The 261,207-nt window shown below is 44.7% G+C and overlaps 4 protein-coding genes across 4 annotated transcripts; 2 read left to right on the forward strand and 2 right to left on the reverse strand.

The window, feature by feature from the left end:
* Positions 1 to 10,148: 10,148 nt before the first annotated feature.
* Positions 10,149 to 31,411, reverse strand: RIOK2 (RIO kinase 2). The gene is made up of 10 exons (XM_064140063.1): positions 31,139 to 31,411; positions 30,384 to 30,522; positions 28,418 to 28,534; positions 26,633 to 26,808; positions 24,120 to 24,208; positions 18,656 to 18,847; positions 18,196 to 18,288; positions 16,762 to 17,289; positions 15,745 to 15,841; positions 10,149 to 10,721 (listed from the first exon to the last, which is right to left on the reverse strand). The coding sequence occupies exons 1-10, from the start codon at positions 31,202 to 31,204 to the stop codon at positions 10,560 to 10,562; spliced, it is 1,659 nt and encodes a 552-aa protein (XP_063996133.1). The 5' UTR covers positions 31,205 to 31,411; the 3' UTR covers positions 10,149 to 10,559.
* Positions 31,412 to 39,926: 8,515 nt separating this feature from the next.
* On the forward strand, positions 39,927 to 49,875 carry RGMB (repulsive guidance molecule BMP co-receptor b). Its single transcript, XM_064140460.1, has 3 exons — positions 39,927 to 40,481; positions 43,258 to 43,769; positions 48,717 to 49,875. The coding sequence occupies exons 1-3, from the start codon at positions 40,364 to 40,366 to the stop codon at positions 49,383 to 49,385; spliced, it is 1,299 nt and encodes a 432-aa protein (XP_063996530.1). The 5' UTR covers positions 39,927 to 40,363; the 3' UTR covers positions 49,386 to 49,875.
* Positions 49,876 to 61,441: 11,566 nt separating this feature from the next.
* CHD1 (chromodomain helicase DNA binding protein 1) lies at positions 61,442 to 121,575 on the reverse strand. The gene is made up of 37 exons (XM_064140712.1): positions 121,486 to 121,575; positions 119,434 to 119,639; positions 106,739 to 106,943; positions 105,738 to 105,842; positions 103,844 to 103,911; positions 94,163 to 94,312; positions 93,596 to 93,867; positions 92,006 to 92,231; positions 91,110 to 91,210; positions 90,671 to 90,849; positions 89,545 to 89,672; positions 88,740 to 88,956; positions 88,087 to 88,176; positions 87,295 to 87,485; positions 86,080 to 86,268; positions 85,599 to 85,761; positions 83,653 to 83,805; positions 83,128 to 83,199; positions 81,298 to 81,447; positions 80,548 to 80,696; positions 80,171 to 80,267; positions 79,987 to 80,082; positions 78,368 to 78,544; positions 78,015 to 78,175; positions 76,725 to 76,766; positions 75,373 to 75,503; positions 74,574 to 74,712; positions 73,751 to 73,901; positions 72,658 to 72,780; positions 72,168 to 72,305; positions 69,544 to 69,807; positions 68,970 to 69,110; positions 66,576 to 66,754; positions 64,661 to 64,757; positions 64,399 to 64,456; positions 63,297 to 63,507; positions 61,442 to 63,090 (listed from the first exon to the last, which is right to left on the reverse strand). The coding sequence occupies exons 2-37, from the start codon at positions 119,484 to 119,486 to the stop codon at positions 62,727 to 62,729; spliced, it is 5,430 nt and encodes a 1,809-aa protein (XP_063996782.1). The 5' UTR covers positions 119,487 to 119,639; positions 121,486 to 121,575; the 3' UTR covers positions 61,442 to 62,726.
* Positions 121,576 to 122,054: 479 nt separating this feature from the next.
* Positions 122,055 to 183,242, forward strand: FAM174A (family with sequence similarity 174 member A). The gene is made up of 5 exons (XM_064176395.1): positions 122,055 to 122,181; positions 161,894 to 162,428; positions 170,117 to 170,254; positions 177,784 to 177,964; positions 181,763 to 183,242. Exons 1-4 carry the CDS (start codon positions 122,055 to 122,057, stop codon positions 177,869 to 177,871), a joined length of 888 nt encoding a protein of 295 aa, XP_064032465.1. The 3' UTR covers positions 177,872 to 177,964; positions 181,763 to 183,242.
* Positions 183,243 to 261,207: the final 77,965 nt, after the last annotated feature.

Raw genomic sequence — 261,207 nt, forward strand, 5'->3', positions numbered from 1 at the left:
TTAAAGGATGGGTATCAGGAAGATGGGACCGCTCTTTTTCTTCAGTGGGGAGGAACCTCTTTACATTGAAGCTCCCCAGAGAAGTGGTGGAGTCCACATCACTGGAATCATTTAAAGCCTCCCTGGATTAAACATGACAGCACCAGAGATAAATCAAAGGGAATTGAGGGTGGCAGGCCAGAGCTGGGGGTAAAAGCAGCAGCCCAGCTGAAGTGCATGTACACTGATGCACGCAGTATGAGTAACAAACAAGAGGAGCTGGAAGCTCTGGTGCAGGAGGAAAACTATGATATTGTCACCATCACTGAAACGTGGTGGGATGGCTCACATGATTGGTGTGCTGTGATCAATGGCTACAGACTCTTCAGGAGAGATTGGCAAGGGAGAAAGGGTGGGGGAGTGGCTCTGTATATTAGGGATGCTCTGGATGTCATGGAGGTAGAAATCAAGGATGATCAAGTTGAGTCATTATGGGTGAGACTTAAGGGGAAGGCCAACAAGGCTGACATCCTGGTTGGAGTCTGTTACAGACCACCCAGCCAGGAAGAAGAGGTTGATTTATTACTCTTTAAGCAACTGGAGGCTGCCTCAAGATCACCTGCCCTTGTTCTGGTGGGCGACTTTAACCTACCAGACATCTGCTGGGACTTAAACACTGCAGAGAAGAAGCAGTCTAGAAGGTTTCTGCAATGTGTGGAAGACAACTTCCTATCCCAGCTGTTACATGAGCCTACCAGGGGGGCAGCCCTGCTTGACCTGCTGCTCACAAACAGAGAGGGGCTGGTAGGGGATGTGGTGGTTGGAGGCAGCCTGGGGTCCAGTGACCATGAAATTATGGAGTTTTCAATACATGGAGAAACCAGGAGGGGATCAACAGAACCTCCACACTGGACTGCTGAAGGGCAGACTTCAGCCTATTTAAGGAACTAACTCAGAAAGTTCCTTGGGAAAGAGCCCTTGAAAACAAAGGGGTCCAGGAAGGTTGGACCTGCTTCAAGAAAGAACTCCTGAAGGCACAGGAGCAGCTGTGCCATTGTGCCAGAAGATGAGCCGAGGAGGGAGGCAGCCAGACTGGATGGGCAGGGAGCTGCTGAAGGGATTAAAGATTAAAAAGAGAGTGTATCACCTTTGGAAAAGAGGGGAGGTGTCCCAGGAAGAGTTCAAGGAAGTTGCTAGGTCTTGTAGAGGAAATATGAGAGAGGCAAAAGCCCACTTGGAGCTCAGGCTGGGCACTGCTGGTAAGGAGAATAAAAAATGTTTCTGTAAATATCTGAATGGCAGAGAAGGGCCAAGGACAACCTCCAGTCCTTGTTAGATAGAGAGGGGAATATAGTGACAGGGGATGAGGAAAAGGCAGAGGTGCTTAACACCTTCTTTGCCTCAATCTTCACTAGTGGGACAGGTTGTCTGCAGGACAGCTGGACTCCTGAAGTGGTGGATGGAGTCAGGGACCAGTACAGTTCCCCTCTAATCCATGAGGAAGCAGTAAGGGACCTGCTGAGACACTTGGATCCTCACAAGGCCATGGGACCGGATGGGATCCACCCTAGGGTGCTGAGAGAGCTGGCAGCTCATAGAATCATAGAATAGAATCAAGCAAGTTGGAAGAGAGCTCCAAGCTCATCCAGTCCAACCTAGCACCCAGCCCTACACAATCAACCAGACCATGGCACTAAGTGCCCCAGCCAGGCTTTGCTTCAGCACCTCCAGGGACAGAGACTCCACCACCTCCCTGGGCAGCCCATTCCAATGCCAATCACTCTCTCTGGCAACAACTTCCCCCTAACATCCAGCCTAGACCTCCCATGGCACAACTTGAGACTGTCCCCTCACTCTGTTGCTTATTGCCTGGCAGCAGAGCCCAACCCCACCTGGCTACAGCCTCCATTCAGGTAGTTGTAGACAGCAATGAGGTCTGCCCTGAGCCTCCTCTGCTGCCTCCAGGCTGCACACCCCCAGCTCCCTCAGCCTCTCCTCACAGGGCTGTGCTCCAGGCCCCTCCCCAACCTTGCTGCCCTTCTCTGGACACCTTCCAGTAGCTCAACATCTCTCTTGAATTGAGCAGCCCAGAACTGGACACAGCACTCAAAGTTTGGCCTGAGCAGTGCTGGCCAAGCCAATCTCCATCATTTATCAGCAGTCCTGGCTCACTGGAGAGGTCCCTGAAGACTGGAAGCTGCCAATGTGATACCCATTCACAAGAAGGGTCATAAGGAGGAGCCAGAAAACTACAGACCTGTGAGCCTGACCTCAGTGCCAGGCAAAGCCATGGAACAGGTCATCTTGAGTGCCATCACAAAGCACCTACAGGATGGCCAAGGGATCAGGCCCAGCCAGCATGGGTTTAGGAGGGGCAGGTCCTATCTCACCAACCTGATCTCCTTTTATCACAGTATCACAGTATTTAGACAGACCACATCCACAGGCCTCCCCACATCCACCAAGCGGGTCACCTGATCATAGAAGGAGATCAGGTTAGAAAGGCAGGATCTCCCTGCCTGGTGAATGTGGGGCAGGCTGTGGATGGAGTCTACCTGGACTTCAGCAAAGCCTTTGACACTGTCTGCCACAACAAGCTCCTGGCCAAGCTGGCAGCTCATGGCTTGGACAGATTCACTCTGTGCTGGGTCAAGAACTGGCTGGATGGCAGAGCCCAGAGAGTGGTGGTGAATGGTGCCACATCCAGTTGGTGTTCCCCAAGGATCAGTGCTGGGCCCAGTCCTGTTCAATATCTTTACTGATGATCTGGATGAGGGCATTGAGTCCAGCATCAGTAAGTTTGCAGATGACACCAAGCAGGGAGCAGGTGTGGATCTGTTGGAAGGTAGGAGAGCCCTGCAGAGGGACCTGGACAGGCTGGATGGGTGGGCAGAGGCCAATGGGATGAAATTTAAGAAGGCCAAGTACAGGGTTCTGCACTTTGGCCACAACAACCCCAAGCAGCACTACAGGCTGGGGACAGAGTGGCTGAGAGTAGCCAGACAGAGAGGGATCTGGGGGTGCTGATTGATCCCCGCCTGAAGATGAGGCAGCAGTGTGCCCAGGTGGCCAAGAGAGCCAATGGCATCCTGGCCTGCATCAGGAATGGTGTGGCCAGCAGGAGCAGGGAGGTCATTCTGCCCCTGTACTCTGCACTGGTCAGGCCACACCTTGAGTACTGCGTCCAGTTCTGGGCCCCTCAATTCAAGAAAGATGTTGAGGTGCTGCAAGGTGTCCAGAGAAGGGCAACAAAGCTGGTGAGGGGCCTGGAGCACAAACACTATGAGGAGAGGCTGAGGGAGCTGGGGGTGTTTAAGCTGGAGAAGAGGAGGCTCAGGGGTGATCTTATTACTGTCTACAACTACCTGAAGGGGCATTGTAGCCAGGTGGGGGGTGGCCTCTTCTCCCAGGTAACCAGCAATAGAACAAGGGGACACAGTCTCAAGTTGTGCCAGGGTAGGTATAGGCTGGATATTAGGAAGAAGTTCTTCACAGAGAGAGTGATTGGCATTGGAATGGGCTGCCCAGGGAGGTGGTGGAGGCACCGTCCCTGGGGGTCTTCAAGAAACGCCTGGCTGAGGCACTTAGTGCCATGGTCTGGTTGACTGGCTAGGGCTGGGTGCTAGGTTGGACTGGATGCTCTTGGAGGTCTCTTCCAACCTGGTTGATTCTATGTGGATTCTATGTGGATGCTTGTCGGGGTACGGAGGCTGGCGAGAGGCGAGATCGGGGTACTGACGACTGATGCTGTCCTGTGCAACTTGTTCAAGGTCCCTTCCAACCACTATCATTCTGTGATCCTGTGTAACAGGGCCTGTGGCTTGTTTAGGCATCTGAGACACTTCAATCTAAATACAGACCAGCAAAAGCCTAAAGTTTTGGGCTCCCCAGTTCAGGAGAGACAGGGACCTGCTGGAAGAGTCCAGCAAAGAGCCACAAAGATGACTGACAAGCATCTCCCATACAAAGAGAGACTGAGAGCCCTGGGGCTGTTTAGTCTGGAGAAGAGAAGGCTGAGAGGAGATCTGATCAATGTGTACAAATATCTGAGGGGTGGGTGTCAAGTGCCTGGGGCCAATCTCTTTTTGGTGATCAGCAGCAATAAGCCAAGGAGCAACAGCTACAAACTGGAACAGAGAAGGTTTCAGCTCAACGTGAGGAGAAACTTCTTTACAGTGAGGGTGATGGAGCCCTGGAACAGGCTGCCCAGAGAGGTTGTGGAGTCTCCTTGTGTGGAGACTTTCCAAACCCACCTGGATGCATTCCTGTGTGAACTACCCTAGAGGATCCTGCCTTGGCAGGGGGGTTGGCTGCAGTGATCTCTGGAGGTCCCTTCCAACCCCTGGAGTTCTGTGATTCTGTGAAGTGCAGATGCAAACACATCGTGGTTACACAGGTGTAAACCTGCCCATCCTTTTAACAGAGGGGCTGCTAGGAGCAGTCTGCTGTAAGATTCTGCTACCAGCCCTTGATTTAGCAGCAATGTAGGATGTATTAATAGTTTTGAGACAGCTGACATAATCAGGTAGTAAAATACTTAACAGTGCTTAATCTTGTTGGGCAATTTAACAGAGAGGCATTCAGTGGAATTTGCTACAAACCAAATGGCAACTTAAAAGATTCAGAGGTGCGAGGATCACAGTCTTACAGCAGGGCTGGAACACAGAGATAGGGAGGTTGAACCAAATTTTACACACACACACACACACAATTCATCAGTGTATGGTTGATGAATCTTGCAAAGTCAGACTTTAGAGTCAGTGGGCAATCTCTCAATCCTCTCTCCCAGCTCAGGGGGAGTATTCTAGTCTGATGGTTTGGGTGTTACACATCCCCACACACATACCTTGTGAAAAATCACCCAGACTAGACTCAGCAGATCTGGAAATTGAATGAAGCTTTATATTTACAGCTTGGCACAGTATACAAGCAGATAGTTACAGTATATACAGAAATAGACAAGTTAAAAAGTAACACAGAAACACAACAGCCCTCCCAGAAACCTGAGTCCCCAGGAGGGGCTCCCAACCACCCTTCCACCTCCTTCCCACCCCTCTACCTTACCCCATACTTTGCCTTACATTCAAGGTGAGTTTGGAAGGTTGGCCAGGGGGGTTAGGAAGCAGAAGGATTAGTCACACAGATGGCAAGTTAGAGAGAGAGAAAAGTGCATGCAGCCCCAGAGCTCATAAGCAACTCACTTATCTATGTTTATGCTCTTGTTCTTATAAATCTCAGCAAGCCTATGAGTGCAGTAGCCATCACCATTGTTTCCTTTTCACAGCCTGTAATCTAATTCTTCTCACCAAAATATCCCAGCTAGGCTCAAACTAGCACAATCCACCCCTCTCTATTTTATTCAGAGTGTTGCTGAGAACTGTTCTGTCTAACCTAAAACAATATTTACAATAATGAATATCACAAGTTCAGTTCATGTTTTGTTCCAGCTATCTCAGAAGTAGGTGATTCAAAAGCTCAGCAAACAGTTTGTCTCCTCACAGATGAGACGAGAACAGGGACTCCCAGGTGACACTGGGTTCATGCCCACCCACTGTAGATCCTCTTGTAGATTGTGTCTTATTGGATGCCAATAGAACAGAAAACTGTTAACACCTTGTATTATACACTCTGAATTTAAACTCTTTCAGGCTAAGGTTAGATTTCCCCGTGGATACACTGGATTTCACCATTGTTTCCTTTTCACAGCCTATAGAATCATAGAATCCACCAGGTTGGAAGAGACCTCCAAGATCATCCAGTCCAACCTAGCACCCAGACCTAGCCAGTCAACTAGACCATGGCACTAAGTGCCTCATCCAGGCTTGGCTTCAACACCTCCAGGGACGGCAACTCCATCACCTTCCTGAGCAGCCCATTCCAATGCCAATCACTCTCTCTGCCAACAACTTCCTCCTAACATCCAGCCTATATTACCCTTGGCACAACTTGAGACTGCGTCCCCTTCTTCTGTTGCTGGTTGCCTGGCAGAAGAGACCAACCCCCACCTGGCTACAGCCTCCCTTCAGGTAGTTGTGTAATCTAATTCTTCTCACCAAAAATGTCTAGCTAGGCTCAAACTAGCACATCTATGTCACAGAGCTGACCACAGCCACAGAGAGATTGAAAAGTCTCACTTTGCAATAGAAATTTATAATATCTTGAGATGTTTGGCTCCAGACAGTATTTTCAGTCAGTATTCCAACTTGTTCAAGTCATTCAGGCAGCTGATGGCCAGGGTATGGCCAAGAGGTGCCTGGACACCCCAGTTCCAGACCCAGTTCATCAGATGAAAAGTTGATACACAACCTGAACCACTCAGAAATTCCGACACACAGTGTGCACTGTAAAGTGAGCTCTAAAGGTTGGTTGCAGTTACAGTGACAGTACTTGGTATGTGCTTATTAAAATAGCACATTTTTTAAACCTGTTTTGTTGTAACCTCAACATTCCTGCCAAACATGTGAATTTAAGACAGGAACACTGCTGTCCGTGCTGGTTAGCATCCTCAGCAAGTCAGGGGGTGCTAACAAGCTTCGTGGTGCCGTCAACAGGCTAGGGGGAAGGGATGTCACCCAGAGGGACCCCTCGATTCAAGAGAGATGTTGAGGTGCTGGAACGAGAGATGTTGAGGTGCTGGAATGTGTCCAGAGAAGGGTGATGAAGATGGTGAGGGGCCTGGAACACAAACCCTATGAGGAGAGGCTGAGGGAGCTGGGGATGTGCAGCCTGCAGAAGAGGAGGCTCAGGGCTGATCTCATTGCTGTCTGTAACTACCTGAAGGGAGGTTATAGCCAGGTGGGGTTGATCTCTTCTGCAACCAGCAATAGAACAAGGGGACACAGTCTCAAGTTGTGCCAGGGTAGGTCTAGGCTGGATGTTAGGAGGAAGTTGTTGCCAGAGAGAGTGATTGGCATTGGAATGGGCTGCCCAGGGAGGTGGTGGAGTCACCGTCCCTGGAGGTGTTGAAGAAAAGCCTGGATGAGGCACTCAGTGCCATGGTCTGGTTGACTGGATAGGGCTGGGTGCTAGGTTGGACTGGATGATCTTGGAGGTCTCTTCCAACCTGATTGATTCTATGATTCTATGACAGGTTTGAGGTGGGTCTGGGCAAACCTCAGGAAGTTCAAAGATTGTTGCAAGGTCCTGCCCTTGAGCTGGGGCAATCTCAAGCACAAACACAGGCTGGAAGACGAGTGGAATGAGAGATGAAAATAGGCTTAATAAAGATTATTCTGTCACTTGGCATATTAGTTCCTCCCTTGTTAACTCAGAAGAGTCTGATCTGGCAGAGTGAATGCAAAATTCATGGCTTACAGCCATCTACCAGAATACCTTTAAAGGAGTTAACTGATGTTCCAAAGAAGCATTTATTCCACACTCCTTTGTTTTGTTACAGACAGCCTTTATATACATTTGAAACCAACTGCCAGGAAAAACGTATGGCTGCACATTGAAAGGAGCTCACTCAGTGTGAGAGGTCCTCATTTATGCGCTGAAAAGTGAAACACCTTAGCCAAACAATGCTCACTCCTTGTAAGCTGTCGTTTAACCACTCCTTTAAGAGATAGGAGGTGAGGAGAAAGTTCTTCACTGAGAGAGTCATTGGACACTGGAATGGGCTGCCCGGGGAGGTGGTGGAGTCGTCCTCCCTGGGGCTGTTCGAGGCAGGATTGGACGTGGCACTTGGTGCCATGGTCTGGCCTTGAGCTCTGTGGTAAAGGGTTGGACTTGATGATCTATGAGGTCTCTTCCAACCTTGGTGATACTGTGATACTGTGATACTGATTTTTTCCCCATAATAAGTGGAAGTGCAGTAAAAGTCACTTAGTTCACTTTCGCACTCCTGCTACAGTCTGTTCTCGCTGGCCTAGGTACCTTCACTGCCATCACTTACGTGTGAGAGTCCACTGGGCTTTGTTCCTTTTGCCAACAGACTTCTGTGCAGCTGTGATGCTGCTTCCCTTACTGCATCTCTTCACTGACCTGCCATGGTTTTAAGACCATGCAGAGTTGCTGGCACTTTTGTTAGTTGCTCCAGAGAGAAGAATGAAAAACTTGGAATGCAAAAGCATGCTGCAGTACAGGACAGAGGCTGCAATCCTACAACAGACTAAAACCTGAGTGTGCTGGTTTGAGCCTAGCTCGGATATTTTGGTGAGGAATTAGACTGTAGGCTGTGAAAAGGAAACAATGCTGATGTCTACTTCACTCATAGGCTTGCTGAGATGTATAAAAACAAGAACACAAACATAGATAAGAGAGTTGCACTCTCTGACTCTGGCTGCATGCACCTCTCTCTCTAACTTGCTGCCTAACTAATCCATCTGCTTCCTAATTCTCCTGGCCAATCTTCCAAACCCACCTTGAATGTAAGGCAAAGTCTGGGGTAAGATAGACGGGTGGGGAGAAGGTGGAAGGGTGGTTGGAAGCCCCTCCTGAGGACTCTGGTTTCTGGCAGGGCTGTTGTGTTTCTGTATTACTTTTTACCTTATCTGTTTCTGTCTATAGCTGTATAGATTGTAGATATCTGCCTGTATATTGTGCTAAGCTGTAAATACAGCTTCATTCTTTGATTTCCAGATCTGCTGAGTCTAATCTGGGTGATTTTCTTTAGGGGAGGAAAGAGGGGGAGGAGGGCAGGTAACACCCAAACCATCACACCAAGTAAGGTATTACATATGTCAGAGGGCAAAGGGCACACAGCATCAAACATGTGAGGAGAAAACCTCATTGGTTTACTCAGGCAAGGAAAAGGTTCTGAGATTTTTTTTCAAACTGTTAGTTTGGTAACTTGAACTCTACAAAATTCTCCTCCTCCAGAAGTGCTCCACCACATATTTCAAGAGTGAAAAAGTTAACAAAGAGACAATAAAATTCAGATGTCTCTCTTGCTTCAGTGCTCTCAAACACTTCCCCTTCTAATGTATTTTTAAACACCCTTAAACTTTATTACTAGACATAGTAATAATATGTGTTTGTCTTCTAATTCTTCAGCCCCCAAGGACGTAGCACTTCCAAGTCATGGTGGTATTTTTGACAAGAGAAGTTCCTAAACCTAATGTGTTAGTTTGAGGTTCCCTTAAGAGAACTACAGAGACCAAAACCCATCCCAGGGGATGGACCTGGTCACCCCAGGGTGTTGTAACACTGTTATTCTATTCTGCTTTCCAGTGTCACAGCTCTTAAGGCAGTGCCTGGCTGTTATCAGTTCCTTTCCCTCACTGCCTCTCCTCCCCTCACTTCTTTTCTCCAGGCAGAGTGCATCCCTACTTACCTCATGGTTTGTGTGTGGCAGCAAATTGTGAGCTGCATCATGCAGCCTGCTGAGGCCATGAGACCTAAGCTGGGTTCTGGCCTACTCTCAGGCCTGTTGAGGGTGGAAGGGGGGGAGGATTCCAGGTGTATTGAGTTTGATAGACATGGCCTAGCTTGTGGATGTGTTCTTTCTGCCTGATTGCCTTTTGCATATATGCAGCTGCAAACAGAGTCTCCCTTTAGACTTCCAATCAATGTGCAGTATCTTCATCCTTACTCTTCAAAAGGAGTAAGAGTCACTTCTGTCCTCCAGTCCTGGGCAGCTCATGGCCTCAAACTGGGGCACTACCTGACCTGACACTTTCTAAACTTGAAGTTGTCAGTTTCTTTAAATGATTAAGGGACCCTTAAGGACAGCCACACATAGAAACAACACACTTTGGCTTTACCTGCTATGCAGAGGAATGTTTGGTATCCATACCACTGAATGTTCACCATTTTAAACCATGCAATAGTCCAATGCACTCCTGAAGGGAGGCTGTAGCCAGCTGGGGTTGGTCTCTTCTGCCAGGCAACCAACAACAGAACAAGAGGACACAGTCTCAAGGTGTGCCGGGGAGGTCTAGGCTGGATGTCAGGAGGAAGTTCTTGCCAGAGAAAGTGATTGGCATTGTGTAGTTCATGGCCTCAGACTGGGACACCTCATCACTTTATCCAAGTTAACAGAGGAATCACACCTGTAGGTAACCGTGCAGGCACACAAAAAGTCTTGCTTGCCAGGTCTGTACAGTGGAGTTATTATTATACATGGGGTCCTGGAGTGAAGGAAGAAGTAAATGAGAATTCCTGTCTTTGAGAACAGGGATAGATGATGTTTGTACAGGTATAAAAGAAACCTTAAGAGTACTAACTGCTAAGAGGTTTACATTTGTGATTTTTAATTAACCTGCTCATAACAGGGCAACATTTCAGATTCAAATTTCATGTCATTGCAAACTTTGGTTTGAAAGACTTCCCTTTTCCCTCTCTTTAAACACACTACAGCTGATTTACTGTCGGAAATTACCAGAACTAAACTACCTTAAGCCAGTTCTACTGATAGAATTTAAATTACAGTCAACAGTTTTCACCAGAAACACAAAACAAAATCCCCCTCTCGAAGTCAGGGGAACCAGAACTTGGTTTACAGACTTCCAGAAAAATAGTTGGTTGCATAGAAAGAGATTTCTCCATTATGTAAAAGTGTTACTGGTTATTAGCATAACTCTTTGAGGCACACACACATGATGAGTTTCCTCATGTTCTGTGGGAGGAGGTTTAACACACTATCCCCAGAAACTAGCTGCATCCAAGCTTGACTTGATGTTGTGCATATTTTCTCGACGTTGTTTGGTGTAAACATTTGCCTCTCCTTTTTGCAGACGTCTCCTCAGAGCAGACTTCTGATGTTTGGTAAGCTGAAGTCTCACCTTCCGTTTCACCAGTTCCTACAGATAAAACAATTTGGTATCAGAACTTCAGGAAGATCATTTAAGATTCAGATATGGCATAACAGGCAAGCAGCAACAGAACAAGGGGACAGTCTCAAGTTGTGCCAGCGGAGGTCTAGGCTGGGCGTTAGGAGGAAGTTGTTGGCAGAGAGAGTGATTGGCATTGAACAGGACTGGGCCCAGCACTGATCCTTAGGGAACACCACTAGTGACAGCTGCCAACTGCATGTGGCACCATTCACCACCACTCTCTGGGCCCAGCCCTCCAGCCAGTTCTTGACCCAGCACAGAGTGAATCTGTCCAAGCCACAAGCTGCCAGCTTTGCCAGGAGCTTGTTGTGGCAGACAGTGTCAAAGACTTTGTGCAGTCCAGGTAGACTACATCCACAGCCTGCCCCACATTCACCAGGCAGGGAACCTGATCATAAAAGGAGATCAGGTTGGTGAGACAGGACCTGCCCTTCCTAAACCTGTGCTGGCTGGGCCTGATCCCTTGGCCATCCTGTAGGTGCTTTGTGATGGCACTCAAGATGACCTGTTCCATCACCTTGCCTGGCACTGAGCTCAGGCTGACAGCTCTGTAGTTTTCCAGTTCCTCCTTCCAGCCCTTCTTGTGGATGGCATCACATTGGCAGCTTCCAGCCTTTGGGGACCTCTCCAGTGGGCCAGGACTGTTGATAAATGATGGAGAGTGGCTTGGCCAGCTCAGCTGCCAGCTCTCTCAGCACCCTAGGATGGATCCCATTGGGTCCCATGGACTTGTGAGGATCCAAGTGGCTCAGCAGGTCCCTTACATCTTCCTCGTGGATTACAGGGGGACTATACTGGTCCCTGACTCTATCTGCCAGTTCAGGAGTCCAGCTGTCCTGGAGACAACCTGTGCCACTAGTGAAGACTGAGGCAAAGAAGGTGTAAAGCACCTCTGTCTTTTCCTTATCCTTTGTCACTATGTTCCCCTCTCTATCGAGTAAGTAGTAAGTTGCTAGGGAGAAAATCAGGAACCAGACAGAACAATACAACTGAAGTAACAAAACACAAGGCAGTCAACTAGAGAACCACCTGAACAGTAGTTTCCTAAGTTATGGTATATGCAGGCTGACTCCTCAAATGGGGATGAAAACCAGTTTCATGTGACTGGTCATTCTCTCCTTGGGTACTTAGTAGCACTCAGCATTTAAGCAGGAACTCTTTGAAATAAAAAAAATTGATCAGAACTAATTAAAATTGTCGCAATGAATCACCTGTCATCCTGCTTTATACAGGAATAACCTTGAAAAAAGGCATCCCAACTTCTCCCACTCTGATCCAGGACAGATGACACACACTTGCTAGAAGAAATTTTGGAGGATGGTTACCTGAATTCATACAATTCAAATTATAACCTAAATGTCAGCCAACTCTGAGAAGCCCTGCAGAGCACACAGAACTCACTGAGCTCTCCTCCTCAAGGGCAGCACTCAGTGGAACAATTCACTAATCCCTCAACACAACCTAAACGTCAGCCAACCCTGAGAAGCCCTGCAGAGCACACAGATGTACATTTCACTGTTGATCACATTGCTTCTTTCCAGTGAATTACATCACTGCACATAAAGATTTGTACAGGCAGAGACAGATACCTTAATTCATGTGCAAGAGATGATGTTTTTCCAAAACTCATGATGCCTTCACTTCCTGGCATAGCCTCCCAAGTTATGCCTGCACCTACTGCTACTGCTGCCATTGCTCATACATGCCTACCTCAATTTGTTTGTGTGGTTAGAGTAAAAATCTGCCCATTGTGTTGGTTTGAGGTTAACTGGAATATTTTAATGAGAGAAATTAGATCACTGGCTGTAAAAAGAAAATAATGATGATATCTATATCTTTCATTGGTTTGGTGAGAGGGATAAAAAGACAAAACGTAAACAATTTGTCCCTCATTTCAACAAGGATATTGAGGTGCTGGAGCAGGTCCACAGGAGAGCAATGAGCCTGGTGAGGGGTTGGAGGGAAAGTCTTGTGAAGAGAGGCTGAGGGAGCTGGGGGTGTTCAACCAGGAGGAGACTAAGGGGGTACCATATCATTCTCTACAACTACCTGAAGAGAAGTAACAGTCACATGGGGGTCAGGCTCTTCTCCCAGGCAACTGGTGACAAGACAAGAGGGCACAGTCTGCTACAAAATGCAGGAAGTCCAATAAATTCATATTGCCAAAGAAATCACTGTTAAAGTGAACTCATACAAGTATTTCAGAAAAGTGCGTTCAGAATCCTCTGAAAGGTGGAAAAGGCCAAATTAAATCTTGACTCAAACATCCACTTCTAAAGGCTATCTGCAGAAATGAATGTTACTGCATTAACATACACCAGGTCATTATTAGCTCAATGAGAGTTGTTACTACTGATGTAGAGCTTGGTGAAAGAGCAAAGAGCACGAGGGGAAGTGGTAGAAATCATCCCCTGTAAACGATTCCACAAGTATGAGTCATAGGTTGGAAGAGACATCAAAGATCATCTAGTTCCAACCTCCTGATGTAGGCAGGGACAGCTCCCACTGGAACAGGTCACTCAAGGCCTTTCATAGAATTAATAATCCTTTCATAGAATCAACCAGGTTGGAAGAGACCTCCAAGATCATCCAGTCCAACCTATCACCCAGCCCTAACCAATCAACCACACCATGACACTAAGTGCCTCAGCCAGGCTTTGCTTGAAGACCCCCAGGGACGGTGCCTCCACCACCTCCCTGGGCAGCCCATTCCAATGGGAAATCACTCTCTCTGTGAAGAACTTCTTCCTAACATCCAGCCTATACCTACCCTGGCACAACTTGAGACTGTGTCCCCTTGTTCTATTGCTGGTTGCCTGGGAGAAGAGGCCACCCCCCACCTGGCTACAATGTCCCTTCAGGTAGTTGTAGACAGTAATAAGATCACCCCTGAGCCTCCTCTTCTCCAGGCTAAACACCCCCAGCTCCCTCAGCCTCTCCTCATAGGATTTGTGCTCCAGGCCCCTCACCAGCTTTGTTGACCATCTCTGGACACCTTCCAGCACCTCAACATCTTTCTTGAATTGAGGAGCCCAGAACTGGACACAGTACTCAAGATGTGGCCTGACCAGTGCTGAGTACAGAGGCAGAATAACCTCCTTTGTCCTACTGGCCACACTGTTCCTGATGCAGGCCAGGATGCCATTGGCTCTCTTGGCCATCTGGGCACACTGCTGGCTCATCTTCAGCTACTATCTATCAGTACCCCAGGTCTCTTTCCTCCTGACTGCTCTCCAGCCACTCAGTCTCCAGCCTGTAGCACTGCTTGGGGTTGTTGTGGCCAAAGTGCAGAACCCTGCACTTGGCCTTGTTCAATCTCATCCCATTGGCCTCTGCCCACCCATCCAGCCTGTCCAGGTCCCTCTGCAGGGCTCTCCTACCTTCCAACAGATCCACACCTGCTCCTAGCTTGGTGTCATCTGCAAACTTACTGATGCTGGACTCAATGCCCTCGTCCAGGTCACCAATAAAGATATTGAACAGGACTGGGCCCAGCACTGATCCTTGGGGAACACCACTAGTGACAGCTGCCAACTGCATGTGGCACCATTCGCCACCACTCTCTGGGCTCTGCCATCCAGCCAGTTCTTGATCCAGCACAGAGTGAATCTGTCCAAACCATGAGCTGCCAGCTTGGCTAGGAGCTTCTTGTGGCAGACAGTGTCAAAGGTTTTGCTGCAGTCCAGGTAGACTACATCCACAGCCTGCCCCACATTCACCAGGCAGGGAACCTGATCATAAAAGGGGATCAGGTTGGTGAGACAGGACCTGCCCTTCCTAAACCCATGCTGGCTGGGCCTGATCCCTTGGCCATCCTGTAGGTGCTTTGTGATGGCACTCAAGATGGCCTGTTCCATGACCTTGCCTGGCACTGAGGTCAGGCTCACAGCTCTGTAGTTTTCTGGCTCCTCCTTACGACCCTTCTTGTGGATGGGTATCACATTGGCAGCTTCCAGTCTTCAGGGACCTCTCCAGGGAGCCAGGACTGCTGATAAATGATGGAGAGTGGCTCATCCAACCTGGCCTTGAGCACCTCCAAGGAGGGAGCAGCCACAACCTCCTAGGGCAACCTGTGCCAGTGTCTCACCACCCTCACTGGAAACGACTTCTTCCTAACATCCAGTTTAAATCTCCCCTCTGCCATTTTAAACCCATTGCTCCTCACCCTGTCATTACAAGATGTTGTCAATAGTCCCTCCCTAGCCTTCCTGTAGGCCCCCTTCATATACTGGAAGGGCACTCCAAGGTCTCCTCGAAGCCTTCTCTTGTCCAGGCTGAAGAGCCCCAACTCTTGTAGCCTGTCTGTTGGATATAGTAATATTAAATGCAGTGGTTTTATAGAATTGTCTGCCTGTGGTACAGCTACTGGAATATTATACAGTGGAACACAAGCCATGGACAGGTGAGAGTGCACGAGTTCAGAAGCACTGACAGAGGTTGGAATGACCTTAGAGAATGGTGTAACAAATACAAACAAATGTAAGGCTGGAGTCTATGGGTTTCTCCTGTCTCTGCTTAGACACAATATATGTGTTGCTGAGAGAATATGAAGAATGTCTAAGCTAATTAGTGTGTAATCCTAACGTAGTCCTAACGCAAGTGTATGTAACCAATCAGAGTCTAACATGACTTGTAACCCTGTTATGTAGCCTTCTGATAGAAAGTATATAAGCCCATGCTTGGGGTGTAGTAAGTGGATTTGGAACTTGCTTGTATCAAGCCTTTCTCCCTGTCTCTTATTACCCTATTACCAATGGTAACTGGCCTGTGGCACCCGTCCTCATAGTAGAGCTGCTCCAGTCCTATTTTTATTCTTGGAATAGATGTATAAACCAGAAAGGAACAGAGGAACAGTCTTCAAATACTTGCAAAAATGTTCTTTAAGAGTCAATTATAAGTACTAACAATTATGTGCAATTTAATACAGCCTGGCACTAAACAAGGTAGCAACGATCTGTTAGCAGTAATACTTATTGACAATAACATTTACCGCTGGAATGGTTGAGCAGCTCCCAGCACTTCTGACTGATGTGACACTTTTAGTCCTTGTTCTGTGCTCCGCAGTATGAACGATACCATCTTCATTTCTACAACATGGAAATCAATGTTTTCATTCTACTAGCAATATAAAGGAAATAAGTTTCTCATTCTATTAGCAATATAAAAGATATCCTGCCTTTAGGAGCACCACGTTTCACCCTAAACTTCTGGAGATATAACCTGGAAACTCCCCACGGAACATGAAAGTACTACAAAACATTTACATTTTAAGCATTAACACCTTAAGGAAAGAAGCTTCAGAACCTAAATAAGTAAATATATTTTCAATCTTGCACAATGTTTCAATGATTCATTGGACTAAAAAGCAAAGGCAGATGAGGGTGGGCATGAACTCAGTAGGTGCATCCAGGTACACTGTGGGCTAGCAAACTGAGAGTTGGAATTTCACACACAAGTAGCTGGCCTGGGGGTATGCAGAAATCTCTTAGTAGAACTATACACAACACAATCTGTTTGAATAATATATTAGGAGGAGCTTGTTCCTAATTTGAGCTGAAAGAGCAGCAGAGTATTTTGGCTTTGAGACAAAGCATTCAAATTACAAACTTATCGACAGAACTTATTTAGAAGCAGTATTTTCATACCAAGAACTCTTTCGCCACCAATACTAACTGAAATAAACAAAAAGGGGAAAACTTCCACCACATAAAACAAGTTGGCCTATGAATTAAATCCAAGACTTGTTTCTCCCATTAAATACTACTAACAGCCAGACAAGGGATTTGTCACACATTACAGAGGAAGCATTACATATGGATTACCAGTCAACGGGCTACTTATCATGGGACCAATAAGAAAACTGCAATGTTTTCAAAAGAAACTGATTTTTTCAGTCTTCAGTTTAAACAAGGACAGCTGAAGAGTAGTCCTTTTTTGAGTTACCTGAAAGATTTACATTCAATGAGGTGAGGAATCAAATTCCTACACAGTAAATATGAATCTTTACCTGCAATGACTGAATTCCTCATTTAAAGTTGACAAGCCAATCAGATCAGGGCATTTGTCTTCATCCTCCTTGTTACAGCACTCTCCTTGACCTGTTTGATTTTTGGTTTCAGCAGCATTTTCAGTTATGTTTTTGCCCTTAAAAACTGTAGAACTCTCTGTATCTTCACTGGACTTCTGAACTACAGCTTCCTCTTCAGCTTTGTCTAAGGCTGAACTCAGCTTTGACATATCCAGCCTCTCTGTGTTTTCACTGCTTTCACTTGAAGTGGCTTCTTCATCGCTACACACGAAGCTGGTAAAGGTTCTGCTTTCAGACAAATCACCTGCTTCATCCACAAAGTCTGTATTGTTTTCCTTCTCTTTGCTGAAGGAGACAAGCTTAATCTCAGCATCTTCAACAAATTCTGATACCTCTGCTGTACCATCATCCTCAACAGAACCTGGTGGGTAAAGCAATTCAGCATCTTCCTCCATTTCTTTTGCACAGCCACTGGCAGCAATCTCTCTGTCAAGAGAACATTCTCTCCTGCAAGAGAAGTGTGGTTTCTTTTAATATGCTAAAATTATCAAGTTAACAACATGCTACATTAACAATGTCAATCAAGCTCAACTGTAATTACCCATACTATTAACAAAGAGTATATACTCTGTTGAAACATGCAAAATACCACACAGTAGGGCTGAACTGTAGGTATTAACTTGAGAGGAACAGATTTCTGCAAAAGATGATGCCACCTTCATCACGAGCATTTATTTGTCTGTTTATTTATAGGAAGTTTCTGTACATTAACAGGAATACAACGTGGCCTGAAGTTCACACTATGCTTAAGCAAACAGAAGAATAAAGGGAACACTGATGCAGAGAGTGATTCCAGTGTGTGGTACCCCTTTGGGATAGCACTCATAGAAATAAGCCCACTTTGATTGCAACAGCTTCAGTCTTAAAATAAATGAAAACAACTTCACTTTTCTAAAGGGATAAAAAGGCATAAGGAGGAAAACTTTGAACATGATAATGTTTGAAGTGGCAGTAACCAGATTTACTATAGATTAAAAATTAAAACTCAAACTAATCCTCAATATATCAGAACTGTCAAAGAGGCTTTGAGGAGTGGGAGAAACTGATTCTGCATCTTTGCTAACATTTCCTAGACATTCATTATTTGGATCAAGTTTTTGGATTGCTGATCTGCAAGAGGAAAGACAAATCAGGCAGCAGCGTATTTGAAAGCACACTTTAGCTTTTGGAAGCTACTTATAGTAATTTCAGCTGAATGAAAAACATTTACAATGATGAAAATGTCACTTAAAATCGAACAGTTTGGCCTATTTTTTAATTTCCCCTACAAGAATCCCCCTCCAGACACCCATTTTCTTGCAAAAATAGCACAAACACCAAAAACAGAACTCAAATTCATTGGACAGCTTCTACCTGATGTCTTTGAATGTTGGGAAGAGCTCACTCTCATAGCTGAAGCGCTTCTTAAAGAACTCTTTAATGCAGTTCACATCTCTGTCAAAATACCTGTAAAAAAATACATAATTCTACAAATACAACATCAAAGTAAGTCTACTGTAATGACAAATTTTTCACTTACATTTCTTGTCCTTTACTGTTTTCATCTGAAAACTGTTTCTATTAGTGATTCCAGGACAAAAGGCTAGAGAGACAAACTGTATTTCTTCTCTCTGACAAGAAATTGCTTACCTCTTTATCCAAAGGAGACACTGCTACCTGTTCATCAAACTACATGTGGAATGTTATTTGGACTGCATGACAACAATGGTAGAAAAAGCATTAGAAACAGGCTTACAAAACCATGTTATGGTTGACTATTTGCTGATGGGTACTTGCAGGATTTACTTTGAAACCTCTTCAAACCTGAACCTACCATTCGGCATTTGCGTGTGATGTTGATATCATCTGAGGGAAATCAATCATGGTGACACGGTCTTCATTATCCAGTATCAGATTAAATTCATTGAAGTCACCATGGATCAGGCCGTGGCTGGCAAGTTTTACAATCAGATCCATCAATTCACTGTAGACAGATGCAGGATCTTCCAGCTGGTGCACCTGGCACCTGAAGAGGTAAAGAAAACAAAACATTCTGGGATCTTGAAAGACTCCTACACTACCCAACAGAATGCCAGGGTAATTCAAGTTAAAAGGGCCCTCAAGTCTCTGGTTCAACTGCTTCCACGAAGCTGTGTCAACTCAGATTGCTCCAGACTTGAAAAATTACAGAGATGGACATAGACTGCATAAAACCCCCAGTAGAACCCTGTTCTACTGCCTCACTGTCCTCAATGGGAGAAAATGTCTCCTTATATCTGGGCTAGTTCTCATTTCAGATCATGTCACAAAAGCACAGAATTAACCAGGTTGGAAAAGCCCTTCAAGATCATCAAGTCCAACCTATCACCTAACACTTTCTAATTCACTAAACCACTAAGTGCCTCATCCAGCCTCCTTTTAAACACCTCCAGGGATGGTGACTCCACCACCTCTCTGGGCAGCCCATTCCAATGCCAATCACTCTTGCTGTGAAGAACTTCTTCCTAACATCCAGCCTATGTCTACTGACACTCATCAGGCAGTAGTGCCATAATGCATTACTTAAACAGAGGATCTGGAAATTTTTACATCTCTCTCATTTTAGGTCATCTTACAGTCTTAGTAGGAACTAGGTCTTCATGTATTCAAAACCCTGCACCATATGCTTTTATAAAAGCACATTCTCTAGATTAAGTTGGAAAAAGCAGAAAGCAGGGGGGGAAAGCAGGGGGGAGACAGAAGACAGCAAAAGGAAAAGAAAAAAGTTTAAAGCATTCCTGATTGTACACCTTAGAAAGCAAAGTACCTTAAGTGGTGAAATAAAAGTCTGCTGGCCTTCAGAAACAAGACAAGAAAAAATGCAGCTATTGTTCCACGAGCAGCCAAAATGTGATCAGCATTTACAGTTCTTATGTGAAATACTTTGGTCTGAATGCAGCACTGCAGTTACTGCAAGAACAAACCATTTGTACAGCCAGTGAACAAACAACGTAACAGGCTCACACTGAATACCTTCATACCAAAATCAATCTGTCACATTCCTCAGAGCTGCAAGGCTGCATCGTAAAATGTCACACTTGCTCTTTGAATTTGGAAGTCATTAACTGACATCTTCCAAGATGGGAATCTCAGATCCCAGGGACAGGAAGGAAGGGATGGAGCAAGGGAAATGCACCCTTGGTGTAGAACGTAATTTGAGGGAACACTTAAGCAAATGGGACCCTTGCTCCTGATGTGATGTATCCCCAAACACTGAGTAAGCTGGCAGGTGTCATTGCTTGGCCACCTTTGATAATCACTAAGACCAATAGGAGTGCCATCTGAAGACCAGACAAAAGCAAATACCACTCCTGTCTTCACAAGGATCAAGAAGAAATACTTGGGGGAATTACAGGCAGTGATAAGTCTCACCTCAAGCACTGTAAGGCTGATGGAGTTGCTAATCCTGGACGCCAGGCACATTAAGGACGTGAAGAGCATTCACTGATCACTGAACTTCCAACGAGTCATGAGTGACAACTTGAAATTCTGTGATGAAGTGACTGGCAGGTTAGGTGAGAGGACAGCAGTGAATATTACCTTTCTGGACTTCAGTACAGCTTTGACACTGTCTCACATGAGACTTTCATAGAGGAGTACTGGACATGCAGACAGTGAGGTGGTTTGAAAACTGCCTGAACTGCTGGACACAAAGTCTAATTGGAACCCAGAGACTAGCAGCATAACACAGTAGTCCAAAAACCTTCAGTCATGAGCTGGATGATGAGGCAGACTTTGGAGATGACTAAGAGTAGTTGATAGGCCTGAGGATCATGACACTGCCATCCAGAGGGACCTCTGAAGGCTGGAGAATAGGCCAGCATGGACCTCATAAAGTTCAATCAGCAAAGTCCTGCACGTGGGGAAGAACAAACTCATGCATCAGCACATACTGGATGCCACTCAGCTGGAAAGTAGCTTGGCAGAAAAGGATCTGGGTGTCCTGGTGGACATTATGTTGAATTTGAGATAGGAATGTGTCCTCATTGCACAGGTGGCTAGCAGCATCCTTGGCTGCATTAAACAATGCATATTATTCCCCATAGGTGAGGGCACATCAGTAGTACTGTGTCCAGTTCTGGCCTCCCTAGTATGAGAGGCATGAACATACTGGAGTGAGTCTAGCAAAGGGTCACAAGGATGATTACGGGATTGGAACAACTCTGCTTTGTGAAAAGGCTGAAAGCTGGGACTGTTCAGTCTGGAGATGAGAAGGCTCAGTGATCTCACTGATGCATACAAACACATGAAGGGAGGGGCAAAGAGGACAAAGTCAGGCCTTCTGTGGCAGGACCCAAGCCAAGGAGCACAGACTGTAATACAATCTGACAGTACACTTTTTCCACTGTAAGGCAAAGAAGTTCTGAAGTTTCCCCTTCTAAGAGATTCAAAAGTCACCTGGCATGGGCCTACACAATCAGATCTGAGTAGTCATGCTTGTGCAGGGAGATTGGAAAGGATGACCTCAGGAGGTCACTTCCAACCTCAAACATTCAATAAGATGCAAGATAAAGTAGGTATAGACAAGGAAAAACTGAGTCAAACTTGGGAGGAACTTTGGATAAGCCTATACTTGCCAAAAAGGACAACAATTGTTTACCATGTTGCCAGTTCTGCACTTCGTTTTTCAGCTCAGGCAATGGACAACAGAAAAACTGGCAACAGACTCCATGTGGCCCCACTTGAGCAGGGTGTCTGGACGAGGTGACTACCAGGAGTTCTTTCCATTTGGAGATTCTTTCATCTAGGCACATCTGAAAAACTCTCATCTACCATTTACCCCCTTCTGGTTAGAATCATAAACAGGGAAAGCATGTTAAACTTTCAGTGCACAATACTCCAAGTGCTCCAGGTACAGGATGGATGAAGAGTTATTTAACAAATAATGGTGGGAAACCAAAAAAAATATAATGAAGTCTCTTCCACATTACTCTTCAACTGTTACACTTCGGATTTAATCCCCTTTTAACTAAAACTACCCACTTTAGATCTTGCTTATTATACAAGAGCATGGACTAGTTTGTTTTAAAGCTAGGCTCTCTAAACCTATGGGTAAGCATCTAGGTTGTTCTACAATATAGGCCTTCTACATATGGCTATGCAAATGAAACTACCCCTTCATGTACAAACCTCAATAGTACTTGATGTTTCTAGACACTGAAACACTTGAGCACAGTAACCTTCCTTGAAGAAGCAAAACCAATTACACACAATAACCTACATAAACAAAGAAGTGCTAAAACAGTGAGTTATAATTTCACCAGAGCAATGATCATGAGCTGGAGCTTGGGAGGTCAAGGACACCATATTCAATATTGTATATATTAAGTAACTTATGAAAGGCCATAATAAGGCCAAACACATCCTGGCTTGTCCAGACACGTTTTCTGCTCTCCCACCTTTCTGCTGTTGGGGAAGAAACTGTGGGAAAGGAAGACAAAGGCCTGATGCCTTCCAGTCTCCTTCTCTCCCTCCAAACTTGTAAACAGGGTACCTGCATGTGTTTTTACACTTGTGTTCTGCCCTATAAAAGGACTTTACCTAATATGGTTATGTTTGGCAAACTGCCACTCTGATTGGCTAATCTGTGCCCAAAGAACAATTTGTCTTGGGCTACACTGATAAAAAGAGATAAAGTAAAGACAACATGCTCTGCCTTTATGGGCTTCTTCCATTGCATTTGCCTCACTGCTCTCTGCCATTGTATCCTGTCACGTTCTGCATGCTACAAATTAACAAGCCCTGATACTTTGGGCTTATACACCTAGAAACTGCCTTGCTTCAAGTTCACCAGGAGAAGGCATTAAGTGCCTTCATGCAATAGGCTCATTTAGACAGCATGACATTGTGCTCATTTGCACATCTGCAAGACATCCTGCCTGCACTTCTGCAAACCTCTGTGCCAAGTGTGGACTCCAAGGGTCAGGTCAGAGATTGTCTCTCAGCACCCTGTTCGAGTCTGGGAAGACCTATAAGAATTTCAAGACACCAACAGAACTCCCTGCAAATGTTTGAGTGCTCTCTGGAAACTGTATGTAGCCTCAGGAGTCTGGAGATAACTTTTGTAAGCACATACTCAAAAGCCTATTTGCAAAACTGTGTAAAATTCTAATTGAACCCAAGTATCTTCTGCCTTAAGCAGAAAGGAGCTTTCAAGTCCCTCTAGTGGGCAAGTGGTATAATCAACCACAAGAACCTCTTTCCAGTTCTAAAGGCTTCATGTTTGTTGTATTATTGCTGGTTTTCTTGAGTATTCTAGAGTCTATTTATCCTTTGTGTAATGTTTTTTAATGACTGTGCAAAGAACTTGATTACAATAGGTCATGTGTTGAGATTAAATATATCAATACCAAAAATAATAAATGATATAAAATTTTAAACCAAATCTCACACCATGATGCCACCACAGCAACACAAAGCATATGTGATCATTGTATAGAAAATAGCTTGTGATGCTTTGGGTGTTACACACCCCCCTACACTCAAGAAAATCACCCAGACTAGACTTAGCGACTCTGAAAATTGAATGAAGGTTTATATTCACAGCTTAGCACAATATACAAGCAGATATTTACAATCTATACAGCTATAGAGAGAAATATACAAGTTAAAAAGTAATACAGAAGCACAGCAGACCTGCCAGAAACCTGAGTCCCCAGGAGTGGCTCCCAAACACCCTTCCATTGTCTTCCCACCACTCTACCTTACCCAGGACTTTGCCTAACGCCCAAGGTAGATTGGAGGTCAGCCAGGGGCTTTAGGAAGCAGATGGATTAGTCACACAGACAGCAGTTTAGGTTAGAGAGGGAAGTGAAGCCCACAAAGCCCAGAGAGTGACTGTTATCTATATTTATGTTCTTGTTCTTATACATCTCAGCAAGCCTATGAGTGCAGTAGACATGAGCATTGTTTCCTTTCCACAGCCTGTAATCTAATTCTTCTCATCAAAACATTCTAGCTAGCTTCAAACTAGCACACAGCTCTAGTACTAACTTGTGCCACACTGCTCTTTTGTTAAGTTCCTTAATTTAAAAGTTTTTCTATTTCATCAGTTTCTCTGAACCAATGAAAAAACACTTTTCTCAATAAAGAAGAGAAGCAAGGCCATGACTACATAGAATGCTAGTGAGTGTGGGCTAGCGAGCATTATTCAGCATGGCAGAGCCAGAATTCATTTATGTGACAAGGAAAAGTCCTAAGCCTGACCTTCAAATTGTCAGGTTTTCTGTAAGGCAGAGAATTCAAAATTCAGTACTTACAAAGGATAGCCATCAATAAGTTCCATAACAACCGCGTGCCTGTTGAAGTCTACAGGTTTGGGGACAGGAAAATCTCTGTCATGCAAAGCCTGGAAAGAAATGAAAACTAAGATAAAAATGGTTAAGAAAACATTAGGCATATTGACAAAATCCCACCTCAGATCAGCAATAAATACTATTGTGGAAGCAGCATACATTACTCAAATGTTAACTGGAAAAAGTCAATCACCTGTTTAAGAAGGAAGACAGCAAAACAGCCATTTGATCTCACATGGCAAAGACAAACATTGGTACAGAGTCATAGAATGGTTTAGCTTGCAGGAGACCTCAAAGATCATCCAGTTCCAACCTCCTGTCATAGGCAGGGACACCTCCCTCTAGAACAGGTTGCTCAAGGCCTCATCCAACCTAGCCTTGAACACCTACAGAGAGGGAGCAGCCACAATCTCCATGGGAAACCTGTGCCAGTGTTTCACCATCCTCACTGGAAGGAACTTCTTCCTAGCATCCAGTTTAAATCTCCCCTCTGCCAGTTTAAACCCATTACTCCTCATCCTGTCATTACAAGACCTTGTAAAAAGTCCTTCCCCAGCCTTCCCATAGGCCCCCTTTAGATACTGGAAGGCTACTACAAGGCATCCTTGAAGCCTTCTCCTCTCCAGGCTACTAGAGCCCCAACTCTAGTAGCCTGTCCTCATAGCAGAGGTGCTGCAGCCCTCTAATCATCTTTGTGGCCCTCCTCTGGACTCGCTCCAACAGTTCTTTTATACACTAAATATATACAGTAAGTTTATACACTAAGTGTACTGGTATATTGCAGAGTTTAAACACCATGCATCTAGAAGAAAAACACAAGGGAATGGAAAAATTATACAATCACATGTGGTCTGCTGGCCTAAGCAACCAACAGCAGGGAACTGGGAACAGAATGCCAGTCATGAGAAAAAACTTCCACACTAAGTTGTTGCCAGTACAGTTGTGCCTGAATCGCTGATCTACACTGCACAACAAAAGTTCTTTCTTAAATATTAATAACCAACACTACACATTAAATGACTAAAGGTAGATCACAGTATTTTGAATCTATCCTGATTGTTTTTCCTAATGCAAATTTGGTCACTCACTTAAGCCACTCAATTCTTTATGGGTTCACTCTTCTTTGACTCATCTTGTGACCAGTGAACTTTTTTCAGAGATAAGAGTTTTAAGTTAAAGGAACATCAAACTTAATTATTACACTATAACTTTTCAGCACATAATTACTTTCCCCTCAACTCTTTTTTCAGGGAAAGTGAACCCCATGATTATAATCCTACAAGTTCAATGTAATGCTTTAATGACTGTAACAAATGGACTATTACAGAGGTTTGAAAGGATAGTAACAGTTCTTTCTTGTCTCTGTGTTTGACTTCTCACCACTGGTAGAACCTATGAAGGTTTTTAAGAGAAACAAGAAAATAATGTGTACAGTATAGCTGAACAACACAAAAAGGAGAAAGGAAAATGAGCTGTGTATAAATTATTCTTTCTCTGCTATGAACTTTCAATCACTATATAACATTTGTGGTTATTTTAAAGCAACTAAAAAAATCTCAAACTCTAAGAGTAGCAGTATGCCTGTGGAAATGAAACCTCTTCCCACAATGTAGAACAAAGTGCCTTTTCAAATCTGAACACTAGTCTGGACTGAAAGACTTCCCTCAACAGCACAGCCACAACCAAAACACACTAAAGTAAAAAGAAATAGAGAAACAACTAATGACCAACAACAATAGGACAATTCTGACAAGTAGCTGTGAATTTCCTTACTTTTCCAGGTTTTTTTCCAAGCCTATGCAATAAATTTCAAATTAAACCCAGCAGATTTAATCACACATAGATTATCTATCTATAAATAACATTAAGTCTTCTCACAGTCTCTGCTTCTGCTCCATGCTTCCATGGCAGAGTTATTTCATCATTGCAAAGCATAAGGCATATAGCATTGACATTCTCTGCAATGTATACTTTAAATCCACTAAAACAACAAAAGAAATAAATGAGTTTAGATGTGTAAATCCTACCGGTACTGCAATTATGAACAGACCAAAAGACAGCCTGAAAGCCATCTTCTAATCTATTACACTGCTGAGACTGAGGGCTGTTCAGTCTGGAGAAGACTGAGTCGAGATCTGATCAATGTGTACAAATATCTGAGGAGTGGGTGTCAAGTGCCTGGGGCCAACCACTTTTCGGTGCTCAGTAGCAACAAGCCAAGGAGCAAGAGTTACAAACTGGAATATAGAAGGTTCCAGCTCAACACGAGGAGAAACTTCTTTACAGTTGGGAGTGATGAAACCCCAGAACAGGCTGCCAGAGAGGCTGCGGAGTCTCCTTTTCTGGAGACTTTCCAAACCTACCCTAGAGGATCCTGCCTTGGCAAGGGGTTTGGATTCAATGATCTCTGTTGGTCACTTCCAGCCTCTAAGGTTCTATGATTTTGTGACTGCTGATATTGTGCAAAGGCCACTTACCTTCATATAGGCAAACTCCTTCATTGCTGCTAGCCGGGATAAATACAGCCATGACATTTTATGTCTGTGCTTGTGGTAGTCACGTTTATTTTTCAGACTGCGAAAGGAAGTTCTTCCAAGCCTGTGTAATTTCAGTGCAAACTGTTGCTCCTCTTCATTTGCAACAATGTAAATATCTAAGGAGACACATAGTGCCACAGATATAAGAAATAAATAATAACTAACAAATTAGTATCTAACAAAAAAGTGCAGTGACAAATTTGCCACTTCACCTCACCATTCCTGTTTCTGGAAAGGCAAATTCCACTGCAGCTAGCTAGATTAATATATATTAGGAGATCTGCACATGAAGAAATTGCTGTTAAAAAGATCATGGTACTCCATTAAAACACTGATGTAACCATCAAACCTGCTCTTTTCAATCATCTCTGATGAGAGTATAAGACCTTCAGTTCACTATATTCAGGTTCACCTCCAGGTTATGCAAACAAAACCCAACAAATATAAGCTTTCCTTGAGAGAAATCTAAGGCAGATGCTGTTTTTTATTAATCATGCTATGGAAGAGCATTCTTCTTTCTGCTGAGTGGATGCACAACCTGAAGGGCCAGCCTCTTTATTAAACTGTGTTAACAATTCATAGAATCATAGAATCAACCAGGTTGGAAGAGACTTCCAAGATCATCTAGTCCAACCTATCACCCAGCCCTATCCAATAGCCTATGTTTAATCTCTACTGTCTGTCCCAAACAATCCTCTTCTCATTCTTCAATTATACAAGTTACATGATACGTTTACATTGTGATCTACACAAACATATGCAGAACCAAGACAGTACTTCCATAGTTTCGAGCCTACTGCACTTATTTTGAAGTGGGATGAAAAAGATTAAATTATCTTTTTGCCAAAATGCTTCAAAACTCCTCACGAAGCACATGACAAACAGCACCTGCCTGGAAAGCACCATTTTCAGTGATAAACCAAGAATCAAAGTGGTGAAAGCAGAATGACACAGGCCAGGAGCCTCACATAACATTTCAACAAGTGGCCCATAAATCTTGGTGTTTGACAGATTAACTGATATGACTATCCAGACAAAAACTTACCTAGCCTCTGTGTGATGGTTTGGGTATTAACCACCCCTCCCCCCCATGAAATCACCCAGACTAGACTCAGCTTATCTGGAAATTAAGAATGAAGCTATATTTACAGCCTAGCAGAATACACAAGCAGATATACACAAATACATATAGTTATATGCAACTTAAAAGTAACATAGAAACACAATACCCCTCCCAGAAACAAACAAAGTCCCCAGGAGGGCTGCTGACCCAAACCCTCTTCCCCCTCCATCTTTCCCTCCCTTCAGAAATAACCAGATCAACCTATCTATATTTCACGTGATAAATCTGCAGGTCTGAGGTGAGATGTCAAAAAAGGAGGACAAGGAGGTTAGATGAAAAAGGAGTTAGGTGGATTAGAGAGTTAAAGCAGAGGCAACCAGAAAGACTTAAAGTAGAGACCAGACTGCCAGAAAGAAGGCACAATCAAGTGAGAGCTAAGAAGTGTGTGAGAAGTGACTGTCTTATCTACATTTTGACTAGTTGTGTTTCTCAGCAGAAGAATGAGTGACATAGGGAATATGTTTTGGTTTTTTTCTTTCTTCTCACAGTCTAAGGATTTAATTTATCTCTGTAAAAGAATTCCAATTAGTGTCAAACCCTACAAAAAAACCCTACAAAATTACAACTGTGTTTGCTTAAAAAAGTTAACATATATTTATTACCTGATTCTTTGCCAACACCCATCTGGTTTCCAACAGAATTTATGACTTGTCGGGAAGACAGAGTTTTCAAAGCAAGGTAATCATATCCTGCATTAGTTAATCGATAACCCTGGACAGCTAGGTAAGAAAAGCACAAAACACTTGTTACAGATACATTACTTTTTACCTAAGTCTCAATTTGTGGTTTCTTCCTCAGCTTGCAGTACACAACACCCAAGCAATATTTCACTCATTGGCTAATATCAGCCCAATTTGGCAGAATGGTGAAGATGTTTTAATTGCTGTTAAGTTTTATGAAATTCATACTGACCACCGGGCAAAAGAGAGATGCAGGGCTAGCTCTTCTCTAACAGAGGTAAGCACAGTACTTTGAATAGCCTGGAAAAACCCAGCCAGCATTTTGGAAGATAAACATGAGAGAGACACAGCAAGGATCTGGGATTCTTGTGATGATCTAGGGTGACCTTTAGCACTCCAGAGAACTGGGACAAAACAGATGGGAATTGCCTGTAAAATTCTACGGTACGTTTGCAAAGCCAGATGCAACTAAAAAGAAAGAAACAGGGAAAGGCATGCACAAACTACTACTTGTCACAGCAGAGAGAATAGAACCTTCTTAGGTAGCTCTTTTTGAAGGGTTAAAATGTACAAGGCTTTTCTGCTCCAGTTTCTGTATTGTAAGACTAACTCATTTGTATCACAGTATCACAGTATCATCAGGGTTGGAAGAGACCTCACAGATCATCAAGTCCAACCCTTTACCACAGAGCTCAAGGCTAGACCATGGCACCAAGTGCCACGTCCAACCTTGCATTGAACTGCCCCAGGGACGGTGACTCCACCACCTCACCAGGCAGCCCATTCCAGTGTCCAATGACTCTCTCAGTGAAGATTCCTGCCTGTATGTATTTGAATATTGAGTTAAATGACAACTCTTATTTTTTTATCACTTTGGTGGCCTGAGTGAAAAAAAAGGGTTAACTGTTAATTTCTTTACTGCATTTATAGGCAGCTCAGCAGATAGCCACAATGTTTGGTGTTGCACAAATTCATACTTCTAGCATAAGTCCTAAAGAAAATATGGCTAGCAAGTGGTCTGAATGTTCATATGTGGGATGGGGTTCAATAGCTCCAAGTGCAGGGTGCTGCACTTTGGCCACAACAACCCCATGCAGGGATACAGGCTGGGGTCGGAGTGGCTGGAGAGCAGCCAGACAGAGAGGGATCTGAGGGTGCTGACTGATACCCACCTGAACATGAGCCAGCAGTGTGCCCAGGTGGCCAAGAGAGCCAGTGGCATCCTGGCCTGCATCAGGAATGGTGTGGCCAGCAGGAGCAGGGAGGTCATTCTGCCCCTGTACTCTGCACTGCTTAGACCACACCTTGAGTCCTGTGTTCAGTTCTGGGCCCCCCAGTTTAGGAGGGACATTGAGATGCTTGAGTGTGTCCAGAGAAGGGCGACGAGGCTGGTGAGAGGCCTTGAGCACAGCCCTAAGAGGAGAGGCTGAGGGAGCTGGGATTGGTTAGCCTGGAGAAGAGGAGGCTCAGGGGTGACCTCATTGCTGTCTGCAACTACCTGAGGGGAGGTTGTGGCCAGGAGGAGGTTGCTCTCTTCTCTCAGGTGGCCAGCACCAGAACAAGAGGACACAGCCTCAGGCTGCGCCAGGGGAGATTTAGGCTGGAGGTGAGGAGAAAGTTCTTCACTGAGAGAGTCATTGGACACTGGAATGGGCTGCCCGGGGAGGTGGTGGAGTCGCCGTCCCTGGAGCTGTTCAAGGCAGGATTGGACGTGGCACTTGGTGCCATGGTCTAGCCTTGAGCTCTGTGGTAAAGGGTTGGACTTGATGATCTGTGAGGTCTCTTCCAACCCTGATGATACTGTGATCCTGTGACACTTCTGCAAGCATCGCTGTGAAGCACTGGGGACAGAATGAGAGACGGAGCCCAACACAAAACTCACACTCACTTTTAGTTCGTTCGTAAGCTAGAAGCCTGTGCTTCACCAGCTCTCTCAAAATCTTATTACAGCCACCGTGTTTAAGGCTGGCAATGGAGGCAGTTAAGCTAGCAGGAACTATTTCATGGTTCTTCATGCCCATTTCCACCTGAAAATAGTAAATAAAATTAAGACTTGTTAGCCTCTGTGTTCAACAGTAAAATAATATGACTGCACTTGAGACTAAAATCACTTTTCATTGATTTTTGGTTTTTTTTTTTTTTAATTAAAATATGGATCTCTGTGCCCCTGAAATCCTTTGTGTAACTCAGGCTTGAAACTTCTACTGTACTGGCCAGAAGACGAACTGCTGATTAGATTTCACTTTCAGGAGTGGATTAAAGAACTGTTCTTCGTTTCTGAAATGAGGCTCTTCTCCTGCTTGCACAGACATAATTCAGTTTGCCCATCTGCTAGGTATTCCTGCTGTCAAACACGACAGCTGCTGCGGCCGGCGCTTACCGCAGACAGCCAAGGCAGCCTGCCATGCACTTGCAAACGCTTGCTCGCTCCTCATCAGAAAGGGTACCAAATACAATCGGCACACCTGGAGGAGCTGCTAACACCACCTCGCTGAGCAGCCAGCACCTGCAAAGCACGGAAGCCGACCGACCCCGCTCAGCGAACCGGCCATGCGGAACTCCGTGCGCAGCGCCGGGACGGGCAGGCCTCCCCTCCTCCCCGCAGCCGCCCGCTCCCTCAGCCAGCCCTTCCCACAGGCTCACCGCTGTCAAGACTCTGAAGTGATCCCGGGAGAGGTACCGAAGCATCACCACGTCCAGCTTCCCCATGATCGCGGAGGCCGATGCAAGCCAGCGGCCTTCTTACTCCAGAGGTACCAGACAACTTCCCGCGGCCATGCGGCACCGCACCGCGGCAGCACTCCGACACATGCGCAGGAGTCTCGGTATCGCTGCCGCAAGCGCGGCCCCGGCCGAGGCTGCTGCAGGTCCTGGCAGATACATAGCTATCCCGTCCTCAGCGGGATCCTCGTGTACTCCATTCGCCACTAAGGTCGTTACCGAATAGCAGTGAAAACACAACAAGCCTCTGCGCCCAGATGGGCTTGATCTCCCTTTCTGCTGTGAATGAGTTATATGGTAAAGTGTACGTATCTGCCAAGACCGGCCCGGCAGGGAGCTCCCCCTTGCGCGGCGCAGACGAAGGAGCCGCCCGCTCGCTGCGCCGGGGGGCGCGGCTGACAGCTGGCCCCGCCCCGCGCTGCCGGCCGCTCCGGAGGCGGCCGCAAGCCTCCGCTGCGCCTGCGCCTGCGCGCAGCGCCGGCACGGGGCGGGTGAGGGGCGGCTGCGGAGGGGTGGCGCTTGTGCGGCGCCACTGGGCCACCGTGCTGTTGCCTTCCGAGTACCGAGAGAGTCAGAATCTCTGGGGCTGGAAGGGACTCTGAAAGCTCATCCAGACCAACCCCCTGCCAGAGCAGCATCACCTAGACCAGATCACACGGGAACTCATCCAGGCGGGTTTGGAGTATCTTCAGGGAGGGAGACTCCACAACCTGCTTGGGCAGCCTGTTCCAGGGTTCTGTCACCCTCACAAGGAAAAAAAAAAGCTCATGTTTCCACGGAACTTCCTCAGCTTCCACCCACTGCCCCTTGCCCTGTCACTGCATATCACGGAGCAGAGCCTGGCTTCGTATTTTTGGCACTCAGCCTGTACATATTTATAGACGTTGATGTAATGAGGTCACCTCTCAGTCTCCTTTCCAAGCTAGAAAGCCCCAGCTCCCTCAGGCTCTCTTTGTAAGAGAGATGTTCCGTTCCCTTCATCATCTTTGTGGCTCCATGCCAGACTTCTCTCAAGCAGTTCTATGTCCTTGAACTGGGGGGCCCAGAACTGGGTACAATATTCCAGATGCGGCCTTGCCAGAGCAGAGTAGAGGGGGAGAAGAACCTTTCTCAACCTACTAACCACAGCCCTTCTAATACAGCCCCAGAATGGCCTTGGCCTTCTTGGCCATTGAGCACATTGTTGGCTCCTGGTTAAGAGAAATGGGCTATGGCAGCGTTGTGCCTCTTCTAGGTCTGGGGTTTTGTTTGTTGGTTTGCTTGTGCCTCTTTTCCCAGGATGTTGGGGATTTGTTTGTTTTTTTAAGTGTATCGTGCAGAGGGACCTGGACAGGCTGGATGGGTGGGCAGAGGCCAATGGGATGAGATTGAACAAGGCCAAGTGCAGGGTTCTGCACTTTGGCCACAACAACCCCAAGCAGCACTACAGGCTGGGGACAGAGTGGCTGGAAAGCAGCCAGGAGGAAAGGGACCTGGGGGTGCTGGTAGATAGTAGCTGAAGATGAGGCAGCAGTGTGCCCAGGTGGCCAAGAGAGCCAATGGCATCCTGGCCTGCATCAGGAACAGTGTGGCCAGTAGGACAAGGGAGGTTATTCTGCCCCTGTACTCAGCACTGGTCAGGCCACACCTTGAGTACTGTGTCCAGTTCTGGGCCCCTCAATTCAAGAAAGATGTTGAGGTGCTGGAACATGTCCGGAGAAGGGCAACAAAGCTGGTGAGGGGCCTGGAGCACAAATCCTATGAGGAGAGGTTGAGGGAGCTGGGGGTGTTTAGCCTGGAGAAGAGGAGGCTCAGAGGTGATCTTATTACTGTCTACAGCTACCTGAAGGGACATTGTAGCCAGCTGGGGGGTGGCCTCTTCTCCCAGGCAACCAGCAATAGAACAAGGGGACACAGTCTCAAGTTGTGCCAGGGTAGGTATAGGCTGGATATTAGGAAGAAGTTCTTCACAGAGAGAGTGATTGGCATTGGAATGGGCTGCCCAGGGAGGTGGTGGAGTCACTGTCCCTGGGGGTCTTCAAGAAAAGCCTGGATGAGGCACTTAGTGTCATGGTCTGGTTGATTGGTTAGGGCTGGGTGATAGGTTGGACTGGATGATTTTGGAGGTCTCCTCCAACCTGGTTGATTCTATGATTCTATGATTCTAGGGCTAAAAGAAACAGGAGTAGTAATGGGGGGGGGGGGGGGGGGGGAGGGAACCAACCAGACACACACAAAAACCAAACCCAAACAAACCACAACAACACACCTTTTCAATAAGAAACTGACAAAGGTTCTACCCTCCTCTCCCAACCCCAAACTCACCTTTCTGAGCTGGGAAAGGAAATGCTTTTACTGTTTTGTTACCAGCTTCTCTTCCAACCTGGTTGATTCTATGATTCTATGATTATTCATTGTGTATCAGACTACAGCAATGTTGCATAATGAAAAATTGGACATCTTTTTCTCAGTTGCTTTCTAACAGAGGTAGCTGTGATTGAAATAGTTCTGGTGAACTGTTTGTCTACTGCATTTTTCAGATTATTTCAACAGTCTCTTAATGGTGGGAAGGGCATCTATCAACTTAAATCCTTGATACATTGTGGTGGTTTGGGTGTACCCCGCCCCCCACACTTTAGAAATCACCCAGACTAGTCTCAGTCGGCTCTGGGAATACAAATGAAGCTATTTATTTACAGCTAGCACAATATACAAGCAGATATTTACAGTATATACAGTTATAGACAGAAATATACAAGGTAAAAGGTAATACAGAAACACAACAGCCCTCCCAGAAACCTGAGTCCCCAGGAGGGGCTCTCAACCACCCCTGCACCTTCCCCCTGCCCCTCTCAACCTTACCCCAGTCCTAAAGAAGAATAGAGGTTCAGCCAAGAGGTTAACAAGCAAAGGTGGGTTAGGCCAAATGGAAAGTGAGGTTAGGGAGGAAGATGTTGCTCAAGCAAGCAGCCCAAGGCAGAGTGAGTGAAAAATGGCAAGAGTGTTATCTAACGTTTTAATTTCTTCTTCAGCAAGACTGTGAGGGAAGTAGACATCACCATTGTTTTCCTTTCACAGCCTATGATCTAGTTCTTCTCACCAAAACATTCTACCCTGCTTCAAACTAGCACATACGTTGTTGAGGAAAGTTTTCACAATTATAGCTCTCTGTATTTTTGTCTTTAGTTTGTTTTCTCTTGTAATAAGTTTCCAGCAGTATAGGCACAAACCATACATAAACGTCTGAACTGCATTAAGTATGCAGTACACTAGTGATAAAGTGTTCTTTGGGTAGTAAGAAAGACAGGTTATGTGGAAGAATGACATATACTGTGCTGAAATTATGTACAGCACAGTTGTGCATGCACAAGTCTAATAGGTGAGCTTCATCCCATGGGTATGTGCCTTCTGCCTGCTGATCACTATAATCAAAAGCTAATAAACCAGAAAAAAAATAAGCACACACACAAAAAATAAGCCCACGGGTTAGCTCGGGCAGTTTCTGCCATCTCTGCAATTTAACCTCATTCTTAGCACCTGTAACGAACAAAGTCCTTGCATCCTTATCACTGAAACTTCTGCATATACCTTCCCTTAGCTGACAAAAGGTCCTTCAAAACCAGAGGGAACTGGTTGATGTGGCCCAGGACCTGACAAAGTGATGAGCTAATTTGTGACAATATAAGGAAGAAGACTGCAAAGGTTCAAACAAAGTTCAAGAAAAGTTCCTTTCTCGGTGACCATCAGAGACCACTAAAGATTACCAAAGATCCCTGCTCAAAATACCCTCCCCCCACTATGAGCATGAGTACTGAATTTAAGATAATCTGTATCTTTGGTGAGACCCAAGCAACATACTGACCAATGGGTAGTTAATAGGTATTAATATGAGGCATTACTAACACAGTTCTCTGTGTTAGATTTGTGGGAATGCCTCTAGCACCCAAATCTGCACAACTTTGTAATATAGTAACACCTGCTTGTTAATGACAAGCCCAGTGTTAAAAAGTTTTGTTCCTAATTTCAGTGACAGTTTGACACCTTCAGGGTTTACAGAATCACAGAACGTTAGGATTTGGAAGGGACCTCAAAAGACCATCTAGATGAACCACCTTGCTGGAGCAGGATCACACTGGACACTGCCAGATACCAGATCACACTGGAATGCATCCAGGTGGGCTCTGAATATCTCCAGAGAGGGAGACTCCACAACCCCCCTGGGCAGCCTGTTCCAGTCTTTTGTCACCCTCACAGGGAAAAAAATTATATCCATGTTTGCATGGAACTTTCTATGCCTCAGCTTCCACCCATTGCCCTTTGTCCTGTCCTTGGGCATCACTCAGCAGAGCCTGACTCTGACCTCCTGGCACTCACTCTTTACATATTTATAAACATTGATGTAATGAGGTCACTCCTTAGTCTCCTCCTCTCCAAGCAGCAGAGCCCCAGCTCCCTCAGGCTCTCCTCATGAAAGAGGTGTTCCGTTCCCTTCATCATCTTTCTGGCTCTGTGCTGGACTCTCTCAAGGAGTCCCACATCCCTCTTGAACTGGGGGCCCCAGAACTAAACACAGTACTCCAGATGTGGCCTCACCAGGGCAGAGTAGAGGGGCAAGAGGACCTCTCTTGATCTACTAATCATAGCCCTTCTAATACACCTCAGAATGGCATTGCTCCTCCTGGCCACAAGAGCACATTGCTGGCTCATAGTCAACCTTCATCCACTAGGATGTCCAGGTCCTTTTCCCCTTCACTGCTCTCCAGTAGGTCAGTCCCCAGTCTATCCTGTTCCCTGGGGTTGTTCTCTCCTAGGTGCAAGACTCTGCACTTCATTCAGTTTCTCCCTGCCCAACTCTCAGCCTGTCCAAGTCTCTCTGAATAGCAGCACAACTCTCTGGTGTCTCAGCCACTCCACCCGGTTTGGTGTCATCAGCAAACCTGCTAACAGTGCACTCGGTGCTCTCATCCAGGTCACTGATTAATATATTGAACAGAACTGGTCCCAGTACTAACCCCTGTGGGATTCCACTGCTTTACAGGCCTCCAACTATACTCCACCCTATTGCACACAACTCTCTGACTTGTTTCTTTCAACCAGTTGCCAATCTGCCTCACTACCTGATCACCCAGGCCACACTGCCTCAGTTTAGCCAGCAGGATGCTGTGGGAGGCAATGTCAGATGCTTTACTGAAATAAAAATAAACCACACTCACTGCTCTTCTATCATCCATTGTGCTACTCTGAGGCTAATTAGAATACTTTAATGAGAAAAATCAGATTGTAGACTGTGAAAAGAAAACAATGGTGATGTCTACTTCACTCATAGGCTTGCTGAGATGTACAAAAGCAAGGACACAAAGATAGATGAGACAGAGTGTGTTAGAGTCTCTATCTGCTGGAGATAGTGTCTGTGCTACCTCAAAGAAACAAAGGCTAACAAACTATTCACTTTTACTGTACAGTAACATTAGTAGAAGCAGTGAGATCAGTGTTCATTTTCCTTGGGTATCTTCCAAAGCTGAGCAGAACAATGCAGCTCTCCAAGGGCATGCTGGATACAACTGGCAAGCCTCAGGCCCTGCACTGGGCTACAAGGCCAGGGTGCATGCAGAGAACCTAAAGTACAACACGTGGCAATGAGTGCCCTTTTCTCATCTGTAAAGAAGCAAGAAATAAAAATGCCAGTGCATTTGGGAGACTGCTTTCAAGTTTTTGCAGATTTTGCCTGATGAGATTAATACTGTTGGGCAGGGAGGTAGTGGAACTGCCCTAGAGAAATGGGTGAGAAACTTATTACCTCTTCAGCCCTATTGGAAAAGCCTCTGTTGCATTTTGCATTGGCTGGCATGCCTGCAGCAGCATGCTCCACAATGCAGATGTGTAGTCACCTCTGGGCAGGCGTTGTTCTTGTATCATAGTATAGTATCATAGTATCATCAGGGTTGGAAGAGACCTCACAGATCATCAAGTCCAACCCTTTACCACAGAGCTCAAGGCTAGACCATGGCACCAAGTGCCACGTCCAATCCTGCCTTGAAGTGCCCCAGGGACGGCGACTCCACCACCTCCCCAGGCAGCCCATTCCAGTGTCCAATGACTCTCTCAGTGAAGAACTTTCTCCTCACCTCGAGCCTAAATCTCCCCTGGCGCAGCCTGAGGCTGTGTCCTCTCATTCTGGTGCTGGCCACCTGAGAGAAGAGAGCAACCTCCTCCTGGCCACAACCACCCCTCAGGTAGTTGTAGACAGCAATAAGGTCTCCCCTGAGCCTCCTCTTCTCCAGGCTAACCAATCCCAGCTCCCTCAGCCTCTCCTCGTAGGGCTGTGCTCAAGGCCTCTCACCAGCCTCGTCGCCCTTCTCTGGACACACTCAAGCATCTCAACGTCCCTTTTAAACTGGGGAGCCCAGAACTGAACACAGGACTCAAGGTGTGGTCTAAGCAGTGCAGAGTACAGGGGCAGAATGACCTCCTTGCTCCTGCTGACCACACCATTCCTGATGCAGGCCAGGATCCCATGGCTCTCTTGGCCACCTGGGCACACTGCTGGCTCATGTTCAGGCGGGTATCAATCAGCACCCCCAGATCCCTCTCTGTCTGGCTGCTCTCCAGCCACTCCGACCCTAGCCTGTATCTCTGCATGGGGTTGTTGTGGCCAAAGTGCAGCACCCTGCACTTGTCCCCAGCAGCAGGGGCATTCACCTTATCTTTTTTTACAGATATTTGATATGCAGGTCTTAATCTGCAAAGCATAATATCCTGTCCGTTGGGAAACCATATGCGGCACGCTATGATCAAGCACGCTGTAAGTACCCAGTGTGGCATGGGTGGGCTACCAGAGGTCTGTAATACTGTGACTTCTGCCCTCCCCTTGGGAGGATACAGAGGAGCACAGTGCTAGCTGTGGTGCCCAGGATGGCCCAGTGGGACCAATTCCTAGTTCTTCCTCCAAGGACTGGAGACGCTGCCTACAGAGAAGCACCTCAGGAATCACACATACCTCTTGGAAAATAAACCACAGTGGGCTCTGATAGTAGTTCTTGCACTGACATGTCCATTTAATTTTGCTATTTTTCTCAGTTCTGCCACAAGTATTCTTGGGAGTCCTGTCCAGTGTTCTTGGAATCCTGTCCGGGGATGAGCAGGTCACTGTGCTGGTTTGGGATGTCCCCCCCAGCCTCACCCTGACATTCGTCAGACTAACTCAGCCAGCTGGGAGTTAAGGATGAAGCAGAGATACAGGCTGGGGTCAGAGTGGCTGGAGAGCAGCCAGACAGAGAGGGATCTGGGGGTGCTGATTGATACCCGCCTGAACATGAGCCAGCAGTGTGCCCAGGTGGCCAAGAGAGCCAGTGGCATCCTGGCCTGCATCAGGAATGGTGTGGTCAGCAGGAGCAGGGAGGTCATTCTGCCCCTCTACTCTGCACTGGTTAGACCACACCTTGAGTCCTGTGTTCAGTTCTGGGCCCCCCAGTTTAGGAGGGACATTGAGATGCTTGAGCATGTCCAGAGAAGGGCAACGAGGCTGGGGAGAGGCCTTGAGCACAGCCCTACGAGGAGAGGCTGAGGGAGCTGGGATTGGTTAGCCTGGAGAAGAGGAGGCTCAGGGGAGACCTTATTGCTGTCTACAACTACCTGAGAGGAGGTTGTGGCCAGGAGGAGGTTGCTCTCTTCTCTCAGGTGGCCAGCGCCAGAACAAGAGGACACAGCCTCAAGCTACGCCAGGGGAAATTTAGGCTGGAGGTGAGGAGAAAGTTCTTCCCTGAGAGAGTCATTGGACACTGGAATGGGCTGCCCGGGGAGGTGGTGGAGTCGCCGTCCCTGGAGCTGTTCAAGGCAGGATTGGACGTGGCACTTGGTGCCATGGTCTAGCCTTGAGCTCTGTGGTGAACGGTTGGACTTGATGATCTGTGAGGTCTCTTCCAACCCTGATGATACTGTGATACTGTGAAATTTACAAGCATACATGCACAATATATATACAGACATTTACAACTATATACAAGTTAGGAGTAATACAGAACTTCAAAATCCCTCCTGAGCAGACAGACTATCCAGGAGGGCTCCTGACCAGTCCCCCACCTTCCCACCCCACCCCTTATCTCAGAAATAGCCAGGTAAAGCTCCATAAAGCCCAGAGGATAAATTTGCAGCGATCTGAGGTGAGATGTCAAAGCAGACAAGGAGTTATTAGGAACTCGTTAGATAGGGTTAGAGAGGTTTCATGCAGAGGAGTTAGGGCAAGATGCTGCCAGACACCGTCTGAAGAAGTGCCCCTAATCTTATATTTTGACTATTTATGTTCCTCAGCAGAACCGATGAGTAATATAGACATCACTAGTATTTTCTTTTCACAGCCACTGATCTCATTTCTCTCATTGAAAACACTCCAATTAGCCACAAACCAGCACAGTGGCTGCCACGAAAAAGCAGCGGCTACGGCTTGTGCCAGGATGGACCCGTCTACAGGAGGTGCCACCACTGTCTGCAGGCGACCCCTGTGTCGCTCCCGCTGAGTCCCGCATCCAGGCTTGGCCGCAGCACCGAGCCGCGCCGGAGCCCCGCGGGGAGCGCCTGCCGCCGCCTGTGCGCCTGCCGCCGCCTTCCGCCGCCGTAGGGACAGAGGAGGGGCCCTGAGGGTCGCACGGAGCTTGCCCGTGTCCTGCTGCGCCATGGGACCGGCTACAGGCGGTCGCAGCCACCCGCCCCCGGGACGGAGGTGGGGTTTGCTGCTGCGGGTGGAGGCAAGGCGGGAGGGGGAGGGCGCTAGGGACAGCCCTCCCGCTGGAGTCAGCCCTGGCCGTGTGGGCGAGGCCGCCCTGGCGCCCTGCCGTGGAGCTTGTTGGGCAGGCCGCTCAGCCAGTGGGAGGCGGCAGCTGGGGCACTGCGCTCGGCATCGCGGGACCTGCGGGCCAGGCCGGGCCGCCTCCGCCCGACTCCTTTTCCTTCGGCTTTACTCCGTTGCCCGCTCACCGACTTCTTTCCCCTTTGTGCTCGCCTCCCCTTGCCGCCATGCCACCCCGTCCCGCTCCTGCCCCGCTGCGGCCTGGCGGCTTCCGCTCGGCACTGCGCCGCTGAAGGGAACGGAGGAGGCCGTGAGGAGGCTACCCGCTCGCCGCCTCATGCCGCGGCCTTGTCCCGCCGCCAGCCTGAGCACCTGCATGGACGGGCATGGGGAGAGCTGCGCCTCGTCGCGCCGCCGGGGCTGAGCCACCGCCTTGCGGACAGCGCCAGCCGTCGCTTGTTTGCCTTGGCCTCGTCGCCGTCCTGGCGCTGCTGCTGGGATCAGGTACCGGAGTGGGCCCGAGTCCGAGGCGGGTCGCAGTGCGTGGTGCCGGGGCTGTGCGGTACCGCCTACGCGGAACCGGCGCGGAGGGAGGGTTACGCGCCTGGGTGACGCGAACCGTTGCGGGGTTGCCGGCGGTGTCAGCTTGGGCCCAGCCTGCCTGGGTACCGTGCGGAGAGTGTCATGAGTCTGCGGGAGGGAAGACTGGTGAGCGCTGGACGCGATGGGGGGGCGAAGCCGGGCAGCGCAGGGCAGTGTGGCAGCCAGCTTGAAGGCAAGGGGGACTGCCGTTCTTTTTTAGCTTCGGGTAGAGCCAGCGTTTGCTTGGCGGCTGGAAGATGGTGAGGTGGTGGAAGTATCCTACACGCTGCGGATGCCCACTAAAATAGTCTGTTTTCAACCCGCAGGTGATCTGAGTTGTAGTTCTGTGAAAACATTTCTCTCTAGCTTGAGCCCATGCTTATATTTGTAGTTGCAAGGAGAGGCAGTCCAATTTTAGTCAAATCATTAATTTGTGCCAAGAACCCACTGAAGCAGGGAGCTGATTTCGTAGTTGCAGGGAGTGTTGGAGAGACGGGTTTGTTAGACTATCGGTAACATGCTCAGCTAGACTGATTTGTATGTGATTAGGGTACTGTCACAAATCATAACTGAAGAGGAATACAGGAAAAGTAATGATCTTTGAAAGTCAGCCACTGAACTGTCATTGCCAGTGTCAGCTTTGCTTGGTACAGGTCTTCTTTTGTTTGCCTATCTGAAAACTCTGGTGGTTTTTTTCAGTGCTTTTGCAAGTCTACATGCCCCTTGAACAATTGAGAACTTTTCTGCTTATTCCTACAATTCATTGTCACATTTGAGCATAGGTTAGAGACTTCCACCTTTGTCTCTGTGTTGTCTTGGGATTTTGACAGATTAGCGTCAGCTATCCATCGCTGACAAAGCGTTTTGCTCGTTTAAACTCATGGTTTGAGTATTTGGAGTAAGTCATGTGAGTATTGAGCCACAGGAGGGTGGGCTAAGGAATAAGCAAAGAAATTGCTAATTTCGTGTTACTGCTGTGCGAGGTGCAGAAAGCTGTTTTAAAATGAGCAGCTCTACGTTGCTGTGTAGTCTGTTGTTCATTCCTTGTGTCTTAGGAGTTCAAAAACAGTTAGGCCATTAAAGTCAGACTGGACCCATGCTTGTTTTGCTTTGACAAAACACAAAACAAGTAGGAAATGTTCTAAGGAGGTGATTGAGGGCAGGGAAGAGTCTCTGTTAAGGTATGTTTTATTTTCCCCTGTTTTCACACTTGCATGTATCTTTGCAAGCATTTTTGTGGTGTTCAAAATCTGCTTTATGACAGTTGGAAATTACAGATCAATTATGTATTCATAGCTGAGTTTTAGAGGTCATAAAAGGAACAAATAGACACAGAGTGGTTTGGATGCTTGGACAGCACATAAGTCTTCATGGCTCTTTTCAGCTCTCTCTGGGTGGTAACCCAAGCTCTTCTTAGTCTGGAGTCCTCTTAGTTTTAACCCCCAGACAATGTGTGTCTGTCTTTGCTGTAGTGAGCTCTTGTTCATTTAATTTCTACTCCTCATGAGTTCCTGTGTGAAAGTTACCTACACAGTGTGAGAATATGGAAAGATGTCAGATCCTGGCAATGAGAGCTGTGCAGGAAAAGGCTTTAAAACACCACTTTGCTTCCAGGTGTAGTGGTTATGGTTTCCTTGCAGAAATCAGATGACCAGGTGAGATCTGTTTGGTTAATGTAGGCTTGAACTGTGTACCTGTTGTGTACATTGTAATACTTCAGGTTTTTGTGGTGAGAGGATTTATTTGTCTCATGTCTTACTGTTGAATTACACAGTAAGAAGTACTATTATTGCAGCACGTGGGTTCTTTAGCTGGCAATTTTCACTTCAAACAGCTGCTCTTTTTCACTTAGTCCTAGAAGGTGAGAAGTAAAGCTTTAGCTGTGACAGTACTGAAACCTGAATTTGTGGCATGTCCACATCCCTACCATCCTTTTCACCCTACTTGCTGGAGGAGAAACTTTCCATTTCATGGGGTCTGTTTTTATCTAAAGATGTATTTCTTGTTGCCTTTACCACATAACTTTTGAGGGGGAGGATTCTGCTTGTGTAAAATGTAACTCGTGTAAAGTGCTATAAGACTAAATGGAGACTTTCTAATTAACTGATTAACTGAACAAAATTGCATCACTTTGATAGCTGGGAGGAAATGCTGAGCTCATACTTGGCGGGAGTTAGTGCTTTTAATTTCCCTCTAGCAATATTAAGTCATGTATGGGTTAACAGTCTTTGAGAATTAGAATCATAGTATCATAGAATCAACCAGGTTGGAAGAGACCTCCAAGATCATCCAGTCCAACCTAGCACCCAGCCCTGTCCAATCAACTAGACCATGGCACTAAGTGCCTCATCCAGGCTTTTCTTGAACACCTGTGGAGATGGTGACTCCACCACCTCCCCTGGCAGCCCATTCCAATGCCAATCACTCCCTCTGTCAAGAACTTCCTTCTAATATCCAGTCTATACCTCTCCTGGCACAACTTGAGACTGTGTCCCCTTGTTCTGTTGCTGGTTGCCTGGGAGAAGATTGCTGTTTTTCTGCCTCCAAACCCCTTTTCTCTATGGCATAGTGTCTCCCTAGTAAGTGAGCACTGCAAGTCACCTTCAAGTTGTTTTCTGCAATACCTTTTGGTGTGGAATAGAGTATTACCATCTAAGAAGTTTGGCTGATTTCTCTCTGATGTCTGTTTTGTGCTTAGGTGACTGCCAGCTGCAAACACCTTGTCGAATTCAGAAGTGCACCGCTGACTTTGTGTCCTTAACGTCACATCTGAACTCAGCTCTTGCAGGCTTTGATGTGGAGTTCTGCAAGGCCTTGCGAGCGTACTCTGCCTGTACCTACCGTAATTCCAAAGCATGTCGTGGAAACCTAGTCTACCACTCTGCAGTGCTTGGCATCAGCGACCTCATGAGCCAGAGAAACTGTTCCAAAGATGGACCCACATCCTCTACCAACTCTGAAGAGACCCATGATCCCTGCAGTTACAGTGGCCACAAAGAAGGCAGGGAACATCAGGGAGGGGAGAAGACTTCTCCTCCTACTTACCTGTTTTGTGGCTTGTTTGGTGATCCTCATCTGAGGACTTTTAAGGATCATTTCCAGACATGCAAAGTGGAAGGTGCTTGGCCTCTTGTAGACAATGACTACTTATCAGTCCAAGTGACCAATGTGCCTGTGGTCCCAGGATCCAGTGCTACTGCTACAAACAAGGTGTGGATTGTTCTTAAGCACTGTGTATATATATAGAAGTAGAAGGCTGAGATGGCAGAGTAAGTCACTGAGTTCTTAACAGCTAAGAAGCGCAGCATCTGTGAGAATTTTCTGTGTAGTACTTTTAAGAAAGTAAAACTGTTAGTCTGAAACTTAAACCAGTTCTTTTTCTTCCCTTGTCTCTTCCCCACCACAAGAAAACCCTGCACATAGCACCACATAACCTTTTAAGGATACTAAATGTGACACTTTATAACAGTTAACAAATTGTGGCATCTATGACTTCCTCCACATTAAGTAGAATTCCTAGGCAAGATGCAAGGAAAGAGTCTAAGTCTCTGCTTTTCATAGCTGTAGCCAACAGAAAGTACTGACAGAGTGGCATGAGTTACCAAGACTCTGAGAGTTCACAACAGAGACAAGAAGGGGAAGTGCAGAGAATTGAGGTAGTGAAAAGATATGCTGGATGGCATAAACCTAAGGGTTCTGAGAGAGCTGGTGAGAGTGCACACCAAGCCACTTGCCATCATTTGTCAGCCGTCCTGGCTAAGTGGGGAGGTCTCAGCTCACTGGAGATTGGCAAACATGATGGTTGCCTATAAGAAGGGCTGAAATGAGTATCCAAGAAACTGCAGACCTGTCAGTATGTCCTTTGTGCCAGGAAAGGTCATTGAGCAAATTATGTTGAGTGGTGTTGTACAGCATGTGCTGAGGCAACCAGATGATCAGGCCCAGTCAGCATGGGTTTCTAAAGGGCAGGTCTGATGTGATGAACTTAATCTCCTATGATAAGGTGAGCCACTTAGTGGATGAGGGAAAGGTTGTGGATGTTGTTTACCTGGACTTCTGTAAAGCCTTTGATATTGTCTCTCACAGCATCCTCATGGAGAAGCTGGATAGTCATGTCTGGATGGCCAGGCCCAAACAGAGTTAGTAAATGGAGTTAAATCCAACTGGTGTCAGGTTGCAAGTGGTGCTCCCCAGAGCTCAGTTTTGGAGGCTGTTTAATGTCTTTGTCAGTTGTCTTTTTAAGGGAATTGAATGTCTGCAGAGAGGCCTGGACAAGCTGTATTGATGGGCCTCTGGCAGTTGTATGCAGTTCAGTAATCCAAATGCTGGGTCCTGCTCTTGGGTTGGAGCAGCCTCATGCAGCAGTACAGGCTTGGGGAAGAGTGGCTGGAAATCTGCCCAGCAGAAGGTGGTGTTGGTTGACAGCCTTCTGGTTATTATCAGGCACTGTTCTTGGCTTGTATCAGAAATAATGTGGACAGAAAGACAAGAAAAGTGACCATCTCTCTGTAGTCAGCACTAGTGAAATCGCATCTCAAATACTGTGTTCAGTTTTGGGACCCTCACTGCAAGAAAGACATTGAGGTGCTGGAGCATGTCCAGAGTAGAGCAATGAAGCTGGTAAAGGGTCTGGAGAATGAGTTGTGGTTATTAGGTTAGAGTCTGAGGAGAGACCCTTACTGCTCTGTACAACTACCTGAAAGGAGATTGTAGTGAGGTGGGTGTCAGTTTCTTTTCCCAGGTAACAAGTGTTATTACTGTTAGAATAAGTAAAGATAGAATGAGATGAAATGGCCTCAAGTTGTGCCAATGGAGGTGTAGATTGGGTAAAAGGAGAAACTTCTTCACTGAAAGAATTATCAGGCATTGGACCAGACTGCCTGCTGAAGTATTTGAATCACCATCTCTGAAGGTATTTAAAAGGTGTGTACATTTGTAGCTGTTAGGGTCATGGTTTAGTGGTTATCTTAGTGAGCACATGCACAAGCTAGGCATCTTCTGCAAGTGCATGAAGGTTTCCATGGACTTTGGCTTTGCATGTGCAGTATGATTTTAGTAATCTTCATTTTTGTCATTTGGATGAATTCCAAAATGAAATACTGCAAGTGCAGATCGATTGCATGGGGGATTTTTGTTGCTCAGTAGAGCTAAGCTTAGAAACTATATCTTAATGTAGTTTCTATGTCGTATCTTAAGGTTAAGTCTCTGGAATAACCCTGTTTTCATGTTTTGGAGTTTCTCTCTGCAGTAGTTTTAGAGGTCTGTATGCCTCTAGAGCACAAGGTTGATACTTTCAAAGATGCTTTCTTCATCTGAGAATTCTTGCATTTGGATTTTGCTGCCCTATGTTTAGAAAGGGCAAGTTTCTATAGAGTCAGTTAAGAGTGGTATGTGAGCAACTTTATAGGAACATTGTTATAACCCAGCCAGTGTAGAAAGTACTGTAGGTAACATGTACCTGTGTAACATGTTTAATTTGTTTGAAATAACCTTTTTTTTTTTCACTATTTAGTGCTTTCTGCTGCTGTAAGAACTTAAACAGAGAAAACTTTGCTCTAAAATGTGTTTAATCACCTTTTTCAAACAGGCTTTTGAGTATCCCTCAGTACTAGAGTGTCAGACTGAAGTAGGAGTGGATGGCTAAGGGAGGGACTTCACAGAACTCTGGTTGCTGCTCTGGGCTGTGGATTAGGATGTCATGCAACAGAAAATGCAGTATCCAAACCTAATGCTTTGAGCTTCAGTGTTTAAATATATCATTGGAAAATCTTAATGGTCTCTAATTCTGTTGCAAGATATGTGGAAGCCTTCATTTAATTACCATTCAACCTTCCTTCAGTGTGCAGTGTGAGGGTAAAGACTTCTGTTGTGCTCTTCTGTCTCTGAAATTCTGTGTGTTTCAGTCTTGCAAAGGAGGGAACTTTGTAGAGAATAGTTCAATGGCTGCTTCCTGATAAATGTTCCCCAGTGTCTTACTTAACTATTTTATCAAATAGAGAGTTCTGCGTCTTATTAAAACCATTAACTCATTTTGACTTGTTCAGGGACTGAGCAGGTGTAATGAGTTTTAATTCTGCCAAAATGTAGATCATTCTTTATGTGCAGGAAAATGGAAGTGTACTTGAGAAGGCAGGAGTGCTTCACTGTCAAAACAGGCTGAGTTAGAAGTCTGTTTTATCAAAACTTATGCTATCTAAATACAAGATTTAATTTACTGCATGAGACTCCAAATTATGTGCAGAAATACTGATCACAGATCTTGTTTGTTTTTTTCCTCTGGGTTGCTGAGCTTTCCTCACTAAGCACTGAGTTGTGAGGTGGTCTTTACAGCAACAAGGGCACCTATGCATTTTCTGAATGTTTGGGTGTAGGCATTCAAGCTTAGCTATGGTCCTACAGGCCAAATGCTTACCAAAATGCTTGGCTAGAGATGATCTCAAGCTGGCTGTATAACTGATGGATGCAAACAAACAAAATAGGAAAAAAATCCAATCAGACAGCATCAGTAAGAATGTACAAAATTAAAATAGCAATTGTTATCTTTGCGTGAGACAGAAAGACTGACTGGGACAAACCAAACCGTGAAAACTAGTGTCAAACCATTTAGGAGTGTTTTTGCAATGGGAGAAGGGAAAACTTTGAACTGGTACAGAGAGGTGAGGCTAACAAGGGTAGAGGCTTTATTCAGATTGCCTGTGGTCAGCTGCTTAACCAGGAAACAAAAGCAGAGGCATGCTGGTTAACCAAAACGAAAATGTGAGGTTCCCACAGAGCAGGTTTCAAGGAAAAAGTGTAATCTTAGATTAGATTGAAAATGCTTTCTAATATGTTTTGGAGTACTGAATCTTATAGCAGACTGCTTAAACCATAGACCGTAAGTAATTTTGATGTATACAATTAGTGGTGAAAGTAGTAATTAAAATACCTGTTCGTGATGCAGAATTCCTTTTGACCTTTTGTGCTAGCTTGAGGCTAGCTGGAATGTTTTGGTGAGAAGAACTATATCACAGGCTGTGAAAGAGAAACAGTGGTGATGTCTACTGCACTCACAGGCTTGCTGAGATGTATAGAAACAGGAGTATAAGCATTGATAAGGCAGTTTGGGCACAGCCTGGGCTTTGAGCTGCATTTCTCTCTAACCTCGCCTTCCGTCTCTCTGATTAATCCACTTACTTCCTATCCCCCCTGGCCGACCCTCCATTCTTCCTTGGGGCACAAGGCAATGTCTGTGGTAAAGTAGAGGGGTGGGAGAAGGTGGAAGGGTGGTTGGGAGCCCCTCCTGGGGACTCAGGTTTCTGGGAGGGCTGTTGTGCTTCTCTATTACCTTTTACCTTGCATATTTCTGTATCTAACTGTATATGCTGTAAATATCTGCTTGTACATTGAGCTAAGCTGTGAATAATAAGCTTCATTCAATTTCCAGAGCCAGCTGAAGCTAGTCTGGGTGATTTCCAAAGTGTAGGGGGGCGGGGAACACCCAAAACATCACACCCTACCAAGAGGTCACTCCTCTGTGAACTGTAAAGGAAGCAGCATACATATCTTTAGCATTTATATGTGATTCCTCAATATACTTTTTATTTTAAGAAAAGCCAATGGGCATTCCAAACTTGGTCTGCCTGATAGCCTAATGATTCTCTTTATGTGAGACTGGAGGACTGTTCCTGTTTTGGCTTAAATCTTAAAAGCTCCTGGTTTCAGTGTTGGAATCACTCTTCAAAGGCATGTCTTTCAGTCTTGCTCTGTTTCTCTATGTCCACATTTTCTAGCAGCATTCTAGGACTAATAGAAACAGGAGCCCTAAGTAGTTATTTGACTGTCTTTCCTTCTTGGTCATGCATTTCTTGTATCGCCTGACTGCTTGTTGTGTTCATAGCTCATAAAGCACTAAACACACCATTGCTTTTAAAGTAGTTTCACACAGTTAATCCTGGCAACCTATTCAGCAAGTGTACAAGGGTCATACAGTCACTATGAAAGGAGTGATGAAAATATTGTGAATGGGAGAAGCTGAGTGGGTGTGAGTTGGTAACAACTATTAAACTCTAAAGTAGTGAGCAGTCCCAGATAGGTTCTGCTTCAAAATGAAAGGGGATTGAAATGACGATGTTTTTTTTTTCCCCCACTAACTTTGCATTTTGTTTGATTCCCTTCCAGATAACTATTATCTTTAAACCATACCAAGACTGTACAGATCAGAAAGTATACCAGGCAGTGACTGATGACTTGCCTGCCGCTTTTGTTGATGGCACAACAAGTGGAGGTGATGGAAACACCAAGAGCTTGCAAATTGTGGAGAAAATCAGTGGCAAATACGTTGAAATGGATGCCAGGTACATTGGGACTACAGTGTACATACGCCAGCTTGGGCACTACTTAACTTTGGCCATTCGCATGCCTCAAGAGTTGGTCATGGCCTATGAGGAGAGCCAGGATCTGCAGCTCTGTGTGAATGGTTGCCCTTCAAGTGAACGTATTGATGGCAGTGGCCACTTAACATCGCCTCTTAGGGGGCAGTTGCTCCCTCATGGCAGTACTTCTCATCCCTGGTCAGTGTACACGCTGGAATCTGCCACCACTAAATGCCACGAGAAGATGTTGGTGAAGGACATCTATTTTTACTCATGCATATTTGACCTGCTCACCACTGGTGACACTAATTTCACAGCTGCAGCTCACAGTGCCTTGCAGGACGTGGAGGCACTGCACCCCAGAAGGGAACACTGGCATATCTTTCCCAGCAGTAGAGGTGGTAGCGTGGGCAAAGATAGCAAATTCTTTGTGTGTTTTGGACTTCTGTGCTTGATCCTAGTTGCGTTTCCATAGAGGCTTTTTGTCTCTAACAAAGTTCTGAAGTATATATTGTCATAATATATTGAGTAAAGATGGGTTTGTATGTGTATATATACCATATCTATGAAGGGGTGGTTTGTCTTTGGGCACCCACCAGATTGTACATGTTGCATTGACTGTTTTCAGGTGTGTTTTATGTAGTGCTCTTATTTATTTCTTTTCCATTTGTTGAAATGTTTTATAATGTCCTTGTGTTGGGGCCTGATAAAAGCACTTTATTTTTTTATATATATTAAATATTTATGTGTGTACCTGAATATTATGTATTGTACATATAAACATCTGCAAACAATACTGAGTGCTCCCTCTAAGTGCTGCTTCCTGACTATTTTTTTCTGTAAACTGAATTTTTTTGGTGGTGTTTATATATAATTTCTTCTAGAGACAACATGTTTCTAGTCCTGTAATGCCATTGGTGATTTTTCTGGGATCATTCATTAAAATTGCTAAGAATTGGGTCGTATTCTGTCCGTCAAACAAATGCCCATCACTTCTGTGGAAGGAGAATTTGTATTGCTTCCCATTATCTCAGGTGGTCACCTTGGATTGCATGAATTACAGAACCTTTTTTGTGATTCTGGCATTTCCTTGTTTCATGGCCTGAGTTTTGAAATAGGAAGAGAAGATGTGTTGAAGGGACACTTCCATAGCTTTATAGCACCGGTGGGGAAGGTAATTTTGTAATGTTCTAGTTGTAAGCATGTAACTGTTACAGCTGCCTTCTAACCTTCCCCGGGATGGACCATAAAAATTTCAAGCCTGAATTCAGTCCCTTGCTTAGGTAGGTGAACATGAGCCAGCAGTGTGCCCAGGTGGCCAAGAGAGCCAGTGGCATCCTGGCCTGCATCAGGAATGGTGTGGTCAGCAGTAGCAGGGAGGTCATTCTGCCCCTCTACTCTGCACTGGTTAGACCACACCTTGAGTCCTGTGTTCAGTTCTGGGCCCCCCAGTTTAGGAGGGACATTGAGATGCTTGAGCGTGTCCAGAGAAGGGCGACGAGGCTGGTGAGAGGCCTTGAGCACAGCCCTACGAGGAGAGGCTGAGGGAGCTGGGATTGGTTAGCCTGGAGAAGAGGAGGCTCAGGGGTGACCTTATTGCTGTCTACAACTACCTGAGGGGTGGTTGTAGCCAGGAGGAGGTTGCTCTCTTCTCTCAGGTGGCCAGGACCAGAACAAGAGGACACAGCCTCAGGCTGCACCAGGGGAAATTTAGGCTGGAGGTGAGGAGAAAGTTCTTCCCTGAGAGAGTCATTGGACACTGGAATGGGCTGCCCAGGGAGGTGGTGGAGTCGCCGTCCCTGGAGCTGTTCAAGGCAGGACTGGACGTGGCACTTGGTGCCATGGTCTGGCCTTGAGCTCTGTGGTAAAGGGTTGGACTTGATGATCTGTGAGGTCTCTTCCAACCTTGGTGATACTGTGATAATTCTATCCGTCCCTTCAGGGAGGAGGAGGAAATGAGGCTTCAGACTGACTGTTTTTACTGAAGAGCTAGGCTTAAGAATGGTTTTGTGGCCTGGAGGTTGCTTTTGTTTAGTACTGTATATACTGCAAGAAGGGCAAGATTTAGAAGGTGCTGCAATAAGCAGATCTCCAAGACAGGCTTTAGACTGTTGGAAGTGCTAAGGCTCAGGTAGTATTTGCCATTTTTAACCGAACTTGAGCTGGTCTTTGCCTTCCTGGAGACAGACTTCATGCATAGAATGAAAGTTCCTACTTTTTAAGAAGACTTTTGGGTAGGTTAAGGACTGGTTTGCTGGTAAGGACAGCAGTAGCCTTCTCAAATAAACTAATTAATTTCTTGGATGGATGATGACCTACAAATGCTACTCTGGTAATATTTGAGATTAAAGTGAGAACAGAATTGAGGTTGAGGTTAAGACTGGGCTAGGGGCAGGTTGTTCTGTCTGGGCTGTCCAATGGTGCTGTTTCAGATGAGTTAGAATTAAGGATTTATGGTGTCTCTGAAAATGTAGCTCCTGTAGTTTCATAGAATCATAGAATGTTTCAGGTTGAAAGGAACCTTGAAGGTGTAATAGTATGGGCAGGATCTATTCCAAGATTAATATAGTTTATTAATTTTGATATTTAGCAATCTTGCCACAGACCATCATTTTTAATAGCAATAGATTCTTTGCACAGTCATGGAAAGTATTACACAGAGAGAAATAAACAGGGAATCTAAACCACTTAAGAAATAACTACCAACAATATAACAAACAGTAATTATTTAGGAAAGAGAATCTTGTGGCCAATATGCTGCTTGCTCATGAGGGAGACCTGAGAGGCTCCTTTCTGCTAAGGCAGAAGGCACAACAGAATTCAGCTGTTGTGAGTAAATATTCATAAGCCTCCCTAATATTGCCAGATTTTCCCAGGGTGAACTACAGTTTCCAGGAAGTACCCAAACAGCAAAAGTTCTGTTAGTGTCTTGGTAGCTGTTGAGGCTTCTATATCTTCCCAGGCTCTAACAGTTTGGAGAGGAGGAGCCTTAGAGGTGACCTCATCAGTGTTTATAAAGATGTAAAGGGTGAGTGCCAAGAGGCTGGAGCCAGGCTCTGCTGGGTGATGCCTGATGACAGGACAAGAGGCAGCTGTTGGAAGTTGAGGCATAGGAAGTTCCATGTGAATGAGGAGGACTTTTTTTTTCACTGTGAGGATGACAGAAGACTGCAACAGGCTGCCTACGGGGTTTGTGAAGTCTCCCCCTCTGGAACTACATCCCACCTGGATGCATTCCAGTGTGATCTGGTATAGGTGATCCTGCTGGGGCAGGGGGGCTGGACTGGATGATCTTTAGAGGTCACTTGCAGCCCCTGACATTCTGTGATTGTACTTCCTTGGAGATACTTGTTTTTCCCTCTGCTAAATTAGCTCTGTAATGAAATGTATGACCATCAGCTGCAAACTAGGCCAGTTTCTTAGAGAAATGGTGTGTGAGGAACTAACAAGGGAACAAACCTCTCAGGCTCCCACTTGTATGGTTCCTTTACAGAGTTGGTGGAGATTCTCAAAAGAACTTTCAACACAGTAGTCTAGTATTGCTGCTTCCATCTCAAGAGACATCACGCGTTGGGGGCTCCAGGACTGCACACTACTCCAGGTGGGGTCTGATGAGAGCAGAACCAAGGGACAGAATCCCCTCCCTTGCCCTTCTGGCCATGCTGCTCTTGCTGCAGCCCAGCACACAGTTGCTGTCTGGGCTGCACTCACACTGCAGGCTCATGTTGACCTTTTCACCACCCAGACCCCCCAGGTCCTTTTCCTCAGGGCTGCTCTCAGCCATTCCCCACCCAGCCTGGATTTGTGCTGGGATTGGGCTGACCCAGGTGCAGGACTTACACTTGACCTTGTTGAATGTCATGAGGTTGGCCTGGGCTCACCTCTCCAGCCTGTTCAGGTCCCTCTGGATGGATCCTTTCTCTCTTGCAAGTCGACTGTGACACTCATCTTGGTGTCACCTGCAGACTTGCTGAGGGTACACTAAATTCCTCTGGCCACATCACTGACACAGATGTTAAACAGCACTGGTGCCAGCACCGACCCCTGAGGGAGCCACTTGGCACTGGCCCCTGGGTGGGCATTGTGCCTCTGATCGCCACTCTCTGTGTGTGACTATCCAGCCAATTCCTTACCCAGCAGTGCTCCACCCATCAAGCCCATGCTTTCCTGCTTTGGTGATCAGGATGTCATGTGGGACAGAGTCAAATGCCTTAGGTCGAGGTAGATGAAGTCTGCTGCCCTTCCCTTGTCCACCATTGCTGTGACTTCATCATAAAAAGCCACTCACTATGTCAGGCATGATCTGCCCTCAGTGAATCCATTTCTGGTTATCACCAATCACCTCTGCTTTCTTTTCCATTTGCCTTAGCAGAGCCTTCAGGAGGATCTGCTCCATGATCTTGCCAGGCACAGAGGTGAGACTGACTGGTCTGTAGTTCCCAGGGTCTTCCTTTCCCCCCTTCTTTAAGATGGGTGTTATGTTTGCCCTTTTCCAGTCAGCAGGAACTTAAGCAGTCTGCCAGGACCTCTCAAACATGATGGGCAGTGGTTTAGTAACTTCATCTGCCAGTTCCCTCAGGGCTTGTGGGTGGATCTCGTCAGGCCCCATGGACTTGTGCATGTTCAGATTCCTTAGGTGCTCACAAACATGATCTTCAGTTGTAGATTTTCCTGCTCCCAGGCTTTGCTCTCTGGGACTTGGACATTGTGGTTTGAGTCCACCCTCCCCTGCAAAGGCAGGATCTCCTAGGGTAGTTCACACAGGAATGCATCCAGGTGGGTTTGGAAAGTCTCCACACAAGGAGACTCCACAGCCTCTCTTGGGCAGCCTTTTCCTGGGCTCCATCACCCTCACTGTAAAGAAGTTTCTCCTCGTGTTGAGCTGAAACCTTCTCTGCTCCTTGGCTTATTGCTGCTGACCATGGAAAAGAGATTGGCCCCAGGCACTTAACAGCCACCCCTCAGATATTTGTACACATTGATCAGATCTCAGCCTTCTCTAGACTAAACAGCCACAGGTTTCTCAGACAGAATGCATGGTTTGAGAACAAGCAGCCTCTTGTTCTTATATTCAAGGCCCTTCTGTAGTCGGTTTCCTTTCAAACTGCTGCTGTACTGCCAGGAAATTTATCACCAACAATTTACATTCTCTTACCTTAGCAGTATGGATATCAAACATGAGTTTTAAGGATATGCTAATGGCTCCTTCCTTACTTACAGCCTGAACTGAAGCAATGAATATTCATAGAATCACAGAATCAACCAGGTTGGAAGAGAGCTCCAAGGTCATCCAGTCCAACCTAGCACCCAGCCCTGTCCAATCAACCAGACCATGGCACTAAGTGCCTCAGCCAGGCTTTTCTTCAACACCTCCAGAGACAGCAACTCCACCACCTCCCTGGGCAGCCCATTCCAATGCCAATCACTCTCTCTGCCAACAACTTCCTCCTAACATCCAGCCTAGACCTCCCCTGGCACAACTTGAGACTGTGTCCCCATGCTCTATTGGTGGTTGCCTGGGAGAAGAAAACAACCCCACCTGGCTACAGTGTCCCTTCAGGTAGTTGTAGACAGCAATGAGATCACCCCTGAGCTTCCTCTTCTCCCGGCTGCACACCCCCAGCTCCCTCAGGCTCTCCTCACAGGGTTTGTGTTGAATGTGTCCAGAGAATGTTACTAAGGCTGGGGAGGAGGCTGGAGCGCAGCCTTGTGAGGAGAGGCTGAAGGAGCTGGGGGTGTGCAGCCTGGAGAAGAGGAGGCTCAGGGGGCACCTTATTACTCTTTACAGCTACCTGAAGGGAGGCTGTAGCCAGGTAGGGTTGGTCTCTTCTGCCACAAACCCAGTGACAGAATAAGAGGACACAGCCTCAACCAGGGCAGGTTTAGGCTGGAGGTTAGGAAGTGCCATGGTCTAGTTGACTGGCTAGGGCTGGGTGCTAGGTTGGAGTGGCTGATCTTGGAGGTCTCTTCCAACCTTGTTGATTCTATGATTCTATGAAAAAACAAGCTGGGATTTAATTAAATTTGCTGTTCAAATAAAACTTTGTCATGGAGAAACCTGCAATGAAATATCTCATGGTGAATAAAAGCTGTACAAGAATGATCTCCTTTAGTGTTTTCAGTCTTGCCCATCTTCCAAAGTAGTGGTGAAGTAATTTCCTACCAAGAAAAGCTGCTGCCACCGAACACAGCATCAAGAATAACACTGTGCTGGTTTGAGGCTCATTGGAATATTCTAATGAGAGAAATTAGATCATTGGTTGTAAACAGAAAGTAATGATGAGGTCTGTATTATTCATTGGTTTGGGGGTTGGTCTCTTCTGCCAGGCAACCAGCAACAGAACAAGGGGACACAGTCTCAAGTTGTGCTGGGGGAAGTATAGGCTGGATGTTAGGAGGAAGTTGTTGGCAGAGAGAGTGATTGGCATTGGAATGGGCTGCCCAGGGAGGTGGTGGAATTGTTGCCTCTGGAGGTGTTGAAGCAAAGCCTGGCTGAGGCACTTAGTGCCATGGTCTGGTTGATTGGTTAGGGCTGGGTGCTAGGTTGGACTGGATGATCTTGGAGGTCTCTTCTAACCTGGTTGATTCTATGATTCTAAAAGGGATGAAAAGCCAAAGTTTAAAAGATTTGTCACTCTTTTTTTCCCTGATCTCATCACTTCTCTAATAGAACCCTAGAATCAGTCAGGATTGGCAGGGATCACAAGGATCATCTGGTTCCAACCCCCCTGCCATGGACAAGGACACCTCACATTAGATCAGACTCCAGGGATGAGGCTTCCACCACCTACCTGGGCAACCTGCTCCAAGGGTCTCACCACCCTCCTGGTGAAGAACTTATTCCTAACATCCAGTCTGAATCTACTTATTTTTAGCTTTGTTCCATTCCCCTCAGTCCTATCACTACCTGACATCCTCCTAAAAAATCCCAACCCAGCTTTCTTGTAGGGCCCCTGAAGATACCGAAAAGTCACAAGAAGGTCACCTCAGAACCTTCTTTCCAGACTGAACAGCCCCAACTCCTTCAGTCTCTCCTCACAGGAAAGGTGCTCCAGCTCTCTGATCATCCTCATGGCCCTTCTCTGGACACCTTCCAGCACATCCATATCCCTCTTGTAGCAGGGGCTCCAGAACTGGACACAGTACTCCAGGTGGGGTCTTACCAGTGTGGAGTAGAAGGGGAGGATTGCTTCCCTCAACTTGCTGGCCCCATGTCTCTTGCTGCAGCCCAGGATCTGGTTGGTTCTCTGGGTGGCAAGAGCAGACTGACAGCTCATACTGAGCTTCTATTAACCCTAATTATTAACCACTATTAGTATCTCCCATTAACATCAGTTATCAGACAAGAAGTAAGCTTTGCTGACTGTTTTTCTGTCTAGGAGGGGGAGAGGGTGGCTCTAAGCCCCTTCCTGGCTTCTTTTGTCTGGGAGGGAGTTTGTGTTTCTGTGTTCTTTCTCCATTGTATATAATTCTAAATAGATGTACATATATTGTGTGTTATGCTTGTAAATTTAGCTTTGCTGTAAACAGAGCTTCATCTTCTGCTGGTCTGGTAAACTACAGTGTGTGTCTGTGGATTCCTTAACCCATTGCATTCAACATGCCTTGAGCCATTACAAACACTGGCAATTGAAACAGCTCCTTGAAAAGCACTGCTACAGGACTTCGTCCTTGGGACTGCAAGTTTGCAGATGACACCAAGCTGGGGGCAGATGTGGCTGGGTTGGAGGGCAGAAGGGCTCTGCAGCAGGACCTTGACCGCCTGGACAGATGGGCAGAGTCCAATGGGATGGCATTCAATAGCTCCAAGTGCAGGGTGCTGCACTTTGGCCACAACAACCCCATGCAGAGATACAGGCTGGGGTCGGAGTGGCTGGAGAGCAGCCAGACAGAGAGGGATCTGGGGGTGCTGATTGATACCTGCCTGAACATGAGCCAGCAGTGTGCCCAGGTGGCCAAGAGAGCCAGTGGCATCCTGGCCTGCATCAGGAATGGTGTGGTCAGCAGGAGCAGGGAGGTCATTCTGCCCCTGTACTCTGCACTGCTTAGACCACACCTTGAGTACTGTGTTCAGTTCTGGGCCCCCCAGTTTAGGAGGGACATTGAGATGCTTGAGCATGTCCAGAGAAGGGCGACGAGGCTGGGGAGAGGCCTTGAGCACAGCCCTATGAGGAGAGGCTGAGGGAGCTGGGATTGGTTAGCCTGGAGAAGAGGAGGCTCAGGGGAGACCTTATTGCTGTCTACAACTACCTGAGAGGTGGTTGTGGCCAGAAGGAGGTTGCTCTCTTCTCTCAGGTGGCCAGCACCAGAACAAGAGGACACAGCCTCAGGCTGCACCAGGGGAGATTTAGGCTGGAGGTGAGGAGAAAGTTCTTCACTGAGAGAGTCATTGGACACTGGAATGGGCTGCCCAGGGAGGTGGTGGAGTTGCTGTCCCTGGGGCTGTTCAAGGCAAGATTGGACGTGGCACTTGGTGCCATGGTCTAGCCTTGAGCTCTGTAGTAAAGGGTTGGACTTGATGATCTATGAGGTCTCTTCCAACCTTGGTGATACTGTGATACTGTGACTTCACACTTTAAGTGGGAACCCTGAACTTTAAAGGCTCTGAAGGTGGTAACACCCATCTGTTAATGACAAAACATGACATAGGGAAACATACATCTGATCTCCAAAAAGGAAGACAGTTGTTACAGGTATTCATCCTCAGTAAAGAGTCCATGCTCTAGGTTGCCATCTGTCTCCAAGGGCAGCTGAGGCACAATCCTTTTCAGGAGCCTCATATTTCTGTAGAAACTGACATCTGTTGGATGGAGTAATACTGAATGCAGTGATTTTATAGAATTGTCTGCCTGTGGTACAGCTACTGGAATATTATACAGTGGAACACAAGCCATGGACAGGTGAGAGTGCACGAGTTCAGAAGCACTGACAGAGGTTGGAATGACCGTAGAGATAAGGTGTAACAAATGTAAGGCTGGAGTCTGTGGTTTTCTTCTATCTCTGCTGACAGAACTGCTCCAGACACAATATATGTGTTGCTGAGAGAATACACCTTGAGTACTGTGTCCAGTTCTGGGCTCCTCAATTCAAGAGAGATGTTGAGGTGCTGGAGCATGTCTAGAGAAGGGCAACAAAGCTGGTGAGGGGCCTGGGGCACAAACCCTATGAGGAGAGGCTGAGGGAGCTGGGGGTGTGCAGCCTGGAGAAGAGAAGGCTCAGGGGTTACCTCATTGCTGTCTACAACTACCTGAAGGGAGGTTGTAGCCAGGTGGGGGTTGGTCTCTTCTGCCAGGCAACCAGCAACAGAACAAGGGGACACAGTCTCAAGTTGTGCTGGGGGAAGTATAGGCTGGATGTTAGGAGGAAGTTGTTGGCAGAGAGAGTGATTGGCATTGGAATGGGCTGCCCAGGGAGGTGGTGGAGGCACCGTCCCTGGAGGTGTTGAAGAAAAGCCTGGATGAGGCACTTAGTGCCATGGTCTGGTTGACTGGCTAGGGCTGGGTGCTAGGTTGGACTGGATGATCTATGAGGTCTCTTCCAACCTGGTTGATTCTATGATTCTATGATTAGTGTGTAATCCTAATGTAGCCCTAACACAAATGTATGTAACCAATCAGAGTCTAACATGACTTGCAACCTCCTTACGTAGCCTTCTGATAGAAAGTATATAAGCCCATGTTTGGGGTGCAATAATCAGATCTGGATTTGGAACTTGCTTATGTTAAGCGTACCCCATCTCTTCCGTTATCCATGGTAAACAGCCTTTTGTGGTTGGTACTTGGTATCCTTCTCATTAACAGTGAAAAGGTCTCAAGGCCTCTTTCTCAGCAATACTGAAAAGCTCTCAGAAAGCAGAAGCTGTTTGACTGCTGCTCAGACACCAGTATGTCTGCACTGAAGATGAAAACAGAGAAAATGGGGAAGACATTGAGGCAGTAAATACTGATGTTAACAAGGCAGCTGATGAACTAATGGCAGCCAGTCAGAGCACACATTTCTCAGTCCTTAAAACATGCATCTTTTGATGTGCTTTTTCAGACTGGCCAATAATCCATTCTTTTTAAGTAGTTCTGGTAATGGTAGACCAGAATTATGTGAGAGGATGAAGATGGAAATCTCACAACTTCAATGCACAAGCATAGGAAACAAATGAATCTTCAATCAACAGCCATGAGTTCTCTTGGACGTCAGCAGAATCCTTACTTCTCACAACCTCTTATGCACAGGCACCATTGCTATGTGATAGGTGCTTTGGAATTGGATGTATTCCATCAAGACTCTTCGTTACATGAACACAAGGATCAAATCTGCATGCCTGCAGAATGAATTACCAGTGGCTTGTTTGCAGAGAATATGGGATTCTCCAAGTAGCAGGATACTCCGTAACACTCAGACTCACAAGCAATGGAGGCTACTTCCACCACCAAACTTTATACTCAAGACTCAACTGAATTCAGAAGGGGAAAATTTAAACTGCTGAAAATTTGATTTGGAAATATGCAAGTATGACCAAAAAAAATTTAACACAGCCTAAGGAGGCTAATTAGCAAAGATCCTAATCATCACAGCCACCACAGTGGCTTACTTCTACTTTTTGAGACCTGAGAGCTTCCACAATAATGATGCAGATTAACCATGTCACACTGGACATGCTCAGCCACCGTGCTGTAATACAGCACTGATGGTGAACCAGGTTGAGTGGGACAGGTGAACGGGTCGACTTGTGCACTACTGTGCTAGTTTGAAGCTAGCTAGAATGTTTTGGTGAAAAGAACAAGATTACAGGCTGTGAAAGGGAAACAATGGTGATGTCTACTTCACTCACAGGCTTGCTGAGAGGTAAAAGAGCAAGAATCCAAACATAGATAAGGGAGTTGCTCTCTGTCTGGGCTGTGGGCTGCATTGCTCTCTAACCTCACCTATCGTCTCTCTGATTAATCCACTTGCTTCCTAACCCCCCCAGCCAACTCTCCATTCTTCCTTGGGCACAAAGTAATGTCTGGGGTAAGGTAGAGGGGAAGGAGAAGGGTGGTTGGGAGCCCATCCTGGGGACTCAGGTTTCTGGGAGGGGAGTTGTGTTCCTGTATTACATTTTCCCTTGTATATCATTGCCTATAACTGTATATACTGTAAATATCTGCTTGCATATTGTGCTAAGCTGTAAATATAAACTTCATTCAATTTCCAGAGCCAGCTGAGCCTAGTCTGGGTGATTTACAAAGTGTGTGTGTGTGGGGGTGGGTAACACCCAAACCATCACAACTAGCCAAGCAGTAAGAACCAGTCAGTGGCTTGAGATGCTCCAACTTGTAGACTTCCACTGCTGGAAGCTGAAGATGCATGGCACACCTTACTGACATACCACTCCAATGACTTCCATTTCATCAATATACTTCAAAAGCAGAACAGCTCAAACCCTTCCAGTATCCTGAGAAGGTGGAAGAGCCAAGAAATGAAACAGCATTAAATTAACCGGTCCCAGCCTATACGAAATAAACTTAGAACTTGATGTGCATCACCTGTGCCTTCAGTGAGATCCCACCAGATACTTGTCCTGGAGTCCTGTACCCCTAAATTCTTCTCCTGCCCGGACTTCGGGGGGAAAGGGGAAAAGCCACCTGGTTTCCCTCCCCCCTTGCCTGCCCTGCAGCCGTGAAGGGGGGGAGGACTGCCCCGTGAAGGGGGGGCGACTGCCCCATGAGTTCCCGCGCTGGAGCCAGGCTGGGATTGGCCGTGCGCTTTCGCGCCTAAGGTGTGGTAACTCTGCCCTTTGTCTAGCCAAGGTTATAACTATTGGGGGTCTTCCCACCTTTGGGGTTCCCGCTTGGAGTTTGCCTGTGCCTGGACATATGTGTCTGCCTGAGCTCACACGCTCCCCTGTGCCTGGACTGCAGAGAGACCTCCAGGGATTTGCTTTCCTATTGACACCTTTGTGTGCCTAACGACCCTTAACGACCTCTTAACGATTCACCTGCAGCAGCTGGAGGAGGAAGACAGACCGCACGAGCCAGCCTGAGTGAGTTATTTGGCTTAGCTTAATTTAGTAAGAAACAGCTATTAATTAATAGCTGAGTCCTTTTCCAACTTCTGACTTCCAAGATAGTCAGATTATTGATGGTATCCTTGTAGGTCAATTCTCATGCAACTGAATCTGCTTATTAAACTAAATTAATCTTTGTATATATAGTTGTGGGGGCGGGTTTTTGGGGGAAAAAAAAACCCAAAAACCTATTTTTGATAAATTCCCAACTCGGCCACGTATTAATTCCTGCTCTCCGCAACAATACTCAGATTTTGGTTCTATACTGATGCTGGCATATAAGCTATTTAAATGGGAAAATATGCTCAAAATTACAAGAGCAGAGAAATACTGGAGCAACAGACACCGTTCCAACCACACGATGCTGACATCATCTCCCTGAATTATCACACTGCACGTTAAAATTTAGCACATTGATTTGGTTTAATGATGTAATGGGTAAACCGAAAGCAACGCTGTAGAGAACGCAGCAGAAAACAAGAGCCCACAAATCCTTTTAGTTTAAATTTAATTTGTCAGATAGAAGTTATCTATGTACAATCAGTGTGCATTGTAACAATTCTGTCAATAAAGTCATTCAAATCTTCTAAAATATTAACTGGCTGCATAGCACATTTGACATTATTGCCCATGTTGAAGAGGGAACACAAACGGAGTTACAATAAATTTTGGCCGATTTGGATTCTGATGTTCAGATTACTTAACACTCCTTCAAAACCAATGCACCTGAAAAGCTTCCCAGAGCACAATTCATCTGGGTATTTCTTACCATTTCATTACAATCACATTGACAATTCATTAAGAAAATAAAGACAACTCACAAAGAAAAAACAACAAACTAATATCCCCAATATATAGCTAAAGTATCCGATAAAAAAGAGGAGCACTGAATGACATAAAGTGTTTCCTTTCCCCATTTTTTACATTCCGAGCAGTGATTCCATCAAGGGGTTTTATTAAAACATGTTAAGTACACTGATTTTCTTTTGTTTGTTTGTTTGATACTTGTCACAAGAAGGCCTGAGTTGGTGGAGGAAGGAAAAGTCAAGAAAAGCCTGAGAGGGAGAAAAGCTCATTTAGTTAATTTACAATAATTTACAGCCTTTTTTTTGTTTGTTTGTTTCTATTCTGGTTCGTGTGACTTTTTTTTTTTTTTTTAAAATTTGTTTGTTTTGTAAAAAAGGCTTTATAACTGATCACAAACAGGAGAGATCCTGGCCATTTTACAGTCATAGGTACAGAATTTAAATATTCAAGCTTGTGATGAGAAGCGGCAAGGTGGTCGCAGTGTACAATGTAAACAAGTAGCTTTGGAAAGCGAACAAAGTCCTTGAGAGAGTTCCTTCCTAAGAGACACAAAGAAAACAACCTCCTTATTCCTTCCTGAAACGCGAGCACAGGTCAGTGTTTTAAAAATGCCTTTTTGCAAACATAATTTAAAACATGTTCAGCCCGGAAAAAAGAAAATCACTTTTGACATGAAGAGTTTTGTAGTAAGATCCAGTCTGAACGGGGGCAGTGTTGAGGTCCCTGTAAAAGTAAACATCTTCCGTTTTCTTTAAAAAAAGGTGCCACAGCACGTGCAGCACAGTGCAGCATAAACTTTAAATACAAAAATATTTCTCTTCTGTTGGAATAGACCTTGCATCCCGGAAAGAAGTAACAATACTGCTACCGATAGAATATCCAGTCCATATCTTTCAAGTCATGTAAGGCAATTACTGTGTTAGTTTACTGTATATGGCTAAAAGAAGGTCCCGAAAACATCAGTCTTTGTTATGTTTTCCGGCTACTCCACGTGTGTTCAGGTGTACTTTTGTGATCCGATGAGTGTTCGAACGGAGATCTGTGTCCTAAGGGAGATCTTGAACCATAAGGAGACCTCTGATCTAAGGGTGACCTCGGGCCACTACTCGAAGCTCTGTGGTCCATTTGCCAGTCTGAGTGGTACCTGTAATCTCTAGAAGACTTGTGGTGGCTGTACTCCGAAGCCGAACGGTGGTCTGAGTGTATCCGGTGGTCTGAATGAGAACGGTGGTCTGAATGAGCTCGGCTGTCTTTCAAACTTCCCTCCAGGTTAGACCGGTGGTCTCTGCTCCTGTAGTCATCTAACTTCCTGTGTTTACTATCAGTGTAGTATCTAAAAAAACAGAAGTCATTTGTTCTCAGTCTCACTCAACACATTAACAGCCACAATTACGTAAGATCAACAGAAGTGCATTAGAGAGGTACCACTGTTGCAAGTTTGCATTATTTAGAGAAAGATGATTTGGTGCTTGATGAAAGCACTCTACAAAAACTGGAAGGGAATTCAGAACAGATACTAAAATTCCTGAAGAAACTTGCCTGCTGTCTTGCTTGTAGTGATCCCAGTCTCTGTGATCTTTTCCGTTGCTGAAAGCCGAATAGGGCCTTTTCCTAGAGTCACTTTTCTTGTAAGCATCTCCTTGATGCTTATCTTTATGATGATCGTGGTATTGTGATAAATATTTATCACAAGAGTAACTGTCCCTGCTACTGTCATCGTGGTTTGTATTCTCCTTCAATCTTTCCACATCTGTTTAATGAAGCAGAGATTAAAAAGAAGTCTCAGTCTCTTCTTCGCCTAATTCAAACAGCACTTCTCTACCTATCAGATGTAAAGCAGTATGAGAGCGACATCGTAATTTCACAGAAACAAGATCGCAATAGTTGACAGACAAATGCACTACTGTGAGTGAAATGAAAAACTTGACTATCTTAGAAGGAAGCAAACTAGAACGTAGATGTGGAGGACCCAGAAACAGAGCTTTTTAACCTCTCCCCTCAGCCTATGAAGCTAAGCGTCATCCAAACAAGCAACGAGCAGAGGCGCCTTCAGTGGAGCAGTCTTAGACAATGGCAGCACTTTCTCTCTAAGAAGGGATGGCCTCTGCACGAGTAGAGTTTTAAAGGTACATCTTACTAATGACAGACTTTCCATGGCACTACTAACATATATTATGTTGGCTTTAATTCCATGAAAATACACTTGAAGCCTAATGTGACACAGTAAAAGTTAAGTATTATGTAGAAAGGAAAATATGGAAGCACAGTGAAAGATCAGTGCTGTTTTCAGCAGTAACAGATGCTGGCACATCTAATTAACTGTAAGCGATGATCTCCAGCTATAAAGAAGCACAGAATTTTCAAGGTTTTGAATAGGCCTCTCTCCCCCTTCCCAAAACTAAACATAACCCCCCCCCCACACACACACCTATTTCCACCTTTTTTATTCCAGAGGACAGTCAATTAACTTGCTACTAAAACCAGTGAGCACCAGATTCAGTGTGCACTACGATAGGTCTAGCCAAGGCCTACTAATCAGCTTATCTCTGATACTTAGCAGTGTGGGAGTCAGATCTAGGAGACATGCAAAATGAAATAAACATGAGAACTATGATATCTAATTATACTTAAAGCTTCTTACCTGGATTTCTGATTACATGTGTATTCACGCTGCTGCCAATGTGCTGGTCGTTGTGCTGCTAAAAGAGACAGGTACAAAAACTCATTGCTAAATCTCAAAGTTCACTAAAATTTGTTAGAGAAATGAAGAGCACACTTTACTACAAACACAAATGCTACTTGTAGTGTGTTTCTGTGATCCCTGTAACCCTTTAAATCTAATAGAAGAGTTTTAGCACTTAAAATATGCATTTGTGTATTTAGAAAGGGTCTGAAAATACTACCTGAGACTCCTGGCGTTTTTTGATTGCATGTTTATAAAGCTTATGCAGCTTTCTGGCATCAAATTCTGTAAACTTTGAGACAAAAATCCACAGATTTCTGAGAAATAAGAAAAGAGAAGTTGTAATTATTCTGTACATTTGTTTATTTTGTATTACTCGACACAATACGGATTTACCTGGGATTATCTGAATGCTGCTTCAGTAAACCAGAAACACTGTAAAATCAACATCCTATTGCCTAGCTGCAGAGCAATCATTACCTATCTGTATTTCAAACATTGGAAATATTAACCCCTTTAATAATTTGGCACCTTGTAATATTTATTGTAAGTACTTCACAGGACAAAATGCATGGAAATTTATACCCAAGACAAATGTATTAGTAAAATGATTTGTTAAAGTGCTTGAAAACATAGCTATCAGTTTATGTTTTCTCAAGGTTTGCTTGAAATGTGAATATTCAGCTGCAAGTTAAAGCTTAAGGAAGTAAAACAAAAATGGTTCCAAACTTGAAATATCCTAGTGCTCAAGACACCTGTTGTACAAGTCTTATTTCATTGGAACTGAGTGAGAGATTTCTACCACAGAATCCCAAAGCCTGGTCAAAACTTTGGAATCCAGTTAAGAAAAAGAGAATGGAAGTTTCACAACAATACATCTGTGTCTAATCTATGCTCTAAATAATGACAGAATAAACTAAGTAATTTGCTGTCAAAGTGCTGCCAGCTTCTACAACCACAGATAACAGACCTAAAGCCTAAGAATTCTTTTAGTCCAGTTTACAGGTGAAATGCTTAAAAGGGGTTACAGAATGATAGTGTTCAGCAGAATCTGAAGTGTGCTCAGGAAGCAACCACCTGCTCCTTCACTGTGATTACTCAAACATTGTAATTTTGGTCTAGAGGTTTGCAAAAGCAGCAAACCAGCTAATGGTGTGCCCAGTAACACCTGTATAACTCTATTTAACCTACAGAGTTTTACTATATTTCTTATCAAAGATAGCTGAAACACAATATTGTATCAATCTACAAATAAATTGCAGATTATGAGTAACAGCTCTAGCACAAGTTTTTATGCAAATAAAAGTAACATTTACCAAAACCAAGGCAAAGATCTTTGCTTCGTAGATACGGTCACCTTAGTATTTTGAAGCAGAGCAATTAAAACAACAGAAGGGTTCCAGGCTAACACAATGTTGTCAAGAAAATGAAACACCTGAAAGAGGTTTTTGTATCCTAAAGTTCAGGATGTACTCCCACCTGTGAGTCTGAAGTTTACATGCTAATAAAATGAATTAAAAATGCATTAAGAACAATTGGGTAGAAGACATTTACAAACCAACTTTTTTTGGGTTGTTTTTTAAACTGTGACCTCATAATGACGCAAACCCTTCAGTTTTGTAATACATCTGAATATGTTATGATAGTCTTCTCAAATCATGGCTAGCATGTACTACTTGATTGAAGAAAAAAAAAAGAATAAAGAATTCTGCAATTATAAAGCATACAAAAGTACAACAAAAGTTTAGAATGACCTACTTGTAGCAGCAATTAAAACCAACCCAAAACTAACCGAACAAAATATCCCACCACCACCCAGAAAAACCAACCAACACCCCAAAACTGCCCTGAAAAACCCTCCTAAACTGTCACAGCTGAAAACTAAAAAGTCTTAAGGACACAAACGTTTTTTCTGGTAATTAGAGTCCAAGTAACCTATTGCCATTCCTTGGATTTCAGTTAAAGTGAGATGACTCCATCTACTGGACTAAATGCCTCACTGTGCAGCATGAGTAACTGAATCCATCGAACGCTGGGACCACCTACAATCATCTTTCCATAAATTCCTATTTAAAATAATAGAAAGGTAAAAGAAAGGCAGAATACTAAGAAAAAAAAGAGAGAGAATAACTTACTTTCTCCACTGTTTAATCTGTTCAGGATTTGTGTACTCCTTTAGGCATTCGGTAATGTGATCCCCAATTTTGATTAGACACTGTCTAGTATGTTCCAGCTGCTCTCGTTCAGAAAGGCCCTTCTCTGGTCGATCCAGCTGCTTCAGTGCTGCTTTGACAGGCCTCATTCTTTCTTTACACTACAAAATTGAATTAATATATTTGTTTTTTCCCCAAGAGGAAAGAAAAAAACCAAAACAAAAATTCCAAAACATGACCCACCTTTGCTGTAAGATACATATATACAAGCACAAATACATCATTGTTACCAGCCAAATAAAATGCAAGACATGTCACAGCTCTTAAAAATGTTTCACAATTTCCTTTAAAGAAAGCTGCACTTTAAAACCAGTTGGAAATTTACCCCTCTAAATATCATTGGTGTAACAAAGCAACTATCAAAGTCTTGAAGCACTAGTTTAATGCAAGGGACTTTGAGGAAAAGGAGTTATTACAGCTGGATTTTACAAGTTCACAGAATGTTAGGGGTTGGATGAGACCTCCAGAGATCATTGAGTCCAACCCCAATCATCAAGTCCAACTCCCAGGCTGGGATGGCAAAGAGACAGAGCATGATGGAACCCTTCTGGCTGAAAAAGAACCTTGGAGATCATCCACTACAAAGATCACTGTGGCCCTCGGCACCACACATCTCTGTGGCTTTTAAACATCTCCAGGTCTAGACTCCAACCATCAACCCAACACCACCATGGCCATTAAAGCATGTCCCCAAGTCCCACAGTCACATGTGATATGAAACACCTCCAGGCATGATGATGACTCCACCTCCCTGGCCAGGGATATCATATAGAATGTGGCATACTTTTTTGCACCTTGAAAGCTATACAAACTCCGTATCAAAATTAAGTATGAGAGTACTCAGTACATTTTAAACACAGATGTATGTCCCATGTGCATGCTCCAATTTTCACACTTTGTATTTTAATAGTATTCCTAAGCTAGTGTCTGCAATTTAAATCATGCTAACTGGCTTTATCTTGATTTACTATCTCATCTACAATGACACGGTAAACAGATGAAATGTATAGTCTCCTTGTACACAAAGTGCCAAATTTGTTAAGCACAAGCTAATTTCAATACAAAATGCAGTTAAATAAGCTAATCAGATTGCACCTGATGGTGGCATATTGATGAACATACATTCCAGGACCGAAAGTGTGGATGAAAAGAAAATGAAAGCTTTTCTATACATAGACCCAACCTAGAAATACTCCCTGCAAGAAGAAAGGGAAGTCTGTAGGAATGGAATCACAACTGCTGTGGAAGCTTGCAGGTACAACTAACTTAGAAAAATCTGGGAAGTTGTTCCATTGCCAGCTCATGCAATACAAAGTTGAAAAGCTGCATTACATAGTGCACTTGCCAGAGCTAAAATAGCTTTTGGAAGACAGCTTACAGAGTGCACTGCTTAAACATAAACACTATCATTAACATGTAACTGTACATGCAAATCAATTAGTTCTCTGTCACTTAGCCACAAAAGCACATCCACCTGAATCACTCAAGGCTCATTTTGGAGATCACAAGCGAGTTACTTGGAAGTTTTAGAATAAAACCATACAGGGCTGCAGTCCCTTCCACACTCAGGTGAATCTTACTTGCCTGTCACAGCCAGCACTCCCAACAGTCCTAATAAAACTGGCTGGTGAATACAAACAACTGTTGAAATATGAAGGACAAAATACCCACAAGATAGCAGCTGCTCCAAGTTACTCTTTGATATGTCATTCCAAAGTCCCCAGATGACCTAAAAATCTTTACACGAACTGTGTGTATGTACCTTTTCTCCTCTAATACAGATGATCTCAGACCAAAGTAGTGCTTAAACAGAATTCTTTTGGTGCCCAAGACATTACTGCAGCAAGGTGTTTGTGTGGGCATTAGCTGCTTCCTGTGCATACTACGAATTTAAGACTGCAGTAATCCAGATGCAAAGTGATGAAATTTAAGCTATCTTGTTATCTTACAAAGAAGACATAATGTGATAAGGTGAAGCTACAGACTCCAGCAATTGCACTGAAGTTCATTCATGCCTGCTCCCAAAGAAGCAGGTTACACAAGTTATTCCCCAGGATACAACTTCACAGTCTATATTCTAAATCTACTGAGCACACAGAGCATTGGGTAGATTCCTATTATCCTGCATAAATAAACAACAAAATAAAATTACTGGAATTAAGACCAAAATTACATCTGTAGGTTGTTGACAACAGTTGTTGATCTGAGACTTTACTACAAAGATTACCTGTGTTAACTGTGCCCAGGAACAGAATCAGGAACATCAGAAACTGTCCTCATTTAAATTATCCTATATAAACACAAAAAGAGACTTACCACACTGAAAGTTTTCTGGTCCAGTTCTTCAGATTCTTCTGATATAGGAACTGGTTCACTAGTAGCAGTAATATGAACTGGAGTATCCAACAATGGAATTTTTTTAGTTTTTTCTTTACTTTCAGATTTTATTTCATTTATCTAAAAACAAGGTATAAAAATAGTTCAGTAAACTTTACTTAGGATTTGGAATACACTATATGACATTTTGCTTAACTACAGTAGTCTCTTCAGTATAAAAATAGAACTATGCTGAGATTCAGTGACAGTACATTTTACTTTGTGGGATAGAAAAGAAGGAAAGGAATAAAAGGTATTCTTGCCCACACTTGTGCTCCCAGTTAACGCAAGATATGCATCATTAAAGATGCATTTCCCATTTCAAATGCCTGTCTTCATGGTTTCTAGTAGTTAAAAAAAAACAACCAAACAAAACCCAACCCATCAAAATCAAATGACATACAAGGCTTCAATGAAATACCAACTAGCTCCATTATACCCTTTAATCTCAAAATAATTCACATAAATCTAGTGGCCTCTTCTAGTGCTATGTAAGATAAGTAAACCTAATTACCTTCTCTTCCTTTACTTCTTTTTCTTTCTGTGTGGATTCTTTTACTTTGTTTTCTCTCTTTTCTTTAATATCTTTTTCTTTTAATTCTTTCTTATCCTCTTTTTCTTTTTTCTCCCTTTTCAAATCCCTCTTATTTTCCTTTTCTTTTGTCTCTCTTTTTTCTTCAGCTTCTTTCTTTATGCCAATATCTGTCTCAGGCTTCTCTTCATTTTCTTTTTCTGCTTTAATTTTTTTATGTGGATGTTTCACTGAAACAATCTCATCCTGCAATACGTAAGCATACATATCACATCAAACTGAGTGATATCTACACAAATTTCCTAACTATCATATTAAACCCACACTTTTTAGCTGTGTATTTTTTCCCCTTTTTGGACAAAAAAAATGATGTCTATCTAACATCTATCAAACAGAACAGAAAGAAAGATGAGAATGATTCACTTGATTCTTTGGTGTGACAAAGTACTGATTTAGCAGTGGTAGTGGGGTTCACTTAACTTAAGATAAACTTTAAATCCTTTCCCTTTTAAAGGTAGCTAGGTTCTGAAAAGCTTAAAGACGACCAGGTCTTGCACACCAGAGCTGAATGGTCAGAACACAAGGGATGAGGATATTACAAGAACTCTGCTCCACTTAAGTTTGTCAGAGTAACTTTTTACCAACCCCACATTAAACATTCACAGATGGTAACAGAGTCCAAACCATTTTCCAAAGATCTTTTTACTAGGCTTAAAAAAATCTTACTTACAGATTTCCCAGTTTAATTATTTGAAGGTGATAAAACACCACTAGATTGTTCTTCTGTAACATTTGCATATTAAAGTCTGAAATGGAAACTCAAATCTTTTCAGACACAGAAAAATACTCTGTATGCCCTGGAAAAGCATATATGGAATGCACTGTAGAAAAAATGATGATGAATGCCTAATACATAAATCCAAACAGGTAATTTAGATGAGGTATCAAGCAATCAGCCCAAGAATGACTTCAATATTTAGGTATCATGGAGACTTCCCAGGAAAAATCCAATGACTTTAGGAGTTTTCTGAATGTTCTAGCAGAAGTATATTGCTCAGAGTATGGCAGCTAAGTAGCTAAATCGAATTGTTCAGGTGATTGAAGCCTGTTTCAAGAAGTGCAACTGTTACTTTGTGTCCGGAAGTATTAAAGTTTAAAATACCTCTCACTAAATATGCAAAAAGGGGACTGGGTTGTAGGCAACTTCCCAAACCTGTAACAAGTCAGTCAGCTGACTGGCAACGTGTTCTGAGCAGAGATGAGCTACAACGCTCATTTTTTAAGTAATCTGGACACTTAAGGTGCTTCATTTTAGGATTTGGTTGCCTACACTAATTGACTGAGAACTGTGACAACACAATTTAGTCATGTGTTTCAGATTAATTATTGTATGTACAAGTATAAGCCAGTCATCTATTAAATTACATTAGTTTTGCTTTTTTTTTTCTTACAACTTTGTGTTGCACTCCTCATAATACAATTTAAAAACATACAGAAATGTTTTAGTTAAAAATGACCATTTTTAAATGGATGCATCATTTTTTTCCTAAAGATGAACTGCTTTTAGTTATGTATGTGATGAAGCCTTTTTTATTTAGAATGAGTTTATAGACTCATAGAATGGTTTAGGTTGGAAGGGACATCAAAGATCATTCAGGTCCAACCCCCTGCCATAGGCAGAGGCATCTCTCACTAGAACAGGCTGCTCAAGGCCTCATCCAACCTGGCCTTAGAAACCTCCAGGGAGGGAGGGAGCATCCAAAAGCTCCCTGGGCAACTTGTTCAGTGTCTCACAACCCTCACTGTAAAGAGCACTGTAAAGAGTTTGTAATTACAATGGTTTATAACAGTTTAAAGTGGCTAAGACAGTTCTTTAAGCTATGCAGGAAGTATTTTAGTGATACATATAAACTTGTACTGATTTATTTAAACTACTTTCAGAATCATAAAACAGCTGTGACATGAGCCTAAAATTCTTATCTCTAGTGGTTTCTCCTGCATGATGTTACAGAAATAAAAAGACAAAAGCAGGGGCCCAAAGGAACATATTCAAACTAACTGAACACAAAGAGGTTAAACAACAAAACCCAAAACATATACAGAAGCTTCCACATGCAAGTCTTGAAATATCATTCACTCTGGATGCTCATTCTAACTGAGCTTGGTGGGGCTTTTTTTCAGAGAATGATTAAAAAAAAAAATAACTGAACAATCACAAGACAGAAAGATCAGTTTTACAATTCTGTGTTACAGGAGGTTTGTATTTGTAGCAGACACAAAGCTGAATTCTTTAAAGAATGCCACATCTGAGCAAATGCTATGTGTAATGAGACCGCAACATCACTTTAATTTTATGAGGCCACAAGGTTGTTATTATTTTATAATTTGGAAAATTACTCACAATTCCTCAGTTACTGGCTTGTTATTGAACTAAAAGAGATGCAGCTTTCCATGTGCTTCTAGTTACCCTACATTAACTACACGGGCCACAAGAAAACGATGACATTCAGGTGCTTCTACATTTTATTAAGTCAAGTAGAAGGTAAAACAAATGGATACTCATAGGAAGAAGTGATAGTCATCTCTGCCATGTGAAAGATACTTACCTTATTATCCTCACCATCATCTTCATCGGATTTTTCTGAGGGCTGTGGTGAAGAATCACTTTTTATTTCTTCTTTCATTTTTGCAGCCTTTATCACCCTGTTCTTCTTAGTTCTTGCTTTCCTCCTCTTTGAATTGCCCTGAATGCAAATTGGTCTCTTTAATAATGTCAACTGACGAGCATCTCTGCACCACAGCTGCAAAACTACATTTGTTTTCGTAACTAATAGAAGATCCATTTTACTAATTGTCACTAAGGTCCGCTGCTTTTTTGGGACTGGAAACAGAGACTAAAACAACAGTAGAGTATACATATGGATAACAACAGAGTAACACAGTATGAACCTTTAATTTCTTGAGTTAGTCTCATGTAATATGATAAGCAATACAGAGTAACACTACACAAAGAAGAGCACCACTGTAAAAGGATCAGCTGACATATCCATAAAGCTTACTGTTTTATCTGACTAACGCATGACAGGTTTTACTTACTGCACCAGCAAGCCTTTGTGCTTCCTTCCTTGCAAGGTCTTTATTCAGTAACTTAATGAGGTAGTCTGCACGAGTCTGTAACTGCTTCGCCTGGGGTTTCTTATCTGGATCATCAGGTAGAATCTGAGCAGAAAACAGTAGTATTTATAAGAGCTATGAGTACCTAATATTAAGGTTGGAAGATGCTAATCTGGAGCACACAGAACAGAGAAAGATGCATAAAAGAAAGTGGAAAATAATCCACTTCAACTGCATCTAGCCAATATGCCAGTGTGCTTGAAGCAGTGGAGAGTTTCTTAAACGTTTTAATTTTTCAATCAAGTAGCCAATGCACAGTCTTGGAAATCATCTTAGTTTAAAACAAACTCAAAAAACTAGTGTCTGATTTCTGCTTCCATTCTGGTAGCTTATGCAGTAAATTCCGAGCTCCTGTACCCATCATCCACAGAATTCCTGACTGCCCATCAACCTTACAGGTGTCAAAATATGAATGGGTGGTTTCAAAACACAAAGTAATGGTAAAGCAGTAGTAGAAATCATTATTAAACATATTTGGACACAATCCTGACTGCTAAAATCCCCAAACTGTAGCCTGTCACAGTCACAAAGCATCCTTCACCCTAGTCTTTCTGTCAATACCTGTTGCTCACTATTGCACTGATTTTATTATGTCTATTCTCATGTTGTGATTTAAAGACATGAGAAAATATGAGAAAGAGAATATGAAGAAGCTGAGGATTAAGTGAGGATGGGGAACCCCGTAAAATCTCTAGAAAAACCTCTCACAAAAAACGTTGAGAACACAAAATGGACAAACATCTGAAACAGAGAAGGGAAATACTGAGAAGAAAAATTAAAACATGTCAGAGGTCCAACTACACAGAAATTTGGCAACGTAACTGGCTGCAATAAAGCATCTTCCAACCACATACATGACACTTAAAACCTAGTAATGTACCACAAGTACTAAGAAGTACAAGTGACATATGATGTCTCCACAGTTTCAGTTATCATAAAACAGCTCTTTTCAGTAACTGTTTATAGCAGTTTATTGCCTAAACAAGAAGTCCTTGAAAAAATGTAAAGGACATACCTTCTGTGTCAAACTGAGATCAGGATCCATTTTTATCATTTCCCAGCTGCCATAACCATATTCATAGATGCCTATTAATAGATTGGAATCATCTTCCTTACCCCAGTCTATATCAAAATGAGCAGCCTTGGTGTGGCATGGGATGACGTATCTAGCAGAAATACAAGAGAGATTTTACCTCTGAAGCTTATTAGCAAGGAGGAAGGGAACATACTAGAAGTGATGCAACTAGATTTATTCTCTCTGCTAAGTAGTTGGTCTATCAGGACATAATTCAAATATTACAATTGTATTTTCTTAATATTTCTACAAAATATTTAGTGAAATCAGCACTGCAATGTGTTTTAAAGGTGATCCAGCCTAAAATATAAACATATGTACCTACCTGTGGTGATGAGTTGTCCACTGTCCAAAGTAATTGCTAACCAAGTGGATAGTTTAAGGATTATGATACAGAAAGTGGAAAGCAAGAAAGTTCAGAGTAGGAACAATCCCTGCTAAGCTTTTGATAGTGGCATTTTTCTCAAGCAGACATGACACATACAGCAGCTGCTCAGCAAGTGTGAGCTCCAGCCCTGATTATTATTAGTAACTGAACACAGTCCCCAATGAATACAGCTGAGAAGATACAGCTGGTACTGACTTTTAAGGCAAGGGAAAAAAGAATGAAGAACAGATGTGCAGCAAGCTACTGCTGCCAGTTCTTACTGGGAATAATACTATCACAGTGTGCTTTGCGTCGATGTGGTTGAAAAGTATCCAATAAAATTCGGTTTGTTTTTTTTTAACGCATTACTACCTCCTTTAAAAAAAAAATCAGTACCGTTTTCTTTCTTCTGGATCTGAAGGAATAGATTTGTGCAATGGTGCCAGCTCCTCTTCGTGAGAGATGACCAGTTTTGCATTCACTTGCACTCCTGAGATTCGGAATGTCGGGCCTTTAACTTTCCCAAGTCTACCTCCTTGAAACGAACGACAAAGCTATTACAATACTTACATTTGTGAATGAAAAAAGTGAAACCCCCAAAATAATGGATGCAAAAGCAGCAAGGTTTCACTTATACCAAATGACTTTTTTTTAAAAAAACTGTCTGAAGCTCCAGAATCAAGAAGTCTTCCAGATAATCACAGGCTCACAGGATGGTTAGGGTTTGGAAGGGACCCAAGGAGATGGAGTCCAACCCCCCTTCCAGAGCAGGACAATACTACCTAACACAGATCACAGAGGAGCACATCCAGACAGGCTTTGAAAGTCTCCAGAGAAGGAGACCACACAACTTCTCCAGCGCTCTGTGACCCTTAGAGTAAAGAAGTTCCCCTTTATGTTGAGCTGGAACCTCTTTTGCTGCAATTTACACCCATTGCTCCTTATCCTATCAAAGGGAGCAAACTATGTTTAAGTTTCACTATAAAGCAAAAATATACTGCATTCCTCAATGACGATTCACACATAGAAAGCACAAACTCCCCAGATATTTGCTTACTTACTACAACCCTTTTTAAAATCATTCAGCATGCCAACATTTTTGTTCATACCTCCCCCACCAATGTTAAGTACATTTTGTTATGATCACTGTACAAGAATTCAGAGTTCTTGAAATTTTGATTGCTTTGAGCCCTACCTGCTCTTTCTTGTCCAGATGAATTGTCCTTTAAAGCTTTAATGCATCCATTATGTACAAGCTCTCCCAAACGCCTTAGATCTGTCTCTGATTTATCAACTAGCTCAGCATCTCTAGCTACAGCATCAAGCCTGTAATAAAACAGATAAACGTTTTTTTTAACTCTGAAATGTCAGTAACTTTGAACAAATATTTCAGGTTGAAAATAAAGAAATTATCAAAATAGTTATCAGTCACCTGAACTTACTATGCTGTATGCAATTTCAATCCAAGAGGGAAAACAAAACAAAAAACTCCAGTGATTTGGGTATCAGAGGGCAATACAAGGATGGCAGAGGACCCTAACCCTAAAGAGTATGGGGAGTTAAATGACTAAATTACTGCACCTATCTTTGGAAAGAGCTGAAATCATTATATATAGTATGTTCATATAAACTATAAATATTTTTAAATGTAAGTAAGGATGGGAAGCATTCTTAAAAATAGTGAAAAAGTGAAAGAAAGCTTAAAAATAAGAACAGAGGACAAGAAAAAACTTTGACAGTCAGCGTACAAACTGATAAGCTTCCAACAAGCTATCAAACAAAGTAGCTGAGTGATTATCCCCAATGAGGATTAGACAAGACAGGAAGTGAAGTATAAAGACAGAGCCTAAGTAGTCATGCAAACTGGAAGGTTTGCACACATACTGTACATGAAAAAAGGAAAGACACAAAACTAAAGTCATGTTATATTAAATGTGATGACTAGGTTATTTTTCTCTTTAAGGTCTTTTGGTGTGTTGTTCTGATGTTACAAAAACAAGGTTCCAGGTCATTCTGCCCCTGTACTCTGCACTGGTTAGACCACACCTTGAGGACTGTGTTCAGTTCTGGGCCCCCCAGTTTAGGAAGGACACTGAGATGCTTGAGCATGTCCAGAGAAGGGCGACAAGGCTGGTGAGAGGCCTTGAGCACAAGCCCTACGAGGAGAGGCTGAGGGAGCTGGGATTGGTTAGCCTGGAGAAGAGGAGGCTCAGGGGTGACCTTATTGCTGTCTACAACTACCTGAGGGGTGGTTGTGGCCAGGGGGAGGTTGCTCTCTTCTCTCAGGTGGCCAGCACCAGAATGAGAGGACACAGCCTCAGGCTGCGCCAGGGGAAATTTCGGCTGGAGGTGAGGAGAAAGTTCTTCACTGAGAGAGTCATTGGACACTGGAATGGGCTGCCCGGGGAGGTGGTGGAGTCGCCGTCCCTGGGGCAGTTCAAGGCCATGGTCTAGCCTTGGGCTCTGTGGTAAAGGGTTGGACTTGATGATCTGTGAGGTCTCTTCCAACCTTGGTGATACTGTGATACAAATAACAATAGAGTTTACCTTTCAAGAGGGCCACCAAATTTCTTGTAACTCTTGATAAACCTAGTAAGAGAAAATAATGTTGCCATATGAATGTGTGCTAAACTTATTATATTGGTTACAATTATTCCTCTTATTATAATGTATATTGGTAACAGGTGAAAAAAACCCAAAACCAAACCAAAAAACAGCACAGAGTAGGGCAGCTTAGTATATGGAGATAACCCAAACAACATCAAGAGTTTTCTTGGTCTAAGAACTGATGTAAATAAAGCAATAGAAGTTCATTTATTTTAGAAATTGCTGTATTCACACTTGGTAAGACAGAAGATTCAGCAGCTGGATATGCCCAATCACAAAAATCTAAAGTGGATTTACAATAAGTAGTGATTTCAGAAATTATGTTATGCTTTATATAGTAAAAGGAACAATTTGTAGCAGGTGAAGATTTTGAGAAGACATGAGAAAATACTCTCTGTAGGAATGTCTAAGTGATGAAAAGAAACTGGAGATAAAGTAGGATAGAAAGGAAAAAAAGAAAACAAAGTAAGACCATTAAAACAGCAAGAAATAGAATTTCCTTAATCAAGGCATCAAAACGCTAGTGCAAGCACAAAAATAACCTTGAAAAAGGCAACAATTTGTGTTGAAATTGAAAGACAAAAGGGGATCTTTAAAGTTATTTCTCTAACCAAAAATAAACTGAAAGCTTTACAGCATTTTAGAGAAACTTAAGTACTTAAATTTCAGAAGCAAAGCATTTTAGCAATCCAAAAAGGTAAAACAATTCCTCTTCCTTTTAAAAAGAAAATAGCAACAAATGTTGATGGGACCTGCTGCACAAGATCCAAATATCGCTTTTTATTTTTTAGTTTAAAAAAAAAGAGAAAGATGTAACATTAATTCAGTATCAGGAAGTTTAAAAAGAAAACAGAATCCACTCAAAGTTTTGGTAGTAGTCACTCAAAAAAATATTTACATCTTCTTTCACCATGAAAGTCTTCAGATAAAATGGTGCATGCTTGCTTGTTAAAAGGAAAAGCTCAGCTGTTGTACAAACTGCTAATTGGTGTCCTCATGGGTTGCAAGAATTAACACATTTAAAACAATCAGGGATATTTTTCAGAACTAGTTTTACCCCTCATTAGAATGGATTCAGACTGCTGCTGTGACAGTTGACTATGTCATCAACACAAAGTATGCAAGGTCAAACACTGAACGCCTAGAACAAAAACCAATTTGAAGGCGTTTTAAAGAGTAATTAAAAATGGCACTGTGCCTTTAGATAGGCATGCCCACTCTGCACCTTACCGCCTGATCTCTGCATCACTAAATCCTTTAATGTTCTCTCGAGGAATAGTCCGTGGTCGGCCACGCTTTTTTGGCCGTTTCCTTTCTGAGATGGAATCGCTGTCTGATCCAGAGTATCTTCTGCTCCTACTGCGCCTCCCTTCGCTTCCATTAAAGCTGATCTGGAATTTCAGAGTAAGTAATTCAAAGCTAAGTGATTAACAACCATAATTAAAGAGTTTTACCTAGCTTTTCAAAAATGCGTCCAGAAAACCAACAACCAACCAAATTAAAGAAACCCCACAACCACCTCAGGCAAGCAAACTAAACCAAGAGCAATACAGAAGCACAAGTCAGTCAGAACCAAGAAAAACCTGTTTTGCACAGTTTCTCATCCTTGGGAGCATGTATATTTCTTCGAGTTCTTTTTGTCTTTCCTCCTCTTCTATTCTTTGCCGCTGGACTTCTGGAATTATTTCTTCCCAATTCCTTGAATTCCTTTCTGGTTCCAACTCAATATCATCCTCATCCATATTGGAGAAGTTGGCCACCTTGTGTAACAGAATGTATGTGTTTTTATCAAGCCAACAAATAGATTTATTTGACAAAGACTGAGCATCTAATATTTTAGGAAAACGAAGTTGAGTATTTTTTAATGCATTTATCACAGAATCACAGAATGTCATGGCCTGGAGGCACCTCCAAAGCTCATCCAGTCCAACCTCTCTGGCAGAAGAGGATCAACTACACCAGATCACACAGGAATGCATCCAAGGCGGGTTCTGAATATCTCCAGAGAGGGAGACCCCACAACCCCTCTCAGCAGCCTGTTCCAGTCTTCTGTCACCTTCAGGAGAAAAAATTCCTCCTCATGTTTACGTGAAACTTCCTATGCCTCAGCTTCCACCCACTGCCCCTTGTCCTGTCACTGGGCATTACTGAGTAGAGCCTGGCTCCATCCCCCTGGCACTCACCCTTTACACATTGATAAACATTGATGAGGTCACCTCTCAGTCTCCTCGTCTCCAAGCAGCACAGCCCCAGCTCTCAGTCTCTCCTTGTAACAGAGAGGTTCCATTCCCTTAATCATTTTTGTGGCTCTGCACTGGACTCTCTCAAGCAGTTCTATGTCCCTTCTGAACTGGGAGGTCCAGAAGTGGACACAGTGCTCCAGATGCAGCCTCACCAGGGCAGAGTAGTTAGATATATATGCAGTTGCTTTTTATTATGCAAAAAACTTATACACACAAAATGCTCCATGAAAAGTCTCCAAATGAAGTATTTTGATTAATTTATGAGACTCCATGCAACTTAGGCTAAGAAGAGAAAATAGGGGAATCTCTTTCTTCTTTTAGAAGTTGACTAAAACAGATGCATAACGGAAACACTTCCCTTATAACTGCATGATTGTTAACTTCCCTCAACATAAGGCTAACAAAATTTGAATGCCTGAATTAACTGCTAAGTATAGTAATACAAAACTAAGTAAACATCATTGCAATGTGAAACTCAAAATATGTTGCACATCAAGTACCAGCAGGGTAATCATCTGCTAAGCTAAACAAATACCTCACACTCTACTTTTTTTTTTTGCATCAAGATGGTATGTTTAACACGTAACACTTAAAATATCAGGCATCCAAATTAACTTCAGGGCTAAAACCTATTTCTAGAAACCATCAGGCAAAGAAATGCAAACCTTTTTGCATTCCACACCACCACAGCTGCTTATTAAAGGTGGCAAATAAAACATGAAACTCCCCTGAATTGTACTTATTAACACATTACAAAATGTATAATACACTTTTAAACGTTTATACTAATGGTAGGTAACCTGCACAGGTGAAAAGTTGTTTTACTAGAAAGGTATACAGAGTTGATTTACTGAGTCATTCATTTCTTAAGAATGAAAAGATGGATTGGGGCACAAAAGAAAAATACTGTGTTTAAAGGAGAGAGCAGTTATAGTAGGAAGGAGGGAAAAGAGTAATACCTTGAATTGTGAAAGCAATTCATCTCCAACAGTTAATGGTCCTGGCTCATTTTCTCGAGTTTCAGCCCTCTTCAAGATTTCATCTATATCCATTTCCTGAAGAAAGAATTGTTTCACTTTACAGTAAGATAATTCATACAGAGTTTCGGGTGTTTTACCTATATATCTAGTCTAAAAACACTACCTGAGGCTCCTGTTCTTCCCCTTCAGGTTCTTTAAAAAGTTCCTCTGCACCAAACTTCAAAATTGCTGACAATTCCTCCTTATTAAACGGCGTTGAGCTGCAATAAAGGATGGTTTCAAGAAAACATCTTTGTAACCGTGATCTTAATAAGCTGAAAAGGTTCTCAGTGATCATGAGCCAATCAAGTTTTATTTTTACTAATGAATAAAAACTATGTATTTCAGACATATATTTAATATGCAAAATAAAAATGTAAAAGAGAAAGTATTCTTCACAACTTTACTTATTTCATTAAGCAACTGAAATAAAGTATGTGTTTACTTCATAGTCAAATACACCCAAGAGTAAAACGGTATGCAAAATAAATACAACTATACCTTGAAGGAGTAGAGCCTGTATGTAGTACAGTTTTCCCTGTAGTGTCCATTCTCTGAATTACTAAGTGATCTAACACCATCTTTTTCTTGGCTCTTTCAAGAATATCTTCTTCTACTGATCCTTTTGTGACCAGACGATAAATATTAACCTGTATTTCAAAAAATAAGCAACAAGAAGGAGAAATCTCAGTTTTCACTATGTATCTTCTGAATTTATTGGAAGAAACTTAAGGAAGAGAGATGTGCCTGAATCAGTTCTTTTCTGAAATTACATGATCATCACAGAATCATAGAATCAACCAGGTTGGAAGAGACCTCCAAGATCATCCAGTCCAACCTAGCACCCAGCCCTGGCCAATCAACTAGACTATGGCACTAAGTGCCTCATCCAGGCTTTTTCTGCACACCTCCAGGGACGGCAACTCCACCATCTCCCTGGGCAGTCCATTCCAACGACACATCACTTTCTCTGTGAAGGACTTCCTCCTAACATCCAGCCTATACAAACATCAGACAGACAAGATCACAACTCTTCTCCTGCTGCCATCCATATATCACAACTGCCAATATTCTCTCTCCATACTGGGAGATTTAAAAAACCCAGACGGTTAAATGAATTATTACTAATTCTTTTGGACATATATAGCAGTTCCTCTCAAAAGCATATGAAGATTGAACAGCGCAGACAGAGTGGGTAGCTGCTACAGGGAACTCTTCCTCAAGTCTGAAGTTAAGAATGAACACACATACCTGCTTCTTCTGTCCAATCCTATGCGCTCTAGCCTGTGCTTGCAGATCATTCTGTGGATTCCAGTCAGAATCAAATATAACTACAGTGTCGGCAGATGCCAAGTTGATACCTAATCCTCCAGCTCTGGTAGACAGTAAGAAGCAGAAGTCCTGAAATAATACAATAAGAAATAGTTTTGTATACAGCCACTATGACATTTACTTACGTGGTACGTGATTTTGAAACCTGAGCCACAGACTACTGGGTCTTTAACTGTTCTGCTGTTAACGCTTCATTCCGTTTAAAACTGTGGTGGATACAGTCCTGCCATCTGAAGACCACATGAAAACTGATGCAATCCTTCCCTGCCCACACATCCTTTCTGAGATCAGGAATCAAGCTAGGGCAACTCATATACACATTGCAAAAGACAGCAGACCAGAACACTAAGTCTCCTTGCTGTGTGGTGACCTTCATTTCCTAGGCTTGCACTGCCCTCCTGATAGCCATGTACATCTGTGTTTGGCTCTTGACAGCCTAGTACCTCTGTACTTCGGTTGCAGGCAGTAGGAGGGCAATATCAAACTTCAAGGGTCTGCATAACTGTCAAAAAATATCTGAAGTGGGCCAGAGCAGACAAATATTTAATGAAAGACAAATTATCTTGGACTCTATAGTGATCTCAAAGTGAGACCATCTGAGTTTTCCTGGGTCACAACATGCTGTGTCCAGCATTTTCCCTGATCTGGGATGCCTCTCTGGTACAAAATGCACAAAGAGGCTGGAAAAAATCTCAAGACTCAATTATCACCTCTCGAGAATGCTGAATCACTTTGAGCTTTTGCACTGAACTGAAGTAGGAAATTACTCTTTTAGCCTCTCTTTCATCTGCTTCTCAACTAAATAAGCTACCAATCTTCCAACTGGGAAGAGAAAGAATCTACAGATACCTAAATATTCACAACTTGCTCACAAAGAATGGATAGAAATCAATTCTTTAGTATTACTCCAGCACAAGGAAGTGTGGCAAGGATACTTGATTACAGACTGTTCACAGAATCACAAGGTGTCAGGGGCTGGAAGGGTCTTTCAAAGCTCATCCAGTCCAACCCCCCTGCAGAGCAGGAACTCCTATACCAGATCACACAGGAATGTGTCCAGGTGGGTTCTGAATATCTTCAGAGAGGTAGACTCCAGAACCTGCCCTGCACAATCTGTTCCAGTCCTCTGTTACCCCCACAGGCTAAAAATTCTTCCTCATGTATACATGAAACTTCCTACGTCTCAACTTCTACCCATTGCTCCTTGTCCTGTCATTGGGCATCACCTGCCTCCATCCTCCTGGCACTCATCCTTTACATATTTATAAACATGCATGAGGTCACTCCTTAGTCTCCTCCTCTCCAAGCTGAAGAGGCCCAGCTCCCCAGTCTCTCGTCATAAAGAGATGTTCCATATGCTTCATTATCTTTGTGGCTCTGTGCTGGACTCCCTCAAGGAGTTCTATGTCATCCTTGAAATGAGCGGCTCAGAACTGGTTTTTAATGCAAAGCCATATAGAAGTTAGTTCTGCCTACTGCCAAAGATGTTTCAGATACTTACTGCTTGTCTAAAATTCAATGCTTTTGTAAACAGTTAAGTTCTACTAAGCAACAAAGCTTAGGTTATACTTCTGCAGCAAAGTAAATTAAAATTACCTTGATAGAGCTTTAGGAAAAAATAATTACCTACACAACTGATAAAGTACTACTGATATATTCTTACTTTTCTCAGCCTTAATTTTCTGTGCAATACTTTTTTGTATTTAAGGGTTGGAGGGGGAAGACTCCTTGGAGAAAAGAATACCATACCTCTGATCCTTCTGCATTAAAATGATCCAGTGCTTGTTTCCTCAATTCCCCTTTTATTGATCCATCAAGTCTCTAAAAAGATCAAATACTGCAGTTGAAAAAAAAACAATCTTATACTGTATTTAAAGAGCAACTTGATTTCTCAACTGTCAAAACTGTTAGGTGAAGAAAAAAATTTGTGTTTCCTTTCACAATAGCTTTTAACATATTTAAATTGTCAATAGTCAAGAAAAAAAAACACATTTTCTTGAACACTTTGCTTAAGCAAAGGTCTATGTAAAGATTACTTAGTCACGAAATAGTTGAGGTTGGAAGGAACCTCTGGAGGTCATCCAGTCTAACCCCCTCTCCTCAGGTGAGCATAGCTAAAGCAGAAGTCATGTCCAGGTAACTTCTGAACATCAGACAGGACGGAAGTTCATCAACCCCTGGAAAACTTGTTCCAATACTCTTTTCAGACAAAAGAAAAGGTTATTCTTATATTCAAGATCAAAGCCTCTTGGCTACCATTATCATAATTCTTACCTGAAAAGGAAACTGGCGATACTTCAGATACTCTGCCAGGATGTCAAGCATCCTCACCATCTGGGAGAATATCAGAACTCTGTTGCCACGTTCTCGCAGACGAATCAGTAGCTTGTCAAGAAGGATTAGTTTCCCGCTGCTACGTATTAAATGCTACAAAACCCAAGAAACATATATTACAAAGTAAGTTTACACACTGCAGAGGGCTAGACAACCACTTAAGTTTTGAGGTTTGCTTTTCCTTCTATTGATGTAGGAATTAAGAAAAGAAGACCAAGAATTCTAAAAGTTTCGAAAGTGCATACAAGATGGTCCCTTTGAACTAAGAATAAAATCCAACCCATCAAATCCACATAAGTGGAAGACAACACTGCTGTATGAATATACTAGTATGCATTAACTGAATGTGAAAGGTCGCTCCAGTTTTAGTTAAGTTGATCCTACTTGAAATCAAAAGGTTTACTAGTTTTAATAACTGACATATTTTTAAAGGAAATGCGTTGTTCGGGTCCCTCTCAAAGCCACATCTGAACATCTCAACAAAACATGAAAAAAAAGAGCATAAACATTTATTCAGCTGTGATGCAGACCCAAGTTCTTTTCTGTCAAATTAAAAAAAAAAAAAGGTAACCAAGAAAATACAAGAAAAACACCCAAAAATCATCTTTAGGAACGTTTATATTGGTATAAAGTGCATCAATAACAGTCTTCTTATTTATATGAAAACTGTTGAGAAGCATAGCAACAGGCATTAGTTCATTAGTTAAAAAAACCCCAACCACTGTTGGGTATAGTAATGTTACATATAGTGATTTTATAAAAATGTCTGAATATTAGTACACTGAAGCACAAGTTATGGGCTTAAAAGCAGGCCAGCAAAAGTGCAAGATCAAAGTGCCCCTGAAAGAAACGTGGTTTGTAAAACAAGATGCCTCCAGTCTAAACTAATTATCTTATGGCCTTCACAGCCTATCACCATCTGGTGCCCGTTTTCTCACTTAGACGCTATTAACTGTCTGCTTAGAATTAAGTTGATAAATGCTCTGAAGGACTAAGATAATATAGCTTTGCTAAAGAAAAAGGTTTTGTGCCTTGCTAGAAGATAGGAAATATGTAGTTAATGTATTCTAATAAGTAGTGTGTAATCCTAATGTAGTTCTAATGGAGGTGTGTATAACTAATCAGAATTTAACATGATTTTGTAATCCTATTATGTAGCCTTTTGATAGAAAGTATATAAAATCATGCTTGGGTGTAACAAACTGGAACTTGCTTATGTTAAGCCTTCTCCCCGTCTCTTATTACCCCTTTGCCTATGGTAAGCAGCCTATGACAAACCACAACAACAAAATAACAACAAACCACCTTTGGTGGTGGTGGTGGTAATTGTTTTCATTTGTTACAACCATAATAACAAGATCAGACTGAGCTTTGGATGCTTATTACTTTAATTTTCTGTCTCTTTCATTGTTGGTAGACATATGAAGAACAGCTATTTGATTACAAAAAAAGGCTTAATAATCATCCTACAGATCACTTTCTGTAATCACATAAAGTGCAGGTTTATCACTACCAGTAATATACATTTCCACTCATATTACATTTACCTACTTTATTTTACTTGGGTTTAAAATAGGTCTCAACTTTGTATTTGACTATTTCAAATGATTTATTTTTATTTTGACTGTAATTAGAACCAGGAATATCTTGTTTAGTGAATTATCTGTCAGTTACTCAGTTCCAACTAGGAAACAAAAATCCATTCCCTAAAATCCAAGATGTTCATTTTACAAAGAACCTGATCCCTCTTAATACAAGATGCTCATTTCCCAAAGAACCTGTTTTCTCTTAATACACTTCATTAATAAACTAATATGACATTAAGAAATTGTGTGAATATTACAGATGTAAAGCAGACTAGTTTTTCTATCAAAAGGTGACATTACCTGTAAGGCCTCTTGTTTATTATAGAATTCGTTATCATCTGGCGGTTTGATGAGGTAGCAATGGTTGCAACACTTCTTGAGTTCCATCATGATGTTCAAAAAGCCTGAGGTACTGCCTTTTGAACCTTTACTGAGGGCTTTATAATTCCTGGTTAAAATCCACCTATGATATAAGTTGTATAATATAAGTAATTTTGAACTGTATGTGGAAGCAACACAGTTGAAGCTCTCAAAATATATGTAAGTTTAAAAAAAGGAGAAGAAAAATGCAGGTCCCTAAGTAATGCATAAACATGCTAAAGAAAAGAAGCTACACGAATAGACATAAGGCTAGTGACATTCTTGAGCTCTTGCTTCATAGAATTCCCCTGGTGGGAAACACTAGAAGCCTTAAGTTCAAATTGCATGACAAAGCCTGTTATACTTCAGCATGCATGTAGACATAGCATCAACTCAGCACAACTTAGAGGAGTGTTGTTACTTGTAATACTGCTTCTGCAATGCACTCATTTCCATCCGCAGAATTTGCTCGACTTTAGCAGGTAAAGACTTTTCTACGTCTTTTTTTACTCTTCTCAGGAGAAATGGTTCAAGTTCTTTGTGAAGACTGGCGTAACCATACTCTCTCCCTTTGCCATGCTCTTCCTCAAAATCCTCCCAAGAGGAAAACCTTCAACATAGGAGAAAGAGCACAAAGTAGTAGTGCACTGTCAATGACATGAGAAAGCAAAATTCCAGGAAGGCAACAAACACAGAACATGTATAAATACATAAGTATACACACATCTGGATTTCTTTCTCAATTCATGCTGTTCAATTTACCTAATTTCTGAACTTCCATCTCAAGATATTCTAAATACTTTCCCTATATACATAAGAAATTATTTTCCCCCAAAACATTTACAGAATGAAACCAATTGAATTTTAACTTCCCCAGTGGAAAACTCAATGTTTTTCTTTTCCTGTAAGGAAAAAGAATGGTTTTAGAAATTCCGTTATTATACCTACCAAGAGCACAATGAAAAGACAGCTGCATAGCTGAAGGGTGTGCAAGAAAACCACACATACATAATGTGTGTTTTGCAACTTGCATAGTCTAGCCAAAGTGTAACTAGCCTCTGCACTAAGAGAACAGACAGTGATCAAATGAATAATGGGTACTTAACCACCATGCAAGCTCCTGAAGAAATTAACATAATCCATACCTCAAACTAAATCCAGGTATGGATCTTGGTATTTATAACATGTGCAACAGGAATGTGCTCCTACACATGAGCTCCATATCATCATATGTATAAACAAAATAAAGTCAGTACAGTAAGCTTACCGTACTAAGGGAAAAAGAGACATGTGACTGAGCTACAGGATATTTGGCATCTTGGCACAAGTTTGTTTTCATTAACAATACTAACAGATGAAAGTTTCCATTCTATTCCCCAGAGTAAATCCAGGCAGGTTTCTTCTTAATTGAAGAGGATGTCTTTTTTCTGGATTCTGATCCATCATTTCTATGGACTGCTAAAGTGGAAAAATCTGATAACCTCTGCCAAGAGGTACTTAACAGGAGAGGCATGAAGAAAAATAAATGCATCTATTTAATGCAGAATATTTAAATCATCTTTCAGCACAATTCTGTCTCTCTACTAAGTCTCAAATCACTACACATCACAGTAACATTTGCAGAATTTTTCCTTACTTCTCTGGCATGATGAAGTGCAACAAAGACCAAAGCTCTTTGAGAGAGTTTTGCAGAGGGGTTCCGGTAATGAGAAGACGATGATTAGACTTAAAGTCTATTAAAGTCTTGTACAGAAGAGAGTCATCATTTTTTAAACGATGAGCTTCATCAACTCCTATGAATGCCCAATTCAGACCTCCAAGAAATGACTTAAGAGAAACAGAGAAGAGGGGGAACGTTACACAAATAAACACACTGCAGAATTTTCCAGTTTCATAATCAAGCTATACACATCATCATCTCTTAGTTTACTTTAATGTAATATGGACAGCTCTACATTTTCAGTACTCATCAAGGCTTCTGTATTTGCTAGGTTCAATGAAGGACTGCACAAACGCCCCAGAAAAGAAAAAATTATGTTCAGAAGGGAAAAAGAAGGCCAAAAGTCTGACCCACTTTAATCTTTACATGACTGGAAAAATATCACTGTTGGCCTCCTCTTCCCAGAATGTGCACACTATTAAAGCAAAAACTATTTGCTTCTTCACCAACTATACAAATTTATTCTTGAAAATAGGAGATTATTACTGTAATGAGAAGTCCTACGCCTAAGAAGAGAAAGGATGAAAGCCTCATCATACATACAGAAAATTTGGAAGTGTTTAAAGCCCACTCCAAGCTCCTCCCCCCCAAAAAAAACAACCAAAACCCCGAACCATGGGCTTTGACTTATTTCAAATGCTAAAGCTATTAACACGCTCCATAGATTTAATGTCCCAAAACCCAAACACCTGTGACTGTCCTTATTACCTTATCCTTCAGCAAAATTTCATATGTTGTTAGTAGTATGTTGAATTTTAATCGTTTGTTCTGTGGATGCATCCATTCATGAGTTCTTATCTACAAAAGAGAAAAAAGTCTTGTTGAATGTGATTAATTCACATACCGCAGCAATACAAACATTTAATGACATACACAAACACAGAACAGAAGCACAACATATTAACATATACAAGATAACTTCTAACCTCTCTATGTACTTCAAAAGACTTTTGTTTGAAATTCTGAACAAACTCCACAGAATTACTACAGAACTTTTTTTTTAACAGTAAGATTATTAACATTCAGAAAGCACATTAAGAAAACAAATCAACCTTTCAGAAAAATCATGAACGAATTGCTTACATTTTTACTACATGCACCTAAATAAACATCTTGCATTTCAATACAAATCTTCTTCTGCAATAATACATTTTTAATCTTGTTCACTATTAGGCAGGAAGTAAATCTTTCACACACATTTACAATCAGATCAAAATCTAAGCTTTCTGTTTGCACCTTAAACACACAGTGCTTCCCTAAGTGTTTGCTCAGTCCTACCCACAATACTGCAGACTAGGACAGGAACCTGAAGCAATTTCGTTTATCTACTAGCCTTTCCAATGACACAAAGAAATACTCACCATATTTCTGCTGGTTACATCTCCTAAGTAAACTACAGCATTCATCTGGGAAGCCCAAGTTTGAATCTCTCTTTGCCAAGACGTCAAAGTGGAAAGTGGCACGACGAGCAAGAAAGGCCCATATAACTGATGTTCGTGAAACAGGTAGTTCAGAAAGGAAATTGTTTGTATTGTTTTACCAAGACCCATTTCATCTGCAAGAATACAGCTATTCCCTCTGAAAGGATAATAAAATAATATTTTTTAGGTGAGGGAAGTAGAGACGAGGGACTGGACAACAAGAAGTTATCTTTTAAGCATAAAACCCACTCACAGAAAGTCTTCGAGATTTTGTAACCACACATTCTGGTTTTCCATCAAAACAAATTCCACCCCCCCCACTCCCTTACTATTTAATTTAGTTTGGGAAAATTAACAAAATCCTTGAAAACAATACTTACGAGTCTACTTTAAAAAAATAGCACTAATGCAGGCATTTCAGAAGAGTTTTCTGATTTTACTGCGTCAGGTTTGTTTGTTCTTTAAAAATATAACTTATTCCCACAGGAAATTAAAAACACAGCAATAATGGAGCTTAGCTGCTTTTTTATTTTGGGTTGCTTGTGGGTTTTTTTTGAGAATAACCACAGAACTCTAAGTTTTGGTACTATTTAGTGCAAGACATCTACTTTCACTGTATGGTATGAAACCCTCCGCTGTTAAAAGAAACAGCCAAACCCCAATCAACCAACAACAAAACATAAAAATCAAAGCTTTACAAACACAATTTACAAACAGGAAAAAAATAAATTCAAAATATACTTACTTGCACCATGAGTGAGCAAGCCAATTCAATCCATTTAACTGATAATCTCTTAACTCTAAACTTTCATGACCTCCAATGTAAGATGGCTGCTTCTTTAGTGCAACAAACCTCGGTCTCTGCTTCAGAACCTGTTGAAAGCAAATTGGTCAACAGTTCTGCTACTGACTGAAGTTACCAACAATGTCTTCCTATAGGAAAAAAAACCCTATGGCAGGGATCTACTGAGTCACTTTACAAAGTCTATTCTTCACCCACCAATGAAAACTAGGCCAGATGAAAAAACATTTAGCAAGTTCAAATTAGTTTGACTGCTAATCCAATTTTCACAACAGGAGTGACATTAACTCATTCAAAGTTTACTTTTAAAATAAACTAAACAAGCCTATTTTTGCATGTCGTGAATAATGTGGGGGACTTAGATACAGAAGCTACTCTTGGTGGTATTTTTTAATATATATGTATATAAATTATTACTATTCAAAATACAACTGTCAAAAAATACTTCATATTATGTATCTTATCTCTGGAGCCATAGAAGATTTTAAAATCTTCACTACCAAAACTGATGTGGACCCAGCAACTAAGCCACTGCTCAGCTGCTTGATTATGCTCCTCTTGAATAGGACAGGGGAGAACTGAAAGGATGAAAGTCAAACACACTTGTAACTAAAGTTTACAGGGTGAAGGGGAGAAAAAATCTAACCATCTGAAACAAAACATACAAAAAGTTGAAGTGATAGAAAGGGAGTCACATATTAATTTACAAGCAGGCTAATGATCAGCAGGTCTTCAAGCAATGGTCATCTCTGCACACCCTACTCAGCCCACACTGTTTTATTGCAAGCATAACATGAAACAGCATGAAATGCGCCTTTGGTCAGTAAGAGTCAGCTGTATTGGCCGAGCTCCCGCCCACTGCTTTGCCTGCCCTTAAAGGCAGCAGAGCACTGCAAGAACAGAAAAAGCCTTTACACTGTCCAGCAACAGCCATAACACTTTAGTGTTATCAATGCTATTGTCACAAATCCAAAAAATGGACCATACAGGCTGATATGAAGAAAATTAACTCCGTTCCTGTCGCACCCAGCAATACTTACTATAAATCTACTGCAAATTACATACTCACCTTGCAGTCCTTAAAGGGAGTCGTCTTGGATTGATTTCTGCTAAAATACTCATCGATCCGTGCCTGGAACTTTTTGGCAATGAGAGCACCATCTTCCCAGCTACATTCTGAATAAGGCAGACCCTGCCACTTACAGTAGTAGTCTGGATAACCAGCTGCTGATTTTTGATTTGAGTGAGCTGCAGAAATGCACCAGAGATAGCTCATCAGCATTTTACTTTTGTATCTTATGAAAACACCTGTTTTTGGCAATAAGACAACACAGGCTAGCTTTGTAGCACAGATAGCATGACAACACTCCTCTTTATCTGGAGTTTTGTTTGGATTAAACAAAGTTGATGATACTCACATTCTAAATTCCTGCTTCTAAATGCAATATATAAGCAGTGAACACACAGAATTCTCAACAGTGTTTTCTGTCTGCAAGTTTGTAACTTACCAATTATTCTCTCCACTATCTGATACTGTTTATGTAGATCATCTGTAAGCTCCTGCTGGCAGTTGTAATATTCCACATCCTCTGGAGAAGCATTTTTCAGCCTGTTATGAGAATTAACACTTACTACACTGTATAGTTCTAAGACTAAGAATATTTGTCAAGTCTTACACTACTCTGAATGTGAGCTTCGCTGGAATCTTGCTAAGGAAAACTTAAAAATTCTTGCTTCAGGTGTACATGTTAGTGACTGAGAACACTTGCTTACTGACAGACACAACTACAGGTTGTAGTAGTCATGCAGCTGGTTCAGAATACTTGTTCTCAAATAGCAGTAACCTTCCTCACAAGGTATTTTCACATCACAGTGCTCAGGGTTAGTCTTGCTCTATGAGTATCCATCATGATTAAGTTGTTAAAAATCCCACCATTATTCACTGATGATATTAAACATGCTGGCAAAACCAAACACCAAAGGGTGACTTTAAAACATATGGACTTCTTCAGGTTTCTGCTCTCAGGCTGGAATCCTGGGTTATTAACAAGAAAACTGAATTATTCAAATCCAGCTGAAATGGCCAATGAACCAAGAGAATTAATCTTTGCAGTGTCTACCACAGAACTCTGATCAAAGTATAATGACAAAATTAGTAAAAGACAAAATTTATTACTTTTTAAAAATTACTGATCTTGGTAAAGTTTCAGTTCCAGTACACACACAAAAATGAGGTTCAGAAGACTGTCCCAAAGTAACATGTGAGGGAGATTTCAGCTTTTCAAGGTTTTTTTCACTATTTTAACTTGAAATGATGCCCTCAAGTAACAGGTCTCAGAAATCCAGCAGAACATCTACATTGTTACAACATTAGGATCATCACAGTCTAAGTAAAAATGCTCACCATCGTTTTGTTTCTTGATCCTTTTTCTTGTAATTGTCCAGTTTCTTCATTCCTTTAACATTTTGTAGCTTGAGTGTTTCCTCAGTTTCCCATGTATTATGAATGTGTGACCAACCTTTCCATTTAATCAGATACTGTATTTCTCCTGTCTCCTTTAGCTTATCAAACCCCGCATTTGGGTCACCGTCTGCTTCAACGGCATAGATGGTGGTTGCAGCACCTGTGGCTGAGAAAGAAACCACATCACAAGCCTTAGATAAGTGTAGAAAGCAATCGATGATACTTTTATTGAGCATATAATTGGTTAGTATTTACAGCTCTTTTATCATTATTCTCACTGAAACAATCACAACAGATATGTTAAAAGAAATTTTTTAAAAAGCAACTAAAACTGCTTCTAACCTACTGTATCTCATCTTTTCTCACAAGAATTTTCTTTGCATTTCTTGTTTTTTGAAGTCATCACCATGGAACACTCTAATGGTTTTCTGTTGTCTTGTGTTATATTACTCTCAGCTCTGAGCATACAAGACATCTGGTACTACGCTTGGTCAGCTTTAAGACAAAACCAGACCACTACCAGGGATGGCTTAATATTTATTTCTTCCTAAAAATATTTCACTAGGTTTTCTGGCTTTGCTGTCTTACCTGGGATTTTTTTTTAATTAAGTACAGTCTGTATCACAGCTGAAGCATACTAGCAGCAGGAAAGGGGCTCATTTCTGAGGACAGACAGGCAAGGAAATGAGTCCAGCAAGCTGCAAGGGCCAGATAAAGTCACAAAGAGTGGCAAGTGCAAAAGACAGCATAAGCAGCAACGTCATCTGGGCAGGAGGAATATATGAAGCTTAGTTCCAAAGGCCCTGACCACAGCAGTAACACTAGGCACTGGAGCAGGATATGCTAGAATTTGGGACAGCATGGGGAAAGGGAGTTCTGAAGTGCAAGAAGCACAGGGTATGAGCTTTTTTGTGTTTGTTTTTGCAATTAGAATTCTAACTTGCAGACTCAAAAACGTAAGCTGAACTGCTAAATGCCACATGCTATTATTGTGAAATATGACACATCTACTACTTTTCACAAAATACTTCAGAAAGCTCACATGCAAAGTGCTCCACTGGAACTTTTGATGTATCTTGTAGTCAGTTACACAGACTGAGTATATTGAGAGCACTTGAGTAATTTGTAGAGCATTTCTAACACTGTCTGTGGCAAGCTGGGTCCAGGTCATTAGTTAAGTCTACTATCTAATCCACTTTCTCCACTCCACTCTACATACTGATCAAGTATCACTAAACTGTACCAACACTTGTGTTAACAATATGTATTTACGCAATATGCAGATGCCTTCCACTTAATTTTTATTTTTTACTTAGGTATACAACTCTTCTACATTTTACTTTGCCAACACTTCCTAGGAACTTTAAAAAGGAACATCCTTATGAACATGAGAGACAAAATAAGGTGATTTTTTGGTAATTTGAAATCTTCTGCTGTGTACAAACCCTACAGGAAATCTACATCTGAGACCATCTGCTGAATTACACAACAACGAACTCCAAGATCTTAAGAACACCACCAAATAAATACCTCCTTTTCTGCCAACTCTGCTATCCATGAACTTCTCTATAGTTTCAAATTCATCCTCTTCAGTTTGAGGGACATCTTCTCCACAAACTTCCAGCAAATCATCAGAATCTGTCTTGGTTTCTTCAGCCTCTTTGTAACTAATATTGACTGTTGCCTGGCGACGAGATCCTCTCTTATCATAATCATCATCATCATCATCTTCCTCATCCTCTGATGAATCAAGGTGCCTCTTTTTCAGTCCTGCACTTTTTTTCCCACTTTTTGGTTTAATTCTTTAAGATAATAAGGTATGACATAACAAAGTTTCAATAAGGACAATTTTTAAAGTCTTCTGTATTGCTTTCTGAATACATGCATCTAACAAATGCTCAGTTACTCCACTTTCTGCTGCAACAGGCGGGAAAAGATATTCTCTAAAACCCATCAAAATATTAACATCTCACACAGCTTTAAAAACTTCTTTTTTTTCAGTAAGCATTAATGTTTTCATTCACATGTATAGTAGTAACAAATACTCAATTGCTTATTAGAAATAGTAGCAGAGTATTCAAACAAATGAGTTCTTACCTGCTTGGAGGTTTCCGGCTCCTGACTTTGTTTTTTGGCTCATAGTCAGATTCACTTTCTTCACAACTGCTTTTCTCCCTGTCCTCCTCTGATTCAGAATCAGAACCAGTTCCTGATACTGATCCTGATCCCGACATCTGCCAGTCTTCACTGTACATATTGAAAGACAAAACAGTAACTTAGGCTGTTTTATATATTTTATATATTTTTTGTGATCAGGAATTCCACTGCAATCTCAACATTTTACAAGAAAGAAAAGAAGGTCTTGTAACAGTTATTTCAGCTAATGAGACAGAAAATTGTTATCAGTGAATAATTAAATGCCCATCAATGACAATTAAAAGTGCCCAATGGCTTCAAAGGAAGTTGTACTAAAGTTATTATCAGAAAGCAGAGTTAAAATTAAAACCAGAATGAACCCCCTGAATATCTGTATCCATTTCACCATAAAGGAATGAGTTAACATGATATTAACAAACCAAAGTGCTTCACAAGTACTACTGAAGAGACACATTTTAGTCAGAACTTAAAGCTGCTCAAATCATAAAGCCCTGTGGGTGGCACAAATACAGGAATACAAGCTGGGCAGAGAATGCCTTGACAGCAGTCTTAAGGACAACTTGGCAATGTCCACTGATGAAAAGCTCATGTGGTAGTTAAAGGCTTATTCTAGTAAGAGAAATCAGTACTTTCATGAAAGTTTGGTGCAGAATCTAATTAAATTAGATCATTGGTTGCAAAAGAATAATAATGATAAAGCCTGTATCATTCATTGGTTTGCTAAGAGGTATAAAAAGCCAAAGTACAATTATTTCTTCTTGGCTCTTAGGCACTGCATCTGTTCACTGTTCCTTAGCCTCTCTAACTCCTACATTAACATATTCCAGAGCTTCACTGCTTGTTTTCTACCTTGAGAGAGGGTGGCACTGGCCCCTTCTAGAGCTTTTCTTTGAGGAGCAAGATTGCATTTCTGTATTATTTATAAATTTTATATAATTGTAAAGAGATGTAAATATACTGTGCATATATGCTCGTAAACTTAGCTTTGCTGTAAATACAGCTTTATCTTTAAAGCCGTCTGAGCTAGTCTGGTATAACTGACTGGGGTGGGGGGACAAGGAGGGGGTAGTTCCCAACCCACTACAACTCAGAGACAGCAACGTGAGCTTGCTGCCCAGAAGACCAATCACACCCTGGACTTCACCAAAAGCAGCAGCAGGTCAGATGAAGTGATAGCAGTCAAGAATAAGGAAAAGGCTGAGGAGCCCAAGACATTCTTTGCTTCAGTTTTTAGTAGCAAGACCGGTTGTTGACTAAATACCCAGACCCTTGAGATGGAAGATAGGGATGGAGAGCACAATGAAGTCCCCACAGTCCAAGAGGAGATGGCTGGCATACTGCTGCTCCACTTAACACATACATAAGTGTAGCCAGCTGGATGGCATATGTGCAAGGGTACTGAGGAAGCCAGCCCAAGTACTGCCTAAGTCACCTTCCGTCATTTACCACTAGTCCTAGCAAAGTCCTAATCCAGTCCCAACTGGCCAGAGATTAGCAAATGTGACACTAGTCTATGAGAAGGGCTGGAAGGAGGATGCAGGGAACTACAGACCTGTAGCTAGACCTCAGTACTAGGGAAGGTCACAGAGCAGGTTGTTTTTCACAGTATCACCAAGGTTGGAAGAGACCTCACAGATCATCAAGTCCAACCCTTTACCACAGTGCCCAAGGCTAGACCATGGCACCAAGTGCCACATCCAACCTTGCCTTGAACTGCCCCAGGGACGACGACTCCACCACCTCCCCAGGCAGCCCATTCCAGTGCCTAATGACTCTCTCAGTGAAGAACTTTCTCCTCACCTCGAGCCGAAATTTCCCCTGGCGCAGCCTGAGGCTGTGTCCTCTTGTTCTGGAGCTGGCCACCTGAGAGAAGAGAGCAACCTCCTCCTGGCCACAACCACCCTTCAGGTAGTTGTAGACAGCAATAAGGTCTCCCCTGAGCCTCCTCTTCTCCAGGCTAAACAACCCCAGCTCCCTAAGCCTCTCCTCGTAGGGCTTGTGCTCGAGGCCTCTCACCAGCCTCGTCGCCCTTCTCTGGACACCCTCAAGCATCTCAGTGTCCTTCCTAAACTGGGGGGCCCAGAACTGAACGCAGTACTCGAGGTGTGGTCTGACCAGTGCAGAGTACAGGGGCAGAATGACCTCCCTGCTCCTGCTGACCACACCATTCCTGATGCAGGCCAGGATGCCACTGGCTCTCTTGGCCACCTGGGCACACTGCTGGCTCATGTTCAGGCGGGTATCAATCAGTACCCCCAGATCCCTCTCTGTCTGGCTGCTCTCCAGCCACTCCGACCCCAGCCTGTATCTCTGCATGGGGTTGTTGTGGCCAAAGTGCAGCACCCTGCACTTGGAGCTATTGAACCCCATCCCATTGGACTCTGCCCATCTATGCAGGCGGTCAAGGTCCCGCTGCAGAGCCCTTCTGCCCTCCAGCTCAGTCACATCTGCCCCCAGCTTAGTGTCATCTGCAAACTTGCTGATGACTGACTCGATGCCCTCATCCAGATCATCTATGAAGATGTTAAAGAGGATGGGGCCCAGCACTGATCCCTGAGGGACACCACTAGTGACTGGCCGCCAGCTGGATGTGGCACCATTCACCACCACTCTCTGGGTCCGGCCCTCCAGCCAGTTCCTAATCCAGCACAGAGTGTTACCATCCAAGCCGCGGGCTGACAGCTTAGCCAGCAGTTTGCTGTGGGGGACAGTGTCAAAGGCCTTGCTGAAGTCCAGATAGACCACATCCACAGGCCTCCCCACATCCACCAAGCGGGTCACCTGATCATAGAAGGAGATCAGGTTAGAAAGGCAGGATCTGCCCTTCCTAAACCCATGCTGGCTGGACCTGAGATCTTTGCCATCCCTCAGGTGCGCAGTTATTGGCCCCAAGAGAACCTGCTCCATCAGTTTCCCTGGCACTGAGGTCAGGCTGACAGGTCTGTAGTTCCCAGGTTCCTCCATCCGACCCTTTTTGTGGATGGGGACCACGTTGGCCATTTTCCAGTCTCCTGGGACCTCTCCGGTGTTGCAGCATGTGTGGGGCAACCACATAATCAGGCCCTGTCAGCATGGATTCACGAAGGGCAGATCCTGCTCAGTGAACCCGATGTTCTTCTACAACAAGGTGACCAGCTTTGTGGATGAAGAAAAGGCTGGTGATGCTGTCTGCCTGGACTTTACCAGTCTTTGACACTGTCTCCACAGTATTCTCCCAGAGAAACAGGCTGCTCATGGCTTGGATGAGTGGACAATTTACTGAATTAAGAACTGTCTGGATGGCCGGGCTTGAGGATTGGATGTGAATGAAGCTAAATGCCGATGGCAGCCACTCACAAGCGGTGCTCCCCAAGATTCAGTATTTGGGCAAGTTCTGTTTAATATCTTTATCAATGACTTGGATAAGGGGATTGAATGCACCCTCACTGGGTTTGCAGATGATGCTAAATTCAGTGTGAGAGTGTTTATTTGTTTGAGGGTAGAAAGGCTCTGCAAAGAGATCGGGGTAGATGGATCAATGGGCTGAAGTGAGCGGTGTGAAGCTCAACAAACCTAAGCACTGAGTCTTGCACTTTGCTCACAACAATTCCATGCAATACTACAGGCTTGGGGTAGTGTCTGGAAAGTTGCCCATCAGAAAAGGACCTGGGGCTGCTGGCTTACAGCTGTCTGAACATAAGTCATCAATGTGCTCAAGAGGCTAAGAAAACCAACAGCACCTTGGCTTGCATCAGCAATAGTGAAGCTGCACCTCAAATACTGCATCCACTTTCAGACCACTCCCTACAAAAAAGACACTGAGCTGTCGGAGAGTGTCCAGAGTATGTCAGCAAAGGTTCTGGAGGACAAACCTTATGATAAATGGCTGAGGTAACTGGATTCTTCAGTCTGGAAAAGTGGAGGCTCTGAGAGGAAAACACAACTACCTGAAAGCATGCCGTAGTGAAGTCTGTATCTGTAAAGGGTTAACCCTCCTGGGGGAGTGGTCTTGACCCCTAGCCGCGGGTGGGTCCGAACACTACCAGGTGTGGTGGTTAGTCCACTCTCATTTCCTGTCTAAGATCCATAAAAGCAGGGGGACTTCCCATTTTGTCTCTCTCGCCCTGCCTCCCTGCTTACCAGCATCACCATCTTCATTCCTGGTTCTTTTGTTTTACCACGTGGCCACCACCCACGAGGCAGACAAACCATTGCCATCAAATCTGGTTGTACTTACATATTTTGTACCTTTTTTTCCCTCCCTACACCTTTGTAACTTCCCTACCTCATATACCCTTTATTTATTATTAAACTTTTCTTCTTTTAACTTCCAAATCACAGTGACATTATTTATTTGGGTCTGCTTACCTTTCCTCTCTCTCTATCTAATTCTTTTTCCTTGGGAAAGAAGAGGGAAGGGCACCTTATAAATTGTTATTGGTTCTATTAACTATATTTGAGTCTCTGGAAAATTTAAATCAGAACCAAGACAATACATTTGGATCTCAACATGGGGCTAGATAGAAAATAATTATTTAAAACAAGACTTGGAAGTTGAAAACAGATGTTCTGAGAGTTTTAATAATTCAAGCATCTGAATGGTTGTTTTGGAGATGGATTTATAAGTTCATAACACATCATGTTGTCTGGATAATGACTGATTGGACAATTTCAAGGGTTTAATACCTGTGCAGGTGTATGGATATTTACTGGATTCTGCTGGAAACTTAACTGGTTTTGGGAATGGCTCTGACACATGGAACCATTCTGAGAATGTGTGCTGGGACATACAAGGTCAAGATACTTTGGGGGATAAATGGTACAGTTTTTGCATTGTGCCTAAATTTGATCCAGGGAGGTTTTACTGCGTTCTTAGCCTGGACCATGCGGCAGCCACGGATAACTGCAGTCGTTAAGACATTTGGAAAAGAGATAAGCAGGGGGAGGGGTGGCCCGACCGGTACCTGCTGCTGCTGTGGGTGTCGGTGCGGCGGCTCCGAGACCAGCCGCTCTCAGACTGGCGCTCGCAGCACAGCGGCAGCCCCGCATCACTCACCGATCGTGAGCAGCGCGGCCGGTGCGAACGGCCCGGTGGGACGGTCCCCGTCCCGAGCGCGGCTTCGCCTCTACAGATAACCGCCTCGGACCACCTGCTCTCTGTCGCCCCTGGCACCACCCGCAGGACAAAGTAACGAAAGACAGACCTCTCAAAGACACGGATCCAATGGAAAGAGCTCTGCTGGAACGAGCACCCCCCAGCAACGTGCACCAGATGGGAATGAATTAGATAGTGAAATGGTAGCAATCACATCTATGGCCCGAAAGGAAATAAGGCAAACACAGCAGGATTATGCGAGGCCTAATGGCCAATCCCTTTTAACCTGGCTCTTGAGCTGCTGGGATGGAGGAGCAGAAACTCAGACAGCACTAGAGAAGAGTGGAGCTCCTGAACACCTGCAATTCATTGATGACATCATTGTATGGGGTAGGAGAGCAGAGGAGGTCTTCGAGAAGGGTGAGAAGATCATTAATATCCTTTTGGATGCTGGTTTTGCCATCAAGAGAAGCAAAGTGAAAAGGCCTGAGAGAGAAATCCAGTTTCTGGAAGTTTGATGGAAACATGGCTGACACCATATCCCTATGGATGTGGTGAATAAGGTAGCCACTATGGTGGAACCCACTAACAAGAAGGAGACACAGTCCTTCCTGGGGTTTGCAAGCTTTTGGGAGATGCACATTCCCAGGTACAGTCAAATTGTGAAACTCCTCTTTGACATCACCAGAAAGAGTAATAACTTTGAGTGGGGACCCGAACAGCAGGTGGCACTTGACCAAATAAAATGAGAAGTGGTCCATGCCGTGGCCCTGGGACCAGTTCAAACTGGCTCAGAGATTAGGAACATCCTCTGTGCTGCAGCCAGGAAGAATGGTCCTGGCTGGAGCTTATGGCAGAAAGCTCCTAGTGAAACACAAGTTTGTGCACTCGGGTTCTGAAGCAAAGCATACAAAGGCTCAGAGGCCAACTACACCCTAACAGAGAAAGAAATTCTAACTGTGCAGTTGGAAGCTAGCTAGAATGTTTTGGTGAGAAGAACCAGACTACAGGCTGTGAAAAGAAAACAACAGTGATGTCTACTTCACTCATAGGTTTGCTGAGATGTAGAAGAACAGGAACACAAGCATAGATAACAGGGTCACTCTGTCCCTCTGGAGCTTAACTTCTTGCTCTAACCTAACCTGCTGTGTGACTAATCCATCTGCTTCCTAACTCCCCTGACCAACTCTCCAAACTATCTTGAGCGTAAGGCAAAGTCTTGGGTAAGGTAGAGGTGTGGGAGGAAGGTGGAAGGGTGGTTGACAGCCCCTCCTGGGGACTCAGGTTTCTGTGAGAGCTGTTGTGTTTCTGTATTACTTTTTTAACTTGTACATTTCTGTACATATTGTAAATATCTGCTTGTATATTGTGCTAAACTGTAAATTTAAAGCTTCATTCAATTTCCAGAGTGGCTGAGTCTAGTCTGGGGGATTTTCCGAAGTGTGGGGGGGCAGGTAACACCCAAACGATCACACGTATGAGGGAGTTACAGCTGCTTCTGAGGTGATTGGAACTGAGTTACCATGCCTTTTAGCTCCAAGGCTTCAAGTCCTGACCACAAGAATCCACACCACACAAGCAGCGATCCAGAGAAGTTCTACATTATCACAAGGTGTACAAAAGAACCCTGCACCTGTTTCCCTGATGCCCTACAGCAAAAGACTGTTCCTGATGTTTTCCCTCAAGAGGAAAAGACTTTTTCTTGAGTTTCCCACAGGAATTGTTCCTGTTTCCCTGACTCTTCCTCCATGTTCCCATCCTGCTCACACCTCACCTCACCAACCTGCACTGAAGAAGCACACAGCCTTTGGATACAGCCAGGGATCAAGGACTTAAGAACTCTTAATACATGGAGTCATTTTCCTATCTTTGGAAAAGGAGACTGTCTGCAGGAAGGTGGAAATGGCCTAACCAAGGGGTGGAATGTAAAGAGTTAACCCTCCTGGGGGAGTGGTCTTGACCCCTCCTCAGGGGTGGGTCTGAACACTACCAGGTGTGGTGGTTAGTCCACTCCCACTTCCTGTCTAAGATCCATAAAAGCAGGGGGACTTCCCACTTTTGCTCTCTCACCTGCCTCCCTGCTTACCAGCATCACCATCTTCATTCCTGGTTCTCTCTGTTTTACCATATGGCCATAACCCATGAGGCAGACAAACCATTGCCATCAAATCTGGTTGTATTTACATGTTTTGTATCTTGTTTTCCCCTCCCTACACCTTTGTAACTTCCCTGCCTCATATACCTTTTATTTACTGCTAAACTTTTCTTCTTTTAACTTCCAAATCACAGTGAGATTATTTGTTTGGGTCTGCTTATGTTTCCTCTCTCTACATCTAATTCCTTCTCTTTGGGAAAGAAAGAGGAAGTGGGATGGGCACCCTATAAATTGTTATTGGTTCTACTAACTATATTTGAGTCTCTGAAAAATTTTAATTAGAACCAAGACAGTATCTTCTCTCTTTCTAGCATCAAGTTATAGGATAAGATATAATGGTCTGAAATTGTGCCAGGGAAGGTTTAGATTGGATACTATGAAAAAATTCTTTACAGAAAAAAAATGGTCAGGCATTGGAATAGGTTAACCTGAGAGGTGGTGGAGTTGCTGGCCCTGGATGTGTTCAAGAAAAGCAGAGACATGACACTTTAGGATATGGTTTAATAGCCATAGCTGGACTTGATGTTAAGAGATCATTCCCAACCAAAACAATTCTGTGACTTCATGATTCTTCCCCTCTGCTCTGCTCTCATGAGTCCACCTGGAGTACTGCATCCAATTCTGGAGTCCCCAAAATAAGAAGGACATCAAATTTTTGGAGCAGGTCCATAAGAGGACCACAAAAATAACCAGAGAGCTGCAGCATATCCCCTGTGGGAATAGGTTGCCAGAGTTAGAAATCTTCATCCTGGAGAAGAAAAAAGGCTCTGAAGAGACCCCATAGAAGCCAACCAGTACCTGAAAGGGGTCTACAAGAAAGCTGGGAAGGGGTGTTTTTACATGAGTTTGTAGCTTTTACAAAAGCTTTAAGTAAGAGGGGAGATGTAGACCAGATATTAGGATGAAACTCATTATAGTGAGGGAGGTGAAATACTGGAACAGGCTGCCCAGAGAAAATGTGAATGCCACTTCCCAGGAAATGCTCAAGCCCCAGTTGGATGGGACGTTGAGCAACCTGGCCTAGCGAAAGGTGTCACTGCCCATGGCAAGGACCCTGGAACTAGATATCTTTAAGATCCCTTCCAACTCATGATTCTGTGATACTGTCTAACACCTATGGTCACTGTGGCATATGTGAAGAATCTGCAATTTTGGCACAGGGATAAAAAAATTAAGGGGCAGATTTGAGAAATGGCCAGAAACACATTAGCAGCAGCAACCTGCGAGTGGCACAGGCTACCAAAAGCTCTGAGCTCCTAAGTTAGTGCTTCTCGACCAAGCGAAATAGTGCAAGTAAGACACTTCTGACTGAGCAGCAAGACCTTGCTTCTGCTTAACTGAGATCTCTGCAGCAGGAAGGATGTACCCACTGATGAACAGTAGTAACTTGCTTCAAACTCTCAATTTATACAGGTAATTCCTTCTTAATAGCTTCACAGAAAACAAAGGAAGAAAGTAAAGTCTGGTAAATTATTGGAACATTGCTAAATCTTTATACTAGTATCAGGTTTACATCTATTGGTCAAGTTGCTAGAGCAGTAGTCACGTTCAAAGCCTGAATATCACCAGGAAATTTTCTCCTGGAATTTCCTATCACAAAGTGTTTTGATCCCTCTCTTCTCTCCTTGTCTTCCAGGACCAATGTCCTGGAGGAAATTACATTCCTATTGTCACATGAAAAACACATATATGAGAGCACTGTACAGATGGTATATGGCCAATAGCAGAATGTCTTTTAAAATGCTTTTTATGCAAAAAGTAAATTAATGAAATAGTAACATAAATCCATGACCTGTGAATATCTGTAAATAAAAACCTCTATACAGTGCACTATCCTAAGGCTTGATCATGCATCAAGCTACATATTGATAATGTCCAATCTCCATGCCAGTCTTTTTCACAGAACTTTTCCATCTATCACCTGGGAGGAGTTCATTTAGTGAGAGTTCTTTGCTAGTCAATAGTCAATTAATAATGGAACTATAACAACTTTTTCCAAGGGGAAAAAAAAGCCAAATTATTTTTGTCTGGGTTTTAGTTAACTAAAACACTAACTTAAGCAGGTTGTCCTAAAAGTAGTTTCACATTTCTACAGGAATTCTTAGGGAGGGCCTACAGCTGAAGGCCAAACTGCAAGAAAAATCATTTTAAAAGTAAAAGTACTGATGAATACATTTTAGCAATACTGCAGATTGTCTCAGAAATTCATATAACCTAGATGTTCCTTTGACCATTTAAACACTCCAAAATGTTTATCAAAATTGGAAATGCAGATCAAACTGAATTTTCAAAAAAAGGAGTGTAATTATTTCTGGTGTGAAAAATGAAGCATGAATTAGGAGCATGTCACTATGACCAAAATTACATGACATTAATTATGAAAATATCTCACTCTTTGTGCTTTTTCTTCTTGGTTTCACTGGATGAGTCATCTGCAGAATCTTCACTACTTGATGAATCCTGCATGTGAAGAAGGAAAAACAAAAAAGCCACGTCATTATCACAAGAATTGAGTACTTCTAACAAAAAAAGTTGAATCAGCTCCCACATTCAAACTGGAGTTGTATTATTTGCATTTTATATTCCTCATCCCCCTTCACTGTAGCTGTTAACGCAGAATGAGATAAAGACTGGTATTTTTTTATTTATCCACTTATGACTATATTGTGCCAGCAAAGATCTAGAGAGTATCACAAAACCTATTCATCTGTCTTTAAAAATAACTGTTGTACCTAAAAAAAATAATCTCAGTTTAAGCTGTCCCAGGTTAATCCAGCGAGTGGTTCTACCAAAATCCTAATGAAATATTCTACCCTGAGGAAGCTTCTTGTCTTCCATATTCAAGGAGCAGTTTAAGAGAAATTTTAGAATAGCTGATTCCTTTTTCTCTACGGTCAAAGGAAAGCCAAGAACCTTCTTTAAGACTTTCATAAAACCAATCTCATTGGTAAGTTTACATTTAGATTAAGGTTTTATCCTCAAAAACAGCTTTTGGAAAAGCAGTACTCAATAGCAGCTCTAAAATAACGTTTTAACAAGAGGTGACCACGTTCTGTGTTTCAATGATGAGCTGGTAAACCAGACAAAGGCAGAAACCCAACCAAATATGCGTGATTGTACTGCACAGTTTTTGTAATGAAAGAGAGTAAGTCTACTTTGCAAATAGATTTTATTTCAGTCACTAGCATCCTTAAAATATGTCCCTACTGCACACAGGCAGCATTTCTTTAGCCTACCATTTAGTTTTTAAAATATACAGAATGCAGGTGTCATTCTTAAAATACAGTCATTCTTTTGTAGCAACTCTTTAAAAATTTGCAAAAATACAGTTTGCTACTCCACAGAGTTCTTGACAAACACAGCAGTTACATTTAGAAACAAGCTAAAAACAAACCCCACATTTTAGCACTTTTAACTGTCTTTACAAAACTCAAGAAGCCAAAAATAAAATGCAAGCCAGTACTATGTGCCTTGAGAATTTTGTCCATGCATCACAGAGTACCTAGTTTAAAACCTCTAAATAAGTAAGACTGCTACAATATTGGCACAACTCACTTAAAATGTTTGGCTGAGCTAGAGTTAATTCTCCTCAGAGCATCTCTCCAGCACTGTGCTTTACAGTACTGTAGTTGAGTGTTGCTAAGGCACCATTGTTTTGGCTACTGCTGAGCCAAGCACTGAGACTGTGCTTTTCCAACGCCCCCCTGCCCAAGAGTATGCTGAGGGCCAGGCAAGATCCAAGAAGGGGACAGAGCTGAACCAGATGACCCAAACTGATCAAAGGCAAACTGATCAAAAGTGCACTGCATGCCATACGACATCAGCTCAGATATATAAGCTACGCAAGAGAAGGAAGTGTGGGGTCTTTCCTCTAGAGCAACTGCAGTGTGTATTAAAATGCTGCTTCCCAGAAGTGATCCAACATCAGCAGCCTGATAGGGAGAACATCTTTGCTTGCTTTCGCGTCCACCCGCTGTTTTGGCTTTGTATTTTATTACATTGTTTCTGTCCTGACTCCTACACTTCCCGCTCTCTCACTTCATCTAAGAAGCAGAGTGAAGTGGCTTTGGCCTCCAGCCAGGGCCAAACCAGCACAAAAGAAATAACTGGAGATATTTTTACTTCTCCTTAAGAAAATGTCAGTTCTCTTAACATTACTTTTACAGACTAAACTCAGACTTTCATGCACACTACAGAATATAACTTTGCTCTATGTATTTTTTTAAATAATAAGAAAGCAAGACAAGTATATTTTCATTTTTAAAAACTAAGATTATGTTATTCACCTCTTCTGAACCACTGTCTGATGAGGCCGCCTTCTGTTGTTGCTGTTGCTTCCTAAGCACTGCTGACTTTTGCACAGCAAGTATACTCGGGCTAGACTTCCAAAACTGAACAAGAATGGAAATGCAAGTCAGTTAGACGTAGTAGAAGACTTCAGTTTACCACACATTTACTTTTCTTGAGTAGCACCACTACTAAGAATGACTTCAATTTCATTGAAAAAAAAAAATTCAAAATTCATGCCTTGGTAATATCAGATAGCTTTTTTAAATAGCAACATTTCTGCAGAATGAAATGTTATGTTAATTGTGAGGACAATTTCCAAGACACACTTAATGTCAGTGTATGCATTGCTAAGGTAAAACGTTCTAACATGAATTTCAAAATTCTTTCAAACCACTTAGCTTATATTGGTTTTGTTTCACAAAATAATAGGAAAGTACATGAACAAAAACACAACAGAAACCTCAACAATCAATTCTTGTGGTAACTAATACATGACTACCTTTCATGAATATGGCCTAACACTCAAATCCATGTAAAAGGGCAGTGCAGGTAATTCTGTGTCATTGGATTTGAAAGATTTCTAATCATCACATTTTCCTGAATTAAGCTGACTTGATGAAGGAAGGCAACTGCATGCAAGTTTGAAATTTTTATACAATCATTTATGGATACAAGGAAACAATGTAAAAACAGAATTTCAGAATAACAGTGTTTACATGTGCTTTTATCTTCCATTAAGTTCCAGTAAATTAGTATGTGTCTTTGCATGATGAAGTTTAGGTAAGCACTTAACTCAAAATATCAAAAAACATGAGAATTTCAAGTGACCAACTATGCACATGCATCCGCTAACCAAACAAAGTTAAAATATAGTTAAAACTGCTTCATAACTGACTTTTTTTTAAATGAACACTGCTTTTGTCACTAACTGCACAGAGTATTTTTAAAATAATATCCCCCCAAAAAAAAAAAAGTTCATTTATTATGTTACATTTACCTCAGATCCATCAACTTTTGGTGGTTTAGCTTGAATTTGTTTCTTCTCTCTAGAAGTGTCAGACTCCGATTCTGACTGAGTGCCTGACTCTGACCCAGAGTCAGAGTCACTGCTGCCTGACTGGCTGCTGCTTCCATCACTACTGCTTCCAGAGCTTGAACCAGATCCAGAACCTGATGCTGATCCAGAATCATCATCTGATTGGCTGCAATGAAAAGTCAGTAGGGTATTATACAAATGCCAAGGTAACAGGATTAAAAGTTGCCTTAGCATCACCTGTGAATCGTTAAGTTAGACCAGACAAATCAGCAGCACACAAACAGACACAATTAATTTGAGATTAATCAAGTTAAGAATAAACACAAAATAAGAATTCAGTATAATGAGACACTCTTTGTGAAGCCCAGAAAAATCAAGACTAAGCTAGAACATTCCAAGTAATAAATATGGAGAAGTCAGTCAAAAGAAATAAGTGGTATGTTTCTTAATCACACACACACACTTTCTTATCCCCAAAACCTTGCTTTGTTCTATCAATCCCTTTATATATAGGTAGGTATATATATATATATATATATATATATATATATATATATATATATATATATATATGTATGTATGTGTGTGTCTGTGTTGTGTATACACACATCTCTTCACATTTAAGTCTACTCCACAACGACCCGTCAAACTGAAGTATAAATACTCTGTATCTTTCTGTTAAAATGAAAGGAGGTGGTGGAGGCACCGTCCCAGGGGGTCTTCAAGGAAAGTCTGGATGAGGCACTTAGTGCCATGGTCTAGTTGATTGGTTAGGGCTGGGTGCTAGGTTGGACTGGATGATCTTGGAGGTCTCTTCCAACCTGGTTGATTCTATGATTCTATGATTCAACCTGTACTTGATTTTACACCAGATTTCACAGTCAAAACTCACAATAACTGAATAATCATTTTACAATCAAAAATTTAGAAACATTTGGTTTTCTAGAACAACCTCACAAAGCAGCACAGTTAAAGCTTTTAGTAAGACTATTTGCTAGAGTAGTACTACCATATTTCAAAGACAGTATTCAAAAACCCAACCAATTACAAAATAATTTTGTCTTGTAATGACAGGACAAGGGGTAATGGTTTTAAACTGGAAGAGTGGAGATTCAAACTAGATTTTAGGAAAGGGTTCTTTATAGTGAGGGTGATGAGATACTGGAATGGGTTGCCCAGGGAGGCTGTGCATGCTCCCTCCCTGGAAGTGTTCAAGGCCTGGCTGGATGAGGCCTTGAACAATCTGTTCTAGTGGGAGCTGTCCCTGTCTGTGCCAGGGGCTTGGAACTAGATGATCTCTGAAGTCCCTTCCTCACTAAACCATTCTATGATTAAGTTATGTACATACTGGCTGTAAAAACTTAAAAAACAGATTCTGAAGCCAGAATTGAAAACAGTAACACCAAAAGCTAGCACCAAAACCTAGCTGATGTTTGTGAGCACAATTCACCTGGCAGGCAGGCAGCTAATGCTGGGAGGGGACAGAGCACAAATTTATCATCCTCTGCTCTAGAACATATTTAATTGACAGAATTTTATAATTTGAAAAAAAATAAAGGAGGGAGAACAAATCCTTCCGTTCTGCTTTTGCAAATAGCAAGAAAAACGTACTAGTAAAGAAGGTTTGAAGCTATTTTTATAAATAGACCCCGGTGAACTGCATCACTACCAACCATTTGCAACGGTCAACACTGAAAGAACGAGAAAACAAACATTATGGTGAAACTTCCTTGTTCTGAAGAGGGAAACAGAGAAGCACTGTGCTGTGTTTCCTTGCGGGTGCTGAGAGGAAAACAGGGAAGCAGTAAGGCTGCTCCCAAAGTTTCTGTTATCAAAGGCTTATTACTTCAGTAGGGTACTACAACAGCAGCCTTACTTGTGAAATAAAGCAGAACACTCACTACAGAATATAACTGCAGGATAAACCAAGTACTAAAATCTAAGAGCATTCCATAACAATCTTCCAAAGATACTTTAATTCTAATAGTGCTCTTGTACACAAATGTTTACTTTTGTGTGGGATAAATCAGACTATTATAAAACAACAGCATTTATCTGCACAGCAAAGGGCAAAAGTCAAATGACAGAGGAACTACAGAAATCAGCACTAACTACAGATGAAGAGAATTTGGAGAAAATCGAGCATGGAGAAACCTTGAGACACAAGTATATTATCAACCAGACAATTCCCAGTGACAGAAAAGCCACCAAAACTGTGTAAATATTACATAACCTTGAAGGAGGGTAAGACAAACAAATACTTCTGTACAGGACAAGGCTTGCTCAAAGAGGCCAATAGTAATGTGTATTACTAAAGCTAAAAAGGATGCAAAATCAAAAAAAAAGGAGAAAAATAAGTAAGTAATCAATTTCAGTTATCTAAGTATGTAAAAATCATTTTGGTTAGATTCACAGTTGATGGGAATTTTTAAGCAGTCAGTGTTTTCCATTGGAGTGGGCTGCCCAGGGAGGTGGTGGAGTTGCTATCTCTGGAAGTGTTCAAGAAAAGACTGGATGAAGCACTTAGTGCCATGATCTAGTTGACTGGCTAGGGTTGGGTGATACGTTGGACTGGATGATCTTGGAGGTGCCTTCCAACCTGGCTGATACTATGAACACAGGAATTAACTGGCAAGTTCAAAACAAAGCACTGAGAAAAGAAGAAAAAAAAGTCTAGTAGATTATACTAGTTGTGGTGGAGCTGGAAGAAAAAACAAAACACTCATTCCACATATTTTTCTTTATGAAAATAACAGCTACCATTTAAGGTCTCTCTAAGTAATTCTAACCTGTCAACAGCTGTGGATCAATAGTCAGACAAAACACAGACTTCTTATCTTGCCAACCAGCTCTCAGCAAAGCTGGGAGCCTGGAAATGAAATCTCATTAGGCTTATGAGAAGGAGCAGCTAAGTAAGACTCCGCTCATGATATACTGGCCTCACTCGAGCACAAGCAGACTAAGATGATCCAACTGCATATCAACTAACAGTAACCTCTCGCAAGAGAGAAAATCTTAAGTCAATATTCAACCATGTTACTAATAAATGCAAGACCACAAAAGAAACTTGCAGGTAGAATGAAAAGGGAGAGAACTAAAGGAAATTACAAGAAAAAAAAAGAAGAAAGAACAAATGACAATGTTCATCACAACTGATTTAGGGATGCCCTAATGACACGATGTAAGAAGGACAATGCAGGACCACTATCAGACTAACAGCTAATTGGTATGTAGAAGAGAGAAAAGAAGAAAAATAATATTTACAGGCTGTAATGTCAATAACATCTCACTAAGCTCTCTTATCTCACATACATCAGTGTAAGAAAATGAGAGAACACAAAATGAGAATGAGAAAGTAATTTTTAAACTAGAGAAACAGCAAGGACTTGCCAGAACATTAAATTAGAGGATGCTGAGGTTGTGCTCAAAAAGCCTTAGAAATTAACTAGTAAAAGGCACTTTAGGAATTCGAGCACGCAAGACTAATCTATGTTAGAGAGAGTGCTTACTTGAACTCTAATAATCCAAAAGTTAATACAGATGTATGAAACCATAAAGTTTCTGCCTGCATACTTACTTCCTCACATGCATCACACACAGAGGTCATGATGCAAACACCATACATGGAAAAAAATAGTAAGATTAACAGATGTTACTTCACTTCTACTGAATTGTGAGGAATTTTCTTGTTCGCTGGTCACAGACCCAGTAATTGATAGGCTCTGAGAACTACCAACATGTGTAGTTCACCATGTGCTTCATACGGTGTTTCAACCTCACCTTCAGCAGAACACCGACTTGGAAGAATGATCTCTACAGAGACAGTTTTAGTACCCAGAAATCTAAAACACTTGTTTGCAAAGGAGGTAGAAATGAGGTAACACATGAAGAAGTTATGCATAAACATATGCAATAAGAACACACTGCAGTACTGAGCAGCACTGCATGACACGTACCGACTGTTTTAACTACTGGGGATTTATAGGTACTACACCAAAGGACTTCCCTCGAAGAAATTTAGAAGACTTGAACCAAGAGTAACGGGGAATCTGAGACAAACACTATACAATAAGGGTTTCAGGTTAAATGCTCAGTTTTCAGCATAAAAAGATACTTTGAAAAATGAGGCATAACACTTTTATCATTTTAGCACTTAGGTCACTGCAATCAAAAGGAAGACTTATGCCAAGGCCAAAATCCCACACACTCCTGGGGGCAAGACTGCGTCCTTGCTTTTCCTGTATTTAAACCCCAGAACACTGGCACTTCTAATGATAACCTTCTTTCACTATGTGTAGTGCAAATACATCATGATTTCAGACTATGAAACTGATTTTGTTTTATTTAAAGAAAACCTGACTACTAATTCCAAGTGATTTTACACTAACATAGGTATCACTGTAAGAAGGCTGATGAACAAGGAAATTAATGCAGGCAGCTCCTCTACCAAACTCACTGCTTCTGCCCTCACTGGATTTTATTTTTATTAAACTAGACAGAAAAAAGGAAAACAACAAAAAGAAAAGAAAAGGAAAGATACCTTGTTCCCTACCCCAGACTAGCTGGAAATGTCAGCAGTTAAAGGGAAATCTTTTTATATCAACACAAAAAACCCTCTACTTCCTAACAGGACAGAACGGGCTACCTCTAAAGGTAAATACCTACAAGGCAAACAGAAAGAATGTATTTGATTAAATAACGTGGATTTTTTCCTCTTCAACTACTAATCAGCTTCTGATATGAAAGTATTTTATAAAGCAAGCTGCTCTTTTAAGAAAGCAGCAATGAAATAAGAACACAAGACCTTGCTACTATTTTCAAGAAAACTAGTAGAACATGCAAATTATTGCTTGGGACAAAGGATGAAGGAGAATAAAGAACTATCTTTCTCCTCATAACAAATGGAAAAGTAAAATATTTCCATGGCATTTTCTGTTCAGCAATGTCTATAATGAAAAAAAGGGGTACTAACAAACAAGTCTTACTGAAAAGCTGCCGTAGCAGTTTCATCTTCTGTTCAGCACAGATCGTTGCAGTTTGCTAAACCATACCAACTCAAAACTCGAGACCAATCTTTTCTAACACTTTGATTCTGTAGACATCCAACTACTGGGACATTATCTGTACTTCGCTTGTCATTTTTGTTTCACAGGTAGTGTCAACTTACACAAAATTTAACAAGTCATCGCTTCTCATTATCATGTAAGCAGGACTCAGTCACCCCTAGTTCAGAACTTTTAACACCTCAAAGCTAGCTTCCCAGAGGAAGAAAGACAATGCATACTTCTAACTGAAGTGAGGAATGCCTAGGATTTAACTAAAGGCTTTAGCACCCTCTAAGGATACATTCTTCTAGCTTCATTATTTAGCCTAAGGTGTACAGAAAGGAGAAACACCTCCCGCCTCTCCCGGTCCTCACCAGACTTCATTGACAAGACAGGGTGGAGTGGTCTCCAAATAGGGTTGCATACACTCGGGAATTACGCAAGACAACCCATGAAGGTATGTGAGGAAAATATTGGAACTTCTAGGTAGATCTACTTTTAATCTAAAAGCAAACAAGCAAGCCCACAAACCCCAACAACAGAAAAAAAATTACAATGACAAGGAAAGCTACACCCAAAATTACAAGCAAATGAAGAACCCTTAAAAAACAAACCACCAGAAAAAAAATCCACAAATAAAAAAAAAACCTAAAACCAAGCCACAAATTTAGCTTTCAAATACCTGATGTACGAATTGACACTGGCATACTCACTCAGATCTTATGTTTGAGAGTCTTGTGTCACATACAGCAGGTGAGGTGTCCTAGGTGAAGTATGTTAACATTTTCCAAGTTACTGTATTTGCTAGATTGGCTCAGTGGTGAAGTACACAAATACTTTTCTTTGTGAGCCACTAAAGGAAGTATGTACTGGAGAAAATACTGTCACAAAAGTGAATGATTTCTTTTAAAAAGGAAAGTTTTACAGAAAAATTGTGCAACTGTAATACTGATGAAGTGGCTGCTTTGACTGGAATAATAAAACAGATTACAGTGATTGAGATAGCACCACACAGGAAATTCATTCCCTGCATCAACCACGGGCAAGCTACTGCAAAGAACCTGGAGCCAGAAACATAGCAAGTAGGAAAGGATGTCATCAGTATGGTTAATGTCATAAAAACAAGACCGTTGAATAGTAACATTTTTACAATACCTTGTAGCAAAATGAGGCGTGATCATAAAAACATGCTGTACCAAGAAAGGTTCACTGCTTAAAAGCACTGTTGACCTTGAAGATTGGTTTTTGATGGAGACTGGGAGGGTCTTTTTTGTTTTGGTTTTGTTATTTTCTTGAAGAGAGGCGTTCCAGATTTGCTGACCTTTTCTGAGGTCTCCAGTAGTATGCTACTAGCAGGTATTTTAAAAGTCTAAACACACTTAATGCATCCCTTCCAGGTGACACTCTAATAATGAGGAAGCAATCACTTTTCAAAACAGACTCATACTATGGAGAAAGCATTTTGCAAACCAATGTTTGGAGAGGTTTTCATCATAATGTGATATTATTGCCAAAACCAATGTATTTCACCTTTAAAAGCTGTCATATATCTAAACTTAAAAAGCTGGCGACAGTAATTTTTGGCCTGTTTAAAAATATTCCCAAAATGTCAACGGGTTCTGAATCCATTTATTAAAAACATAAAAATATTGCTCCTTTGGATTAGTCTGCAAAAAGTGATTGACCCTAGGGCAGATGATATGTAATAATTTTAAGAAAAACCTCTGCACAATTACTTAATTGCGCAATCAACTATGCATTTCTTGCATTCGGATGCACATATCTTTGTGGGGGTACCTTTTTCAGCTGGCCAGCCACTAAAACCAGGTACTAACCTGGACTTGAAACCACAGTTTCTATGTGTAAAACCAAGGTTTTAGCAAGCAACAATAATCGATTTTTTTAAGAGAGTAAAGATTTTTTTTTTGCCGCTAAAAAAGTTATTTTCTTTTTTTTAACCACAGAATTTAATCTTTATCTCATCCTTCAAAAATGTCTGCTTCTTAGGTAATATGTGTATTAGTAACGTAGTGCACATACATAATTTAGAAATTACCAGGACCCATATCTGAGGTGAGGTGTGTGTTCAAATATTTTTTTTCATTCATAAAACAAACAACTTTTGAAACCACTGGACTAAGAGATTAAAAAAACATAATGGAGAGAAGCCTCCCTTTCTCCCCAGCCCAGACACAGAAAGCAATCCATGGCTATGAGAAATGAATGTAAACCTATAATCCTTTTCACAGGATTACCTATGACTCTCTTCCACATGAGCAGTAATTCAGACTAAACTTTGGCATGCTAGATGCTAACCCTAAGAGTAAAAATGAAATTATCTGACAAAAGGTACACACATTTACACATGCATTTGACAACGAAATTGGCATCTGTCATTGCCTCACAGTAAAGGAGTAACTCAGGAAAATGACACTTCAAAAGTTTTCCTTTAACTGCTACTACCTCTATTCTGAGTTTTAGCAATTTTCACACACTTTGAATAGTCCAAGCACTGGCATGAAAATGGTCTCTTCTCACCAATATGTATTCACCTTTTGGTGAGGGTTATCCAATTATGACACTGGTAGTGCTGCCCTCTCCAACACCCACTCTTGTCAGCACCATCCATAGAGTGACTAGATCACAGAATCACAGAAACATCCAGGTCGGAAAAGATCCTCACCAAGGTCAACCTATGACCCTAGTCTACGGGATTCACCTTAAACCATACCTCTAAGCACCACATCCAAAATCACCCAGATTCGTCTTCAAACAAAACAAAACAAAACAACCACACCAAAACCCAGCTTATACTAAAATGCTAGTTTTATAAACATTCTAAAGAGCTGAAGAAGTGAACAAAGCAAGACTGAACATTTCTTAAGACTGTTGTTCTGAAACTAAAGTACAAAACTATGCAATTGATAGAGAATTTAGGGAAAGTTATGCCAATTTTTCTTCCCTGTTTCCTATTTTAGTACACACACATTGTACTACAAGTCGTATTTCCAAGAAGTTAAACTGCTATGTAGTGCAATACCTTTCCTCCTTTCCAACAGAGCATAGCATCGCTGACAACTGAGAAAAACAGCAACAATTACTCTGCAATGCCTACCAGCATCACTGGAGATTTAGGAAGCTTATTTGACAGAATATTTTTAATGTAATTGCTTGTGTTTTTGGAAGTTCTGTAAGTAAGAATGTCATAAGCAAGTTTAGGGTGGCAATAGCTGTGAAGTAGCCACAACAACATTGGTTGCTTTCTTTTCCACCTTTCCCAGGGGGTTCTTTAATCTTCCCTGCACTTTTGTGGCACACAGAAAAGATATCTAAGATTATCGAGTCCAACCACCAGCCTAAAACAACCAGGACCGTTAAATCATGTCCTGAAATGCCAGGTCAAGAAGTTTCTTAGCACTTGCAGGGGAGGTGACTCCACCACCTTCCTGAGCAGCCTACTCAAATGCTTGAAATTTGCTAAGTTACTTGGGAGAAGAGGCCAACCTCCACCTCACACCAGCCTCCTTTTAGGAATCTGTAGAGAGTAATGAGGTCTCCCTTTAGCTCCCTCTTCTCCACACTAAAGAATGCCAGTTCCCTCAGCTGTTCTTCCTAAGACTTGTTTTCCAGACCTGCTTTGCTGCTGCAATAGGTATTTGCCAGTCAGGCTAAAGAACGGGACCTAGATAAACTCCACAGGAGTTTCAAAGCCCAACTAGAGACCAGATACACAATGAAAGCTATGTTACAAATTTCCCATTTCTTCTTTCACTGGGAAAGGTTTCTAGACAAGAAAAACATGTGTTTTGATAGCCTTTTTTTGGGAAAAATGTTAAAAGAAGCTTTTAACCTGGATTGGGGCAGCTCATCATCTTCACTATGCTTAATTCTCTAATAGATAATTTCCAGTTAATTGGAAACTTATTAACCAAAGAGAAGACTAACAGAAGTGAACAGTTTGCTTTATCCACTAACTGTTCATAGTAAATTCGAGTTTCCCATTTGTAAACATTTCTTGATCTGAGAATTCTGGGCTCTATGCTCAGTATATTATCTTCATATGTATTATGTATATGCCTTCTTACTACATTATGTATATGCTCTCTTACTATATACAAACATTATCTATTAAACTTCTACCAAAAGAAGCCAGCACATGGGACTAATTCTGCTAATATGTTTGGGGAATTTCCCATTTTTAACTCCCAGCTAGATTTCTTGAAAGTGAGAACCTAAAGTTGTGGCTTTCAATTATATAGTAAATTGAAGCTTGTTGGCAAAGCAGACTTTATTTAACTATCTCTTGCAGTCCAGAGACTATTCAACCCACAAACCAAAATGACTATTTTTTATTAACTGCTTTCAAGCACAGTGAAAGCTCCTGGTGAAAGTAGCTGCTTTCTGCAAAAATGGGAGCACACCAGCCAGTTCAGTTGCACTGAGTAGAGCCTTGTTTCCCTACAGACAAGAAAGGTTTTCTCAAATTCTCTATACCTTGCTGTTCAGGAAACATAGGGAGAGTAAAGAGATGGGAAATCAGATTGCTAATTCAATAAGCATCAATGTTTGACTTCTGCAGTCCCTGTTCTACCTGGAGCTTATCTTGTAGTTCAGGTATAACTGCCTTTCCTTGCTGATTAAGCTTTAATTATTACACAGAAATCAGAACATCAAGCAGCAAGACGAGGTAAGAGTGCTTATGCTTGTCTACAGTTTCTATCCTGCTTGGTTTAGTACTGATTTACAGCTTCAGAGAATAGTGAAACAGGCTATTCAACTGTAAAAATACAAGGAGTGCACTTTTGTGCCTTCAGCAAAACAGAACTTGGGATCAACACCTGCAGCAAGAGAAAGTTTTCTGCTCATCTAATAGATAAATATCTAGATGCAGTGCTGGAAAGCAGTGCATGACCAAAGCAAATTTGACAACACTTTCACACACTTCAGAAAAATCGCCTTTACAGACAATGAAAAGTAAACGACAGATACAATTCCTTACCACCATGCTAACCAGTGCATAAAATGGAAGTTTTATGGTAAGTCACCTCTCCAGCCCACCTACTGCTGAGAACACTACAGACTTAAGAGGACTTTCACAACTTACAGCATTTCCAAAAAAAACAGTACAGTGCAGTATTCATGAGGCCTGTGTATTTTTGTAAATCTAGCCCTGACCCACTACTTAACTCTAGAAATGATGGTGTCTCGCTATGTTCCCTTGTAATCAAGGCTGTCAACTCCAGAACGACAGCCATGGAAGTTTATGGAAGTGAATGGCCTCACTGTGTTTGTAACATGGACAAATTTGTGAAGCGTCAAAAATTTTAAGACTTCTTGCAGTTATCACAAAGGTCACTCTTTAGATTATCACTGCATTCCCCTTCATCTCTTCTACCAGTTCGATCTGCAATTCTCAGTTGCTTTCTTGACTCATTCCACTTCCCTCTTTTATCATTCTCAAGGGAATAGAGAATGAGAAGTTTAGTAAATATACTTCATTACTGATCTCTACTTGCATTCTGTAGAATTCACAATTTCAGATTTGAAGGCTAAAGACATCAACATTTCCCAAGCTATTTGCCTGCAGTTGCAGCTTACTAAGGCAATACTCCTCCAAGTAAAAAACATCTAAATTCTGGATACTTAGAAAAACAGAAGGGAAGACCCAACAGCCTGAACATTGGGGGCAAGTCATACAAAGGCATCTCGTGTCTCACTCCTTTTGCAATTATTTTAATAATGGAGCTAGGCTAGACAGAAGGTTCCATCTTTTAAACCTGGAAACTTTCATCTTTCATTAAAAAAAAAAAAAAAACAAACCAAACTTCCTGGTAATACACATCAAACACAAAAATAAGTTTTCCAAGATCTGTCTTTGAATTAGGCTATAGACATAATGATTGATATGACCCTAGGGGAAAAAAAGTATTTAAGTGTTTAGAACGTTTTCTGAAGCTCTAAGGCATGTTCAGCAAGACATTCAAGATAAAGAACAAAGTCTCGCTTCACAGGGAAATATTAAGTACACATCCTCCTGATATTCAAGGAAGCTGAAGGGAACCTTACAATGTTTACCAGTTTAGTACTATGACCTGCTACAGCTTTTAAAGAATTCTGACATACTGCTATTCATTTGCAGTCACAGTTTGATACAAAGTGGTTTTCCCACTTATTTTTAGCAAGCAGTCTCGCTTCAAGGAAGAAAATTCACACAGACCAACACCAGATTTTCCCTGGTTGGGTTCAAACTTGAAGTCTCATAATTGAACATTAGCCTTGTTCACATTATTATAAGACTTTTATAAAGTAACTATTTTCCACTTTACTAGAAGGTATTCTAAAGTAATTTGCTAACTGCACCAGTATTAACTTTACTGGAAGCAGAAATCCTCAAAAACTATTATGTGTTAGAGCTTACAAATTATTTACAAGATTGAAAGCTTACTATCTTTCTAGGACATTCCTTTACCTAACAGGAAGCTCAACATACAGAGTTTCTGTTTATAGATTTCCTTGTGATGGGCACCTTAATTCAGCTCAGTAACTTTCTCTTCCCCTTTTTCCCACTCTGTTACACACTATGCTGCTTGTAAGCTTAATTATCAGCAAGCACTGACTGATCAGCTAGCAGTCACTTTCTTATTGCATTTCTTCACTTTAAGCAGTAATTTAGATCTCTCTAACCAACTAATGTCTGCAGAACAGAGTTTTCCTTAAAACTCTCTGAGAATCAGCTAACTGGCTGTGATCAGAAAGACAGGCAGAAAGAAAAATGGGTAGACTAGACACAATCACAGATTACAGTGAGTAGACTAAAGGGCCACAAACACCTCTAGAAGAAAAGACTAAAATAACTTCTTACAGTTTAAATTCTTAAATCTTCAGCCTTCACCACATTTCCAGTTTTCAAACTCTAAGCTTTACAGTGTAGGAATGACTTTTTGAACTTGGCACAGGTCTAGAGAGAAAATGTAATTCCATACCTACAAATTGACTATTATCCTGCATGGAAGTTTTAATCAGGCTCTTCCAAAGAAGTAAATGGTCTCCATACGTCATAAGACTAGCATTCAGTATTAGAGGACTGAGGGTGTGTGTGGGGTAGATAATCAAAAAAGCATGAGGAAAACTGTACTTTTCACTTCAGAAAACAAAGTTACACTACACTCCTTATAAAAAAGTGAAATGAAGAGCCTGCTGTTCCTCCTTTAAAGGTAGTCAAATTTTATACAACATGTATTATTATGCACATGGGCCTTGCACTTGTATAAATTGTAGCTTTATTTTAACATTCTAATCCAATGTTTCAGCTTTTGACAATGAAAACTTAGTTCCCCCAAAGGAATAACACCATTCTGCTGGGATGCTTACAGTTTTAATACTACTTAAGGTTTCTTATGTAAGATGCGTGCAAGATCATTATGGTTATTAGCTGAAGCAATGCAAATGGAACAGATTAAACACTCGCAAGAAAGCAAACCCACCCCCTCCCTAACTATGGTCTCCTTGCTAAGCAATAGGCTCTAGCACAGAGTTCAAATATAAATCAGTTTTCATCCATGAAACAGGAGAACACACAGCCAAGAATAACCAAAATGTGGAAGTGCTTACCTTGATTCTCCACTACTGTTTCTTACGCTTTCTTCATCACTATGCCCATTCATTGTAAATACTGAGAAGTTTGAGTGATAAATAGAAGTCCACTCTAGTTACAAGATGGATATCAATAATCTATTTTGTGGTAATTCTGAACTTTTCCCAGGTGATGTATTTTCTCTAGTATTCTTTGCAAGTATTCAAGATTTCTCCCGAAATACCTAAAATAGTAAAATAAAACATTGACACAATTTGAAAGTATGTTTACAACTTAAAAGATACCAAAAATAACTTGGTCTCTCACTAACCCTGAAAGAGGGCAACATGTTTGATGTCAGGTTTTTCACTGAAAACCAGCTTTTTGTATGTTACCTGTTCATGGCTGATCATTTGATCACCATTTCCTTGTCTGGAAAAAAAAGTAAAAACTTTCCTGATGAAAACCAGGAAAAAAGTTTTCTCGAGAGAAGTTCATGTCCTCTTATTAGTTATGTATTGATAAAAAAAAAATCCAAAGAAAGTAAAAAAATACAGAAATGCATGTCTAGCTTTTTGTTCAACTGTAGCTGGGTTTCAGTATACAAGCCATCCTGTTTCTTCATGAAAGTTTTCATTGATATAAAGATGGCAATTTCTGCTACTAAAGAATTTGTGGAAGCATATGGAATTCTGTGGAAATTATATTCTCTTTAACACTGCAGGGTGAGAAGACTGAACGGCTTCACTAGTCCTTGTGGCTTACTTTTGCCGTAGTACTGACTTCATGACAAAGTAGATTTAAATTTTAAAGAAAAATTGTCTACCTCAACACATTGGTGAAAATCACTAAGATCTGCTTAGTAAAACGTATTTAATGCAGAAAACACTGCAGAAGGATTTCCAGATAAACACGTAATGCTTACAACCAGTTGCAGGCCGAGGGAAGAATACAGACTCTGGTTTAAAACAAGGGTCTCCACTAAATCAACCAGCAAGATCTCACAGGTGAAATGATCATTTTTTCATGTACAAAAGCATCTTAAATCAGATCATTACAGTATATGAGTTTAGTCTCACGATAAACGGACTGCAAGTACAACTCACTGATAATCAGTTAAAGAGCAGAGCCTCTTACTGATTTTGTGGTGTGAAAGCGATTAGGGGCTCATTTGCTGGCTCCCTGCCCCGAGGTGCTGTCCTCTAATATGCAACAGCCCAACCCAAAGCTCACTGGGTGGTGGGAAGTATCACTAAGGGCTGGCAAAAGCCCTGCGCTCAGGCATCGTATCAGACACCCATACCACCCCGGCCAGCAAACAAAGGCGATGAAGGAGCGGAAAGGGATAGGAAGGAGCCCTGCAACCACGCAGCGGCCGCGAAACGAGGTCGGGGACCCGACGGCGGCGGCGGCAAGCGAAGGGGCCCAGCAGGGCCCGGCCGCGCTGCCGCGTTCAACTGCGCCCGGCAGCAGCCTCTCCGCAACCTGCACACAAACACCCCCGCAACTTTGGGCCCGGCACCCTCTGGACCCTGGTAAATACCTTTTACAGCAGCGAAGACTTCTATCTACTCTGCAACGATCCCTTCTAAAGTCCTGGCCGCCCGCTCCCGCAGCTTCCCACAGCCGCGCTCCCTCTACCCGCCCCAAGGGTGCTCCCGCGGGAGCTCAGGCCAGCGCTGCCTACTGCCCCTGGAGACAGCTCTCCGCTAACGGCGCGGCCTGCACAGGCGCCGCTCCCGGCCAAGGCTTCCTGGCTGCGTCTCCAAGGCCGCCGCTGTCGTTCATTCTCGCTTCGCCCGGCGCCCCCCATGGCCAGAGAAAAGCCACGGCCGCTCTCCCGCCTCCCGGGCGGCGCGACTCTGGTTGACCGCCTTGGCCCTTGCAGCTCCCTCCCTCAGCAGAAACAGCGAGGGGCCCCAAGAAGTCAGCTCCGCGCCAGACGAGCAGTTCTCCCGGTCGGCCGTGGGCCCCGCGCCCCGTTCCCCATCTCCTAAGCATTAGGCGCCCCTCCCCCCGCTTCCATCTTCGGAAGCCGCACAACTCCCAGCCGGTGAAAAGGAGAGAAGCCATGGCAGGCCTCTGCCTACCTGCGTGCGCCCGGCCCACCCAGGCCTTCCCAGGGCTGCCCCGGCCCGAGCCTGCGATACGCCCCACAGGGAGGTTCGTGCCGCAGCTCAGGGTCGGGGGCTGCTCCCGCGGCAGGGCCTGGGCCGTCGCTCTTCCCGCTGGCTTCTCGCAGCCCCGCGCTGTAGGGTCGCTCGTCGGTTCGAACAATGGGGCCCCAAATTGGGCAGGCAGGAGTACAGGTGGAATTGGAGTCGACGCTGCGGCGCTTCCTCCGCCACCGCTTCTTAAACCCTTCCGACCGCCGCCATCACGCTGCCGCTCCGCTCGGCCTCCCCCTCCCTCCGTCGGATGGAAACCCCGGGCGTGATGTCAGCCCTGCGCCCTGGGAGCGACCGGCAGCAGGAGGAGGAGCCACGGCCGGGCCGGTGGAGGCAGGGGTCGGTGCTGAGCCGCTCAGAGAGGAGCAGCGAAGGCAGAGTACATCGCTTGAAGCGAGTACGGCCAGAGGCGGCACCTCGCGGCCCTGCCCACCGCGCACGGAAAGGGCGCGGGGCCTGGCGCGGCTGCAGCTGCGGCCCAGAGGGGCGCCATGACTCGGGAGCTGCGTCCGCAAGTTGGGCGCGGGCCGCGCGTTAACCGTTCCGCGCGGTGTGTTTTGTGCTTGCTCCGGGTTTGTCGCCGCAACTCGCAGCCTAGCGACGAGTACGACCGCGTTTGTTACTTTACGTAGTTACAAGCAGTAGCGGGGCGTAACTGGAAAAGTTGGTGCGGTGCTGCTGGGGCCACACGCGTCTCCATGAGGCCTGTCTCCCACTGGGGGCTGATCTTCCTCCTTCCATTCCAGAACCTAGCTCTTGGCTCGTTTTAGGGCGATTAACGCGAACGGTTTGTTTAATGTGTCTCGCGTTCGTTTTCGGAGTAAAAATCGAACCAAAACACAGAAAAAGCAATGGCTAAACAAACAAAACAAACAAAACAACCCCTCCCCCCCCACAGTCATGTAAATCGTGTCTCCCAAGTGCTCCCAGCGTGATGAAAGTGCTGCAGCCAACCACCGTGTTGAAAAAGGAAGCAACTTGGCTGCCTTCTGCCCTTCAGTCACACAGTTACAGTCTGTGTCACTCTGAGGAGGATTGTGGAGTCATTACTGGCTGATACCTGACAACAGACCTTCGGACGTTAATTAGCATCCCAGAAGAGTTAAAGAGGTCAAGATCAGCATGAAAACAGTTTGCTCGTGAACAAAGGGGAGTTTGAGGAAGCAGGTCACTAATGGTATACAGAGGAACATAGTTACAGCAGCTGTAAATTCAGTCTTCGAGGGTTGTGTTGGCTAGCAGCCAACATCTGAGCCACAATCAGTCAGACGCAGACTTCATGGTTGCTCTTCCAGGGTGGGCACAGCTTCAGTGCTTAGTGGATGGTGGGTCACCAATATGCCTGCCACTTTTCAGCTGGCTTCCTGGGCTTTCTTGGACCTGCAACTTAAACCCAAGTGGGTTGTGGAGTTAGCTGCCACACAAAAGTGCTTTGCTGTCTGAGGAGCAGTAGAGGCCAGGTGAGGCATATATGATAGCCCAGCTCTTAAGCATCTTTTAGGGAAGTCACCAAAAATCTCATGGCATGATGTCAGAGAATATTTTTCCCCCTAGACTTAAAAAAATGCACCAGGAATAGAGGTTCGGCCAAGAAGCAAAGGTGAGTGGAGGGTGCATTAGAGAGATGCAGCTCAGTCAGCAGCCCAAGCCAGAGTGAGAGCAAATGGCGAGAGTGTTATCTAATGTTTTCATTTCTTCTTCCCAAACTCCTCAGCGAGACTTCTGAGGGAAGTAGACATCACCATTGTTTTCCTTTCACAGCCTGTAATCTGGTTCTTCTCACCAAAACAGTCTAGTTCAAGAGAAGAGCTTTGAAGTTTACAAGATGGGTAAGTAATACACTCTGTTCTTTGTTGAAGTACTTGAGTTTGCCAAAGCTTGAGGGAGAGAATTTTGTGATAGACAAGAGTCCTGCAGGATCAGTGGACTCAAGTTGAAATTCAGGACTGCCAAAATGTTAACAACGGTTTTAAATTAAGATAATTAATAGCAAAATACACTAGCAAGGATAGCTCAGACTCTAATAGAAGGAATTTTGTTACTATTAGGGAATTCTTAAGGAAAGAAATAGTAGTAGAGAGTGTTCAACCAGAAGGGATAGACCTTATGCAGAAACTGTTGACTAAACAACAAGCAGAAGTTGACTAAACAAGCAGAAGGTAACACCAAGTTGATAAAAATTCTGATACATGCCACCAGGGTGGGGGGCAGGAGTGGGGCCATTGTGTGAGTAGCTGCATGGGGCTTAGCTTACAACTTGATGTCCAGCATGGGGCACAAAGGGTTGAGATAATAAAAAATCTGAACAAAAGATGTTAGTTTTATTATATGCACTTTTGATATTAGCTAAATAGTGCTGCTCCATTTGTTCTGATGGTAATTATGTAAATCCTTATGTACTCCTATGACAATTGATGCAGTAGCCCTCAGGCCAGTCTAGGCAGGACAAAATATTAAAAATGTCTACACTGCAGCCAAGAAGAGTGATTCTACCTGCAGCCCCTGGTAGAGAGCACCTGGGAAGACTGGAGGTCAGCCCCTAGGGTTTTTGAGTCAGTGATACAAAAATTCCAAGGCCAGATATACTCCAACTGAAAAAGATATGAGCAGATTATGAAGGAGTTCAAGATGGCACTGGAAGTGGTTGGTACAGACACACTACTCCTGGCACCCCAACTGCAGTTCTGGGCTTGATAGGGAGGGTTTCTTCCATGCACCATGCAACTGATGCCACGTAGTATAAGTGGGTTACACTGTGATAATGCAACAAGCTTGAATAGGGAGCCCTAGCCGCCAGTAATCTTGGAACTGATCACAAAGTGGCAAAGGACAAGGATTTCAGGATGTTGTCCAAGTAGGAGGAGCTAGCACATGCTGAGGAGGCCCAACCATGTAATGAACTGCCAGATAATGAGAAGGGAAATGCTCTGTTCACTGATGAGCCTTGTTATAATGTGGGAAAACACAGGAAGTGGAAGGCTGCTGTGTGGCATCCTATGTGACATATCACTGAAGCTACTGAAGGAAAAGATTAATTAGGTCGGTTTCTAGAGGTGAAAGCCATTCAACTGGCTTTAGATATTGCTGAGTGAGAGGTGGGGGGCAGTGCTTTGTCTCTATACTGAATCATGGATGGTGGCAAATCACAGTATCACAGTATCATCAGGGTTGGAAGAGACCTCACAAGTCATCAAGTCCAACCCTTTACCACAGAGCTCAAGGCTAGACCATGGCACCAAGTGCCACGTCCAATCCTGCCTTGAACAGCTCCAGGGACGGTGACTCCACCACCTCCCCGGGCAGCCCATTCCAGTGTCCAATGACTCTCTCAGTGAAGAACTTTCTCTTCACCTCCAGCCTAAATTTCCCCTGGTGTAGCTTGAGGCTGTGTCCTCTCGTTCTGGTGCTGGCCATCTGAGAGAAGAGAGCAACCTCCTCCTGGCCACAACCACCCCTCAGGTAGTTGTAGACAGCAATAAGGTCACCCCTGAGCCTCCTCTTCTCCAGGCTAAACAATCCCAGCTCCCTCAGCCTCTCCTCGTAGGGCTGTGCTCAAGGCCTCTCCCCAGCCTCGTCACCCTTCTCTGGACACGCTCAAGCATCTCAACGTCCCTCCTAAACTGGGGAGCCCAGAACTGAACACAGTCCTCAAGGTGTGGTCTAATCAGTGCAGAGTACAGGGGCAGAATGACCTCCCTGCTCCTGCTGGCCACACCATTCCTGATGCAGGCCAGGATGCCACTGGCTCTCTTGGCCACCTGGGCACACTGCTGGCTCATGTTCAGGCGGGTATCAATCAGCACCCCCAGATCCCTCACTGTTTGGCTGCTCTCCAGCCACTCCGACCCCAGCCTGTATCTCTGCATGGGGTTGCTGTGGCCAAAGTGCAGCACCCTGCACTTGGAGCTATTGAACGCCATCCCCTTGGACTCTGCCCATCTGTCCAGGTGGTCAAGGTTCTGCTGCAGAGCCCTTCTGCCCTCCAACCCAGTCACATCTGCCCCCAGCTTGGTGTCATCTGCACACTTGCTGATGACTGACTCGATGCCCTCATCCAGATCATCTATGAAGATGTTAAAGAGGATGGGGCCCAGCACTGATCCCTGAGGGACACCACTAGTGACAGCCGCCAGCTGCAGGGCGTGGAAGCAAAGCAACTGGCAGCACAGAAGGAAAACGCATCTAGGTTGCTAAATTATGGCAAGATTCCTCAGGAGTCTGTCCTGGAACCAGTACTATTCAATATATTCATCAGTGACATGGAAGAAGGCACAGAGAGCACTGCTGGCAAGTTTGCTGACAACCAAAACTGGGAGGAGTGGCTGACACGCTGGAAGGTTGTGCTGCCATTCAGCAAGACTTAGTTAGGCTGGAGGGCTGGGCAGGGAGAAAGTTAATGAAATTCAACAAGGAGAAGTGTAGAGTCTTGCACCTGGAAAAGAGCAGCCACGGGTATCAATATAGGTTGGGGGCTGATCTGTTGGACAGCAGTTCTGAAGAAAAGGACCTAGGAATCCTGGTGGACAACAGGATGTACCATGCACCAAGCAACGTATCTTGTGGTCAAGAAGGTTAGTGGCATCCTAGGGTGTATTAGAGGTGGGGTGGTTAGTAGGTTAAGAGAGATTGTCCTCCCCCTTACTCTGCCCTGGTGAAGGCTGCATCTGGAATATTGTGCCCAGTTGTGAGCCCTTCATGAAGGACAGGGAACTGCTCAAAAGAGTCCAGTGCAGAGCCACAAAGGGAGTGGAACATCCAGCCTGATTCTGTGGAAGCTGGGGCTTCTTAGCTTGGAGAAGAGGAAAATGAGGAGTGACTTCATTAATGCAAAGAGTGAATATTGGGAGGATGAAGCCAGGCTCTTCTCAGTGATGTCCAGTGATAGGATAAGGGACAATGGGTGCAAACTGGAGCATAGGAAGTTCCATGTAAACATAAGGGGAAAGTTGTTTGGTTGTTTGTTTTTGTTTTGTTTTGTTTTGTTTTTTTACTGTGTGTGTGACAGAACACTGGAAGAGACTGCCCAAAGAGGTTGTGGAGTCTCCTTCTCTTTCCTGTGTGACCTCTTGGTGATCCTGCTCTGGCAGGGGGGTTGGACTAGATGATCTCTTGAGGTCAATTCCAACCCCTAATATTCTGTGATTCTGTGATTACTACTCAGGTAAAGAACCTGGTGGTGAAAGTACATCATATGAACACCTATGTACCCAAGAGCAGGGATACTGAAGAACATCAAAACAATCAGCAGGTGCACTAGGCTTCTAAGGTTGAAACAGCTCAGGTAGATTTGGACTGGCAAAATAAGGGTAAACTATTTATGACTGGGTGGGCCCATCACACCTGAGGTCATCAAGGAAGAGATGTAACATATAGATAAGCTTGAGATCAAGGAGTGAACTTGTCCATGGACACTGTTGCACAGGTATCCATGAATGTGAAACATGTACTGTGATCTAGCAAGCCAGACTATTAAAGCCACTGTGGTATGGAGAAGAATGGTTGAAATATAGATGTGGAGAGGCCTGGCAGACTGACTGCATCACACTCCCACAAGCCCTCTAGGTCAAGTGCTGTGTGCTTACAGTAGTGGAAGCAACCACCAGATCATGGAGTCAAAGAGTCGGTAAGGCTGCAAAAGGTCTCTAAGGTTGTCAAGTCCAACACCACCATGCTCCACTAAACCATGTCTCTACCACGTGTACATGCTTTTTTGAACAGTTCTAGGGACAGTGACTCCACCACCTCCCAGGGCAGCCTTTTCCATTGCCTGACCACTCTATCAGTAAAGACTTTTTTTTCCCTAATACCTTATCTAAACCTCACTTGGCCTCAACTTGAGGCCATTTCCTCTTGTTCTGTCACTGTTTACTTGGGAGAACAACAGCCCAACAATCTCACTTGGGAGAACCTCACAACTACCTCCTTTCAGGTAGTTGTAGAGAGCAATGACGTCTCTCCTCAGCCTCCTCCAGACTAAACAATCCCAGTTCACTGAGATGCTGCTTATGAGACTTCTTCTCTGGACCCTTCGACAAATATCATTGCCCTTCTCTGGACATACCTCAGCAACTCAATGTCCTTCTTGTAGTGAGGAACCCAAAAATGAACACAGTATTCAAAGGCATGGCCTCATCAGTGCTGAGTACAGGGGAAAAAATCACTTCCCTGGTCCTGCTGGCCATACTATTGCTGATACAGGCCAGAGTACTATTGCCTTCTTTGCCATCTGGGCACACTACTGGCTGGTGTTCAGACAGCTCTCAACCAGCACCCTCAGGTTCTATTCTGCTGGACAGATTTCCAGCCAGTCTTCCCCAAGCCTGTAGCAATACAGGATTGTTGTGACGCAAGTGCAGGACCTCAACTCATTGAGCAGCCTATCCTGATTCCCCTCCAGAGCCTCACCATCACCTGTAAAGCTGCTGAGGGGGCACTCAATTCACTCATCCAAACCGCCGATGAAGATACTAAACTAAACAAGTCTGGCCCAAACATTGAGCCCTGGGGAAAACAGGACCTGTGACCAGCTGCCAGCTGGATTTAATTCTGTTCACCACAACTCAGCTTGGCCATTTAGGCATTTTTTTACACAGTGAAGAGTCTGCCTGTCTAAGTGTGAGCCAGTGGCTTCTCCAGAAGAGTGCTGTGGGAGACTGTATTGAAGGCTCTGCTAATGTCCAGGTAGACAACACCCACAGCCTTTCCTTTGTCCTCGTGAATCACCTGGTAATAAAAGTAGATTGGGCTGGATCTGCCTTTCATGAATCCCAGGTGTCTGTAAACTTATGCTGGGCCACATGCTGCCACACAGAACACTGTCTTGGTCCTTGAGATGCAAGTCTTACACCTACATGGTACTCCAGAAAGAAGAGAGTCAGACAACAGGACTCATTTTCAAAACAGTGTTATAACACCTGGGCTAAAGAGTATGGCATGGAGTGGATGTATCACACTTCCTATCTTGCACCAGCTGCTGGGAAAATTGAACACTCTGGTGGAGTGCTAAAAACTGCCCTGAAAGCAGTGGGAGATGGGACCTTTAAAAACTGGAACAAGCATTTAACTTAAAACCCTGGTTAGTTAAATCTGCTGGTGAAGCTACCCCTGCCCAGTCAGAATTCTCATGTGCTGGAGAAGGAGTTAAAGTCCTTGTAGTGCACAGGAAGAATATATTAGGAAAGATGCTCTGTGATAATCCTGCCTCAAGGAAAGACAAACACATCTAAGGAGTTTGGATTCCAGTATATAGAATCATAGAATCAACCAGGTTGGAAGAGACCACCAAGATCATCCAGTCCAAACTAGCACCCAGCCCTAGCCAGTCAACTAGACCATGGCACTAAGTGCCTCAGCCAGGCTTTTCTTGAACACGTCCAGGGACAGTGACTCCACCACCTCCCTGGGCAGCCCATTCCAATGCCAATCACTCTCTCTGTGAAGAACTTCCTCCTGACATCCAGCCTAGACCTACCCTGGCACAACTTGAGGCTGTGTCCCCTTGTTCTGTTGCTGGTTGCCTGTGAGAAGTGACCAACCCCCACCTGGCTACAATGTCCCTTCAGGTAGTTGTAGACAGCAATGAGATCCCCCCTATACTCCTCCAGGCTAAACAACCTCATTGCCCTCAGCCTCTCCTCATAGGGTTTATGTTCCAGGCCCCTCACCAGCTTCGTCGCCCTTCTCTGGACACATTCCAGCACCTCAGCATCTCTGTTGAATTGAGGAGCCCAGAACTGGACACAGCACTCAAGGTGTGGCCTGACCAATGCTGAGTACAGGGGAAGAATAACCTCTCTTGTCCTACTGGCCACACTGTTCCTGATGCAGGCCAGGATGCCATTGGCTCTCTTGGCCACCTGGGCACACTGATGGCTCATCTTCAGCCTACTATCCACCAGTACCCCCAGGTCCCTTTCCTCCTGGCTGCTCTCCAGCCACTCTGTCCCCAGCCTGTAGCACTGCTTGGAGTTGTTGTGGCCAAAGTGCAGAATTCTGCACTTGGCCTTGTTAAATCTCATCCCATTGGCCTCTGCCCACCCATCCAGCCTGTCCAGGTCCCTCTGCAGGGCTCTTCTACCTTCCAACAGCTCCACACCTGCTTCTGGCTTGGTGTCATCTGCAAACTTACTGATACTGGCCTCAATCCCCTCATCCAGATCATCAATAAAGATATTGAACAGGACTGGGCCCAGCACTGACCCCTGGGGAACACCACTAGTGACAGCTGCCAACTGGATGTGGCACCATTCACCACCACTGTCTGGGCTCTGCTGTCCAGCCAGTTCCTGACCCAGCACAGAGTGAATCTGTCCAAGCCATGAGCTGCCAGCTTGGCTAGGAGCTTCTTGTGGCAGATGGTGTCAAAGGCTTTGCTGAAGTCCAGGTAGACTACATCCACAGCCTGCCCCACATTCACCAGGCAGGGAACCTGATCATAAAAGGAGATCAGGTTGGTGAGACAGGACCTGCCCTTCCTAAACCCATGCTGACTGGGCCTGATCCCTTGGCCATCCTGTAGGTGCTTTGTGATGGCACTCAAGATTACCTGTTCCATCACCTTGCCTGGCACTGAGGTGAAAGTTGAACAGTATTACTATCAATCCAGTAAGTTGCTTTACCCATTAGCATAGGTATTAGCAAAACCTACTTATTCTTTCAATAAAATAATTGAGACAGAGTGTCCAGATTTTCCATTTCACATGACAAACTACTACTTTGGGGTTTTTGCATTGTTAGAGTTACTCTTAAGAGAATTTCTACATTTAAATATTGATCACACTGTATATACACAGCTTCATTTGCAGGCTAAGGCCCCAGATCTTCAAACATTTTAAATGGGACCACAATTACCTGGCTTGTCTGCACAGCAGGGAAGTATGACTGTGCTTGTATTAAGTATATTTGTAATAGCTTATTTTGACTATCAGAAGTAGCTAACTGTGACACATGACAAGACAGACATTAGCACAAATTAGTAACAGAGTCAATGGTAGAGTACCAGCACTACTATCAAGACTATAAAATTGTTGCCACATATGGTTCCATCTGCAGATGCACATACCTCTGTCCTGTTCCCAGTTATATGCAGCCCAGTATATCAGATGTCCTTGGAGAGCTGCCTTGTGGTTGCTAGGAGGTTCTGGCAAGGGCATTCCTGGTTTAGATTAATTAAGTGATACACACATGCTTGCACCTGCTATGAACACTCCATTTCCAGAGAGACATTTATGTGTAAACTTCACCATAATCTGTTACTATTGAGTAGCTTGCTATAAACAATATTTCCCCCTCCTCCTCCCCCCATGACCTCAATACCAGTAATTTTCATACCCAAATCAATAGGGTTAAACCTACCTCCTTTACAGAGAGGATCAATCTTTAGCTTTCTTTAGCTTTCTTTCCACAGTTGTATGATTTAGGTGGAGATGCGAGATGTTGTATTGTCTTTTTTCCTCTCTGTGGAAGATGTGCTAGCCTGAGGTCTGAGTAATATGGATTGATTTGTGAACACAGCGTTTAACCTACACTTTGCAGCCCAGAAGATAACCTCCATTCCCTGAGGCTTCTAGATATGTCCCCAAGAGCTGTTTCCCAGTACCTGAATACAGCCTTTCATTTATGATTGAGAAAGTAAAGCACTTCACATTTGGTAATGTCATTTGGAGTCAGGTTTAAGTTTATTTCTATTTCAACAGGATATGAATTGAAATCCTAATTAAAAATGTTGCAAGGACTCTACATTTGTTTTGGTTGGAGTTTCTCAGCTGCCTTAGAAATCTCCTTGATAGGTCTGATTTCATGATGGTTTAAATTAACCAAAGTTAGAGCTGCTGTGGTTTCACCCTCTTGTCTGCCATAGCAACCGAAAGCTAGCTGAACTAAGTCGCCACACAGTTGCACATGCATTCTTCTGCTGTAAGATGGAGGTGGTAATTGTTACTCAGAGTGGTTAGAAATTGCTGCAACAGTACCTGGAGATATTTCTCCGCAGCCTTGTGAGAGAATGATTTTTCTTTGACATCACTTGTTTGTACTGCATCTTTAACCAATTCCATCTTTACTAGATGGTTGTTCCTTCCCTAGCAGCATTTCACACCACAGGTAATTCTGACTTCTGTCACACATAGCTTTTAGACTGTATCAAGAGGCAAATACTTGTTGTGCACAGCATCTTAAGAAAAGCTGGGCAAAACTTACTGAAATGGTGTTACAGGTTTCTGGCATCTCAACATACTTCCAGGATGTGGGTGAGAATATGTATCATGCCTAAGGCGTCCCCACCCCTACGCACCTGACTGTTCTTGAGTCGAATTTCTGCCTCTAGACAAAACAGGGTTAAAACACAATCCAAGTTAGCTGCACTGTCATACAAATAGCACAATCCACACTTTCAATGTCGATGTTTTCAGGTCTTTTACTTAATGTATCTTTTTAACAGTGATAGTGGTTCATGTTTCTCATGGTATCTTATGTTAAAGAAAATGTTTATCACTGTCTTATTCTGGACATTAAGAAACACTTCTGAATAAAAACCCAACCAAAACAAAAACAAAACATACCAAACCAAATCTAAACCAAAACCAAATGCCACAAAACCTTTTTCCTTTTTAAAGTAGTGAAGCCTTTGACACTGGATCTAGCAGTCTTTAGTGAGGCAAGATACACAAGGAATATCCTTAACATTTAACTGCAGTAAATTATGTAGTGGTTCCTTCCCTTTTTCATGGAATCATAGAATCAGCCAGGTTGGAAGAGACCTCCAAGATCACCCAGTCCAACCTAGCACCCAGCCCTATCCAATCAACCAGACCATGGCACTAAGTGCCTCATCCAGTCTTTTCTTGAACACCTCCAGGGATGGTGACTCCACCACCTCCCTGGGCAGCCCATTCCAATGCCAATCACTCTCTCTGGCAACAACTTCCTCCTAACATCCAGCCTAGACATACCCTGGCACAACTTGAGACTGTGTCCCCTTGTTCTATTGCTGGTTGCCTGGGAGAAGAGACCAACCCCCACCTGGCTACAACCTTCCTTCAGGTAGCTGTAGAGAGCAATGAGGTCCCCCCTGAGCCTCCTCTCCTCCAGGCTTCTTACCTTCTTTCTAAACAACTCCCCAGCAACATGTAATACTTGATTTTTTTTTCTCCTTCTACTGTTCAGTTAATTCTAAAATGTGTCCTGGAGGGCTTAAAGACTACAATACTAAGCTTAATGCAACAGCAAACCAATTTTTGCTCACCTTAGTAGATGATATATGCAGTAGGCATAACCTAGTTTACCTGCACTTCATTCATTTTGTACCCTTACTGCTATTCCAGTTCATTATGCTTTCTCCCTTCTACTAAAATGCCATCAATAGCAATGACTGGGGGACTTGAGCACCTTCCCTATGGAGGAGAGAGACTGAGAGCCCTGGGGCTGTTCAGTCTGCAGAAGAGAAGATTGAGAGAAGATCTGATCAATGTCTACAAATATTTGAGGGGGAGGGGGTGTCAAGTGGGTGGGGCCAATCTCTTTTCAGTGGTCAGTAGCAATAAGTAGCAACAACTACAAACTGGAACAGAGAAGATTTCAGCTCAGCATAAGGAGAAACCTCTTTACAGTGAGGGTGATGGAGCCCTGGAACAGGCTGCCCAGAGAGGCTGTGGAGTCTCCTCCTCTGGTGACTTTCCAAACCTGCCTAGAAGCATTTCTGTGTGCGCTACCCTTGGGGATTGTGCTTTGGCAGGGTGTTTGGACTTGACAATCTTTGGAGGTCCATTCCAACCTCTGAGGTTCTGTGATTCTGTGGTTTTGTAGGTAAACCAGTCATTAGTGTGGGACTTAAAAACTACATCTTTCTTTTCTTTATCTTCACTCCTCCTAGCTCTTTTATTTACTGCACCCAAACCCCCTTTCTCACTTACCTCCTCTGCTTATTTGGGCCTCCTCAACCAGTCAGCTGCACAGCACTAAAGATTCAGAACGTTAAAGTAGAAAAGCAAATGAAGATCATTAAAAAAATATAGAGAGAAAATGTCAAAAGAAAAACAAAAGAAAATATTTGGTTCTGGGAAGAAAAAGCTAATCTACATTTTAAATTCTATTTGTCCTCTGGGCCACTTTCAGGGAACTCATGTTAGAAATCAGTTTAGTTTTAACCTGCTACTTACTTTGGACTTCATTTTCATGTACAGCTGATCAAAACTGTTTTCTGTGTAGATCCTTATGATACTTCCACCATAGAAAGAGATGAAGTTTTGTTTCAGGGTTTACTTGCATTTGAAATGCAGATGTGCTTGTTAATTGCATAAGTAAGTGCATGGAACCTGGAGTTATTGAATAAAACAGAAGAGTCTTAGTGGCTAGTTAAAGTGTCTAAATTTGTCTGATTTATTAATTTGTGGGTTTTTTTACATCATTGTGCAAGTATATATGTAAGCACATCAACTTTAAGTCAGTTATTTTCAAGTTAACCCAAAACATAACAGCTTTAACTGGTACAAGTGCATACATTAATTTTCTTAACTCTATGAGTTTAATTAAATTGGACAACAAACTAATAATTAGGAAGTTTGAGTCAGGGCTCTACTTATACCTCCTGTATAGTGACTGTATAGTGAGTGTGACAGAAGACTGGAACAGGCTGCCCAGGGGGAGTTGTAGAGTCTCCCTCTCTGGAGATACTCAAAACCTGCCTGGATGCATTCCTGTGTGATCTGATCTAGGTAATCCTGCTCTAGCAAGGGGATTGGACTGGATGATCTTTCCAATCCCTGACTTTCTGTGATTCTGTGATAGTGCAGTTATATAATTTTTTACATCTTTATGCCTTGTATGAATAAGAGTATCTGTACATGACTGGAACATTGAACGGAAACACTGGGTCAGTGCACTGGCTGAATGTCTTGCTGGAAATGTAAAAAAAAAAAGGTAATTAAAACATATAAATAGTGATATTGAGGGCATATAAATAGTTATAATGAGGGCTTAACATTAACATCTATCTGGACAGCTGAGAAAAGTTGACACTTCTGCTTATACTACTGTTTTGTTTGGGTTGTCTAAACTACCACTGATGTATTGGAGGCATCAGTTCTCTCCAAAGGCAGCAGCAGCAGGATGTAGACCTTGCCTGATGTCTGTTAGTGTCATCTTCTTAATGCCTATCTAGAGAAAGTGTAAACTGAGACTGAAGTAAAATTCTTTGTCTTTTCCCCCTCCCTCTTAGGCAAATACTCCTCGGTATTTTCACTGTAAACCAAAACCATGAGTATTTCTAGCAGAAACAATGGCAAGCTGTTTTAGACTATGTTCTTATGTTCTTAAGTAGGAGAAACAAAACATATTTGTTTGAGACTTAGTTAATCACAGTAAGCAGTGGTGCATTTGTGAAATAAAAATAATAAATCTAGCACTGGGAGCTGAAGAAGAAACTTAATGATGCTTCAAGCCCCAAGTGGTCTTCGTATCATCTTTGTCAGATGATAGTTTTAAAAATGACTATTCTCTTATCATATAATTTTTGTGGCCTTTTTTTCTTTCAAGTCAGGGTGACCATATACATAGTGATTCTTCCAGTGGATTAAAAGAAGTAAGTAAGGAACTTTTCTACTGAGAAGAAAAGGAGCTGGTCATGCAGTCACTTCTAGATTTCTTTCATGCATTTGGTTGTGCTTGGAAACCTATAAGCAAAGAAGCAGACAGTGCCCTCTACTAAGTCCTAGTTTATAACTGTCTTTTGTACCTCTGTATTCAGTTACTCTACAAGGTGACTTAAAGAAAACTTTTCAAACTACATACTGTAAAATACTGGAAATACTGTAAAAATAAAGACTGTAAATGCTCATGTGAAATGAACAAGTCACTGTAATGCTGTATGTTTGAAGCAGCTTACACTTTAAATAGCAGTCCTTTTGGTGCCCTGCTTGAGATCGCAGCTAAATGCAGCAAAGCTTGATTCTAGGTGGGTAGGTGTGAGATAACTGCCTAGCTTATTGTGGGACACAAATTCATGTTATTTAGTGCACTTCAGGGGCAAGGTCGAGATGCTTATAACCAAAAGGTTTTTATGTTATCTCAGGGAAGCTGACCTGCCAAATGTCTGAACGAGGAAGTCTCGCAAAGATAAGACAGCCTTGTTTTGGCTAAAACTAATGAACCAAGGCTAAAACAACAGAATCATGCTAGCTTCAAAACTGATTTGATGGAGTGTTTTGAATTTGTTTTCTAGTTTTAAATTTAGTTGAAAATTAGCTCATAATTTAAAAAAAAAAGTTAATTGCAATATCTTAAGTTTTGGCCAAGATCAGAGGACTTAAGGAACTGAAGAAAGGTGGGGTGCAATAGTCAGCTACTATATGAAACTAATCTCAGCAGATTATAATTCCCAGCCTTACTGAGGCTGCTCAGTTTGCATATGATAATCATCACTATAAGCAACCTAGTAATAGTCTGTAGCTACACAAATGATTAACACTCTGATTGTATTTCCTGCTAGTGTACACCAGAGCACTTCCAGTGTGGGTGTCAAGTCACTGCTGAGCACCAGCAGCACCTTCAAGCCATATTTCTATTTGACACCATTTTAGTTTTAGGATGGGTTGTGATTTTCTTGCACGGTTTATTGAGTGCTTTAATTACCTGGGTTCTGTAGCAGAGTCCAAGACAAGACACAGCTTATTTTGATTCTTACTTTGATTCAGACCTGTCTTACTATTCAACACCTCAAGTTCCTTTTCATGTCCATCAACTGTGCTGTGCTGTGAGGTGAGAGGGAGGGGGAGGCAGGAGGAGGCTGATTTGCTTTGTCCAGTACCATCTAATGCCACCTATTTGGAACATTCATTTAGGCCTTTATTTGTAACCACAGAGCTCTTGCACTTTTGATGGACTTGGCTGAAATTGCTACCAACTTCAAAAGTTACTGCAGAAGGGGATAGAGACTGAAAAAGTAAATAGAGTGTCAGTACAACCATTTGCATTTGGAAGGTCTACAAGAAAAACTGTGCCAGAAATGTGTGGGAAGAAAACTAGTCCAAAACTTTCAAAGACTCTCTCTTTTCTGTTTGCTTGCAAAACATCCTTAAAAATATATGCTTAAAGTTACTTAAAACATCTCTCTTGAACAATGAAAATCACTCATCTCCTACATGTAGAATTAAGCCACCTAAAGTCTCTTTCAGCAAGCTGATATACTATTTCTAGGGTAGATCAGCCTTTTCAGGGTTTGCAATGATCTTGCTTTCATCTGGCTCCTTTCTAGCTTTTGCTGTTTATGTATGCCTCTTGTGGTCTCCCTCCTAATCTGTCCTGAACTCAGATCACTGATCATCTGTCCTGACTGGCAGGGTATTGGCCAGGTGGAGTGCCCCAGCAAAAGGCATGGTGCTGGGCAAGCACCGGGGAATATGCACCTTTGCTTAGTGAACTTGCACCGTAAGGTATTTTCTATGCTGTAGTCCCTCTTCAATGACCACCTATTACTGGGAGCCTGCTTTTCTTTTGATAAGCAATACTCTTGTGTGACCTCATGCATAAAATGTCCAGTCCTTGTAACACGTCACTGTAGGCATCAGTATTATAATTCACTGGACGTTGAGGCGTGAAGTTGCATAACTGTATGGCACTATATATAACATTATATGGCACTATATATAACATTATATTTACATCTGGAGCTTTTGTTTGCACAGCTATTTTAGCCACAAGCCTCTCTTACTCGTATTCCAACCTGACATAGTTTACACTGCAAACATTTACCAATGCAGATGCTTGGAGCTTCTCTCAGCTACAAGAAGTCTATTCTTACCCACCAGTCCTAACAAACCAACATATGTTAGATCACTGAAACTATTACATTTAGTTAAAACCTTAATCATTGTGCCTCTTGCATACTAGATCCATGCATTTTTTTTTTCACTAGAGGAAATTCAGTAATGCATTGTCTTAGACTTGGTCCAAGTTGTATAAAACTGGGTTTGTTTTTTTCTTTCTGAGTTGTAGCTGTATAATTGGTAGGTCATGCTACCAATTATACCAACAAGCAGTCTTTTTGAATTTCAGTACTACTAGGTGTAAATAGGCTTATATAAAGTAATAGAGTGCTTTCAGCATGTGAGTCCATGGTTTAGGTTAGGCCTGAGAAGAGTGGGCATCTCACTATAATTTGAGCATGCAGAAGTTCAGCTCAAAGATGAGGTTTGTTACTGATCAGGTGACCAACTTGGTGGATGTGGGAGGCCTGTGGATGTGGTCTATCTGGACTTCAGCAAGGCCTTTGACACTGTCCCCCACAGCAAACTGCTGGCTAAGCTGTCAGCCCATGGCTTGGATGGCAACACTCTGTGCTGAGTTAGGAACTGGCTGGGGGGCCAGACCCAGAGAGTGGTGGTGAATGGTGCCACATCCAGCTGGCAGCTGTCACTAGTGGTGTCCCTCAGGGATCAGTGCTGGGCCCCATCCTCTTTAACATCTTCATAGATGATCTGGATGAGGGCATGGAGTCAGTCATCAGCAAGTTTGCAGATGACACCAAGCTGGGGGCAGATGTGGCTGGGTTGGAGGACAGAAGGGCTCTGCAGCAGGACCTTGACCGCCTGCATAGATGGGCAGAGTCCAATGGGATGGCATTCAATAGCTCCAAGTGCAGGGTGCTGCACTTTGGCCACAACAACCCCATGCAGAGATACAGGCTGGGGTCGGAGTGGCTGGAGAGCAGCCAGACAGAGAGGGATCTGGGGGTGCTGATTGATACCCACCTGAACATGAGCCAGCAGTGTGCCCAGGTGGCCAAGAGAGCCAATGGCATCCTGGCCTGCATCAGGAATGGTGTGGTCAGCAGGAGCAGGGAGGTCATTCTGCCCCTGTACTCTGCACTGGTTAGACCACACCTTGAGGACTGTGTTCAGTTCTGGGCCCCCCAGTTTAGGAGGGACATTGAGATGCTTGAGGGTGTCCAGAGAAGGGCGACGAGGCTGGGGAGAGGCCTTGAGCACAGCCCTACGAGGAGAGGCTGAGGGAGCTGGGATTGGTTAGCCTGGAGAAGAGGAGGCTCAGGGGTGACCTTATTGCTGTCTACAACTACCTGAGGGGTGGTTGTGGTCAGGAGGAGGTTGCTGTCTTCTCTCAGGTGGCCAGCTCCAGAACAAGAGGACACAGCCTCAGGCTGCACCAGGGGAGATTTAGGCTGGAGGTGAGGAGAAAGTTCTTCACTGAGAGAGTCATTGGACACTGGAATGGGCTGCCCGGGGAGGTGGTGGAGTCGCCGTCCCTGGAGCTGTTCAAGGCAAGGTTGGACATGGCACTTGGTGCCATGGTCTAGCCTTGAGCTCTGTGGTAAAGGGTTGGACTTGATGATCTGTGAGGTCTCTTCCAACCTTGGTGATACTGTGATACTGTGATTCTACAGCTGATGGCAAGAATAGACCAAAGAAATTGAAGGAATTGTATGTGAACTGTTTCCTCCTTTTACTAAAGGGTAGGTAAAGAAGGCTTCTTTCTGAAAGAGGAATTATTCTCCTATACTTAACTATGTTACATACAGAACATATAGAAGTCAGTTGAAAAGGTGTGCAGTATATTGGTGTGTGTGACAGTAATAATTTGGGTTGGACCCAGGACTTGCCTTTTGATGTAAAGAGTAGTGAAAATCAAGGATTTTGAAGCGGAGAAGAGTTGCATAAATGTAAAATATATTAATTCCTTCCAAATGTTTGTATTGTCATGTAGAATTTGATCCTCAAAATATTCCTGCCAGGCAGTATTGGCCAGGTAAGAGTGAGAAAGCAAAGTCTAGAAGCACTTACACAATAAACAAGAATGAAAATTACAAAATAGCAGCAGAAGAAAAAGAAATCAGAAAATGTTAATCTGTAGGAACTTCAGAGCACCAAGGATGTAAGTGTCTAAAACCACAAGTGTCTCTACTGCCTGTACTTTGTTGACTCTAACTGCATACCTAATTTACTGTTAATGTAAATAAAAAAGGGCTAGAGCCAGTCTGACCTTCTCAGATTTTTGAGGCCTCGTCTGAGACAGTTCATGAACATATTGAAATGTTAATCTGTGTTAGGGTCTTACAGGCTGGGATAAAAGTTCTTTCTAAAGCTATCAATACTGAGATATAATTCTTCCAAAAGATTATAGAAGTTAATGACTGCAGATCCAAGAACTCATCTGAGCAGAAAGAAGCATCTTAAAGACAGAAACTTGTTAACTTAGGTAGAAGAGGGCTAAATCAACCCTAAAACACAAAGAAAGGTAAGAAAGATAATTTTGCTATCAAGCTATCATTGAGGACTCTAATGTGTGGTCACAAGAGGCAAGGAACTAGGAAGAGAGGGTTTACTTTATATGCTAGACAATACTGAGCTGTGTGTGAGAGCAGAAAAGATCAAGGTCTACAACTTTATGGCAGGTGAACTGTAGAGGCTTATTAGAGAGCTTCACAGACTTACTTATAAGGTGCTGTGGCTAAGGAGAACTTATAATCTGAATTGTAACAGCTTTCTTTCTTTGATTCTTTCCTTCCTTCCCTCCTTCCTTCCCTCCCTCCCTCCTTCCTTCCCTCCTTCCTTCCTTCCTTCCTTCCTTCCTTCCTTCCTTCCTTCCTTCCTTCCTTCCTTCCTTCCTTCCTTCCTTCCTTCCTTCCTTCCTTCCTTCCTTCCTTCCTTCCTTCCTTCTTCCTTCCTTCCTTCCTTCCTTCCTTCCTTCCTTCCTTCCTTCCTTCCTTCCTTCCTTCCTTCCTTCCTTCCTTCCTTCCTTCCTTCCTTCCTTCCTTCCTTCCTTCCTTCCTTCCTTCCTTCCTTCCTTCCTTCCTTCCTTCCTTCCTTCCTTCCTTCCTTCCTTCCTTCCTTCTTCTTTCTTTCTTTCTTTCTTTCTTTCTTTCTTTCTTTCTTTCTTTCTTTCTTTCTTTCTTTCTTTCTTTCTTTCTGTCTTTCTTTCTTTCTGTCTTTCTTTCTTTCTGTCTTTCTTTCTGTCTTTCTTCCTGTCTTTCTTCCTGTCTTTCTTCCTGTCTTTCTTTCTGTCTTTCTGTCTTTCTTTTGGTTTCTACTACAGTCTCTAATTTGAAGTAAAAAAGCTAGTGTGTCCTTAGACTACTAGTGTGCCTGCAAACGAAATGCAATCCTTTCATATGATTTCCTTGCATCCTTGTTTATTTATGGTGACAGATTGCTCTGCATGTGGTGTGTTGACCTTGATTGACTGGCAGGTGACCATAGAGCTCTTCTCTTGCTCCCCCTCATCATCAAGATGGGAAGGAAATGAGATGAAAGGTTTATGAGTTGAGATAAAGATGGGGAAATCACTTATTATCATTGTAAGGAAAACAGGCTAGACTTGGGAAAATAAACTTTAATTTATTGCAAATTAAAATGGAGTTGAATGTTGAGAAAGAAAGACCTAAACCACCTTCCCTTCATCCTCCTACTTTTTCACGAGCTTAGCCTCACTCCTTCATTCCTGACTCCTGTACTTCCTTTCCCTGAGTGACACAGGGAATAGAAGGGAAGTAGACCGTAACAGTTCCTCTCGGCCACTCCTTCCTCACACTCTTCTCTTTGCTCAGGAGTGGGTCCTCCCCAGTGACACTGTCCATCACAAACATTTTAACATGGGTTGTCCATGGGCCACAGTTCCTTCAGGACAAACCTGGCTGAGCATAGGCTGTCTATAAGCTGCAGGGGAATAACACTTTTCCTGGAGTACGCTCCCATAGGGTCCTCCTGTGCCTGGAGCACTTCCTGCCTTTCTTCACCGGCCCTGCAGGGCTGGTTCATACATTTCTCACTCTTTTCTCTCAAGTGCTCCCAGCAGTTTCCACTGTTTCTTAAGTAAATTTTCATAGAGAGCACTCATCTGTGCCTTGCAGTGGTTGTGCTGGAGCTGACTGAAACCAGATGAGTCTGGTAGAGCCCAATGCCACCCTCTCCTCAGAGACCACCCTTAGATACCAAAAATGTTACTGTGTACACCCCAGAACACTAAGATGTTTGGTTACTTTCACAGTAACCAGAACTCCAGTATCTCCAAAATACTGCACCTCTACTGGACCTGCTCAGGCTGCTTGAGGGCTGATTTGGAAATCACCCAGACTAGACTCAGCCAGCTCTGGAAACTGAATGAAGCTTACATTTACAGCTGGCACAATATACAAGCAGATATTTACAGTATATACAGACAGAAATAGACAAGGTAAAAGGTAATACAGAAACACAACTCCCCTCTCAGAAACCTGAGTCCCAGGAGGAGCTCTCAACCAACCCCTCTACATTCCCCCTGCGCCTCTCAACCTTACCCCAGTCCCAAGGAAGAATGGAGTTTTGGCCAGGGGGTTAGGAAGCAAAGTGGTTTAGTCAAAGAGGTTAGAGAGAGATGCAGCTCAGCCAGTTCCCCAGCAGAAGTAGAAGCAAGACCTGGGGGTAGTGATAGATAGTAGGCTGAAGATGAGCCATCAGTGTGCCCAGGTGGCCAAGAGAGCCAATGGCATCCTGGCCTGCATCAGGAACAGTGTGGCCAGTAGGACAAGGGAGGTTATTCTTCCCCTGTACTCAGCACTGGTCAGGCCACACCTTGAGTGCTGTGTCCAGTTCTGGGCTCCTCAATTCAAGAGAGATGTTGAGGTGCTGGAACATGTCCAGAGAAGGGCAACAAAGCTGGTGAGGGGCCTGGAGCACAGCCCTGTGAGGAGAGGCTGAGGGAGCTGGGGGTGTTTAGCCTGGAGGAGTCTCAGGGGTGACCTCATTGCTGTCTATAACTACCTGAAGGGAGGCTGGAGACAGGTGGGGGTTGGTCTCTTCTCCCAGACAAACAGCAACAGAACAAGGGGACACAGTCTCAAGTTCTGCTGGGGAAAGTATAGGCTGGATGTTAGGAGGAAGTTGTTGGCAGAGAGAGTGATTGGCATTGGAATGGGCTGCCTGGGGAGGTGGTGGAGGCACCGTCCCTGCAGGTCTTCAAGAAAAGCCTGGCTGAGGCACTTAGTGCCATGGTCTGGTTGACTGGCTAGGGCTGGGTGCTAGGTTGGACTGGATGATCTTGGAGGTCTCTTCCAACCTGGTTGATTCTATGATTCTAAGAAGTACTTTATCTATGTTTTGATTCTTATTCTTATACATCTCAGCAAGCCAATGAGTGAGGTAGACATCAGCCTTGTTTTCTTTCCACAGCCTATAATCTAGTTCTTCTCATCAAAACATTCCAGCTAGGCTCAAAGTAGCACACTGATAGCCAAAAATTCTGAGAGGAAGGAGTTGTGTTTTTTTCTAGTGGGTGACTGGATACTGCTCAGGGTAATAATGGCACTCCTGTGTCCTTAAGGCAATGTGCAGTTTTTGTTCTAGGACTGGCACACCTTGGGAGACACAACTCAGGACTGATTTTTGTCCCATGGAGGGCCATGAGTTATGTCTGCAACAAGGTGTTTGTTATGCAAGAGGAATTTAGCAATAAGTAAGTTTCTGAGATGCTCCTCCATTTCCTGGGGAAGTCCCAGTAAATTGCTAGCTGTTTGTCAAGACTTTGAGGAATCTGCTAACTGGAAATGAGAACACTGTATTGTATTGTAGGAAACTGTGCTTTTATATCCTTTCATTTTTATATCTAAGAAGTGGTGCAGCAGCAGAACACAGAGGGAATGGAGCTGGCTGTAAATGCCAGCTATACCCTGCATGTCTTCCCATCAGAAAATGCTGGAAACAACTGGTCCCTCCACAATTAACAGAACTTCATGTCCTTCTTTAATCATAGAATCATAGAATCAGCCAGGTTGGAAGAGACCTCCAAGATCATGCAGTCCAACCTAGCACCCAGCCCTAGCCAGTCAACCAGACCATGGCACTAAGTGCCTCAGCCAGGCTTTGCTTCAACACCTCCAGGGACAGTGCCTGCACCACCTCCCTGGGCAGCTCATTCCAATGCCAATCACTCTCTCTGTGAAGAACTTCCTCCTAACATCCAGCCTATACTTTCCCCAGCACAACTTGAGGCACACAGGATCTGTTTGGAACAGTCAGTAGCCTTCAATCTGTTCAAAACTGAACCTCTTAGTCGTTGCAGTTAAAAACAGTCTTCCAAAAAGGATGGTGGTATGAACCAGGAACCATCTACTGTTTTGATGTATGTATGTTTGTAAAGTTGGGCATGAGTTTGCCTTTTGTGATTCTCAAGATGATGTGAGAAAACTTAGGTGTTGGGATGGTAGCAGATCAGGTCCTGGATTTTTCAAATCAGGCATGCAAACTGACTGGACATCTTGTCTAAGTGTCTGCAGTAGGGCTCTGCAGGTGCAGAATGGAAGTAAACACATTGCCATGCCTCAGAGAAATTTCATCAAGCTTAGTCAGTTACTGTGAACAAGAAGGTGCAGGATTATTTTTTGTTAAAGAAAAGCCTCAGAGGACATTGATACCTACATATAGAATCATGCAATAAAGCAGGTTGGAAGAGACTTCCAAGATCATCCAGTCCAACCTAGCACCCAGCCTTAGCCAGTCAACCAGACTATGGCACTAAGTGCCTCATCGAGGCTTGAACACCTCCAGGGACTCCACCACCTCCCTGGGCAGCCCATTCCAATGCCAATCACTTTCTCTGGCAACAACTTCCTCCTGACATCCAGCCTAGACTTCCCCCGGCACAGCTTGAGACTGTGTCCCCTTGTTCTGTTGCTGGTTGCCTGGCAGAAGAGACCAACCCCAGCTGGCTACAGCCTCCCTTCAGGAGTGCATTTGACTATTGCATGGTTTAAAATGGTGAACGTTCAGTGGTATGGATACCAAACATTCCTCTGCATAGCAGGTAAAGCCAAAGTGTGTTGTTTCTATGTGTGGCTGTCCTTAAGGGTCCCTTAATCATTTAAAGAAACTGACAACTTCAAGTTTAGAAAGTGTCAGGTCAGGTAGTGCCCCAGTTTGAGGCCATGAGCTGCCCAGGACTGGAGGACAGAAGTGACTCTTACTCCTTTTGAAGAGTAAGGATGAAGATACTGCACACTGATTGGAAGTCTAAAGGGAGACTCTGTTTGCAGCTGCATATATGCAAAAGGCAATCAGGCAGAATGAACACATCCACAAGCTAGGCCATGTCTATCAGACTCAATACACCTGGAGTCCTCCAGCCCTTCCACCCTCAGCAGGCCTGAGAGTAGGCCAGAACCCAGCTTAGGTCTCATGGCCTCAGCAGGCTGCATGATGCAGCTCACAATTTGCTGGCAGGTAGAAGCCTTCTCCCACACACAAGCCATGAGGTAAAAAGGGACGCGCCCTGCCTGGGGAAAAGAAGTGAGGGGAGGAGAGGCAAGGAGAAGAGAAGGGATGAGAGGGGATGGGAAGAGAAGGGAAGAGGTATCAGCCAGGCACTGCCTTACAAGCTGTGATACCAGAAAGCAGAATAGAATAACAATATTACAGCATCCTGGGATGATCAGGTCTGTCCCTGTGGCTTCCCTAAGGGAACCTGGGACTCCTCAAACTACCACAGGCAGAGATATTGACACTCTTATCCCAGTCTTTTCAGTAGCAAATACAGGTACAACTGCCTGAATTAGAAATCCTACCTCAAAAATACATCTATAGGTTTTTGGAGTACCTATTTAAAAAAAAAAGAGAAAGGAAAAAGGAAAAAGGAAGGAAGGAAGGGAGGAAGGGAGGAAGGAAGGAAGGAAGGAAGGAAGGAAGGAAGGAAGGAAGGAAGGAAGGAAGGAAGGAAGGAAGGAAGGAAAAGGAAGGAAGGTCCAACCACTCAAAACTGCAAACTAATAATATGACAACATCAGTGAACCACACCAGGTATCTTAATTTAAAACAAAGTACTAGTGCTCAATTGCTTAATTCTCCTGATCTGTGGCTGCACCACATGGCATCATGACAATTCTTATGGCTATTACAGACATTAAAACATGCCCACATTAAATGGCATGCCTCAGTCCAGCTGCACAAGCTGGTTTCTTTTGTGTGTGTGTGTATGGCTGAAGATCAAACACAGGAAATTCTGTCGTACCTTTCTATATATAGAGACTTCAAATACAGATACTCTGCTATCCCTTCCCTCCACCTTTTAGATGTCAAAAGTTTGCTTAACAAAATTAATTGGATTGTGGAATTTGGAATAGACAAAATACTGAGTTGCAATTGAAGAAATGCAAAAGAAAATGTTGTATCATGATAGAATGACAATTTCTGTGTTAAAAGTCCAAGAGATTGAAGTCCAGGAGTGCTCTGAATTTCTGATATTGGCTAAAAATACCAGACAGGAATTAAAAAAAAAAAAATCAATATTAAATATTATGTTTGTGTGGAACAAGGATCAGTGCTACTTTCACAGAATCACAGAACCTTAGAGCTTAGAAGGCACCTTCAGAGATCGAGTCTAATCTCTCTGCCAAGCAGGATCCCCTGAAGTAGTTCACACAGGAACACATCCAGGCAGGTTTGGAAAGTCTCCAGAGAAGAAGACTCCATAACCTCTCTGGGCAGCCTGCTCCAGGGCTCTGTCACCCTCACTGTAAAGAAGTCTCTCCTCATGTTGAGCTGAAACCTTCTCTGTTCCAGTTTGTAGCTGTTGCTCCTTGGCTTATTGCTGCTGACCGTGGAAAAGAGACTGGCCCCAGGCACTTAACAGCCACCCCTCAGATATTTGTACACATTGATCTTCTACAGACTAAACAGTCCCAGCGCTCTCAGTCTCCCTCTGTAAGGGAGATGCTCAAGTCCTTCGATCATCCTCGTGGGTTTCTTTCCAGCAGGTCCCTGTCTTTCAGTCAATTTTAATTTCATGTAGCATACCAAGCAGCTTGGTGAATAATTTATACTGTATACTGACATTAAGGAAGGACATGCATATACATTTAAAGAGAGAAAACTGTTTACTTACTCTGCACTTTGTCAAAGCTTATTGCTTAACTCTAAATATGAGATAAATGTTAAGGCTGTGGGGGAAGACAGAGTTCCTCAAGATAAAAAGAGGTATGTGTGTGCCTTTCTTTGGTACACTCTGGTGCTGTGAAAAATTCCAAGTTGCATTTCTGAAGGGGGGAGGGTTAAGTGCTGATTGTGAATTGCTTCTCTCACGCAGCTGTTTGAGACATCTGGCAACTGAAGGGAATTTTTGTGGGTCCAGAAATCAAGATGCAATATGCTCGATGATGTACCCTATGGTGAACAGCAGAGATTTACCTATGAAATTAAGTGGCTCAGGATTTCTCACATTGATTTTAAAAAAAAATACATATTTAAAACCTGTTGGTTTTGGTTCCCCCCCTCCCCCCCTTCTTGATATATCACAATCACATAAGTCAAATCTGAAAAAGCCTTCATATAACTGCTGATTCCAAACCAAGAATTCTCCTCTTGGAAAATTAAGATTCTGTTTTATAACAAATCAAGAAATTGCACCAGCTCTTCATAAATAGTTATGTGTATAAATAAATATGTCTTAAAGTAATTATTCCAGTATGTAAGAAATATTTGCTTGTTTCAGTGCTGTGGTTTTAGGGTTTCTCATTGTTTGTTGTGATGGTTTGGGTGTTCCCTGCCCCCCCACACTTTGGAAATCACCCAGACTAGATTCAGCCTCCTCTGGAAATTGAATGAAGCTTATTATTTCCAGCTTAGCACAATATACAAGCAGATATTTACAGTGTATACAGTTATAGACAGAAATAGACAAGGTAAAAGGTAATACAGAAACACAACTCCCCTCCCAGAAACCTGAGTCCCCAGGAGGGGCTCTCAACCACCCCTGCACCTTCCCCCTGCCCGTCTCAACCTTACGCCAGTCCCAAGGAAGAATGGAGGTCAGCCAGGGGGTTAGGAAGCAAAATGGGTTAGTCAAAGAAATGGCAGAGAGGGGTGAGGTTAGAGATGCAGCTCAGTCAGTTCCCCAGCAGCAGAAGTTGGTTATCTATGTTTTGATTCTTATGCACCTCAGCAAGCCTGTGAGTGAAGTAGACATCACCATTGTTTTCCTTTCACAGCCTGTAATTTAGTTCTTCTCACCAAAACATTCCAGCTAGGCTCAAACTAGCACATTTGTTTATTACAATTATTAAAATAGTTTTGGCAATCAGCACTACAAAGTAAACTTAGAGGCCCATACACAGAGTAACAGGATGTATGTCTTTAGTTTTTGTTAGACAGGTCTGTATTATAGTATGGATACAGGTTGCTTCCTTCAATACACACTAATTCTTTTCACATCTTTAAAGAACTGGTCAGATTTATGACAGTAATAATATCTACAAACTTTAGAACAAAAAAGGGTGTTTTCATAGAATCATAGAATCAACCAGGTTGGAAGAGACCTCCAAGATCATCCAGTCCAACCTAGCACCCAGCCCTATCCAGTCAACCAGACCATGGCACTAAGTGCCTCATCCAGGCTTTGCTTGAACACCTCCCTGGGTAGCCCATTCCAATGCCAATCACTCTCTCTGTGAAGAACTTCCTCCTAACACCCAGCCTAGACCTCCCCTGGCACAACTTGAGACTGTGTCCCCTTGTTCTGTTGCTGGTTGCCTGGCAGAAGAGGCCAACCCCACCTGGCTACAGCCTCCCTTCAGGTAGTTGTAGACAGCAATGAGGTCTGCCCTGAGCCTCCTCCTCTGCAGGCTAAATACCCCCATCTCCCTCAGCCTCTCCTCATAGGGCTTGTATTTTCCTACCCAAATAGTTCTATGTTGTGGTAATGTCAGGTCAGTCCAACCTGAGATTATCACAAGGGGTTGGGGGGAAGAAGAAAGGAATTTGGAGTACTCTGGAACATTATTCTAACTCATTTCACCCTATCACAGAAGTAGCTGTAGTCATAAGGGGATTCCTGGTTTGGTTTGCTGGGATTAAATATGGAAACATCATCTTGGGGACTGCAAAAATTGCAGAAGTACTTTGTTATCACTGCCACATTACTATGTGTCTGAAAATTTTAGAAGTACAGTAGGCTGGCTGCTCACTTAGTGCCATGGTCTGGTTGACTGGATAGGGCTGGTGATAGGTTGGACTGGATCTTCAAGGTCTCTTCCAACCTGGTTGATTCTATGATTCTATGATTCTAACTAGATAACAACTATACACTTGATATAAAGATGTGCTGACACCAGCCAGCAACTGAATGCCCAGCTTGCAAACAACTTTCCTGCCTGCTCCTCCCCTGCTTCCAGTGGGTTAGAATATAGAACTGGGAAAGTGAAGGCAAGAAGAGTTATGGGTTGGTAGCATAGTTTACTAGCAGAAATAAAATGAGCAGTGATGCAAAGGCAACTACTTGCCATCAACCAACCAACACTTGGCATGAATGCCCAGCTCACCTCTGAGCATTGGCTACTTTGAAAAGACTGCATACATACATACATACATATATATATATATATATATATATATATATATATATATATTCCCCACCCCCTCCCTGCTGATTCTGTCCTTATATGGTGTCAAGTTTCCATTCTGTCAGTGTTTCCTCCCAGACTCTTGCTTGTCCCCTGACCTGCTTTCTGGAGGGACAAAGTGAGAGGGCCTTGAGTCTGTGCAAGCACTGTACCGCAATAATGAAAACATGAGTTAAGTTATAGATAACTATTTTGGTCACAAAGGCAGAGTACAGCACTGTACAGGCTGCTATGAAGTGATTTAACTCCATCCCAGCCAGAACCAGTGCAAGTGTACATCTAGCCCCAAGTGATGTTTTTCAGACTGCAGTGTGTATCTCTATTGCTAAGGTGCAACTTATTAGACAGTATTAACTTCTTCATTGCCTAGTTGCCGCTTCCTCTTTTCTGTATGCACAGACCTGTATTAGATGTCTGAAGTGCTTTCAAGAACATTTCTGTTATGCAAAGTAAGCTACAGTTTCTGTATGGTTCACTGAGACAGCTTCCTTTGAAATCATCCCAAGCTGCATTGAGTTTATATTGAGACCTAAGAAGTGTATAGGTGAGTGATAGAGAATCATAGAATCATAGAATCAAGCAGGTTGGAAGAGACCTCCAAGATCATGCAGTCCAACCTAGCACCCAGCCCTATCCAGTCAACCAGACCATGGCACTAAGTGCCTCATCCAGGCTTTTCTTGAACACCTCCAGGGACGGTGACTCCACCACCTCCCTGGGCAGCCCATTCCAATGCATGTTGGGCTGGATGTTAGGAACTTCCTCCTAACATCCAGCCTAGACCTCCCCCGGCACAACTTGAGACTGTGTCCCCTGAGTTTTAAATGGCCCAATAGGCAACAGAGATAACCAGGCAACAGATATGATTCTGTAATTCCTCTTCTGCTCTGAGGTCTTCTACATGTATTTTTTTTCTTTTTATTTTCTGTGAGGAGGGTGCTGCACTTTGGCCACAATAACCCCATACAGAGATACAGGCTGGGGTCGGAGTGGCTGGAGAGCAGCCAGACAGAGAGGGATCTGGGGGTGCTGATTGATACCCGCCTGAACATGAGCCAGCAGTGTGCCCAGGTGGCCAAGGGAGCCAATGGCATCCTGGCCTGCATCAGGAATGGTGTGGTCAGCAGGAGCAGGGAGGTCATTCTGCCCCTGTACTCTGCACTGGTTAGACCACACCTTGAGTCCTGTGTTCAGTTCTGGGCCCCCCAGTTTAGGAGGGACATTGAGATGCTTGAGCGTGTCCAGAGAAGGGCGACGAGGCTGGGGAGAGGCCTTGAGCACAGCCCTACAAGGAGAGGCTGAGGGAGCTGGGATTGGTTAGCCTGGAGAAGAGGAGGCTCAGGGGAGACCTTGTTGTTGTCTACAACTACCTGAGGGGAGGTTGTGGCCAGGAGGAGGTTGCTCTCTTCTCTCAGATGGCCAGCACCAGAACGAGAGGACACAGCCTCAGGCTGTGCCAGGGGAAATTTAGGCTGGAGGTGAGGAGAAAGTTCTTCCCTGAGAGAGTCATTGGACACTGGAATGGGCTGCCCGGGGAGGTGGTGGAGTCGCCGTCCCTGGAGCTGTTCAAGGCAGGATTGGACGTGGCACTTGGTGCCATGGTCTGGCCTTGAGCTCTGTGGTAAAGGGTTGGACTTGATGATCTGTGAGGTCTCTTCCAACCTTGGTGATACTGTGATACTGTGAGGAATGCAAATCTTGAATGAGGTAAGATTTGTTCTGCTAGTTTGTTATACTGTTCCTCACACCTTGTTTCTTTCATGTAATTGCTATCCCTGTTTTGCCTTGTCTCCTTAGAGAAGCAGTGTCAAATAGTGTCATAGATATGAAATTTTTGAAATGAAAATATTGATTGTCAATATGAAAAAATATTTTCTGAAACTTATTAGCAATATTTACAGGTTTGTACGTTTGGTGGCAATTACTCTGTACACAAGGGAGTATCTACAGGCAAACATAAACAGTATTAAATCACATTAAAAATTCACACGTGGTGTTTTGAACTGGAGTTTTCTCAGGGTGCAATATGCTGCTTGCCCTCTAGGGGGACTCGAGAGGAACAGAGCTAAAGCAGAGGCACTCTGTGCTGGGTTAAGAACTGGTTGGATGGCTGGGCACAGAGAGTGGTGGTGGATGGTGCCACATCCAGTTGGCAGCCAGCCACTAATGGTCTCCCCCAGGGATCAGTGCTGGGCCCAGTCCTGTTTAGTATCTTCACTGATGTTCATTGAGTCCAGCAGCAGTAAGTTTGCAGGTGACACCAAGTTGAGAGCATGTGACAACCTGTGAAGAGGAAAAGAGAGACCTGCAGGGAGACCTGGACAGGCTGGATAAATGGGCACAGTCCAATGGTATGAATTTTAACAAGGCCAAGTGCCAGGTTCTGCACTTTGGCCACAACAACCCTGTGCAACACTACAGGCTGGGGAGTGGCTGGAGAGCAGCCAGGCAGAGAGGGACCTGGGGGTACTGGTTGGCAGCTGAACATGAACCAGCAGTGTGCCCAGGTGGCCAAGAAAGCCAATGGCATCCTGGTCTGTATCAGGAATAGTGTGGCCAGCAGGACCAGGAAAGTCCTTCTGCCCCTGTACTCAGCACTGGTTAAGCCACACCTTGAGTGCTGTGTCCAGTGCTGGCGCCCTCAATTTCAGAAAGATGTTGAGGTGCTTGAACATGTCCAGAGAAGGGCAGCAAGGCTGGTGAGAGGGCTGGAGCACAGTCCTGTGAGGAGAGGCTGAGGGAGCTGGGGGTGTTCAGCCTGGAGAAGAGGAGGCTGAGGGCAGACCTCATTGCTTTCTACAGATACCTGATGGGAGGTTGTAGCCAGGTGGGGTTGGTCTCTTCTTCCAGGCAACCAGTGACAGAACAAGAGGACACAGACTCAAGCTGTGCCAGGGCAGGTTTAGGCTAGACATTAGGAAGAAGGTTTTTCACAGCAAGAGTAATTTGCATTGGAATGGGCTGCCTGGGGAGGTGATGGAGTCACCACCCCTGGAGGTATTTAAAAGGAAGCTGGATGAGTCTAGTTAATGAGAAGGTGTTAGGTGATAGGTTGGACTCAATGATCTGGAAGGTGTTTTCCAACCTGGGTATTTCTGTGATTCTGTGATTCAGAGATCTAAAGCAAAGCACTTTAATTGCAAAGAGGCTTTCATAGAATCATAGAATCATAGAATCAACCAGGTTGGAAGAGACCTCCAAGATCATCGAGTCCAACCTATCACCCAGCCCTAGCCAGTCAACTAGACCATGGCACTGAGTGCCTCATCCAGTCTTTTCTTGAAGACCCCCAGGGACGGTGCCTCCACTACCTCCCTGGGCAGCCCATTCCAATGGGAAATCACTCTCTCTGTGAAGAACTTCTTCCTAACATCCAGCCTAGACCTACCCTGGCACAACTTGAGACTGTGTCCCCTTGTTCTATTGCTGGTTACCTGGGAGAAGAGGCCAACCCCCACCTGGCTACAATGTCCCTTCAGGTAGTTGTAGACAGTAATAAGATCACCCCTGAGCCTCCTCTTCTCCAGGCTAAACAGGCCCAGTTCCCTCAACCTCTCCTCATAGGATTTGTGTTCCAGGCCCCTCACCAGCTTCGTTGCCCTTCTCTGGACATGTTCCAGTACCTCAACATCTTTCTTGAATTGAGGGGCCCAGAACTGGACACAGTACTCAAGGTGTGGCCTGACCAGTGCTGAGTACAGGGGAAGAATAACCTCCCTTGTCCTACTGGCCACACTGTTCCTGATGCAGGCCAGGATGCCATTGGCTCTCTTGGCCACCTGGGCACACTGCTGGCTCATCTTCAGCTTACTATCTATCAGTACCCCCAGGTCCCTTTCCTCCTGGCTGCTCTCCAGCCACTCAGTCCCCAGCCTATAGCACTGCTTGGGGTTATTGTGGCCGAAGTGCAGAACCCTGCACTTGGCCTTGTTAAATCTCATCCCATTGGCCTCTGCCCACCCATCCAGCCTGTCCAGGTCCCTCTGCAGGGCTCTCCTACCTTCCAACAGATCAACACCTGCTCCTAGCTTGGTGTCATCTGCAAACTTACTGATGCTGGACTCAATGCCCTCGTCCAGATCATCAATAAAGATATTGAACAGGACTGGGCCCAGCACTGATCCTTGGGGAACACCACTTGTGACTGGCTGCCAACTGGATGTGGCACCATTCACCACCACTCTCTGAGCTCTGCCATCCAGCCAGTTCTTGATCCAGCACAGAGTGAATCTGTCCAAACCATGAGCTGCCAGCTTGGCTAGGAGCTTCTTGTGGCAGACAGTGTCAAAGGCTTTGCTGAAGTCCAAGTAGACTACATCCACAGCCTGCCCCACATTCACCAGGCGGGTAACCTGATCATAAAAGGAGATCAGGTTGGTGAGGCAGGACCTGCCCTTCCTAAACCCATGCTGGCTGTATTTCTAGAATACTTACTCACAAATTAGTATCTCCAAAATCTTTCTGGGGCTGCACTATAGTCCAGAGAGTATCCAAATGCTTGGAGGAGTGCTGCTGGTGGTATGGTAACCATTAAAGCTTGTAGAGTTTCCTCAGGACTTTTGCAGGGACCAGGACATGCACAGCCTCCTGACCTGGTCTTAGTCCATTCTCAGGTGGACAGTTATCCTTCTCCCAGGGCTCTGGGCTCAGCAAGGAGGTTCTCAGGTGTACAGGCAGACATGATGTCTTTCTGTGTGGCATTAAGCTGCTTTCTCTTACAATGCAGTCTGCAGTGAGGTCTGTGTAGGTGAGGACTCAAGCTACAAGCACATTATTGCTTTCAACAGCTGTAACTGCTACTGGCAGTGATTTAACTCACTCAGGGGCACTTGGCTCCCCTGGTCTCCCCCCTTCTGTTCAGTCTAGGCTGCCATTACCTGCTGGTGGAGTTGTTCATGCTACAGCTCCCGTGGTTTTGGGAAGCTTGCAGCAAAGGCTGTTGCCCATGGTATGGGCTCTTGTGTTTCTCTCTGGTAAACTGAGGCAAGGCAAAGTTTCTGGGTAGATAAGGCAGCAAGGCAAGTTGCGAAGCAGCAAGGCTCCCTGGTCCCCAAGGCAACAAAGCACAGAAGGTAAGGCATGGCAAGGCAAAGCTTAGCAGGCTATAGCAAGACAAGGCAAGGCTGTTTACAACTTTGCTCATATTTATCATAGAATCAACCAGGTTGGAAGAGACCTCCAAGATCATCCAGTCCAACCTATCCCCCAGCCCTAGCCAGTCAACTAGACCATGGCACTAAGTGCCTCAGCCAGGCTTTGCTTGAACACCTCCAGGGATGGTGACTCCACCACCTCCCTGGGCAGCCCATTCCAATGCCAATCACTCTCTCTGCCAACAACTTCCTCCTAACATCCAGCCTAGACCTCCCCTGGCACAACTTGAGACTGTGTCCCCCGAGTTTTAAGTGGCCCAATAGGCAACAGAGATAACCACATCCCCATACCAATCAGAATGGCACTTTGCCAGAACTAACCATCTTAGATGAAGCCACGGGCTTGCTTTACCCAAATTTGGGGAATTCATGGGCCTATACATGAGGCATGCATAAGCCAACTGTGTGTATCTTGTTTACCACAAGATCTAATCAGGAGCAAACCAAGTCTGAACAAGCCCTGGTCCTTAGACTCAGTGGCTCCTTCTCCTTTGTCCTTTTTCCATGTCTTTCCCCACTCCAGGGGGAGGAGGAGCAGGAGACCATGCCTGGACTCAAAGTGGGCCTGTTGTGGCCTGCTGCCACAAATAGGCACATCCATAACAAGTCCTAGCAATGCACTATAAAGTAAGCATGCACTCTGAATTGCTCTGTAACTCAAAAACACTGAAACAGCCGTGTTCTGAGCATGCATTACCATGTGCAGACATTGGGTGTAAAGAAGTCCCTTACTACTACTAAGATGCAAATGCATGACTTGTGGCTACATAGCAAGACTTTAAGTTCCACTGCTGCTTCTTTTTAATTTCCTCCAAATTTCTGCAATAATATTAACAAAACATAGTAATAATAGCAAAAATAGCAGTAATATTCCTGAAGTAGTATTTTTAACTTTACCACAGTAGCTGCAAGCACAGGACAGGACTGAAAACATGGAAAACATTGATATTTAAAACCACATACTGAGAGATTTTGGCTCCCTCTGGTGAAAAAATGTGCATTAAAAAGTGAGATGCACAAAGTGCATAAAAATTCCTGTGTTGACCTCTCTCATTCAGATGTGGTGAGACACTGGAACAGATTGCCCAGGGAGGTGGTGGAAATCTCATCCATGGAGGTTTTTAAGGCAAGGCTGGATGTGGCTCTGAGCAACCTGATCTAGTGTGAAGTGTCCCTGCCCACAGCAGGGGGGTTGGAGCAAGATGATGCTTGAGGTCTCTTCCAGCGCTGACAATTCTATAATTCTATGATTCTTTTACTCTCTCCTTGCAACTTCTTCACAACCCTAAAGGATTTTGAGCTAGCCTCTTTGAGCTGATGACATGGAATTTTTCACTTTGTTTCCAATCCAGACCATAATGCCCTCTTCTTCAAAAGTGAGTATGTCATGCTCCAGCAAAACCAGGGAAGTATAATAATCCAACCCCTGAATAATCCAACTAAGTATAATAATCCAACCCCTGAATCTTCTGGCAACAATTTCATAGTCCAAAGAAATTTGGACTTAATGCCTTTAATTTATAACCTGCAGTTGTTTCTTTCCGTGTTCTATTCAGGTTCATTAAAAAGACCTGTCTGGACCTGCACCAGAAGATGGAGCTCGAACTCCACCAGGGAAAGTGCCAGTAATGAACGTTCTGGACAGTAACCTGTCAACATCTTGACACCCTGAAGCAATGAGGTAACCCTTTCTGCTTTAGCTTATAAATGTTCCACTTCACGTTTTTCCTGTCCCCATAAGGACCTCATGTGCAACATCCTATATATCCATTTCTGCCTTCACCAGATAAAGTCCCAGCACTGACATCTCATCTGGCCTCACAATCTACTGAAAACCACTCCATAGCCTTAAGGAACATGTGGTGTGTTCCTTTAGCTTGCAGTGCATGTTTCCTTTGTGTTTTATTATGCCTGGTAAGAGCTGTGGTTCAAAACCGACTGTGTCCTGCTCCATCTCTACCAGGGAAAGGGTCACAGAATCACACAGAAACACTCAGGTTGGAAAAGATCCCCAGGATCACCAAGTCCAACCGTTATCTCTACTCCACAAAGTTCACCCTTGAACCATATCCTCAAGCACCACATCCAAATGACTTTAAAACACATCCAGGGTTCATGACTCCACCACCTCCCTGAGCAGCTCATTGTAGTGCCTGACTGCTCTTGTTGGGAAAAAAGTGTTCTCTAATGTCCAGTCTAAACCTACCCAGTGGCAGCTTAAGGCCATTCCCTCTTGTTTCTGGAGTTACAGGACCATTAAGGTTGGAAAAGACCTCTAAGATCATTGCCCAACACCTGCACAACCACTAGACCACATCTCATAGACTCACAATACCTGAAGGGATACTGCAGGAAGGCTGCAGAGGGACTTTTGCCGAGGATGTCTAGAGTCAGACCAAGGCGGAATGGTTTGAAGCTGAGGCACAGCAGGGTTAGACTGGAGCTGAGGAAGAAGTTCTTCAGTAGGAGGCTGGTGAGACCCTGGAATAGGTTGCCCAGAGAGGCCACGGCTGCCTCCTGCCTGGGGGCACCGAAGGCCAGGCTGGATGAGGCCCTGAGCAACTGAGTCCAGTTGAGAGGTGTACCTGGGCATGGTGGGGAGGTTGGAACAGATGATCCCTGACATCCCTTCCAGCATGAGCCATTCTAGGATTCACAGAATGGTTTTTAAAGGATACTAAATATCATCTAGTTCCAACCCCCTGCCACGGACAGGGACATCTCCCACCAGAACAGGTTGCTGAAGGCCTCATCCAGTCCAGCCCCCAGCACCTCCAGGGATGGGGCAGCCACAACCTCCCTGGACAGCCTATACCAGTTTGAACTCCTCACCCTCTCTGTAGAGAACTGCTTCCTAATTTACAACTTGGCACAGCACCCTAGGTAGGGGGGAGTGAAAAGCTTCCCAGCAGATACTGAACCATTTGCCTGTGAGAAGAGACCAGCAGCAGCCTCTCCATGATGTCCTTCCAGGTAGCTGTAGACAGCAATGAGGTCTCCTCTCAGCCTCTTCTTTTTCAAACTAACCACCCCCAGCTCTCTCAGTCGCTGCTCTCCAGGTCCTTCCTCAGCTTCATCACCCACCTCTGCACTCTCTCCAGAACCTCCACATCCTTCACCACTGACTTCTCTATTCCAGACTCACAGTTTCCTTGCAGCTCCTCCATAGCCTGAAGGAGTTTATGACCTAGCATCTTTAATGCAGCTTATAACCTACAGCTTTTCACTTTATGTTTTGTTTGGCCCATTAAGCAATCATTTTCAAACTCAGTCGACTAAGTACTGCTACAGTACACCAGGAAAAGTGGCAGCATTGAGTCATCCTTAGAATCTCCTTGAAACTACTTCATAGACTGACAAAATTTGGGGTACACCCTGTCCTTTAGCTTGTAACCTGTAATCACAGAGTAACAGAGTAACAGAATGTCAGGGGCTGGAAAGGACCTCAAAAGCTCATCCAGCCCAAACCAGAGCAGGATCTCCTATAGCAGATCACACAGGAATGCGTCCAGGTGGGTTTTGAGTATCTCCAGAGAGGGAGACTCCCCAACTCCCCTGGGCAGCCTGTTCCAGGGTTGTCACCCTCACAGGGAAAAAAAATCCTCATGTTTGCATGAAACTTCCTATGCCTCAGCTTCCACCCACTGCCTTTTGTCTTGTCATAGAATCACAGAATCAGTCAAGGTTGGAAGGCACCATGAGGATCATCCAGTTCCAACTCCCCTGCTATGCCCAGGGACACCCTACCCTAGATCAGGCTGACCAGAGCCTCATCCAGCCTGGCCTCAAACACCTCCCTAGGCAACCCATTCCAGGCTCTCACCACTCTCATGCTGAACAACTTCCTCCTCATGTCCAGTCTGAATCTGCCCACTTCCAGCTTTGCTCCATTCCCTCTATTCCAGTCACTCCCTGGTAGCATGAAAAGTCCCTCCCCAGCTTTTTCTGTATACTTCAGATCCTGGAAGGCCAGAAGAAGGTCACCTGGGAGCCTCCTCTTCTCCAGACTGAACAGCCCCAACTCTTTCAGTCTGTCCTCACAGCAGAGCTGCTGCAGCCCTCTGAGCATCAGCTCTTCTCTGGACACGCTCAGCACGTCCACATCCTTCTTGTAATGGAGGCTCCAGAACTGGATGCAGTACTCCAGGTGGGGTCTCACCAGAGCGGAGTAGAGGGGGAGAATCACCTCCCTGGCCCTGCTGGCCACACTTCTCCTGATGCAGCCCAGGATCTCGTTGGCCCTCTGGGCTGCAAGTGCATACTGCTGGTTCATGTTGAGCTTCTTGTCCTCCAGCACCCCAAGGCTCTCTCCTCAGGGCTGTTCTCCAGCCACTCACTGCCCAGCCTGGATTTGTGCTTGGAATTGCCCTGACACAGATGCAGGATACTGCACTTGGTCTTGTTGAACCTGATGAGGTTGTCTTGTGCCCACCTCTCCAGCCTGTCCAGGTCCCTCTGGATGGCATCCCTTCCCTCCAGTGGGTCATTAGGCATTACTGAGCAGAGCCTGGCTCCATTCTCCTGGCACTCACCCGTTACATACTTATAAACACTGATGAGGTCTTCTCCTCTTCAAGCAGCAGAGCCCCAACTCCCTCAGTCTCTCCTCATAAGAGAGATGTTCCATTCCCTTCATCATCTTTGTGGCTCTGCACTGTATTCTCTCAAGCACCTCCCTGTCCTTCTTGAACTGAGGGGCCTAGAACTGGACATAGTACTCCAGATGTGGTCTCACCAGGGCAGAGTAGAGGGGCAGTAGAACCTCTCTCGACCTACTAACCACAGGCCTTCTAATATGTCCCCAGGAGTATGGTATTGGCTCTCTTGGGGGCCTGTTTAACTTTGTCTTTTATTTTGCCTGGTAAGAGTTCAAGTTCAGCACTGTATACGTCCAGTTCTAGCTCCACTAGGGAAAGTCCCAACACTGAAGTCTAATCCACAGCAGTTCTGGTAACTGTTTCACAGCCTGTTCTCAACACTGGATTTCTGTAACCCAGCTTAAAATTCTGGGAAATTGAAAATCTGCTGGCACTGTTTGTTTGGATTTAACTTCTGTCATAATAGCTGTGTACTAGAAGATAGAAACAGTATCTTTTCAACGTGAAGAAACTCCCTTTAGAAGTGTGGTTTGTGATACTTTTCCTAATGATTCAGAAAATAAAATCAATTGTTCAGCACAGAAAATGACAATGACTGGGCAGATTGCCAGGAAGGATGGGAACTGACTGAAACATATCATAGCAGCCAAACAGAAAGGGATCTGGGGGTGCTGATTGATACCCACCTGAACATGAGCCAGCAGTGTGCCCAGGTGGCCAAGAGAGCCAGTGGCATCCTGGCCTGCATCAGGAATGGTGTGGCCAGCAGGAGCAGGGAGGTCATTCTGCCCCTGTACTCTGCACTGGTTAGACCACACCTTGAGTACTGTGTTCAGTTCTGGGCCCCCCAGTTTAGGAGGGACATTGAGATGCTTGAGCGTGTCCAGAGAAGGGTGACGAGGCTGGGGAGAGGCCTTGAGCACAGCCCTATGAGGAGAGGCTGAGGGAGCTGGGATTGTTTAGCCTGGAGAAGAGGAGGCTCAGGGGTGACCTTATTGCTGTCTACAACTACCTGAAGGGTGGTTGTGGCCAGGGGGAGGTTGCTCTCTTCTCTCAGGTGGCCAGCACCAGAACGAGAGGACACAGCCTCAGGCTGCGCCAGGGGAAATTTAGGCTGGAGGTGAGGAGAAAGTTCTTCCCTGAGAGAGTCATTGGACACTGGAATGGGCTGCCCGGGGAGGTGATGGAGTCGCCGTCCCTGGAGCTGTTCAAGGCAGGATTGGACGTGGCACTTGGTGCCATGGTCTGGCCTTGAGCTCTGTGGTAAAGGGTTGGACTTGATGATCTGTGAGGTCTCTTCCAACCCTGATGATACTGTGATACTGTGATATCAAGGGACCTCTTAAAACTTCTTTTCTTTTCTTGTGTGTTTATTGGGTGTTCCTGAAAAGCAGAAAAAAGGCAAATCACAAACTCTGGTTACAAAATATGAACACCTTCAGACCAACTAACCTGCAAGAAAACTACAGGGATTTTTCACTTAAGTTGCCTGCTTGCAATTGGATATTGCTCTAAATTCAAATCTAGTAAACAGTCTGACACAGAAGGTATCAAACTTCTGAGATCAGACATACACTTCAAAATTCCCCTCTTTTTCCATATACATATGTCACACAATCTACTGAATGAATACACTGCATTCCTGAGTCTTTGCCTGTAGAAGTCCACATTGCCTAACTTCCACTACCCTCACACCATAACCAGATGGGATCCATACTAGGGCAATAAGAGAGCTGGCTAATGAGCTTGCCAAGCTGCTCTGCATCATTTATCAGCAGTCCTGGCTCACTGGAGAGGTCCCTAAAGACTGGAAGGTGCCAGTGTGGTGCCTATCCACAAGAAGGGCTGGAAGAACAACCCAGGAAATTACAGACCTGTCAGCCTGACGTGCCATGCAAGGTAGTGGAGCAGATCATCCTGAGTGCAATTACAGGGCACCTACACAATGGCCAGGGGATCAGACTTAGCCAGCATGGATTTAGGAGAGGTAGGACCTGCTTGACCAACCTGATTTCTTTTTATGACCAAGTGACCTGCCTGGTGGACATGGGGAAGGCTGCGGATGTAGTCTACCTGGACTTCATCAAGTCCTTTGACACTGTCTGCCATAGCCAACTCCTGGCCAAGATGGCAGCCCTTGGCTTGGACAGGAGCACTCTGCTGTGTTAAGAACTGGCTGGAAGGCTGAGCCCAGAGAGTGGTGGTGAACAGTGCCACATCCAGGTGGCAGCCACTTACTAGTGGTGTTCCCCAGGGATCAGTGCTGGGCCCAGTCCTGTTTAATATCTTCACTGATGATCTGGATAGAATCACAGAATCAAGCAGGTTGGAAGAGACCTCCAAGATCATCCAGTCCAACCTAGCACCCAGCCCTAGCCAGTCAACTAGACCATGGCACAAAGTGCCTCATGCAGGCTTTGCTTGAACACCTCCAGGGATGGTGACTCCACCACCCCTCTGGGCAACCCATTCCAATGCCAATCACTCTCTCTGGATGAGTGGATGGAGTTCACCATCAGTAAGTCTGCAGACAACACCAAGCTGGAAGCATGCCTTGATCTGTTAGAGGGCAGGAGCGCTCTGCAGCGGGACCTGGACAGCCTGGACAGTCTGGACAGATGGGCACAGACCAATGCTATGAGTTTTAACAAGTCCAAGTGCAGGGTTCTGGACTTTGGCCACAGCAACCCTGTGCAGCACTACAGGCTGGGGACAGAGTGGCTGGAGAGCAGCCAGGCAGAAAGGGACCCGGGGGTACTGGCTGGCAGCTGAACATGAGCCAGCAGTGTGCCCAGGTGGCCAAGAAGGCGAATGGCATCCTGGCCTGTATCAGGAAGTGTGGGCAGCAGGTCTTCAGGTTTCCTAACCTTCTTACTCTTACCTTTCTTCAACCACTTTACAGGAAGGCTCAATACAGGAAAAACTGAGCAGATCACAAATCACCAGCTCCTTAATGACTGGGTGTTAGGACTGGGAACACGAACCTCCGGCAGACGGCCGTTCCGAACAAAGTTCCCAAGCTCTGCAAACACTGCCCCACAGGCAAACGGGATAGACTGCATGTCAGGGTGCCGCCTGCTGCCGCCGCACCTCCGCGCACCCCCACCCACCCGGCAGCTCCCGGCAGGCGCTCGGCGGGCCCAGCCCCACGGAAGCTCACGGCTTGAGCAGCAGGCAGCACGCTGCAGGGCCGAGGCGGCCAGACCACTGAGGGGCTCTGCGAAACGCTTACCCCTCCCGCCTGTGCGCACCCCGACTGCCCCCGGTCCCGCACACGTCGCCGCCCCGCACACGTCACGGCCGCCCGGAGCGGGGCGGGCTGACCGCCGGCTCCCATGGCAGCGGTGCGCGGCAGGCGGAGAGTGCTTCCGCTCGCAGCGGCCACACGGCGGCAGCGCCCGCCCGCGCTCAGGCCGCGCCGCGCCGTAACGTGGATCCAGGCCTGCGCTGGGCAGGAGAAGAGGACAGCATGTGGCCGCCGCCGCTGCCATGGCTCCTGGCGTGGCTGCTCCTGGCAGCCCGTTGCGGGGCTGCTGCGGCGGCGGCCTTTCCTTCCCGGAGTGCCGCTGTTGATTCCCAGCGCCCCACGGTGGCGGCTGGCGACGGAACCACGCGAAGCAGTAGCAGCCGCCTGGCCGAGGTGTCGGCTCCTCCCGAGCACGGCCAGCCCATGACTCAGCGCGCCCTGTCCGTGTTAGTGCTGGCCAGCGCCTCCCTCATCGTCTACTTCGTGATCCGGACCGTGCGGTGAGGGTGGGGGGCTCCACCGACCACAGTGCTGTCGCGGGGAGCGGGCGGGTGGAGGAGGATCTTGCCCCCTCTCGGCCACCGTAGCGAGGCGTCGTGTCGCCAGCGGCCGGGAGAGCCTTGCTGCTGCCAGCGCCTCGCCAGGCCCAGCCGCTTCTGTCGGCTGTCGAGGTCCGCTCGGCTCCAGCGGGCAGTGCTCGCCGCCGCATGAGGTGCCTGGGACATGCCGCCTGGCCGCCGCGTGTAGGTGGAAAGGTGATGGCACGGCCGCCGCGCACAGCAGTGACGGCCCTGGTCACGGTGGGTCCTCTCCCGGCAGCCTCCCGTTTAGGTGGGCTTATCGCTGCTGACATCTGTCGGCTCGTTTCAGTTTGATTTTGCACCTGCCGTGGGTTATTTTTGTCCCGTTTGCACATTTTTCTCTGGGCTGAATTTGTCCATCACCCCTTCACTTTGTGCTTTCTTTTCCAGTAAACGTACGTATTTATCACTTTCTTAGGGAAAGGGACCTGGCAGCAGGACAAGGGAGGTTATTCTGCCCCTGCACTCAGCACTGGTCAGGCCACACCTTGAGTGCTGTGTCCAGTTCTGGGCTCCTCAATTCAAGAGAGATGTTGAGGTGCTGGAACTTGTCCAGAGAAGGGCGACAAAGCTGGTGAGGGGCCTGGAACACAAAGCCTATGAGGAGAGGCTGAGGGAGCTGGGGGTGTTTAGCCTGGAGAAGAGGAGGCTCAGGGGTGACCTTATTGCTGTCTACAAGTACCTGAAGGGAGGCTGTAGCCAGGTGGGGGTTGGTCTCTTCTCCCAGGCAACCAGCAATAGAGCAAGGGGACACAGTCTCAAGTTGTGCTGGGGGAAAGTATAGGCTGGATGTTAGGAGGAAGTTCTTCACAGAGAGAGACATTGCATTGGAATGGGCTGCCCAGGGAGGTGGTGGAGGCACCATCCCTGGAGGTGTTCAAGAAGAGACTGGCTGAGGCACTTCATGCCATGGTCTAGTTGACTGGACAGGGCTGGGTGCTAGGTTGGACTGGATGATCTTGGAGGTCTCTTCCAACCTGGCTGATTCTATGATTCTCTGATTTTTGAAGTGCATCCACTACCATGCACCTGACTTAATGCCTTTTTTTTTTCCCCCACAGAACTATCGGCTATGTTATTCACTACCTGATTTTAGACATAGTTTGTCAGTGTGTTTTGTTTGCCTTGGAGTTTTACTTTCTCTGCATCTTGATTAAAGTGTGAAACTTCTCCTGGGCAAAGCCCAGATATGTGGTTTTACAAAGCACACATTCGGTATGCAACAAGTTCTCTATGCAGTGTGCACTGCAGTTAGATAACCTTGTGTTTATGTGACCAGTAAGCCTGATGTGTTCCAGAAGGGTACTGGAAAGGTGGTAGTCTGTGTAGGCAATTACTAGGTCCAAGCACACTAGGATATCCTGACTGCTGATATTACAGATCATTCTTGAGCAGCTGGCAGTTTTACTTTCATTAGAGTGTGTATCTAGTTGACTGGCTAGGGCTGGGGGATAGGTTGGACTGGATGATCTTGGAGGTCTCTTCCAACCTGGTTGATTCTATGATTCTATTCTATGATCATCAAGACTCCGAGGCTCTGAAGTGACCTTATTGTGGCCTGCCGGTATCTGAAGGGGGCCTACAAAAAAGCTGGGGAGGGACTTTTTAGGATATCAGGAAATCACAGGACTAGGGGGAATGGAGCTAAGCTGGAGGTGGGGAGATGCAGACTGGACATGAGGAGGAAGTTGTTGAGCATGAGAGTGGTGAGAGGCTGGAATGGGTTGCCCAGGGAGGTGGTTGAGGCTCCATGCTTGGAGGTGTTTGAGGCCAGGCTGGATGAGGCTGTGACCAGCCTAATCTAGGGTAGGGTGTCCCTGCCCATGGCAGGGGAGTTGGAACTAGATGATGCTTGTGGTCCCTTCCAACCCTGACTGACTCTATGATTTTATATATCTTAGAGAAAACTGCATAATCTCTTAAGCAGATTTTGAGTAGTGTTACAGAAAGCCCAGATAAATAATTAAAAGCCTTTCATTGCAGGAGCTGGAGAAGAGAGTTACTATCTTCTGCCACTGTTTTCTGAATAACTGGCTACTATTTGATATTATAGGTTTGGAAATAGGAAAGTTAAACCTGTTTTTATATACTACTTCTTTCTGTTGTGTCTTGACTTCTGAAATTTGGAACAGATGAAGAACATGTCCTTCTGAATTTGAGCTTGTGGCTGAAATATTTTTGGTAATGATTTTGTTGGAAATGTAGGGTTTGGGTACAGACCTCCCAGTTTTCTTTTGAAAGATTTTGTTAAGATGAAACCCTATATATTGTTATTAGACATAAATGTTTCAGGGCTTTTTACAGACTTGCAGACTTAGCCAGGTCACCTGCCTCGTGAATGAAGAGAAAATGATGGACATCAGCGTTTTAGATAGGCATTTGGTTTTGTCCCTTGTGCCATCCTTCTGGACCAGTTGTCCATCTGTGTGATGAGCAGGTTCATGATGTACTGGGCGATGAACTGGCTGGATGGTGGAGCTTGAAGGTTTGAGGTGAATGGATCTACATCTGATTTACAGGCAGCCCGCAGCAGGGCTTGGTTCTTGAGCCAGTTATCCAGGGGCAAGAGTTGCGCACACCACTAGCAAGTTTGATACTAATGATACTAAAACGGGAGGTGCACTTGGTTCTTTCAAAGGACAAAAGACCATGCAGTGGGATCTAGGAAGATTGGAGTCCTGAGCAATCATCTGTGGCTTGAAATTTCACAGGAAGTGGTGGTAGGCACTTGGGGAGCAGTAGTGCTGACCACAAGTATAAACTGGAAGAGGAGTGCCTGGTGAGCAACCCTGAGAAGGATATTTGGGAGTGCTGACTGAGAGTGGGCCCTGGCAGTCAGGAAGGCAAACTGCATTCTGGGGTACATCAAAACAGAGTATGGTTGGCCAGTTAAAATAGGCGATTGTCTTTGCCATATTTAGCATATGTATGGCAACTGAAATGGACAGTCACTGAGTGGCAGTGGCTGGTAGGCAGATTTGGAGGTTGCTCAGTCCAATTTCCTACTCTTGGCAGAGTCACCTACGGCAGGTTGGTTGGCTCTGCTCCAGCTGAGTCTTAAGTATCTCTAATGATGCAGATTGTACAACCTGTCTAGGCAACATCATGTTCCTATATTTTGCCACTCACAGTTAAGAAAGTTTCTTTTGTTGATGATGCTGCTAGTGGGCTTTGTTTTTCCTCAATCACATTGGTGAAAAAAGTTTTTATAGCCTTTTGTAGAGTCTCTTGGATTGGAGGTCTTACTTGCACAGATTTGTTTTGCTTCAATAGCTAATTCTGCCAATTGCAAAAGAAGTTTTTTGCTTTTATGAATCTGTTCCTGTAGATATATAACTCCTTTTATAATTGAAGACTGCACAGAATAAAGTACATAGCACCAAGCTCATATAGGATATCCATCAGATCTAGGATTGAAAACACCTGCAGCACAGTCATGATTTGTTCAGTCTACCAGTGAAGTTTTTTTGCCTTTTTTGCTTCTTAAATTTGATACTTTCATAAAATACCTTATGTGTGTGATTTGTCTTCATGGTGTATAGAAAGGCTATAATTACAATTCCTATGTTCTTTTGATTTTCTCCCTGTTACTCTGTCTGGAGGAGAGTTTTGGTTTTATAACTTGGAGTCTGTTGCAGACAGAAGTGATATTCCAGGTTTACGTAGGAAGAAGTACCTGCTCTTAAGCCTTTAAATCTCCACTCTTGCTGAGTTTTTGAGAAGAAAGGTGTATGTAGCAAATGAGGTGAAATAGCTTTTACTCATTTTTAGAGAAAAGTGTGCTGCATGCTTCACATGCCAAATAAGACATCCAAAATACATATCAGTGTGAATTGTGTATCATGATTTTAACTTAAAACAACTTTCTGGGAAGTTATTTTTAAGCCTTTTGAAGGGTGATGGCTAAATGTCTTTTGTGAGTGTGAAACCTGTATCTCCTGCATGCCTTTTGTAGAAGGAAAGCTCAGTTCGCTTCAAGTAATAACTTTATGAGAATACTTTTAGTAAGAGACATAGCTCAGAAAAAAAATAATGCAAAATAGGCATTGAGGGAGAATGTAAATAAATGATACCATATTTTCTGGTGCAAGGTGTGAGAAAACTTCAGGATGGACCTTTCCCAGCAGTGTGTCAACTGTGGAATGGATAAAGCTTAGTTCTGCCACATAGATTGTTACTGAACTCCTCCACAATACTTTTGCTGGGTTGTGAGTGCTTCCTGTTACTTATCCACCTCTTTGAAAGTAGTCTGTCTTTGGAACTATTGAGCAAGAAAGTCTGAATTCCAGTTCTGAGGAGGCCCATGTGTAAGACTTGTATGTAGGTTGAGATGCTGGGAGATCTACAATTGCCTTGGCATGTGCTTCTCAGAGTCCTCTAAAATACTGTGAAGCTAAAAGTTGACAAGGTGAAGAAGTTGGATCATTAGTAGAGTTTAGTAAGAGTAAAAAGCTTTTAATAGAAAGACACTAACTAAAAAGACAGGGAGATTTGCAGTTACTACCTTACTGGACTGATCTTATTTAAAATACTTGTGGCTTCCAGCCAGAGTAGTGTCATATCCCTGGATAAATAAGGATGGTATAATATAGTTTGTTTATTTTCTTTACCTAGATGGAAGTGACTACATGAAAATGTCATTTAGTGGTAACCTTTTTAGCATTCAGAGACATTTATATGTTAAAATTACAGTTTGCAATATATGTGTGCAGTCATCATAGAAATTCTGTAATATATGTGGTGATTCTTGGTCAGTCTTCTACTAATCTAAGTAATTCTGTTAGACCAGCACTTTGTGTTTGTCAGGCATCACTGAAGGAAAGGCATTGCTGACTATCACAGGGTGACAGGGTTGGAAGGGACCTCCATAGATCATCATAGATCATCAAGTCCAACCCTCCCTGTCAGAGCAGGACCATAAAATCTAGTGCAGGTCACACAGGAATGCATTCAGGCAGGTCTTGAAGGTCTCCAGAGCAGGAGACTCTCTGGGCAGCCTGTTCCAGTGCTCCATGACCCTTACAGTAAAGAATTTTTTCCTCATGTTGAGGTGGAACTCTCTGTCCTGTAGTTTATAATCATTACTCCTAGTTCTATCACAGGGCACAACTGAGAAGAGTTTGTCCCTTTTGTCCCCCTGCCCTCAGATATTTATAAACATTGATTAGATCCCCTGTAGATCTTCTCTTCCTTAGACCAAACAGCCTCAGGTGCCTCAGCCTTTCCTCATCAGGCAATGCTCCAGCCCCTTCAGCATCCTCACAGCCCTCTGTTGGACTCTTTTGAGTAGATCGCTGTCCCTCTTGAACTGGGGAGCCCAAAACTGAAGGCAGTATTCCAAGTGACACAACCATGTACAAGTACATAAAGGGCAGCTAATAGTGAGGATGCAGGCATTCGTGGCATTGCTTTAGCATCATAGTTGTAACCATACATGTATGCTACTTAAGCATCTCCAGTATTCTTTCAGCCTTTTCATCCCTTTTTCAACAGCATTTCTTTGAACCTAGAAATTTGTGCTAGCCTTATGATGTTTGTTTTTTTCCCTGATGTAGACATGGTCTATGACTGTTGTAGGTATTTTTGACTCAGAGTAATGACTTGCTTTTCGTTTTACCCCATTAAGTAAAAAACAGTGTAGGTGATATCCATGGAAATACTGACCATAGAAACATAAGTGATATTCATAGGAATACTGACCATATAAATAGTGTGAACTGTCTCTCCTTGTGTTCAATGTGATATCCAGTTCTGTAGGTTGTTTGGCAGTGCTCATCTGAGTGTGTCTCTCCTACTTCTGTTAAAACAGTTGCAGATCACTTATCTTCTGCTTTAGTAACAGTAAAAGGTGCAGTATGTATGAAACAACCATACTTCCCACCACACTTTAAGATGAAAGATTTAGAATAATTCTCTTCTGCTTGGTGCTTTGAATTATACAACATTTTCCTATATTGAGGCCTAAAGTCCAGCTGTAATGAAGGAAGAAAGTGGAAGAAGCTCTATCTTGAACCCAAAGGCAAAATTTCCTTAATTAAGTTAGATATTTCAGGTTGTGTTAAAGCACTTAAATGCCTGGCACAACAGGCATTTACTCCCTCAAGTCATAGCTCAGGGTAGAGGAAATGATCATGTCCATCATTGCTTTTTAGAGTACCAGGAACTCTAAAGTGTGTATTTTATACTCTTCTCCTCCTAACAAGGTTATGTTTACCTCTGAGTTCTAATAGAAGGTCTAATTCGCTGGAGTATACTTGCTGCTGCTGTGTGTTCTTTCAAAATTGCCCCAGTGCGAGAAGGTGAATGCTTTTCCAAGAAGTATTAATAAATAAAGAAACTCAAGCACACCAAAATTCAGGACATAATCTAAAGCTGAGGGTCTCAATATAGCAGTTGTCTGTTACAAGATGGTTAAAGTAGTGCCTCAGTGTAGAGCAGAAAGGTGATTATCCACAGTATAATAATAGTACAATATAGATATTATTAATGTTATAGATAGATTTTTAAAAGTTGTTATTATTATTACTACTATCTCTGGGGTACCCAATATTGAAGTTCCTGAATGTTGTTAATAGCTTTCCTAGGCACCTAGCTTGGGTCTGTAAACTTTAGTGTTTCTAAAAGGAAGTGCTGCTATCAGTATCACCTTTGAGTTTAGCACTGAGTGCCTAGAAAGCAAATGCTTTTTTGATTCTTTCTTTGAAGTCCAGTAGCAGTCATATAGCTCCTGTTTGCTAGTACAGAGTAGCTAAAAGGGACTTTGCAAGCATTTTAAACCTATATGCTTTTTCATAGCATTTGCTGGGCAGGTAGTGATCTGAGTACCTGATCCTCAAAAATTTGAGCAGGTCATATTCATGCACTTAGGAGTAGTTCTGCAAACCCAGATGGAGTGGTTCTGTGTGCACAAAGCTTATGTGGGACTCAGGTAGACACAGAAGCAATGCAAAGTGAGAAAAGCATATGCAAAGAGCCTGCAGTAAGCACTATGCCTTAATCCTGAAGTGTGAATCACTGCCTTTTCCTTCTGCATTTTGTGAAATATGCATAACTCACTTTTATCCCAAAGTGTAATTATAAACAGTGTTTTTAATGTGATAGCTATAAAAGACTTCACAGATAATGATAACAACTTCCAGTGCCACTCATGATTTGCATTACAGTTTTGCTATAGTTGAGCTTCTCTCTGATTTGCTCTGCTATTTTATAGAGTTGCATAAAATACGTAGAGAATGTGTAGGAAGATTTATTTTTCCTTATTTTTGGATCTGCTAGAAGTTGTACTTGCATGCTTTTTTACCTGGCACTGTGAGGTGTCTATGTAGGCTTTGAGTGTTCACTACAGTAATCTTTCACAAAACTGCAGATAACGTTGCTATTGATGTTAATAATTTCATGTAAGTTCCTGACTTTTAGAGTTGCCTGACCTCTGAATTTCATAGAGCTAAGTATGTCCACTTTGTGTATACCACATTGATTATGTATGAATATGTATACCACATTGAATATCAATATAGCTGTGTTTTAAGGGGTAATTTTCTTACGCTGTGGGCATAGAAAGTAGAAGAGCATTTATAGAACTTAAATGTTTTAAAATACATTTTCAGGCTCAGAAGGCAGAACAGAAAAACCAGAAGATATGGAGTTTTGGATACAAACATAGAAAACATGGAGCTGACCCCACTAGAGCAAGAGGATGATGACGATGACGATACAACACTATTTGATGCCAATATTCCTCGGAGGTTTGTATATAGAAGCTAATTGTACTTGTAGCAATAGAACTGAAGGAGTATGGGTGATAAGCAGTTTCACTTAGAAAGCTCACTGCAATGCCATATGTATGTAGTTGGGCAAGGACTGTCAAGGTCCCTCGAAGTTTAAATGGGCAAGAATTTAGTGGGCAAGAGGATAACTGTCATTTGTCTTCAGCACGTGAATTCCAGAGAAATGGAGAGGAAGTTAGGACATTTTTGTTAAAAATATGGTGTCATTGAAATTTGTGTTAGTTGACAGTTTAGCTTTTATCTCTCCCTTTTCTGATTTTTATTTTTCATTTTGGAAGGCTCTCAATTTTTCGTGTGTTTTCTCTCCTGTAAGTTCTGCTTCCAGCAGCTTTGCACTGCTTTCTTATTGCTAAAGTAGTCAGCAGTTAGTTGATGATGATCCCTCACCAATTTTTAGATACAGACTGCTGCACGAAAGAGTTTGTATTCTTAAGTCACTCTGTGGAACTATGTAGATACAAGAAAATTTTGTTACATTCCCTTATTGTCCTCACACACATTGTGATCAATTCAAACTGAAACTTGTGCAATCCAAACCTAAAACTTTCTTTATTAATGCAGTCACACTACACATGCAAAGACGTAACAAAAAAAAATTGACAGAGTTGGCACAGTGAGGGACTACTGTTCATGTACCAGAAAAGATGAAGTTAATTCCACCAGTCACAGACAGTAGTTGATTCATCACCTTCATGTGAAACTCAAGTAAAGTCAAGCAAAGCAACTGGACAAATGCAATACATAATGCCTCCAGTTGAAGGTAATTGAGTGGCAAGTCAGGTGTTTAGCTGTTTTTCAGGAAACAACTTGGGCTACAGTTCTGGTGCTCCAAGTTCAGTCTCTCTTAGCTTTCCAGCCACTCTGTCCCCAGCCTGTAGCACTGCTTGGGGTTGTTGTGGCCAAAGTGTAGGACCCTGCACTTGGCCTTGTTAAAATATCTTTCTTAGATCTTCCAGCTTCTCTTGTAACTCAATAAGTAGACTTGGACATACTTGACGACCAGTGAACATGATACTTTTCCTGATTGTTTATTTTACAGGAGTATCAAGTAATCTTTTTACTATGACTATGGCTAGTCATAATTAGAAAACAGTATGATAACAAGAGCATTGTATTCATGTTATAGAGGTTACTTCATACTCCTGTGTGCTTTGGACATTAGCCAGGGTTGTACCTCTTAAGTTTCAAGGAGCTGATTATGTCTCTCTCCAGAGAAGTATTTTATATAAGGGACTATACTATTACTATGTAAAATAGGTATATGCACTGTGTCTTCTAGTGCAGAGGAGGCTGTTAATAAGTGATACTGAAATACCTGTGTCTTATGCATGTAGATAGGTCTTTGATTTTTAACAATAACTTCCAGTTTACCCATGTGGGAGGGTTATCTTCCAGACACTGAAATGGCAGCGTGCATCTTCTAACCCTACTCTTTTATCTTAGCAGATTGCTGTCTAAATGTAATTCACGTTCTACAGATGAATCTTAAATTCCTAACATGAAGCTTACTATGTATTAAGATAAACAAGATTATGTTTGTGAAATCTGAAGCGATAAAATTCCTCAGAGGCTCAAAGTGTTTCTTTAGACCTCTTTGCACACCGTAAAACAGAAGCAGTGAAACCCTAAAGGGAGGGTTCACTAAAACAAGTTTTCAGAAGATGGATTTCTGATTGTCTTTATTCAAGTATTTAACTGAAGAATGCACAATACTTAGAAATGGTTACAAATCCATTTTGCAGTCATGCTCTTGCAGCAGCTTATGGAGTAACCATAGTATATAAAGCAGGTGGTAATGTTCTTGCCTGGTTTATATAATTCAGTTACTTTATTGTTGGTTATGTCATTCTTATCCCTTACAGGGTGTGTAGGGATGAAACAAAAGTGAAAACAGTCAGAAAAATAATTATGGTGTAAGACTGGGGATCCTTATTTTACTTTCCACTTTTTATCACACCAACATGCTAGGGTGATAACTGGGATGTATATATGCTTGTTGACTATCAGTCTAAAGAGACAAACCTGAGAACTTAGAAAGTCTCAATAGGGCTGTAGCAAGGATCTTGTATATTTCTATCTTAATTATTCAATCAGATAGAGGATATCCTGCTCATTCCCCTTCAAAATACATCTTGGAAACTCAATTAAGTAGCTGTCTCATAGAATCATAGAATCAACCAGGTTGGAAGAGACCTCCAAGATCATCCAGTCCAACCTAGCACCCAGCCCTAGCCAGTCAACCAGACCATGGCACTAAGTGCCTTATCCAGGCTTTTCTTGAAGACCCCCAGGGACGGTGCCTGCACCACCTCCCCAGACAGCTCATTCCAATGCCAATCACTCTCTCTGTGAAGAACTTCCTCCTAACATCCAGCCTATACCTACCCTGGCACAACTTGAGACTGTGTCCCCTTGTCCTATTGCTGGTTACCTGGGAGAAGAGGCCACCCCCCACCTGGCTACAATGCCCCTTCAGGTAGTTGTAGACAGTAATAAGATCACCTCTGAGCCTCCTCTTCTCCAGGCTAAACAGGCCCAGCTCCCTCAGCATCTCCTCATAGGATTTGTGTTCCAGGCCCCTCACCAGCTTTGTTGCCCTTCTCTGGACACCTTCCAGCACCTCAATATCTTTCTTGAATTGAGGAGCCCAGAACTGGACACAGCACTCAAGGTGTGGCCTGACCAGTGCTGAGTACAGGGGCAGAATAACCTCCCCTGTCCTGCTGGCCACACTGTTCCTGATGCAGGCCAGGATGCCATTGGCTCTCTTGGCCACCTGGGCACACTGCTGGCTCATCTTCAGCTTACTATCTATCAGTACCCCCAGGTCCCTTTCCTCCTGGCTGCTCTCCAGCCACTCAGTCCCCAGCCTGTATTGCTGCTTGGGGTTGTTGTGGCCAAAGTGCAGAACCCTGCACTTGGCCTTGTTCAATCTCATCCCATTGGCCTCTGCCCACCCATCCAGCCTGTCCAGGTCCCTCTGCAGGGCTCTCCTACCTTCCAAGAGATCCACACCTGCTCCTAGCTTGGTGTCATCTGCAAACTTACTGATGCTGGACTCAATCCCCTCATCCAGGTCATCAATAAAGATATTGAACAGGACTGGGCCCAGCACTGATCCTTGAGGAACACCACTAGTGACAGCTGCCAACTGGATGTGGCACCATTCACCACCACTCTCTGAGCTCTGCCATCCAGCCAGTTCTTGATCCAGCACAGAGTGAATCTGTCCAAGCCATGAGCTGCCAGCTTGGCCAGGAGCTTCTTGTGGCAGATGGTGTCAAAGGCTTTGCTGAAGTCCAGGTAGACTCCATCCACAGCCTGCCCCACATTCACCAGGCAGGTAACCTGATCATGAAAGGAGATCAGGTTGGTGAGGCAGGACCTGCCCCTCCTAAACCCATGCTGGCTGGGCCTGATCCCTTGGCCATCCTATAGGTGCTTTGTGATGGCACCCAAGATGACCTGTTCCATGGCCTTGCCTGGCACTGAGGTCAGGCTCACAGGTCTGTAGTTTTCTGGCTCCTCCTTCCAGCCCTTCTTGTGGATGGGAATCACATTGGCAGCTTCCAGTCTTTGGGGACCTCTCCAGTGAGCCAGGACTGTTGATAAATGATGGAGAGTGGCTTGGCCAGCTCAGCTGCCAGCTCTCTCAGCACCCTAGGGTGGATCCCATCCGGTCCCATGGCCTTGTGAGGATCCAAGTGTCTCAGCAGGTCCCTTACTGCTTCCTCCTGGATTAGAGGGGAACTGTACTGGTCCCTGACTCCATCCACCACTTCAGGAGTCCAGCTGTCCTGGAGACAACCTGTGCCACTAGTGAAGATTGAGGCAAAGAAGGTGTTAAGCACCTTTGCCTTTTCCTCATCCCCTGTCACTATATTCTCCTCTCTATCTAACAAGGACTGGAGGTTGTCCTTGGCCCTTCTCTGCCATTCATATATTTACAGAAACACTTTTTATTTTCCTTGACAGCAGTGCCCAACCTGAGCTCCAAGTGGGCTTTTGTCTCTCTCATTTTTCCTCTACAAGACCTAGCAACTTCCTTGAACTTCTCCTGGGACACCTCCCCTCTTTTCCAAAGGTGATACACTCACTTTTTTACCTCTAATCCCTTCAGCAGCTCCCTGCCCATCCAGTCTGGCTGCCTCCCTCCTTGGTTCATCTTCCAGCTCAATGGCACAGCTGCTCCTGTGCCTTCAGGAGTTCTTTCTTGAAGCAGGTCCAACCTTCCTGGACCCCTTTGTTTTCAAGGGCTATTTCCCAAGGAACTTTCTGAGTTAGTTCCTTAAATAGGCTGAAGTCTGCCCTTCAGCAGCCCAGTGTGGAGGTTCTGTTGATCCCCTCCTGGTTTCTCCATCTATTGAAAACTCTATGATTTCATGGTCACTGGACCCCAGGCAGCCTCCAACCACCACATCCCCTACCAGCCCCTCTCTATTTGTGAGCAGCAGGTCAAGCAGAGCTGCCCCCCTGGTAGGCTCACGTAACAGCTGGGATAGGAAGTTGTCTTCCACACATTGCAGAAACCTTCTAGACTGCCTCTTCTCTGCAGTGTTTAAGTCCCAGCAGATGTCTGGTAGGTTAAAGTCACCCACCAGAACAAGGGCAGGTGATCTTGAGGCAGCCTCCAGTTGCTTACAGAGTAATAAATCAACCTCTTCTTCCTGGCTGGGTGGTCTGTAACAGACTCCAACCAGGATATCAGCCTTGTTGGCCTTCCCCTTAATTCTCACCCGTATGACTCAACTTGATCATCCTTGATTTCTACCTCCATGACATCCAGAGCATCCCTAATATACAGAGCCACTCCCCCGCCCTTTCTCCCTTGCCTGTCTCTCCTGAAGAGTCTGTAGCCATTGATCACAGCACTCCAATCATGTGAGCCATCCCACCACGTTTCAGTGATGGCAACAATATCATAGTTTTCCTCCTGCACCAGAGCTTCCAGCTCCTCTTGTTTGTTACCCATACTGCGTGCATCAGTGTACATGCACTTCAGCTGGGCTGCTGCTTTTACCCCTAGCTCTGGCCTGCCATCCTCAGTTCCCTTTGATTTATCTCTGGTGCTGTCATGTTTAACCTCCTCCCCCTTCCATTCTAGTTTCAAGCCCTCTCAACAAGCCCAGCCAGCTTATATGCCAGGGTCCTTCTCCCCTTCTGTGACAGTTGTATCCCATCTGTTGCTTGCAGACCTGTGGCAAGATGAAGTTCCCCAAGATCAAAGAATCCAAAGTTATGTTGGAGGCACCAACCTCTGAGCCACTTGTTCATCAAATATGCTTTCCTATTCTTCTCTGTATTCCAGCCTGTGACTAAGGGTATAGATGAAAAGATTACCTGTGCCCCTGCTCCCTCAACTGCTTTCCCCAGTGTCTTAAAGTCCCTCTTGATAGCTTTTAGCCCTCTGTTATTAATCTCATCATTCCCTGCCTGTATAACTAATAAGGGATAGTAAGCAGAGGGCTGCACTACAGTAGGCAGCCTCCTGGTAACATTCCTGACCCGGGCCCCAGGGAGGCAGCAGAGCTCCCTGTGGAAGGGGTCTGGCAGGCATATGGGGCCCTCTGTTCCCTGCAGAAGGGAGTCACCAATAACAATTACCCTCCTCTTTTTCTTCTGGGTACTTGTTCTGATGCGAGGGGACAACTGATTTGTCTCAGTTGCCCTCTCAGCCGGTGATGCTTCTGCCTGCTCCAGGATCACCTCATCCTCAACCTCTAGTGCCCTATATCTGTTGTGTAAGGGCAGCTGGGGATGTGAGGATGGCTGGAAGGGTTTTCCCTTGCCCCTTCTGGCAGGCACCAGTATCCATTCTCCTTGGTTGCTCCGTTCATCTCCCTCTGGCAAGGGGGACTGCAGAGCATGTTGCTCTCTTTTACATTCCCTTTCAGCCTTCAGGCGTTCCACCTCTCCCTTGAGTTCAGCTACCAGGTTAAGCAGACTATTAATCTGCTCACACCTAATGCAGTCAATGCCTGTGTCTCCCTCGACTTCGAGTGCCAGGCTCCAGCACTCCTCACATCCAGTTGTCTGCACACCTGCATTCCTACAGGTGGGCTCTGTTTGGGCTCATGAATTGCCCTGCCTGTGGTCTTAACAGAGATTTTTGTCAAGTTGTTTCCTAAGTTAGTGGTTTTGCCTCTACCCTGTCTATGGTTCTGCAGTTGAAGTCAGTTAAGTTTTATGATTAAGAATTTAGCTTGCATTAAAGCAAACTCTTTTTGTGTAGACAGCAGGCTTTGAACTGTATTTGCTTTTACTTGCGTTGACTACAAAAACAAATTCACGTTATTACTACTGCAGTTGGAAAAAGAATCAAATCCAAGCAAACAACACACACAGAGAAAAATCTCCTGTCCTAATTTCCAAATACTCAGCCTATCTTTATATATCAAAGTGCTGCAGCAAATCATGATTCTGTTTAGCTATTGAATTTGAACAGGCAATTTGAAACTAGATTACTGATTCAGACCATTTTAAAAGTAGCCTTTTGAATGACGTATGATACAGTTTGAGTACATTAGTGTTTCATTTAGCTGTGAGATAAATCAAGTATTTATTTGAATAGATGCAGTTCCATACACATTGTGGTATTTTGTTGATGAGAGAACTTCTGCTAGGTTAGTAGTATTTGATTTTGAAAGCATCAGCTTTGGCTTAAAAAGCAAGAGATGATGTTTTGATTGTAAGTCTGAAGATCCCAGCAAACATGGGGATAGAAGTGGCATGTAATATTTGAACTTGGCATTATCTGGAGTGAATGCACAGAGTCATGTAACATGTCTTAGGCCTACCTTTATTTCTGCTCCATGGGGCTGAAAAATTACCTAAAATTTAATAGCTGTTCACAGATTAGATGATAATGTCAAACTCTCAGGCATCCTCTAAGAAAAGTAATTGCATCTGTGTAACCAAGTGGTCTAACCACAACCAATTTCAACTTGTTTCCCTTTACTTGCAGAGGAGAACTGATTGAACAGATGAGAAGTAATAACCTTCAGAAGGAGAGTAGCCATAGAGAAAAAAGGTGTTACTGTTTGTTTCAAGATAGCTCATAAAAAAAGTCAGTGCTTAAATTATTAAAGTCATTATTGTGATATTAGGACCTTAGGAAAAAAAGGACAGTCAACAACATAAATATGCCTATTTATGGATATTGAGAGCTTGCTATGTTCTCCCTTACAAGCAGAAGCTCTCAAAATTTTAAGTTAACTTTTTATATTGAAACAGTTTGTGTGTAAGGAGGAAAACACTGGTGAGCAATGTGAAAGGGGGAAAAGAGCAATGAGCAATGTGAACACACTTGGCAAATCTTAGAGCAGCCTGATAAAATGCTGTTGAAACTGCAAGGTTTGCTCAGCAACTGGCGTTGCTGAAAGGGAAGTTCTAAAACTAATGAAGAATAGTTTTTAATAATAATGATCCTTAATTAGGAATGGACAATTTTTTTTTTCAGTTAATTTCTTTCCCCTTGTTTCAACTAGGTCTTTTGCATCTGCATTGAAGCTTAGTAATCAGTCTCCATGTCACTGCTTAACCAAGAATGACCAAGGGGGAGTACAAAACGCATAAGCAATCAAAGAGTTGCTGAGGACAACTTGATGATAATGATGCTCAGATGTTCTCAGATGTCATTATTGTGCTGACATTTACAGTAATTCAGAGGTATGGTTGGGTGAGGTTTGGGGTTGTTTTTTTTTTTGTTTTGTTTTTAAAGTAGTATAAATATGCCATAAGGCTCTGAGCTGCTAATTAGGGAATTTTTTGGGAGGGGAGTATTATTTTCGAGTTTCATTCTTTGTTTAAGAAATCACAGCTGCAGTTTTGCTTGAACTCCAGTCAATAGTCAGCTCATTCAGTTTCTTACCCTCTTATTTCATAATGAAAGACACCGAAAACCTAAATATTGTTACAAGAAATTCTATTCTACATATTCTGATGGCTTTGTATACATTTGCTGTGGACAATAAATTATATAATTACTGATTTATATATTTTTTTTTCTTTTTTCCTTCTTTATAGTCTGTTAATAGACTGCAGTAGTAGCTACTCTGTTGTTTTTTATTTTACTTACTTAAAACAGCACAGTTTTTAAAGGTGATAATCCACAGCACAGTGGATACCTATACCTATAGGCTTTTGTTGCTGTTTAAGCTTCCCAAAGTCCACAAGCCCAACAGAACAAAATGTAGGATGCCTGCCCAAACTAGGTAGAAGAGTGAAAGGGCGTAAAACACCCAAAGAACAGCCTTAAAACTGCCCAAACTAGGTAGAAGAGTGAAAGGGCGTAAAACACCCAAAGAACAGCCTTAAAACTGCCCAAACTAGGTAGAAGAGTGAAAGGGGGTAAAACACCCAAAGAGCAGCCTTAAAACTGCCCAAACTAGGTAGAAGAGTGAAAGGGAGTAAAACAGCCAGAGAATAGCCTTAAAACAATTGGAGGCTAGAAAGAAAACTTGAACAATAAATAAAAGGTATTTAAGGTAAATGAGAGTTAAAAAAAAAATAAAGGAAGAAGGAGGACCCAGGTAACTATGGACCTATCAGCCTCAGCTCTGTCCCTGGAAAGGTAATGGAGAAATTTATCTTCAGTGCTGCCTTTAAGCATATCAAAGACAAGAGGGTCATTAGGAGCAGTCAGCAAGTTGATTGGACAGAGCTGGGTGCTAGGTTGGACTGGATGGTCTTGGAGGTTGATTCTTTGATTCCATGAAGTCATGTTTGACCAACCTGATAGCCTTTTATGAGGACATAACCAGGTGGATTGATGGTAGAGCAGTGGATGTGATTTATCTTGATCTCGATAAAGCATTTGACACTGTCTCCCACAGCATCCTTGTAGCTAAACTGAGACAGTGTAGTCTGGGTGATCAGGTAGTGAGGTGGATTGGGAACTGGTTGAAGGAAAGAAGTCAGAGAGTTGTGGTCAGTGGGACAGAGTCTAGTTGGAGGCCTGTGACTAGTTGGGTCCCACAGAGGTCAGTGCTGCGACCAGTTCTGTTCAATGTATTCATCAGTGACCTGGATGAGGGCACAGAGAGCACTGGCAGCAAGTTCGCTGATGACACCAAACTGGGTGGAGTGGCTGCCACACCAGAGAGTTGTGCTGCTATTCACTGAGACTTGGACAGGCTGGAGGGTTGAGCAGGGAGACATTGAATGGCACTCCACAAGGGCACATGTAGAGTGTTGCACCTGGGAGAGAACAACCCCAATGATCAGTATAGGTTGGGGACTGACCTGTTGGAAGGCAGCGAAGGGGAAAAGGATCTGGGGGTTGTAGTGGATGGGAGGTTGACCATGGGCCAGCAATGTGCACTTGTGGCCAGGAGGGCCAATGCCATTCTGGGGTGTATTAGAAGGGCTGTGCTTAGTAGGTTGAGAGAGGTTCTCCTGCCCTTCTATTCTACCCTGATGAGGCCACATCTGGAGTACTGTGTTCACTTCTGGGCTCCCCAGTTCAAGAGGGGCATAGAACTGCTTGAGGGAGTCCAGTGCAGAGAAAGGAATGGAACATCTCTCTTATGAGGAGAGATTGAGGGAGCTGGGACTGTGCTGCTTGGAGAAGAGGAGACTGAGAGGTGACCTCATTCATGTTTATAAATATGTAAAGGGTGCCAGGAGGATGGAGCCGGGCTCTGCTTGGTAATGCCTGATGAAAGGACAAGGGACAATGGGTGGAAGCTGAGGCATAGGAAGTTTCATGTAAACATGAGTAGGAGTTATTTCCCTGTAAGGGTGACAGGACTCTGGAACAGGCTGCCCAGAGAGGCTGTGGAGTCTCCTACTCTGGAGGTATTTAAAACCTACCTGGACGTGTTCTTTTGTGGTCTAGTTTAGGAGATCCTGCTCTGGCAGGGGGGTTGGACAGGATGAGCTTTGGAGGTCCCTTCCAGCCCCTGACATTCTGTGATTCTATGATTCTATGGCAGTGCATTCTCTAGATTGAGATGGATGTTGTCCTTGTCTGCAGCAGGTAGCAGTGTTGGTCATGTGGTTAGCTGGAACAGCAGCAGCAAGGAGATGTTGCAAAGGTGAAGGTAGGAAGCAAGAGAAACTTGAATTGCCTCTTAAACAGGCTGTGGACAGGAAATGGGATAAACTTTGACATGGAAAGGTCCTTCCTCCAGGAGGGACCAGGCCTCCCTGCCCACCTAGGTCCTCAGGTTTCCAGACCACACATCCAGCCCAGCTGGGCTGAACCTGGAACAGCTTTGTTTCGGGCTAGCTGGTAAGTCTATTTGGCTTTCTCCAAGGCCAGTCAGAGAAACTGCCTTCTTTCCTAAAGTCAGCACTGGTGTGCTGATATGATTAGCTCTTCAAGTGTTTTACTTCAGAGCTGTTGTAACACAGATGCAGTTTAAGTGTACTCCCTTTGCTGTCTTCGGTCTCTATGCCTCTTCAGCCTGTGGCAGCTTACCTGAGTGGGATGTTGTAACTATTTTCTCCAACAGCATACTGTCAGAGTTTGAAATTCTAGCCTGTGTAGTTTTTCACCATACAACTTTACTATATGTCAACTGAAGTACAGTACCCTAATATCATATCACATCTTTGTTTTTCAGAGGTATATCACACTAAGTTTACAATCCTCATTAAATCACTTCACATATGGGTGACTCGATGCTCTGTGAGGCACAGGGAAAAGCACTTACTGTGGTTCTGATAGTGTTCCAGTTACAGAGTGCTACTAAGAGTTACTGAAGTTTGCATAGGAGCTCAGAACCCTACAAAGTTAAAAAAGATACCAAATTTGGTAAAATCTTAGGAGTTTTGTAAGTGAGATGTCTCTGTATTTGGGATCTTTAAATGAGTGGGGTTTTGTGGAGCTTTGGTTCACACTAGCATGGTGTGGTGGCTTATGAGCTTTGGCTCAGTTTAAGTTCACCAGACCAGCTCAGATGGCTTGGAAGTAGGATAAAGCTCTATTTACAGCAAAGCTAAATTGGCAAGTGTGTATACACAATATATTTATATATATTTACAATTATATGCAGTTCAGAAATAACACAGACATCCAAACTTCCCCCTCTGGACAAAGAAAGAGCCTGGAGGGGTCCCACACCACCCTCTCTCTCTCCCAGACAGAAAATAGCTATTGAGATTTAGGTACTACCTGGTCAGCCAAGGTTAGTGGAGGAGATCCAGAGCCCAAGAGCAAAGAAGAAAGAATTGCTTATACTTTGGCTTTTTATCCCTTTTAGCAAACCACTGAAGGATATGGACTTTATTATTCTTTTATGATCAATGATCTCATTTCTCTTACTAGAATATTCCAGTAAGCCTTAAGCTGCTACACATGGTAACTGAGTTCCAAGCATGCAAATTTAACAATAAAATGTTACATCACTATGGAGTTGTTTGGGGTTTTTCTTTTGTAATGTTTGATCTTAACAAATGCAGGCTAAACTTCCCCTTGAAACAGGACGTTTCAGATTAATGCATCTGTTTATTCTGTTGTAGAGAGGTACGTGCCTTCCAGTCAAAGAACTTACCTTAGACCCAGAAAAGACTGCTTCGTGGGAAGAATAAGAAGCAAGAGGGTATGCAAGTTGAGGAGACTAATTTAATTGTGTATGTTACGACATAATTTGTTGCAATAAGTACTGTATCAATTTGTTGTACCTTTTTTTTTGTATATAGAGGCTTCCAAATGTAAAGCCTGTGGGCAGAAAGTGCACTGAAACAAACAAAAAAAAACCTATTTGGAAAGCAGATTACTTTTTAAAACAGGGTATTTCTTTTTGTTTGTTTCTTACAAATCTTCTGTGCCATCAGCTTGGGATGCCTTTTATCTACAGGAACTTGGAATGCTAACAAATATTTTTTTTTCTGATACTAATGTAGTCACTTTGGACTCTTCAGAGCTTTTAGAACTTTGTTTTGGTTGAGAAGATGCTTTTATCCTTTACCAATAAAGAAGCCAAACTGCTGCCTTTTGCATTGAGACTTTGAAACACTGAATTGTTCTATGTAAACTTGAGCCAACAAATAAAAAGTTTAGATCATTCCTGTCATTCAGTTAGTATGGTACTTCCAGACTACAGATTTTAAGGACAGAATCTTGTAAAACACATTACTGCAATGTCTGTTTTATGTAAGACTGCTGATTACAACTGTTGAGTCATTTTTTTTGTCAGCTGCATCCTCACCTTGTGTAAACAGACATTGCTTACTGACTTTAGGGTGCTGATGGTGTAGTCCACGCAGTGTCAGGGTTTAGACCTGTGGAGAAGCCTTTGGGTAGCTCTTCACTTTTGTTCTCTTTAAGCAATATAGCTCAAATACTAAATTTACCATAAACCTAAAGTGAAAAAGGTGACATGAGAAGCAGCTGCATTAAATACGTGGTGATATTCACATGAATGTAATTGGCATCCATCAGTTGCATTTATTTGGTAGCTACTGCTGTAAAAACAAATCAATATTAGGACCTGGAAAACCTAATTTGAAAAAAAAAGAAGTTTTTTTCTGTTTCCACAGGAGTCTTGATAATGCAGACAGAGTGTTTAAATTCCAGTTCATTAGGATCACTGTGTAAATTTGTTCTTCATTCTGTGTATATCTCGTACCATGGCATAATCCTGCTGTAGCAGAACTGGTGGGACTGCCTATGTTTCCTGAAAGTTCCTGTGAAAGGGCTGTGTGGAGAGGCAGACTCAGTCCCTTGAACAAAGTTGAAATACCTTGTTTGTCTTTGAGGTTATTTCTGTACTGATGAGGTGGGAAGGGGGTTCAGCTTGTAGACTCTTCAAACTCTGTACCAGCCAACTTGTACTGAAACGTACTTGCCCTACTAACAACTCAGATGAGGTCTGAAGTAATTCATCAACGTCAAATCAACTTCCCAAGGTAATTTTCATCTACAGTTGCCCATTTGCCACACACTGCTGGGAAGTAAATGGTATTTACAATAAATGCAAATTTGTTTTCCTTCCTCTCATCTTGTGCCAATTTTTTTCTCTTTGTGTGTTGTCTTTTTTTTTGTGTGAGAGTGCAACAGACTGAGATTAGGGTTAGGGTTAGCTAAAACTGAAATGTAACCACAGCACTGATTTCTGAGAGAGACTTCACTGGGGGATCTAGAGATGGTGAAGAGCAATTGTGTTACAGGCCACAGGTGAGAGAACAAGAAATAATAGAAGGCAAAACATTTTGCTTCCATTTATAAGGAGGTCTCAAAACCTAATCATAATTGGAATCTTTCATTAGGTTTTGTTTTGTAGTGCTGCCACATGTGAGCCCTAGCAGTACAGACTGTTTTCCCGACATCCTACAATTTGTTACTTGAATTCTGTGGAATCTTTCTGAGCTTTGAGCTTAATACATAAATGTTTTCAGTATTAAAGCTGTGATGGTATATCTATTACTGTTTATTAGAGCTTTGCAGCCATTCTCCTTCACTAGTGCAATCTGAAACATCGTGTGCGTACAAGTATATGTAGTTCCTGATCTAGTCCAGATGTATTGGTTGAAAGCACAGCATTAACAGAGCATACATCATCAGATACTGTGAATGGGTTGAGAATAAGAAGAGACAGCCATTTTTGTATGTCTGGTTGCCCAGTGAAAGTCATGAAAGGATTCTAATATATAAGCCAACTGGAAAACCCAGTTCTTTACTGTAAGGGTCACAGAGCACTGGAATAGGCTTCCCAGAGTTGTGGGGTCTCCTTCTCTGGAGACTTTAAAGGTCTGTCTGAATGTGTTCCTCTGTGATCTGTATCAGATAGTATTGTCCTGCTCTGGCAAGGTGGGTGGACTCGATGGTCTCCTGTTGTGGACAGGAAATTAATTGATGCAAGATGGTATTTCCCAAAATGTCTATTGTTTATTAATTTTGATACTCTGAACTCTCGCCACCCCCGACCACTAAGTTTAATAATATTTTGGTTCTTACACAATTATGGAAACATTCTGTGGATAATATCTACATCTAGTAATAACCAGCAAAATATATAAGCATTAATTGAACTGGTGGCGAAGGTTCCCGCAGTCAAACGCTGCTTGCAGTCAATGTGCTGCTTGCCCACTAGATGGACTCAAGGAGCTCTTTCTGCTCTATGGCAGCAGGCAGTAGAGAATTACAAAGAGGCATTTAAGCATTTACTCACAGATTATTATTATTACCCACTCGTGGGGGCTAGTCGCAGTCCAGACAGTGCCCAAATGCTGTCAGGGGACTCTGTCTTGTTGGATGTTGAGGCTTGAATCTTCCTGGCTTCTGGGGAAAGGACACAGACAATCTCTGGCCTTGTTCTCCTGGCTTCTTCTGGACGATCCAGGATGTATATGTCCAGGGATTCTAGGCAGGACCTTCAGGTGCAGTGGGCAGGATGCTGTGCAGTCTCAGCACGGTGTCACGCTGGCCACACAGTCTGATTGCATGCAGACATCCAGGATCTGCTCCTGGTAACTGGCAGCAGTGGAGTTTAGCAGGCAGCAATAAGGCAGTGTGCAAGAGCAGCAGGGCTGGGCACAGCAGAGAGAGCAGGCATAGAGCAGGAAAGAAAAAGCAGCAAAGCAAGGCAGGTTGTTCACCTGTGTATCTCCTTTTATCGATGTGGGCCAAGATCAACTGCTCTTTGGACACAGAACAGCCAATCAGGATGGCAGTTAGCCAAACCTTACCATATTAGGCAAAGCCACAGGCTTGCTCTTCCCTAATTTGGGAACAGCACAGGCCTTGAGCAGGCCAGACTATATGGCTCCAGATTTTGTGTCCATTTCCTGTGCTTGCCTGTCTGGTGGAGCAGGAAAACATGCCTAGGCAAGACAGGACATGTATAAGCCTATTTTGGGCATATCAGGCCTACCACAACATCTCCTTGAGTCCCTTCTAACCCCTAACATCCTGTGATCCTTAAATTCTAGTCATCTTAATTCTATTAGTCTTAAAACTTCTTAAACATGCACATGCATGTTGTGTCTTGGTGTATGGCAGTGCTGGACCATGTGAAGAAAGCAAGCCAAGAATAAGCAAACATAAATACTGAAAGGAGCTTACCTGCATCAGCTCAGTTCTCTCTCTGGTCTTTTTAATGTGCGTGTTTCTTATCCAGCTCTTCCTGCTGGGTTGCATCAGACACTTGCAAAGTGCTGGTTTGTGCTATGTAGCTTTAGTTCTCTACACACAGCAGTAGTTACAACTGCTTTTTCTCACTGAAGCAACATTGGCTGTTATGCTGTACCCAAGTAAGATACCTAAGAGATGAATATTTGAGTTTTTGTGCTAGTATTCACAGCTGTCAAAACAACAGCTGGTGCCTCCCCTTAGCCACAGTTTTTCTTCATATGAGGTGGAAGAGGGTGGTCTGAAGTGTTAGCTGTTAGCCCAGTGATTGGAAGTTTATATATAACCAGTGATCTGTATTCACTTAATGTTCTAAGTTTTACAGAGGTAAGAAATCAAACCTGTTTCCCTTCCTCCCCTACCTATATAAAACAAAAGAAGTTACCATATTTTGAGAGTCCAGCACAGAGCCACAAAAATGGCGAAGGGAATGGAACATCTCTCTTAGGAGGAGAGACTGAGGGAGCTGGGGCTCTGCTGCTTGGAGAGGAGGAGCCTGAGGGGTAACCTCTGCAGTGTTTACTAATAGGTAAATGGGGAGTGCCAAGAGCATGGAGCCAGGCTCTGCTCGGTGGTGCCCAATGATGGGACGAGGGGCAGTGGGTGGAAGTTGAGGCATAGGAAGTTCCTTGGAAACATGAGGAATTTTTTCCCTGTAAGGGTGACAGAGCACTGAAACAGGTTGCCTGGGGGAGGGGGGGTTGTGGAGTTTGCCTCTCTGGAGATATTCAGAACCCTTCTGGATGCATTCCTGTGTGATCTGCTATAGGAGATGCTGCTCTGCAGGAGAGTTGGACTGGATGAGCTTTCAAGATCCCTTCAAGCCCCTGATGTTCTGTGATCATAGAATCATAGAAACAACCAGGTTGGAAGAGACCTGCAGGATCATCCAGTCCAACCTATCACCCAGCCCAGTGGATAAGGGAATAGCAACTTATGTCCTCTACCTGGGCTTGTGTAAAGCATTTGACACTGCCTTGCATGACATCTTGGACACAAAACCAGTGTTCATTTTTCTGATTAATTCCATTTCCCACCAGGTCAACAAAGATCCACTTAAGATGCAATACTTAACATTCAACACATGCACACACATGTATATACACACATACATATATTTCAATCACAGAATCAGTTAGGGATGGAAGGGACCACAGAGATCATCTACTTCCAACCCTTCCTCCATGGGCAGGGACATCCAAGCCTATATCATGTTTTCCTTTTCAGTGGTCTAAATAACTTTCATTGATAAAGTGCCTTAGATTTTGTAGTAGCATTGGAACCATTTGATACTAGAAAGTAAGCATGCAGCGAATGTGATTCTAAATTAAATACAGAAGATCACACATTTGCAAGCAGGGTGGAGGTTTTGGAGCTTTGTTCAGCTTATGCTCTGACATGGCAGTGTTCACTTTCGAAGAGGTGCTATGAGGGCAGATTTATTTGCCTAAGCATCTGTGGTGGTTCTCACTCTGACATTATAGGGTTTCTACCAACAGGAATATGTGAGCTCCAGTGTGTAATGTTCAGAGAATCATAGAATGATAGAATCAACCAGGTTGGAAGAGACTTCCAAGATCATCCAGTCCAACCTTAGCACCCAGCCCTATCCAATCAACTAGACCATGGCACTAAGTGCCTCATCCAGGCTTTGCTTGAAGACCCCCAGGGACAGTGCCTCCACCACCTCCCTGGGCAGCCCATTCCAATGGGAAATCACTCCCTCTGTGAACAACTTCTTCCTAACATCCAGCCCATACCTACCCTGGCACAACTTGAGTCTATGTCCCCTTGTTCTATTGCTGGTTACCTAGGAGAAGAGGCCAACCCCCACCTGGCTACAATGTCCCTTCAGGTAGTTGTAGACAGCAATGAGGTCACCCCTGAGCCTCCTCTTCTCCAGGCTGCACACCCCCAGCTCCCTCAGCCTCTCCTCACAGGGTTTATGTTCCAGGCCCCTCACCAGCTTTGTTGCCCTTCTCTGGACATGTTCCAGCACCTCAACATCTCTCTTGAATTGAGGAGCCCAGAACTGGACACAGCACTCAAGGTGTGGCCTGACCAGTGCTGAGTACAGGGGAAGAATAACCTCCCTTGTCCTGCTGGCCACACTGTTCCTGATGCAGGCCAGGATGCCATTGGCTCTCTTGGCCACCTGGGCACACTGCTGGCTCATCTTCAGCTGCTATCTACCAGCACCCCCAGGTCCCTTTCTGCCTGGCTGCTTTCCAGCCACTCAGTCCCCAGCCTGTAGCACTGCTTGGGGTTGTTGTGGCCAAAGTGTAGAACCCCGAACTTGGCCTTGTTCAGTCTCATCCCCTTGGCCTCTGCCCACCCATCCAGCCTGTCCAGGTCCCTCTGCAGGGCTCTCCTACCTTCCAAGAGATCCACACCTGCTCCTAGCTTGGTGTCATCTGCAAACTTACTGATGCTGGACTCAATCCCCTCATCCAGATCATCAATAAAGATATTGAACAGGACTGGGCCCAGCACTGATCCTTGGGGCACACCAACTGGATGTGGCACCATTCACCACCACTCTCTGAGCTCTGCCATCCAGCCAGTTCTTGACCCAGCACAGAGTGAATCTGTCCAAGCCATGAGCTGCCAGCTTGGCCAGGAGCTTGTTGTGGCAGACAGTGTCAAAGGCTTTGCTGCAGTCCAGGTAGACTCCATCCACAGCCTGCCCCACATTCACCAGGCAGGGAACCTGATCATAAAAAGAGATCAGGTTGGTGAGGCAGGACCTGCCCTTCCTAAACCCATGTTGCTGTAAGTGAAGTGTTTATAGAATCATAGAGTGATCTAGGTTGGAAAGGGCCTCAAGGATCATCCAGCTCCAATCCCACACTGTAGTCAGGGACACCTCCCACTAGAGCAGGTTGCTCAAGGCCTCATCCAACCTGGCTTTAAACAGCTCCAGGGAGGAGCAGCCACAACCTCCCTGGGCAACCTGTGCCAGTGTCTCACCACCCTCACTGCAAAGAATTTCCTCCTAACATCTAGTCTAAATCTCCCCTCTTCCAGTTTAAACCCATAACCCCTTGTCCTGTCATTACAAGACCTTCTCAATAGTCCCTCCCCAGCCTTCCTGTATGCCCCCTTCAGATACTGGAAGGCCACTATAAGGTGTCCTCAAATCCTTATGGATATAAATAACAGTAATTAAGATTTAATACATTACCTCCACAAGTCTCTGTGTCCTTCAGAAAGAACCCTTGAAGAAAAAAAAGAAAGCTGCAGTGGGATATATGGGAACCTTGTTAAAATGTGTTGCTCTTTATTCTGCCACTAGAATATAATCTGTGTCATCCTTGATGCAGGTGCAACTGTGTTCAATACCTGTGAAAGAGAAATAATTCCTTCCATTTACAACACTGTAGACACTCTTCTGCCTGTTTGCGTGCCTGGGAAATACAAACACAAGCAAAACTGTTGCACAATTTAAAACATTTTAAGTAAGAATAAAAATTTGTACGTTGATGTCAGTGTTGTCTTCTCAAATCATGAAAGGACAACATTCCGATCAAAAGCCGCAAGTGGCCGAGGTTTGATTTGATTTTATGTTTCTTTCTTTGTTTGTTTGTTTCTCCCCTGTGATTCATAAGCCTAAGTCTTCAAACAGTTTTTCCATGTTAAGATAGAAGATTCAAACCATCCAGCTGGGTAACTATGCTGCTGTGATGGTTTGGGGGTTACCCCGCCCCCCCCCCCCCCACTTTGTATTTGCCCCAGCTAACTCAGACGGACCCTGGGAATATAGATGAAGCAATTTATTTACAGCTAGCAGAATTTACAAGCAGCTATTTACAATATATACAGTTATATACAATTATATACAGAAATATACAAAGGATAAACAATACAAAAGCACAACTCCCCTCCCAGAAACCTGAGTCCCCAGGAGGGGCTCTCAAACCACCCCAACACCTCCCCCAGCCCCTCTCAACCTTACCCCAGTTCTCAGGAAGAAGAGAGGTGCGGCCAAGAGGTTAGGGAGCAAGGTTAGTAGGAGCAGGGTTAATGAGATGTGACCAGGTCTGAAGGCAAAGGCAGAAGAAAAAAACAAAATGGAGAAAAGGTCTTTCTTCTTCCCAGAGTTCTCAGCATAACTGTGAGAGAAGTTGACATCAATTGTTTTCATTTCACTGCCTGTTATCTAGTTCTGTTACCAAAACATTCCAGCTTGCTTCTAACTAGCACAGCTGCTGTCACCATTCTGTCACCTCACCTGTGTATTTGAGTGCAGAAGTTGGTAGTGGTCACTGTAAGTATAGGATGATAGAATCAACCAGGTTGGAAGAGACCTCCAAGATCATCCAGTCCAGCTTAGCACTCAATCCTATCCAGTCAACCAGACCATGGCACTAAGTGCCTCATCCAGGCTTTTCTTGAAGACCCCCAGGGACGGTGCCTCCACTACCTCCCTGGGCAGCCCATTCCAATGCCAATCACTCTCTCTGTGAAGAACTTCTTCCTAATATCCAGCCTATACCTACCCTGGCACAACTTGAGCCTGTGTCCCCTTGTTCTATTGCTCGTTGCCTGGCAGAAGAGACCAACCCCCACCTGGCTACAATGTCCCTTCAGGTAGTTGTAGACAGCAATGAGGTCCCCCCTGAGCCTCCTCTTCTCCAGGCTGCACACCCCCAGCTCCCTCAGCCTCTCCTCATAGGGTTTGTGTTCCAGGCCCCTCACCAGCTTAGTTGCCCTTCTCTGGACATGTTCCAGCACCTCAACATCTCTCTTGAATTGAGGAGCCCAGAACTGGACACAGCACTCAAGGTGTGGCCTGACCAGTGCTGAGTACAGGGGCAGAATAACCTCCCTTGTCCTGCTGGCCACACTGCTCCTGATGCAGGCCAGGATGCCATTTGCTCTCTTGTCCACCTGGGCACACTGCTGCCTCATCTTCAGCTACTCTCTACCAGTGCCCCCAGATCCCTTTCTTCATGGCTGCTAAATAACTGTAAAATAACTGTGCTCAACACTCCTTAGGCCAAAGTGTGAGACTTGCCTTGAATATGAAGTTTTAAAGCAAGATCTTGGTGAAGATTTTGGAATTGTATCACAGTATGACAGTATCACAGTACCACAGTATCACAGTATCACCAAGGTTGGAAGAGACCTCACAGATCATCAAGTCCAACCCTTTACCACAGTGCCCAAGGCTAGACCATGGCACCAAGTGCCACATCCAACCTTGCCTTGAACAGCCCCAGGGATGGCGACTCCACCACCTCCCCGGGCAGCCCATTCCAGTGTCCAATGACTCTCTCAGTGAAGAACTTTCTCCTCACCTCCAGCCTAAATCTCCCCTGGCGCAGCATGAGGCTGTGTCCTCTTGTTCTGGTGCTGGCCACCTGAGAGAAGAGAGCAACCTCCTCCTGGCCACAACCTCCCCTCAGGTAGTTGTAGACAGCAATAAGGTCACCCCTGAGCCTCCTCTTCTCCAGGCTAACCAATCCCAGCTCCCTCAGCCTCTCCTCGTAGGGCTGTGCTCAAGGCCTCTCCCCAGCCTCGTCGCCCTTCTCTGGACACGCTCAAGCATCTCAATGTCCCTCCTAAACTGGGGGGCCCAGAACTGAACACAGGACTCAAGGTGTGGTCTAACCAGTGCAGAGTACAGGGGCAGAATGACCTCCCTGCTCCTGCTGGCCACACCATTCCTGATGCAGGCCAGGATGCCACTGGCTCTCTTGGCCACCTGGGCACACTGCTGGCTCATGTTCAGGCAGGTATCAATCAGCACCCCCAGATCCCTCTCTGTCTGGCTGCTCTCCAGCCACTCCGACCCCAGCCTGTATCTCTGCATGGGGTTGTTGTGGCCAAAGTGCAGCACCCTGCACTTGGAGCTATTGAATGCCATCCCCTTGGACTCTGCCCATCTGTCCAGGCGGTCAAGGTCCTGCTGCAGAGCCCTTCTGCCCTCCAGCTCAGTCACATCTATTATCTCTCAGCAAACACAACAGCATGGTGGTAATAGATTGGTGTTTCCAGAATTCCAGAATACTTGATTTGGAGAATGTTTTTCATTCGAAGTATCAGACTGGCAGCACACTACAGTCTCATATGCAGAGGAAGCAATGTACAACTGTGCTTCCACGTGAAGGGAAACAACATGTGCCTTTGGCTAAAAAGGCCATTTTGGATTGACAGCAGTCTGACCTGTTTTCAGTACTGTTGCTTGTGCCAGCAATGCCCTTTATGCCCTTCAAAATAACATCTTGTTGACACATATTCTAGAAGAGTGTGTGGCAGATTTGCCAGGGGCTCTGCACTCATACACTGAAATACAGGATCACAGGATGTCAGGGGTTGGAAGGGACCCAAAGAGATCATGGAATCAAACCTGCATGCCAGAGCAGGACCATACAATCTATGACAGATCACACAGGAATGCAGTTGAACAGGTCTTGAAAGTGTCCAAATGAGACTCCACCACTTCTCTGGGCAGCCTGTTTCAGTGCTCCATGAGGCTTACAGTAAAAAAGTTCTTCGTGTTGAGATGGAACTTGCTGTGCTGTAGTTCATACCCATTGCCCCTTGTCCTGTCACAACGTGCAACTTAGAAGGGTTTGTCTCCTCCCTCTTGACCCCCAGCCATCAGATATTTATAAACATTGATTAGATCCCCTCTAATTCTTCTGTTCACCAGACCAAACAACCTCAAGGTGTGGCCTGACCAGTGCTGAGTACAGGGGAAGAATAACCTCCCTTGTCCTACTGGCCACACTGTTCCTGATGCAGGCCAGGATGCCATTGGCTCTCTTGGCCACCTGGGCACACTGCTGCCTCATCTTCAGCTACTATCTACCAGTACCCCCAGGTCCCTTTCCTCCTGGCTGCTCTCCAGCCACTCTGTCCCCAGCCTGTAGCGCTGCTTGGGGTTGTTGTGGCCAAAGTGCAGAACTCCGAACTTGGCCTTGTTCAGTCTCATCCCATTGGCCTCTGCCCACCCATCCAGCCTGTCCAGGTCCCTCTGCAGGGCTCTCCTACCTTCCAAGAGATCCACACCTGCTCCTAGCTTGGTGTCATCTGCAAACTTACTGATGCTGGACTCAATCCCCTCATCCAGATCATCAATAAAGATGTTGACCAGGACTGGGCCCAGCACTGATCTGTGGGGCACATCACTAGTGACAGCTGCCAACTGGATGTGGCATCATTCACCAGGCTCTGTGGCCCTGGCTCTCCAGCCAGTTCTTGACCCAGCACAGAGTGAATCTGTCCAAACCATGAGCTGCCAGCTTGGCCAGGAGCTTCTTGTGGCAGACTGTGTCAAAGGCTTTGCTGCAGTCCAGGTAGACTCCATCCACAGCCTGCCTCACATTCACCAGGCAGGGAACCTGATCATGAAAGGGGATCAGGTTGGTGAGGCAGGACCTGCCCCTCCTAAACCCATGCTGGCTGGGCCTGATCCCTTGGCCATCCTATAGGTGCTTTGTGATGGCACCCAAGATGACCTGTTCCATGGCCTTGCCTGGCACTGAGGTCAGGCTCACAGCTCTGTAGTTTTCTGGCTCCTCCTTTCGACCCTTCTTGTGGATGGGAATCACATTGGCAGCTTCCAGTCTTTGGGGACCTCTCCAGTGAGCCAGGACTGTTGATAAATGATGGAGAGTGGCTGGGCCAGCTCAGCTGCCAGCTCTCTCAGCACCCTAGGGTGGATCCCATCCGGTCCAATGGACTTGTGAGGATCCAAGTGTCTCAGCAGGTCCCTTACTGCTTCCTCATGGATTAGAGGGGAACTGTACTGGTCCCTGACTCCATCCACCACTTCAGGAGTCCAGCTGTCCTGGAGACAACCTGTGCCACTAGTGAAGATTGAGGCAAAGAAGGTGTTAAGCACCTCTGCCTTTTCCTCATCCTTTGTCACTATGTTCCCCTCTCTATCTAATAAGGACTGGAGGTTGTCCTTGGCCCTTCTCTGCCATTCATATATTTATAGAAACACTTTTTATTTTCCTTACCAACAGTGCCCAGCCTCAGCTCCAAATGGGCTTTTGTCTCTCTCATTTTTTTCCTACAAGACCTAGCAACTTCCTTGAACTCTTCCTGGGACACCTCCCCTCTTTTCCAAAGGTGATACACTCACTTTTTTACCTCTAATCCCTTCACCAGCTCCCTGCCCATCCAGTCTGGCTGCCTCCCTCCTCAGTTCATCTTCCAGCTCAATGGCACAGCTGCTCCTGTGCCTTCAGGAGTTCTTTCTTGAAGCAGGTCCAACCTTCCTGGACCCCTTTGTTTTCAAGGGCTATTTCCCAAGGAACTTTCTGAGTTAGTTCCTTAAATAGGCTGAAGTCTGCCCTTCAGCAGCCCAGTGTGGAGGTTCTGTTTATCCCCTCCTGGTTTCTCCATGTATTGAAAACTCTATAATTTCATGGTCACTGGACCCCAGGCAGCCTCCAACCACCACATCCCCTACCAGCCCCTCTCTATTTGTGAGCAGCAGGTCAAGCAGGGCTGCCCCCCTGGTAGGCTCACGTAACAGCTGGGGTAAGAAGTTGTCCTCCATGCACTCTAGGAACCTTCTAGACTGCCTCTTCTCTGTAGTGTTGAAGTCCCAGACTCTTCCCAGTTTGGTGTCATCAGCAAACTTGCTGACGGTGCTCTCTGTGCCCTCATCCAGGTCATTGATGAATATATTGAACAGAACTCATCCTACTATTGACCCCTGAGTGACTCCACTGCTTACTGGCCTCCAAGTGGACTCCATCACATTGACCACAACTCTGACTTTCCCTTCAACCAGTTCCCAATCCACCTCACTACCTGATCACCCAGAGCACACTGCCTCAGTTTAGCTGTTGCAGGCTGTGTTGCCTGCTATCACTGCTTGCCAGCGGGCTCCAATGGTAAACACACTCATAAACCAATATGGTCGTGACGAGCTGCCTGCATCAGGAGCAGTATGGCCAGTAGGACAAGGGAGGTTATTCTTGCCCTGTACTCAGCACTGGCCAGGCCACACCTTGAGTCCTGTGCCCAGTTCTGGGATCCTCAATTCAAGAGAGATGTTGAGGTACTGGAAGGTGTCCAGAGAAGGGCAACAAAGCTGGTGAGGGGCTTGGAGCACAGCCCTGTGAGGAGAGGCTGAGGGAGCTGGGGGTGTTTAGCCTGGAGAAGAGGAGGCTCAGGGGGGACCTCATTGCTGTCTACAACTACGTGAAGGGACATTGTAGCCAGTTGGGGGTTGGTTTCTTCTCCCAGGCAACCAGCAACAGAACAAGGGGACACAGTCTCAAGTTGTGCCGGGGGAGATCTGGGCTGGATGTTAGGAGGAAGTTCTTCACAGAGAGTGATTGGCATTGGAATGGGCTGCCCAGGGAGGTGGTGGAGTCACTGTCCCTGGAGGTGTTGAAGCAAAGCCTGGATGAGGCACTTAGTGCCATGGTCTAGTTGACTGTCCAGGGCTGGGTGCTAGGTTGGACTGGATGATCTTGGAGGTCTCTTCGAACCTGGTTGATTCTATGATTCTGTGATTCAGAAAGATCCAATATGAATTATTCTGAAGCCCTTTATTGATCATGACAGCCTGAATTTATACACCCATCCAGTAGAGCACATGCCTACACATTAGCATAATTAGTCAGGGATGACCCACCACATCTGCATAAGTCCACACCTTGTTATTCTCGTTAGCGAGGTCTATTATCTACCCCTTCTGAGATAAGGTGGCCAGCTGCATGTGAGAACCAAGGTCTGTTATTACAAGGATCTGCCTGTTGTCTCTTCTCTTCATTCCCATGCCTCTCCTGCACCTACACCCCTCAACTCTTGTGCACTCTGCATTCCCACATTTAGCCAGCAAGATGCTGTAGGAGACAGTGTCAAATGCTTTACTAAGATCAAGACAAACCACATCCAGTGCTCTACCAGCATCTGTCCACCGGCTTATGTCCTCACAAAAGGCTGTCAGGTTGGTCAAATATGACTTCCCCTTGGTAAAGCTGACTGCTCCTAATGACTCCCTTGTCCTTGATATGCCTAAGGACAGTGCCAAGGATAAGGTGCTCCATTACTTTTCCAGGGGTGAGGCTGACTAGTCTGTAGTCACCTAGGTCCTCCTTCTTACACTTTCTGAAGACTGGAGTGGCATTTGCTTTGCTCTAGTCCCCAGGCACCTCTCTTGTCCACCATAATTTACTGAAGTTGGTGGACAGTGGTCTGGCAATGACCTGTGCCAGCTCCCTCAGCACCCATGAGTGCATCTCATCAGGACCCATGGATTTATGGATGTCCTGATTACTCAACTGTTCCTCAACCCAGTCCTTGCCAACCAAGGAAAACCTCTCCTTTGTCTTGCTTCCCTGTGGTGCCTCAGGGGTCTGGGACTCATGAGGACGGTCTGCAGCTGTACAGATGGAGACAAGAAATTTGGTAACTCCAGCTTCTATGTATCCTCTGTCACCAAGACACCCTCCTCATTCAGCAATGGGTCTACATTGCCTCTACTGTTGGTTTTTCCTGCAATGCATTTGAAGAAGTCCTTTGTGGAAAGTACTGTGGTTGTGTGATGAAGGCCTGTATTAGCACATGCAAATGGGTGCAACTTTCTTCTGCCATGGTTAAAAAAACCCTTATTTGTCTTTGGAGAGCTGGGCTGGGAGAAAACAAAGTGGGGCCAGGGGAGGGGATGAACTTGGGAACTGTTAATGTGAATTTGTGATAGTTTTGGTAAAGAATCTTATTACTGTCTACAACTACCTGAAGGGACATTGTAGCCAGGTGGGGGGTGGCCTCTTCTCCCAGGCAACCACCAATAGAACAAGGGGACACAGGCTCAAGTTGTGCCAGGGTAGGTATAGGCTGGATATTAGGAAGAAGTTCTTCACAGAGAGAGTGATTTCCCATTGGAATGGGCTGCCCAGGGAGGTGGTGGAGGCACCGTCCCTGGGGGTCTTCAAGAAAAGCCTGGATGAAGCACTTAGTGCCATGGTCTGGTTGATTGGTTAGGGCTGGGTGCTAGGTTGGAGTGGATGATCTTGGAGGTCTCTTCCAACCTGGTTGATTCTATGAATACTTTATTGCAGATTCTTCTGGAGGAGAGGTGATGTGTTTGAGGGTTGCAGATGTGACACGTGATGTGTTGAGACCAGCCTTTGGAGCATGCTTTCTGCAGATTGTAGTTTACTTCATTCTCTAACAGAAATGAAGTTTGAATTGATTTGCTTTGAACAACTAGCTACAAAGCTGGACCTGTGGACTGCATGCATTATCTAGAATTCAATAGTTACTGCTCAAGGGTGACAGGGCAGGAATTTAGTGCTTGGCAAACCAAAGGGCTGAAGGAACCATTTATCTGTCAGAAGTAAATGTTTTATTCTAAGGATGTGCTTAACTCCTGTTTGTAATGAATGCATGTCGGCAATCTGGCTTGGAAGTACTTAATGGCTCTTTGATTGCTCTTTCCTCAGGCAAGTCAGGGATTTATCTTTCTTTTAGTTTTGCCTGTGGAAAAACTAAAGAATTACAAGCCCCATTTACTGAAAAATTAAACACAGCTGAGAGTGGTGTGTTTCGCTTGCATTTGTTACGATTCCTCTGCTCTTTTACAATGCTGAGTTTCGGTAGTCTAACGATTAGGAATCCTGGTGAGAACAATTTAAGGATCTCCTTAAATGTCCTGTAAATAGTCGCTTCTATCCTGTTTTATGTAATGTCCTTGTTGTCAGGAGTGATTTATAACTGAGCTGTAAAGGAGGAGACTAATGCATCTAAATAGAAGCACCAAAAAGCCACAACTCTGCCAGGGTGCGAAGGATGCTGTACTTGACGTTATCTATCGCAGATACCTTCATTTAAGCAGAATCAGTTAACTTTTCCCACCTATGAATTACAAAAGAGATCATTATTTTCAGAAATCAGGGTGTCCTCACAGAATGTCAGTGGCTTTTCGTCGTTAGAATTGTAAAGGGGAGTTTCACGGCTGGCAGAGTGACTGCGCTGTTGCGTAAACGCTGCCATCCTGACTTGCACAGCAAAATAAACTCTACTGGTACTTAAAATGCTCTCCTGAACTGCTCTTCTCCTGAACATGTAAGAGGGAGTTTTATCCTTTGTCCGTTTGTGGATGTCATCTTTTTAATTTGACTTATGCATTGCATGTCTATGTTAAGGTTCACAGTATCACAGTATCACAGTATCATCAGGGTTGGAAGAGACCTCACAGAATATCAAGTCCAACCCTTTACCACAGAGCTCAAGGCTAGACCATGGCACCAAGTGCCACGTCCAATCCTGCCTTGAACAGCCCCAGGGACGGCGACTCCACCACCTCCCCGGGCAGCCCATTCCAGTGTCCAATGACTCTCTCAGGGAAGAACTTTCTCCTCACCTCAAGCCTAAATCTCCCCTGGCGTAGCTTGAGGCTGTGTTCTCTTGTTCTGGTGCTGGCCACCTGAGAGAAGAGAGCAACCTCCTCCTGGCCACAACCTCCCCTCAGGTAGTTGTAGACAGCAACAAGGTCTCCCCTGAGCCTCCTCTTCTCCAGGCTAACCAATCCCAGCTCCCTCAGCCTCTCCTCATAGGGCTGTGCTCAAGACCTCTCCCCAGCCTCGTCGCCCTTCTCTGGACACGCTCAAGCATCTCAATGTCCCTCCTAAACTGGGGGGCCCAGAACTGAACACAGCACTCAAGATGTGGTCTGACCAGTGCAGAGTACAGGGGCAGAATGACCTCCCTGCTCCTGCTGACCACACCATTCCTGATGCAGGCCAGGATGCCACTGGCTCTCTTGGCCACCTGGGCACACTGCTGGCTCATGTTCAGGTGGGTATCAATCAGCACCCCCAGATCCCTCTCTGTTTGGCTGCTCTCCAGCCACTCCGACCCCAGCCTGTATCTCTGCATGGCGTTGCTGTGGCCAAAGTGAAGCACCCTGCACTTGGAGCTATTGAATGCCATCCCCTTGGACTCTGCCCATCTGTCCAGGCGGTCAAGGTCCCACTGCAGAGCCCTTCTGTCCTCCAACCCAGCCACATCTGCCCCCAGCTTAGTGTCATCTGCAAACTTGCTGGTGACTGACTCGATGCCCTCATCCAGATCATCTATGAAGATGTTAAAGAGGATGGGGCCCAGCACTGATCCCTGAGGGACACCACTAGTGACTGGTCAAAGCAAGCAACCTGCTCCACAATTGTGTTGGTTTAAGGCTTCTTGGAATATTCTAATAAGATAAGTTAGATCATTGGTTGTAAAAGAATAATATTGAGAAAATATACATCATTCACTGGTTTGCTAAAAGGGATAAAAAGCCAAACAATTCTTCCCTTTTTGCTTCTGTGGAGGGTTAGGAACTTTCACCCCCCCACTATTGAAATTTACCAGACTAGCTTGGAAGTAAGATGAAGCAAGACAAAATTTGCAAGCATACCTACACAATATATTTACACGCACACACACACACACAATATAGCTACATACATACACAGTATATTTACATACACACATGAGATATTTACATGCACACACAATATATTTACATACATACACAATCTATTTACACACACACACGATATATTTACATACACACATGATATAGTTACATACATGCACAATATGTTTACGTAAAGTATTTACAAGCATATACAAATCAGAAACAATACTGAAATCCAAGCTCCCTCCTGGATAAAGAAAACCACCCAGAAAGGCTCAAAGCTACCCTCTCTCTCCATCTAGTTTCCCAGACAGGCAAACAAAACAACCAGCAAAACTTATGTTGTTACTTGTTGGTTAGCATTAGTGGAGAGATACTGGAGTGAAGAAGAAGCGAATAGATCCAGTTTCACAGACCAGAGTGGGACAAACTGTTGACTTTTTGGCTTTTTATCCCTCTCAGCAAACCAATGAATGATATAGACTTCATCATTATTTTCTTTTTACAACAAATGATCTAATTCCTCTCATTAAAATATTCCAGTTAGCCTCAAACCAGCGCAGCTTCTGAGTGCTGCCTCTCTTCACTTCTCTCTCTAATCTCTTCCACTAACCTTGGCTGATAACATGTAAGCCTTGCTGGCTGTTTTCTGTCTGAGAGAGAGGGTGGTGTTGAGCCCCTTCTGGGCTTCTTTTCTTTGTCTGTATTACTTCTAAATTGTATGTAATTGTAAATAAATGTAAATATATTGTGTACAGATGCTTGTTAACTTAGCTTTGCTATGAATACAGCTTTATCTTACTTCCCAGCCATCTGAGCTGGTCAGGTAAATTTCAGCTGGGGAGGGAGGGAAGTTCCCAACCCAGCTGTGCTGGTTTGAGATGAACTGAAATATTTTACTGAGAGAAATTAAATCCTTTGCTGTGAGAAGAAAGGAGAAAAGCAACATGTGCCCCTATATCACCATTCTTTTGCTGAGAAATGCAACTAGTCAAAATACAGGTAAGAAGGGCACTTCACACACACACTGCTCAGCTCTCACTTTGGGCTGTGCCTTCTTTCTGGTGGTCTGGTCTCTGGCTGACTCTGCCTTTAACTCTCTAATGCATCTAACCTCTTTTTCCTCTAACCTCCTTGCCATCCTTTTTTGACATCTTACCTGAGATCTCCAGATTTATCACGTGAGATATATATGGGTTGGTTATTTCTGAAGGGAGGGAAATAAGGAGGGGGAAGGGGGTTTGGGTCATGAGCTCTCTTGGAGACTCTGGTTGTTTCTGGCAGGGGTGCTGTGTTTCTGTATTACTTTTAATTTGTATATAACTGTATATATTTGTGTATATCTGCTTCTATATTGTGTTAAGCTTTAAATACAGCTTTATTCCTTAATTTCTATCTGTCTGAGTCTAGTCTGGGTGATTTTCTTAAGTGCATGCAGGGGTGGGTAACTCCCAAACCATCACACCACCACATTGGGCTAAGAAGAAGTAGTTAAGCATTCTGTGGAAGACAGTACAGTATGCAAAGTACATTTCCCTTACAGCACTGAAGAATATCTATATAAATCACACTGACAAATTGTCCAGTGAATAAGGTAGATCAATGTATGAAAGTCATGAACACTGTTGGGACAGGTACAACAAGCAAATACATAGTTTGAGGTTGATTCAGTACAGTTATGTCTAGAAAAACATCTGATATGGCTTATTTCCACCCCCCCCCCCCCCCCCCCCCCCCAAATGGATGGACTATTTAATTGTATTTTTGAGGCATATGGAAAATGAGAATAAGCAATAGGCTGTATGTTTCTTATGGGTACATCCCAAGACAGAAATTTAGGTCAAAGCAGAGCATGGCATAGGTAAACTGGCTTACCAGAGTGTGAATGTTCAAATATTGATTTTCTGTAGGAAGATAAACTCTATGCATAATCCTTCCTCAAAGTGATTTGCGTTAGCACGAAAATGTGTCTTTTCCCCCCACGTTATTACCTTTTCATCATGCAGGTACCTGTAACTCAGGTTCCAGTTTTTAAATAGAAAACATAGAGTGAAGAAGTTAGGAGGAAAATCTTCACAGAGAGAGTGATTTGCCATTGGATGGACTGCTGTACAGGGTTAACTCTCCAGGGCGAGTAACCCTGAACCTGACCCTAGGTGGTCTTGACCCCTCCCCAGGGGTGGGTCTGAAAACCACCAAGTGATGGTTAGCCCACTGCCCCTTCCTAAAGAACCATAAAAGCAGGGGGACTTTCAGTTTGCGCTCTCTCTGCGCTCCCTGCCTCCCTGCTTACCAGCATCACCATCCTGCTCCTGGTTTTCTTTGTTTTACCGTGTGGCCATCACCCATGAGGCAGACAAAGCCATCACCATCAAAATTGGGGTGTACTTACACATTTTGTGCTTGCTTTCCCTTCCCTATACCCTTTGTATACCTGAGACACTTTTAAATTTTACTGTTAAACTTTTCTTTTTAACTTCCAAATGGAGTGAGATTAATTTATTTGGGTGTGCTTGCCTTTTCCTCTCTCTACATCTAATTCTGTCCCCTGCAACCTATCTATGAGGAGAGGCTGAGGGAGCTGTGGGTGTGCAGCCTGGAGAAGAGGAGGCTCAGGGCAGACCTCATTGCTGTCTACAACTACCTGAAGGGAGGCTGTAACCAGGTGGGGGTTGGTCTTTTCTGCCAGGTAACCAGCAAGAAAACAAGGAGACACAGTCTCAAGTTGTGCCAGGGGAGGTCTAGGCTGGATGTTAGGAGGAAGTTCTTTTCAGAGAGAGTGATTGGCATTGGAATGGGCTGCTGAGGGAGGTGGTGGAGTCACTGTCGCTGGAGGGGACAGTCTTCAAGCAAAGCCTGGATGAGGCACTTAGTGCCATGGTCTAGTTGATTGGCTAGGCCTGTGTGCCAGGTTGGACTGGATGATCTTGGAGGCCTCTTCCATCCTGTTTGATTCTATGATCTATGATATTTTGGGAAAGAATCGGGAAGAGGGAAGGGCACTCTGTAAATTGTTATTCGGTTCTATCAAATATTTGAGTCTCTGGGAATTTAAATTAGAACTGAGACAGCTGCCCAAGAAGGTAGTGGAGTCACCATCCCTGGAGGTGTCTGTTAAGACAGACCTTAGGGAATTATTTGTTTCCTTTTAAGATTGTGAGATGCCAAGTGACCGGTATCTTTCTTCAGTTAGGATGATGAATACTTCCCATTTCTTCTGCAGCCACTGGTGGTTTATTTGTCATGTGTTTAATCTATAGCTGCTGCTTTTCTAAAAGTGCACTGAGGAGAGTGTACGAGTGGGAATGCAACTCAAGACAATAGTAGGAATCCCTATGGTTGGAATAGTAGGTTTTAGTCTGGAGAAGACTGAGATCTGTTCAGTGTGTGCCGCTATCTGAAGGGTGGGTGTCAAGTGCCTGAGGCCAAGCTCTTTTTGGTGGTCTGCAGCAATAAGACAAGGAACAACAGCTACAAACTAGAACATAGAAGGTTTCTCCTCAACATGTAATCCGCATGCTGCCGCCACTCTGCTGCCCACAATGAGCACATTCATGCAGGCTGGAATGATGTGTGAAGCCTTTGCCATTAATTCCGCTTCTGAGCTCGTGGCTCCCCTGTGGCCCCACACCTCTGAGCCACACACAGATGGCCAAAGGAGCCAGCACCTCACAATTTTATATGAAAGACTCTGATTATGAAATAAATAGTTATCTAAGGCCTGTCTTACCACAGCAAACGTAAAATTAAGTAAGGTCTGAACAATGTCATGGTGGCTTAGAGCTAACGCTCCAGTCTAATTCTAAACATTGCTGCCTACAACTACCTGAAGGGACATTGTAGCCAGGTGGGGGTTGGCCTCTTCTCCCAGGAAACCAGCAATAGAACAAGGGGACATAGTCTCAAGTTGTGCCAGGGTAGGTATAGGCTGGATGTTAGGAGGAAGTTGTTCACAGAGGGAGTGATTTCCCATTGGAATGGGCTGCCCAGGGAGGTGGTGGAGTCACCGTCCCTGGAGGTGTTCAAGAAAAGACTGAATGAGGCACTTAGTGCCATGGTCTAGCTGACTGGCTAGGGCTGAGTGCTAGGTTGGCCTGGATGATCTTGGAGGTCTCTTCCAACCTGGTTGATTCTATGACCTATGATTCATAGGTTGATTCCTATTCCTATGAAATAGGAAACTTTCAGACGTGTCTGAATAGAAAGTAAATCAATTAGGGGATTGGATGCAGAAGAAAAGTAATAGATAATTCCATATAATTCCATTTGCTTGCTAGTTAAGTGTATGATTTGCTGCATAAACTATTCCTTCTTCCTTTTCTCTTCTTCACTCTGCCTGTCTTTGTGTGGCTTCACTGACCTTGGCTGAGACTCCTGTTACGGCTAAGCAGGCAGCAGCAGTGAGGGCCTTTCTAATTTCTCTCTTTTTTCCTTATGAGGGTGGGAGGTGGGGAGAGTGTTCCCTTGCTCCCTTGTGCAGAGGGGTGGGGGAACAATTCGAGGGGGTCTTTTGTAGAGAAACCTGCTTACTTCTGTAAGTATTATTTCCATTTAAGTTACTATTCTGTACATATATATATTCTGTATATACACATATACATGTTCTGTCCATATAGAATATATATATAGAATATATACAGAGTATATTTATTCTGTATATACATACACACACCCCCCCATATTGTGTGTATTTATATACACACACACACTATATATATATATATATGCAGTATCAATATTGTATATATCTATATACAATATCTATGTATATATAGATATATATGTATACACAATATTGAATTAATTGGGGCAATTAATGAGGTAGGAATTACAAAACATGTAGTTAATTTTATTTCCAAAGACCCCCACCCACGAGCTATATACGAACTGGTTAGATTTGGGCTGTAATTTGGTCGGGAGTATCTTCACAAGGATGCTGAGGGCTGATTCGTTCATTTAGGTGAATCAGAAAGCTGGAAAGGTTTAGCCACAAAGTGGCTCTGCCCCACTTATAAATAGGCAGCCTGCAGCCCTAGGGAAGTCTGTTCTACTCACAGCGGTGGAGTAGAAATTCTGAGGTAGTCCCTGGCTCCTTTGTGGAAGTGTTGGAACTGCTCAGCTTCTTGGTAGCCCTTGAGAGGCTTCTAGTCAGAGCAGAGCAGGTTGTCTGACCAGCGAGCAGCGAGGCAGAGCAGAGCAACACACACCAAGGCAGAGTAGTGAGGCAGAAGCAGCTCAACTGCTTGCAGCTTGGCTCCATTTATATTGTTTGCCTGAGTGCAATGGCTCCTTTGGCCACAGAGATTCACCAACCAGAATGGTGTTTGCCAAACTGACCATGTTAGGTGAAACCAGGGCTTGCTCACCCATATTTGGGCAAGACACTCACAAGTGCCTGAACAACTATGGGTACCTGTTTATCACTTTGGGAGGGGATATAATGGCCCAATAATTTGTTTTCCTCCTGTCCTTGCTTCCCCATCAGAAGGGTGGGGCAAGCCAGAACATGTTTTAGACCTATTGGCCTTCCATGACACATCATAGAATGGTTTAGGTTGGAAGGGACCTCGAAGATCATCCAGTTCTAACCCCCTACCATAGACGGAGACATGTCCCACTAGAGCAGGTCACTCAATGCCTCATGCTACCTGGCCTTGAGCACTTGCAGGGAGGGAGCAGCCACAACCTCTCTGGGCAACCTGTGCCAGTGTCTCATCACCCTCACTGGAAAGAACTTCTTCCTAACATCCAGTTTAAATCTTCCCTTTTCCAGTTTAAAGTCATTACCTCTCATCCTGTCACTGCAAGACCTTGTCAATAGTCCCTTCCCAGCCTTCCTGTAGGCCCCCTGGAAGGCCACTCCAAGATCACAGGGTCACAGGATGCTATGGGCTGGAAGAGACCCAAGAAGATCATCGAGTGCAACCCCCCTGCCAGAGCAGGTCAGTACTATCTAACACTGATGAGAGGAACACATCCAGACAAGCCTTGAAAGCCTCCAGGGAAGGAGACTCCACAACCTGGAAGATTTAAAGAGTTCTTGTGTGTGCCCAGTGTGCTGCAGGGTAACAGGCTGCAGGCTCCTGTTAGCCTCCCTCCTGATATGCCATCTCTTGCTTCTTCTCCAGCACACAGCTCGCTGTTACCTACCTCCCCTGAGCCACCAGTGGAGCTGCCACATGGCCCCACAATTGTCTCAGGCTTGCTTGTAGTAAGCCTGGCTCCCACCCTCCCCCCTTCCAACCTAGTTTAAAGCATGATTGATGATCCCAGACAACCTCTGCAATATAAACCTCCTTCCACTTGGAGAGAGGTGCCCCCCATCTGCTGCCAGCAGCCCTGGTGTCATGTGGGGGGATCCATGGGCAAAGAAGCCAAACTCCTGTTGGAGGCTCCAGTCTCGAAGCCAAATGTTGAGCATGTGAGTCTTCCTCACTCTCTCTGGGTTGGTCCCTTCAACACAGAGGATAGAAGAGAATATTACCTGGGCTCCCATTCCCTTGGCCACTTGACCCAAGGCCCTGAAGTCTCTCCTTATGGCCTTTAATTTTTTCTTCCAAGGTCATCATAGCCTCCCTGGAAGGTTAGCAATGGGTAGTAGTCCATGGGCTGTACCAGGGAGGGAAGCCTTCTTATCACATCCTTGACCTGGGCCCCTGGTAGACAGCAGAGCTCCCTTTGCAGTGGATCAGGTCTGCATATTGGGCCCTCTGCACCCTTCAAAAGGGAGTCTCCTATGACAATAACTCATCTCTTTTTTTGGTGCAAGGTGTTTGTATGGAGGGTTTAGGCTGCTTTAATTTTGGGAACTTCTCCAAGCCATGTGGTTCACCTTCCTCACTGGCCAGTTGTACCTGCAGGACATCAAACCTGCTCTGCAAAGGCACCTGGGGGGCACTGTTAATAACTGAAGCAACACTCCCACATGGTGGGTGGGAATTTGTTGTCACAGTCCTGTGTTGATTTGGTAGGGGCAGTTCAGGGAGTGGGAGATGGACAAGGCAGGAGTTTCTTTACTGCCTTGACCATGGACTTGCCTCCCCTCCCTCTTTTCCTTTGAGTCACTGGCTTCAATCTGACAGGGGGTGGATGCAGGGGGTACTTGACTCTCAGTGTCTGATAATGGTTATAATCCTGTCTCTCCATCAGGGCTGCCAGAGCCTGGCACCACCTGTCTGTCTCATCTTCTGCTTCTCTGATTTTTCTAAGCCTATGAACTTCATCCTTCAATCTTAAAACTTCATCCTCCAGCTGTGCTGCTCTTCTGAGTAGGAAATCTACCTGTTGTTGTGGGGGGCCCATAGGCCCAAAATAGGCTTATACATGCTTGTCTTGCCTGGACATGTTTTTCTGCCCACACCAGAGGTAAACACAATAGACCTGGTGCCATAAAGTCTGGCCTGCCCAGGGCCCCTCGTTGTGTAACGCTGTTGTATAAGCCCATGTGCCTAGCTCATGGCCCACCAGGCGCAAGGCAAATGCTATCCCCATATTTGGGGGCCTGTGGATTTTCCCCATTACGGTATGGTTTGGTTAACTGCCAAGCTGATTGGTCATTCTGGTGGCCAAGGGGCCATTAATCTTGGCCCACATTTGATAAATAGAAGTACACAGGTAAACAACTTGCCTTCTGCCTATGCTTGCTTTTTGCCTGCCTGCTTATGCTTATGCCTTTTGCTGATGCCTGCTTGCCTGCCTGCCTGCCCACCCGCAGAATCCCTCCTGGGCTCCCAGCCAGCTGTGCACACCTGCATGCCACTGCAGTGGGTTATCAGGACTAGGTATTACCTGCCTTTATCTATGGAGCTCAGTCTCCTGTGCAGCCGTGCACCCTATTGCATGCCCACTGCCTTATCACTGCCTGGTAACTCCACTGCTGCAAGTTACCAGGAGCAGACCCTGCATTTCTGTATGCAACTGGCCTGTATGGTCAGCATGACACCATGCTGAGACCATACAGCATCCTGCTTCTGAAGGTCCTGCCTGAGAATCCCTGGACATAGCATCCAGAAGAAGCCAGGAGAATAAGGTCAGAGGCTGTCCTTTCCCCAGAAGCTTGGAAGATTCTCCTTTCTCCTGAAGCTGGGAGAATTCCAGCCTCAGTGTCCATAGACAGAGTTTCCCTGAAGATTGGACACTTGCATAGGCTGTGACATAGCCCCAGAGGGTGATTGATAATTAATCACAATTTGTGAGTAAATGCTTTAATGCCTCTGTAATTCTCTACTGCCTTCTGCCATAAGCAGAAAGAGCTTGATCCCATCTACTGGGCAAGCAGCATATTGATCCCTGGCAGCATATTGACCGTGGGGAAATGTGGGAATGCAGAATGCAGAAGAGTTGTGGGGTGCAGGTGCAGGAGAGTCATGGGAATGGAGTGAAGAGAAATGACAACAGGCAGATCCTTGTAATAATGAATCTTGGTTCTCACATGCAGCTGGCCACCGTATCTCAGAAGGGGTAGATAATGGACCTTCACTAACGAGAATAACAAGGCGTGTATGTATGCAGATGTGGTGGGTTGTCCCTGACTAATTATGCTAATGCGTAGGCATGTGCTCTACTGGCTGAGTGTATATATTTGCGCTGTTGTCATCAATAAAAATGGGCTTCTGCATAATTCACATTGAATCATCTGGAGACCCTTGCAGCTGGCCCTCACCATACTGGTCTATGGGCTTGTTTACCGCAGTCCTGCAGCAAGCAGTGATAGCAGGCAGCACCGCCTGCAACAGGGAAATTCCTCTCTCTGTTTGTAGTTTGAATGTTTGCTAGTTATTAACAAGTTACTGTTTGGTGTTATTCCTAGAATGTCATCCATTAACTGTGTAAGAACAAATATTAATGTTAAAATTCAGTGGTTGGGGGGGGGGGGGGGCAAGAGTTCAGAATATTTAAGTTAATAAATTATATGTTTTTATAGACTATCCTCTTGCACCAATGAATTTTTCCCCTCCGCCACAATTGGCGTAGATGGCAGAATACCCTTTGTGACACCTGTTCACAGCATATACAATTCCCTGGTACAGAGGAGACACTGAGGCATTCACTGCAGCCCTATGGTCTGTGTCTTAGCCTGTTTCATTTCAGCCTCCATCTGTGTTCCCATTTCCATCTTAGCTGGCACCAGGAGCCTGCCTTTCTTCTGTCTCCTCAAAGCCTTCTCTTCCAGGCTGAGAATCCCCAGCTCTTGTAGCTTGTCTTCATAGGAGAGGTGCTGCAGCCCTCTGAGCATCTTCATGGCCCTCCTCTGGACTCACCCCAATAGTTCAATGCCCTTCTTGTGTTGGGCGTTCCAGAATTGTCTGCAGTATTCCAGATGGGGTCTCACGAAAGTAAAGGGGGAGAAGCACCTTCCTTGCCCTGCTGGCAACACTTTTGATGCAGCCCAGGACACAGTTGGCTATCTGCACTGTGCGTGCACATTGCTGGCTCATGCTGATACATATATATCACATGCATACATATCTCTTTTTTTGGTGAGGGTGACAGAAGACTCAACAGGCTGCCCAGGGGGCTTGTGGAGTCTCCCTCTCTTGGAGCTAATCAAAACCTGCCTGGATGTGCTCCTGTGTGATCTGCTATAGGTAATCCTCCTCTGTCACGGAGGTTAGACTAGGTGATCTTTTGAGCTCCCTTCCAGCCCCTGACATTCTGTGATTCCTTTTTTCTTTAATTCCTTTTGTCAGTATTATTTCAATTTAAGTTGCAATTCTCTCTCTCTCTCTCTCTCTCTCTCTCTTTCTCTCTGTTTATCTATCTTTATGTATCTCTATATCTCTACATCTATATATATCTATCTCCTTTTTGCCTTAATACCTTTCATACTTTGTTTACTTTTGTCAATATTATTTAAATTTAAGTTGCAATTTTGTCCATCTATTTACATATTTATATATCTATATATCTATCTCCTTTTTGCCCTAATACCTTTTGCACTTTGTTTACTTCTGTAAATATTATTTCCATTTAAGTTACAATTCTGTGCAAGTGTTTTTTATTTACTCCTTTGGGATAAATTCTACAGACTGTCCAGAACTGGCCACTCAAACCAGGACAGGGTAAAAGAACTAAGTGAAAGAAGGCAATGTGAGGGTACTGGTCCACAGCATCTGTCCTTCAGAGCAATCATTATGCATATAGCCCTGCTTCCTGAGACCAACCAACATCTGATAATGGGAAGCAGAGAATAACATCCTGTTGCGGAGGGGACTTTGTCTGGGTTTTGGGGAATGAAATGTGAGGCCGAATTTGAAAGAATTTAAAATGTTTTATTATTATAAACACTAGGAATCCCCTTCCCCAAACTTATTTATAACTATCCCACGTAAGTCCTTTATATGCGGTTGCGAATTAAGCTACAGAATGACTACATATGAGAAACCAGGAATTTAGCAAACAGATTGAAAGAATTTTAGGAAGAGAGTCTGTAACTTGAGAGAGTTTCACTGGAAGGCTTTGAGAGATTATTCTGTCTTTAGATCAAGTTTTCTCAGTTACTGACTGTCCGTTTTCAGTTCTGAAAAGTTCTAAACATCGTGGATTGGACCGATGTCCTGGAGTCCTGTACCCCTAAATTCCTCTCCTGCCCAGACTTCGCGGGGAAAGGGGAAAAGCCGCCTGGTTCCCCCCCCCCCTCACCTGCCCTGCAGCCGTGAAGGGGGGGGAGGACTGCCCCGTGAAGGGGGCGACTGCCCCATGAGTTCCCGCGCTGGAGCCAGGCTGGGATTGGCCGTGCGCTTTCGCGCCTAAGGTGTGGTAACTCTGCCCTTTGTCTAGAGAAGGTTATAACTATTGGGGGTCTTCCCGCCTTTGGGGTTCCCGCTTTGGAGTTTGCCTGTGCCTGGACGTATGTGTCTGCCTGAGCTCACACACTCCCCTGTGCCTGGACTGTAGAGAGACCAAGGATTCGCTTTCCTGTTAGGCACACCTTTGTGTGCCTAACAACCCTTAACGACCCTTAACGACTCCTGCAGCCACTGGAAAGGAAGAGGAACATAGACTGCACGAATCAGCCTGAGTGAGTTATTTGGCTTAGCTTAATTTAGTAAGAAACCGCTATTAATTAATAGCTGAGTCCTTTTCCAACTTCTGACTTTATTCTAATATAGTCAGATTATTGATGGTATCCTGGTAGGTTAATTCTCATGTAACTGAACCTGTTTATTAAACTAAATTAATCTTTGTATATATAGTTGTGGGGGCGGGTTTTGAGAAAAATAAAAAATATCTATTTCTGATAAATTCTTGACTCGGCCACAAATTAATCCTGCTCTCCGCAACAAGCGCGCAGTCTGAGCTTCCGTGGGTCCGGGCCAAGCTGGGTGCCAGCATCTGTCCAGAGGCTGGCGCAGATCAAAGCGCTGACGGGTTGGTTCTGTAGCCGTGCTGTGCGTGTGTGAGAGCGGTGCGAGCAAGGGTAAGAGCAAGCAAGCAAGGGCTACTTCTAAGGCAAACGCAGCATCTTTTATAATGTCCAGAAGAGGTGTACCCAGCCAAACTCAGGCAAACACACGTGAACAATACAGATTGGTTCAAAGTTATGAGTAAGGCATACATAGGCTGTTCTTTACCAACACAACCTGTGGCACCACCCTAGGGGTCATCCCCCAGCAGGTGGGCGCAGGGTGCTCACAATGTCTGAGAACCAAGGTCCCTTTCTCAAAACAACAGCCTATGTTTACAGCTTCTGCCCCTCTGTAGGAGAAATCTTCCCACAGCCCATAACGGCCGTAGTCAGTTCCCAAGCAGATGGGTGATCGGGGCGGGGGGGGGGAGGGGGGGAGGGAAGAAGTAAGGTTTCAACTCCTTGATTGATGGTTCATTTGAGCCACAATTTTGTATAAATGAGGGCTTTGCAAGAGAGCTTTGTAACCCTCCACCACACATCCCTCTTCACTTTTGCTTCCCATGTGTGGCTTTGACTTGTGCTTATTATTATTTAATTGATCCTATCTTATTACTGGCTTTTTGTTATATTTTCTCCTCTCACGTGTCCATCTAAGGGAGGAAGTGATAAAGAAAAGGAGTGATAAAGCAGCTTTGGTGTCCCCCAGCTAGGGCCAAAACACCACACTGTTGTATGACTCACTGAGATATTTGGATAGCTGCACCTGCACAAGTAGTATGGGGTAACTCAAAGTCCCTCCTCAAATTACCTTCCATGGGTGACATTGCCACTCTCTTGTGCCGAAGATTGTAGGTTTTCTTCCTTATCTATGTTTATCTTAGTAAGCGAAGGAAGAAGTTGAAAGTGACCCGTGACAGAACTAGTGTGTTTTGAGACAAACCCCGTATATTTAATGCTGTATGAGAAACCAACTAAGTTAATAAGAGCATGTGAGTTAATCATAGAATCATAGAATCATAGAATCAACCAGGTTGGAAGAGACCTCCAAGATCATCCAGTCCAACCTAGCACCCAGCCCTAGCCAGTCAACTAGACCATGGCACTAAGTGCCTCATCCAGTCTTTGCTTGAAGACCTCAAGGGACGGTGCCTCCACCAGGTCCCTGGGCAGCCCATTCCAATGGGAAATCACTCTCTCTGTGAAGAACTTCCTCCTAACATCCAGCCTATACCTACCCCAGCACAACTTGAGACTGTGTCCCCTTGTTCTATTGCTGGTTGCCTGGGAGAAGATGTAAGGAAAGCAAAATCTTGCTTTTGAAATGTGAGCTGGCTGAGGCCTTTGGAGATGTGAGACTAGCTTAAGGTCAGATGACAGCATGACTATTACTCTATGTTTGCTTGTTTGATTGTTTTGAGTGGCACACGAAGCATAAGTGGATCTCTAACTATAGGGTTAAAGTTTAGGGTTATGGTCAATTGTTTAGGGCTTGCTGTGGAGGGAGTAAATTGATTGGTGGAGAGGATATTCTATAAAAATGCATAATTTATTAATTTCAATATTCTAAACTCTCACCACCCTCAACCGCTGAATTTTAACATTAATATTTGTTCTTACATGGTTAATGGAAGACATTTGAGGAATAACACCAAACAGTAGCTTGTTAATAACTAGCAAACATTCAAACTATAAACAGAGAGAGGAATTTCTCTGCCTCCAAATGCCGCTTGGGGTCAATATGCTTCTTGACCAGTAGATGGGCTGAAGCTCTTTCTGCTTGTGGCAGAAGGCAGTAGAGAATTGTGATGGTTTGGGCTCTTACCTGCCCCCCCACACTTTTGGAATTGCCCCAGCTAACTCAGATGGCCTCTGGGAATATAAATGAAGCTATTTATTTTACAGCAGCAAATATACAAGCAGCTATTTACAATATATACAGTTATATACACAAATATACAAAGGATAAACAATACAGAAGCACAACTCCCCTCCCAGAAACCTGAGTCCCCAGGAGGGGCTCTCAAACCACCCCAACACCTCCCCTTGCCCTCTCAACCTTACCCCAGTTCTCAGGAAGAAGAGAAGTGCAGCCAAGAGGTTAGGGAGCAAGGTTAGTAGGAGCAAGGTTAATGAGGTGTAACTAGGTCTGAAGGCAAAGGCAGAGTGAGATACAAAATGGAGAATGTTTTACTTCTTCTTCCCAGAGTTCTCAGTGTGATTGTGAGCAAAGAGACACAATTGTTTACTTTTCACTGCCCATTATCTAGGTCTTTTACCAAAACATTCTAGCTTGCTTCTAACTAGCACAAGAATTACAGAGACATTAAAGCATTTACTCACAAATTGTGATTAATTATCAATCACCCTCTGGGGCTACGTCACAGCCTATACAAGTGCAAATATTCAGGGAACTCTGCCTGCAGTTGTTGAGGCTGTGGTCCTGATGGCTTCAGAGGAAAGGAGAATCCTCCCAGCTTCTAGGGAAAGGACACAGACAATCTCTGACCTTGTTCTCCTGGCTTCTTCTGGATGATCTGTGTATATGTCCAGAGATTCTAGGCAGGACCTCAGGTGCAGAGGCAGTATGCCATGCAGTCTCAGCATGGTGTCACGCTGACCACGCAGGCTGATCACATGTAGACAATCCAGGGTCTGCTCCTGGTAACTCGCGGCAGTGGAGTTTACCAGGCAGTGATAAGACAGCGGGCATGCAATAGGGTGCGTGGCTGGCTGGGAGCCCATGGGAGACTGTCTCCACAGAGAAAAGTAGGTAGCAGAGGCAAATAGCAGCAAAGCAAGCAAGCGAGCAGGCGTTAGGGTGAGCACTGCTGGTGAGCACTGCGGGTGAGCACGTTGCTTACCTGTGTACCCCTGTCTATCAAACGTGGGCTGAGATTAATGGCCCCATGTTCACCCAAAGGACCAAGCCGCTTGGCAGTCGGCCAAAGCATATCAGAATAGGCAAGGACCACAAGCCTGGCCCTACTTCCCCCCCCCAAATATGAGAAGAGCAGGGACCTTGCACCAGGTGAGCCATAAGCTAGGCGCGTGGGATAACACAACCGCCTTACACAACCTGGGCCCTGGGCAGGCCAGACTTTATGGTGCTAGGCCTACTGTGCCTCTTTTGTGTCCATTTAATGTGTTTAGCTCTGGTGTGGGCAGAAAAACATGTCCAGGCAAGGCAAAGCATGTATAAGCCTATTTTGGGCCCTCCACGACAGGGCTAGGTTAAAGGTTTAGGGTACAGCCTTTAGGGCTAGGTTTAGGGTTCATACTAGGTTTGAGGTTTAGGGTTAGGATTAAGGGTAGGGTTTTAGAGTTAAGGGTTAGATTTAAGTCAGGGCTAGGTTTAGGGTTTAGAATTTAGGATTATGTTTAGGGGTCATATTAAATTTAAGATTCAGGTTTAGAATTAAAGGCTAGAGTTAAGTTTTAGGGTTAAGGTAAAGGGTTTAGGGTTAGCATTTAGAGCAAGGCTAAGTTTAGGGTTTAGCATTTGAGGTTATGTTTAGGGTTCATATTAGGTTTGAGGTTTAGGGTTAGGATTATGGGTTAGGTTTTAGGGTTAAGGGTTAGATTTAGGTCAGGGCTAGGTTTAGAGTTTAGAGTTTGGGGTTACGTTTAGGGTTCATATTAAGTTTAAGATTTAGGTTTAGGATTAAAGGTTAGGATTAGATTTTAGGGTTAAGGTCAAGGGTTTAGGGTTAGCATTTAGATCAAGGCTGGGTTTAGGGTTTAGCATTTGGGGTTATGTTTAGGGTTCTTACTAGGTTTGAGGTTTAGGGTTAGGATTAAGGGTTAGGGTTATGTTTTAGGGTTAAGGTAAGGGTTTGGGTTAGTCTTCTCTTCTGCCTCACAAATCGTCAACCATATTTATCTGTTCCAGCCTTCCAAAAAACCTTGCATCCCATTCAATTCACCTTTGTCACCCATAGATCCTCCCACTTAGTCCTGTCATTACTCTTCTTGTTCCTTGAATGTCATTAGAATCTGAATACTGCTACCAAGGAATCTTTGCTATATCAACTTTCAGCTTGAGTGACATCGTTAAGAAAGCTTGGTCAGACAGTGGACAAGTCTGTGACTGTAGTCTGAGAGCCACTACTTAAATACTATATATTGACAGTTTATTTTTGCTAGTTTATTGTGCTGATTCTTTGGACCAGCATTGTCATGAAATCATGCCTTTTTCTTCCTCCTATCATTTTGGAGATGGAATAGTTCCACAACAGAATATGAAGAGTGATGATGAATCTTATTTAGTTGTTGGGCAGCAGAAACTAAGGTACTGGTACACAGATTACTGGTAATTGATCTGAAGACACCATTGGGCTACTCTTTGCCACTACTGCAAAAACTTGGAGCATGCAGAAATTAGTTCTCTGTGTAATGTCCTGGAAGGTACTCAAGGTGTGGCCTGACCAGCGCTGAGTCCCTTGTCCTACTGGCCACACTGTTCCTGATGCAGGCCAGGATGCCATTGGCTCTCTTGACCACCTGGGCACACTGCTGCCTCATCTTCAGCCTACTATCTACCAGTACCCCCAGGTCTCTTTCCTCCTGTCTGCTTTCCAGCCACTCTGTCCCTACCCTGTAGTGCTGCTTGGAGTTGTTGTGGCCAAAGTGCAGAACCCTGCACTTGGCCTTGTTCAATCTCATCCCATTGGCCTCTGCCCACCCATCCAGCCTGTCCAGGTCCCTCTGCAGGGCTCTCCTACCTTCCAACAGATCCACACCTGCTCCTAGCTTGGTGTCATCTGCAAACTTACTGTTCTGTCAAGTTTTGTATGATTACATCATCCTCTGGAAGTGTCTTACACAGTAGCTATGGTTTGTTGTCATTAATAGTCATTTGACTTCTTTTTAATGGACTCAAGACTCTTTTTAAGATATGACTTTTTAAGGATACTGCATGTTAGTTTTCAAAGATCCCAATTTAAAGGGTAAGGTTGCATAGCCCTGAAAGGAAGTAAAAAAAACAAAACTAAATTGATCTGTTGTCATCAGACAGTTCTATGAATGTGCTGCTGTTTAAAATGGAATGCAAGATGAATTACATGCCCTAAGTTTGAAACATTAATATTCATCCATTGAAGAGCTCTGACACTCTTTGGGGAATTAAACAGACCTACTCTCAGACTCATGCTGACTGTGAGTACAGGCTGCTAGAGGAGGTGAACCAACTATCTCTAAAGCACTACAGAAATTAAACCTTCCTATGTTGATGACACTATTTAAATGGACTTTCTAAACCTCTCATAGATCCTAAGGAATTGAGGTGGAAATTGTTCTCATTGCTGGCTACAACTACTTGAAGGTAGGCTGTTGTCATGTGAGGGTTGGTCTCTTCTGCCAGGCAACCAGCAACAGAACAAGGACACACAGTCTGAAGTTGTGGCAGGGGAGGTCTGGGCTGGATGTTAGGAGGAAGTTCTTCAGAGAGTGATTGTCATTGGAATGGGCTGCCCAGGGAGGTGGTGGAGTTGCCATCCCTGAAGATGTTCAAGCAAAGCCTGGCTGAGGCACTTAGTGCCATGGTCTGGTTGATTGGCCAGGGCTGGGTGCTAGGTTGGAGTGGATGATCTTGGAGGTCTCTTCCAACCTGGTTGATTGTGTGATTCTATGAATAGGTACCCTAACAGATATTTGTTTCCTCTCCAGGAGAAAAGGAGCACAGTCATCATGAAAAAAAAAAACCAATACAACAAACCAAGAGACAAACAGAAAGCTCACCCCAAATGGCAAAGCTTTGCATCAAAAGCAGCAGCTCTGTGTGTGGCTGTAGTGAAGAATGGAATAGGAAGCCAAGAAATACATATAATTTAATAGTTTAAAAAGCACTGGGATTTTACAGAAAAGGAGTAAACATTCATCACTTTGAAAGGAAGGCTGATTGCCTGAATTTGAAGTGTAAGCTTTCCTCTAGCCTTCAGCTGCCTGAGATTTCAATAGCACACCCTGCTGCAAAGTTTTGTTCAATCTATTTTGGGTAAGAGGAAACAGTTGTGCTGCAAGCTGATTTTTTAATAGCTGTGGTACCTGAAGACCCTTTCAAGCCTTTAGAAGACTGTATTTATAGGAGAGAAGACTGCATTTATAAAAGAGATAGGCAAATATTCAATTTTCAAGGAGATATGATGTTATTTCTGTTCATCTGCTTACTGCCCTCTAACACAGAGCAGATGGAGGAATGGTTTGAACTACGTATTGGGATGTTTACCTCTCCAGGAAGCAATGAGGGGACAATGACAACCAGTGTAGTGAACACCTGGAAACAGCAGTTGCCAGAGAGTAGATTTAACCTCAGAAGAAAATGTGAAGCAAGAATTTAATATATTTTGCATGACAAAATAAGGCCACATCTGTGTAGCAGTTTCATTTCACCAGGCCAGTCCTACCTATCAGATTGGAGGTAAATTTCTGTGCTTGCATGGATCATCACCAGGCACTACTGATGTTCCCCAAGGATCAGTGCAGGGCCCAGTCCTGTTCAATATCTTTATTGATGATCTGGATGAGGGGATTGAGTCCAGCATCAGTAAGTTTGCAGATGACACCAAGCTAGGAGCAGGTGTGGATCTGTTGGAAGGTAGGAGAGCCCTGCAGAGGGACCTGGACAGGCTGGATGGGTGGGCAGAGGCCAATGGGATGAGATTGAACAAGGCCAAGTGCAGGGTTCTACACTTTGGCCACAACAACCCCAAGCAGCACTACAGGCTGGGGACAGAGTGTCTGGAGAGCAGTCAGGAGGAAAGGGACCTGGGGGTACTGATAGATAGTAGCTGAAGATGAGGCAGCAGTGTGCCCAGGTGGCCAAGAGAGCCAATGGCATCCTGGCCTGCATCAGGAACAGTGTGGCCAGCAGGACAAGGGAGGTTATTCTGCCCCTGTACTCAGCACTGCTCAGGCCACACCTTGAGTGCTGTGTCCAGTTCTGGGCCCCTCAATTCAAGAGAGATGTTGAGGTACTGGAACATGTCCAGAGAAGGGCAACAAGGCTGGTGAGGGTTCTGGGACACAGCTCTATGAGGAGAGGCTGAGGGAGCTGGGGGTGTGCAGCCTGGAGAAGAGGAGGCTCAGGGGTGACCTCATTGCTGTCTACAACTACCTGAAGGGAGGCTGTAGCCAGGCAACCAGCAACAGAACAAGGGGACGTAGTCTCAAGTTGTGCTGGGGGAAGTCTAGGCTGGATGATAGGAGGAAGTTCTTCACAGAGAGAGTGATTGGCATTGGAATGGGCTGCCCAGGGAGGTGGTGGAGTCACTGTCCCTGGAGGTGTTGAAGCAAAGCCTGGCTGAGGCACTTAGTGCCATGGTCTAGTTGGTTGGCTAGGGCTGGGTGCTAGGTTGGACTGGATGATCTTGGAGGTCTCTTCCAACCTGGGTGATTCTATGATTCTATGATCATTAAAGAAAGAAACTGAGTCTGCAGCAGAACTATTACACTTATATCCAAAAATCTGTAAAATACAATTAAATGTTTTAGAGGAGAGGTCAGACATAAAATACCCTTATTATTCACACCAGACATCTACTTCACGAGGGTTTCAGTTACTGTCAGTACTCTCAAGCTGAACCATCTAATGACACAAAGGTGAGACAGGAGTATTTGATATTTGGATATTTTTCTTCAGCTTTTATTTTCTTTCTGATTCATGTGCTCAGACACCTCTACAACCTCACCTTCAAAAGTCCTTTTATTCCCAGAAGCCAACATTGCTGACTTACATAGGTGAGATGCAGATTGCAAACTCTTTGTTCTGTATCCACAGTTCTGTCACCAGGTCTGTCATTTCCACAGGCAGATACATGGGATACCACAAAACAAAGATGAGGACTCAGTGGTGATGCCTTCAGACAGTTTACACTGTAAAACAAAAGGGCAGAATATCATCAACAACTGCTGCAACTATTCTGGCAAAGATTAGTAACATTTTTTTTCCCTGAATTGCATTTGTTTCACTAAGCACTACCACTTTTACTGAGTTTTTCATGATGAGCAAAGTAATATGTCTGTTCTAGTGTGCTGGTTTGTGGCCAAATGGAATATTTTAATGAGAGAAATGAGATCACTGGTTGTGAAAAAGAAAATAATGACAATGTCTACACTGTTCATTGGATTGCTGAGTGGGATAAAAAGTCAAACATAAACAATATTCAACTCTCTTCATTTCCAGGATGTTACCCTGTTCAGATTTCTCAGGGCCCTGGGTTGCTTGATCTTATCACCTTTTCTTCTAACCCTAACTCTAACTGCCAGCATAACTGTGAGATTTACTCTAAATCTATGACTAACTCTAAACCTAGTCCTAACTGTGACCCTAAAACTAATCTTAACCTTAACTCTAATCCTAACCATAACTCTAAATGTAACCCTAACCTTAACCCTAACTGTAACCCTAACCCTAACCTTACCCTAACCCTAAATCCAACCCTAACTCCAACTGTAACCCTAACCCTAACCTTCCCTAACCCTAACCTTAACCCTAACTCTACTCCACACCACAACAATGACCCTAACTCCAACCATAACCATAACTGTAACCCTAAACCTACCCCTAACTCCAACTCTGACCTTGTGACCCTAACCCTATCCCTAACTCCAACCCTTAACTTAACTTCAATCCTAACTCTAACCGTGACCCTAACTCCAACCTTAACCCTAACTGTAACCCTAACCTTCCCTAACCCTAATTCTAACCCTAACCCTAACCCTGTGACCCTAATCCTAACCTTAACCCTAACCCCTCTCTGACATCTCCCCTCTAATTCCAGCAACTAATCCCATCAACTACAGGTTTCTGCTTTGTTTATATGTGGGTTTCTGAGATAGGAGCTGCCTTGAGCCTGCCTGGGCAGTTTGCTTTTGTCCATCAATCCTGTATTATTTCTAACTTGTATATACTTGTAAATGCTTGTATATATTGTATATATATGCTTGTAAATTCTGCAGTTCTGTAAATATAGCTTCACCTTACTTCCAAACTGTCTGAGTTAGTCTGGGCAATTCCAAGTAGTGGAGAGGGTGGTCCCAACCCATTACACTTGGCAGGGTGCTGTGCAAGTCCAAAATAGGCCTGATATGTGTCCTCACCTGTCCAGGCATAATCCCCTTCCCCCTTTGCTGGACTGGGGAGTAATCCAGGAAGACAACTAAAGGCTTGGAGCCACTGAGTCTGCTCTGCTGTGGTAGACAGAGTGCATACACTTGTTTATGCATGGCCTGTGCTTCCCCAAATATGGGTAAAGCAATCCCCTGGCTCCACCTAATACGGCTAGTTTGGCAAAGTGCCATTTTAATTGGCTAATGCCTGTGGCCAGATGGAGCCATCAGACTCAAGTATTGATAATATGGGAGTGAAATTGTGAACAACGTGCTGTGCTGTTCTTGCCTTGCTCTGCCATTGTGCTCTGCCTCAAGCCATTTTGTCTTGCTCTGCCTTGCCATGCTGCTGTGCTCCAGATCAGCTTTTCTGTGTAGCAAGCTTTGATGCTTCAAACTTACCCACCTGGAAACTTTCAGTTTACCAGGGAGAGGCATTAAGTGCCTCCACACAGCAGGCAAGAAATATTGCTGAAAGCTGTCCAAAATCCATGGCCAGCCTTAGCATGAAAAGCCCTGCTGGCAGGAAATGACAGCCTGGACTGTGCAGAAGGGATTTAACCTCTGTGCTAAGTCCTGAGCCCTGGAAATGTTCCACTCAGAAAGGAACCAAGACCAAGTGTGATGGTTTGGGCTCTTACCCGCCCCTCCCCCCACTTTTGAATTTGCCCCAGCTAACTCAGACGGCCTCTGGGAATATAAATGAAGCTATTTATTTTACAGCAGCAAATATACAAGCAGCTATTTACAAGCTATTTAGGAAGGACACTGAGATGCTCGAGCGTGTCCAGAGAAGGGCGACGAGGCTGGGGAGAGGCCTCGAGCACAGCCCTACGAGGAGAGGCTGAGGGAGCTGGGGTTGTTTAGCCTGCAGAAGAGGAGGCTCAGGGGTGACCTTATTGCTGTCTACAACTACCTGAAGGGTGGTTGTGGCCAGGGGGAGGTTGCTCTCTTCTCTCAGGTGGCCAGCACCAGAACAAGAGGACACAGCCTCAGGCTGCACCAGGGGAAATTTCGGCTCGAGGTGAGGAGAAAGTTCTTCACTGAGAGAGTCATTGGACACTGGAATGGGCTGCCCGGGGGGGTGGTGAAGTCGTCGTCCCTGGGGCAGTTCAAGGCAAGGTTGGATGTGGCACTTGGTGCCATGGTCTAGCCTTGGGCACTGTGGTAAAGGGTTGGACTTGATGATCTGTGAGGTCTCTTCCAACCTTGGTGATACTGTGATACTGTGATACTGTGATATATACAGTTATATACAGAAATATATAAAGGATAAACAATACAAAAGCACAACTCCCCTCCCAGAAACCTGAGTCCCCAGGAGGGGCTCTCAAACCACCCCAACACCTTCCCCGGCCCCTCTCAACCTTACCCCAGTTCCCAGGAAGAATAGAGGTGCAGCCAAGAGGTTAGGGAGCAAGGTTAGTGGCAGTGGAGATGTGACTAGGTCTGAAGGCAAAGGCAGAATGAAAGACAAAATGGAGAATGTTATCAAATGTTTACTTCTTCTTCCCAGAGTTCTCAGGGAGACTATGAGAGAAGTTGACAGCACCACTGTTTTCCTTTTCACAGCCTGTTATCTAGTTCTTTTACCAAAACATTCTAGCTTGCTTCAAACTAGCACACCAAGTCAGAAACCGTGCCAAGCCCAGCACCCTGCGAGAGACCTAGGGAAGCTCCAAACAGATACCAGATCATTGACAACATCCCCCTGCCGTGTTTTGGGTGCCGTCTGGAACATTACCAGAGATCCCCAGATGCTACTTTGTGAGTAAATATTCTGAAAAGCCTCGTTGTAATTAAAGCTTTTGCTCTGGTTTGCTTCTGTAACTGTAGCTGATGGTGCTTTCTGGTCCAACAGAAGGGAGCCTCTCCAGTCCCCCTAGAGAGCAAGCAGCATAACTGCACCACAAGGATCTCTTTCCAAAAGCTCAAATTAATGCTTGTATTCTGCTAGTTTTGCTTGGCTGTTTGGATTGCCTGCTCCTTGTGAAAATACCCACAACCATGTGTCCAAATGGTATAAATAAGTTTTCTGAAGAGATTTAATATTAATAAATAATTTTCATAGTTTATTAATTTTCAGCTGGCTATGAACATTAAAATTAGTAAATCAAGACACATAATTAATCTGTAATGTTACATCACAGGGCATGGATACAACTAAACCAGTTTGGCCAGTGCCCCTCCTCCTCTGGTTGCAGGATCCAGGAGTTCACCTGAGGAGCAGACAAAGCAAACAATGGGGGTTGGCTCCAGTAAGCCTGCCTCAAGGGGTAGCAATCCAGCACCACAGTCCCAGGTGTCTTGTGCAGCCCAACACATGCCTTACTGCCTTTTAGGGCATAGAAATGTCTCTCACATGAGGAGTGACAGTTTAAATTCATTGGCCAAAGCTGATGCTTGTGCCTATTGGCCAGTTTAACTTTCAAACGTGTTTAATAGGGGAGTGATTTGAAAAAGCTCAACACTCTTCAGTTCAGCCCTTCTGCCTCCAAGCTCATCCAGTCCAACCTAGCACCCAGCCCTGTCCAATCAACTAGACCATGGCACTAAGTGCCTCATCCAGGCTTTGCTTGGCATGGCAGCTGAGGGAGCTGGGGTTGTATAATGTGCCATGCCATGTTTTCCCACTCATATATTTTCTATAGGAGCCTACTTTTTACCATCATCATCCTGAGGACAGGGCTGAAGAACATTGGACCAAATGGATCCTATAAAGATGTTCTTGCATGCATAAATACACATGTATGATCCTAAAATAAACCCCCCCAAAACCAAAACCATCTTTCCTTGTCATTCCTTTCTTTGCCTCACAACCACTCAAAGCAAACTCAGCCTGACTTCCTTCTTATTCCTTTTCCAAAGCTTTTGACAACAAGTGAAAAAAAAAAAACCAAACCAACAACCCTGCCACACTTTGACTTTCTTTTTGCTTCTGGCATGTTTGGCAGCCCTGAAAATGCTTTTCTTTCCTCTATGAAAAAACAGGGGAAAAAAACAGGTGGAGGTTTTTCCTCCTTTCCAGCCCAAGAGACAGTGGGATTTATTTCACTCAGCACTTTTGTAGCCAGCCTGCATGGGTTATTACAGTTCTCTGAAGCACATCTGGATATCCTGCTAGTTAGCTGTCCAGTCTTAATGCTCTTTTATCTACTTGCTGTGTTTTCCCCCCAAAATAATCATGTATGTGTGGGTCCATCATGGAACAAATGGTCACAAGCACTCACAGCATCCTCCACCATGGGACCTGAATAATCCTGACCTGTTCTTTCCTGGCTTACCCACACTGCTGCAGGGCAGATTAATAAAACAAATACAACTGGAAAGGCAAAAGAGCAGAGCTGAGATAAAGTCTGAAACACATCATTCTTGGATAAGGAGTCATAAACCAGAAAATTCCAGTATTGAAGCAAAAAAAAAAAAAAAAAAGAACATTTGATGCCCAACAGCTAAAAAGAAGAAGTTAGGGATGAAAATAGCAATCACAATCCAGTGAAAATCCTGGCTAAATTAATGAGAAAGAGAAGCTATTAATAGAAATACAAGCATCTTAGAAATGACTGTTAAGGAAAAAAACCCTCTGTGAAACAGGAAATACAAACCTCTGTGGGGTTCTGCAAAATACAAGAATGAGGATGTTTTGCAGCACAGCCCAGGAAATGGATCTGCAGTATCCAGAGCAGATTCATTCCCAGAAGGCAGAATCACAGAATCAGTCAGGGTTGGAAGGGATCACAAGGATCACCCAATTCCAACCCCCCTGCCATGGCCAGGGACACCCTACCCTAGATCACACTGGCCACAGCCTCATCCAGCCTGGCCTTAAACACCTCCAGGGATGGGGCCTCAACCACCTCCCTGGGCAACCCATTCCAGGCTCTCACCACTCTCATGCTCAACAACTTCCTCCTCATCTCCAGTCTGAATCTCCCCACCTCCAGCTTTGCTCCATTCCCCTTAGTCCTGGTACTACCTGAAAGCCTAAAAAGTCAAGCTACTTTGGGGGTCCCCTTCAGATACTGGAAGGCCACAAGAAGGTCACCTGGAAGCCTCCTCTTCTGCAGACTGAACAGCCCCATCTCTTTCAGTCTGTTCTCATAGCAGAGGTGCTCCAGCATGCTCTGATCACCCTTATGGCCCAGGACTGATCCCTGAGGGACTCTGCTTGTTACTGGCCTCCACTTGGCCATGGACCCATTGACAGTCACTCTTTGGGTGCAGCCATCAAGCCAGTTCTTTATCCATCTTGTGGCCCACCCATCAAACCCATGTGTCACCAGCTTGGAGACCAGGATGTGGTGTGGAACAGTGTCAAAGGCCTTGCTCAGGTCCAGGCAAAAGACATCAGTTGCTTGCCCTCTTGGTGAGTTGCACTCTGCCTCTTGCCTAAACAGAGAGATCAAAAGGGTTATTAGGAAGTCTGGCAATGTGGGAATGAAACACTTCAATGCAGCACTGAGATTTCTGTCTGGTTTTGAGCCTCCTTCACTGGGAAGCTTTCACTGCCATGGTGGCCTTCACCATAGGCACTAGCAGGACCTGTGATCCAGCCTGCTCTACAAGGCCTGTCACCAAATATTTCTTAATTACCTTTTCCCACTGCCTCATTGCCACAAGACCTGATGAAGAATCTGAGATCAAGAAAGCAAGCATGTCTTTACTAGTGCCTGGAAACTTACAACACTCAGCACTGTTGCCCTTTAAAGCTGCTCTTGAAGAAGACAAAGCACTTGGCAGGTGTTCTACAGCATTGGTTTGTTGGGGAGGGTTTGGCCTTGATCCTAGTGGAGCAGCAGCATAGCTGAGACTGCATCTTCTTTGGTAATTTGGCCATAAACAAGAGCTTAGAGGGTCTGCAGGACACAGGTAAGTGATGGGGTCAGCAATGACATTCTCAAAAGTTGGTATGGTATTTGAAACCTGTAGATTTGCCATGCATCAAATATGGTGTAACTTGAGGAAAAGGGGAAGCACACGGAGATAAACAAACTGTTAATAGCAAACTTAACAGCACAGTGGGACACTGAGAAAAGACTGAATGGGGAAAAATCTATCTCTAGGTTTATGTTCTGCATTTCTGTAAGCAAGACTTAGGCACAGACAGCCTTGCCTAGGGAGCATTTGCACAGAGATCCTTGCCCAGCTGGCAGTACAATCTCTTAATGCCAGCATACTCCTGAGTGAAATGAGATGCATCTGATGCCTGATGCTAGAACTTTATAAATCTCGCAAGTTTTCAGGCTCCAGGTTCCACATTTCCTCAATAACCATGACCAAACTGCTGCCAAAATCCTGAATAGAGAGAAAAGAAACAGGTTAACACCACCAGTGTGCTTGCCAGTGACTCAAGCCCTTTTTGTCACACAGAGTGAGACAAGGCATCTGCATGCTTACGTTAAGATTGGAATCCGGTGGCATCCAGTGACAGAACAAGAGGACACAGTCTCAAACTGCACCAAGGCAGGTTTAGGCTGGAGTTTAGGAAGTTCTTGACACAAAGAGTGATTGCCTATTGGAGTGGGCTGTCTGGGGAGGTGGTGGAGTTACCATCCCTGGAGGTGTTTAAAAGAAGACTGGATAAGACACTTAGTGCCATGATTTAGTTAATTAGAAGGGTTAGGTAATAGGTTTGACTCAATGATCTCAGAGGTCTTTTCCAACCTGGTTAATTCTGTGAATACCTTGGTTTGCACTACTTCAAATAAAAGTACAGGAAACAGAGCCCAGAAATACATTTGTGTCGTTTAGGTGCAGGCACAGAACAGAATCATTTAGGCTGGAAAAGGCCTTTAATCATTGAGCCCCACAGTTAACGCAGTACTGCCAAGCCCACCACTAAAGCATGCATCTAAGCACCATATCTACACGTGTTTTGCACTTAATTGCCCACCTGGAGCAGGACTTAAGCCTTTGTATTGCTTTTGGCTGGCTGGCCCCACTAAAAGGAATGGAGGGTGGCAGTGATGCAGCAAAAGACATAGAATCATAGAATCAGCTAGGTTGGAAGAGACCTCCAACATCATCCAGTCCAACCTAGCACCCAGCCCTAGCCAATCAACCAGACCATGGCACTGAGTGCCTCATCCAGGCTTTGCTTGAACACCTCCAGGGACAGTGCCTCCACCACCTCTCTGGGCAGCCCATTCCAATGCCATTCACTCTCTCTGCCAACAACTTCCTCCTAACATCCAGCCTAGACCTCCCCTGGCACAAGGAGTGCAGGAGTGCAAAATGGTTTTTCAACACCATGCTGATGCCATGCTTACTGCAAAGGAAAAGGCTTGGTAAGTCCAAAAGGGGCTATGGGGTTTGGAGTATGTTTTACAGCTTTGTAAAGTTTCCTGTTCTAGCTTTTGGTTTGTTTTTTTCAATCCCCTTCTGGGCATGAGTGTAGACTTTTGTACTGTGGCTCATGAGGGTGCCAGCAGTTCACATTTTATCTGTTTCTTGGTTGCTTCATCTGCAGTTATTTTTGTTTTCTTTTGTGTTGTCTGGTGGCCCTGAAATAGAACAGGAGGTCTGGATTATCTCATCTTGTAGATCTCTGCCTCATGTGTCCTCTTCCTCCTTGTCCACCCAGAGGCAGAGGGTGAGCAGGCTGCCAGGGCTCAGCTGTCCACTGAGTTAAAACAGGGACAAACAGGTTGTGAATACCAATTGTCCCCACACAGGACAGGCAGAGCTATTGGAATACTTATCATATATATAACATATATACTAAAATGTCTCGAGTAGTCACTTAGGGAATGAGTAACAAACAGGGGAAAAAAGCCCAACACATGGCAAAGCTGATTTCCCCTAATAGGAAATGCAGCTTCTGAGAACACAGTGTCCCCTGATGCTGTCAGGGGAAAAACATTAAAATAAACAACCCAAAACATGAACAAACCACGTACAAACTAGAACACAAGAGGCTTTATTTGAATATAAGGAAAAATTTCTTTCAGTGTGCCAGAGCCCTGGAAGAGGTTGCCTAGAGTGGTTGTAGGGTCTCCATCTCTGGTTGTGTTTCTGTGCAACCAGATCTAGGCAAACTTGATCTTTGGAGGTCACTTCCAACCCCTACCATTCTGTGATCATTCTTTAGCAGAGTTCAGTAATTGTGTGATGGTTTGGGTGTTACCTGCCCAATCCCCCCTGCCCCCCTTAAGAAAATCACCCAGACTCCCAGACTAGACTCAGCTGAGCTGCAAGTTAAGGAATGAAGCTTTATATTCACAGCTTAGCACAATATACAATCATATATTTACAGTCTATACAGCTACAGACAGAAATAGACAAGTTAAAAAGTAATACAGAAACACAACAGCCCTCCCAGAAACCTGAGTCTCTAGGAGGAGCTCACAACCACCCTTCCACCTTCTTCCCAGCACTCTACCTTATCCCAGACGTTGCCTTGTGCCCCAAGGAAGAATGAAGGGTGATCCAGAGGGGTTAGGAAGCAAGTGGATTAATTAGAGAGACGGAAAGTGAGGTTAGAGAGAAATGCAGCTCAAAGCTCAGGCTGTGCCTGAACTGCAAGGTGAGTTTGGAAAATCAGCTTGTGTGTGTGTTGGGGGGGGGGGGGGTAGGAAGCAGAAAGGTTAGTTACACAGACAGCAGGTCAGGGAGAGAAGGGAGGCAGCCAGAGCCAGAGAGCAACTCTGTTATCTGTGTTTGTGTTCTTGTTTTTATCTGTGTCAGCAAGCCTATGAGTGCAGTAGCCATCACCATTGTTTCCTTTTCCCAGCCTATAATCTAATTCTTCTCCCTGAAATCATACAATCATAGAATCAACCAGGTTGGAAGAGACCTCCAAGATCAGCCAGTCCAACCTAGCACCCAGCCCTAGCCAGCCACCGAGTGCCTCATCCACTCTTTTCTTGAAGACCCCCAAGCACGGTGCCTCCACCACCTCCCTGGGCAGCCCATTCCAATGCCAATCACTCTCTCTGACAACAACTTCCTCTTAACATCCAGCCTGTACCTACCCTAGCACAACTTGAGACTGTGTCCCTTTGTTCTATTGCTGGTTGCCTGGCAGAAGATACCAACCCCCACCTGGCTACAGCCTCCTTTCAGGTAGTTGTAGAGAGCAACGAGGTCACCCCTGAGCCTCCTCCAGGCTAAACACCCCCAGCTCCCTCAGCCTCTCCTCATAGGGTTTGTGTTCCAGGCCTCTCACCAGCTTTGTCGCCCTTCTCTGGACACCTTCCAGCACCTCAACATCTCTCTTGAATTGAGGAGCCCAGAACTGGACACAGCACTCAAGGTGTGGCCTGACCAGTGCTGAGTACAGGGGCAGAATAACCTCCCTTGTCCTGCTGGCCACACTGTTCCTGATGCAGGCCAGGATGCCATTGGCTCTCTTGGCCACCTGGGCACACTGCTGGCTCATCTTCAGCTACTATCCACCAATATCCCAGATGGGCTCAAACCAGCACAAAGTGAAAGAATCACACTTTCTAAGAAGGGCATTTCTAAGCTAGAATAGTTAGAATGGTGTGTGTTAACACAGAAGAAAAGCCAGCTAGGAAATACAAATGGCTGATACCAAAATGTGATAGAATGTGTAAAATTGGCAGTGTCAGGGCAGAGATTAGAAAGAAGTATCATAGTATCATAGTATCATATCATAGTATCATCAGGGTTGGAAGAGACCTCACAGATCATCGAGTCCAACCCTTTACCACAGAGCTCAAGGCTAGACCATGGCACCAAGTGCCACGTCCAACCTTGCCTTAAAGTGCCCCAGGGACGGCGACTCCACCACCTCCTCAGGCAGCCCATTCCAGTGTCCAATGACTCTCTCAGTGAAGAACTTTCTTCTCAGAGGTGATCTTGATTTTGAAAATTGGAGGAGAGAAAACTCATTTTAAAGAAATCAGAGGATCACAGAATGTTAGGGGTTGGAAAGGACCTCTATAGATCATCGAGTCCAACCTACCTGCCAGAGCAGGACCATAGAATCTAGCTTAGGTCATACAGCAATGCATGCAGACATGTCTTGAGGAGACTCCACAACCTCTCTGGGCAGCCTGGCCCAGTGTTCTGTCACCCTTACAGTAAAGAAATTCTTCCTCATGTTGAGGTGCAATTTAACAAGTTGGATGCAGTTTAACAAATACTAGTCTGCTGGTAAACAGTAATACTCTATTATGCAGGATTTTACTGTTTATGGTATTTCCCCCTCAGTAACATGCCACTGATTATTACACATATTTGAGTATATAATCAAATATAGTTGTCTTCATGGAAAAAAAAAACAAACAACAAACAACAAACATAATTAAACTGCAAAATAAGTAAGACAAATAGCATTTTCTAAAGCCTCTTAATCCAGATTTTCAAAAGGGTTTCAAACCCCTTTGCTTCCAAAGGCACTGCATGCACAAACATCTACTTGTGCTTGACAGTAGTATTTCTCCTGACATACCTAACTATTTATATGTAGAAATACAGAGAAAGCCTTTAGGAACAAACAGAGCATATATTGATGAGAAAATAGGAGCAGACCACATATGAATAGTGACAGTAGCATAGCTGCTGACTACCAGAACTGAAAAATCTGTGTTTCAGCCTTTCCTTGTAGATTTGAAGCATTAGCTCTGGTTTTGAGGCGTGTGTGAGGGAAATAAATCCATATTAGAGAGAAGCTAGCAATAAATCCATATTAGAGAAAAGCTGTCATGTCTCTATTTCATGTGACTTGAAAACAATAATGTTGCAAGGGAGCATCTTAAAGTGCTTCTTCCTATTTTACATATTTTATTGGAATAACTAAAGATATTTTTTTCCTCTAAAGCAAGTTAGGCTTGTGCATAATTCTTCCTAGAGTTAGAAGTAATTAGAGATGTGGAGATACTATATAAAAACATTTGATCTGTTGCTGCCTTGTTCTCATTTGTTTTCAGATAAGCATTAGTGATAAGTGCTTGACTGTACTGAGATCTAGAAGGAGACTAGAAAATTCCCTTTGAATTGTGGTGTATTTAGTGTTGAAAATACAGGCACTGTCAAAGTTTAATATAATGTTCCTTGAGTACAGAATTGTGATGGTTTGGGTGTTCCCCACCCCCCCACACTTTGGAAATCACCCAGACTAGATTCAGCCAACTCTGGAAATTGAATGAAGCTTATATTTACAGCTAGCACAATATACAAGAGGATATATACAGTATATACAGTTATAGACAGAAATAGACAAGGTAAAAGGTAATACAGAAACACAACTCCCCTCCCAGAAACCTGAGTCCCCAGGAGGGGCTCCCAACCACCCCTGCACCTTCCCCCTACCCCTCTCAACCTTATTCCAGTCCCAAGGAAGAATGGAGGTTCAGCCAGGGGGTTAGGAAACAAAGTGGGTTAGCCAAAGAAATGTCAGCAAGGGGTGAGGTTAGAGATGCAGCTCAGCCAGTTCCCCAGCAGATGTGCCAAGTGTGTTATCTATGTTTTGATTCTTATTTTTATACATCTCAGCAAGCCTATGAGTGAGGTAGACATCAGCCTTGTTTTCCCTTCACAGCCTGTAAACTAGTTCTTCTCACCAAAACATTCTAGCTAGGCTCAAACTAGCACAAGAACTCTTCAAACAGATTTCTAACTACCTTCATCTCAAACGATGTGCTTTGTCTTTGCAAACAGTCATTTTCCTTTTCATTAAAGCAGTCACAAAAATCAGTGGAAGTGACACGCTGCCATTTTAGACAACCATGTTACCCCCTGACAGAATCAGCCCTAATAGTGCACCTTCACAATGGCCTGCACAAAAGTGTTTTCAGTAGTAACAACACATGATCACAACATGGAGGTGTTTAAGGCCAGGCTGGATGGGGCTCTGGCCAGCCTGCTCTAGGATAGGGTGTCCCTGCCCATGGCAGGGGGGTTGGAACTAGATGATCCTTGTGGTTCCTTTCCAACCCTGATGGATTCTATGATTCTGTGGTCAAATGCCACTATAAGGCTCTTTATTCACATTTTATTGGAGAAGTTTTATATGGCATTTTCCATGCAGAAGGTTAGCACCTGTCCTCACCAGTGTGTGAAAGACCTGCCTGATGGTTTGGGTGTTACCTGCCCCACTCGCACGTAAGCAAATCACCCAGACTAGACTCAGCCGAGCTGCAAGTTAAGGAATGAAGCTTTATATTCACAGCATAGCACAATATACAAGCAGGTATTTACAATCTATACAGCTATAGACAGAAATAGACAAGGTAAAAAGTAATACAGAAACACAACAGCCCTCCCAGAAACCTGAGTCCCTAGGAGGGGCTCCCAACCACCCTTCCACCTCCTTTCCACCCCTCCACCTTATCCCAGGCTTTGTCTTATGTGCAAGGTGAGTTTGGAGAATTGGTCAGGGAAGTTAGGAAGCAGAAGGATTAGTTACACAGACAGCAGGCCAGGGAGAGAAGGGAGGCAGCCAGAGCCAGAGAGCAACTCTGTTATCTATGTTTGTGTTCTTGTTTTTATAGGTCTCAGCAAGCCTATGAGTGCAGTAGCCATCACCATTGTTTTCCTTTTCCCAGCCTATAATCTAATTCCTCTCACCAAAATATCCCAGCTAGGCTCAAACCAGCACAGCCTGCTGCATGGCAAGTTTACACCTGTCTCACAGTAAAAGCATTAGACAAAAACAGAAAAGCTGATTTTGCATTTTAGTGTCAATCCTCACTAAGAGGTAGCAGCCTCATGTTCAAGCATTGCAGCTCTACAGAAAGGGAGTGCACGGTGCATAACGTGATTTGGAATTGCCTGTGACTTGGGTCCTTCAAGAGATCTGCTGTTTAAGAAAGATTTTCTATTTCAAACCCAAATGTTCCAGCTGTACTCTCAAGTCCCTCAGGATTCTTGCTTTTTCTCCAATCTGAAATTTTTGATTCCCATGGTTGTGTGTAACAGAGATAGACAAATAGATAGAAATACATATTGATCTGTGGACGTGTGTAAAGGGTTAACCCTCCTGGGCGAGTGACCCTGACCCCAGGTCCTCCCAACACCTAAATGGGGGGTGTGTGTCACAGTATCACAGTATCATCAGGGTTGGAAGAGACCTCACAGATCATCAAGTCCAACCCTTTACCACAGAGCTCAAGGCTAGACCATGGCACCAAGTGCCATGTCCAATCCTGCCTTGAACAGCTCCAGGGACGGCGACTCCACCACCTCCCCGGGCAGCCCATTCCAGTGTCCAATGACTCTCTCAGTGAAGAACTTTCTCCTCACCTCCAGCCTAAATCTCCCCTGGCACAGCCTGAGGCTGTGTCCTCTTGTTCTGGTGCTGGCCACCTGAGAGAAGAGAGCAACCTCCTCCTGGCCACAACCACCCCTCAGGTAGTTGTAGACAGCAATAAGGTCTCCCCTGAGCCTCCTCTTCTCCAGGCTAAACAACCCCAGTGTCTGAACACTACCAGGCGTGGTGGTTAGCCCCCTCCCACATCCTGTCTAGCCCCCTATAAAAACAGAGGAACTTCATGTTTCACTTTCTCTCACCCTGCCTCCCTGCTTGCCAACATCACCATCCTGTTCCTGCTGCTCTTTGTTTTACCACGAGGCCATAGTCTATGAGGTGGACAAACCCATTGCCATCAATCTGGTTGTATTCAGTGTTAAGGAAGGGATTAGATCTGAATCTGAGCTTGGGGTGAAATGCAACGAAGCCAAAGTGTGCTAGTTTGAAGCAGGGTAGAATGTTTTGGTGAGAAGAACTAGATCATAGGCTGTGAAAGGAAAACAATGGTGATGTCTGCTTCCCTCAGAGTCCTGCTGAAGAAGAAAAGGAAAACATTAGATAACACTCTCGCAGTTTTGTGGCACTCTGCCTCGGGCTGCTGGCTGAGTAACATCTCCCTAACCTCACCTCCCACTCACCTTTGCTTGTTAACCTCTTGGCTGAACCTCCATTCTTCTTTAGGACTGGGGTAAGGTTGAGAGGGGCAGGGGGAAGGTGCAGGGGTGGTTGAGAGCCCCTCCTGGGGACTCAGGCCGCTGGGAGGGGAGTTGTGTTTCTGTATTACTTTTACCTTGTCTATTTCTGTCTATAACTGTATATACTGTAAATATCTGCTTGTATATTGTGCTAGCTGTAAATAAATAGCTTCATTTATATGCCCAGAGCCCATCTGAGTTAGCTGGGTATTTTTAAAAGTGTGGGGGGGTGGGGAACACCCAAGCCATCACAACAATCTACACAATTGCTCCACTTCTCTTCAGCTGAGTTTAGTTATCTGGTGTTCCCCAAGGATCAGTGCTGGGACCAGTCCTGTTCAATATCTTTATTGATGATCTGGATGAGGGGATTGAGTCCAGCATCAGTAAGTTTGCAGATGACACCAAGCTAGGAGCAGGTGTGGATCTGTTGGAAGGTAGGAGAGCCCTGCAGAGGGACCTGGACAGGCTGGATAGGAGGGCAGAGGCCAATGGGATGAGACTGAACAAGGCCAAGTGCAGGGTTCTGCACTTTGGCCACAACAACCCCAAGCAGCACTACAGGCTGGGGACAGAGTGGCTGGAAGCAGCCAGGAGGAAAGGGAGCTGGGGGTACTGGTAGAGATTAGCTGAAGATGAGGCAGCAGTGTGCCCAGGTGGCCAAGAGAGCCAATGGCATCCTGGCCTGCATCAGGAACAGTGTGGCCAGCAGGACAAGGGAGGTTATTCTGCCCCTGTACTCAGTACTGGTCAGGCCACACCTTGAGTGCTGTGTCCAGTTCTGGGCTCCTCAATTCAAGAGAGATGTTGAGGTGCTGGAAGGTGTCCAGAGAAGGGCAACAAAGCTGGTGAGGGGCCTGGAGCACAAACCCTGTGAGGAGAGGCTGAGGGCAATGAGGTTGTTTAGCCTGGAGAAGAGGAGGCTCAGGGGTGACCTCATTGCTGTCTACAACTACCTGAAGGGAGGTTGTAGCCAGGTGGGGGTTGGTCTCTTCTGCCAGACAACCAGCAACAGGACAAGGGGACACAGTCTCAAGTTGTGCTGGGGTAGGTGTAGGCTGGCTGTTAGGAGGAAGTTCTTCCCAGAGAGAGTGATTGGCATTGGAATGGGCTGCCCAAGGAGGTGGTGGAGGCACCATCCCTGGAGGTGTTCAAGAAAAGAGTGGCTGAGGCACTTAGTGCCATGGTCTGGTTGACTGGCTAGGGCTGGGTGCTAGGTGGGACTTGATGATCTGTGAGGTCTCTTCCAACCCTGATGATACTGTGATACTGTGATACTGTGACTTGGAGTCCCATCCCTGGAGGTCAATAGGAAAAGACTGACTGTGGCCCTTGGTGACTTGGTGTTGGGTTAGTTTATAGGCTGGACTTGATGATCTCAGAGGTCTTTTCCAGCCTCAGTAATCACTGATTTATCCAGAAGCCAGCAGTGCCAAGTGTGACTTGTTATCTGCCAAGATTGGAGGTGGGATATCAAAGCAGATCAGGGTTAACAGGGAAGTGATTAGATCTAATGAGCAGATCAGACAGAAACAAATAGGGCAATGTCCCAGGACGAAGTGAGAGGACATTGTTTATATTTTGACTTCTTATCCCTCTCAGCAAACCAACGAATGACATAGATGTCATCATTATCTTTATTTCACAACCAGTGATCTAATTTCTGTCATTAAAATATTCCAATTAGCCTCAAACCAGCAGCTCTGCTGTGAGGACAGGCTATGAGAGTTGGGGCTCTGCAGCCTGGAGAAGAGAAGGCTTCAAGGAGACCTTGGAGTGGCCTTAGAGTATCTGAAGGGGGGTACAGGAATGCTGGTGAGGGACTATTGACACGATCTTGTAATGACAGAACAAGGGGTAATGCATTTAAACTGGTAGAGGGGAGATTGAAACTGGATGCTAGGAAGAAGTTCTTTCCAGTGAGGGTGGCTGCTCCCTGCCTGGAGGTGTTCAAGGCCAGGTTGGATGAGGCCTTGAGTGACCTGTTCTAGTGGGAGGTGTCCCTGCCCATGGCAGGGGATTGGAACTGGATGATCCTTGAGATCCCTTCCAACCTAAATCACACAGTATCACAGTATCACAGTATCTTCATCATTCTATGATTCTATGACTGTGGCCCAAACTGCAACAGGCTGCCCACAGAGACTGTAGAGTCTCCTTCTGTGGAGACTTTCAAGGCCTGTCAGGATGCATTCCTCTGTGACCTGAGATAGATTATGCTTCTGCTCCAGCAGGATGGTTGGACTTGATGATGTCTTTGGGTCTGTTCCAGCCCCTGACATCTGTGGCCCCGTGAACACCAGGTTTTTTCCTTCTTGGGTACTTCCATGGAATTCCTGTGATCTGTAGTAACTGTCTGCAGGAAAATGCCTGGGAACCATTACAGGAAACCCAGCATCTGAAAGTTGTTCTTGGTGGTATCAGCCAAACATAATAGAGAGCCTGATTTTTTTTGTGGAGGCAGCTGCCTGTGGGGCAAATCCTAGGAATATCCTTGATACTTCTATGCATCATGAGAGTTACTCTGGACATGAATGCACCTCTAGGGACAGAGTTTAGCACTGGTAATCTGAGAGGGCTACTATCCTACTGAAAAATGCCTGGGTGAGGACTACATAGAATCATAGAATCAACCAGGTTGGGAGAGACTGCCAAGATCATCCACTCCAACCTAGCACCCAGCCCTAGCCAGTCAACTAGACCATGGCACTAAGTGCCTCAACCAGGCTTTTCTTCAACACCTTCACTGATGGTGACTCCACCACCTCCCTGGGCAGTTGTAGCCTCTATTGTACCACCACACCCTTTTCCTTTCCCCCGCCAGTAACACAGAGAAGAAATTAAAGCAGTGATGAGCTGAGGAGGAAAACGAGCAAACAGAGCTTTACAGCTCACCAGGAAGCACTCAGTAGCCCTTTGCATCTCCATTGCTCACCTGCAGATTATTCAGCTGTTCCAGCAGAGGCTTTTAACTCCATACTGATCACATTTTTTTGGACCTCAATTTGTGTTATTCCACATTGTGTGCTGCGAGGCGCCGTCAGGAATAAACAAATTTGCTCTGCTTGGAGTTTATAGTTAGCACCCCAGAAAAATGGCTGTAATTACCCCAATCAAAGTATTTCAGAGACAACCACCATGGCCCAGCTGAAGTGCTGCAGCTGATGTCACCCTATTAAAACAGTGTCTTAATTGTAATCAGTGGTTAGAAGAGATTATTTGGTGTACACTGTTCATATAATGAACTGCCTCTTGCAGACTGAATAGTTGAGAGGAGGACTGGGAGTCTGTCTGTGGGGATGTGGGTTTTTTTTTTAACTTTATTACTTAGTCCTTGCTTTTCTACTCCAAATTAAAATGAAATTGTTGATTCTTTTTTTGCAGTTTAGAATAGAATAGAACCAACCAGGTAGGAAGAGACCTCCAAGATCAGCCAGTCCAACCTATCCCCCAGCCCTAGCCAGTCAACTAGACCATGGCACTAAGTGCCTCATCCAGGCTTTGCTTCAACACCTTCAGGGACGGTGCCTCCACCACCTCCCTGGGCAGCCCATTCCAATTCCAATCACTCTCTCTGGCAGCAACTTCCTCCTAACATCCAGCCTAGACCTCCCCTGGCACAACTTGAGACTGTGTCCCCTTGTTCTGTTGCTGGTTGCCTGGGAGAAGAGGCCAACTCCCAATTTAACGCTGAACCCCCCAACTTAATGCTGAAAAGCCTTCAGATAGTCTTTATGTTATAGATGTAACAGCTTTTGTGTTTGTAGATGACAGTGTCTGAAGGAGAACCCACATAACCACTCACAGTTTCACAGCAGAAAGATTAAACCCCATGTTAGTCACGCTTGGACTCACTGACTTTCTTACTGGCAGCAGTGTGCATTTGGAAGTAATCTATATCACAGTCTTTCAGTGTTCCCTCCCAGATCTCCTAGCTTCTGACAGGGCAGACCAGTTCCCTTATAGTTAGTTTAAGCATTGCAGTGAAAGTTGGTTGGCACTGACAGCAAAAGGGGAAAAGTTTTGGGTTTGAAGAGTTTTTCATAATGGCAATGAAATCCAATTTAGCAAAATAGGAGAAGTTACAGAAGAAAAAAAAAACCCCAAACCTTATTTTTCTGCAGAAGTTGTGTTTGCATTAGCTGTTAGACCTCATTCTTGGGGATAGCAGAGAAAAGGTTCTTGTCCCCTCTCTTTCTCACACATACTTTCTTTCTCACCAGCCTGCTCTACTGATCCATTTATAGCTCTCTCTCTCTTTCTTCTGCCCTGTTCTCTGTTTCACATTATCTCTATTTCTCATTCCATTTCTTTCTCACACTCTCTCTGTTTCTGACCTCGTTTCCCTCAGGCTATGCCTCTCTCTTCACCCCTGGCCCCATTTCCTTCTCTCTCTCCCTCCCTGCTTTAGAAATCTCCAGATGTTTTTCTCCCTCCAGTTCCAAATCCTTGATCACAGAGTTCTGTATCTCTCCCTTCTCTCCATCCCCAAACTTAGAACAAGAAACCTTAATTTTAAAAACCTTTCCTGTCTCCCAGCCCCTCAAAAATTATGAAGTATGGATCTTGTTAGGGAGATCATAGGCATAGTAAACATGCAAATGTAGCCATGGTAAAACAAGCACAACAAGACCCCTGGGATATTAAAAAAGAATACATCAAAAACATGACACTCCACTCACTGATTTTGTACTCCTTCATTCGTTACTCATTTACTTGCCTACAAGCTAATACTTGCAGACAAGTAGATGCTTTGAAGTCAAATGTCTCAGATGAAGCTGGGCTATATCATAGAATCACAGACTCATAGAATCAACCAGGTTGGAAGAGATCTCCAAGATCATCCAGTCCAACCTAGCACCCAGCCCTAGCCAGTCAACTAGACCATGGCACTAAGTGCCTCATCCAGGCTTTGCTTGAAGACCCCCAGGGACGGTGCCTCCACCACCTCCCTGGGCAGCCCATTCCAATGCCAATCACTCCTTCTTCCTCCTAACATCCAGCCTAGACCTCCCCTGGCACAACTTGAGACTGTGTATCCCTGTTCTGTTGCTGGTTGCCTAGCAGAAGAGACCAATCCCACCTGGCTACAGCCTCCCTTCAGGGAGTTGTAGACAGCAATGAGGTCCCCCCTGAGCCTCCTCTTCTCCAGGCTAAACAATCCCAGCTCCCTCAGCCTCTCCTCATAGGGTTTGTGTTCCAGGCCCCTCACCAGCTTTGTTGCCCTTCTCTGGACACTTTCCAGCACCTCAACATCTCTCTTGAACTGAGGAGCCCAGAACTGGACACAACACTCAAGGTGTGGCCTGACCAGTGCTGAGTACAGGAGAAGAATAACCTCCCTTGTCCTACTGGCCACACTGTTCCTGATCCAGCCCAGGATGCCATTGGCTCTTTTGGCCACCTGGGCACACTGTTGCCTCATCTTCAGCCTACTATCTACCAGCACCCCCAGGTCCCTTTCTGTCTGGCTGCTCTGCATCCACTCTGTCCCCAGCCTGTAGCACTGCTTGGTGTTGTTATGACCAAAGTGTAGAACCCTGCACTTGGCCTTGCTCAATCTCATCCCATTGGCCTTTGCCCACCCATCCAGGCTGGCAAGGTCCCCCTGCAGGGCTCTCCTACCCTCCAGCTGATTGACACAATAAATAGCAGCTAGTTTGGATGTTCAGCTGCAGACATTGGATGATTTGATTTCTGCTTCTTGAAGTTTAATTAGTTAAGAAAATGTCTTAAGCAGCTCATGCAAAACCTGGGTTCATCAAGATGGTACTGTGATGTGGCTTAGAAGTAGAAATACTTTTGCAATCATTTAACTCTATCTGATTACACGAGCTGTGAAACATCTGCCCACTCGGAGGCATTGAGATAAGGAAACAATGACTCTTACAGAGACCCTGAGAGCTAGAGAGATCAAGATAAGGAAGCAAAGACGTCTACAGAGACCCTGAAACTGGCCTGAACCGACCTTGCAGTCTGGGCTCAGTGATAAGCTATGCAGCTCAGCACATTTTGCAACCAAGAGGGCAGCACAAGGAAGGCTTTGCTTTCATCCCTAGGACAGCAGAGAACACCACCAGGGTAGCACCTGCCTGCCTAAAAGATAAGGACCGTGGGCAGGCAGACATAAAACACCTCTCGAAAGTACTCTGTATATGCATAAACTTTCCCTGGAACTCTCATCAATATGTACTAAGCAACAACATATAAACTGCAAGGTTGGGACCCAGGGTGTGCATGTTCTTTGGCAGAGAGATCCCCCTGCACCAGTGTGCTTAATAAACATACCTGCTTTATAACCTTTGGGGCTAAAAGGTTTTTCCTCTGCATGTCAAATGAAGCTCAGCAAGGGCAAGTGTAGGTTCCTGCACCTGGAGTGATCCTATGCACCAGTACAGGTTAGCAGTTGACCTGGATACTCAAGTGCTGGTGAACAAGAAGTTAGCCACAAGCCAACGGTGTGCTTTTGTCACCAAGAAAGCAAATGGTATCCTGGGGTTGCATTAAGAAAAGCATAACCAAACAGCTGAGAGAGGGTTTCCTGCCCCCCTACTCTGTCCTGGTGAGGCCACACACCTGAATTATTGTGTCCATTTCTGGGCTCTCCAGTTCAAGAGAGACAGGGAGATACTGGAGAGAGCTCAACAGAAGGCTACAATGGGGACTGAGGGACTGAGGAGAGGAAGAGACATTGTGGTGAAAGGGCCAAACAGTCCAAAATAACACCAAAACGTAAGCCAAATACATCCTGGCTTGTCCAAGTATAATCCCATAATACCCCTCCCTCTTCCAGAGTCTGGGGGTTGCAGGAAAGAGACAAAGGGTCTGGTGCCAGGGAGTCTGAATAACAAGGGCCTTCCCAGACACGTTTTGCTTATGTCCACATCTTGTGGCAAACAAGGTGCACACAGCTGATGGATGCTTGCCTTGTGGAACATCAGCCATGTTTGGGTGAACCACACAATCACAGAACCTTAGAGGTCAGAAGGGACCTCCAGAGATCATCGAGTCCAACCCCACTGCCAGAGGAGGATTCCCTAGGGGAGTTCACACAAGAATGCACCCAGGCAGGCTCGGAAAGTCTGCAGAGAAAGCTACACAATCTCTTTGGGCAGTCTCTTCCAGGGCTCCATGACCCTCACTGTAAAGAAGTTTCTCCTCATGTTGAGCTGAAACTTTCTCTGTTCCAGTTTGTAGCTGTTGCTTCTTGGCTTATTGCAGCTGACCATGGAAAAGAGATTGGCCCCAGGCACTTGGCACCCATATTTGTACACATTGATCAGATCTCCTCTTGGAGGTCTCTTCCAACCTGGTTGATTCTGTGAGTCTTTGATTCTATGAGTCTATGATTCTATGATTCTCCAGACTAAACTGCCCCAGGGCTCTCAGTCTCTCTTTGTAGGGGAGATGCTCAAGTCCTCCAATCACCCTCATGGCTCTCTGCTGGAGTCTTTCCAGCAGGTCCCTGTCTCTCCTGAACTGGGGAGCCCAAAGTTTGACACAGTATTCCAGGTGTGGTCTCAGCAGGGCAGGGTAGAGGGGGAGGAGAATCTCTCTAGCCCTATTGGACACACTTTTCCTGATGCACCCCAGGATGGCATAACAGACATGAGGCTATTTAGAATGAAGAGAAGACTGAGAAGGGAGCTTATCAATGCTTATAAATACTCAATGGGCAAATATTGAAAGGGTGGGCTCAGACTCTTTTCAGTTGTGCCCAAGGACAGGACCAGGGGAAATAGATACCAAGTTCCACCTACACATATGGAAGAGCTCACTTTAAAGGTAACAGAGCACCGGAAGCTGCTGCCCAGAGAAGTTATGAAGTCTCCCTTTCTAGAGGCTTTCTAAATGCACCTGGACATACTCCTGAGAAATCTGATCTAGGCAGACCTGCTGTTGGACCAGGTGATGTACAGAGGTCCCTTTGAACATCTACCATTCTGCAACTCTCTGATTCCCTGCCACCTATCACTGAAAAAATATATTCTGGTTTACAAGCTCTTTGTTTAACTGATAACCTATTTAAAGAAGCTGTGACTGACTCCTGTGTAGTTTCATTTTTTTTCCTTTAGATAAAATTTCCTGGAAGTGAGTTGTAGCTTAGAGGGGGAAATGGAAGGTTCAGGATATGTCTATATCTACATCTACATCTATATCTACATCTACATCTACATCTACATCTACATCTACATCTACATCTACGTCATCTATGTCTGTATCTCTGTATCTGTATATCTATGTCATCTCTAGCTATATCATCTCTATCTAGCTATAGCTGTCTGGCTATAATTTAATAAATAGTATATTAAAAAATAAACAGTTCTTCAACCCAGTTTTACTCACTGGCTACAACATTTGAGAAGCAATGGCAACACTGAACACTCATTTCTAGCAGATGATGACATATTAAACTTCCAGTTGTGTCTCAAATATGAAGCTTAAAGTTTATTTTCCTTAACTTGCTTAAGACCTGCTTAGCTTATCAACCAAGCATATTTTGTTCTCAGATGAGTGTTCAGCTTAGGTTGCTCTGTGGTAGCACCAGCTAATCTTGGGGTTTGCTTCTACTGATGGTACGACTTCAGCTGGTTTGCACAGCTTTAACTTGGATCGTTTAACTTCTGCTGCGGAGCTCTAATGAACATCGGGATCTGAACAACAAACTGCAGCATGATCAAAAGGACCAAGGTACTTGGGAATGTGAGAAATATATGTTTGATCCGATCAATTCGTGGCAAGAGGTCACAGACAGGGAGGAGGGAGGATTTTGAATAGAGCTGCATTCCTCCTTGCACCACCATGGCAAAGGTATACAATAGGCTTAAGATAACAGTGATAAGTAACTAGAAACTATAAAGGTTGGTGAAGGAGGGAGGCATGTGGAAGAGACAGCCTTTTTGCATGAGCAAACAGAGGAATACAAAGGAGTTTAGAGTTCATGGAAAGGACACTTGAGGAAGACCCCTTACCTCATCCCTGAAGACCCCTTACTTCATCCCTGAAGACCCCTTACTTCATCCCTGAAGACCCCTTACTTCATCCCTGAAGACCACCAGCGGGAGCACCGGATAAAAAGAGACATGCGTGGGAGAGACACCTCCCATTCCTAAAACTGATAAGGAAAACCCAACCTTTTCTTAGAATTAGTAATGAATATGTAAGAGAATAGGGTATAAAAAGAGAGAACTGGGGGCAAAGTTTGTGCGTTAGGGTGGAGCAGAGCCTCCCCACGCACCCAGGCCTGTACATTGCTTGATTCCTGCAACTCTATGAAAGCCTTAACTTGCATGAATGCAAGTTTATGCCTGTTATTTATGACAGGAAGAAGAGGGATCTTGTATGATGTCACTAGGCAGTACAAAAGCAAAGTGCCTACCAGTGGAAACATCAGCCAAGTGGCGATAAGGACACTGACAGTGGAGTAGGAATGGGGCCTTAAGAGCTAGCATGAGAAACAATCTCAGCACACAATATTCGTGTCATTCAACTCACTCATCACCACATAGAATGAAGTAGGTGGCAAGCATGCCTAGGTGCCTAGGCACCTTAACAGCACCTTAGTAAGTAGGTGCATATCATTGCTGTAACCTAGAACAGCGTGTGACTGGGATGCTGCGGGACTTTACCAGGGATGCAGCAGAGAGGTTACATGTGGCATTGAGGTCGTGGACCCTGCAGCTTGGTGTATGCAGACAGTAGTTTACAGTATCACAGTATCACAGTATCACAGTATCACCAAGGTTGGAAGAGACCTCACAGATCATCAAGTCCAACCCTTTACCACAGTGCCCAAGGCTAGACCATGGCACCAAGTGCCACATCCAACCTTGCCTTGAACTGCCCCAGGGACGGCGACTCCACCACCTCCCTGGGCAGCCCATTCCAGTGTCCAGTGACTCTCTCAGGGAAGAACTTTCTCCTCACCTCCAGCCTAAATCTCCCCTGGTGCAGCCTGAGGCTGTGTCCTCTTGTTCTGGTGCTGGCCACCTGAGAGAAGAGAGCAACCTCCTCCTGGCCACAACCACCCTTCAGGTAGTTGTAGACAGCAATAAGGTCTCCCCTGAGCCTCCTCTTCTCCAGGCTAAACAATCCCAGCTCCCTCAGCCTCTCCTCGTAGGGCTGTGCTCAAGGCCTCTCACCAGCCTCGTCGCCCTTCTCTGGACACGCTCAAGCATCTCAATGTCCTTCCTAAACTGGGGGCCCAGAACTGAACACAGTACTCGAGGTGTGGTCTGACCAGTGCAGAGTACAGGGGCAGAATGACCTCCCTGCTCCTGCTGACCACACCATTCCTGATGCAGGCCAGGATGCCACTGGCTCTCTTGGCCACCTGGGCACACTGCTGGCTCATGTTCAGGTGGGTATCAATCAGCACCCCCAGATCCCTCTCTGTCTGGCTGCTCTCCAGCCACTCCGACCCCAGCCTGTATCTCTGCATGGGGTTGTTGTGGCCAAAGTGCAGCACCCTGCACTTGGAGCTATTGAACCCCATCCCATTGGACTCTGCCCATCTGTCCAGGCGGACAAGGTCCCGCTGCAGAGCCCTTCTGCCCTCCAACTCAGTCACATCTGCCCCCAGCTTGGTGTCATCTGCAAACTTGCTGATGACTGACTCCATGCCCTCATCCAGATCATCTATGAAGATGTTAAAGAGGATGGGGCCCAGCACTGATCCCTGAGGGACACCACTAGTGACAGCTGCCAGCTGGATGTGGCACCATTCACCACCACTCTCTGGGTCCAGCCCTCCAGCCAGTTCCTAACCCAGCACAGAGTGTTGCCATCCAAGCCATGGGCTGACAGCTTAGCCAGCAGTTTGCTGTGGGGGATACATAGCAGAGTGTTTGCTGTTTAGATACATAGCAGAGTGTATAAACAGCAGGTAACCCCCAGGGAAAGATGGCAAAGGGCCCCCACCCTCCTCGGCAGGCACAGTGCTTAGACAGGAAAACAATAGGCAGCTTTATAGCTATAAATGACAAACAAAAGGTATCTTCCCTCCATGTAAGAGAGAGCTAACATTCCTCTCCACAAAGCTAGAGCTCTGTGGGAGCAAATTCTAGGGAACAAGTCCCCCTTAACTGAATATCAAAGCCTTTCTCTTGCCTCACCCCATTGCTCACAAACTGCTCTTTGTCCTCCTTATCATGCGTCCATCTCTGCCCTGTCTCTGCTGTGAAATTTCATCCATGCCAATCCCCACAGCTGCACACCTAAGAACATGCTTTAAATGACCCCTTTCTGATCGCGGCCTCCTGCATGGCTTTTCTTGTGGGTTGGTAATACACAGTTCTTGATACTCAAAAAAATCTTTGCTGTGGGAAATGTGTACTTCTTGATAAAGGCTGAACGTGGTTGTCAGAAGAAAGGGAGTTCCTAAGAATGCAAGGGAAGGTAAAAGAGTACAGCAGGGGCTCTCTCACACAACAGCAGAATGAAGTAGCAGCATCTAATGGAAGCTCTTTGCTTTCCTTTAGACTTACCGTGGATTTTGTGTGTGAGTAAGCTTAACCAGACGGAGGGGGAAAGAAAGGATAAATAGCAAAAGACAGGATAAATAGCAGCATTGAAACCTGCATGTGTGACAAAAAGCAGATAATCACCTTCATGGTGCTAAAAACCTTTCTACAGACACACTCTGAACTCTCCAAAGACTTTTAATAAGGCATCTGCAGCAGCAGAACAGAATTAGGTCATCATCACCTCGGTATCAGTTTGCATCAAAGAAAAACGAAGCAAAGCATCAGAGACAAGGGCCAAGTACCAGGCCCTGCTCCTGGGTTGGGGCAATCCTTGGTGCTAATACAGACAAGGGGACGATGTGATAGAGAGCAGCCTGCAGAAAGGGGCTTGAGGCTGCTGGTGGATGAAAAGCTGGACACGAGCTGACAATGTGCATTTGCAGCCCATAATGCCAATTGCATTCTGGGCTGCACCACAGGAATTGCATTCAGAAGATCAAGAGGTGACTCTGCCAATCCATTCTGCTCTGGCAAGGCCTCACCTGGAGTACTGTGTCTGGTTCTGTGGCTCTCAAGGGAAGCCAGACCTGATGGAGATCCAGCGGAGGGCCACAATAATGATCACAGAGCTAGAACACCTGTGCTATGAGCACAGGCTGAGAGCTGAGGTTGTTCAGCACGGAGAAGGGAAAGGCCCTGTAAGATCTTGTAGCATTCTCTCAGTACTGGAAGGATGCCTACAAGGAAGCTGGGGAGGGACTGTTTACAAAGGCATGTAGAACAGGGAGGTGATTCAAGACAGCCAGCACGGCTTTACCAGGGGCAAATCCTGCCTGACCAACCTCGTGGCTCTCTATGACAGAGTGACTATGTCAGGTAGGGGATGACCTATGGATGTGATCTATCTGCACTTCTGCAAGGCCTTCGACATGGTCACCCACAACATCCTGCTGCCCAGACTGGAGAGATACATATTTGATGGGTGGATTGTTCATTGGGTAAGGAATTGGCTGGATGGTTGCATCCATGCTCAATGGCTTGAAGTCCAGCTGGGGAGCAGTGACAAGTGGTGTCCCTCAGGAGTTCCTGCTGGGACCTGTGCTGTGAATGTTTTTATCACTGAGATAGACAGTGGAATCCAGTGCACCACCAGCAAGCATGCAGATGACAGCAAGCTGAGTGGTGCTGTTGATGTGCCAGAGGGACAGGAGGTCATCCAGAGGGACCTGGACAAGCTGGAGAGGTGGGCCCAGGTGAACCTCATGAGGTTCAACAAGAGCAAGTGCAGAGTCCTGCACCTGGGCAAGAACAATCCCCACAATCAGACTGGGGGAGGAGGTGATAGAAAGCAGCCCTGTGGAAAAGGACTTGGGGGTGCTGATGGATGAGAAGCTGGACATGAGCAGGCAGTGTGCACCTGCAGCCCAGGAGGCCAATCCCATCCTGGACTGCATCAAAAGATGCACTGCCAGCAGATCTAGAGAGGTGATTCTGCCACTTTGCTCTGCTCTGGAGAGACCTCACCTGCAGTACTGCACCCAGGGCTGGAGCCCACATACAGGAAGGACATGGACCTGATGGAGTGAGTGCAGAGGAGAGCCACGAGAATCACCAGAGGGTTGGAGCAGCTCTGCTAGAAGGACAGGCTCAGGGAGCTGCAATTGTTCATCCTGGAAGAGAGTAGGATCCAGGGAGACCTAACAGCAGCCTGCCAGTACCTGAGGGGAGTCTACAAGAAGGATGGGGAGAGACTGTTTACAAAGGCCTGTGGTGACAGAATGGGAGCAATGGCTTCAAACTAGAGAAGCACACATTCAGATTCAGTGTTAAGAGCAGGTTCTTTACCATAAGGGTAACAGAGCACTGGAACAGGTCACCCAGGGAGCTGGCTGGGGACCCATCCCTGGAGATACTCAAAATGAACCTGGTTGAGGATGTCCCTGATGAATGCAGAAGGGTTGGACTTAAACAACCTTAGGAGGTCCCTTCCAACCCAGACCATTCTGTGGTTCTATGAGTCTGTGCACAAGGGGCAGTGGCTTTTAACTAGAGCAGGGTAGATTTGGATTGGACATTAGAAGGCAGTTCTTTGCAAGGCAGGTAGTGAAATACTGAAACAGGTTGCCCAGAGAGGTGGGGGAGATCCCATCTCCAGAGGCACTCAAGGACAAACCTGATGGGGCCCTGAGCAACTTGATTGCTTAAAGATATCTCTGATCATTGCAAGGGAGTTGGACAAGATGACCTTTCAGCTCAACACATTCTGTGATGCTATGATTTATGATTTTATGATTCTATGAACTTGGCTACTGAGAAACACCAGAAATGCCTACCCATTTCTTCCTGTACTGAATGTGACTGAAAAAAATACCTACCAATAAACCCACCTTCTACTCTTGTGTATACATATGCAAATGAAGATGGAGTTGAATGTGTATGTTTTCTGAGCATCCTGTAAAGATATTGAAGCATGTCTGTTTGTGGGAACAGCTTTAAAAACTGTGTGATCTCAGCAGTTGTGGTACCACTAATTCAGAAATTCTACATCTGCTTATTTGTAGTTTCATTTTCTCCTTTATTTTTAGCTTGCCTTGTATCTTCAACAGTCACTTTAAAGTGGTTGATCAATCAAAAATAGCAGATATCTTGATTAGAAGTGTTTTACAAGGTCAAGAACGTTTATTCTGTGTTCTCTTGACTATTAATGCAACAAGAGCAGTGTTGCCTTATGTGTAAAAATAATAATTAATACCACAACAACTTTGGCCCTGACATTTTTCCTAATGCAGATTCCTGGAAATTTGTCATTGAATTAAAATACAATTAAACTGACAAAGCTGGTGAAAGGCCTGGCACACAAACCCTATGAGGAGAGGCTGAGGGAGCTGTGCAGCCTGGAGAAGAGGAGGCTCAGGGCAGACCTCATTGCTGTCTACAACTACCTGAAGAGAGGTTGTAGCCAGGTGGGGTTGGTCTCTTCTGCCAGGCAACCACCAATAGGACAAGGGGACACAGTCTCAAGTTGTGCTGGGGGAGGTCTAGGCTGGATGTTAGGAGGAAGTTGTTGGCAGAGAGAGTGATTGGCATTGGAATGGGCTGCCCAGGGAGGTGGTGGAGTTGCCATCCCTGGAGGTGTTGAAGACAAGCCTGGATGAGGCACTTAGTGCCATGGTCTAGGTGGTTGGCTAGGGCTGGGTGCTAGGTTGGAGTGGATGATCTTGGAGGTCTCTTCCAACCTGGTTGATTCTATGATTCCCTGTACGCAGGAGGTAGCAGGGTTGGGCATATGGTCAGCTGGAACAGCAGCAGCAGGGAGATGTGGCACAGGTGAAAGCAGGAAGCAAGTAGGAGCTCAGCTGGGTCTTAAATAGGGTTGTGGACAGGAAGTGGGAGTGGGGTAAATTTTGACCTGAGGTGTCCTCCCCCCAGGAGGGGCCAGGGTCACCTGTAGTCAGGTTTCTAGGCTATTCCCCCAGCCCATCTGGGCTTAACCTGGAACAGCATCAAAACTATATATACCTATAGCAATGGTGGGTGTAAGATAGAACCACAGACTCATGAAGAAAAAGCAATATGTGAGGATATGCTGGAAAACTTAAAAACAAGCCTAAGTGAACCCGAGGGTGAGAAAGAAATAACCAACACAAACACTATGTTCCTTCTGGCACAGTACACTGGAAATGCCAACCCCTCGTAACTTCCTGCAAATCACTGACATTAGGGCCAAAAAGGGGCAGAGAAACGATGACCACAGCACTAGAAACAAAAAATAAATCAGAACCATATCAGAATCTAAGTGTTCATATTGCAATTTAAATGGTACTGTTGTCATTGCCATTACTCTGACTTCCCCCCTCCCCTTTACCCCACTGTAACTGTGTGGTGGTTCTTGAACAGTTGTATCAGGTATAATAGTGAGTCTTGATTTACACTGTGCAGATTACAGTGATCATAGAATCATAGAATCAGCCAGGCTGGAGGAGACCTCCAAAATCATCCAATCCAACCTAGCACCCAGCACTGTCCAGTCAACTAGACCATGGCACTAAGGCATCATGCAAAATGTCTTTGCTCTTTGTCCTTACACAGGATTTTGTAAAGCAACTTAAACATTGGTATTTTGCCATCATGCTTCTCAACTGGATAAAGGTTCAGGAAAATCAGTCAGCACAGAAGGTGTGTCCAAGAGGTTGGAAACGTGAGAAATAGACAGGCAAAGAAATGTTTTGTTGAAAGCCTCAACCAATCCTATGAGGAGAGGTTAAGGGAGCTGGGGGTGGTTAGCCTGGAGAAGAGGAGGCTCAGGGGTGATCTTATTACTGTCTACAACTACCTGAAGGGGCATTGTAGCCAGGTGGGGGGTGGCCTCTTCTCCCAGGCAACCAGCAATAGAACAAGGGGACACAGTCTCAAGTTGTGCCAGGGTAGGTATAGGCTGGATGTTAGGAAGAAGTTCTTCACAGAGAGAGTGATTGGCATTGGAATGGGCTGCCCAGGGAGGTGGTGGAGGCACCGTCCTTGGAGGTGTTCAAGCAAAGCCTGGCTGAGGCACTTAGTGCCATGGTCTGGTTGATTGGTTAGGGCTGGGTGCTAGGTTGGGCTGGATGATCTTGGAGGTCTCTTCCAACCTGGTTGATTCTATGATTCATTGCTAGGACTTAGCTTTTTTTTTTTTTTTCTTCCTATAAAATGTCCTGTTTTCTATAGATACAACTTAATGTCAATAATGATTAAATCAAAAAAGAGTTACTGCTGCAAGGGGCCTTCTTAGAGCTAGTAAATCGAAGTTGTGTTTATTGTGTGTCCTGGTGATGAGCATTGACACTGGTTTGCTTTCTCCTCAAAATCATGACCTGGTCATAGAAGTTGCTTTGAGAAAATAGGCAATTATTTTACTCTGTCAGTAAATGACAGACAAGTGGAACAGACAGCTGGTCAAACAGGCACCACAATCTGAAATATGTTTCAATGAGCCGTAGTTGGAAAGGCTCTTTCTTTTTAATGTCCAAATCTCTGGCCCACTCAGTTAATTTTTTCCCTTCTACTTTTTCTTCCCTTCCCTTCCCTTCCCTTCCCTTCCCTTCCCTTCCCTTCCCTTCCCTTCCCTTCCCTTCCCTTCCCTTCCCTTCCCTTCCCTTCCCTTCCCTTCCCTTCCCTTCCCTTCCCTTCCCTTCCCTTCCCTTCCCTTCCCTTCCCTTCCCTTCCCTTCCCTTCCCTTCCCTTCCCTTCCCTTCCCTTCCCTTCCCTTCCCTTCCCTTCCCTTCCCTTCCCTTCCCTTCCCTTCCCTTCCCTTCCCTTCCCTTCCCTTCCCTTCCCTTCCCTTCCCTTCCCTTCCCTTCCCTTCCCTTCCCTTCCCTTCCCTTCCCTTCCCTTCCCTTCCCTTCCCCTTTTTCATTGCCACCAGGCAAAAGATTTTTGTCTCAGTGTGTTGTAACATCCTAACTCTGTTTAAAATAAACACTTCGAGAATCATAGAATCAACCAGGTTGGAAGAGACCTCCAAGATCATCCAGTCCAACCTAGCACCCAGCCCTAGCCAGTCAACTAGACCATGGTACTAAATGCCTCAGCCAGGCTTTGCTTGAACACCTCCAAGGACAGTGACTCCACCACCTCCCTGGGCAGCCCATTCCAATGCCAATCACTCTCTCTGTGAAGAACTTCCTCCTAACACCCAGCCTAGACTTCCCCCCAGCACAACTTGAGACTGTGTCCCCTTGTTCTTTTGCTGGTTGCCTGGGAGAAGAGACCAACTCCCACCTGGCTACAGCCTCCCTTCAGGTAGTTGTAGGTGAGGTTACCCCTGAGCCTCCTATTCTCCGGGCTAAACACCCCCAGCCTCTCCACATAGGGCTTGAGAAGGAAGACTGATCTCCTGTCACATTAATTTCCTGTCTTACTACTACAGTCATCCAAACTGCCCTCAAGAAAAACTCATCCAACTCCTTTCCGCCTTAAAGCTTTTGTCAATACTACTGACATGGCACAGGCAGTGGGGTCACACTACAGCATCGACTTTTAAACACACACTAGACATTCCCTCTTGCTATTCCTCATTATTTATCCATTACCTCCTTATTACTGATCTCTCACCTGGACTAAACTTCTTTTCACGTACTTATTTCTGCCAGTGATTTCAGTTTTTATTCCAGAGAGCCTCTCCTAAATGCAACAAAATCTCTACTCTTAAAAAACCTGATGTGTCAAACACCACCTCTCGGTCTCCTTGCTCTTGCTCCAACAAACATGCTCTGATTTCCCCATCTCTGGATGACTGTGATGAATTCACCTAAGTAAAACAGGAGAAGTGTGTCCTTCATACTGCGGCAGTGTAAAAAATCGAGGGACAGTGTGGTGGTTTGGCTCTGGCTGGGGGCCAAATGCCCACCAAAGCTGCTCTATTTCTCCCCCTCCTAAATGGACAGACGAGAGGGAAAAATGTAACAAAAGCCAGTGTGAGATAGGAGTAATTTAATGATAATAATTATAAGTGGAAGCTGGAAGCAAAATCAGACAGAGATGTCAGCCTCTACTTCCCATCAGCAGATGATGTTCAGCCGTGGGAGGCAGGGCTCTCTATGTTTGGTGATTCCCAGGCAACCAGCAATAGAACCACCAACAGAACAAGGGGACACAGTCTCAAGTTGTGCCAGGGGAGGTCTGGGCTGGATGTGAGGAGGAAGTTGTTGGCAGAGAGAGTGATTGGCATTGGAATGGGCTGCCCAGGGAGGTGGTGGAGGCGCTGTCCATGGAGGTGTTCAGGAAAAGCCTGGCTGAGGCACTTAGTGCCATGGTCTGGTTGACTGGCTAGGGCTGGGTGCTAGGTTGGAGTGGATGATCTTGGAAGTCTCTTCCTACCTGGTTGATTCTGTGATTCTCCGGAGGACTGACACCATGGGAGAATCCCTCCTAAACTTCTTTCTTTCGTTGTGTTCGTATGGCTGAGCTGACATCATATGGCATAGAGCATCCCTTCGGTCAGCCTGGGTCAGCTGCCTGAGCTGCATCCTCTCAGCATGCCCCTGGGGCAGGGAGATGTTGGGAAAACCCAGCCTGTGTGCTCAGCTCAGCAGCAGACAAAACACTGCTGTGTTATCAGCACTCAGCTGGAGCAGATCATCCTGAGTGCAATCACAGGGCACCTACAGGATGGCCAAGGGGTCAGACCCAGCCAGCACAGACTTAGGAGAAGCAGGTCCTGCTTGACCAACCTGATCTCTTTTTATGACCAGGTGACCCAGGTGGTGGATGAGGAGAAGGCTGTGGATGCACTCTAACTGTATTTCAGCAAGGCCTTTGACACTGCCTGCCATCTGTTAAAGGGCTGTAGTGCTCTGCAGAGGGACCTGGACAGGCTGGACAGATGGGCACAGTCCAATGCCATGAGTTTTAACAAGGCCAAGGGGACAGAGTGGCTGGAGAGCAGCCAGGCAGAAAGGGAGCTGGGGGTATTGGTTGGCAGCTGAAGATGAGCCAGCAGTGTGCCCAGGTGGCCAAGAGCCAATGGCATCCTGGCCTGCATCAGGAACAGTGTGGCCAGCAGAACCAGGGAAGTCCTTCTTCCCCTGTACTCAGCACTGGTCAGGCCACACCTTGAGTCCTGTGTCCTGTCCTGGGCTCCTCAATTCAAGAGAGATGTTGAGGTGCTGGAATGTGTCCAGAGAAGGGCAACAAAGCTGGTGAGGGGCCTGGAGCACAGCCCTGTGAGGAGAGGCTGAGGGAGCTGGGGGTGTGTAGCCTGGAGAGGAGGAGGCTGAGGGCAGACTTCATTGCTGTCTACAACTACCTGAAGAGAGGTTGTAGCCAGGTGGGGGTTGGTCTTTTCTCTCAGGCAACCAGCAACAGAACAAGAAGACAGAGTCCCAGGCTGCACTAGGGCAGGTTTAGGCTGGATGTTAGGAACAAGTTCTTCACAGCAAGAGTGATTGGCATTGGAATGAGCTGCCTGGGGAGGTGGTGGAGTCACCATCCCTGGAGGTGTTTAAAAAGAGGTTGGATCAGGCACTTAGTGCCATGGTGTAGTTGACTAAGTGGTGTTAGATTGGACTGGATCATCTCAAAGGTATTTTCCAAGTTGTTTGACTCTGTGATTCTGTGTTCGGCCATAAACAAGCGAAAGATACGGGATGCTGATACATACCTTCTCAACCAGCTCAGTCACAGGTCAAAAGTATAATGGCTCTTTCCTGCACACTGTGATACAATGCATTCTGCACTAAAAAATAACAGATTTTGCCTTTTTCAAATGTGAAGTTTGCTTAACATTTTACTGGCCAGCTTTGTTGTTCTTCTTCTTCTTATTATTATTATTGTTATTATTATTATTGTTATTATTTCTTTCACAGTATCACAGTTTCACAGTATCATCAGGGTTGGAAGAGACCTCACAGATCATCAAGTCCAACCCTTTACCACAGAGCTCAAGGCCAGACCATGGCACCAAGTGCCACGTCCAATCCTGCCTTGAACAGCTCCAGGGACGGCGACTCCGCCACCTCCCCAGGCAGCCCATTCCAGTGTCCAATGACTCTCTCAGGGAAGAACTTTCTCCTCACCTCCAGCCTAAATTTCCCCTGGTGCAGCCTGAGGCTGTGTCCTCTTGTTCTGGTGCTGGCCACCTGAGAGAAGAGAGCAACCTCCTCCTGGCCACAACCTCCCCTCAGGTAGTTTTAGACAGCAATAAGGTCACCCCTGAGCCTCCTCTTCTCCAGGCTAACCAATCCCAGCTCCCTCAGCCTCTCCTCATAGGGCTGTGCTCAAGGCCTCTCCCCAGCCTCGTCGCCCTTCTCTGGACATGCTCAAGCATCTCAATGTCCCTCCTAAACTGGAGGGCCCAGAACTGAACACAGGACTCAAGGTGTGGTCTAACCAGTGCAGAGTACAGAGGCAGAATGACCTCCCTGCTCCTGATGACCACACCATTCCTGATGCAGGCCAGGATGCCACTGGCTCTCTTGGCCACCTGGGCACACTGCTGGCTCATGTTCAGGCAGGTATCAATCAGCACCCCCAGATCCCTCTCTGTCTGGCTGCTCTCAGCCACTCCAACCCCAGCCTGTATCTCTGCATGGGGTTGCTGTGGCCAAAGTGCAGCACCCTGCACTTGGAGCTATTGAACCCCATCCCATTCGACTCTGCCCATCTGTCCAGGTGGTCAAGGTCCCACTGCAGAGCCCTTCTGCCCTCCAACCCAGCCACATCTGCCCCCAGCTTGCTGTCATCTGCAAACTTGCTGATGACTGACTCCATGCCCTCATCCAGGTCATCTATGAAGATGTTAAAGAGGATGGGGCCCAGCACAGATCCCTGAGGGACACCACTAGTGACAGCTGCCAGCTGGATGTGGCACCATTCACCACCACTCTCTGGGCTCGGCCCTCCAGCCAGTTCCTAACCCAATCTCAATATCTATCTTGTAACAAAGGCCCCCAAATGTATGGAGGTGTGATGGTTTGGGCATTAACCCGCCTCCCCACACTTATGAATTTGCCCCAGCTAACTCAGACGGCCTCTGGGAATATAAATGTGTGCTCAGCTTTCAGATGTGTTTAAGTAACGTGGGTGGTCAGCAATATTTCTATACTTCACAAACTAAGTAAATGTATAGCTGCATGTTGTACCTATCCTGCTGCGATGGTTTAGATGATCTCTGCCCTCCCCCCACTTTGGAAGATCACCCAGACTAGATTCATCGGCTCTGGAGATTGAGTGAAGCTTTATATTTACGTCTTAGCACAATATACAAGCAGGTATTTACAGTATATACAGCTATAGACAGAAATAGACAAGGTAAAAGGTGATACAGAAACACAACTCCCCTCCCAGAAACCTGAGTCCCCAGGTGGGGCTCACAACTGCCCTTCCACCTTCCTCCCACCCCTCTACCTTACCCTAGATCTTGCCTTATGTTTAAGGTAGCTTGGAGGGTTGGCCAGGAGGGTTGGGAAGCAGATGGATTAGTCACACAGACAGCAGGTTAGGTTAGAGAGAGAGGTGCAGCCCCAGAGAGACAGAGAGAGACTCTGTTATCTGTATTTATGTTCTTGTTCTTACACATCTCAGCAAGCCTATGAGTGCAGTAGACATCACCATTGTTTTCCTTTTCACAGCCTGCAATCTAATTCTTCTCACCAACACATTCTAGCTAGGCTCAAACCAGCACACCTGCTATGTAAGTATTTGCCACTTTGTCGAGGCAGCTCAAGAACTGGCTGCAGTTAGAGCCTGTATGCTTGCCTCCAGCAGGTAAGCAGAACAGAGCTACTGCAGACCAGAGATACTTCTTTTGTTCAGAACCACAGTCCTGCCATGCTGTGTTCTGCCAGAGGGTACTGTTGTCTCCTGTGAATTCCAAACATGGATGCAATTAAAGTCCTCTGTAATCCTTTATGGTTTCTTTCATACACTCAGCAAGTTTGCTGACAACACCAAGCTGTGTGGTGCAGCAGACATGCTGGAGGGCAGGGATCCATCCAGAGGGACCTGGATAGGCTGGAGAGATGGGCACAAGCCAACTTCATGAGGTTCAACAGGCCAAGTGCAAGGTCCTGCAGCTGGGTCAGGGCAATCCCAAACACAAATCCAGGTTGGGCAGTGAGTGGCTGGAGAGCAGCCCTGAGGAGAGGGACTTGGGGGGGGGGGATGCTGGTGGATGAGAAGCTCAACATGAGCCAGCAGTGTGCACTTGCAGCCCAGAAAGCCAAGCAGAGCCTGGGCTGCATCAGGAGAAGTGTGGCCAGCAGGGCCAGGGAGGTGATTGTCCCTCTCTACTCCACTCTGGTGAGACCCCACCTGGAGTACTGCATCCAGTTCTGGAGCCTCCATTACAAGAAGGATGTGGAGATGCTGGAGTGTGTCCAGAGAAGGGCCAGGAGGATGCTCAGAGGGCTGGAGCAGGTCTCCTGTGAGGACAGACTGAAAGAGTTGGGGCTGTTCAGTCTGGAGAAGAGGAGGCTCCCAGGTGACCTTCTTGTGGCCTTCCAGTGTCTGAAGGGGCCTACAAAAAAGCTGGGGAGGGACTTTTTAGGGTCTCAGGTAGTGACAGGACTTGGGGGAATGGAGCAAAGCTGGAGGTGGGGAGATTGAGACTGGAGGTGAGGAGGAAGTTGTTGAGCATGAGAGTGGTGAGAGCCTGGAATGGGTTGCTCAGGGAGGTGGTTGAGACTCCATCCCTGGAGGTGTTTAAGGCCAGGCTGGATGAGGCTCTGGACAGCCTGATCTAGGGTAGGGTGTCCCTGGGCATGGCAGGTGGGTTGGAACTGGATAATCCTTGTGGTCCCTTCCAACCCTGACTGATTCTATGATTCTGTGTTTCTATACTGCCTGTATGTCTCACCTTCCTTTCCAAGTGCTAGGAGGAAAGTCTGTTTGTATGGTAACAAATGGTGCATGGCTCCCATTACTGACTTCTTGCCCAAAGTTACACAATTTTAACATTCCCATGCTCTCCTTCCTAGCAATGTGGAGCTGAGAGCCTTGACAGGTGACATGGTGAGAAGCTTACCAGGTGTCTGCTAATTTTCATCTCAATGTTGGTGAGTACGTACAAGATACAGACCTTATATGCTCTGTAACAATGATCAAAGAAGTGAACAAGGAATAATGCTCTGAGGAGGAAAACAACATTAAAACAGTACAATGTTTTCCTAGCAAAAGCCCCAAACCCCAACCCTTCCACAATCACAGAATCACAGAACCTTAGATGTTGGAAGGGACCTCCAGAGATTATCCCATCCAAGCTCCCTGCCAAGGCAGCATCCCCTAGGGTAGTTCACACAGGAACACATCCAGAGAGGTTTGGAAAGTCTCCAGAGGAGACTCCACAGCCTCTCTGGGCAGCCTGTTCCAGGGCTCTGTCACTCTCACTGTAAAGAAGTTTCTCCTCATGTTGAGCTGAAACCTTTTCTGTCTCAGTTTGTAGCTGTTGCTCCTTGGCTTATTGCAGCTGACCATGGAAAAGAGATTGGCCCCAGGCACTTGACATCCACCCCTCAGATATTTGTACACATGGATAAGATCTCCTCTCAGTCTTCTCTTCTCCAGACTAAACAGCCCCAGGGCTCTCTGCCTCTCTTCTTAGGTGAGGTGCTCAAGTCCCAACCATATGAAGTAAAAGAACCATCTCCAAACTTTCCATTATAAAGCCTGACTAAGAGTATTGCTGTAGCAGATTAGATCCTTTGCTTGGTGACCAAGACACCACTCAGAGCTGCACTATATAAAAGCAGAAGGACATTCAGCTTAACTCAGCTACCCCTGTCTTTCTGTTAATTTTCATCATGACAGCAACTGAACTGAAACAGAAATTTATCACTGTTTTGACATTAGCACAGCAATGTGCCCTTGTGGCCAAGAAGGCCAATGGGATCCTGGGGGCATTAGAGGAGTGTGGTCAGCAGATCCAGGGAGCTTCTCCTCCTCCTCTACTCTGCCCTAGAGAGACCTCACCTGAAATATTGCTTTCAGTTCTGGGCTCCTCAATTCAAGAGAGATGTTGAGGTGCTGGAAGGTGTCCAGAGAAGGGCGACAAAGCTGGTGAGGGGCCTGGAGCACAAACCCTATGAGGAGAGGCTGAGGGAGCTGAGGGTGTTTAGCCTGGAGAAGAGGACGCTCAGGGGTGACCTCATTGCTGTCTACAGCTACCTGAAGGGAGGTGGTAGCCAGGTGTGGATGGTCTCTTCTCCTAGGCAACCAGCAACAGAACAAGGGGACACAGTCTCAAGTTGTGCTAGGGTAGGTATAGGCTGGATGTGAGGAGGAAGTTCTTTCCAGAGAGAGTGATTGGCATTGGAATGGGCTGCCCAGGGAGGTGGTGGAGGCACCGTCCCTGGAGGTGTTCAAGCAAAGCCTGGCTGAGGCACTTAGTGCCATGGTCTGGTTGATTGGATAGGGCTGGGTGCTAGGCTGGAGTGGATGATCTTGGAGGTCTCTTCCAACCTGGTTGATTCTATGATTCTATGACAGGGATCTACTCAAAACAGTCCAAGGGAGGGCTCTGAAGATGCTGAAGGGACTGGAGCACTGCCCTGTGAGGACAGGCTCAGGGACCTGGGGCTGTTTGGTCTGGGGAAGAGAAGACTGAGAGGGGATTTAATCAGTGCTTATAAATCTCTGAGGGCTGGGGGTCAAGAGGGAGGGCACAAACACTTCTCAGTTGCACCCTGTGATAGGACAAGGGGCAATGGGTATGAACTGCAGCACAGGAAGTTGTTATTGTTGTTGCTGTTTTTGTAGAAGGTTTCAGCTCAACATGAGGAAGAACTTCTTTACTGTAAGGGTCACAGAGCCCTGGAACAGGCTGCCCAGAGAGGTTGTGGAATCTCCTTCTCTGGAGACTTTCAAGGCCTGTCTGGATGCATTCCTGTGTAACCTGAGCTAGATTCTATCATCCTGCTCTGGCAGGGAGGTTGGACTTGGTGATCTATGGAGGTCCCTTCCAGCCCCTAACATCCTGTGATCCTGTGTACTAGCTAAGTATATGTAAATATATATATATATATATAAAAAATATAAATATATAAATAAATATATCTATATCTATCTATCTATAAGCTATTTCTATGCCAAACAACTACAAACACATGTTCCAGAGGTGATTGCTATTCAAATAAGCCCTCAAAGAAACAGGATACAGAGATTTATATATATATATATATGTATAATCCTATTTTTGGAGCACTACTAGCTTTCAAACCACAGAATTCTCATTTCCTTATAACTGCTTTCAACAGCAAACTGGAGAAAATCCAGATCACGTTGTATTTTTTTCCCCTCAGCATGAGGGTTTGCCTGCGAGCCAGCCTTCAGTGGTGTGGTCTGTTTGGCTCTCAAAATAAGGAACTGTGTGTTTTTCACCCATTTTCCACCGAGTGACGCATGCTCCCAAAATAGGAATCAAAGTTCTGCTGGGCTGCATGGTGACTCTCACACAGAGCTTGAAAAGCAAGTCACTTCCCTATCAGGAAATTCCTCACCACTTCTCCAAACTTCATCACGTGCTTCAGACAAGGAGCTGCTAAAACTAAAAGAAAGGGGATGGATTTCTGCTCCTTTGGTTTTGTGTTGCCAAACTGAAAGCAATATTCCAGGTGAGGTCTCTCTAGGGCAGAGTAGAGGAGGAGGAGAACCTCCCTGGATCTGCTGGCCACACTCCTCTTAATGCCCCCCAGGATCCCATTGACCTTCTTGGCCACAAGGGCACATTGCTGTGCCATGGACAGCTTCTTGTCCACCAGCACTCCCAGGTCCTTCTCCACAGGGCTGCTTGCCAGCAAATCACCTCCCAGCCTGTACTGGTGCAGTTTATTTTTCCTTCCCAGGTGCAGGACTCTGAACTCCTCATTGTTGACCCTCATTAGGTTCCTCTCTGCCCAGCTGGCAGTCTGTCCAAGTCTCACTGAATGGCTGCACAGCCTCCAGTTGTCTCAGCCAAGCCTCCCAGTTTGGTATCATCAGCAAACTTGCTGAGCAGAGTCTGTCTGTCTACCTGTCCCCTCATCAATGCCATTGATGAAGATGTTGAACAGATCCGTATCCAGCACTGACCCCTGTGGGACTGCATTAGTTACAGCTCTCCAGATGGACTTGGCACCATTGCTCACCACTCTTTGCACTCTAGTTCTAACCAATTCCCAACCCATTTCACTGCCTGCTCTTCTATCCCACACTTCCTCAGCTTGCTCACAGGGATGTTACAGGAGACAGTGTCAAACGCCAAGCTAAGGTCAAGGCCAACTACATCCACTGCTCTCCCTGCACCTGCCAATTCAGCTACAGAGTAATTTGAGGCAAGAACACCAACCACAAGAAGTATACATCTTCTTAAAGCATTTGTTAGAGACATGGCAAGGATGATGGTGACTCTTTGAAAGGATTCCTTCTGTGTACAGAGTAGAATTTCAGGCAGTGTTGAGTGACTCTCCATGACCATTCTGATGCTGGTACTATTTATTTTCTCAGCTTTACATTGCTCTGGGGCTCAATTCCTGGTTGGCATCCTAGTGTGCTAATAGGCTTCCTTTTGGCAGAGGGATTTCCAGGAATGCCTTTGAGCATCCATTAGAAGACTATGTTTAAAGTCAGGAGCTGAGCTTTGCTTCAGTAGACTGATAACTGTAAGCTATATGCACAATGACACAACAGTAACTGGGCTATTCAACTGCAGTGTACAGAAGAAAGACATTTATTAGTAATGATGATCTACAAAAAGGTCTAGTCCTGTGTCCTAGTTTGAGCTAGAACAGAATTAATTCTGCTTTGTCAGTTTACTTTTCAGATGAATCTCTTCCCAGTAGCTGCACTTTCAGGAGTTAACAGCCTATCTTCACAGTCACTGTCTGCTTTTGGGAGTGATAATGTTTGATGCTTATAGTTACTACTAAGAAAGGCCTTTGCTTCTGTTTGTTCCTATAGAAACAAAGGTGACTGCTAAGTTTTGTGTACAGTGTTGGAGTGCCTAAAATTCAAAGACTGCACACAGAGAAAGGAGTGGGCAGGAGAGATGAAAACCAAACTGACCAACGAGGCATTCCATTCCATATATGTCATAATCAGGATAAAGTTGAGGGATCACAAGGTTAAAATCTATTTTTCAGTGGCTGTCATCCAAGAACTCTGTCCATTCTCCTGCCTTCAGTCACAACGTGTGCATTCCTGAAGTCAAGTCTCGACTCCAGCTCCTGAATCCAGGTCCCATATGTTGTCAAGTCCTGCCTGGGACTACCCCAGTGCCTGCCCATAGCATCAGTGGTGATGGAAAGGAAACTGGCATCAGAGAGATTGGGTTCAAAATTGGGTTTGTATATAATTGTGTTTATTTAATGTAATTGTTATGGTTTTAATAAAAGCAGTTTCAGTTCTCTTTTTCAACCCATAAGTCTCTCTCCCTTATTCCCTTTTTCTTCCCCTTTTGGGAAGGGAAAGTACTTAATAGAAAACATCTGTCATTTGTTCAGTGCCTGGCCCAGCCCTAACCCTGCCTGAATATCTTTTACATCATATTTGGAAATGTCCACATATGTAGTTTTGTCATTTGGAGTCCTAACACAGGAGTTTGCCATTCCTGCCATTCATAGAATCACAGCACCACAGAATAGTAGGGGTTGGAAGAGGCATCTGAAGATCACCTAAGTCCAAACTCCCTGCTAGAGCAGGATCATCTAGAATATATCACATAGGAGCACACTCAGGGGGTAGGGGGGGTGGAGGGGCGGAGGGTTTGAATGCCTCCAGAGACAAAGAATCCACAACCTGTCTGGGCAGCCACTCCCAAGAGAGGTATTGCCTCCAGCCAGGTGGAAGGACAATGGGGTTTACTGGTCTGCATGGATCTGGTGGCCTGGCACATCAGACCCACAAGAGTGTAAGGCTTTAGTAGATACTGGTGTACAGTGCACCCTAATGCCATCATGCTACTGAGTGCCTGAACTTATGCATATTTCTGGAGATCCCTACAGAAAGCATCTTGGAAGCTGAAGTCAGTCTAACTGGGAGTAAGTGGCATAAACACCCCAGAGGCTTCATGCATCCTTGGTATAGATCACAGGATCACAGGATTTTAGGGGTTGGAAGGGACCTCTATAGTTCATTGAGTTGAATCCCTCTGCCAGAGCAGGGTCATAGAATCTAGCTCAGGTCTCACAGGATTGCATCCAGACAGGGCTTGAAAGTCTCCAGAGAAGGAGACTCCACAACCTCTGGGCAGCCTGCTCCAGGGCTCCACAACCCTCACTGTAGAGAAGTTTCTCCTCATGTTGAGCTGAAACCTTCTCTGTTCCAGTTTGTAGCTGTTGCTCCTTGGCTTATTGCTGCTGACCACGGAAAAGAGGTTGGCCCCAGGCACTTGACCCCCACCCCTCAGATATTTGTACACATTGATCAGATCTCCTCTCAGTCTTCTCCAGACTAAACAGCCCCAGGGCTCTCAATTCCTCTTCACAGGGGAGATGCTCAAGTCCCTCAGCCGCCTTTGTGGCTCTCTGCTGGACTCTCTCCAGCAAGTTCCTGTCTCTCTTAAACTGAGAAGCCCAAAATTGGACACAGTATTCCAGGTGTGGTCTCTCTGTGGCAGAGTAGAGGGGGAGAAGATGCTCTCTAGCTCTACTAGCCACACTTTCCCTGAGGCAGCCCAGGCTGCCATTGTCTCTCTTAGCTGCAAGGGCACATTGCTGGCCCATGCAGAACCTGCTGCCCACCAGCACTCCAAGGGCTTTCTCCACGGAGCTGCTTTGCAGCAGGGCAGCCCCAGCCTGCACCGGTGCCTGTTGTTATTCCTCCCCAGACGCTGGCAGTGTAAGCAGGTCCTCATTTTAGTGCAAGAATTCTTCTGTGACGCAGTTGCTGATTATCAACTGCATGGTTACATTTCTGCTGCAGTAAGACATTACTTTCTCAATGAAAATAAATAGTAATTTGAAGCAACCTAATTAATATTACAGAGATATAAGCAGGGATCAGCAAAACATGTCCTCCTGCACCTACTTAATCAAAAAGAACTCTGATCAGCAAAATAACATCACAGCATTTTCAAATACACACAAGCTCAGGCAGTGCAAAGGCTGAATCCGCAGTTATAAATTACAAACATTAAACTGACTGTGGAAAACGTTTGGAGTTTTTTTTCCC

The sequence above is a fragment of the Pogoniulus pusillus genome, chromosome Z (genome assembly GCF_015220805.1).
Source record: "Pogoniulus pusillus isolate bPogPus1 chromosome Z, bPogPus1.pri, whole genome shotgun sequence".
NCBI classification, from domain to species: domain Eukaryota; kingdom Metazoa; phylum Chordata; class Aves; order Piciformes; family Lybiidae; genus Pogoniulus; species Pogoniulus pusillus.

Bases quoted from the DNA above. Each gene is read 5' to 3' on its own strand.
- RIOK2 (XM_064140063.1), bottom strand. From the start codon at position 31,204: ATGGGGAAGCTGGACGTGGTGATGCTTCGGTACCTCTCCCGGGATCAC. The intron at 18,848-24,119 runs GTAAGTACTGAA...TTACCTCTTCAG, and splicing joins CTTATTGATGGCTATCCTTT to GTGCCAGGTGCACCAGCTGG. The intron at 15,842-16,761 runs GTAAAGATTCAT...TCCATGTTGTAG, and splicing joins GAGGAATTCAGTCATTGCAG to AAATGAAGATGGTATCGTTC.
- CHD1 (XM_064140712.1), bottom strand. From the start codon at position 119,486: ATGAATGGGCATAGTGATGAAGAAAGCGTAAGAAACAGTAGTGGAGAA. The intron at 105,843-106,738 runs GTAAATGTAACA...ATTCTTGTTCAG, and splicing joins CAAAAGTTGATGGATCTGAG to TTTTGGAAGTCTAGCCCGAG. The intron at 83,200-83,652 runs GTAAGAATTATG...TGATCTTTTTAG, and splicing joins ATCGCCAGTTTCCTTTTCAG to AGACTTGATGGATCAATAAA.
- RGMB (XM_064140460.1), top strand. From the start codon at position 40,364: ATGGGGAGAGCTGCGCCTCGTCGCGCCGCCGGGGCTGAGCCACCGCCT. The intron at 40,482-43,257 runs GTACCGGAGTGG...TTTTGTGCTTAG, and splicing joins GGCGCTGCTGCTGGGATCAG to GTGACTGCCAGCTGCAAACA. The intron at 43,770-48,716 runs GTGTGGATTGTT...ATTCCCTTCCAG, and splicing joins GTGCTACTGCTACAAACAAG to ATAACTATTATCTTTAAACC.
- FAM174A (XM_064176395.1), top strand. From the start codon at position 122,055: ATGACTCGGGAGCTGCGTCCGCAAGTTGGGCGCGGGCCGCGCGTTAAC. The intron at 122,182-161,893 runs GTTACTTTACGT...CAGACCACTGAG, and splicing joins CGACGAGTACGACCGCGTTT to GGGCTCTGCGAAACGCTTAC. The intron at 162,429-170,116 runs GTGAGGGTGGGG...ATACATTTTCAG, and splicing joins TTCGTGATCCGGACCGTGCG to GCTCAGAAGGCAGAACAGAA.